We start from the raw sequence: 288358 nt of genomic DNA, 5'->3' as shown, positions 1-288358 counted from the left end.
GAATATTAGTGTAATAACCATAACGTTATTTGAATAATGCTTCTTTTTAGGCTCTAGTATATAAATAATGCTTATTAGGAGTTTAATGATATTAGAAGATTATGTGCACTATGTGTTGCCTTGTAGAGGGGTCGAGTAAGATAATTCAGGTTAATACATATTCGATGACAACGAAGACGCAGCCATGTGCCGTTGCCGTTTAGTAGTCGAGAAGTGCGCGCGGCGGGCGGCGCGGGCGCGTTCTTTTTTGTCCCCCGCGGATTCCATTGCCCCATGTTCAACCTGTAAGTCCGGCAGTTTGCCGAGCGTTGACCGCGCGCCTTGCCACAAAGCGAAAAGCCGTTGGACAAGCTGCGGTGGACGCTTTCGATAGCTCCCGTAAACCATTTACAATTGCTCTTCTCTTAATTGTTACAAACTTACGGCTCACTTTGGTCATTCTCTATCTATTGATTACGTGTTAAACTTTCAAGTTAAAGTTATATTATGAATAACATTTTACTACTAATATTACGTAGCTAAAGAGTTTGTTTGGATGAAAGCATCAATCTCAGGAACTACTGGTCCGATTTGAAAAATTCTTTCAGTGTTAGGTAGTCCATTGATCGAGAATGGGTGGATCGAAATTATAGGCTCGTAGTAAATAAATGAAATAAATATTGCGTACGAGTGCATACACAACGAACCATTATTATTTTTGATTTTGCTTTTATTATATATTAAGATTAAGTATGAATTTGAAAAGTTTTGATCTGGATCAATGGAGTTCTATGCCTGTATATTATTATTTTTTTCATTTAAAAAAACATGATTAGGTATAAATATTAAAATTCAGATAAGTCAATGCGAACCAATATTTCGATTACCTCGAAATATTTATATGATAATTAATTTAATGTTTTTTTTTTAATATGTAAATATTGTCTATAAATCTATTTTCATCGAAATTATATTACGTTATAAGTTTGAAAATTAATAAGTAAATATTTAATTATGAAATTTGCGCGAAAAATAAACTTAATCATTGCCAAAAAATATTCAACAAAGTCTGAGTAGAAAACTTTTTCTATTACAATGAACAAAAGCAACGCCTGTTAAAAGGATTAAATAAAACTTTTTGAAGACCACAAACAACATAATAAGAATGTTAATCCATTCAAAACACAATATACAGTCGGTTGAAGTGATCGCAAATCTACTATAACGTGATTAATTAAAATCATACATACTTGTATAGACATTACGTAGGTACATACGAAGATAAGAAATAATTTCAGCGAATGGGTATTGCATTGTTTTTAAACAATGAATACAATTTATTAAATTTTGCTTTTATATAGATGGTAGAAATTGAAAGTGCCTTAAGATTGCTAAACTATTAGTATTTAGAAATAACTACGCATAATAAAAAAATTAAAAAACTATCTTAAAAAGCTATGTAAACAATAACGTTGAAGATCAATGGCACAATGTGTTTAATTGTATGTTTATAAAGTATAGTTTGTTTCACTTCTTATTCCGAAAACTACCACCATAAAAAAGAAAACGTGCATTTGTTAAGGAGATGATAAAAAATGATTGAACTCTTTTGTCTTTTAACTCCTTTGTATAATAAGTAATTGTAAAGCTTATATTATTATTATAATTTGTTATTATATTATATGTTATTATTGAGTTATTGATGTTCTTTACTTGTGTATATACTTACCTACTAGACGATATATACTAGACTATATAGATTTGGTTGGTGGCAAAGGGGTGATAATTTATTAGACAACGAAAAACATAGATGTCGGGATCTTCAACTCATACCTTATTTAATTTTATATATTACTTGATTTTTGGAATGTATTAACCTTTTTGACGACCTCCATGGTCGAGTGGTATGTACACCGGTTTTCTTGGAGATCTCGGGGTCGATTCCCGGCCGAGTCGATGTAGATTACCATTAGTTTTCTATGTTGTCTTGGGTCTGGGTGTTTGTGGTACCGTCGTTACTTCTGATTTCCATAACACAAGTGCTTTAGCTACTTACATTGGGATCAGAGTAATGTATGTGATGTTGTCCAATATTTATTTAAATTTATTTATTAAACGTTCAAAGAATTATTAAAGCCGTATGAAAATAAAAAGCGAGTGTAATTAATTGGTGCTCCAAGTGCAGTGCTATGACAATGGTTCGACTAATGACGTAGATAAAAGAAGGCAAAATTGGTCATTTGACTTTTAGTTCGGTGTTGCATACACGTTGGTGATGTAGCCATACATTAAATAATCTCTTGTCACGTGTCCGCCTAGTCTGGATTAATCTCGGGTACTATTGAACTAACTTAGTTCAGGATTTGTCTATGAATAGAGTTAACGAACTAGATCAGATTGTATTCCTCACTAACGCTGTTTATTTGCATTTTTATGCGTTACTTTGGTGCTCGTTTTTTTTTTATACCGTAAAGTTAAGAACTAGCTTCAAGTATTGCGCGTAATCACGTACGCTAGCTAATTTGAACGGTTACTAGATTTAAAGAAAAGCGAAACTAATTTACAAAGATCTTATGTGTTTTGGAGCAGGCAAAAAACGGACATTGACCTTTGAGCGCAGCATTGAGGTATTTCGATAAATTCAAAAAACGAAGCTTAAGGCTATGAAAGGAAGAATAAATATAAAAAAAAAACTTTTGATCAGAAATTATAAGCCATGTTTATTTGCATGGACATTTTATTTAGAAAAAATATGACAAATTGAAATTACTAAATACCAAATTGCTAGAAATGTAATAACTAAAGATTTTTTTTGTACATTCTGCTACTTTATTATATATATTGATTTAACTTAGAATTTGTTTTATCATAGAAGTATTTATAAATTAAATTGGATTACTTTTATATTAAGTATTTGAATTAGCAAGTCCGCAATATAATAATAATTAAAAATACTTTGCTAATATTCGAAAATAAAATATGAATAAAAGTCGTACTTGATTATAGAAGGTAAGAAAATTTGTAATATTCTAGTCCAATACAAATAAAATATTTTAATAAACAGAGTAATACAACAATTTACTGAATATGTAAATAGTGATATAACAAAAATTGTGTTTGACATTTAAATCACAACTTAGATTAGTTAATTATTTAATTAACAAACGGAAAAAAATAATTAGGTATATGGTTAATAGCTAACGATTCAGTTCTCACGGTTTCATATATCAACGACTTATCAACGACATAAAAGCCTTAAAAATAACACGATGGGAAACGCTTTTATTAAATCAAAAAAAGTTAAATAAAATGTTAAAAATAAGATTGCACTTGTATACCAAATAAGACTGGTATCTACAGCATTTTTTATTACTCCTTAATAAAATATTCATGGGATAATAAATGCCTCAAATCGAAGAAAATATTGAATATTTTAAATATTATCATAGCTCATAGTAGTTACGAATCTGCATATTTTAAATTTGAAAATAATTTTGTTAAAAATTGTGTATTTAATTATTGTATACACTGTTCTTAATCTAAAATCCTCTAATATAACTAAGTAACTATTTATAGTCGAAGAGAAGCTCAAAACAGTTTGATAACAAATATTACAGAAGGGAAGGAAGGGCCAAAAGCGGATTGTTGCGAGAATGAGATAGGGCGAATCGAATATGGATGCGGCAATGCGCGCGCGCCGTTCATTGATGCGCAGGCGCCGCAGAGGGCCGGCGGGCGGGGGCGAGGAATGCGGCCGCGTCGAGCAATGACCGCGCCAGGGTCGCTTCCTTTACGAGAAATGCGGGCCGTCGTACTACAGCCGATACCTCGCGCCCGCTCCCCCGCGACCCGTACTACATGGTCCTCGCGCTTGCGACGCACGCTTTTCGACCCGAAGTCCGTTAGAAAAATTAAGTGTGCCGCATTCCGCAACCGTTGGATGGTTTCTATCCGTATAATAAATAATAAACCTATTCTCGGTTTTCATTTTATTTTTCTATTACATTTGAAAGAGAGTTTTAATTATATATATTTAACATACAAAGATATCTCATACCTTTAGCGACGGATTAATATGCACGTACATAATAAGACGTATGGATCTCACAAAGAGATACAATTTAAATTAATATTTGTTTTGTTATAAAACCAATACAAAAAATATTTTATATACTACTATGTCCCGTGTAAACACATGTGAAAGAAATGTAAATGCTTACTATAAGCTAATACTGTTATAGGTAGTTACTATTTGCATAAAACTGGTCGGACGTAGTATTTTGTAGTTTAAATTGTCTTATCTGTTTGATATGACAACGTTGGAATCAGTTTTGTTTCATTTGTTTTGATATTCAGTTGTATATTGTGTCGGTTATTGTATATTATAATCATAAGCATACATATTTTAAAATAAATTTCGTTTGCTTTAAAGATTGGTAACGATTCGAACGATACATTTTGTAATCTTTACAACGTGTAAAATCTTCTGTACAATTCTGAGCTGTAAGCCCGGACAGGACTCATACCGAGTTAGGATTTGGGTTTGGACAAAAATAAACGAGTGAAGTCGCAAACCAATCTTGTTTTGCCATTTCTGTTCCAGACCATGACAGTCTTAACAATGGAAGACCAAGCCCTCTTTGACGAAACTCGTTACTATAACGTACAAGAAGAACTGGGAAAACACAATACTGACTTCTTCCAGTTTTAAAAATTCAACTACAAACTAAAAAATATGTTAAAGATAAGTCTTCTTGTTTCGTTTTTTATATGTCTTCAAATCTAATATTCGGTACATCTAATAAAGGGGCTTTACAATAAATCAAAGATCAAAGATATAAGAGACTTACCAAAGTGTGAGAAAGACAGATTTATTTCACTATAATTGCTTTTTTTAATAATCTGTTATAATATTTTAATAAAAATCGAGGAACTATTTATTGTTTATCTTATGACAAGGATGTTTGTAAATTACAATATATGTTAAAAAAAATAAAACATCATACGTATGCATCGCCCAATAAATTCTGATTGGGCAGCTGAAATATGTAATTGAAATATTCAGTTCTATTAAACATAAAATCAGGTATCTCTCAGGGATCAGCTCTCAGTCCATTTCTGTTCCTCATTTATGTAAATGATATTTACCCAATGCTTTAGGTAACAAAGATGAGTATTGTTGACTCATGAAATATGATTGACTTTAATAATTAAAGCCAATTAAAAGTTTATAAAGTTAACAAAGTAGGTAGATTTATATTAAAAAGAGAATAGACTCCATGGAATTATGAAATATTTTCTTCGATGAACATAAAAATATTAACTATTGCTTTTAAAATATAAGTACTTAAATTCAAATCAACATAGTATAAAAAACACGATTACTTTTTACAACGGAGTAAACTGCTTTAGTAATTATTTTTGGCTACGATTGATATATGTATATACAAATATATAAAATAGGCACCCAAGGAATTAAAAAAAGCATAGCAAGAAATCTTGTATAGAGCATATTTCACTATACATATTTGATTTTTTAGATCAACTGCAATATTTCAAATTTTCAAAAGTGTAATTGTACATTCTGTTGTTGCACACAAACATACCACTATAGGCTTCAGTGCGACCAATGCAACAATGGACTCTGTGGCAAAAATATATTCGTGCATTTCACTTCATTAATTCAGTTCTGAAATTGTATATTCTAATTATATTTGTAAATGTTTCAATTATTTTAACATTTTATATTCAAATAATTCAGTCACCTTCGTTGTTCGGTTTATAATGGAATGGAGTACGTTAATTTAAAAGTTACAGGCAGTAAGCGGTCAGCGGCAAAGCCTCGGGGGTCATAATAGGCGTTAAGAGTTCACTGCCATCCTTGCGCTTGATCGGAACGCGACGCGACTAACCGGACGCAGTCGGCGGCGTCCTGCATACTCGAACCACTATGTAGATAGCCACATTAGCATCGCTGTACGTATGGGTATGTAGGTTGTTTGTGTCCCACGCGGTGCAACGAGCGGCCCTGACGCGCCCGCGACCGATGCGCGCGATGTAAACACCTAGCAAGGTCGGTCGGCTTGATCCAAGTGCCCAACGTATTCGCTAGCACTCGCTAGCTCGTCGCATTGCAAAGGATAAAATACATATAAACATTGAAAATTATCGCAAAATATTATAATACATTTTATAAGCAATAGCTTAATTATTTATTAATTCTTAAGTATTTTTTTATTCAAATTCTTATTCAGTAAATGATACAGGTACAAGTAACTCAGTATATATTTAAGAATGAAATATGAATTAAACTCACGTATAAATTATACTTACTCACGTTAAGTTAAAATAGTACAATTAATCCGCGAATAAAATTAATAATTACGGTGATAAAGTATAATTTAAACGTATTAATATAAATAGTACTTATATTATAGTATAGTATTATAGGCAATTGCCTGTCTCATTTTCATAGTCTGTTTTTATTTGTCCAAAAACACATATTCAGTAATTAGCTACTTTAATGTTTCAAAGTTAGTAGTGTTTGATTTGCTTATTTTGTGGGATAAAATTAACATAGAACTGAATATTATTATAATTTATGGTATTGTTCATATAGTTTCGGATTTCGTTGGTATGACAAAGGAGTCCGAAAAATTTGGAGCTTTTGGGCAAACGTATGCAAACACGTTATGTTTTCTAGAATATTATACATATTTTAAAAATTATCTACTGGAAAGTTTTGTAATATGTATTTCCTAGATATACTCCGGACTCTTTAGAAAAGTGACAGTAATCAGCTGGTTATTCCCTGAATGAAAAAAATACTTTGAAACTTGTCATGAATAACGTTGGGAATATTAAAAATATGTTTCAAAAACAACTCTTAAAAAACCTTTGAAACGTACTTTAAGATTTCCTTGTAGTAAGTTAAGGTTGGTCATGGAGAGGGCTGAGAAAAAGTTGAAACTGTATATAATACCGCTACTTGTGTCAAAATTAGTCTTTACTTTTTTATAACAGTAACTTTTGAATTCGTTTAAGGAAGGTTTGGTTATGATTTGTTTCCTAGTGCCCTGAGAGGGCAGCGTTAAACTGCACCTCTTTGCCTTGTACTAATGTCGCCATTAATAACAAACTGACATTACGTCTCTTTCACGCACAATATATAACACGTATAGATTCGCAATTGTTATGACACAATAAGTTTCGATCAAAGCGATGTCCACGCTCGTAAGACTCGTAATGTGCTAATAATATAGTTACATAGTTCGCACCGAGACACATCGTCTTTTTTCCTGTAGTCGAAATTTCAAAACGTTAACCGCAAGTTTAATTAAATTCAAAACAAAAATAACTTAATATATTATTTACGTTGAAAACGTTGATTATTATTTTTTTCACAACATCCAATTGAAGAAACAATTGTTGTAAATCCTTTAAACTCCTTAATCCTCTATACTTATCCTTAAATAGTATAAAACAATGTCGCTTACCGCTGTCTGTTACTATGTATGCTTAGATCTTTTAAAATGCATAATGAATTTTGTAGCGGTTATATATACCTAATACATGCACAATATAGTAGGGAAACAATGATAATAATTTCAGTTTCTAAAGTGATGTGTGATGTGATGATGTAAGACGTAGCAGTTTGTTTTGGCTAATGACTGAAAAACTGTGAGCGTTGTAATTTACATTTTTTTTGTAAACGAGCAGGAGGCTCACCTGACGGAAAGTGCCTACCACCGCCCATGGACATCTGTATCACCAGGGGGCTTGCAGCTGCGTTGCCGGCCTTTAAGAAAGGAGTAACGCTCTTTTCTTGAAGGTTCCCATGTCTTCGGTTCGGAAAAACCGCCGGCGGAAGCTGGTCCCACAGAGTGGTTGTACATTTTGTGGTATACTTATTTATCAGCATTGCACCCGTGCGAAGCCAGGGCTGTTCGCTAGTACCTAAATAATGTTAAATCGGCTTTTAATTAGAGTTTAGACAAAATCAAAACACATACTAATATTATAGTGAAATGTAATACATATGTATATACATCGATATGAAACAGATAGATGGCCGTTTATAATGGAAATTGAAGGACTTCTATATATATAATAAAATTCGAGTGACTATTTGTAATTTAAAAATAACCACTTTTTACTAAATGCATATGTATTTATACATGGTAGATATATATAGCAAATAACAGTTTTAGTGTCATTACTGTTTCGGCTAATCTTTGAAACGGCTGGAGCGATTTTGACATGAATTTTACTGGCAGATAGCTGATGTAATGAGGAGCAACTTAGGCTTCTTTTATTTTATATAAAAAAAAGTCACTCTGCAGTGTCCAAATACTGTCCAGTATCGCGGGCAGCCCTCGCTCATCACCGCCAAATCGGGTGCCTCCTTTAAACTAAAAAGTATTTTCTTCTTTATTTCAAACGTGCACAATTTCGCGGGCTAGTACATATATAAAATCATTCATATGATTGTTTAATATGACTGATTTTGCTGAACATCGTCCGTAAGTTTATGTAGGCTAATAAGCTTTTTTATTCAATTTTGCCGGCTCCCTTTCATTGCCCAGAGCAGTGGGCAGATAACAGCTAGTAGCGAACATGATCTTAAGCAAATTTATTTTGTATTTATTAAAACACACTGTGTAATCAACGTTCGATACAGAATTATGAATTAAAACTATAATAAAGGTCTTTATAAAAAGGGTTACTTGATTTAAAAAATAGATACGTATATAAATATTTACCCGTTCAGCAATTATTTTCGTACATTATTATATGTGAGAGGACACATCAGATTCGAAGTAGGTTATAAAGTGCGTTTAAAATATTTTACAAATTTTGTCAAAACTCATCAATATTTTTATGTATCATCTGATACACAAAAAATAAAAATATTGTTGAAACATCATCGATATATTCGAGTAGTATTTTTGGTATTTTCTTCCGTTGATCCCGTTTATTTGTCGGTCGGCTAGGTGAATGTGTCGGTTGCATAGATTTTTTTTGGTTATATCAGAATTGTACGGCTAGCCTAAGGCTAACAGTTGGGAATGCATTCGCCGATTGGTTGGCTCCCCGCTACGTTACGGCTGGCTGAGGCGCTTACGTGCTCGATTGATTGATCCGCTTAACGAAACAAAATTTATTTATTTTATGTACGCATACTATTTTAAAACATTCAATAAAAAAGCAGCCTACCAGGAACATAGTTGTTTAAAATCTACCTATATAAGAGTTGCAAATATTAAACTTATGACATAAGATTTTGTACTAATAAAAAACCGTTATTCAAGTAATTCGAATAAGAAATAAAGTTATATGGAAAATAAAATTGTACATTAATAATTGATGTACTTAAGTAATTATTTGAACGATGTTATGACTTCTTCTGTCCAAAGCCAGTCTAATGATGGGAGAGGAAGGTTGTTATCAAGGGTAAACTAAACACCCACTACAAAACGTTTTACATAGGTATAGGTATAGACAGGTATGCTTTTGCGTGGGTATACGTAGAGTGGGCTTATTTATGCTGCATTAAAACCTTATTTTCTCGGAAATCGTTATAAAATATAATATAACCTTTGAAAAATATTATTGATAATTTATTAATAAGATTCATAACATTATTTCTTCGACACCTTTGACTGTGTATCTTCGGAAAGACAGGATTCAGGGGACAAGGGATCTGCGTATATTTATCGGCAACGCATAATTGAGTAAGGTCAAACACTTCAGTACAATTTTTATGCTTTGTTTAAAATAAACTCTTGAAATTATTTTTAAATAAATAAAATACATTAATGAATATAATTCCAAAATAAATTCGTCAATGAATAATATGACTTTTGTCATTGTCACATTTATTGCTAAAACACATGAGCTTACATTTTGATTTAACTGGAAATTTTACATTTAACTGGAGTATAGTTCTTTAATCAAAAAAGAGACATATTTATTTTGAATAAAATACTACCTGAAGATTTTTATATGATCAACAAAAAAACAATTAGTTTTTTTTGGTATTTGAGAACTTATGATAATTTATTTATAGTTTTATCAGCAATTGATGCGTCAATTACCTCAGGCTCAGAAGCAATCATACTAAATGTGTTGCAAAATCTTCCCACGCTCGAGTTGAAGAATTGGTTGTTCCACTCACGAGCTTTAGTATCGCATGTGTCGGTGGTACCTACGTGCATCTCAGATCAGTGCAAGACGCCCATACACAGACAGTTCGTTTGGCTCGAAGTCAATCGTTAAATGATACTTCGTAATGATAGAAAAATAAAACCTTCTATTAATTTTGATATGGCACTTGCACATCATTACAGCACATATTATTGTTAGTGTTTATATGTTGTACGTATAATGAAATATTACATATAATAATGTTAATTTAGTTGGAGAGGAAATGGTTGATCCGTGCGTATTTTTGGGCCAAGGCTAGTAATGCCATAACGATTGTAGGCATATCTACACAACTTTGTATAATATACTTGTTGATCTCAGGAATGTGTTCATAGGAATTTGTTTTATACATATATATACATATAACATATTTTATAGAAAATTATAATAATACCCAAGTAAATCGTAGTAATCACTTTTAAATCGATGGAACTAAAAAGTAAACTATATTATAATATTTAAAATGCAGTTTGCCCAATCATTATTCGTTACAAATGCTACAGACTTCATTTTAATAAAGTAACGATGGGATTACCTAATCTTCGCGTTTAAGTTTTTATCTGAATCTTAATCTGGAATTGTCAAGCCCTATGTTTAGTTCCAAACTAATAATCCTAATAATTTTAATATACATAGTTAGCAGCATAAATATTTTAAAATAAGAAACCAAAATTATGCTTAATTTTTAATTGGTCTATAGTTAATGTACGTTTTTGTTGAAATTGTATCCACGTAAAATTTTGTATAAGTGAGAATCCTCGAATAAAATCTCGTTACAGATAAGTTATCCTTTATATACTTACTTTTGAGACGAAATGTAATAATAATCTAAAATAAATTACATTACTTACCTTGAAAATATGTTAATCATAGTTAGTTTAGCCATTGCCTTTCGAGTGATATACGTTTGATATATCTTTCTATTGTATTGTGTGTATGGCTGTTGGTTCAACTTAAAGCCCTTCGTTGAGTGGTTTAGTAGCAAGCGAGAATGCCGTAGGACCAGTCCGAACGATGTTCAATGTAAATGTTTATGTATAGGCGTACTTCTATAGATTATTATTAAATACAATAAGACGTAGGATCTTTACTGACAATGGACACTATGTATAAGTTGGATAACATACTGTTATGCTATTATTTCATTACGTTCCACATGTTTAAGTTTCAAATTAAAATCATTAAAATCATCAGATTATAACTATGATTATTATATATAAAAAATATAATTCTTTGGATTATAATATATATATGACATATTATGTGAGTGTGTAATTGTGTATGCACGATGTACACAGCACACATGCACGCTGGCAACAATTCATGTTAACAGCCTCACAACGCTAACTGTACTCGGTTGAATTGACTTCGTGCGGCCGAGGTACAAGTGTGTCCGCTATATTGGTTTCCTTTCTTTGAAGACCTAGACCGTTACTAATTGTAAAACTTTGTCGTCAATACCCGTACAAGTTTACTTAGGAGCATTCTCAAATCAATATGTCATTCGACGTGGGTAATAATTAGCATCTCATTATTATGAGGCTCTCGTTTTGTTTGCCAATTACGGAATTATTTAGCAGGCTTTCAATAAAATTGACCTCTTCTACAGCGGTTTGGTCGTAAACGTTATCGTGACAAAATATTTTATATAAAGCAATAAAAGATATAAATTTAAAAATGGGCATTTTTCAAAATTGTTTTGAAAAATATTTCATCAAATTCACACAATCATGTGAATTGTAGTATCGCGTGTGGTCGAAATTAGCCCATTCTTTTTTTGGCACATTTTTTTTTTTGGATGAAACTTGACCTGATGTGTTGGTTTAGTGAACATTTATAGGGTAGTATCCTTCATATGATAAATTTCGTTTCAGTATTTTCCCCTTCATTTACAATGATTACTACATAGTTGTCCGTAAAATTCTTAAGATAACTAACATACATTAATAGACTTACACTTCACTATGTCAAGCGTGACTCTTGTAGTCCTATTTTTCATCATTGTTATTATATAAAAGCGAATTTATATCGACATACATTATATTATGTTTAATGGATAGTTTCGTTTTAGAACAGACTCGAGGCAATCTTCTCAATATTTCCATATAAATGTGTCGTGTGTGGCTAGTTCGGAGTTTGATACCGGTTTTTGTTTATCAAATTCTTACATAGCTCTATACTAAAAGAATGTGGGTCCTACGGGCATGATATTGTAGTAGTAGTTATTAAAAATGGCGGATTACACGAAAATAGTGGAATTGAAATAAATATAATGAAATTCAATAAATATACATAAATTAGTTTTACTATGAGAATTACGTTTTTGTTTTTTGATAAAATGTTATTTTTATTGTTGTAATTAAAAATAATATAGTTGTTTACGTCATTGTAGATGACGTGTTGATTGTTGGCGAAAGTCGCAGGCGGAGATACCGGGCCCATTGTCTGTGCTGAGTCACTGCCGGCGCTCGCGCAGCTATTTCTGTGCGTCCTGCGTAGGCGGTTGCGGTGTACGCGGTACGTCCATATCTCTAATTTTTCAGACCGCATAGAGACACTCATTTATTTCTAACGCAATCCCAATGTGTAATAGTTATCCCTATCGATAATATCATTACAATTTTCAAAGTTCGCGTATTAAAAACATTTTAATGATAATTTTGACTAAAATTTACTGTTGTTGTTGTGTATTATGTAAATTGTGTGCCTAAAACGTACTTTGATAAAATGCATTCACAATTGTTTCACTAAAACTCCTGTATCAAAAGAATAAATAGCGAATGGAGAATTTCATTCGAATCAATCTAAAAAAGTAAATTGTAGATGACCTTTACATATATGCATTTAATTTCGTACATAACCACGAACAAACAACCGAAATCCCCAGTATTTTATGGAAAATAAAATATATGTGTTACGAGCTTAATCATGTATTGTATTATCACAGGTGTAATAAGTCTTTAATTTAATTCTAGATTCGAAAAATAATCAATTAATAAGACAATCTACGTAAAATATTTATCAAATCCAATTAAAAAAGTATAAACTGATAGATTGACTGAGTACTTCGCGTACAGGATGTAATATTTGACTAGTCCATTAATATACTACAAATATCTGTTGTAATTGGATCTCAGCCCGTGTTCAATAAAGATTCACGGTAACATCAACATATAACATGTGTTAACTTATTTTATATGTTTATTAGACCACATTGTCATTTCATGTTCAAGAAGAGTTCAGTATGAAAAATCACGGTTCTTTTGTATGAGTTTCTATCCAAATTTAAAAATACTACGAAAACTCTAGATCTGGGATCGAGAGGCTGCAGGATCGATGGATATAAGGCAACCGTGGCCCCTTTCAAAGCTCTTTTCAGGGTGCAAAGGTAATCTGGCCTCCTCGCACTCCATCAGTGCTTACGATAGCGCCAGGCCGGCTGCCGTCCTACTCAGAGGCGTTAGGTAAAGGACATGCGAAGCATCCACCTCACGCGTAGTGGCTCTACCTTTTAGGTCCCGGGTTTCGGGAAAGCTCTGTTGGAGACTACGAATGCATCGTTTCGTCGTGAGTTTAATCAGTTTCATAAAGAGCCAACGGCCATCCACGACAATCCCACCGAGATGAGTACTCGTAAGGTCAGATTTCGTCCAGTCTCGTGGATCGGGATGTGTTTCATCTGCTGCAGCTGTGCTGTGCTGTGCTGAACTCACGGTAGGTACGTGTCGCAATAGTGACAAGCTTTCGTTTTGCGCCCTAACTCACACTGGTATTCTTCAAGACAACCGTGACCGGTCGGTAGGCTGGAAGATGACTTGTTGCTTTCATTGTCGCATCTAGGTTTCGAAGGCTGGCAGGATAAGTCCGACGATGCATTTCCGTACCTACTTTTTTGTTCACCAAACGCCTCAATTGCGTTCGGAAAGACACCATTCTGACGGACGACGACTGAGGACGAGGATCTGTTTCTTTGAATATTCTAAGGCGGAAAGCCAGCTTGGAATAAATTCCTTGTGGGTGGCGATTTTCCGCTTCGAACTTAGGATCTTAGATCGGTAAAGGCGGTGCGGTGCCACTTTATGTTAATTGATCAGTTTTTAATAGAGAGGAAGATTTCTGCAACACGGAACGTATATAGTCGGAAAACTACGGTAACGCAATAGACGTAGTAGCAACTTGGTCAGCATAGTTCTGGACTTGAAGTAGAAGGCGAGCTCTTTACGTATACGTCGGAATTACAAGCTCTTGGAGTACAAGAGTATACATTACTCTCTGAAATATTACCATCACAGCGACCTCGTTATATTGTGTAGTAACTAATAGGTAGTAGTTATTTTGAATTATGATATTCTTATGGTGTATGCGGTGTATTATTTCGAAATATTATGTTTATACTGTTCTTTAGGAACGTTTGTAATGATATAACATTGAATTTTAAAATCTTTTCTAACCGCACGTTACGTTAAAGGCAATAAGAGTTCTTTTCCGTTTGTTCGTGGATACCGAGATTACTTTTCTGCTATCTCTACCGCTTAAAGCGTTGTTAATAAAGATTTTATTAAAATGCGGTTTAGGTTTCTTGCACCATTTTAAAATTCAGAAGATAAATTAGTGTTTGAAGATAGTTTGCAATTATGATTAGGAGATTTATGTAATTGTGCGTAAAAGAGATAAGAAAATGTATGTAAAATAATTGTGATTAGTATTCATTTTTTTAAACTAAGAAATATTGTGTACAAGTTAACCATAATATTGCACCACACCTATCTCAACAATATGTTTCTACTGGCTAAACAACTTTAATATGACTCATAATAATTAATTCAAATCGATTACAATACTCGTAGTACCTAATCCAATTATATTATTGATTACAAATACAAATACGCATACAATTTAAGTCGCTAATACGAATTTAATGCGAAGCTATTTTTGTGATATACAAATAAATCTATATATGTATTAATTTTTAGTTTTTTTAAGACCTCGATGTTCTTATGATGAGGACATGGACCCATTCTTAATTCCTTGCATCGCTGGACAGAGGTGTGTTATCAACTCCCTTTTGTGGTTTTCGCGTACAAATACCTTTTTCGTATTCTGTATGATTAGAATTTTAAGGTTTGATATGAAAGAAACAATTGATTAGGTTACTTGGGACTTATTATCCGACTCGCCCCTAGCAATAAAAAACATGTAGGCTTTTCCTCTTATGACTAAATAGTAAAAAGTACAAAAGGCCTAATCATAAAATAATTAAACTAACAACTATTACTTAGGTATGTAAGAATGAAATAAATAAAACGTTAGAGGTTAGTTTCTTCAAAAAAAATGGTTTAATAGGTAATTAACGTATCAAACATTTGAGATGACTAGAGAGAAATATGCGTGAGTATTGACACGTCGCGTCGTTCTTCTCATATCAACTTTCGAATAGCTTGCAGCGATGACCAACGCGGGTGTGCGGACTTCGACTTTAACGCGCGTTAACAAATCGCTCACCAATGCAGAGTGAACAAGGACAGCCACTTTATGTGACACCGTGAATCATGATGACGCGCTATCGATTTATGACAGGCGCTAAGCACCTTTGTAAAATAGAAATCACGACTTGTAATTTAGATACGTCAAATGTTACGTAAAGAATAACGAAAATTAGAATGTATATAAAAAAATATTAATCCGCAACTTGTGCCCTCATATCAACAAAAGAACAAAACTAAATTCATTTTTATCAGCATCAGCTACCATTTCAATCAAATAGTATTAAATAAAATATCATGCTGTGTAAGTGTTGAATACATAAAACGGCAATTGTATGTATCGGTGAATGCGGGGAACGGGCACTCGGGTTGAAATACTCCCAGTTGCGGTACGGTGTGAGCGCCATGCCATGGTAGGAATAAGGTGGCGCGGGCCGCGGCGAGGGCGAGCGCGGTCGATGAGCCCAACGTAGAGGGCAGCACGGAGCTGCTGCGAGGTGTGGGGAGACGCTCCCTCGACCCCGCGTCCGCTACACCGCCCCGTTTGCTTGCGCATACTGTATAGCCGCGCCGCGCGCTCACTAATGCGTCATATCGCTAAGCAAGTTGACGTGTGTTTGTACGATCCGCGAAGACAGTTCGCGCGCGCCATGTGAACTTGTGTTGACTTATGTATAATTATAAAAACGTAATTCGTGGTCTCAAAATGCTTTCCTCATTTTTGATTTTTAAAATATGGACAGTGAATTTGTTGCATATGCGCAAAGAGTGGTTCTCGAGGTTGACGCACGTGTTCAGCTTTCGCTCCTGAAATCGAGTAAGTTTCGAGATGGCTTATTTTAAAGTGTGACTCGTTACTGACGTCGGCCGATTTGCGAGATAGTTTGGGGCGCATTATTTTAGCTACGCCCGGCGGGCCCCGGCGCCGGCCGCCCGGAATGCGGCCTCCGCCCCGCCGCGCGTTGCCGGCGCCGAGAGCACCGCGCGTAGCGTAATAAATAAAGGCGGGGCACCGCTGCGTGCGCGCGCACCCTCCCGCGCCCTCCTCGCCCTCGGGTCATTGACTCGGGCTCGGCCACCGCCGCTACAACCGTAGCAGTCGACGCTGCTGAAGACAACAATTCTAAAAAGCGGTAGTACCATGCTCTTGGCCTCGGAACTCTGTAGGGCCTCAATATTTCCAATGTCAATGCCGTTAGTTACGCGTCGCCACAGCGGAAGTGCTACACCCTGCATGCGTGACTCGTGAGACGCCTCGGCGAAGACATCACTCAGTTAAGTACCTGCTATATTGCAGAAGGGATATTGACCTCAATGATCACACCTGGTGCTGTTAATACGGCTCTCTTCAATTTGGGACCACAGTAAGTACTCGAAAAACTTCATTAAGACGGGTCGTTTATTTTTTATTTTATTTTAGTTGTATACTTATCATCATTCACTTGTATTTTGATACAACATTTGGTCATTTTTTTTTTTAAATGCTGGACGTGCCAAATTTAATACTAAATGGCTAGCGTGCTTAGTTGATTATCTAAATAAGTATTTTCACATACTGACTATTACATCTATAGTTTTTGATCGACTTATATTTTGAATTGTTATCATGAAGGCCAGCAAAATCCGTTATATTTTATAACACGGCATACTCCTCTTCGTGAAACTAAAAATAAAGCGTGAACTTCCCGGTTGAATGGCGTCGTCGGCGCGACGAGCGCGGGGAGTGGCAGGCAGCCATTGCCCTCACCCGGTTTGTTTACAAGTCAGAACTCGGGAGTGGCGCGCTGCTAACTGTACCCTGAGTACCAGTGATAGGGTGTACAATTGCAACATTGGGGAGCGAGCGTGGCTTGCGCGAGCGCCATCTGCGCGCGCTTTATTAAAATAAACTGCCACCGACAGATAGAGTCCCTTTATAAAAACGAGCTACTCGATCGCCAGGTGTCATGCGACCCTCGGTTGCGATGAAGATGCGTCTAGTGTTAGGTCAGTTATTGGCAGGGAATAATAAGCTCGGAAACCCGTTTTAGTGCCAACGACACTACGATGCACCATGAGAACGTTACCTTAACTTAGCGTAGTTTCTTGCAGTTTGTCCACGTGTATCGCGTCTGCACCTGCTAGCACGCTCACCTTAAAATTCGTATTGTGTTTCATTGTGAGTTTTCATGATTTTACTTTCGATATGATTTATTCATTTGGTTGTGCAGTGTGACAATTACTTATATTAAAAAAAAAGTAAAATCGTATCAGATGACTAAAGTAAATATTAAAAATTAACAGTTTTGCTATTATGACATACGATTAACCATAATCTTAAAAAAAATAATCTGCCTGCGTCGGGGGCGTGACACATTGGTGGCGTTCTGCTTCTGCGTCGGCTTGCCGGGCGGCGAGGGCAACAAGTTGCGGCTCGGTCGGTAAAAAATTGCGCGCGCACGTCCGGGCGACGCATGTTTTGTCTTCTTCACTCTCGAGAGAAGCCAAACGCACGGAGCGATAAATTTTATATTGTGATGTACGCTTCGCCGGCTTAATGCAATTATAGCTTGCGGCCGCACTTTTCACCCATTGATGACCCTTCTACTTGCGCTTTCAATAAATAGAACAAGTTGAGCTTTCTCACTCTGATTAAATAAATAGTACCGATGTAAAGTGATTTCATACTTTAAAAGTGATGAGAATTCAGAAATGCGGATAGTAGTAAACTAAACAGTATAAACGTGTAAGTGAGGTTATTATCGAGCTACGTTAATATGCGGTTCACAATATGAGTAGATCGTGTGAAGTGGAGTGTAACTGAACCACAGCCGCGCTGACACACGCAACGTTCGGCATGCGAAGAAAGCTCATCTCGCGCGCTACTGACTCGGAATATAACTTACTAGATGGCGCGCATTTTTTGTCGATTTTAGTAGAAGGATTAAAAGGCACACCTGTTAAATACCTTGCTCATGATAAATCTGAATTTTAATACATATTCATAATGAAATTAATGTGTTTACATTTTACATATTTGTTGTAAGAAATAAGAACCATATTGAGATCTTTTATTCTTGATAATAATTGTATGTAACAGTATCGACTACTGTTGCATAAATTTGTAAAAGCAGTCTCGTCGAATTAAATTTTAAACAGTTTTTGAAAACTTCCGCAGTAATTGAGTCAAACTTCAATTAATGTTAATTGTAAGTAATAATTGTTATTATTTGACTATCAATGCCAAGCTGATAAACTCACCCCTGGTGGCGGTTGCGGACGATTACGTAAATGACTGTTACACATTTCGAACTTTTTTAAATACATTCTATTGTAAAATTTGCGTTATCACAGTATATTATATGATATAGCTCTCATGGTCAGCGCGTACTGGGAACTTGAGTTTGACGTTACGTGACATGATATCGAATGCCCGCATTTGAATACTTAAATAAGTTTTGTATGCAGATCTTCACGTGAACGTTAGGCATAGTTGCTCTTCCTTTACAACGCTGTCGAGAATAACCGAATATTAAATAATGTGAATTGACGCCGGTACAGACAGACTCATTGCTTAAAACTATTGTATTTAGAATAATTAGAAGTATATAATATGAAATAAATTAATTAAGTAAGATAATTTAGTCATTTTCATTTAAAATATTTATGATTAATGTTAATGTATGCAAAGTCTCAAAAAACCGGACGAAGAATCACGCAAGTCGTGTCGCGTGACGTTCCGTTACACCAAGTAGAGCGTCTCAGCACGCAATTAACATAGCTGACGTGACCGCGAAACCGAATGCAACGAGTCCACTGTCGTCCACTCATCCAGATAACGGTTATTTATCCTCTTGTAACCATCAAAACTACTTAACCGCCAAAATTGTAATCACATTCAATAATATCTTATGTTTTGAAATTATCTGCCACAGCTTACACATAATACTATTTTATATAAATTCTAATTATAGTTTTCAGTGGAAGTATGTATCCGTTTTTAGCTCAAAACATATCGTAATCGAATATGAATTGAAACGGAAAATACAAAAATGTTCTCGTCGCCCTGATTTGACTTTGTAAAAAGTTTTTTTCAAAAGTAAACTGTATGCCATAAGCTAGCAAGCCACTACCTGAGTTGGGATTCCTTTACAAAAGTCATCCCAAGTTATCACAAAAAGTTCGAAATTACGCAATAGGTTTTTCTTCCCTTTTTTACTTACACGTATTGCTGAATGGTAGAGTGCGATGAACAATCAATAGGCATTCTAGGGGAAAAAAAGATCCAAAAAAAATTTAGAAATCGAAACAAGGGTCGTTTTTGTTATGTGGGGTTCGATATTCGAAATTATTAATATTGTTTTCGGGTCGCCAGTTGCAACATTACATTTTCTTTTGTAGAAAAACATATTAAATGTATATAATCTTAACGTGTTTCATAAAAAAATACGTTAATTATTTTAATCCAAACAGACGATGTAGTCTTTTCGCTAGTTATTTCCCTTGACTTTTATCAGTTTTGAAAGAATGCGTGGCAAACGCAAAGCTGCGCAAGAGTGTGTTAATATTCGGGATTTTTATCAAAAATTTAAATTTTGCGCGGTGCATAAAAAATAATTAAGAAAATAAAATAACCACATATAGGGCGTTTCCTATTTGTAGGTAAAGATAGCATTGTTAAAGTGTAAACCTTGTTTGTAGATGTAGCAGCCACATGCCAGTTACCGCGAGGAACATGGTGAAAACGGAAATAGAGAAACTGTCAGATGCAACAAGCGCTGGCGAATGCACGCGTAATTTACAATGAAGGTAAGGTATTCATATACTATTTTTCTAGTAAAATCATATGGTTAGTGAAATAAAAGAAATTAAATAAATAGCAATCATCATTTGTTAAGATTTCTTTGCAATGATAATTTGAACCGTCAGTGTGTACGGTAGGTACTAATATTTTGAATCTAAATTGAATTTTATAAAACATTCAAACGATACAAAATATTTCATACAGTCAATGTAAATGTTAGAAAGATTGTGAAAATCGAATAACAACAATTGTAAAAGCCGACGGATCTGTTTATAATTTTTGGAAAGTTGCCAGAACAATTCCTTCAATAACTGCGTACAATCGACCACATGGCAACCGGATAACCTCCTTGAACCAGTTATGTTTTTTTTTTATACTTTTAAATCGTAAATCTTAGCCATACATAACAATATTTTGTCTAAACCAGAAAAAAAAACGGCTGATAATAGAACACAGCCTCGTCACTCCGCTTTCGAGATGTGCAAAAAATAGTATTATACACCTGCCTTTAGAAATCGATTGCACGTGTCCAGTTGAACGAAAATATCTAACGTCAATAATAAATGATTCTTAGCAGTTGAACGTTAAAAGTACTAAAGCCTTGGAAAATCCGGACAACCTATTAAATATTCGATATAAAATCAATAGCGGACTCGGACAATATGCGCCGTATATACCAACGTATTACCAAGTAACGGATTGAAGCTGTACGTATGGATTTGTTTGGTACAATCATTGGGAATATTCTTATGTACTACAGATAAAAGCGAGACGCAGTACGAGTGCTTTATACGATAACAACCGAATGACGTATGTGTGTTGGACATACGACGTAAAACGTTTAAGCTTTCGAAATGTAAATTTTTTGCTTACCTTATTATCGCCTTATTTATCCATTATTTACACATTGTTTATCTTTATAAACTATACAATAATCATATCATAAATAAATGCATATTTTCTGGTAAATATTCTTTAACATTTTTAAAGCGAGTTTACAGAATGTATTATGAATATTGACAATATTAAGTCGAAATTAATTTTAATGTTAATTAAAATAATTTTATGCAAATTAAAAAGATACACATGAGTTTTTATATAATATTAGTAATAATTAAGATGCATTTGCTAGATTTCCTATTCTAAATATTCATTAATGTTATACTCGTATTTAATGCAATTGGTTACTTGTATATAAATCTATAAAGGTTTATTTTTATCTGTATTTATATTACATATAAACAGTACAAGATATGATTTTTTGATAAGATTGATAAACAGCTTACTTGTATTATTATTTATCTTCATACTGTTTATAAATTTATTTATTTTTAATAAAATAAACTAAACAGAATGAAAACACAAGTCAACAACGAATTGTAAACAGTTTTAAATTAAATTTTAGGTATCACGATACAGTACGGCGGTCATACAGCTGACAACGAAGGTGAACGCGTTTGTTTTACTTATTTATAGATAAAAACACTGCAATAACAATGTCGATTGGAACAACACGCTGAATTTTATTTTTTTAATTCATTTAAATGTATCTCTTGTCATTGTTAAGTCACTCCGACTCATTAATATTCATATGCAATCTAAAATCCTGATATTGAAAAGTGTAGCGATATACACGAGTTATACACGACATTTTGCTCGTAATCGGATGTATTAAGTTTCGCAAAAGACGCACTGGGACTTGAATGGCGTCGGTTGTAAATGATGGCGAAAAAACAAGTGCCGTTGAACCCACGGCGAATGCACCGCGGCCGTTAGCTTATCCGAGGTCAGGACGGATCGCCGATGAATAAGCATGCCACTCGAAATATGCATAAAAAATCAGCTGATTGTCTGCGCTGTTAATGACGTGGTCTGTTTATCCTCTTTCTAAATTACTTTTCGTTTTATCGCTCCTCATTCACTTAATTTCATTCGTTGTGTGATTGATTATATTATCTCATAATCATATAATCAAATAATTACGGCGATAGTATTAGTAGTCATAAATGGCGCTTAAACATCGTTTAATGTTTTAAATCAATATATAAATACGTACACAAAATGATTACGTCATCGTTATTAACCTATAATCCGATTATAGGTGATCCTTAGTTGTGCATTGATGTACACGGAAATGAACAAACAAGTATTTGATATACATTCGGAAATATCATTTCCAACGTGATATTAAAAAGGTAAATTAATTAAATAGTGAAGCTCCGTTATTGGTCCGCAGCAACGAATAGCAACCGTTCTGATCGCGCATGTGCGTTTCGATCGATTTCTGAATGTGGGAAGCTTTCCTTTGTGCGCGTCAACTCCTACCATGTAGTTTCCAACAGCATGCGGGAGCGATACGACGCTTTTCAGTTCAAGCATTCCATTGACAAGTTGCTTTCAATTAATCTTGTATACTAAACTTATTAATGTTTTGAGCGCGTTGTGGAGCACGGTGTCTTGTTTTTTGTTTGAACATGATGTCTTGATTTTTTTTTAGTTATTCGACTATAAAAAAAAATGTCAAAATTTACTTCTATATTGGGATCAACAAATACGAACATGAATGAAAAGCGAAAAAAAATTAATAATTTCTAAAAATTATGAGTTAATAAATGTTACTTTATCCGATAATTACACATTGAAATATACTGAATGAAATTATAGAATATAATAGAACTAATTTTAGTGCATCACGATTCACGATAAATTTTCATTGAAATGTAGCGCTTGTGTATAGGCCGGAGGTCAAGGTTTCTGATTGATATTCGTAACAAACTTGATTCAATATTTTGATTTTATAAAGTAACATAAATGCACATAATTTACCTCGATATTAAATTTTATTTAAATTATTGAATACATAAATTGAATATAGAAAAATAGCAATATGAGAATACTTATTTACTACAAAATAAATTATGTAGACTATAAGAAAGATCGTGACAAATGTTACATCGTTTTTCATAAATTAAAAATATCATATAAATAACAATGAATAGATACACTACTTAGATTATGAAATTAAATTTTATTTAAGATATGTTAACAGAATAAATACGTAATTTTGAATATTGTGCAGTATTTATCTTCTGTCTTTAATTTGCGTTGTGTTATATAAAAGAACAATATTGATAAAACGAAGCATCTTAGATTTTATAAATAAAGCTTGTATAATATATTTTTTATATGTTATTAATAATTGATCTGCTAAAGAATTACAAAACAGATCAGTTTTTGTTTTATGAAAAATATTTTTTAAATAAAGAAAATAATTTTAATATTCATATTCATATTAACATTAAATGTAAAAAAAACAACGCGAATCCGTTTAAAGCCGGTTTCGTATTATTATTTAATGGATTGCTTTTATATATCCTTATAATCGAAACTATATAAAGGAGAATAAACTGAATCCTTCAAAATATTTCTTCTTTTATGTCTGCAGGTAAATAATAATGCGAGGAAGGACAAGTGAACTAATTAGGCGCTGTAATTAGCCTCGGACCTGATTGGTAAGTTTTATTATATTCTCTTTATCATAATTGCCTGTAGTTACACTAGTTTTTATAAGCTGCCATTGCAAAATGCGAATTGTCTTATATATTATTGTATATAAAATTTGTGCGACTGAAAATGCCCTGAACTATGCTGTGCGTCTTAGCAATTATAGTTGTATGTGTTTAAATTAGGGTATTTTTAAAATTGGAATCAAAGAATATTTTTCTATTGTTACAGATTATACAAATCAACACGTTTCATTCATCCCGCCTCGTCTGACGTAACCGTCTTGTGAAAAAGTTAGAACAATGAAAACAAACAAACATAACAGGTAAATACGGGTTTCTTTTACTACTTTGTAATTATGGTATATCGTTATTTAGACTAAATTATAATTATAAATGCGTGGTGATGTTTATTGCTAAGCGAATTATCAATATGCTCGTGCGATTTTTGAATATAACATTATTTCTTAATTCCATTGGATAAATATGAAACAAACTATTGGTAGTATTGTTTTCACTATCCAAACCTATCCAGTTGAATTATTTATTTATATACTGTTACGGTGAGCCTTGCGATCGCTACGTACTTAACTATTGTCACGGTGTGTCGGAAATAACATTAATGGGCATTACGTTAAGGGTATTCGAACGGTTTGAATGGAATTAAAACATTTTGACAGCATCCTGTACGGCGTGGCGCTGACATTTGCCATCATCGTTAAGAAGACGTCTTGATCCATCAATGCCAAGAAGATAGTTGCCAAGGTAGGTCAAATAGCTGTATATGGGAGAAATATATTCTGATTTATATAATAAATCTTGGCATATATTTCACCTCAATTTATTTTTTTTGTTACATTTATTTTCATAAACTGTTGCCAGCGAGTTGTTTCATACAAGCTTATGCGATTTTCCTTATTTAAAATCAGTCGGTTGGGGACACTGTGCCTTAACTTTAAATTATATTCAATTTATGTTTATACATTTTACATTTAAAAAATGTAATATTAAATCATACATGTATGAATATTGATGTATGATGTTAATAAAATATATGAAACGCTCTGTTTTTGTTGCTTGTGTTATGTAATATTTTAATTCAATATATGTATATAACAATATTGGATTTAATATTTATATTGTTTAAAATATATTGACAGGAGTTCTACATTTGCTAATCAGTATATTTATAAAAAAAAAACTTTTCCCATTTATTTTAAATATTTTTTGTTCAATATATACTATAATATATAAATGTGTCAAAAGGTGATAGTTTTGGTCACTTCATTTTGTATATGTTACCAAAAATATAATAAACAAATACTTTTTTATAATAGGTATGTTTAATAATTCTTAAAATGCTGATCAAGAAGAGTTTACACTCATGGTTAGTAGTTAAATTAACTAATTTGTAACATTGATTGATTCTGGTGTGTCAAAAACATGCGCAGGCGCATATGAATTGGCAAATATTCGATATTCAGATAGAAAATATATTCCCGTGTTGAATATATTATGCCAGCACAATTGAACCGATCATATATTAATTAAGATTTTGTTATGTTATATTATTGCCAGTGTTTAATATTATTTAAATACAATTGCCAAAAAAGGAAAAAGTTTAATCAATTTTGTATGTGTACTACTTTAGGTCGTGATGATCTACTAAAATATCTAAGTATTCATTGAACGGCAAATTTACACCGATGCATCATTCGATAATTGACAAAGACTGCGATAGGCTCTTTTCTACTTCTAATTAAATAAAATTTAAATTTACATTAATTTTCATATAAAAATACAATCAAAATATATATACCTGGATTTGAAAAAATATATACCTATACTTATATTTTCTTAGAATTAATTACCAAATAAAATTCGAAAAATATCAAAGAAATTATGTATATCAATAAAATATTCATATCTTAAAAAATTTGAAGTCTCACTTGTATTTAAATTATATAACAATGTTATGTGAATTAAAACCAAAATTAATCGAAAAATAATTCCGGGCTGATATTAGAGATTTTTATCATAAAAAAAAGGTTTTGGCGCTTACACACAGTACAGTGCAGTTAGTACACTAGTACTAACATATATCTGTCTCTGTCTAAAGTAATCGCTATAATTTTATACAGATAAAAGAATTGAATTGCTAGCAATAGCTTGCAGCTCGAGTTGAAGCCGCAAGGAAGAATCAAATAATAATAGCTCCAGTAAAGCTATTTAAAAATACAGTCATAATTTCTTATTATGTAAGAAATTCTAGGACGTCAATATTTTTTAAAATAATAAAAATACAATAAATAAAAACTAATAGTTCTTATTTTTTATTCAATTAATATTTTAAAGTACAGGCTTCTTATTTTAAACTTGCATTGTTAACAGCTAGTTATAACTTGCGAAGTTTCATCGTCATTCCTTTGAAGTTCTTAATTGAATTAAAGTTATAAACAAAAAGTAAATAGGTGAAATATTTAAAGAAAAACGTAGTTTTTTCTCTTAATTAAAAACGGTTTGTTTATGAATTCGTTTTTTAAATGTAGTCGATATTAGACTTTTTTTAAATTTGGAATCTGCATTCGGAGTAGATGGAAAGGCAACGGCTACATGAAATAAGGTCCAATTTATTGGAATTTTTTCATAATGGCGAAACCAGTACATTATTTTTAGTCGCATACAAAACGGAGGTTATCTCATTCGGCCTTATTTTTTGGCGTAAATGTTTCTCTGTAATTTTGTCGTTTGTTAGCGGATTTTAATAATTCTTATTTTTATTAAATAGATTTAAATATAGCTCGTTGCGAGTGATCCGAATTATCTTCTAAGAAAAACTAGATTCAATTTTTGTGTTTAATAAATATTGAATTATTTTGTTTAGAGTGGATACAATTATAGAGACTAGCTTTGTCTTTCTCTTTTTAAAATTGACTTTAAAAAAATGTACATTATAAGTTACATTCAGTAAAAAGACGATAGGGATGAAGATATATAATATATAACGCTGATTTGACGATGTGACTATGAAATAATTATTAAAATATACGAATCGAATTACTTTAATAATACAAAAGTATGTCCAACTGTCCTTTTATCGGATTTTATATAATTTTATATATTCGAAGTTTTATATAAATTAATTGATGAATTTTGCGTGAATCTAAAAGTCTGTTAAACTAACTTTTCACAATGAGATAAAGCACGGATATCAATAACGTTTCAAAGTCTTGAATATAATATACATATACATATACAAGTGCAAGCATTTATTTTTAGTTATATAATAATTAATAATTGTAATTGTATTGTATATTGTATAATAATTAATTATTGTATACCCTGGGATTGAATACAAATAGAAAAATCAATCCGGAAATATCCCATTGCTGGAAAGTCTAGGAAAATTCTGAAATGGTAGGCACACTTGAGAAATTGTCAAAGTTTATTTGACCATGCGGCCCCAATGTTGCTTGGTGGCAGTTTTCCATCCGACTAAAACAGGTTTCTTTAGAATGTACACCTTCACTGGACACGAAGTGAATTACAACGAATTTGCGTTGCTTGCCTGAATTTGAATCCGCAATCGTCAAGAGCACACCTTTATGTTCTTATAATATAATATACAGAGTAGATTAGACTTAATGTACACATACAGAATCTCGTTTAAAACTGATAGATATGTAATTCGAAGTCGATAAGTTTATCTAAATAATAACTAATTACGTAATAGCTTATCATTATTCTCTGATATTAAAGTCATTATATCAAAGAGAATTGTTTTACACTGGCTTAATAATTATAACATATAAGCAATTAAAGATTGATTATTTAATTATTTATTTAACTTAACAATGTATTTCGGACATTGCTATCAATATCAAACGTATAGATAAATAATTACAAGTACAGTTTAAATAGTTGGTATTATTGTTTATGTTAAATAGTGTCGATCGAAAGAGGTCGGATTAACGAGGTCTAGTGCAATGACGCCTGGGACTTCACAAAATATAATTCCTATATTATTATTAAAAATATATATTGTATGTGTAATATGATATGAAAAAGAATGTTCCCACTGAGTTTCTTTCGCTGGTTCTTCCCAGGTCTGATGTTAAATTTCGAATAGGTGATAGATTTTTTGACAATTAATAATAATAAGCACTCAATAATAAACACTTCCATTTTGAATAAAGATTTTTGATTTTGATATATATATATATATATATATATATATATATATATATATATATATATATGTATTCCTATTCGTATATATTGTTTGATAGTTGTAAAAAAAAGGTAATAAATTACTGAGAAAATTCGACTGACATAAATTGTTGGTTCTTTACTTTTTTTGAACAGAAAATGTAACTTAACATCGTTTAATTAACCGTTGTTATGAATCAAAGAAATTTTTAATAAAGAAATTTTCAGCATTTTTATTTATTTGGTAATAAACGTGACATTTATAATAGTCGAGTTATACATAAAAATAATAAATAAAATGCATCATGCCTCAATGAAAGCTTGAGTTCAGTGGCGTAGCTAGGTGAGGAAGGGCCCCGGTGCATAGACAAAGAATCGGGCCCTCAACCCCTCCTTTCCCATCCCTCTTTAACTAATAATTATCCTTTAAAATTATAGATACCAAATAAGAAATCTTGTGCGCAGGGTCGTGATTTTCTAGCTACAGAAGCTTAAGGTTTAGTTTAAATGGCCCCCTGAACTCTGGGGCCCTGGTGCACTGCACCTCTTGGCTCTACGATAGCTACGCCACTGCTTGAGTTAATCGGTCGTTTCAATAATAAATAAAAATAGTCTGTGAAGAATATTCGACGCTGACTATGTAATAATAATGTTGAAAATATAATAATTAATATACATATTTAAATAAAACACAACGCACCAGAAGTTTATTCTAGAAATACATAGGCGGCATAGGCCAATTCTTTTTAAATAAATTAAGTTCTTTTTGCGTATAATCCATATACAAAATAAAAAAAAGAAGTTCAAATTTTTCTTCAAACATAAAGTTGACTAATCTTCGAAACAAAAAAGTTTTTGTTAAATGGAAACGCGTTCATAAATACCTAATGAAGTTTTGGGGTGACAAAAAATATAAAAATAAGTAATTCCGAATTGAACCTTTTTGGAGTACTTAAAAAAAAACTAAATGCATTGCATGTTCCGAGTTTATATTGCTATTGTTCTAATATGTAGGTATGTGTTAGTTTTAAAAATGTGCCCGTCACGTGACGCCCGGCAGATGTGAAACATCGATTGTGTTTAAAGAAAACCTATTAATAATAATTATTATAAAGTAAAATGTATAAACAATTTAGTGTTGTTATTAACTTAAATGATTTTTTAATATATAAATGTATGTTTACCTATAGTATGAGCATCTATCGAGACATGACGGCAAAAGATAATTGTTTATGCGTTTGACGTCATTACATATAAATCGTAACCCCACAGATATTGATATAAAAAAGTGAAATTAATTTCAAGAATTGTTTTTTTTTTTAATTATGCAATATAAATCGAACTGAACTGAAGAATTATTTAAATATACTTTTTTTACACTGGTAACATCTATATATTAGGTAAGACGGCTACTTGAAATCAATAATTGTCATTATTTATTTGTCACTAAAGATACTTTAAAAAAAATATTTGTTAGTCTTATACATGCATAAATATTATAAATAGTATTATAAAAGATAACATATAAAGTAAATATATTAATAATATGAGTAGGAAACTAGTGAAAAGAATTGAAAAACCAAACACGCAATTCTCTGTTACCGTACTCACTTGTATCTTATGTATTTTTTATATAAACGTGTATGAAAGCGAAAGTTATTGACCAAATTGTAAAACATTGGTAATTGTGATCTAATAAAAACGTTTAAAATACATAAATAATAATTCTTGGAATCAAATAATTTCAACTATACTTATTGGACGGAAACAGAACCACAAAATGACCGTTATTCTAAGCTTCATAAATACGTGACTATGTAACTGTATACATAAAGTATGACCATAAATAATGTCTACAAATATAACACAAAAATATGTAACGCAGAAATTGAAAATTTCATTCTAAGTATCTGTAATACGAATTTACAAATAGATCTATCCCACTTCGCTATAATCACTACATATAAAACTAAGTCCACCAGCCAGGTCTGTCTGTCTGTATGTTGGTGATAAACTCTCAAATTACTGAACGGATTTTCATGCGGTTTTCACTAATAGGCAAAGGGAGTCATAAGGAAGGTTTAGGTATAAAATTTATATAATATAATAATATTGCTAAACATGTTTATGAAAAGGCAACAAAAAGTACAAATAAAAGGCAAAAATAAAAAAAAAAACCTATGACCACCCGTACGAAGTCCGGACGGGCTGCTAGTTATATTAAATTTATATGTTTGTCTTATTTTAAATATGTATAATGTATATGTTATGGCGGCGGAAATGTATACATGCTCAAATATATTGAGAAACGAATTTAAAAATATCATCAATGATCAAGTGCAACGAATATCGCGCTGATCTTTAACAGAGATAACGCTTATATAAGTACGATTATATAAATGACTAGCCGCCCATGCGACTTGGCACGGGTAAAATTAAGATAATAGAATTTAAATGATAAGATATAAACAAACATTCAATCTAGCGAACGCTTTTTTTCATGTTTTTTTCAATTGGCTTTTATGTCACAAGTATGGTCCGTATGACAAAAAGCCTTAAAAAAGTGATTTATTTTTTTGGAACAGTAGACACTTAATTAATTTGATAAGTATTTATACATTTTGACAAATAAATTGATCTCAACTTAATTATATTATGTCATATACATATATAGATACGTTCTTAAAATATTATTTTTTTTCTCGAATACTTACATAGCAATTTTCACTTAAAAAGAATAAACTATATCCACAAATTTACGTGCATATTCATACTATACATTATATAGATTAGTAATTCAGTAATTTACTCCTGAAACAATGAACTATCGTATTAATGAAATGTAAGTTTGATATCTATCAGTAATGATACAAACTAACAAAAGTAACCATATTTTAATATTAAGCAATTTGATTGGCTAATTGAGGAAAGAAAGTAAATAAAAAATATAACTATTAAGTTAGTTCGAGCATCCGACTCAGAGCGCAAGCTGTACAAATATTAATGAAATTCATAATAAATAAGGCTATAGAAATATAATACGATTTGTTGTTTACAAACAAAGTTGTAATGGGGTCTGTCGATATGGTTTGTGATACTGAACATGAACTAGTAACAATTAAATATCTATTATGTAGCCTATAAATGTACGTAAACATTTGATAAAATACCTACGCATCGTATAGTCATATTATCAATTAACACATATTAAATTTATCATTCACTAAAATGAGTCATTGGCATGAATGTACTATGCACTAATAGTACGAGCATTGCAGTGTACGCAAAATTGCGTTGAATGTATTTTCGTTCAATATGAGGCAAGCGATTAAAGGCGTGGCAATGCTCTCGTGCGTGGGCGGATTGATCAGAATTTAATCCGGCTTTACCAAATGTAGTCATGATATAGACCATAAATACTCGCAATGTTTAAATGTATTTGCAGTCATTATCTAATTATAATTAAGCTTTCAATTCTAATATTTCGAACTCCATCACTAATATTAGTTTATAATGATTGTTTCTCGTAGTTGTTAATACGAATTATATAAATCTAACATTGTGTTTAATGAATTAATTATTATTTACGTTGCTGTACCCCTTTGGCCCTAGGAGTGACGTATTACTTTGTTATTATTAAATAATGTAACCAATAAATATCAAAAACAAGAAATTATAAAATCATAGATTATTACTTTTATTAGTGTAGGTTAAACGTCTTGTGTTTTAGTTTTTATATGAATAAAATATAGTATCAAGGATTAATGAGTGCGAGCGGTTTCATAACGTAATGGACGATGTGACAACGCCCGAGACAACTGCTGCCGACGGTTGCTCTTTGCCTCGTGAAAGACTCGGGTAGTGAGATGTCCAAGTACATCAAAAATTCTCACTACCTTGTCTTTCATGAGGATCGAGCATATTCCTTCGTTTACAAATTATGAAGAACATGAAATTTGCCTTTATATATTTATACAATTGTTTATTTTATAACACCAAACGATCAGTCATATTATTGTATTTATAATGTTATCTTAAGAAAACAATTCAGAATACACATATATTTCATAGTTGCATTACGGTTTATGCATTTGTTCTTAAATATAGTAGAGGTATTATTATTTTAGTATTACATTAAGGCTTTGTCTAATCGATATTGATTTTTGTTAGGCCTGATGTTATTATACGTTAGTCGTAGATCGCCGAGGTGTACTAGTCTGGAATATTAAATCGTAGCACTTTATTTCTTGAAGACGCCTTGTCTTTTAATAATAGGAATACTAATAAAGCTTTATATTAGCTATCTTATAATTTAACGTATGAATATCGAAATAATAATATAACATTCTCAGCTGAAACCTCGTAACGAATATTAAGATCTGTAATGGCGTGAATGAATTTGATAAGACAGTGTTTATAATTTAATTCTAAAGGCTAATTACAAATAAGTGTAATTATTGTAATAAACGAATAAAATATAAAAATATTCGTATCGAAATACGTCAATAGCGTACGTTTACATGTTGATTTTCAACGAAATGTTTATATATTTTTATTTTATTTTATTACACAATGCTTTTTATCGCCGTAGTTGATAATTGGGGACTCTCGTTAAAGTCATGTTGTGCGTAGGCGCTCAGTACGTATAATCAGTAATTTTTATCAAATTACTCGTCTTCCTTTTAACACTGCGTGTCGGATTACCGAAATGAACTGCGTAATATGAAAGTTACTTTCTACCTGAAGGGAGATGTTTGATAATCAATAAACATAGCGAGCCTGTAACGATTAAATTACATATAAAAAATACAAGCACAAACATTATAAATGACAGGTTTTTTTAAGTATCATGTGTTACAAAATCAACAGGTAACAAGCACCATTAAAAACTAAACATAATAATTATGATTGGTTCGATCTATAAATTTGCTTTAAGGTAGTTGCTAGTAGCTTTAACCTCCTCTTATAAATGCCAAATCTATGATCGAAAGGGGTAAAGCCTTTTTTAACAAATTATCCGTCATATATCTTTTATAAGTAAGACTGTAAATGTTTCTCGAATTGGTTTTACGCAACTAATTCTACGCAACTATTCATGGCTTAAAACCCTCTAAAAAACAGTTATTTTCTTGTTAAATGAAATAATAATTAATAGAATATATTAGAACCAACAATATATTTTGATTAGAAAGTACTTTTCAAATTTATTATAATACTACCTAACGGTTGTAAAATAAAACCAAACATTACGGACTTATAAAGTTTTGATGTTTAACATTTCTTTTAAACAATCGGGCCCTCGATGCTCATAAGTTGAGTATGAATGAAAAATGAATATTCACACTCTTTGCTAGTCAGTTAGGCTATTAGTAACGAATCTGTATTTAAATATATTTGTTTTATATGATAGAGGACATTGTCATTAATTTTTAAAGATATTTTTATTGAACTATTAGTATATTCAGTATGTACATGTATTCATATTTTTGTAATAATGTATTGATTATGCTTCTGATAGTTGTGCATATCTGCGCAAAGCATATTTCGTTAAAAATTCTGTTAATGCAGCTTTACAAAACAAGACTTGGCAACTTTTGTGTTGTCAAGTAGCGTTGGTGACAATGTAATTTGTACAATTTATAAATTAAATTAAACCAATGTAGTGTAATTTTTGATGTTCTGATGAATTGCGAACACAGAATTTGCTGACTGTATGAGTGAAAACGCACAATATCAGTTACACACACATGCTTGAATTATGTGCAAACGTAGTGTATTCACTGTTTGCTTATTTTAGTGAAACATACATATTCTTCATTTTGTTTTAACATGAGAAAAATGTAGGTTCACGAATATTGCTATTTACTTAAATGATTATTTGTGTAATAAAGAACGTTTAAGAACTCAAGCTAAAATGTTATTAAATTAGTAAAGGCTATTTGTTAAACTTAGCACGCACTAGTTGTGTAAACATTGTAGGATGTACGAGTATGTATGAGTATACGCTTGTTCAACAGGGCGTTATTACATAAGCGATTTGTAAAATTGTATAGATTAAAATATTCTTTAGTAGCTTTCTAAAAACAATATCTTGCTTCTATTACTCACATTTACCATATGCATGAGGTGTGCATATGGTGCATTGAAGGGCACGTAGGGCCTGCGACTTTTATATCAGATGACTGTAAAGAATTTGAGTTTTCTATTCAAACGTGAATAGGTTCCACAGTTAAGTATATATTACGAAATAATTATATCATATTTTAAATATTATTGCTTTAATTTATAAAATACAAATGCGTAAAATGATTAAAGAAATGAAAAAATGTGTATGCTGGGTTGTTTTCTTTTAGTAATTAAGCTAAGATGCAAATATAAATGCCTTATTTAAAATCGATATTATGTTTGTATTTTTATACAAGCTTTTATTTGATATCACCACTTATCGAGTGAGGTTTGTCTTAAAATTATTATTAAATTTGATTTAATATTACGAAAATTTGCAAAAACAAACTTCGTGCTAGTTGCACTGTAATGCTATATATATATTGTAATTTGTTAAAAAATGCCTCGAAATAAAAGCTTGTTGTTTTTTATTTTGTGCATCATATTATGTACAATCATTATAAATAAAATGTTTTATTTTTTTTGTGTGTGTGTTAAATTATTGTGTGTATAATTTTAATATATGTACGTTTGTAGATATTGCTATAATTTTCTAGTGTATTAACGCTATTTAATTATTGGAAATAATAGAATATTTATTCGCATAATAAAGTATTATGGTCTGTATCAGTAATTCATAATCGTAAAATAAATGAAAAATCAAAAAGAGTGCCATGTGTTGTTAGGTGTTATTCGTTAAAAAATATAAAAACTGTCTAAGTAATGAATATGTGGGTCTTGAATCATACCGATATACGAAATGGAGGAGAAAAAAAAGGGTTAACAGTATAACAACCGATAAGAAATAGTTTATGAAAAATAAATATGTATTTTATTAATAGTTATACATATAATACATATTAATATTAATAATAGGACTACAGACAAAAAATTCAGTGTCAGTTATAAAAAGTAGGCAAATAATATTTGGGTGACTGTTAGTATTTTGAATAATTAGCATAAAAAATATATAACATTAGTGGTAAGGAAGCTTTAAGTAGAAAAATTGTACTTTTCGAAAATGCGATTCAAAGTAAATCCTTTAAATCTCATTTCCCAAAACTACAGTTTTGGCGCTTGTGCTGTTCTTCCTTTCATCTAACGTTATGTAATACTTGTTTGTTGACTTAGCCTTCCTTGAGAATATTCGCCCTGGTCGAAATTCAGAAAGGTATCAACTTAAAATCAAGATATATTTAACACCTATAATATAGTTTACAGAGCTTTATTTTCTTTATTTTCTCACATTTAAGAATTTCTCTCAACATTACGTCTTTACAAAGCTGGATTTACGTCGGTTTGGTGTTTAACTGGTTAATTGAATTCCCTTAACATGACATTAAGTTCAGTTCACTTCGAAACGGAACACTTTGAACCACAACGGTTCAACTTCAAACAATTAGTAGTTTGAAACTAGTCAACAAGTCAACTGAACCGTTTGTGCAGGAATCGGTAGGAAATGAGGTTGGAAGCTAAGTTTGCCAGTCGTAATATCTCTTGGTGTCATGGAGGGAGGTGCTTTAAGTAGGACGATGCTACCGTAAAAAGGCGTATTCGCGGAAACCACCTCGTAGTGTTCAAGTGCTCGGACCAAATTTCATCAGCGCACCTATTATTTATTAAGCTTATGCTAGCTCAAAGTGTTTAAGCATTTTGTTGAAAAGATGGACGAAGCAGTTTTTTTTTAATATAATATACTTAATTGCAAATCATTTTATTAATAAAATTCTAAACAAACGTATCGACTTGCTACGAAGATACTACCGTAAAAAGGCGTATTCGCGGAAACTACCTCGTAGTGTTCAAGTGCACAGAATTTCATCACCTATTTTCAAAATAGCTTAGCTCAAAGTGTTTAAACATTTTATTGAAAAGTCGGACGAAGCATTTTTTTTAATATAATATACTTAATTGCAAACCATTTTATTAGTTATTAAAAATTCTAAACAAACGTATCGCCTTGCCACAAAAAACTATGGAATGTGATCGTGATTTTTAGAAATTACCAATGTTAAAAGATAGTAGTCAATAATCGTCGATTTGAGCAACGCCTCTTCTGAAATAAAAAAAAATCGAATGCGCCAACAACGAGTTTTAGGTTTTTTATTAAGTAAAATAAATAATATTGTAAAACCTTACCTATATTGGCGCAGATATTTTTATTGCTGCGTTTTTAAGTGATTACCTTGATTTTTATGCAGGATATATAAATTGAATTGAAAATGATTAGTGTGTTACGTATTTCAATTAGTACAAAAATAAACTATCAGCCTCCTCGGGAGCTTGAAATTCTAATTTGATGCTAACTTAATATAATTATTTGAATTTTCGAAAATACACAAATAAAACAATTCATATATGTATATATACTATAGTATCGTATTATGGAAGGTAGTAAATTAGAAGATATGAAACTATTTAAGATATAGGTGTATTATTATGAATGCTTATATACTTTCTAGTTTGAGTAAATAGATTTTTTTAACATCTAAACAATTATATAACGATTAATTTTATCTTATACAAAACAAAATTCTTAATCAATTAAATCTGAGTTTATTGAGTTGTAATTTTAAATCCAAATAAAGAAACAAAATAAATAATAATTTCCTAATCAGTTTAAAAATCATTAATTGTTACTAAAACAAGTCTAGTTATTTTAAATTTTGTAGTTTTAAGTATTACTGATTTCGTCTAGGTATAATGGGAACTTTATTTCCCTATTGTGAAGCTAATCTAAACAATCAAACAAATAAACAAAAAAAGACAAACTATTTGTTTACATACAATGCGTACAGGAGATTTATATAAAAGTTGTACATAAACGAAGCAAACGGAGTAAATTATAGTTTTTTCTTGTGTACTTATAGGTAGAAGAAGGCGTTCATCACATGTTACATTTGACAATATATTAGATATGTGTATTTATGTAAAATAGATTTTTTTCCTCAAGAATATAAGTAATTCGTATTAAAGTGTTATTTTCCTTGTTATGTAATCGTTATGTACTGAGTTGTTTTTATATTAAACGCGTGTATAAAGAAATACATTATACTATACAATATTAAATGATTTCCAAAAAGAAATAGGTACTCATACAAAACATGTCAGTTGGAGTATATTTTCAGAAAGTAAAATTTCTCATTGAATTTCGGTCAATGTAATCTGTTAAGAAAAAAAAAAACAAATGCCTACTTACAATTGTTAATGATTTAAAAAAAGAACTTTATGTTGTACTATACGTAGGACACAATACTATGGAGAAGTATTCACTTCTTAATTAAATCGCGGCATTTGGTAGTGCGAAATATTACTATCAATAAACTTACGGTCGAAATGTTTGTACACAAACGTGTTTCTATGTATAATTTTCCCTTTGTTAAGTAGTGGTGTAGAGTTACGCTGCGTAATATCCGCAGTTACGAGTTAGTCATAAGTTTTAATTAGACGTTAAAATTAGTTAACACAGCTAATCATCTTAAATATTCAATAAAACGATAAGAATACATATTTTTTAAAACTACATAATTATAATCTATTAATAATAATTATCCCCACAAAATTGAAAGCAAGTTAATTTCAGTAAGAAATAATTATAAAATATTGTTTTATTTTAAATTTACACAATAACTAATTGTATTTTTATATTAGTAAAAAAATACTAAATCTCTGCTATGTAAGTAACTTTTGTTAGGGAAATGAATGTTATTTTAAAATAAAAAAAAAGATGCGAGCAAATGCTCTCACTCGCACAATTTTCTCGATCATATAATATCTCTCTTGCTAATCTATCTTAATAATATATGTTGTAACTGCAATTTATTATTTTTTACCACAAGTATTTTATATTGATGCTAAAAAATGAAATGAGTTTGAAACTCATTCAAAAATTTTAATTTTTAATAAAAAATCATGATAAAATAAGTCGTAAAGCAGAGACTTCACTCAAGAACAACCTAATGTAGTTAGAATGTTACCCTATGCGCGCGCATCATAAAATTTCACTCTTAAAAATGTTTGATAACGCGTCTTAAGTAATAACTTCAAATTATGGAGTGCGCGCGTGAGAAGCTCTAATTCTTTCAAAATTTGTTTTTAGTTACATGTAAATAATTTGTTATATATTATAAAATTAAGTAGATATTAAATGAGCCCTAGAAACTACAAAACACGAAGACAAAACAAGAAGTATTACCAAAAGTAATAGATATTTTAAATAAAACCTCTTTAATTAATGTGCTTCCAAAACATAATTATTGCACTTCATATATATTAGTTTATTCTATACATTCCCATTTACATTTCCGATGAATTGAAACACCAGGTCCGTTCCATCAGGAGCGTCGATCATAATCGGCTTAATATATGCAGTATATGTACGCATAGATACTAAACGCATTGTTCTAAGCTCTGGAATGGATAAAGGCTTGATTATATCAACAGTAAGCCTTGTGCACAATGTAAATAAGCTTTGCGTTTTGTGACACCCTCCATGTTCACCATTGTTTACGAGGGTTGCGTTCATTGGTGTCATGTGAATATTAAAAGTTGAGCGATCAATTTAGAACGACAAAAATAAAAACAAATTATATCTCTTAAGACAAAAATATGGTTCATTTAACTTGAATTGCTTGCTAGGTACAGAATTTTTTGTTGTTTGTTCAGCAGAAAATAAAACGTACTTACTAATATTTAGCATGTTAGATATTTTCCAATTTATTCATATTAAAATAATGATTAAATTATCATTTTTTGATGTATAATAATAAATATGCCTTTATGGGAAGAGTTTTTATTCCTTTATGTTTTTTTTATATTCGACGTATTGTCATCTATCAACTTAATAAAATGTCTGATTGACATACAACTGCCTAGATCTTTTAGATCTAGTATGAATATTGAAATTTTGCACAGACATTGTTACTGGAATGTAGGTAAGATTATATCAATATTCATCTCTGGAGAGGTCAGAGGGTAAATTGGGATGAAAAAGTAAGAAAATTCTACATTTCTGATGTTATAAATATGATAACGGTATTTAGTTAATTTATGTTAATGGTTTAAAGCGAGCTGTTGAAGCTTTTTTGAAGATTCATCACCAAGATGGATCTATTCGTAATTTTTGAATTTTTTTGTTTATCGAAATCGCTGTTTTCGCGGCGCATGCAATTATTTTACTAATGCTGAGAAATTGGGGATAGGTTACGCAGATAGTATGTCGCGGCGGTATAAAATGAAATATGGATAATTTGGAGGATTCCTAAATAATATTTCGTACGGAACATCCCGGGTACACGACGAGATTTTTGTAATAATAAAAATAAATACATACAATTATTAAACATATATTAAAAGTAAGTTTATCTTTCCTCAAACTTAAACAAAATCTCATACAAGATGGACACGTAACATTAGTCCCACCCAGCTTCTATTGAGAAGAATATTGCGATGTTTGTATTTTCATATTTTCAATATAATCAATGCACAATAGTATTAAAAATTTCAAGGCTCTTACTTGTTATATCGAATTAAAATTTAACCTTTTATAGTAACATATTTCTTAAAATAGCTGATTTTATCATAATTACGTATTTTATCGTACGCTTTTAACATTAATGTTACAGGATTTATTAATAAATTTAAAATGTGATACTTTATGTACATATGTGTAGTGTTTTCAGGCATCGGGATTGAATGTGGTCTTGTCATCAAAGTCGGTTTGTCATAGGTCATAACGTAGCTATCACAGCCAGCTTTGATGAGCAAGAACGCGTTTACAGCTCCTTTGTGCACCGAGCTCCGTGGTTTTGACTTTTTACAACGCTTCTATTATTTCCAAGCGAATAGTACTCTGGCCTAGCCTGTCAAAGCGGCAGTGAAATGTCTTACCGTCTCATATCACAGCCACTTTGATGTGGTCGGTTTATGGAGACCTTTAAACGTGACAAGAACCTAACGAGAGGAACGTTGTATGGGTCTCGTCTGTGGCCCATTCGTAAAAATGGTTGTGCAATGGTACATAATTCATATCACAGCCATTTTTGACGAGTTGGGCTGCGTGACAACTCATCTACTCACACTCTTAGCTGCGGCCGGTGACGTACGAGTGTCGCTCTCAAAGTGGTTGTGATGTGTTTCCTATTCATATCACAGCCAGCTTTGATGAGCGACAATCGGCGTATACGATCGTCCACATGGGAGGTCTTGATGATGGTATCCGAAGAGCCGAGGAGCAGCTAGGGAGCCGACAAAGTGGTTGTGGAATGTTCTGTATCCGCATATCACAGCCAGCTTTGTTGACTTCGTTGTTGCGCTTTATCGTCGTGCATTGACGTTGTATAACGTTTATTTCATTTCAAATCTTTTTCAAGCCTATGTGACGAATGGTGTGTAAAAATACCTATTTAAAATGTTTATTTTAACTAGCTTTAACATTAATTAATGTTTTCGAATTATGCAAATGCGCTTGTGTAAATATTTTTAAATTATGTTTTTTGTAGGTTATTTCTTTCATTTTAGAAAAATAAATGTCTGGCTTTTGTATTAGAAAAATTAATTAAATTTTGGTTATTTATGTGGTTTTAATATATGTTCTAATTTTTCAGATTCCGAATTAAAGTATTGAACGACGGTATCCGCCTAATTGAAAACAAGAAGAATTTAATTTTAAACAATAAATAATAAAAATAAAATGCTCTTCATTTACCCGATCCTCTTTATTAAAATGATATAGATAGGGTTCCTTAGGAATAGTTAACTAGTAGAATTTCTTGTAAAGATTTTATAAATTCGAAATTAATGTCAAAAGTATAAAGGAACTTCACCTCTCAGCATTAATAGAGTTAATTCAGTTACAAAAATAGAATATAAATTGTTAAATACATAGGTATATTGTTTTTTAATTTGCTAAAAATGCAAAAGTTGTACATGGGTGAAAAATAATTTAAAGCAGAGAAAAAAGCTGATAATTTCTGTTTTTATAAATAGAAGCTTCTTGAGGCTATTTGACTCCAGTTAAAAGTTCAATAAATGGGCTGTCTATCTCATGTTGTCTTTGTAATTATTACCTAAAGTATACCTAGTAAAAGCAATTGATAAATAAGAATATAACAATAAATAATATAATAACTATGAATTAATATAATTTTATATTCGAGAGCAATTTTAACATACGAGCTTTGGCATTAAAATTAGTAATATGGGATGTATTTTACAACATTCAAAAAATTATTGTATTTTCTGATTATCTTAGAACAAAAATGATTTCAGAGAAATTTCATTAATTTAAACTAGTGCCCACTAATCTGTAGTAATTACCAGCATGTAAATTTCTCACTGCTCGGCCTCTTTTCCCTTTAAGGAGAAGGTAAGGTAAGTACTAACTCACAACAAACAACAACAGCCTGTAAATTCCCACTGTTGGGCTAAAGGCCTCCCCTCCCTTTAAGGAGAAGGTTTGGAACATATTCCAACCCTCTGTTCCAATGCGGGTTGGTGGAATACACATGTGGCAGAATTTCTATGAAATTTGTCACATGCAGGTTTCCTCACGATGTTTTCCTTCACCGCTGAGCACGAGATGAATTATGAAGACAAATTAAGCACATGAATCAGCGGTGCTTGCCTAGGTTTGAACCCGCAATCATCGGTTAAGATGCACGCGTTCTAACCACTGGGGCCATCTCGACTCATACTAACCTATTTTAGATATAATCCGATTCGATGTCATTTTAGATGTGGCAAGTATCTGTTTCCGAATGAGAAAGCGAACACTAAGAATGCCGTTTAGACAAGGGTTTTAGAAAATGTAAGCATTGGGAACAAATTTATTAAACCGCATTTGCTTTTTAGATATTATTGTAAGACAATAATAAGTAGTAAGAATGGTATTACCAACAGACCAAGTCAATATGAACTTATACTTTTCAATTTTAATTAAGAGCAATATCTATTATTACCCCTTTTAAATACACTTGCGACAAATATATACACGGTACATGCAACTGAAGATGTCCTAATGATATAACTGATCGTATAAGAGCAGCATGATGAGACGAGCTCCAGAACTCAAAAGGAACGATCAGCCCAACTATGAGAAACATCTCAAAGGTTGTAAAGATACAACCTACACTTTTTAAAGAATTGTTTGGTATACTTAATTACACATATAATCGATTCAGGATATTTACGGTATTCTTACGTTAGTGTCGGCACTTATCATTCTCAACTAAGTTAACAGCCGTAAGATTCGACAAACTGGCGTATGTGACTGCACGTCATGTATGGCAAATAATTTAACTTTATGTTTTCCGAGTTACAAATAATACCAAAAACCTATGTTTATAAATCCAAACTCAGTTCGATTAGATATAAATACTTTTATTTTAACATTATAGGTACAGTCGGCACAATTTCAAGTTGTACAATTAATCACCCTTCGTTTTTAAGATAACCCTGAAACTATTCAAAAAATATCAAAATTATGACTTAATAGAACTAAGTGTAGAGGCTAAAGATGTGAAGAAAGGTTAGGGGATCATTAAGTGCAAACCTTTATAATGTGAGTATTGCATAACATAAAATATAATCAATCATGTGGTATTGACACATTAACTATGAAACAACCTTATATGCATCATGATTGCTAATCAATGTTTAAGGGCGAGGAACCATTTATTAAGATTACAAATACTCGCCTGCCTGCCCAAAATACATAAAAGAATACGTGGCTTATACCGAGCCAGCAAGCAGAACCTAAGGAAAACTACGAGTAACCTCTGCTGCTAGATTTTAACGAAATAGAAGCAAAGGCATCTTAGTAAATTGTCAAACGATGTGTAATTTCATAGATAGTGTAATTTGTAAGTTAAAGTATTTTAACGTCGCTATTTCTTTCTAATATTGAATAATTGGAAATGTAAAAAATCTTCGCTCAGTTTCGGTTTCCGTTTCTTCATAGATCTTGATCCTTTAGGATTCGGCGGTACTTTTTACTTTCAAAAAGTAAAAATATCATGTCTCAAACTAGGCTGTTCCTGATGATATATCTCAAGCCAAAATGTGCAATCTCTTATTAATCTTGTAGACGTAAAAAGGCAGAATTTAATTATAGTTATATAGAAAAATTGCTATTATTTAGAGCCTTGATCGGTTCTTTATACACCATGGTCACAGATAAACTGATGATTAGGCCTGGTTCTGTTGCAAAGAACCTAGGTCAAGATTAGAGATTTAGATTATGATATCATTTACAAAAAGGATAAATGAATATATATCATCCAAATAAAGTATTGAAAATCTTTTTCAGTGGTCCTTCTTACTTTCTCATAACTTTAATAATAATTATGTTTATAATAATAACTTAAACCTTTGACAATGGCGAATTTCTAAATTAGACTATTAATACTTAACAAAATACAATATATGGGAATAGCTGATTGGGAAGACTGAAACCTTTCTAAAACTTGACCAATCACCAGATCTTTTACCTGTACAGATCGGAGAGACCATAATTCCTGGACTTCGTGCACACATCAAGCTGTACTATGAAAGATATCTAGTTCACTTTCAATCTTGGTACGGGTTGAAAATAACAGTACTAAATTTATTATTACACACAATCTAATACACAATTACTATGGAGTAATTTGTTCACACTATTTCTAGTAAATCTTATTTTACTGGGAATGATTTATCCTTATTACTTTTGTACCCACCCACTAAAAGATAAATAAGCATGTATTATTAATCTGTAGACTTACAATCTAATCACAAAAAAAACGAAACTTTAACATAAATGCATATGTATTTACAATAAAGTTACTATTGACGAATTAGTCCCATTCCAATGCACTTTAAAATGGCGACTGACGCTAACGAATTAGGAAGCCATTTTGAATTCAAACATCTTCTTTAACGGCTAACGTAAATAGGTTTTTGAACGAACTCAAGGGTTTTTTTCGGATTTCATTGTAATTTAAAATAAAGTAATAAGAATTTTGTATAAAATATACCCAAGTAACGATAGGTTTACCCAAAAGTGAAGTAAAATGGTACCGAAAGGTATCTATAAAATATGGAAGATAGTAAAACACGATTCCTTTTTTAAATTCGTTTATTGTGTTTATATGTAACAATACATTCGTATGTTAGCACTCAATATTTCTAACAGTGATTTTTTTGAGCTAAATTAAATAAACGTGTAATAAAATAATGCAAGCTATGTGAGTTCCTTTATCTTAATGTCAAATAGCATGCGATAGTTACTCGTCAAAAAATACAGTTTTTAGTTACAAACGATGTAACGATTATCTTAAGTATAACTACTAATTATTACTCTTCCTTGTCTATATGTTTTATCTTAGCTTTAGGTGATAACAATTTTATTTTAAGTCGAAAATCCGGTCGAACGTTTAATTTAATTTCGTAATCATGTAGAGAAATAAGTACACTTTTTAATTTTTACGTTTATACTTCCCTTTACGTACAAAAATACAATGCAACGCGCTTTGAAAATAAGGTTGTCGGTATTCCACAAAATACATAAAATAAGTTCACCAACAAATAGTTTTTAGTTGGTCTATTTTATTTATAAATTTGTTTAAAAGTCTGTTAAACTTGATCTGTTATCAAATTGTTGAAACAAACTATTATAGGTTCCTTTGTTGATTTCTCAAACGCATGAAACATTACGTACCTAAGAAGGAAATGATATTAAAAGAGTATTATTGTTAAGCGTTTTAGCGAATTTATTAATTTATATGACGATATCTCTCATAAATTAATAACAACCAAAGTTAATATTATAATTTATTTAAGTTAAAATGCAATTGTGATAAACGTTATTGCTACATTTCACTTTTTTGTTTTATCGAACTACGTCAGTCAGCTATGACTTTTTCAATTTTAATAATTAATACGTCATACTTATTTTATAAAGTGGAAGTACGGACTTTACGATACCGATGTAGATATATTAATTACTTATCTTCGAAGACGTTGGTAATGTTTTTACCGAAAAAATGTTTTTTATTATTAACTTTATTAATAAACCTTAATAATGATCATGTTAAACACATAGGCGTCTATTTCATTACATAAATAAAGATTTCAAAAATATATAAATCGTACTTAATTCACTGTAAAGATTTTTTTAAATCCACAATATTGTAAATGACAGTAATACACCTAACTTTATACCGACAAAAATCACAGAACAGACATATACATTATAATTTTTTATATTCCTTGTTAAAAAGTAATCATACTACGTCCAACGATTTAATGCATTACCTCTAAAGCTGCCGTAGGTAAGTGACATTTCAATCAAAAAAGCGAATTAAATTCTAATACTGACCGAATAAGAAAATATAAAAAAAAATGTGAGTATAATACATGTTAACTAAAAGAATGAATTTTCGGTCTCCTTTTAATTGCAGGATTATAAATATGGCGGCTTTATTTTTTATTGATAAAGACTTTAGCTGTCGTTGCGTATATTCGTTCAGCCGTTTCAGCCTAATTTTGTTGAGTCAAACTTGTGATTTTTTTACAATACCCTAATGAATGAACTATAGTTCAGTACCTGAATACAATATTGTATAAACGATAATGAAATTGTTTGACACATGCCTTTTTGAAATCGAGGCTTCAAGTGAAAACGGACAATTAAGTTGAGTAAATATACAGATATATTATATGAGAATTGTGATCTCGCAATTATTTACTGCACAATGTGATATTATCGTTTCTGTAAAATGAAACAAATTAATTTAATAGGGCATAAAATTATTTGTGACTTCCCATTGATTTTGATATCGTAAGAATTTTCTATAAAAAAATTGTGTGATCTAATAGCTAAAGTAGTACACTTGTTTAGTTATTAATTAGCTGCATACATGTTTGATATGATAAATATATTTTAAATACTTTTTGGAGCAACTGTATTCAACATAAATAACAATTTATTTAAAGGCCTCTGGGCGTGCGTTGTCCGCCACTGATATAGCTCCCAATTTATTATGAAATTTGTTCAAAAGAAAAACCAATAGATTTATAAAAATTAAAATATAACTACGGAGTATTTTTCGAAGAGTTTTTAGTACAATAATAGCAGTAATTTGTGGAAAACATATTGCATGTTTCGAGAATGTTAAATCACGTTCTATAGCTATCATACTAACGACTAATAAACAAAGCAAAAAGATACCTAACTATCTTTGACTATTCATATATTGATATATATAAGGCAATAGCTTAGTTAAATATTAGTATCGAACGACGATCGAATGAAACGGCTTACAATTGTTCAATTTCAAGTAAAGTATTATTTTACAATATGAAAATCATTTCAAAAGATGTGTTGTTATTGATCTGTTCAATCACGAAGGCCCAGCACCCTTACAAGTTAATTAATAAACTTAAAAATATTTTTTTTTGCTGTCATTACTTTGATTCGTCTCACACACACTACGACATGTTGTACATACGAGCGTCACTCACTCATACTAATGCAAGTCGATGGCAATTTAACGAAGAGCGTCTTCGTGAATGAATACACCTCTTGAAACAAAATTCAATACTAAATACATGTAATATTTCATTAATTCTATGATTACGGTTATCACAATAACATTTTAAGAGAAGTTGAATTACAAGGAGTATTACTATTGCTTTTTGTGTATAAATATACCTATTAATTAATTAATTTTAGTCTATTATTGTATGTTTGTCTGAAAAATTGTGATAATTATATAAACATGTTCTTAATTAATGAACACTTATTGATTAAGAAAACAATCCAATCCACATTACTTTGTATTTATAACGATTTTTTCATCGGTTATATACTTTCCCAGAACTATTCTTTATTAGAGACCTAGAAAAAAATATTTTTACATAATGTCCAAACCAGCTTTATTTTACGATATTATTTAAACCAGAAACAACAGCGTTTGAATATCATTAAAATAACACTTGGCATAAAATTAGTCTGTATTTGTCGGAGTAATTTTTTTGCCGACGGTATTGGCATTTCTATACACTCGCGGCCTCGCTTATGAACCCTATTTAGCGGGTGTTTTGATAAACATTGCGGATTTCTTCCTTTAAATATCAAAACACGGATGGCAGAAAGAGATAAATATATGTTTAACTTAACCAATGTTGATAAGAAAGGCTGTTATTCTGGTGGATTGGATAGTTTTCGTTTAACAACGTCGTTTATTATAAGGCAAGTGTGATTTCACTACATCAATTATTTAATAAGCTAAATGTATAATATAACATGACACGACTTTATTTAAAAAAAAAAGTTATTTATAGCCCACTTTTCCATTCTTCTTGGAATCTTGTAGTCGTATAACTGTGTATAATGTATATTTCACGCAAAAAATATTAAGGCAAATTGTATCTTATTAATGGCGATATCACTATAACCTACATTATTTTCATATGTATAGGAGATACTATTGTATAACGGGTGTCCGAAAATATTTGGGGCAATGTATTACAATATTTAATCTATATCATCATACAGATTTAAAAAAAAATATTTTTTTGTGATGTGTAAATATATTCCGTATTTCTATACCTATAACATTGTAAATGTGTGTTCATATTTCTGTGCTCAAAAAAATTATTAAAAAAAAAAACAAATAAAAAAAGTATTAAAAACTATATTCTTATATAAATCAAAAAAATATTTTAACTCGACGTTGAAATGCGTTTTTAAAGCTGTGCTGTTTTGTGCTGAATAAAAACACACAATTTTACGTTTTGCGTGTAAACTTATGACCGGCACGTGTTAAGGTCGTCTATATCCCGACGTGTGACACAATTAAAGTAACTCGAGGCTTATCCGCCAACATTCTAACCTTACCATAAGACAATATAAGTTTTACAACAAAACTAAAATTAAAACCGTCTTAATTTAAATAAGCTACGGTTTATATACTCGCGATAATCTCAGTTAACTAAATAATTTATAAATACTGTTTCAAGTATAAAAATTTAACAAGCCCTATCGTACGTTCGTATATTTCTTAGTATTTACGTCTCTAAGATAATTTTTTTCACTAGAATCTAGCTTCTTATTTTCGTCCGCGATAAATTATACATGACTATTTTAATAGAAAAAAAACAAAATATAAAAGAAAATGTTTATTTATATTGATGTCCCTTTCTTGCTCTAAAGTTAAGGGCCATAGACTATGTAGAGCAAAGTGATTGAGAATTAAGAAAAATTCTGTCATAAATTTTATTCGAGTGTTTAAGTCTGATCGATGTCACGTCGTACTTCTCAGCGTGTCACTAACGTGTCTTGATTTAATATAGCGCTTCGTTTCTTTATGCGTTAATATTAGAATCAAAATGTGACAAGTCAAAGCTGAAATATGTGTAACTACAAATAAATGCATGTTTAATGTTTTAATTGATACACGCCGATAGATAATATTCAGTCAAATTTGCCTCTTGAATATCTGCGGGCATAGACAATATAGAATGCATAATCGACGAAACGTTTCCAAACCTTTTTAGAGTATAGACAGCACTGACAGTCAATTCAGTAGAGAGATATCGTTATCGTCAATGTTGTCTATGTCAAGCGATTTGTATGGAAAAAGTGAAGCAGTTTGATCGCTAAAAAATAAGCAATTGTCTACGGTATTTTCATCGTCAATATGAATTTAAAAATAATTTCGTCCGCTGCGTTGGGTGTCGTGAGCGATAGAATGTTACGTAAACCGGCGATAGAGGCGATTTAATAAGGGGCCGCCTTGTCATGTGATCTCGCGTTTCACGTTCAAAATATCAGCCCGACACATTGGACAATCTTTAAGCTGGGATGTGCACACGGAGCAGAAACCACTGTAATAAGAAAGAGTCACATCGTTATATTGTTATTGATATATATATAGCACGACACAACTTAGATGTGGCATCGGCAAATTCTATAAAACCGATTACTGCAAATTTATACAATCTATAGAAATAGCTCACTATCGCGCCATTCGACGGTATTCATCGCTATAGATTCGCGTCAGTTTAACTCGAGAAAGCAAATGCATGTAAATCGACGTGTCAAATTAACGAATATATTAGATCATATGATATTACGTTTGCGTTAAGATAATATTCGCATAATAGATAAATATTGATAATTTGGAATAGCGTACTTAATTCGAATGAAACGAATTTTGCCGATGCTACATCTAAGTTGTGTCGTACTATACCTTTATCGCCGTACTATGACGACAAGTCAATGTTAGCATGACAGTAATCGGAAGAGCAAGACGCACTTCGCTATTCTAGATCTTATAGCATGCCCTAGTCTCGCTACGTTCTCTTATTGATGTATAAGTTTTATAGCTTTGTGCAAGCCTGGGTTCTACTGCCATACAGGAAATTTTGGTAGTATTGTGACAACACAATAATGATTGATATTTCTTGCAGCTATTATTATTATATTACTCAAATTTGTAATCAGTTCACAATTATATTGACAGTTATAATAATAATAAACTTATTCGAAATGAAATACTAGAAAAGTTGTGACTTAGCGGCCAAACGTGTACGCAAATCTATGTTTTGTAAGCTTTGCGATAAACCTTTCTTGTATGTATCTGTGTTGCCACTCGATTAATGACCTCATCAGATTTGCTATATATTTACTATAATTTTAAGCCCTAAATAAGGTTGATATAAGGACTATAATATTTTGTGTTGTTTCAGTTTGGGAGAGCGAGAGAGCCAATACGACGTGTCTTTAATATAAGAGGAAGTATTGGTAATTTATTATCACGATCGTGACTTATGACTTTGCTTCAGCTTAAAGAAAAGTTATTTTTTTTCTTTATTTGGTTCTTTATTTCTCATAAAGAACCTAACAGTTCACTTTAAAATGAGCAAGATATATAACCTATATATAGAGTTTGTTTTAGTGGTTGAATCTGGGGCAGTACATATCCACATTGACCGAAAAAGGTAAAGATAAATTGTTCTATATTAACATTCCACAAATGTAAACTCACCGATGTCCGCAAGGCTCGAGAATGCAACACGCTGTATCGTCGAAGCAAAGCGTACACGAATCTTCCTTTACACTTGAACATCGCAATTGTTCTAGATATATTCGTCGAGGTATAACCTGAAAGAAAACAAACTGTGAATACAAAAGAAGCTAAAATCTAACAACCTCTTTAATAAATTTAAAAGTAATCATTTTTGAGCTGGTCTGATCGACTCATAACTGTTAAAACAAATTAGCTTAAAGTAAAGTTACTGCTCATAGCTGAAACTCTTCTCAATCTAAGGTATCGTACTACTATTTACTTGGTAGTAGGGCTTTGTGCAAGCCCTTGTTGTGTTCCGGTTTGAAGGGTGAGTGAGCCAGTGTAACTACAGGCACAAGGGACATAACATCTTGGTTCCCAAGGTTGGTGGCACATTGACGATGTAAGGAATAGTTAATATTTCTTACAGCTTCATTGTCTATGGGTGATGGTGACGACTTACCATCAGGTGGCCCATATGCTCGTCCGCCGACCTATACCATATAACAAAACATCACGCTGCTCTAAAGCGAGCCAAGATCGCCGCGTGGTTAGAACGCGTGCATCTTAACCGATGATTGCAGATTCAAACCCAGGCAAGCACCGCTGATTGTTCATATGCTTAAATTGTATCTATACTTCATATCGTCCTCGGCGGTGAAGGAAAACATCGCGAGGAAACCTACATGTGTCTAATTTCATAGAAATTCTACCTGCCACCAACCCGCATTGGAACAGCGTGGTGGAATATGTCCCAAAACTTTTCTATCAACGGGAGAGGAGGCCTAAGCCCAGTAGTTGAAAATTTACAGCTTGTTGTTGCTCTAAACCATTTACACACTTGCTAAAATGTTATCCGACACGCAGGTTACAACAACAGCCTGTAAATTCCCACTGCTGGGCTAAAGGCTTCCTCTCCGTTTGAGGAGATGGTTTGGAAGCAGGTTTACCTACGATATTTTCTTCACCAAATACGATATGAAATAAACACAATTTAAGTAAATGTAAAATGTAACATTCTTAAAATTGCAACACATATACATCTTTCTTTTCGGTTCTTGTTGGTGGATTAAATTACACCAATATCCACCAAGCCGAAGTGGAGCAGCGAGTTGTGTGTAACATACATAGTGACGACCTCTATCGTCGAGTGGCGTGTACACTCCGAGGTCCCGGGTTCGATTCCCGGCCGAGTCTATGTAGATTACCATTAGTTTTCTATGTTGTCTTGGGTCAGGGTGTTTGTGGTACCGTCGTTACTTCTGATTTCCATAACACAAGTGCTTCAACTTACCTTGGGATCAGAGTAATGTATGTGATGTTGTCTCATATTTATTTATTTATTATAATTATAGTATATTTAATGAATAGTTACCTTTTTCTGTTCATCTGTCAGTTCGCCGTGATCATTGAACGCGGAGAATTCTCTATCGACGGGTGGATATTTGAACGGTTCGTAGCCGAAGTTGAAGCGACACTGCTGGTACGCCATGAAACTAGCTGCCGCGAAGAAACCGTACCTTAAAAACGGAAAGACGTTTTGTAAACAACTCTCGTTACGAATGACATAGCTTCCACGTCTTTAATTGTATCAATCAATTTAATTCATACCAATTATGAGATATATTATTTTCTATTTATAAATATGTACGCATAGCATGACACAAATAAGATGTAGCATCGGTATAATTCGTAAAACCGATCACATCCGAATTAAGAAAGCCATTCCAAATTATAAATATTTATTTCTTATATAATATGATCTTTACACAAACGCAATAACTTGTAATATCATATGACCTCATATATTCGTCAGTTTGACACTTTGATTTGCTTTCTCGATTTAAACTGACGCGAGAATGAATAGCTTCGAATGGTGCGATAGGGATCTATTTCTATTGGTTGTGTAAGTAGTCAGTAATAGGTTTTACGAATTTTGTCGATGCTACATCTAAGTTGTGTCATACTATATAATAGCGCAGTTTTATCTTCGCAGATGTTCTCATGAGGTCCTATTTAGTAATATCCCTATTTAGCCGTCGATTTAAGTTACAGTGGGGATGACAACAGCAAAAGGGTAACCATGTTCGACTGTGAAATTTTTTTACGTCACTAGGTTCTTAAACCATTGGCTGTTATTGCTTGTCAAATGTTTTTTAATTGGTATTGTTGTGTTCTGGTTTGCATAGCGAGTGAGCCAGTGTAACTACAGGCACAGGGGAAATAACATTTTAGTTTCCAAAGTTTGTGGAGCATTGGCGATACTTAATGGAATACTTAATGCTTCTTACAGCGCCATTGTCTATGTGGTGGTGACCACTTACCATCAGGTGGTTTATATGGCGCATTGGCGATGACAGTAATAGTTAATGTTTTTCACAGCGCCATTGTCTATGGGCGGTGGTGACTTACCATCAGGTGGTTTATATGCTCCGACTACCATAGATAAAAAAATCGTACTTGGTCGTTTCGAAGATTTCGTTGCACGTAGAGAGTAGCTGTCCGTTGAGCGAGAATATGACTTCCTTCCTCGTTGGCGATGACAGTAATAGTTAATGTTTCATACAGCGCCATTGTCTATGGGCGGTGGTGACTTACCATCAGGTGGTTTATATGCTCCGACTACCATAGATAAAAAAATCATACTTGGTCGTTTCGAAGATTTCGTTGCACGTAGAGAGTCGCTGTCCGTTGAGCGAGAATATGACTTCCTTCCACGTTGGCGATGACAGTAATAGTTAATGTTTCATACAGCGCCATCTATGGGCGGTGTTGACCACTTACCATTAGGTGGTTTATATGCTCCGACTACCATAGATAAAAAAATACATACTTGGTCGTTTCGAAGATTTCGTTGCACGTAGAGAGTCGCTGTCCGTTGAGTGAGAATATGACTTCCTTCCACGTTGGCGATGACAGTAATAGTTAATGTTTCATACAGCGCCATCTATGGGCGGTGTTGACCACTTACCATTAGGTGGTTTATATGCTCCGACTACCATAGATAAAAAAATACATACTTGGTCGTTTCGAAGATTTCGTTGCACGTAGAGAGTCGCTGTCCGTTGAGCGAGAATATGACTTCCCTCCTCGTGAGGTCGATGAGGCAGCCGAGCACGTCGCCGGGCCGCCAGGCGGGCGCGTGCGCGACGCGGGCCGGCTTCGCGTTGTACCACACCAGCTTGCGGCAGCCGTCGTACGACAGCGAGAACATGTCGTCACCTATGCCGTAGCCCTCCTGAACGACACACGCTTCATTATTACATACCGAATATTTACCATGCTAATTTATAACCTTAAAAAGTTATACTTTAGTAACGAAACTATTTTTACATAATGATTTCGCTCTGACCGACTTCGGCTATAGCCAACTACACAGTATTTATTTCTACACTTGCCCGCTTGCTTCTGATAGATTATTGAGATAAAAAAAAATTGGTTGCCTGTAAAGTCGGTATACGGGCGAAAGTTTTACGTGACAACGACTTTGAGTGGTAAAATAATTCTAATTATCTGTCTCTCTCGCTCTTAGGCGGGCTAGCCATGCCCGAGTGGAAGGTACGCGTGCCTCTCACTCGCTCTCATTGTGAGCGCATAACGTGAGCGGAGCGTAACGCAGTTTCTTGAAGTGTCACCCGGCAAACCAATTTATAAGACGTTGTCACGTCAATAACGTTTATAGACTAATCGTTTGATTCTTCAACTCAAGCCGTTCTGCGGTCTTAAGTCAGAAGATATCAAGTTCTTTCAATAAATAATTATATACGAAATTCAAGAATTATTATTCCCATTGCAAACTTCTTCCTAAATTCGAACTTAAGAAGATCACTATCCTATTGACCGTTCTGTCCCTGTGTATGCTTAGATCTTTAAAATTACGCAACGATTACGATTTTGATACGGTGTTTTTTAATAGATAGCGTGATTCAAGGAAGATTTTTGAATACTACACATGGACAATATAGTAAAGAAACACTGATTATTCTATACGTTTCTAATTGTATATCGTAAATAAACAAATTCTGTAGTATCAGCATTACACCTGAGAAGTGACTGGAGTATAAAACAAAACGAAAAGTTGTAACGAACTATTATAGTAAACACAACTTACTTCATTTAGGAAATGGCTGTTTTTCGTTGCCCATCCGATCTGCATGACTCCCGATGTTATTATAATAGACTCGTAGTACCAACAGCCGCTGTCCACTTGGAAAGTGCAGCGGACGCTTTCGAACGAGTACGAATCGCACCTCGCCTCAAGGCCATTGCTAGATATCTGAAGGTATTCGCTGACGTCATGACAGTTCAGTAACGCGTTTATACCAGTCATGTCCACTGTCTCATAGGACAACTTCCTTCCCTCGACGATAACTGAAATACAGAGAAAACAATCAACCTGAGTACAATAAGGTATCAAAAGCCAAATCAATTTTATACAAAATATACTTTATTCAAGTAGGCTTTTATATCCACTTTTGAATCTTTATTGAATTAACTATAATAATGAATGAATTAACTGTAATGCAGATTCTACTGAGAATATCCAGAAAAAAACTCAGTAGTCACTCTTTTTCAACATTTAAAAATATTAAATTTCATTATAGAAACATATAGTTTAGCCCAGGAGTGATTTATTGACTTTAGTGTTGATTTATTCACAATATATATAAAAGCGAAATAGGTACCACTCACAAAATCAAAATATACTTTATTCAAGTGGACTTTTACAAGCACTTTTGAATCGTCATTTAACAATTAAGTGTAGCTACCACCGATTGGGAAAGTAGATTCTACCGAGAAAAACCGGCAAGAAACTCAGTAGTTTCTTTCAACATTTAAAATAACTTTTTCAACACTGAGTGTTAATCACGACATCTCAAAAATATAATATCTACAAACTTAAAATTTGGCAGGTAAGTTACTTATAGGGTGTAGACATCCGCTAAGGACGGATTTTACGAACCGCCACTCCTAAGAGGAAAAAGGGGCGTAGGAAGGAGTTTCTATATTTCGGGCAGCCAAAATCGCAGGTTCAGCTAGTAATATTACAGGCAATATTGGTTTGCGCAAAATCAAGTATAATCTCTGTCCTCTTGTCATAATCAAAGGGACATATGCAGTATCCATTTCTTCACTATCTGAAGCAAGTGAGCAAGTAACATTGCTAACTTTCTGACCTCGAAATGCTGGACTTTTTTTGATAGTCCAGTCCAGCATTTGGGATTCGATTTCAAAACTCTTTACATCTAGGTCCACTTACTTCAATGACCTATGAATCGATCTAACGATTTTGGTTTGAGTTTTGAGTTATCGTGCGGTTACTACTACCTATCTATCTATACTATCTATCACCACGACGACTACCACTTACACCGCCCTATTATTAATTATTACCAGCGACCGAATTCCCAAGAAGCCAATATTTTACTAATTCAACATTCATACAAACACTGTTTATTCAGGTACACAAAAATAAACACACATTGGAACAAATTAAAATCCTATAGGTTTAATGATGATCAAGACATTTTTGTAAAGGTGTAGCGTGACACTAATCGTACTCGATTATGAATAAATGTCAGACGATTAATCGAATCGAATCGATGACCGTAAACATAAACAAATAACTCACACAGATTGTCAAGTAGCCAGTTAGCACAGAAACCGACCTGTCGCCACAGGTAATCGTCGCTATCAGCATACTTTTCCAGTTCCAATAAGGGGTGCTCGTTTAATTGCTCGAAACGATTCTTTATTGTCAACTTATTTTCCGTCGTGTGAGCGTATTTCTCAAGCGCTATGAGCGCGAACAATACTATGTACGGAGCACTATTTGGCGTCTGAAATGTAATTATTCTGATAAAAAAAAGGTTATATAAGAAATATCCTTTTGGCTAAATTACACTGCTGCACACTATTTATTGTTTAATATTAATTTTTTTACTCTCAAAACTTGTTCTGTTGTCTGTCTGTCGTTATTTTTAGTTATTTTTTTCTTGTTTGATGTATTTTAGGATAAGTGATATTTTGTTATGTTTCGTTTTTTATGTTGTGTGAAAGTAGTGTAATTTGCTCAATAAATGTTTATTATTATTATTATTAAATAATAACCATTCTTTACATCACCATTCACACCAACACGGGGAACTAAGATGTTATGTCCCTTGTGATTATAGTTACACTGAGGAAGTTTAACCTTCAAATGGGAACACAATAATTAGCTCAGAATTGCTGACTGACGGTAGTGGAGCTAGCACAATGCTTTACTTTTACATTGTGAAATTTTCTGTCTCCCATGTGTTAAGGGTTCGTTATATTTGACACTGATAAGATACAGCACTGTTTAGCTTATCACAAGCACAGTAGGAGTTAACTTATACGTAATTTTCACATTGAATCGATGCAGTATTATTGGTCGAGATTTTGAATGATGGCTGATGGATTTTGCGAAAAGTTGCCTTTTGAATGTCAGCTAATTTTATATACGAACTTTGGAAATATTTGAAGTGGATATTGGTGTTGGATTATAATTGAACGTAAATCATTCAAGAACTGTGTAGTGCATCATATAAAAGTACTACAATTGGTACTAAATATATCCATTAATCTTGACTAGTTTATCAAAATCGATTTAAAATCGGTAATAATATAAAGTAACTGGCAAAAACGACTTAATTTATTTTATAGTCGTACAAAATGAGCATTGTTGATAGGAATGAGTTACTTACCAAGAAAGCGAGTAAGTATTCGAGTGTATCGTTTGTAAGGATAGCCATGCTGTTTGGTCCCACTAGCTTCTCAGCGATACACCCCAACACCACGCATATGTTGCGTTCAACGCGCGTGTTCACATCTCCGATGGTGGCGCGCTCCGCAGACAATGCGTACATACGTGTCACCTGAATTAATAAATCAGTGTAAATCGTGAAGACAATAATTAATTAACAATGACGATCGTCTTATGTTATTTCAAAAATGTTTTCTTTTTTTTAAAAAATACTTGAGTAATAAGCATGAATGTAAATAGATTAATAGTTATAAATTATGTCAAAAGCAACTTTAATATAATCATATTACAAATGATGCCTTCCGACTTTGAATGAGGGTTTTGTAGTGATAAACTTTTTTTATTTTTAAGTAAATAATGAACCAAAGTGTTTGTCCTATTAACACGGGTTCGTTCAAATTTTGTAGTTACTTTTTAATTTCTGGTCTATTTTGCTAAATATGGTTAAAAGTAGTAATAACTGGCAGACTCAAAAACATTTTTGAAACCAAGTGAATCAAGGGATGCTTTAGTATTTATTGTCTTAACTAAGAGCTTAGAATGAGTGCAATATGAAATGCTGGTTAGGAAATGCAATCTCTCCTTTGAACTCGAATTTAGAGTTGATGCAAACGGTTCGATGAGTTGTAAACGGAGTAATCTTTCTCAAAGTTTTTTGTTTCGGATAAATGTCATTTATATAGTTGCTTCATACTGATTTGAAGCTTACAAAAAAAAAACCGTTAGAAATATCATTTAGGTTTAGTGCTAATAACTTATCGTTAAAAACTAAAAAGATTAGAATTAAAATCACTGCGCCAAATATGAAATGTGCAAAATCAAATATAGATATTACAAAATTTCTTATTATTAATATATTATGTATATGTTAAGTTACTATGGGTGACACATATCAATGAATTGGGGACTAGAAAAAGCTCTGGGGCATTTACTCCTACAGAAAAATAGTTTCTAGATAGTTCTAGATTTGTTATGATTTTTGTTTTAATGTATGTTATTGCAACTTGTTTGCTCAAATTATACTCACTTTTATAACGGATTCTTTGGACGGCAATGGACAATCATCTAGTAATATAGAAATAGCTGTGGGCCCGAAGGGATCTTCTAAGGGTATAACATTCACCATCGATGTTACCATTTGTATCCATCCCTCTTCTTTATCAGCAATTACATGGAGCTTCACGAGAGGAACTGGCGATTCCTCGTCACTGAAATATACACAGAAACTCACAATTCAACAACTAAACCGAACATATATTAATGTATATACAGCCCTGTCTTAAGCAGAAGCAAGCAATCTTCCGGCGATACGCCCAAAGAAGACTTGGAGACATTTTCTGCCTTGCTTAAGGCACACTGTGTATGTATTTGCGTAAAATACAGTTTCGCAATTTCAACGCAAAGCTTTAGCCTTAATTATAACGTTTCATGCAGTTTCATCATAATTATTATCATTGACAAAATAAAACTCAAAAATCGCACAGCAAAAGGAGTCATACCCAAAATGTTCAAAGTTTGTTAATTTCTGACAAAAAAAAAAATCAGCAGTACGAAAATAACAAGAGATGAATCCTCAAAAAATTATATAAATTTACATTTGCTATTCGGACATAATAAAATTATTTTACTACAATCGATAAGAGAAAAATCGCTTTGCAAAACTTTCAAATAGAGAACAAGATACAATATTTATAATTATACAAACGACATAATGTACCGTAACATGACATTTTGAAGGTCATAATAATGCCTGATGGAAAGCAAAATTATAGTATAAATGTGTAAACATGATCGATTTCTTACGATTGAAATAGTTAAGGCGACATCGGTCTTCAGTATAGAATGTAATCATGTGATGCAACAGTAGTTCTTAGCTCAATATATAAAACACATGAAATGCACTTCATATTTTCCAATAGGTCTCAATTAATCTTATATCAGACATGGCGGCATGTCTACTTATTACTTTAGATAACACTGACATGCATCAGTTAAATATTCGCCATTTGTAAATATTAAAACTATTAGTAAGAAATTGTCTTTAAGTAATATCATGAAAATATATAAAATTCGCAGTTGCCGTTGCGCTCGCATATTAGCTCATAAAGTGTTAGGTATAAAAAAGTAGCCCGCGTTGTATTTGAGGAAATTTTCATTGTAGTCTAATGTGCTGCATTAAAAAATTTCATCAAATTCACTTTGATAGTTTGACCGTAGAAGAGGAGAAGACAAAAAGACAAGAGTGATTTTCGCATATACAATAAAAATAAAACATTTGGAATAAATATTACATATAATTGAAATTTAAAGCTAGCAGAGAAATAAAATTCCATCAATATCAATGAGAAAAACTTGAAATTAAAACACTTTATTTCAAAAAAAGGACTTATTTAATTAATATGGCTGTGATTAGTTAGTCAATTGGTCTTGTTTCATTTTCAAAATGAGTAAAATTATATAAATAGTATAAATTGAACACAATTAATGTAGGTCATAGGATTCTAGATATAGCAAAAATAATCATCGAGAGCTATTATATTTTCGTTTTGAAGTCTTAAACGTTTTTGATCTAATAGTTTTATAGTAAAGATATCTTTATCAGTTAGCAACTTACGTATCGACTCGGGACGCTGCCACTGTAAGCATTTCTAGCACCAATTGATCAACTATTTTGGGGTCAACAACTTTGGGTATCCGCAAACGATTGTCAATCATTGCGGATACCACCGGTGTTGTAGTGGGTGCATATATTGTCTCATCGGGCTCCTTTTCTTTGCAGCAACAATCACCCATTACCTGAGCAGATAAATAAAATTACTTGAATTTTAATTTTAAATTAGCTATATGAAACACAGGCAAGCACGACTGAATACTCATGTGCTTAATTTGAGTTTATAATTGATTTGGTGCTTGGCGTTGAAGGAAAACATTGTGAGGAAACCTATATGTGTCTAATTTCATAGAAATTTAGCCACATAGGTATTCCAAGAACCCAAATTGGAACAGCGAAATGGTGGAATATGTTCCAAACCTTCTCCTCAAAGGTAGAGGAGGCCATAGCCCAGCAGTGGAAAATGTTATTGTTGTATGTCACCGCCGATGCATATAAAAAGGGTTTACATGAGCTTTTATACGAATTGGGATAAAATAATTTAGGCTTACAAAATTTAATTTTACTTAATTTCTAAGGTGGGCTACTAAGGTTTTGGTGAAGTATGGGATGGTTAGTATTTCTTACAGCACAAGACCACTTATAACAAACAATAACAAAAGAAAGAAGTCCCAAATATGAAACCTATTTGAGAGCAGTAATTTTGCTTGTTCAAACATATATAGTGTTAAATTGCACCATATCATTGTGTACAAATGTAAATGGTGAAGTACAAATAGCTTTTGTTATAATAGTTTTACTTAAAACTTTCAATAAACCTGTGACTATTCCATTTGTAGAATGCTAAGTAGACTATTGTAATAATTCATACAAGAAAGTCTAAGAAAAGAGTAAAGTAAGATTATCTCACCCGTAGTACTAAATCCAGATTTATAAATGACAAATATTAAAACAATGGTTCATAGCATGGCCTATATATTTATTAAGCAAAAAGATATGAAGCTAATCTTGACTACTTTTTATTTATTAAAAGGCTCTTTGTGTATCAATACATTTCAAATTATTCATAAATTAAAATTCCACTATTGATACAAATAATATCAAATAATGTAGGTATACTACAAACATCTTGATATATTTTGTTTAATTTGAATTTATTAGCTTACCAACATAAACATGCTTTGTTTTGTTGATTTTATTGTCATTCCTATTTTATATTTTTAATAATTAAATATAGTTGAACTAATAAATAAATAGAATTAGTTATCGATATATGATTAATTTTAATATATGTACACATACAAGTTTATGGTAATGTTTTTATTGTTATATTCAAAAGTGATCGAAAAATATATTCTCTGTATATTACTCAACTGATCCAGATAAATCCAAGTATCACAAATGCAGTTGTTTATATGTCAATCAGCACAACTTCTTAATGGCAGAACAAACTACCAACATAGACGTTTTAATGAAGCTTAATAACATACACCGACGATATATTTCACCATATTGCAACGTATCTACTTACCGTTAGTGATTGTTCATTTTCGAATAATTAATCAATTAAAACGATATAATATAATTTGACGAATAATATTATGTACTTAACAAATTGTAAACATACTTTATTGTACACAGGTCACTCGCATGAATATAGTAAATCTTGAGCAGAGACAATCTTAATGACAACTAAAATGTCTGATACTTAAAAAGTCAAAAATGTATTTATGTTAAAAAAAGTTAATAGGTTAACACAGCGAAAAAGAATTGCCCGATTTATGTGTTACTATTTAATAGTCTGTTCATATCTTGCAACAACTCCATACTGAAAAATAATTAAATTTTCAAGAAAGGTTTGCTTAAGTGATTTACAATTCTGTTTTGTATGTAATTATTGTATAGCCTTTATGTACTTCAACATTAAGATTTAACTGTCAAACTGCAAACACGTCAAACTATACGTCAGTAACGAGCTAATGCTGTTCTAGTGATGCACACGCGAGTCGAGTTTAGTATCGATACGAAATATTTATTAATCCATATTCTTATAGATTAAATCAGTCAATTGCTTTGAGATGAACTTAATATCCCTAACATTTTTTTTCTAAAGAACAAGATAAGAAATACACAGGAAATAAATAAGCGAATTTTTCACTTTGATAAAATCAGTGATAATCATTGTATATGCAGTAAGGATAAGCTTATAACGCCAAGTTTCCGACTCCGCAAAGTCAATAAATCTTTTTTGGACCTAGGTATCCGTTTCTATAATAAAATTCCGCTGACATTAACTTTGCCTCTTCGTAGATTCAAATCGCTTATAAAAAATAAGTTGGTAAAAAAAGCGTATTACTTGATGCAAGATTTTGTAGATGATACAAAAAACTTGGAATTAATACCTGTTGACTACCACGCAGGGTATATTAATTTAAATAATGATTTGTATTTTTTAAATGTTGAAAAAGAGTAACTACCGTGTTTCTTGCCGGTTCTTCTCCGTAGAATCTACTTTCCGAACCGGTGGTAGCTTCACATAATTGTTAATTAACGATTCAAAAGTGCTTGTAAAAGCCCATTTGAATAAAGTTTATTTTGATTTTGATTTTGTTCAAGTCAGATATGAAGAAAAAATCAAAAATATCTAATTGGATCGAATTAATCGCCATCAATGATCGACAAATGTAGTGATTCGTCCCTAAAGTGATTTGCTACTTGTGAATCCTAAGCACAGGCTATTTTAATATTTCTTTATTTTTATCAGAACAACCAAAAGCGAAGGTGTCGCGTACAATATACAAATAATAGCAATTAAAGAGAGTTTCATAATGTATATATGAGAAATCTTATTATAAGATATAACTCTTTCTTTTTATTCAACTACATATATTATATAGTTCGAGATTGACGTTACGTCTTTTAGAAATGCATAGGACATTGACTGTCTGTGCTACTAATTTAATTTTCGGGTTCAACGCTTTTAATTTTTCCCCAGTCTCCTACTTAGTATATTCATTGCAATTGTATAGGAACCTCAAACATTTGTTTTTATAAAAAAAATTTAAAATTTTTTTTCGCATTAGTAAAAGTAATTATTTTGAGTTTTAGAGTAAAAAATCTTCATTAAAGTTCAATCTTAATTTCTTATTTTTATTTTGTCCCATTATTGTAATATTTTTATTTATGTGATGAAGTAACTTAACAACAAAATGAACAGATAAAAGTTGGTATGTCTGCCACTAGCAAAACATTTATCGACTACTACTTATATAATTTATGTGTTTTGTATTTGCCACCAAGGCCATAGGGATGGGAACATTATAATAATGGTGATTGATACATTACGATAAAATACGTGCTGCCATAGATGTTTTTCTTTTGTTTTTAATGGGAGGAGGGTAATTTATTAATATTCCAGACAGATTTCAGGAACAATAAAGTACGCGTAAGATGTAGGATTTCACTAAGAATTTGAAATAAAAATAATTCTTATTCTTTCTATTTAAGTCTGCATAGGAAAAAATTGGATGTAACTGAACTCTTTTCCTATGACTATGAGTTTATGGGCTGTTATAAATTTATGTAGGAAGTCTGAGCAAGATTTCGGTTGCTTGTTAATACCCATATACGCCTAATACGCCAGATATTATTTTTAATTGAGTGATATCGATCTCAAAAAATCAAACATCAGAACCGAAATAAACTCAAATCGTGACTAGCACGGGGAAAAAGAAGAGAGAGCATAAGAATTAGTAGAGCAATTGATGAAGGTTCAAAAATCTATCTGTATTACTTTACTCTTTGTTTGCGATGCGGGCCCGAGCGCACTATTATATTCATTTTGTATGCAGGTACAATTATTAAGGCACCTTGAACTGCGACTCGTCATTATTCGCGATAGTTTTATCACGGAAATTATGGTCTTTTTATAATCTGCTGCTAGATAGTAGATCATTTTATAGAGAACCATACCATACATATATAACCTGGGTGCCTTCAAAGGAGGCGTGAAGAGGGGTCGGGGAGGGGGGGGGGGGTGAATCTTGCGGGCCGGTATGGCGAGGGTGACTAGTGCAGCTCATTCTTGCTGTACGTACTAGTCTTCTTCGCGTTTGGATTCCATTTCCACTTACCATCAGGTGGAGTGGAGTCATATGCCTAACAGGGTATTATAAAAAAAATAAAAATACCATACTAACCATGGAAGAGAAGTTTTTCTTTTGTGGTGGAAAACGGCCAGATGTCAGCTCAATCCGTGAAGGTTCCCAAGTTGTATCGGTTCACATCTAGACGTTGCTGATGAAGCTTCGAGTGCTGACGCGACGCCGTAGCCGAAATCTGTGCACACTCCGGTTGAAGATGCAGAGTGATCCAAAGGATCAAGTAGTGGTTAGTTTCTTTCGTTTGAAAATCATCCTCTGATGATAAAGACGGGAAATAGATAGTGGAACAAAAGTGCGAATAGGTATTTAAAAAAATACCTATTCGAAAACCTCTCGATTTTAGGAATTGGGCTTATTGGAATTATTACATTTTGTAAAAAGTTTCGCGATGAAACTACAACGTGGATATTGGAATTTTCTCAAAGCTGGTTTGTTTTGACGCGCCTAAATTGGCGTGCATTATTATGAATGACGCTCGAACAATGATATTCTAATAAACAGATATGTTATATCCATACTAAACAACAGAAATAAGTGTGCCGCGTCGGGCACCGTTTATTTTAGTTTATTTTTACATTTCCTTAAAAGTAAAAAGAGTAGCTTGATACAAACAATAAGTAAAAGGGATAACTAGATGTTTTAATTACGCAAAACGTATTACTACGTAATTATGATGTATTATAACGTATTACTACGTAAAACGACTAAAGGCAAACGTCCCAATTAGGACGTTTTCTAGTCTTCACTTTTTGCGCGTTAATAACATATCTGTTTACTAAAACATCATTGCGCTCGAAGATATCTGGGGTGACTAATATAATAAATACGGCAATAAAGACGGGCACCTACTTGTTCGACTTGTCTCGTTTGCTGTAATTAAAATTGATCTTAAAAGTGTTTAAGATTATGAAAAGATTCACATAAAGTTTAAGTTTCGTTTCCGTTTTGTCATTAACATTAATATAAGTATTTAGAAAAATGTCCTTATTTTGAGTTTTTAGTTACCAAATGCTAAAAAATTGCAAAATAAATCTTAAATATGCATATGAATTGGACTAATTACTTATATTAAAATACACGAAGCGGTAGGGATGGCGCTGATATCTGATAATATTTTGGTCTTTAACAATATTATGAATGCTTTTCATTTATTTTGATTTAATGTACTAATAACTTAAATACTTTTATTTTATCTATAATTATAAGAGCCGCCATCTTGTAGCCGCTACGAAATTAATGTCGTAGCCGCATTTTCTTGCTGTTGTAAGTTGCCTTGAAGTCATTGTAGATGGCAGAAGCTACATCGTTGCTACATTAAATTGTTATAATCTACTAAAAAAGGTTATGTACATTTTTAGTTGTTATATGTATATATGCTGTAATATGGTATGTAGGTACCCACCGATATTTCCAACTATTAATCGTTGAACTAAATCGCTATTACTATTGAAATGAGAACAATAGACTTACGTTTTGTGCAGTGCTCAAGTGCTATAGAAAACACAAAAGTTATCGAAATAATTCCAGACATTAATGTTATTCAGATTGAAATAAAAACATTTATTGAAGAAAAAACATTGCAGTGTGCATATAGAAAAGGTGTTTTAATAATAATTTTTGGTATTGACTCTTCTTATACCTATTAAATTAATGAACTAAGATTCCAAAAGTTTTACCCTTCCTCTTATGATTCTAAATAATGATTTCGTCTATTATATTATTCGTTTTCAAAAAATGTTTTAAGCTATAAGGGAGTAATTAACCGTCAGTATTTAGTAGTGAGAGCGAAGGTACACTCGGGGGTGGGGGAATTTAAGGGAGATAAATGGAAAGACTTACCTTATATTAAAAACATTCCAATAAAATCCAATACAGAAAGTTTTGGGAAAATTATTTAAAGAAATTTCATAAACTAAATTCAAAATATGAAATAAATCAACAATTTCAAATCGCAACTGCCTCCGGCGCTGCGGAAAGTGCAGCCCCTCTGCCTTTGACAGAACAGGCGGGGGTCGCACTCCCTACGAGTTTACGCTTTCGGTTTCATAAAATACTCTCTAGGGGTAAGGCCGACTAGACCACGTATCGCCTGGGTTGACTATATCGGCTCTGTTCTCCTAACTTGCATACGTGAAGTCACATTATTCATGTGCATCCTTATCATCTGCGAGAAATTCTTCAAATATTCAAGATGTTTCACAAAAGCAACAAGTGAAATATTTCATTATTTGAATAAATTTTATAGAAAGTTAAATTTTCTCCACATAATAACCTTCTTTAAGCTCTGTTTATTTTCAGTGAAAACGTATTTTACGAGATAGCGGTTAAAGCTCTTTCGAGACGAAAACAAGGATTTAAACTTAGGGTTTTTAGCGCCTCCAAGAATTTATTTTAGCAAAAATCGATTAATCAAAATTTAAAATTTTGCAAAATTTCTGCTTATCTTCATAGTAATAGAGACAGAATTGAAATTTATATGAGAATTACATATATACAGATATAGATTAGAAAATGCATCTAACAAAGATTAACATACTCTAGGTTCAATATTTTTTATCGATGATTGCCAAAAATGTATTTATATTTTTAACACCGTTTTTAGTGATTTATGTTTGTAGCTAACCTTAAATTATTAATTCATTATTATATACATTTAAATCTATGGCTTTATTCTTACATTATTATATGTATAGATTAGATATTTGCACCGTAACTCTAACCATTTCTTATATTGCCAGCGCGCTACTAATCTTGCAAACCAATATATTATGTCCCCAGTGTCTGTAGATACACTGGCTTACCGACCCTTTCAACCGGAATAGAACAATATAAGTTATTGCTGCTTGGCGGTGGAGTGGTTCTCACACAGATGAACTTGTACAAAGCCCAAGTAAATAATTATTACTAGATTTTGTAATTTATATACATATATAAATGACTAGATTGACCTTTAATATCAACTTTGAATGGCGGACAAACAGCGAACAAATGGCGAGTGAACAAATAACTTTGAGTTTGATTTATACCGATATTTTCTAAACCTTGATAATACAGTTGGACTAAAGATTCAACTTATTATCTTTGGAAAAAGTTTTTAAGGCTTCCGTTTATAAATAAACTTCAATGCATAAGTATCAGTGGTTTGCTTTTGTATTAAGTCGGGGATTGTCAATAGGCTATTTGACTGGTTTTTAAAATCCATTTTATATTATTTAGTAGAAGTTAAGGAGCCCAGTAAAATTTTCGTTTTTTATTTCTAGTTCATATTAGCCGAAAAATATCATATTAAAAATTCCATATTTAAATAGCGCGCAAAAACGCTACTTGGACAATATGGCGCTGCAATGGGGTCGGTGACGTCACTTTCCTGTATTTCAATCTGTGGTACATATAGTAGAAAAGCAAAGTTTACACGAAAGTGACTTCATCGTAAGGTATGTAACCATTTTTAAACTTATAATATACACTGATTACAATAATTCACAATTTATTTTTCGCGTTGTCAAATAGCCTATTCATTATAAAGACCAAAGGTAAAAAAACCATAACAATCAGTGCCTAAGCAGTTACAGAAAAACTACAAACATAACATTTGAGAAATGCCGGAGGGGTTCTGTGATATTTCCGATTGGAATATCCATCGGTCTCGTAATTATGTTGATGTTGTTCTAAATAATTGAGTAACTAGTAACCAATCATATAAATATAATATTACCAACTCTTAGTAGCAAAATACCATATTTTGGCCAAGATAACCTTTTAAGGTCCCATTTAATGATATCGTCATGTATAGATGAACTTCATACAACACTGTGTGACACAAAATTTAACAAGCTAACTCTATTGATTAGATAGTTAGGTCACAGGTTGCATGCGAAACCCAAGGTAGGCTTTCATGCTACGTTTCTCTTAATGATACAATAAAAAGGGCTCTTGCCACGATTGACGTTCCTGCTCTTATCTCTGATCATGGTAAGAGAAAGAAAAATCTGAATTCACTCGCAATAAGTATTTGTGACGCTTCAGATCCACACTCGGTTCGAAAAATCGTTTTAAAAAAGTCTTGTTACCTGGAACAGATTTTTGACTTTTCTTGATATCTTAATAACGGTGAAACGATACGTGGAAAATGCAAAGGACTCGATCGCAAATATTGTAGATCGTAAAAAAAGCTAATCAAAAAAGTATTCTGCTCTTCTTAACGGAGAACCGTGTTATTTTGAAAATGGAAATTTTATCCTTTTTCAAGAGAAACGGAAATTACACAGGGCTTTTTGTTCAACATTATAAAGTTAAGCTTTTCTAGGCCCTCTATGTATTATTTGGCTTTATTGGTTAATTTGCATTTCTCACTCATTTTTCCTGATGTACCTAGTGACTAGACTAAAAGTTATTTACAAGAATATACTCACATAAACTAAACGTCAAAGTTAAAAGATTAAGGAGTCCATGGGTTGAGTCATTTAAGATATTCAATTCTTTGTTATTAGGATGTTACCTATTTTGAAGACAGACAGCTGTAAGGTGCCAAATGGTAGTAAATCAGATGATGAATAAAAAAATGTTAAGAAAATAATACGCCCATTAACATACATTAATTATTTCATATTTAGCTTTCACGTTTAATATCTGTAAAACAGAGCTTCAATAGTGTGTAAAGCACATTTTGATTATCGCCCTGGTTGAAAAATATGTGACGTGATCAAACGATAGGTAATATTTTTATAAAACAATGTTTACATTATATATATATTTCACAAACGAACAATATTTTATGAAATCATGCAAATACTACAAATTATCATTAAATCTTAAATTATGTTCTTAATTTAAACCAAATTTTGAGATTGCTTAAACACTAACGAACAAACGTTTAAATTAAATATTATTTTGCTTCCGTATTTGTGAAAAACATTTTTATGTAGGTCAAAACAACGTACGGATGCCGAAAAATTTTTCGGAATAAATTTTTACATTAGGTATGGACTCTTTGAAACATTTTTTCGACTCTTTATTTTCGAACGCGCCGACAACCAAACGAATAAAGTAGTTATCAAAACTACAGGTCTAGATATCAGCGAAAATAAAGTTTAGTCGGTAACAGTTTATTCTATTGCGGTATCAGTTTATCTATTATTATAGTCGAGGGGAACTGAATGGAATATGAATAGTTTTTGTAGAACCTTCTAATTTACCATTTGAAATATGTGGTCAAATGATTTTAAAACCTCTTATTCCATCGTTTTCTTTGTCTGAGTTGCTTCCGTTTGTTCAAGATGGTTTTCTTCGGTTATAAAGAAGGTAATATATAAGAAATTTATTGTTTGGGTAAATCGACTTTAACATGTTTCTTCATTTTAGTTTCAGGTTGGTATTATTTAATTTGTGTCAATCTTGAAACGTAGCATTAAATAAAGCCTTATATAGGCGCAAAATTATTAATTAATCCTTTTGATATTAGTATTGCCAATAAGAAAAGTTAACCAATCAAAAATTGCCTCCATCAGCAATAGGAACTATTATTCAAATTTTGTCATATTCATAATCCATTGGTTTTTCGTAGTAATGCTATCCGATTTTTATTACGGTTTACCAAGGATGATTTATACTCCAGGATAGATGAGATAAAACTGTAACGCACATAATGCATTTACATATCGTTAAGAGCGACGATGAGTAAATTATTTTATTTATATGAAAAATAAACTAACACATACAATTATATTTTTTGTTTATTATAAATTCTATTAATAGTTGATACGAGATCTATAGAAAAGTATTCTATAGAAATAGGAAGTTATGTCACATTGGTCAGCATGAATAGCAGAGACAAATGGAGGCAGTTCATTGAGTAGGTATTGTAATTGCTAAAGAAAATATTGACAGTTTAATTGAAGTCTATGAAATTAACAGACCAGACCAGACAATGTGAGATCAAATTTTGCAAACTTAATTAAAATCACCTCATCTTATTCTACGGAGGTGATACTACTTTGTGTACATATAGATGGCGCTGAACGTTAACGGTACTTACGTTTGTCATTACATAGTATAAAACAAAGTCGCTTACCGCTGTTTGTCCATCTGTCTCTATGTATGCTTAGATCTTTAAAATTATGCAACGGATTTTAATGCGGATTTTTTTAATAGATATAGTGATTCGAGAGGAAGGATAATACACGGACAATATAGTAAAGCAACATTTTTAGAACTTTAGATGTTTCTAATGTAATATAGTAAATAACAAATTCTATATAAGATTTTAAATTAACATGGTTATTTTTATTATTAAAGTTATTAATTTCGGGATATTTACCATGTTTTTTATATTTGTTCGGTGGAGCTCGATATTTCGACATTGTCTACGAATGTCTTGTTCTCGTGAACAAGACATTCGTAGACAATGTATAATAAATTCAGCGTTTGTGCATTTTCTACCCCTAAGGAGGAGAAATAAGGGTAGAAAGTTGCAATGTAAGTCTTCTTCTACTTCTTATTTCTCCCTTTAGGGATAGAATATCCAAAAACGCTGAAATAGGTATCGATAAATAGGTGCACAATAAATCAATCTTCTAAAGACCGGCGATTAAATCAAGCCATATCAATATGTTAATATGTCATATGCTTAAAATAACAATATTTTTAAAGCGAAACCAGTTACAAATTTAGATATAAATTGATAAAAGAAATGTAGATTGGTTTAATTTCCAGCTGTATTTAAAATTGCCTTGAAAATTTAGTAAGCTGGATAAGTAATTTTGATGAGAGATGTTGCAATATTTGAATGAATTTGAGACATAAAGACGTAGGGCGGTAGATTGGTGTAGCAGTGACGTGTAATACATCTTCTTTTGTACTTTATGGGCGTAAGTCATTAATACCAATATTACAAATAGTACGTGTATAATATCATTATATTTGTGTATGTATATATTCAGTGGCGGATATACAAATATGCCGCTAGTAGGCTATTCAATTTTCCCCATCCCTATTTTTTTTGCAACATTTATGATTTTTGTTCTATCGTCCTCATTACATCGGTTTTTTCCCGTTATTAGTATGATTATAAACTAGGTAATAGTTCTGTCAGTTACTAGATTATTATTCCAATCAGCTATGTAGTGACCAGTTTACGGATTACGGACGTAATGTGTATAAATATAATTAAAAGTTCTTTTTTTAATTTCTGTAAGATAATAACAAGTTTGGGCTAAATTTGCCGCCCCTATAAATCTGCCGCCCTAGGCTTCAGCCTACTTAGCCTATTGGTAAATCCGCCACTGTATATATTCCATAATTTTGTCACAAAATATAATTGTGTCATTTCTTATTATTTAATAACTTTATACTTCAATTTAATGATGTAATATTGAAGGCATCTTATGTTTATCTATTGAAATAAATACTGTAATAATTATCATTGTGTTGGTATTATGTACACATGTCATTTCTGTTTATCGTATCTATCTATACATGTAACAAAATCGAAGTGTCTGTTTGTAATATTAAAATGGCCCTTTTTTACTCAATGCATAGGTATGTATGTTTAATTGTTTACACGGTATATATTAAAATAACATTTTTTACAATTTTTTTCTGTCAGTCTGTTGTTTGCTGCGGCTAATCTCTGGAACGGCTGGACCGATTTTGACGGGACTTTCACTGGCCGATAACTGATATAATAAGGACTACAATTAGACTACAATTATATTTTATTTTTGTCAAATTCAAACGCGTACAAGGTTGCGGACACAGCTAGTAATAAATAAATTTCCGAAATGCTTAATTTCTTCCATATGCCACTGGTACTGGATAGTATTGATATATGAGTGTATGATATGATTGAGTATATGATAGTATTAGATATTTTTAATATAATAACATAATCCTAACACTGTTCCATAGATTTGTAACTGTCATATTGTTTTGAAAATAGATATTTGATTTATCGTGTATTGTTATATTGTCTCTTCTCATTTTAAATACTGTAATCAATTTAATAAACGTTATAAAATACTCCTGTGCACCTTTATTTCATCTCTACCTATTTAAGTAGTAAGCAACTAATATCCAGTAATAAACATCGTCTATTAAGGCACTACTAGACATTTGACTTCTATTCTGGTACTGCTATACAAAGAGTATGTAACAACTAAAGTATCTTAATTTACAATATTAAACTGCTAAATTATTTTCTTTGAAAGAAATATAATATATTCTTTAAATTTATCATGACTGTAAATATTTCTAATAATTACAATGTTTGAAAATATCTCTTTATGATTTTCGATTTAAACGAAAGTTTAAAATTTTTAAAAGTGTTTGCAGGAATGCCTGCCCTCAGCATGACATGACAAATATTTTTGCCGTGACCATAACAAAGCTATACTCATAATACAGTTTCATTGAAATTGCTCAAATGTTGAGGTAACTATTGATATAGCAATACGGCTCATACATTTTATGGGATAATTTATATTAAAACAATTTTGTAAAGAATTAATGCAATGGAAAAGTTTTAGAAGAAATTTCCCGCTATCAGAAGTCTGTACTGAATGTTGTCGGGAACTTTATACCTGCACTTTATGCAATTGACAACTTAAGGATATACAACAAGCGTCGAACTTGCGTTTGTTTAAGTTACTCAGATAATTAAAATTATAAGTCGATTAAAGGATTATCGGTTTGGTTCTATATGATTATTTAATCCTATGAATATAATATAATATTTAACTATTTAAGTGTAAATAATCGTTTTACGCTTATCTATTATTAGGAATCGAATTCAAATGTCTGTACAATTAACGTAATAGTTATTCGTTGAAATAGTGAGGTGGGCGAATGATCGCGATGTTGAATGGGTGTAGTACGTTCGTAGTGTTTATGCTTATGTTTAGTCATCAGGCGACGGTGACGGGACAGCCGCGGCTTGGCGGCGGTGACGATGGCGGTGGAATTGAATCCGCGATGCCGATGAGGCGGTCGCCGCGATCGATAGGCGGGCGCGGCGCTGCAGTCGCTCCTCGGTACGCCAGCCGCTAGCCCGCTACTGCTCTCCGAGACTCCGACACTTAACCACTACGGCGATCGCTCACGCCGCGTACACACGCGACGATGCGCGGCGACCGCGCCGCTCGTGACACGCGTCACAACAAGGACCATGAAAATTTGAAATCGTCACTAAAGAAAGGAGTTAAAACTAAAAAACATCGAGTGGTTTTCGACGAGAGCGCGAACGAATTTTTTGAAGCTGATTATATTATTGTTGTCCGCGATGAATGCGGATACTCTGACGAGGACGAAAACGAGGAGTGTTCGGGATGTGGAGCGTGCGAGCGGTTTCAGGACCCCGAGCCGGGCGCGCTCAGTCCGCCCGAGGGCTACAAAGATATGGGCCTCTTCAACAGGGATGGAACGTTGCGCGAGCAAGCTTGGTGGGATGCCGGTGATGTGGTGCTGGTGGGCGAACGGTCGGGGACAGTGTTCACGCCGCAGCATCTACAGCTCTTGCGGAGGCTGCAGCGGGAGCGGCTGTTGCGCTCCACCGTCTGTGCGGATTGCGACGCACACCCCACGATCCACCAGCCGCACGGTGAGTCACCTATGTCCTTGGCAAGGACGAGTGCCTTCTGGTCTCGCCTCGCCTGGCCTCGTTCCGAATAACGTCTCATGTTTCTACAGTGCGACTTTGTTTTATCTCAAATCCATTTGCTTAATTATTCACACGATTTCATGAAATGTTCATAATTACGTTCTTAATTATGCGTCACATACAACATTTTTTTACAGCTACGCTAAAAGTGTTAACTTAAGTCATGGTCATGTTATATAATAATTAAACAACCGAGTAATATTTACAATATACTAAGTTTTCTTTCTATGAATGTTAGCTCTTGCGATCGTAATATAAATGCTTGGCGAAGACTGACATTGTTATTTCAATATTATGGTATTAATCTGAACTAAAAATAGCTAAAGCGAAAACATCAGCAATGCGCTCAATTACTCATGACGGTCGTAAATATTACTATAAGGTTAAAACGTTTTATACAATTAACGTGTTAAGCGTCAAGTGATATCTACCATATTGTAATTAAACACAAAAAATTCTCACAACGGAAACATATAATTAAACTAAAAATATACAATAGACCAAAAAAATATGTATTGTTTAGCGTACAGTAGATAAATATCTTAAGAAAATACAATAGTTTTCATATCCTTAATATTAAAAACAATCTTTAATGTGAAAAATTACATAAACACAAGATATGTAAAGGAGATTAAAATATTAGTGATAAAAATAGAACATAAATTAAATCATTGTAACAAAGATACAAGAAGGCTTACTTGCAGCGGTTCGTAACTGCGTTAGTTAGTCTCATAATCGCGTCACACTCACACAAAATATTTACAGACAGATACACACACGAATATATACAGCAGTGTGTTATAATTTGAAGAGTCTTCATACGTTATAACTCGAAATCAATAGAATTTTTGTGTGAAATACGTTGTTAATGTGGCTGGCTTGTTTATATTTTGAAATAAATAGATTAGAATTAAAATATAAAATTATAAAAACTAAGTACTTTGCATGATTATTAAATTAAAAATACAAAACAGCTTTGAATTTTCATAAAACGAATATTAGATGGAGTAGCTTCATGATATTAAAAAAAACTCTAAAGTGACACGAAGAATTTTTTTTTTGAGTAATTATGATGAAGAACAAAGAAATATTTTTAACCACAAAACCTTTTTAATCATAGAACACATCCAATTTGTTTTTCGTAAACGTTCACTTTCGAAAATCCTGAAAATAATAATTTATTAAGAGCGCGTTACCCGACCCAAATTATACTTTAACTAGTTTTCGCTTATGGCTTCGCCCAGGAAGGAGGGGCGGGGAGATGCATAGCCTATAAATATTTACATTACAACTTGATAACATTTTACAGGCGAGACGCGGCAACTATGTGTAATTGCAGTTGAAACTTGCTACACGGTTAATATTCACAAACACTTATTACACTGTTTTGAGGACCACACCACGTCGTAATGTACTGAGCCAGTTTCATTTCTCGCTATGTTTACCCAGTCCACAAGCGCTACTTTGGATAAAACGAAAAATCTTAGACGTTGAAGGCAAACTGATGCTTCCATTTGTGAATAACTTGTAAATGAAACAAAGAAAATAAGTGGATTTACACAATAGTAGCAGAGATGGCCCAGAGGTTAGAGAGCGTACATCTTAACCGATGATTGTGGGTTCAAACCCAGGCAAGCAACACTGAGCCAAGCAATTTTCATGAACTTAATTTGTATTTATAATTCAACTCGAGCTTAGCGGTGAAGGAAAACATCATGGTGAAACTAGCATGTGTCTAATTTCAACGAAATTCTGCCACATTTGAATCCATCAATGCTCAATGGAAAAACGTGGTGGAATATGCTCTTAACCTTTTCCTTATAAGGAGCCTTAGCCCAGTGGGAAACTGGCTTTCACTGCTGTTATACAGAAAAATATTTTAGGTAAAATTTGCTACCTCGAATCACTGAATACAGCGAATGCTAAGTTTGTTTGGTATAAACAAAGATAAAGATAATTAGTGACACAATGTGAGGCTGACAAATCGATTTCTTATTTCAGACAGTGAAATTGAATTGATATTGAAATTTTACCGTATGCGACTGCACAGTTAATGTAGTTTATAAAACACACAGTCGCCTAAGCGAATCGCCACTTAGAGTCGTTTAATATAAATTAAACATTTAGTTAAATCATTACATAGTATAAAACAAAGTCGTTTATCGCTGTCTGCCCCTACGTATACTTAGATCTTTAAAATTACACAACGAATTTTGAGATTGATTTAAGAGAAAGGTTTTTATGTATAACACATGGAAAATGTACCAACTAAAGAAACACTGATAAGATGTTTCTAATATTATGTCGTAAATGAACAAATTCTGTAGATTATATTTACTGTCATTATAGCACCCGGGGTGCAAAGCCGGGGCGGGTCGCAAGTATTTTATAAAGTATTCTCCTATCACGATAAATTATTTCATGGATTAATAAATCCTGCAAAATTTCGCTCATTCTCATTAATATTTTGCGCGATCGCGTCAATATTGACATTTGTTATTAAAATAAAATTTGTTTACGTGTTTTAAAGGAATTTTTTACACATGAAACAATAAAACTACAAACTACTAATTTATGAAAATGATACATCGCAATAGTTATTACAAATTAATGATTAATTAATAACATATTAAAAACACCTATTGTGATGTTAAATTATATATTAATTGGTTAATGAAGTATTTATTAATAATAAATATTGTGATCTTTCATTTTGTAAAATAAATTATTACTTTTATGAGTATTATAACAAAAAGTAATGGCCGTAATTCGATTACTAAAGTAAGGTAGCATCAATAATCTCTCATTTTATGTGCGAGTCTCAATTATGAATGTCATTGTAAATTGACTTATTTGTAAAACAAAAAATAAAACGGCCATCATCAAACAGCCTAAATGCACACTCATTTATATATTAAGTGCATTTATTTTCAAGCAAGATAACGTATTACATATAGGTACATATTTGTTACTAACATTTTCCATTAACAGTTGTTTTTGGCATAGTACCATTAACAAAGACGAGTGTAATTGTTTTTAGCTAGTTCGGCTAGAAGAGCAATCCACTCAAAATTTTAAACATATCTCCAACGTATAAATGTAACAATATTAGTTCGTAACTTTATAAAGATAGTTCTCAAATAAACTGCAACAGTTTCAAACTAAATCGCGAAAACAATGCTTATGGAACACAAACGAGCTCAGAGTTTTTAATTCAATAGATTTTTTCCGTCGAAAAAGATTTTTTAACATACATATATCGTATATTACATATCAACTATCCACCATCGGACCTTTTAATCCTAGCAAACCTGTGACCTCGCCCCCAAACAGCGGATATTCTAGCAATGCTAAAGATTTGGATGAAATTAACGCGAATACTCAAACAGTCGAAACATTCACCAATTACTTTCGAAATATGGTTTATGAAACTGCATCCTAATTCCAATTACGAATTTTCACGTCAGAAAGTTAACAGCACAAATACAACGCATAGCTTTCAACTTCAACAAACCGAAACAATGTCGAATGCTTAAGACATTTATTGAACGAAACGCGCTCGATTTATTAGTTAAAAATAATTGTAATTGAAAACTGAAAATTTGAAATTGAAAAATGAGTGTTTGAAAATAGTATTAAGCGACAGACGTTAAGTTGACATATCAACCATTTCTGTTATTACATGTTATGTTACAAATCGAAGCCAGGTTGTAATTATGGGTAGCGTTAAGCGTAATTTTCCTGATATAAAGTAAAGAGCTACTCAAGGCTCCGTTGTAATAAAATGTGGCCAACAAGGGACGCTCAGCGGATGTGAAACGTTGAAATTGATGTTTGTTGAAAGAATATTTTTATACGGAAGGAAAGTTGAATGTAGTAAAAAAAAAATATATTTGTTCTTTTTATATTATATAGAAAGAAAGTATATTATTTACGAACATATCGAGGCATACACAAAGCGGCGGGCATGTCTTGTCGTTTTCCTTCACAGCCTACGAGTAATTTTATACCCAAGGCACACCAATAGATGTCTTATATCAAAATATAATCTGTCTGTACCTATGTATGCTTGGATCTTTAAAGTTACAAAACGAATTTTAATGCGGTTTTTTTAATAGATAGATAGATTCAAGAGTGAGGTTTATATGTATGTACATTGACAATTTAGTAAAGAAACACTGATAATTTTAGAAGTTTCTACAGTGATGTCATTTCATTGCAACCGTGCGAAGCCGGGTCGCTAGTATTCAATATAGTCAAAGCTCTGGAAATAAACAGAATCGCACCAGCACATTCAATTCTTCATCTATACAATGCTACGCAATCTCAAAATACAATATTTCGTTTACGCGGAAAATAAAAACGACTACTTTTACATAGAAATAATTTAATTTTAAAGAGTACATATTTTTGGTATTCAACGTCAGCTTCAACGCTTAACAGGAATCGTATAAATATTGAAATCAAAGATTTTCTTAAAATCAATCTCATAGAAGATGACAAATAATAAAAACTATATATATGCGGATTATTATTATTATTCAATATATTATTTCCAAGCTTTTAGAGCTCAACTAGTATTCTTAAATCGCACACAATATGTTTACTATAGTGCGTTGGGAAAAGATCGGCAGTGGCGGATTCAATAGTAGCGCGACCCCACTTCATTCAAAAAATTGCCGCCATACCGACTTTTTGCTAAAAAATGGACAAAGCTTCGATTTTTAAATAATTGCAATAATTCAACCATAAAAAAATAAACTTAAATTATCCTTTTATGTATTACACAAACCATAAAAACATTTTCATGTTAGATGTTACCTAGACGAGACCGTTAAATCGTACTGTTAAAAAGTTGAGCCGAGATGACTCAGTGGTTAGAACGCGTGCATCTTAACCGATGATTGCGGGTTCAAACCCAAGCAAAGACCGCTGAATAATCGTGTCCTTCTTTTGTCTTTATAAATAATCTAGAACTCGGTGGTGAAGGAAAACATCGTGAAGAAACCTGCATGTGTCTAATTTCATAGAAATTCCGCCTCATATGTATTCCACCAAACCGCATTGGAACAGCGTGGTGGGATATGTTCTAAACCTTCTCCTCAATGGGAGAGGAGGCCTTAGTCCAATAGTGGGAAATTTACTGACTGTCTTTGTTGTTAAAAATTTATCAATAATATGTACACAAAACGTTTATATTTATGTACTGAATTAATGAAAATTTTGCTAAATAAGATTTCGTCTTAAAAAGTGTAATCGGATTATTTCCGTTTTACCATTTACTTTTTTAACGATACAAGTACATACGTACGTAAATAATCACATTGACTCGGCGAAAATGTCGCGACATCGTTTTTAATCAATTAAATGTAAATTACTTTACACAGTCGATTTCGATATTTAAACACAGAGTTCTTTAACAGAAATGATTAATTTTATTAACATTCGAGTAATTACTACTAATTACAGTATAATATCGTCGACATTTTTATTTCAGGACATTATTATAAGATTAATAATAATATAAGATAATAATAATATATATGAGACAACATCACATACATTACTCTGATCCCAATGTAAGTAGCTAAAGCACTTGTGTTATGGAAAATCAGACGTAATGACGGTACCACAAACACCCAGACCCAAGACAACATAGAAAACTAATAATAATCTACATCGACTCGGCCGGGATTCGAACCCGGGACCTCAGAGTGGTGTACCCATGAAAACCGGTGTACACACCACTCGACCACGGAGGTCGTCAAACGTTAATAAAAATATCAACGACAATTTTTGTAAACAATATAACTATTATTTCAAATGTGTAAAGATATTATTAATATACATATAAATAACAAACGAAGTAACTCCTATTATATCAAGTGTGGTGCACGCATTATATTGGATCTCACACATCATGTGGAACTTAGGTCGCCTATTGGGAGTTAGTTAAATGTTAAACCATGTCTAGTTACAGACAATTTATTCGGTTATTGATCGAGTTTAACTTAGTTAAAGAAAATTATAACCATGCAGTGTTACATTTATCACACAACACTTAAATAAATTGAAAATCAATCTATTGAAGGATCGCTTTAGTAGATTTATGTTTGAATATAGATGAACTCTAACATTAATCAATCCCTCAATCACAACTCGTAAGGCAATGCAGAGAAAACGCGCCACTAACACCACGCTGTGTTAAAATAAACATGATTTAGTTTGTAAGCTATACGCGACGAAAGATAATTTTAATACTAGTTAATAATGAATGCACTGGAATTCGTAATTCATTTCAAATAAAATGACAACAATAAGATGATATAAACCGGTATTTAATTGCAATTAATAAAGCTCTATTCGTGGAAAAAGTCGCTTTTATCTCTTTTATGCAAAGTGTTTAAGCGGGAAGGTGAGAAATGTATTTAATGTTTCTTATTACTCTGAATAGAACAAGTGTTCATTGATTTAATTATAAACTAGATTAAGGCACATGAAAGGCTTACCTGGAAATTTCTCTTTCGTGGGCTAAATTATGAATGCAGTCTTTTATTATTGAAAGATCGTAAAACAGTATTATATGATACATTACATTTATAAACGAACTCCTGTTTCACGTTCATAGAGTAAATTTGATATGGAATTAGTTGAACGAAGATTGTAATTGTTTTGGATTATATTGGTGTGACTGGAATCAGTGGTAACGACTATACATAGATACGACCTCATCTTTGTTGATTCGCGACGCTCGCATGCCGAGCTGTCGAACAAATTGCCAATTTAATTCTCTGTCACTAACGTCGCGTTCACACGAGTTGATTTTAGTCGAGTCAAAAGCTAAATCAGTACCGTTTTCAACTGTATGAACTGACGTTCATTCGAATCAAAAAATATTTTAATTATTGACATCTATCAACATTCGTTGATTCAACGTTTTTTTTTTTCATTAAAATCAAACCATGTTAGAAAGTGAGTTACGTTCGTATTCATAAAAATATAACATTTTGTTTTAAATTTTCAATAAACTTAAATTACTACGAGAGCGTCGAATAATAAAAATAAGAGTATTTTATTTTTCAAAATAATGTTATGATTACTGTGGATGCGAATTTTTAATATGAAATGCACGATATTTTTTATTCTCCTCACAGAATACGGTTTGATCAGTTTAGTCTAGAAAATAAATATAAAATATTTTTCAGGTTTGATCAGTTGTTTCTTCAACTTAAAAACTGCCTTATATCGTTATATCATATACATATATGTAAATATTTAAACCTTTGAGTAATTTATGCAAACACTAGTTACACTTAAAACATACATTTTATGTTATATAAATATATAACTCAGTTATCGTATAAACATGTTTGTTTTTTGTTTCAACTTGCTTTAACGTAGAGACGAGGAAGTAAATAAGCATTTTCCTAATACATACTACAAACATTAGCAATGCAGATACCCCACGAGGAGCAAAAACGTCGACCCTCAAAAGAAAAAGTACAAATGTTATTTCCCTTTAAATAGTTCAAGAAAAATAGTAATTTACGAATTGCTGACGGTGTCGTAAGTTCAAATGAAAATATTTTCTATTGTTATATAAGCGTATTATATATAAATATGATCGTCGATATTTAAAGCATTTCTATGATTTCTTCGTTTCTTAAATTGTGATAGTTAAGTTCATGAAAGTTATTTTTAGTGCCTGAAACTTAAGTAAATATTAAGTACGCATTCTGTAATTTTGTTAAAACTGTTACTCATTCCAAGTGCTCTTGGTAGTTGCTTAATTTGCATCTATGGACGATCCTTAAACATATAGTACGTTATTAATTTGTTTCCGGAATAACTTGCCCTAAATTTAAATTTCGCTATTTTTCGAAGATATAATTTGTTGATGACATCGTAACCCTGATCGAGATACTAGAAGTATCAGACAAAATTATTATTAAAAAATATATCTGTTTTATACAATTTTACATAATATAATATATAAACAATAATAAAAAAAAAATTTGAATAATGACTGTCTGACATATAAAACAAAGTTGAACCATATTAAAAGATTACAGGATGTAAATTTGCAAATTACTTTCGCAACATAGGTAGCCAGGTACTTTAGGTATGAAAATTGATAATAGTCTTAACGTTTTGATGTATATATATGGAAATATTGGTTTAGGCTTTTAATTTTAAGTTAAAAGCAGTCGGCATAGCGTTATTGAAAATACCCCCTAAGGGAGAACATTAGGGATTGGTGCTTATATGGAATTTAGCCATTTATGTTATAAGTAATATGTAAAATTGGGAAGTCATCGGGTACACATCAGGTTTTGTAAAAGTCCTTAAAGGGGGCATTTTAGATGTTGGGTACATGGATATCGGCATTGATTGTTTGTGTTAAAAGTAAAAAATATAAAATTGTGCTTAAAAAAATCATTAACTATGATATTTAAATAAGGGCTTTTGAACTTTTATATAGACGTTCGTCATTTAAAACTTTACACAACTTATCTCATTTTTGAAATTTCAATCTTCTATACAGACTTACTAATATTCGTGCTTATGTCGTTATAACGAAAAAATATATATTAGATCAGACCTAAATGTGATTAAGGATTGTCAGTACAAGACACGTTCAGAGTTTTTGATCTTTGATTCTTTTTAAGGTGATTTTAAAAACATGAGGGTTATTTTTTTATAAACGTAATCCTTAAAGGAATCTTTGCAAATTCTCAGCAAATAAAATTTAACGAGTTTGATGCTCTGTAGCTTGCGTATTTTTTTCACGAACATCAAAACCATACATAACTTTTATTTACAGTTTTGGTTTCTCAGTATTTATCTTTTTAATACTTAGAAAAAAGAAACATTCTACACTATACATATATATATATATATACATTCTCTTTGTTATGAAAGACTAAGTGGAGACAACGACTTTAATATACGTACGAACTCAATACATATTTAGTTTTTTTTTAATTTAAATTCATAATGGTTATTAGAGATGTAAATCGATAGGTTACAAGAAGTATTTTAAACAAAATCTTAAGTCAGAAAATTATGGAATAGTTATCAGGCGTGTTGCCATATGGATCAAAATGTTGGGCCACTGAGGTGACGATGAAAGGCGAGTGCATACAGCTAAGATGATAATGTTGAGAGGGATGTTCCGGGTGACGAGAATATGAAATGAGTACGTAACAGGAAGTTTGAAAATAGCTCGGCCTAGTGACATAAACGCCGAAAGGAAACAGATTATCGTGGTATACATGTAGTAACCAGTTTACTTAGCCTTTTAATTAAGAACCACAGCTTAAACAACATAATTATTTGGTTAAAGAAAATATTTAATAATAAAATTTTCAGTACATTTTTGAATGTTTACGTCTATTTTGTAGAGACTAAAAAAATTACCACGTTTTATGAAAAAAAACAGATATTGGGTGAATGTAATTCCGACGGCAAAATTTGCACCTCAGGCTAGACTGTCGTATCCGGAACCAATCACTTTTCTATGTGATGGTCGTTTGATAAGGGGCCAAATCCTACTATTTTTTTATAAATATCATAGTATGTTATTTGAATTACAAATAAATAAATTTTGATTATCTGAAAAGGAAAAAAGTTCTGACCTGTTATAATGTATGGATTCGTTATGAATTAGATCAATTTGTCGTACTGATCTCAAAGAAAATTTTTGTTTACTTCTGACATCTATTGAATTTTGAGAATATTTTTATTTGTTTGTTTGTAAATAAAACAATTTATTATCAATAAAAATTAATTTCAAGAACCTGAAACACATACTTTTCATCAAATCATATAAAATGATATCTTAATAAATTAGGTGAAGTTTTTAACTCAAAGCACTTTTTTTTATAAATAAGTGCTAATATCAATAGCTTCTTATTTGAAAAATATAATAGAAACAAAGTATCTAAATGATTTCTTTGTTTCTTATAACATTTTTTGTGTATTTTATTCGTAAAAAATCGTTCATTAACAATGACGAGTACGATTGTCAAGTGTTTTTAGACGCAAAGGTGATAGAGAAGGTATGAGTTAGTGTCGTTAGAGAATAGACGAACAGCGTCGGCGGTTGTAAGTTGTTCCGAATAGATGACACAGCCTTTGAAAGCATTTGAACGCCGTGTATGGGAAGAGAGAATACATGTGGATTCTACGCTAACGACGACAATTATGACAATACTTTATGTCTAAGCGTTATCTGTTAAATAGTTGAATTGCTTTGTGAATTAGAATGATAAGTTTATGGTACGAATAAATGGGTAGTTCAGTACAGTTTCTAAAGGCTTACTTAATTTTAGTAAATTATTTTATAGTATACGTAGACCATTAATAAACATACCTTAATATATATATATATATATATATATATATATATATATATATATATATAAATTAAGTAGGTAAATTATTATTTAAATAACTTTCCAAAATCACGTTATAGGAATATACATAAATCAATTATTTTACGCATATCCTAAAATTTACTTCTTTATTAAGACTACTATTAGAATTATAGATATTAACGATTACTACTTTTCCGTTTTAGTGGAAATATTAATCGTGGTACTTAGTTTTATGGATTTGGTAAATATTTTGCGTAATTATTACCGCGGGTCTCAATGCGCATGCGGGCATTCGGGACATAAAGACAAGTGTTACGTGTGTGAGCGAGTTGATTTCAGACAAAGGATGCCGCTATTCGATATACATGTTATGGTGTAATACAGCATTTACGTGTTCGTGCGAGAGTGACGAAAGCAAGCGCCTACTTGCATACGGTTTTTTAATTCGAAACAAAGGCATTTTGGTGTGAGTTGAACTTAGCTTTTGTAAAACAACGAATTCGTAATCCTATATCCATTCGTTAGCAAACAAACCGACGATCTATCTTTATGTCAACTAAAAAAAGACAATGTGCCTTTTGCAACTAGGTAAAGCTTACAAATAAATAAAAAAAAAAAAAAAATTTTTTAAAAGCAGGATTTAATGTAATCCATTTCATGACATTGTGGAAAAGAAATTGCAATGATTGTCGAAATTAGAATTACAATTTGAATACTAGGTTGGGTAGCCAATTGTGAATAGGATTCGTATGTATCGTACGTATATATAGACGAGTGAACGCACTCGATCGTCCGGGTCAGCATTTGTAGACGAATGGTTCATTACCATTGTCGAGGAACAGATTCACTATTGGCGCGGGCGTGTATGCGGAATGCTTATAGAGGGAAAACGATGAAATATATTCCAATTTCGTACATTAGCCAATGTATATTCGAAATTATAAATTAAAAAAAATTACGAATTTCTATCATAAGCATAATATATACTTATATTTGGGCAGGTTTTAAATCGTTTATATGCAAAACAGCAATGATTAGCTTTTTTAAAAAATAGGTTTTATGAAAATCTTTCAATTTCAAATTATGAGAATCCAACATCGGCGCAGAAGTCACTTTTGTTGTCTAGCCTGAATTTCTGTTCAGTCGTAGCTAGAGAGTCATCGAACTTTAACGCATAAGGTGACCGAAACTGAGGTTAACGCTCTGACTGCTATCTTCTTAGTAGGTAATAAAAAAGAAATTGAAACTCTCATATTCAATTTTAAACTATCCACATTCGAAAAATTGTAATTTATTCGAGTAATAATTAAATATTACCAACATATCGTTTTAGCGAAAGATTCTTTTTTTTATTTTATTCGTAAAACGTAATTATTAACATTAAACAATTACGCGGTTGCTATTAAAAATAATATTTAGTCTTACAGTAATGTGTTTATTCTTTACTTAAAAACGGATGTTAACAGTGGATTCAATTACTTAAGCCATTGTATCTCAATAGCCATCACCAGTCTCGATAAGAGCGTCTCTCCTTCATAATTTTTGTATTTCAAAAACTGTGGACACTTCACCTGTATTATATTCGCTTCAGTAGAGAAGTTTGCGCGCATGCGTACTGCTCTCTTTATTCAGGTGTGTAACAGACTCGCTCTGAATAAACACTCCCCGTCAATGCTTCTATGCTAAATATCAATCCCTACTAAAACAAACGAATAAAAATCATTCCATATGCCTTACAGCTCTATGTACATTCATATCCACTTTGTAAAGCTCGATCGATTTTAGAAATGAAATTTTAACTTTGTATTAAAAACTAATCAATATTTACGTGATTTCGGCTTGAGATATCTTTTAACTGAAAATAGGTTTTATGAAATGGCGAAACAATTCGACACAAGGGTTAGGCTTTGGCCTAATTAATTTATCGATCTACCGTTTTACCCTTTCGTAGCTATAGTATGCGTAAATTTAATAAATTGAGTAGACAGATTTAAATAAATAGATTTGTACGTTATCTTAAGTCAAATCAAATCCAATCGAAATATACTTTATTAAAATAGGATTTTATTAGCACCTTATTTATCATGAAGTGAAGATATCATCGGTTCGGAATGTAGATTCTATCGAGAAGAACCGGCATGAAATTCAGTATTTTATCTTTTTCATCATTTAAGAATACAATTAAAAATTCCGTACATATTTCTTATAATTTTACATGTTCCTAGTATTTTTAAAACACGTTTTTTATATGAATGATGGCTAAATAGTCTTTACTCGTGAAAATTCATAATAGGTATTTAGTTATAAGATGTTTTTTTTTCACGTAATATTTTGTGTATACCTTCTACATGAAATAGCCGTTACGGAAACAATTATATAATTGTCAGTAATACAACTGAACTATAACCTAAGACTGAGAATTCAAACTCAAGAAAATTCACTGGGGTTTTCATTTCGTGCTTGGCGGTGAAAAAATAACACAGAGGAAACTATGTGCGTCAAGAAATTTTGACAAATTTGTTCTCATTGGAATAAAATCTTTCTTTTGGGTTTCTATCAGTTGTGGGACATTAAACGCAAGTCAAACGTAGTTACTTATATTTGAAAGAGTTCTTTTTCATGTGATTCAAGATCAAGGCGAGTACTCTTGAACGCGTGGTGATGTTACTGGAATACTTCACACGCTCCTGTTTTTCGCTGGTGTAATGGAAAATGTAGGTTTTGCTACTATTGCTTTGAATCGGCTTTTTACCGTTACTGTAAGCTCTAAATCCGCTCGTAATACGCTTCAAAAATGTCGGTTTGTCAGTACTATGCGCCACGCGGCACGCTCGCATTGTGTCAACAGCCATGCATTGTGCCCCTTCTGCATTTAAAAATAAATACTACAATTTCAAAGACGTCTCGAGTGTGTTTAGTACATTCGACATCTATTCATTACAAGTGGGAATAGTGACACTCAAAAGCTATGCGTATTGTTATACGCACGCTTCTTGAGATATGCCTTTGTTCAATTAACAATTATTTAATGTTATATATCGAAGCATCAAAAAGTTCAATAATGTTCTTTTTTATCGTTCATGCTGGCAAAGCCAGTATAACGTAGAACAGAGGGCAGCCGAAAATCACATTTCAGGTAAAATCGAAAAGAGTGATATTACGAACGTGAATGACTAGACTTATATTTCGAATATCATTATGTCTGATAACGAGTGTATGCCTAACTCATCGTTACATATGTATATTAACACTATCCACTCATCATTCCATGGTATGTTTCGGGTTGGTTAATATTTCGAGCAGTGATTACCACTTACTATCAGGTGAAAGTTGATAATCTGTCTCGTTAGACAGACAGGCTGTTACTATTATTAAAATGGTTATTTTAATAATAGTAACAGTGCATAAAAGTTCTACGCTATTAAACTTCGAGCAGAAGCTACCTGTTTTGAATTTTCCCGTTCACCAATCTGCAAATAGCCGGCGACCACATGTACGTCTAACTAACATAAAATACCGCAAAATTAATAATTGTTTATATATGTAACAAATATTAAGCTAATGATTAACAAACAACAATAAAATGATAGATTCAATTATATCGAGTTGAAAATTAAATAAACTGCTGTGTAAATAATAGAAACTAAAATTCAGTTAGAGTAGCGAGTGTATAAATATTAACTTAACCTCGCCTTCACGTCAGATAAATATTACGCGTTTAAATTTAGTTTTCAAACAAACTATGCATTTACTACTAAATATATACTATCTGGTGTTGGCCTTGAGACTTATATATAACACCGTGTTTCCATGTCAGGCTTTCAATTATATTAATCTAAATGTAATTAGAACGAAATATATATTTTCAAACGAATATTGTGTGTTCTAATGAAACGATTAGTACTAGTAACAGTCTACAAATGCATTGAAACAATGCTAGGCTGAAGCTTCATTTATTTTTAAAGCGAAGTTAGCCTAAGCATAGCTTCTTCCATCACGCTGCTTCAATACAGGTCGGTGAATACACATGTGATAGATTAACATCCGTAGTTTTCCTCCGGTTTCATGTTTGCCTGGGTTTGAACTAGTCCGGGAATTCCCGATAATTTCAAAGTCTCCAAACACGAAACAGCCTACAACCAAAATCCCGGGAATTCCCGAGTATTCCCATTTCAAGAAGTTTTGTCGAATAAATCTATTTAGTAGGGATGGTAGATTCTCTTATTTAATATTTAATCATTTCCATTCCTAATCAAATACACGTTACATACAAATATTGGTCGGGCAATAAAATTGAATGTCAATGAATGTGTATAAATCAAACGTTGAAATTCATTTTATTTTAACGTAGTACGTTTTCATGTAGAATTACCTTTAAGGGGTAATTGACTTTTAATTAGGGCAATATCTATATTTAAAATAGCCCAATGCACCGAATTTTTGACGTGGATGCTGAACATGTTTATGAAGTATTTTAGCACAATGCTCCGGGAATTATTTCATTTCTCGGTATACATTTTATTCCTTCGTAATATAAGTCTACAATTTACACTGGGATTACGATATCACTAGGCGAGCTTAATTAAATTCTCCAGTGATATACACAGGCGTTATGTAAAGATAATCTGATTTATTTTTATGTAAAAAAATATTTTCGTAACGTAATGATAACTGCGTAAATATAAAGACTTTTTTTTAACCAAGTGAAAGATCTTCGCCATAGTTAATAAATACATTATCAACAATATTCGGATATTCTATCATAAATATTATTTTTAAAACTATTTTAAAAGCGTGTAACATAGTATACCAGTTTCAGTTTTAAGTTTAATAAACTCAAGGGTAACATAACACAGTATAATATATATTTACAAGCAAAGGCCTCAATAGTATGAAAATAAATATTATTATTTTTTATTTTCGCTCAAAGACGTAATGATTAGGAAATCAGTCAAATGAAAATGCAATTACTCTAATTATCTATATCTGAGTTGTGCTGAGTTATATGTAATTGATGATTAATTATCCTTTAATCGTCCGCCCACTGCGCCTTTCAATTTATGCGTAATGTGTAGTTGCTTCAAGCTTCAATATAATGTTATTATAATACAATTTACATTATTTAATATAAAATAAAATGTTGCCATGAGTTTGCACGTGTACGGTTTTTTACAAGTTTATTTATTTCAGGCTTGTAATATTGCCTTCAGATGTTTATATATCACGTATGAGTAAGCTTGCAAATCTCCTTCAAGCACATTCCCGTCTGCATATGTTCGATAAAGTCAGCATTTCGTTGCTCGGTAATTATTGTTATATTTTTTAAGTAGTGTAAATGCAGGCATTGTAGATAATGTACGAGTATACATGTTGACGTTTATTTGCATGTTTCATTTTTAAATTAAATAACTCTGCATTTTATTATCGTAAATAAATGATTTAATATCAGCCTGATAGATGAAGAAGAGTTGAAATGGCCCAGTGGAGAGCTGAGATGGCCCAGTTGTTAGAACGCGAGCATCTTAACCGATGATTGCGGGTTCAAACCCAGGCAAGCACCACTATACATATATATGTGCTTAATTTGTGTTTATAATTCATCTCGTGCTCGGTGGTGAAGTAAAACATCGTGAAGAAACCTGCATGTGTCTAATTTCATCTTCAATGAAATTCTGAAATTCTGAAATTCTGTGTGTACATGCATACCAACCCGCATTGGAACAGCGTGGTGGAATATGTTCCAAACCCTCTACTTAACGGAAGAGGAGGCCTTATTTCAGCAGTGGGAAATGTACAGGCTGTTACTTTACTTACTTTTAGACGGATGCCCACGTTTAAATCAAGTCTTCACAGATTGTCATAAATATTAAAATTAAAATATTGCATAAAATACAACAAATTATATAATAGAATAGGTAGTTTTAATGATGATATCAAATGAGATTTAATATAAACATCTAAGAATATATTATAGACATTTTCATAGGTATTTTTAATAAAAGTTTACCTCCATAAATATATTTCCATTTCAAATACATATATACAAGAATATTTTTCTTGCTATGTATATATAATTTTATTAAGTTGTAAATAATAGTAATAAAATCAAGGGCTCGAAATTATCACAGGCAAAACTAAATAAATAAAGTTGTGACTTTAAAGAGGAATATGTACAGATCATAAAAATATCTTAGCATTTAAATGTCCGCTGGCATTAAGATACCGGCGCTAGTGCTTCTCTGAATAGCGAGGCTCATCTCTAACCGAGGTAAGCGCCGGCTCTTCGATTACCGGAAGCTTTATCGAGTCTCGCAAATCGCTATCAGTAATTTTTTTATACAGATCTGATTTACAGTTTCTAACAATCAGGAAATTAGTTTTATATTCGTTATTTCTCACGATATATTTAGGGCTTACGCGTTTTTTATTTATTTATTAAACAATATAAATGTTTCATACTAAATAAGATGAAACTGAATTTGCAACATTAATTGATATATCAATTAAAAATGTACAGTACATATCATATATAGTATATATCATATCATTATATAGATATGTACTACTAGTTTAAAACCAAATCTGTTTGTGTTGATTTTATTTAAAATAAAAGTGTCAGTGTTGTTTACCAGAAAGAAACAATACAAAAATACTTAAATCAAGACTTTATTAATACGGATAACTTCTTACTTTGACATGTATTATTTAATAATTATAATATATTTTAAAACATATTTTTATGTTACAATTTATGAATTTTTTGTACATTTTTAATTGATATATCATATACCATATGTATAAGTAGTCTTCTATGTAGCGTGAAACGCTTTCAGGTGAAAAGCATTCTCTACTCATATGTATTGCTATAACATTGAACCATATATCAATTAATTATATGTTTACCGCATGTTCATGACGGAATTCGCTTCAAGTGATCACCAATTAGAAGTTGTACAGTTCGCAGGTTGTGGCTACTTTGTGTATTTCAATCAGTGAGCAATCGATTGGCTCTTTGAACAGATGATTCTCTGACTATCACAGTGAAAATGACTATCAACAGAGGATAGTCTATCTCCATACAATGAACTAGATTCTGCGCTATTTGAAAAAAGAATCCGTCAATTAAGTTGGTTTCATGTGTTATTAACGGTCTAAGTTGGATTTTTTTTTCAAAATGCGTTAAAAATACCTTACGTTTCAATTAATAATTAAAGACATCAAATAAATTAAAGTTTATTTTTTTTTACAAAAAAAGGCACACTGACAAATGGCTCCCCAAATGGTAGTCACTGCCAGGTATGTGCACTATCAGAAACATTAAGCGTATCATACTTATTCAATCCATCAACCTGTTATTTTCCTTGTGCCGTTCCGTGGTAATAGTATCTTTTTCACCCTTCAATCGGTACATAAGAATAACAACAACTACAGTGATGTGTACCAAATCAAATATCTTGCAAAAAACCCTACCATTTAATAAAAAAAACGTAACTGAAATAAACCATCGTAAAATTTAAAAATTAATTAACTCTGAATACTAATCACGGTTTTGCGGGTAAAAGAAATCTCTTAATCCGACAAAAATAAACACATGGCTTTCGCGGTGTGTGTTGTTAATCAATTTTGAGTTAAGTGTTTGTCGTCCATTAACATTGTTATTAGTTCACAATCCCGTACTTCGAAAATCACGTAAATCCAGTGCAATCCAACAGTTCTGCATCTAAACTTTTTCCGGTCGTGGGGTTTGCAATCCTATCGGATTATGAGAGCGAGGGAATAGACAGGGCACTTATGTTTCAAATACAGGTGCACTGTTTGTTTACTAGTAGGTAGGGAAATATTTAGTATTCATTTGTATTGTTGTGTGCGGATTTGAAGTATGTGTGAGTTAGTGTAACTATAGGCACATTAGATATCTTAGTTCCAAAAGTTATAAGTGCATTTGTTTAAAATTTCTTATATATCTTACATATCATACAATGATTACCACTTACTATCAAATGCTAGGTTATAAAATTCGATGTAACCCGTTGTGGAAAATAATCAAGAAATATTAGAAAGTTAAATGAATTACTTACTTATTACTCACATTATAAAAAAGCGCGTTACGTAGATTTTAAACACGTCACGCGTGAAATACGAAGTGTTTAATTGAATTTCTTACCGAAAAGCATTGTTGTAATGCTGCAGTGCATTAATTTTATGTATCAGTTATTATTTTGTCAGCGTAACGCTGTGAGAGAGCACCTTTATACTGCCTTGATTACGCAACATTGACATTTAAAATGTTACTGAAACAACCCCAAAACTAATGAAATATATTGTTACGAATATATTTCATATGGGCCTTAGGCTATTTTTTCTCCAGATATATTCCAGTCTTTCTCGAATATAATATATACGAGAAAGATTGGAATTATAAATATTCCTGTTTGAGGTTTTTGAGTTCTCGTCAACAAATTACTTTATAATTGAATTGATAAAGATTTAAAATGATTTTTTAAAGTAAAATTATTTATTTATTTATTATTTATTCTACAATATATTATATACATAGTTCTTATAGGATGAGTGCCATATACAATGAAAATGCAGACGATTACTTTTAGGCATTCAATTCAATTCAATTCAATTTTTTATATTTGTGGCCTCTGTCAATAGGTTGACAATTCTGCCAGTGTCAGGGTTGAAAAATACACGTGGTTGCTTAATACAGCTCTTTCTCGTTCTGCCCAATGACCAGTAGCACGATCTAAAACAAATAGGACATCACAATATAATACACCAACACCCACTAAGATACAAAATAATAAAACTACCTACATAGATATACTTATTATATAAATAATATATACTTAAACTAACTCAGAGTTTGATATTATATCTTTCAATATACTTAAATAAAATAGTTATAATAGAAAATTCTGAAGATGACAAAATGCAGGACATGTTGAAAGGGCGAGGAAAAGTAGGAGGAAGAAGATCATACAATGAAATAGGAAATCTGGTGCAATCAAAGAAAATATGTTCAACAGTACCCTCATCAAGGCCACATTCACATAAGGAGTGGTCCCGAACCCTGATCTTTGATAAAAAATGGGGGCTGCAGTTATGACCAAGACGCAATCGAATTATTGTAGAAGTAGAAAATTTAGAGCATTGACGAAACTTAAAGAACCAGGGTTTTAATGGAATATCAGGTTGCAAACTGCCATAGAATTTACCTTTAACATGACGGGAACAGTTCCATACCTCACTCCACTGCTTATTCAAATCAATTTTAGCGAGAGAACGTAAATCTTGGGCAAAGCAATTAGCATAAGTCTCCGTACCATTACGAATAGACCACTTAGCACATATGTCAGCCTGTTCATTGCCAGAAATCCCGGAGTGGCCAGGAATCCACGCAAGGGCTACCTCAATTCCAGCAGAGTGACACTTAAAAAGAAGTTCCCGAGTTTTGAGGTTAATAGGGTGAACATTTCTAGAACGTAACGGAAATTTTAAAATATCCTCTAAACAACTGCGACTATCCGTAAAAATTATGGTTTTATTAAGGTTGTGTGATTCTATCAGGGATACAGCTTCATAAATAGCTATTGTTTCTCCAGAAAAAACAGATATCCTGGGTGAGCATTTAAAACTAAGAGTCAGCTTCATGTCAGGAACCCATACAGCTGAACCCACAGGGGCATCTGTAGATAGTTTGGAGGCGTCTGTAAACATAGTTCGCCACCCGGGAAACTGTTCGTTTAAGAGTTCTTTAAACCGAAAGTTGGCTCCAGGATCTTCTTTGTTAATACCAAAACATGTAATTACATTGGGCCTAAAAGCAAGTGCATCAAAAGGGACAGCAAACAAAGGATTACCAGGAAATTGAAAAAGAGGAGATGTTGCAATAAATTTTTCATAACTTTTAAAAAGACAAGGAACTTCTTTATGAGCCCAGTAAGAAGAAGATGAAACATAGTTTGAAAGGTGACGAAGAGAAGTAAGTAATGGGTGGCAAGAATTTTGAAAAGCTTTGTAGAGAAATCTATCACAAAGATATTGTCTACGAAGAAATAAGGGAGGATCCAGACATTCTACTTGGAGAGCTTTGGTGGGCGAAGACTTCATAGCACCACAAATGATGCGGAGACACTTAGCTTGAATTTTGTCCCAATCGGCTAAAGCAGATTTATTACACGGTTCAAGCAAAAATGAACCGTAATCAAAATGACTCCGAACAATGGCGTTATAAAGGAGTTTTTGAGTGTAGGGGTGAGCACCCCACCACACACCTGATAGAGACCTTAAAACATTTACCCCAAGCTCACATTTTTCCTTAATGTAATTAAGGTGGACCGTGCCATTCATACGGGAGTCAAAATACACACCCAAAAATTTAACTTTATTTTTTACTGGAATGGTCTCATTTTCCAGAACAATATCAATATCCGGTATCAATCTTCTTCTGGAAAACACCACTACCGAGCTTTTAGGACCAGATAGAGATAAGCCGTGATCTGCTAGCCAGATATAAAGATTTTCTATGGCAGCATTAAGGCGAACAGAGCAATCATCCATAGACTTTGAGGCATAATAAAGAGCTATATCGTCTGCGTATTGTAATATGTTACAATCAGATGAACAAGAAGAGTCGAGATCAGAGATATATAAATTATAAAGAATGGGACTTAAAACCGAGCCCTGTGGTAGCCCCTTCCATACTGTTCTTGGGGGATACATAGTACCTTGCACTCGAACAGAGATATACCGTTGCATGAAAAGGTTGCATATGATATTAATCATCCTCGCGGGAAGACTCAGCTGGAGCATTTTGTGCCTGAGTAACGGGAGGAGAACGTTATCATAAGCTGAAGTGACGTCAAGAAAGACACCAACAAGATGGTGTTCCCTTGAGAGGGCCAGGCGAATTTCTGAAGAGAATACGCTCAGGCTGTCCATCGTGCCTACACCTTTTCTTTTATTCCTACTTTCGAGAATCCATTCCAGTCTGTTTTTTATTAAATGTTCCATAATTTTGGCTAGAACTGACGATAAGGCAATAGGGCGATAGGAGGAGGGGTCTTTAGGATCTTTATGGGATTTAAGAATAGGAATGATGATTTGATGTTTCCATGATTCAAGGACCAACCCAGTTTCGTAAATTTTGTTATAAATACTGAGTAAAATTAGTCTTGAACTGTCAGAACATTTCTTTAAAAAGGAGTAAGGAATACCATCAATACCAGGGGAGGAGTCGCGAAGATTGTCTAAAACAGAGCAAAGCTCATCAAATGTAAAAGGATCATCCATTCGATCATAGGAAGGAGGAGAAGGGGAAGATTAAGGAAAGCAATTTTCAGGAGGAACAAAAGGTGGAGCCAGTTTATCCAAAAAATCATAGAGCCAGATAGAAGGATCATTAGAAACAGGATTACTATCAATGAAAGAACCTCGGAAGTTTTTTATTTTTTTCCAAACAAGTGAAAAAGAGGTTCGAGGAGAAAGACACTCACAAAAACGAAACCAGCCGTTACGTTTCTTCAGGGATAATTCTCTTTTTGATTTGGCATTTGTACTTTGAAAATTTAAGTAATTTTCTAAAGACGGAAATTCCATGAAGACCTCTTCCATCTCATCCCGTTTGCGGATGATGTCCGTGCATTCATAGTCCCACCAAGGGGGGGAAGGAATGAAATCTTTAGGAGACTTTTTAATTGGGATGAATTGATTGGCCGAAGTTAATAAAGCAGAAATAAAATCAATATAAGTTTGTAAAAAGTTCTCAGTAGTTATTACTGGAAATAGATCTGTCTGGCTTGTAACAGATTTCTGAAATTCTGCCCACTTAGCCTTCGAGATACGATATTTTAAGAGAGGAGGAAATGGCATAGGCGAGACAGGAACATTATAGGATAAGGAAATATGAATGGGGAGATGGTCACTACCATATGAGCAGGATAATACCTTCCAGTTACACTGAGAGGCCAGATTAGGGGATGTTAAGGACAAGTCAACACAACTGGGATTCTGAGATGGAGAAGTTCTTCTAGTAGGCGAGCTATCATTTAATAAACAAAGGTTATTATTATCAAACAAATCAATGAGATGAGCAGAAGGGTACTCACACTGAAGGGAACCCCACATAGTATGATGACAGTTGAAGTCACCTAAAACAACTAAAGGGGTGGGAAGAGTTAAGAGGATAGAGTTTAATTCGGAAATAATGGCAGAATTAGGATTAGGAATATAAATTGACACGACAGTTGTATTTATAGCCCTGACGGCTACAATATTAAAAGAGGGAGAGTGGTGAGGAAGAGGAATCAAGGAGTAGGTAAGGGAATGCTTAAGAAGAATGGCACTTCCATCCCATCCACTAACATGATCATCGCGGAGACATGAATATCCAGGAACCCGAAAACGCGAACCCGGCTTTAACCATGTCTCTGAGATGGCCAAAATATGAGGATGATAAGAGTTAATTAGAGAGATAATTTCATGTTTTTTATGCCTAATGCTCTTGCAATTCCATTGAAGAATTGTTTCCATTTTTATTAAAAGAACTAGGTGTGAACCGATTAAGTTTTTCAGTGACAGTGTACGGTAAACTGATATTATGCTGGGTAATAATATCAATTAAAGAAAGCAAAAGTTGGATGATGTCGGATAATTCAGGATTTTGTCTAGAATGATTATCTGAAGTTGTAAGAGCACAGCCATTAGGTTGGGAAGATTTTGGAGAAGAAACAAGGGCAAAGTGAGCGTCTTTGTCAAATCCCTTACTAAGGGGAGGACGAGGTTGTTGCTTGACAGATAAAGTTGTCCGTTTGGACGAAATAGGAGGGATTAAAGGGCTGGAGATTTCATAGATTGGAGTGAGAGGGCTCATAGTAGGGCGAGGGGGAGTGGACAAAGAGCTGGGAGGAGAGCGTGTGGAGTCAGCAAAAGAGCGGCGGGTAGGGCGAAAACGGAGAGAGGCTTCAAGGTATGGGATATTTTCCTCTGACATTACAATTTTTATTTGCTTTTGTCTCATATGTTCAGGACAATTGGGGTCAGTAGCCATATGTGAACCGGAGCAAGACAGACATGTAGCCTGACTATGGGGTATTTGACACGAACGTCCTGGATGAGCTTGAGCACAGATAAAGCACCTTGGTTTGGACCTGCATTTATCTTGGGTATGTCCAAAGCGGCAGCAATTATTGCACTGGATAGTGGGAAGGGAGTACAGGGTTACTGGAAGGGATGTGTAACAGCAATAGATTCTCTCAGGCAGAGTTTGACCTAAAAATGTAACAACAACTGTTTGAGTTGGTAGCCACTCAGCTTTACCATCAGTAATAGATTTGCGATTTAGCCTTCTAGCTTTTATAGCCCGGCAACCGGGGGTGTAGCATTCAATACAATTCAAGAACTCCTCCATAGACCAGTCGACGGGGATTTGCTTCACAATACCCATTCGGGTAATGTGGAAAGCTGGGATAATTATATTATATTTAAGCTCTTGAAACAGTGGATTCTCAATAAAATTATTGGCAGAGGAAGCATTCTGAAATTCAACAACAACACGGTTGCGTCCTGCTGATTTAATTCCTCCCTTGAGGACACCAGAGACATTGTTTTTGTAAATAGTTTGGGCAAATTTAAGCAGGTTAATGTTATAGCCAGCTGATGGCTCGGGTTCCACTCGAGAGACATGGACAATGAAAGGCCCTTGATCAGAGTCGGTATACTTGAGTTTAGTGCCACTAAACTCGGGGAGTGTAAATGTGTGCTGGATGGAAGCGCTAGGAGGACAGGAAGCAACTTTTTTGTTTATAATAATATTCACTTCCGCGGTTTGAGGGCGTTTGGTAGCCTTCAAGACTTTTTTACTGTCTTCTCTAATTATAGCCTCAGTAACCATCTCTTCATCATGACATATGGAGTCACCTCCGCCCCCATCCGGGGGCTCCTCAGATTCCATCACCAACTACTAACTAATTAAAGATAAACTTACCTCACAACAAGTAACACACACGGAACAACACAGGACAAAACAAATATTAGTGAAACTAAGCGATATTAGTAAAAAAATCTAATGAGATCGCGCACGTGTAGTAAACAATACCCAACCTCCTTCTTCAAAAAATGGCAAAAAAAAAAAGCCTTTTAGGCATTGTTGTTGAAACTAAAGACCGTTGACATTTTTGACGTAGACGACGTTTCTTTTATTCGTAATTATTTTTTACAAGTCCTTATGTGTATCAAAAAAATGAAACAATAAGACACATTTGCTCTACAAACTGCAATTGAAAAACGTTGACTATTTTAGATATTATTCTATTTCTTTCTTTAAATCAGTCTTAATAAGACAACTACAGATAAAAAAAACAATCATTGATAAGTTGACAGCGAACGTCGAAGTGACATTTATAGTTAGGCTTAGCTTACTTTTTCCAGACTCTGATAATATTATTCAATTGAGTTTTCATAATACCCAATTGATTTTGTTTTCAAACTAATACAACTAAACTTAAGGAAATATTTCATTTATTTTTGTAGCGATAAGCTTGAGAATTTAATGAAAAATTTTGCCAGTTACTATAAATCTTAGACCTATCTGAAGATATTAATTAAAAAATGGATATAAACTAATACGTAACCTTATGATTTCGAAGAATTTATTTTATACTATTTCAAACAGAACGTGTGAGTACAGTAATTATAATTTAATTTTGCATTTCATTTCTCTTTTTTGTAATCAAAAAGAATTTTAAATCGCATAAGTGTTTTTTCCATCAAAATAAAACGAAAAAAGCAAAGTTGATTAAAGCTCCGATAAAATGTCTCTCATTTTACGTAGGTCGATGTTGTTACACGTGACCGTTTCATAAATATTTGATATTTTTTTATTTTGTAAATTATTATAATTTAATTGCATAATAGGTGCACTGAGAGACAGTTTACTAACATTTATGGCTGAAAAAGTATGTATTGTTTTTAAATAAACAACAGTGTTCATTGTTACTGTAGTTATTAAATAATATTAAATTAAACAAATTTAAATTAATCAATGTGAGACAACGTCACATACATTACTCTGATCCCAATGTAAGTAGCTAAATCATTTGTGTTATGGAAAATCAGAAGTAACGACGGTACCACAAACACCCAGACCCAAGACAAACATAGAAACTAATGATAATCTATATTGACTCGGCCGGTAATCGAACCCGGGATCTCGGAGCGGCGTACCCATGAAAAGCGGTGTACACACCACTCGACCACGGAGGCCGTCATCACAAAAAGTTAAAATTGCGTTAAAAGTTTATTGATTGACTGATTTTAATAACTAGCAGTTCGCTGTGGATTCACCTCCGTTCATTTAGATTGTACACATCCGTTTCGATACTTACCTGCTATTTCAGCCACCATCATAGCCATGCTACCCTGTTGCACTCCGTATACTTGTCACTTTGCCAGATTAGTTGAGTTATGTTTACTGCTCTGCTCTCTAGGCCCAGCGAACGTTATAAAACATATAACTTTACTCAATAACCGGATTACCTAAACGTAAGAATATTTCTTCAAAGAAGATCGCAAAGAAACATAATCTCTAGTTTTAATATTACTTCGGGTAATACAAACAAATATAAAAATCGATTATGTATGTTTATGTCAATTAATTAAAATTGACATTTTAAAATACTTTCAAGTAAGATTTATTATTTAAATCAAAGTAGTAAACCGATTGTATTGATCAAATGTTTTTTTTTACTTGCATCGGTCTTTTCTATTAAGAAAATAGCTTTGAAAGATTCCTTGTATTGTCTCGGGTATAATTAATCCTAGTAATTGTGAGACGAGTACTTTCGCAACCTATTCTCGGACGACAACGTACATTTTTCTAAAGAGTATAAAAATATTTCGATACAATATACAGTGACATATTTCACTACATCTTAACTGCACACCACAGACTTAAATCCAAGCAAGCAGCTTTTCGTTTTATTATTCTTAAGGAGTAATTATTGGTAATCACTTCTAATGTTATAAATGCAAACATGATTATGAATTATTTAAATGAAATTAAGTATTAAAATAATTTGAGTCCCGGATAAGAATTAGGGCCAGTTTTTATCACGACAATTATTAATAGTGTGTTAAGGTCTTTATGTGGTTAAGGTAGTGGAAGTCTTTATGCGAAATCCATCCATATATGTGTATTTAATAATATTAATTGCTTAATATAATAAAAAAAAAATTAAAAATAGTTATTGAATAAATCTTGACCGCGTGGAATGGTGGCGAGAAGGCTAGCAGCATTTCCCCGTTGAATCGAAATTCCGATCCGCCGCTAAAACGAACCAACCCTCCTGTCACCATTCGAGGCAATAAGGCGAGGTTTTATAATTTTAATGAACATATATTTATATGTATGGGGTTGGTATAACGGCGGCGAATTCGTGTAGACAAAGCCGTGGATTGGAGCTAGTGATATATAAAGAGAAACCGATGTTTCTCTAAGGAAACTTGCATGTTTCAGAGAAAATTCCTACAGAAGCATCTTTATTGACCTTGACTAAATTTCCTATTAATCTTTTTGGAACGATAATGATTAAATGTCTGAAAATTGTAACATATTTAATTTAATTTAATTAAACAACACAAGCAATTTATATAGAGATTTATTGGAAATTGTGACATGAAAATACGTTAAAATAATAATTAAAATTTTAAACACAGATTTTTATAATAAAATATTCTTATTGGTTATGAATTTATGAATAATTTTAAATACATTTCATATTTATATCAATAAAATAGCGGGAATTTAAGACAATATTCAATGCAGTTAATATTTAAGTACGGTCATTAAATTTAATGGCTTTTCTACGATCATTGGAACTTATATTTCTGTACTTTAAGTTATGTCTTATAAAATATTATATAAAATTATTTGTGTGAAAATCTTAGAAGTAAATAATACAAGGGTTATAAATAAAGGTTATATACAGTGAAATATCATTAAAACTTCAAACCATTAAGTCCTAACAATTGTCTGAATTCATTCGTCACGGACGTAGGCTACGTATGAGTACATACGAGTAGGTTGGGGTATAAATCGATTGGAGGTCACTGAGCTAGCCAAGAGACATTTCACTGCTCTCGAAAAAAGTAACCTAATTACTATAAGCCATATATAATCCATATTAATCGTTGCTAATAGAGAATCCAACAAGAGTTTTCAACAATTATACTATTTAGAATATATATGTCGTACTTATTTTATGAAGTTTATCAATAATGAATTTGTTTAACAATTTATCTATTAAAATATCTTATTACGTAATCGAATAACTATTCATTGTAATATATGTAAATAAATTGTATGAAAATATGTGAATTGTAAACAGAATACTGAAATGCAAAATTGTATTGCACGGAAGTAGTCTGCGAGGCGGCGGAGGTTTCAACGAGTGACCTGACCGACGGCCTTTATACTGCAGTTGTCTGTTTGGTGCTACGGTACTACAATCACACTCATATACCTGTCTGAATGATTAATTAATGAAACACATACAGTAATTCGAAAATTTTGCTATAAATGTTGGTGAATAGTGAAAATCTCATAACTTTACTAGATGTTGAGCTATTTTATTTGTCATTACAGCAGGGTGAAGTTTTCTTAAGCCGCGGCTCCTTATTACGTCATTTGTGTATATTATATTTTTTTATTTTATCACCGAAACGTTATGTAAAAACATGTGTGGTATTCTTCCCTACATATTACAAAGCAAAGTTCCCCGGCCACGTCTGTCTGCATGTTTGCGATAAATTCCGAAACTAGTGAACAGATTTTCATGAAGCTTTCACTAATAGACAGAGTCATTCATAAGGAAGGTTTAGATTGATAAAATTAATTTCACATCGGGCCTGGTGTCCTTTGACGGAAGATATCTTTGATTATATATTCATATCATAAAAATTAACGTATTTGTAGGTACGTTGATTTGTTTCAAATAATATCAGACAATGAAAATATTTATGATCATAAACAATTTTGTCATATATGATTAAAATTGTATGTTGTTGTCACAAACTGCTTTAAAATACATCATTGATAAATTTATAATAGTGCGAATTTGGTTTAAAATGAATTTAAGCTTTATTTTATTAATGAGACAGTTGAAATTCGACTGGAGCTAAACGTAACGTTATTTGATATGTACGTATTGTTGTGTGTTCGCATGACTAATTTACATTAAGTTAGGCTCGTGCAGAACTGTTTGCTGTAACGCTTTGAATACGTTACTTCACTCGAACTTTCAGACTGACAACTTTATTTATTTTATACAGAACATGAAATTCTCGCTTACGTTTATAGTTTTAACTAGCTATGCCCGCGACCTTGTACAAATTTAAATTTAACAAAAAAAATATTATTGTAGCCTCAGTTACTCCTTATTATATCAGTTATCAGCCAGTGAAAATCCGTTAGCCATAGCCGTTCCAGAAATAAGCCGGAACAGACAGACATACAACAAATGTTATTTTGGTATGTACCGTGTATATATACATATGCATTGTGTAAAAAAGGGCTATTTTATTATATCTATACAGATTTAAAGTTAAAGCATAGAATACATGTCAATATTTCATCTAAAAACCTTCCCGGAAACGCACTTTATCTTCAGATATGGATCTGATATTTTATGTGTATTGGTCTTTCGAGTTAGGCATTACGTAGAAAACTTCTAGCTATCTATTTGTGTATATCGAATATATCGTATTTGCGTTATGAGTTATAATCTCATACTCTGTATCTCATATCGCAATCTGACTGTTTTATATTCAACTAGCGACCCGCCCTGGCTTGCAATGCTGATACAAAACATACTACGGAATGTCTGACTGACATTTTTGAAGACTTTATAATGTGTACAATACCGATAATCTATCTAGTTGGGTTTGCAATGCAAGCGCAAAAAATGTGTTTATTTATAATCACTTTAGAAACATCTAAAATTATCAGTGTTTCTCTACGATATTGTGCATGTATTATACATATTAACCTTCTCTTTGAATCTATTAAAAACCGCATTAAAATCCGTTGTGTAATTATAAAAATTTAAGAATACATAGGGACAGACAGCGGTAAGCCACTTTGTTTTATACTATGCAAAGTTAATGAAGTATATCATTTATTAACATAATAATTAATAACATTAAACGCTTAAATATATACAAATACGAACTTAAACTAGTTACTGTATAAATCTTGACCGCGTGGAATGGTGGTAGGAATGCTAGCATAAGTTAATGATAAAATGAATATAACATCTATTACTTGAAAGCAAGTTTTCTTTCTTTATTCTTTGGCTATTATCGAGAGTATATGTGCTCGTGAACCTCTACAAGAATATTTAGCTGAAGCTGTTTATGATACGTCACGTCAAATTGCTTTCGACAAAACGCAATATATTATTTTAATAGAGAAACGACGACTTTGATGCTGCCTCTAAATGTCTCATTAAAACTTGCCTTAAAGTTCAGAAAGAAAGCGTTGGATTGAAAACGTAGGAAAAGTTAATTATAAGTTGCATTATTTATAATCATCGCCTTTAACATAAGTATTTTAACCCAGAGTCGTGATTTAAGATAAACTAAATACGCTACTACAGAAAATATTGGTTCTTACGTACATAATATATATTAATATAACTACATAATTAGAATAACATCAATCAACGGGACATTTACCCCACGATCAATCTGAATCAACTAGTCACAAAAATAACGTTAGTCGAGCCTACTTACGTTTTTTTTTAGTATAGCATGAATATCGTTGTATATAATACATATCGTTAACTTATAAAATGTTATTTTATATATAATCTCCCATAATAATCCGTGAGATTATTAGTTACTTATGATACGTTGATCTTTAGATAGAAAAAATACATTGGATGTGTGTCAAACGAGTATGTACTCGTAGTACCCTCGTAGAGCCGTATAATACATTGAGATGGACATTACTTTTCCAATGCACATGTTTAAAGGATAAATTATATTTCGTCATTATGCACTGTGTAATTAAATTCAATAATTGAATTAATTTATTCACGGATACATTGCACTCGTATAATATATCAATTAAACAGTAATTGTATATTTTATAACTTTGAGCGTTTTTCGATATTTGTAATGTTTTCAAGAGTGCATTTGTTTGTTACAATTAGATTCGTTAGTTCATTTATTTGAAAAATCATTCAATCTACGATTAAAAAATATTAAATACATATATTTTCGTATATAACATTTTTTAATGAAAGTTTAGAAGGTTTTTTTGCTATTGGGCTCTTATTATTAAATTATATAATGATATGTTAGAAGTGTGTTGGCAGTCACTTTAAAGGATGTGCTGCTGGATTTGAGACAAAGTCTGTACATTAAGTATTACTTATAAAATTTACTGTCGGCAAAGTGACCTAGTGGTTAGAGCCCGTGCATGTTAACCGATGATTGAGGACTCAAATCTAGATAAGCCCTACAGATTTTTCATGTGTAAATGTGTTTATAATACATCTCGTGCTCGGTGGCTAAGAAAAACATAGTGAGAAAACGTGCACGTATCAAATTTTAATAAAATACAAATATTTCAATTTCGACACAATACTTTACCTAAAATTTACTCTTTACACTACCAAAATTTCAAAAGCAGCTGGAAACTTTTACGGCTTGGAGGCTGTTTATCACATAGCTTGGAAATGACTTTGCTTGTGGGTTAATTTCCTGCTATCATACTTGGGGTTAAGGCAATTACCTGATCGATAGATGGGTACTTATTCCTCTCGGTTAAATCAGATTAACCTACCTATCTTGTCAACAACGTAATCAAAACCATATTTGCTTGTGTTTATAGTTATTAGTAGCAAAATATTTGCTTATATAATAATTGTTGATGTTTAGTATATTTATTAGTGCCAAAGAGTTATATATTTATAATAATACTGCCCTACTGTTCTTAGTCGTCATACTTAAGAGTACAAAGCACTCTAAATTTTGAGTTAATTCTTTCCCCAACAGTTATTTTCAACTAACTATATATATTACATAAGTGATTACAAAGAATGTGGTTGTTTTCACTAGTTTGTGGAAGATGATATCTATTTTCAATTATATCGTGTATCTATGTTCGTTCAACGCAAAATAATCGCCCAACATCACGTATATGACAGATGACACGTATAAGATTAATCGGTGATAAGTACTAGTGTAAAATAGTAGATATTATCTAGTACAATATGATAATTGAATAAACTAATTAAAACAATCTAAGAAATATAAAACAATAACTATGACATTTAATACGGGAATCAACTAATATCAGAAAAATATTAATACAATTGATGGTTCGAATTAAGAATCGTTTAGTTTGGAACATTTCAATAATATATGATCAATTGAATATTTATCTAAAACACATTTAATGATAAAGTTATCTCAAATTAGGTACAAGAGTCAAGCGCGTATGTACGCTACATTTTACAGATGAGATTTCACGGCTAAATCATGAAATTATTGGAATATCTGATTGAATTGAACTATGACCTTTAATCGTTTTCCACAATCCACCCTTGATTCTGTTCAATGGGGAGGTTTTTTTACACAAATATCATAAATCACGTGAATAATTACGAAAATGGTGTTTGTTAACTTGATAATATGCTAATATTCAGTTCTCAATCGGCATCGACATGTTTGTTAGACGGCTTCATCGTGAATTGAATACACAGAGAGGCGACAATCGATTATCGCAACACGTGCTTAGATATAATTTATTGGTATTATCATTAGCTCCGCCCAATCAACCATCAGTTATAATCACATTAATAAATACTGCATTTTCAAACACGTAAACAATACGTAATTAATCAGTTTAGTTATCGAAATTATTGAAGTAGCGTTAGGCTTTAATATTAATGATCGCAAAATCTGAATTTAAATTTCGATATTTGATTTCATTTCTGTTACTATGTTTACTTTTACAATTAAATTATCAATGGAAAAAAATATTTACCAAACAACTTTTTTTCTAATTATTCACACAAGCTTTTTGAATCGTTATTTTTCATGTTTTTATTAAATGTAAAGCAACTACCAGTTCATAATGTTTATTTCAGCGAGAAGAACTAGAAGAAGAAAATGTTGTAGTTGCTTTAATACATTATTTAAATATATTAATACTCTGATTAAAAGCAACAATGTCTAAAATACAAGTCAAACTAATTATTTGAAAAAAAAAATCGAATTTAATCTCATTACAACATAACGACTACTTATATTTTTCTATAGCAATTTATAAACAAATTGATTGTATGAAACGATCAATGAATAAATTCATGCAGGATATTCTAAATTACAATTTACATAATAACACAACCTTATTGGTATTAGTAATTTACATACGCATACCTGAAGATGTGTAATTATGTACATTAATTTGACATTCGTAAGTAAATATTAGATTGCTTAACAATGTAAATATACATGTTTCAGACTGCTACTTTGATTGTATTCCAGCATCACGACATCGAAAATAAATACATAAATAACGGCAGGTATTTCAACATTATATATCACATAACTGCATCTGTCTCATTTAATTATTTTTAGTCAATTCAACTTTTTATAGGACTTTCATTTACCTAGTAACTATTCAATTGAATACTTATTTGAGAGAACGTTCAAAAAAGTATCGATTAAATTTTTTGATGCTGTCATTTGGAGATTCATCTATTAGTTACACACTTTGAATGATATTATAATCGAAGCATTACAATGTAAAAACAGACATTATGATACGTGAATTTTTGTTATGACCCTATTTTTAACTATGTTACATTATACGACAAACTACACCAAACATTAGGCCATTAGACTTCGTTTACATGGCGCCGTTCCCGCTGCGTCGGTCCGAAACTTTATATTATAATACAAATAAAAACCGCGTGCTGCATTACTGCAGACTATAATGACAACAATTTGTGTGCATTACACGTCCGAACAGCTGTTCACATTAGCATGATAGCTTAAATTCGATTTATATTTAAAAAAAATTACTTATACAGGGTTATTGGTAATTAGAGGTATATCCGTTAGGAGGTGATAGGGGTGACTATTTGCAATAATTTAAACCCCCATGTGCATTATCCAAAAGTGAACCATTTTTGCGTTATCACGTTTTTTAGCTTTTTTCAAAATTTGTCAAAAATGTAACTTCAAAAGTGTATTTAAAAAAAAGTATCAATAAAAATCTATTTTTTTCTTTTGTTTTATAAAAACGACTAAACACTGGATATTTAAACAATATTTTTCGGTGGAAAATTAAAAATGCGGGACAGAAAACGAAATTTTTTTAATAATTTTTTGATTTTCTCCCCAAAAATGTCTTAAAAACTAAAAAAAATATTATGTAACTTGGCCTGCAGATTATTTTTTTATTAATTTATATATTGGGTTAAAATTATTGCAAATAGCCCCCCTTATCACCTCCTAACGGATATACGTCGAATTACCAATAACCCTGAATATATCCAGTGTTAACAGCACATAAAACTTACACATCCTGTCCTGTCCTGGCATTAGTATAAATTTAAAGCAATTTTGAAGGACTTCTCCTTGTGTATTAAATTTGAAGTTAAAGTATTAAGTTAAAGATTTTAAGTGTATAATATACCCAATATTTATACACTTAAAATCTTATCCAAAATCTGCTAGAGTCAAATCAAAATATGTTATTTTACCGGCGCAATCTATTATGATTTGAGAAAAACTCTCGTCGAGAGAGCAACATTTATATCAGCTTACTGGAGCGATCTCCTAACGTGAATATGTTATCACCAGCGTACACGTGGGTACGGCGCGGATGTGGCTGCAGCGCCGTTAACACTTAGTCCTACGACTTATTTGTTTATTTTTCTGTAAATTCGTATAGAAACTTTTTAATAAATATAATATATTTACAGATCTAACTATTATTTAGATAAATTCTATCTTACCTTAATTATCAAACCTTCAGCAAGAATATTATAACTAGGTACGATCTTTTGACTGAAATTGAAAAATACAGATTAAGATATAAGTTGTATTTACATTGTTGTGTTGATAAGACAAATTGTAAGAGAACAATGGGACTGACATATTTTTTATAAATAAAAGTCCCTTACTTAAATAAAGAATAAAAAAGAAAAAAAAATATGTTTAAATATCATACTTATCTGATTATTATAATCTAATTTATATATTCTTAACTCCCAACGTGGACTTAATTCAAAGAACTTTGATATCATTATTTGTTATTTATTTTGAAATGCCTTAATATTAGTATTGCCTTTTCAATCGGGCCAAACTTTTTTTTTTTTTATTACGCTGGAAAAACGCTTTGCGCGCTTCCCCCACGTGATGGAAAGTGGAGGGGTGTGTGGGACTCCCCGGAGCCCTGAACGCCGAGTGCGCCCAAGCACACCGGGTTTACCCACTAAAAAACCAGCGGTACCCTCTCCGTCTTTCGGCGGACGCCACGGGATCGCTTACGCATGCTACCGTGACGCCCTGACGGTCGGCCCGTTTATACGGGCCTTCAACAGCTAGGGGGGATTCCCAGGGTACTGGGACCCCCCCTGGTCCCTACGGCGCCTATTGAGGCGGAGGGAGAAGATGCGCGTAGCGCCTTTTCCTTCTCCCCGGTCGTCTTCTGCGGAGCGAGTCAGCGGCGGCATTTTTTTCCCGCTCCCGCTCCGCTGCTTCCTTCTGCGACATGACACTTTCGCCGAAGGAGCGCATCTCTGACCAGCACACCTCGCTACCGAGCATGGTGATGATAATGCTCGGTAGCGAGAGGTCTCCGCCCATAGTCGCCGCAAGGATGTGCCTCTGGGGCCCCCACGCAGCACACTCGTACAGGGTGTGGTACGCCGTGTCCACTGGCACACCACACTCGTGGCAGGAGGGTGACTCCTCCCGCCGCGCTATCCCGTGCAGGTACTTACCGAAGCATCCGTGTCCGGTAAGTACCTGCGTCATTCTATACGACAGTGTGCCGTGCTTCCTCTCGACCCAGCGACTCAAGTGGGGACGGATCGCCTCCACTGTCGCTAGGCCCGCCGTGGGAGTCCCCAGATCCTCCTGCCATCGGGCGATCAGGGCTTGCTGGGCTAGAGCCCTGATCCGCCCGATCTCCGCCGACCCTGGACGGTCGCCGCGGTCCCTCGCCTCGACCCGGAACCGGTACACTTCCGCGAGCACCTCCGCCTGGAGCTCCCAGGGCGGATCGCCCGCGAGAAGTGTCGCCGCAGTCCACGACACCGTACGGTACCCTCTGATGCCTCTCACCGCTATGACCCTCTGCGGCTTTCGCAGCAGAGCCCGATTTTTAGCGGTGAGGGCGTCTATCCAGATCGGGGCACCGTACAGCGCCATCGACCTCACTACGCCGGAATAAAGACGCCGGCATAGCGACCCCGGCCCTCCCACATTCGGAAGGAAATCGGGCCAAACTACGGCAACACCGAATTTTCCAAAAAGTTGTTATTACCTTTTTAGTAGTCTTCATTCTCATTTATAACGGAACTGAAACTCGCGATCTGAATTTAAAAACTCACTTACGTTTTACCAAATTAAAATAGTTTTCGTCTAAATGACTAAAATGTCGTGTATGTTTATAATATACAGAGAGACAAGAGTTACTTTTGAATTGTTACAACGTTTGACATCGACTGAAAGTTTTAGCAAAATTAACAAATTATTTGCTCTTTTGTTAAGTAGTTTGATGTTTATCATACAGAACATATGAAATGTATTTTACATTAAGTAACAAGCGATCATCTATACATATAATAAAATTGGAGCGTCTGTCTGTAATATTAAAATAGCCATTTTTACTATTGAGTAAAAAATGGCTATTTTAATATTACAAACAGATTATACGTATATATTTACACGGTAAGTATACCAAAATAACATTTATAAACTTATGTCGGCTTGTCTGTTTGTTTGTTGCGGCTCATCTCTGGAACGGCTGGATTGATTTTGACGGAACTGTCACTGACAGATAGCTGATATAATAAAGAGTAACTTAGGCTACAATATTTTTTTTTGTTAAATTTAAACGCGTACAATTTCGCGGAGACAGCTAGTAGTGAATAAGTTGATGATGTTGAGGTTTATTTCATGCACTATATTGAATGAATAAACAAAACCCGCTTCCAAAAGGCACGATAAGGGATAAAAAACAACAAAGCTAGTAAATATTTTAACTGGAACTTCAGAATCTGTGCAAAAAGAAGCGTCAACGATATTGTTGCCCTGCGCGCGGGAATAAAAATTTAATATAGTCGAGTAAAGGGATAAATTTCAGTAAAAATCGATGAGTAAAAAAATCAGAAGCTGTCAGTTAAAAGACTACAAAAAAGGTTTCATTACATTAATTTATTAAAATAGTGTAGTAAAAAAATTGTACGATTAAAATTATCTGCGGTCTTTTAATATATTTTTATTATACGTATTGTTCACTTTTAACTGATTCTCATATGGTAAAAGCGTGTTCATTCTCCGATATATCAAATACACGAATGCAGTATATTTCGACTATTTTGTTTGACCGGCAAATATTTCCGAAGTATAACAAAGGCTCGGAATTCGACGATTTGTATTAACCTCAAAATGCTTTCGCCAGAAGAATACATATATAAACAAAAGAAAATAGTATATAGATTGCATTACCAAATCGTTATTGCAGTGTTATATATAAAAAACAACGTATGTTGTCTATAGTAAGTTTTCAATCGACTTCAAAAAGGAGGAGGTTATCAATTCGTCTGTATTTAGACAAGACACCGGCTCCAAATATAGCAATAACTATAACTACGTTATATAATCGTAAATCGACTTTTAAGTAGTCTAATATCTTTCATTTCATTTTATTAAGGAGGACTCTAAAAAATATATTTAATACGAAATTATTTTCATTACTTTTTAGTACATGTTTATTTGTTTTAAAATAGTGTTTTGCTTGAAGTTGGTTTTTATTTTTGTTAAAATTTTTATTGCATAATGAACTAATTATGGAAGCTAAATAGTTGGCATTGTTATGTTTGTTATACAAACTAAATGAAATGTTTTTTTTTTTTGTAACTGTGTAATGTGTGACAAATTTATATTCAGTACTGGTCTGAATGTAAATTTGTCACATCAATGATGAAATAGAGTATATATATGTATATCGTATCCGATATTTATATAATAAAAGTAGCATAAGTTATGAAATTAAATTATGTCGAAATAATTATTAAAATTGTAGTGAGTCGACTGCGAAACTTTGCTTTCATTCAAAAGAATTGGAGTTTGTCGAAATCAAATTTTCTTTACGTTTTTTTTTTTTTTTTTTCTCATACAGGAACTTTCTAACCAGTAACCTTATTCCTCTCTCCAATATTAAATCTTTGTTAAATCGCAACAATTTACTAAATTGCAATTAAGAATCCTCTTTATTTTTCCGAGCGTCTTCTGGAGGAAAATGAGACTAAAACCGATTTATGTGTAGTTATTGTCACGAATTCGAAGGGAACAACAATTGGCTTACGCTATTAATAAACATATTTAAGATTTTACAACAAAAGTTTAAAATAGTATATTTAATTAATACCTGTTGACTTCCAGGCAGTATATATTAATTTAAATAATTGTATTAACTAACAAAACTGTATTTTTTTTAAATGTTAAAAAAGAGTAACTACTGAGTTACTTGCCGGTTCTTCTCGGTAGAATCTACTTTCCGAACCGGTGGTAGCTTCACTTAATTGTTAAATGACGATTCAAAAGTGCTTGTAAAAGCCCACTTGAATAAAGTATATTTTGATTTTATTGTGTTTTTTATTCCCATTATTTTTATCAGGTATTCAGGAGACTCATATAAGATATTTCAATTGAAAATAGGAGAGATATATTTAAAGAAAAAAATAAATGCATTCGTTTTAGAGGTGCGTGTTTGTTTTTGAAAGTTTTTAACCCTTTCTGCTTGCAATAGCTCTATAAATACATGTGTGTAATAAATATATGTATGTATATATGAGTGTATCAGGTATCAGGCAAAGAGACAATTCAAAGGTTGTTGCGAGTTTGTCTATTTCCGGTTGTCAGCTATTGTCAACGTTCAGTGTTATCAGCATAAAATATTAAATCTGTAATTTAAATAAAAATCGAAAAATTTATCTGTATATTATTGTTGTTAGAGTTTTAGAATAAATTTTGGCTACTAAGCGATCAATTTGAAAATTTTAATAAATTTTGTTATAACGCTGTAACCACGATACTAATTAATATTTTTTGTGTATATGTTATATCATATTGAACGTCAATCTAGTTAAGGATTAATCAGCCATTCAGCTCTTAAGCCGCCGCGAACATTAATTAAATTATAATACATTATCGAGAATATCATCGACTTTTAAACTCTTTCATACGCGTTGATAGCGTATAATGAGCATTTTTCCACACTTAATTTATTTTTATAGGTGTGTAAAGTAGTTAATTTTTATTGGACAATTTATGAAAATTTGATAATAATTTTGATTTTGTTATAGTATTGGATTTGTATGACACGTCAAATTCTTAATTTAGCCAATCTATATAAGGCATTATTCTGATCAACTGAGTATAATATTTTAAACTTTTATAAAGTTTATATTCAAGATCAACCTATGAGAATACTAAACAACGGTCAATGGTATGAAGGCAATTTATGTTTTACGCATATCATATAATATGATTGCATTATTTAGTTGGTGGTAGGGCTTTGCGCAAGCCCGTCTGGCTAAGTACCACCCACTCACCAGTTATTCTACCGCCAAATAACAGTACTCAGTATTGTTGTGTTCCGGTTAGAGGGTGTGTGAACCAGTGTAACTACAGGCACAAGGGACATAACATCTTAGTTCCCAAGGTTGGTGGCACATTGACGATGTAACGAATAGTTAATATTTCTTACAGTGTCATTGGCTATGGGTGATGGTGACCACTTATTATCAGGTGGCCCATATGCTCTTCCACCAACCTATACCATAAAAAAAATATAAGTGCTCCTATGACAAAGCTTCAGCATTTTCGGTTGGTTCCTGAAGAGTGAACTGTTCAGTAGCGCAGACATGAAATTTTGTATACACGTACAGATTCAATTGTGATAATCAGTTAAAGTGCTGTAACTAAGATTGTCTACACGTTCTTAAAACGAAATCTTTAGAATTATCGCCAATGAAATCACAACATCGTTGCGTTCAGAATGTTGTATATTCTATTGTGCTGATCTTGCATAAAATACTTTATTGTTGATTTATTTACTTTCTACAATTTAGGTCCTAAACATTTTTGACCTACGATTTATGATTATTGCATATCGAGGAAGAAATTGAAAAATAAAGAGGTTTAAAATATCAAGTTTAGCTTTTTTAAATCTATCCAAAATTAGTTTTCTTAGTTCATTAGAATTTTCAAATATATACAATGACCGAATGAATGAAATAAACAGATTTAAAAACATATCCAGCCAAAATTGAAAAACTAATAAATTATTAGCAAGAAAATATTTTTGAAACAAACTTTTATTTAAAGAATATCGATTGACACGGAGTATAGAAAGGTACTGAACTGCGTTCTTTGTTTATTTATATATAGCGTGGGTGATACAAAACGTATCTTACTATAGAACAATAGCGTAGTGTAACATTGAGTAACGTAAGCAGTTCCGAGATATTTATAAACTTAGAGAGACTTATCACAGTTGAACTTGGAACGTTTCACTAACATTTCTTCACGTAACTTAGTTACTTTACTATATAAGTTTTTATAGTATCATCAATTTATGATACTATAAAAAAAACTTTAAGGAATATGGGAGTAAGCGGACTCGGTAGGAATATACGTAGGTATACTTAGAAATTTTTACTTATAGATACACGTAGTATGTTTGTATCTGAAGATCTGACATTGACTTTAGATTCAATACTTGAGTATTCTATCTATGTAAAGGCTTCACATTCATTTGTTTTTCAAACTATAGTTGATTAAATCGTACATACGAAACGTTATAAATTCCCTTACATTTTATATTCAATAATTCTGTAAACACCGAGTTTTAACTCCGGATATTCGCATGTTGTATTTGATTATCTTTTTTCCAATGGGATTTTCAAAACAAATATCAATATTTTTTATTAAAGTTTTATTAAGGTCAGTTAGTGAATTCTATTAGTAGAGCAAATATGGCTCGGGGACCAAAACACGTCAAAATGAACGGAAGATTGACGGTTCAAGCTCAGGCGGGAGCCATTTCATATGTGAGCATTTGTGTTTGTAATTCATTTGTTGCTTGGCGGGAGGGATAGATACGTCGTAAAGAAACCTGCATATGTCAGATGAAAACTAGCGCACGTATGCCGGCTATCTACCAATCTGCATTCGAGCATTCTGCATGGTGGAATAAAGACCAAACCTTAAAATACCGCCGAGCTACATACATTCTAGCTCAACACTACAAAGCGTTGCATTTTTTTAGAACAAAATGATCTCGGAATTAATTAACGATTAACTTCAGAAATTATGAATGGGAATTTAATTTTGATGTATTATATCGTAACCCCAACTCCAGTAGGAAATCCATTTTAGGCTGTGCGTTGTGTGTTAGTCAGTCATATTAAATGTTAATAATTATGATATTTTGAAACCAAAGCTGACCTACCGTTTCCAGTTTTATATTATTTATATAGAATTAAAAAAAAGGTCTGGTATTGTTGATCAATTGGTTAAGCACAAACTGCTACAACTGGCTGATAATGAAGCAAAAACACATACTAAAGGAACGAATAAAAATATTAAATGAATTTCAATACCTACTGAGTAGCGGTTAATCCTCTCCGGTTCAGGGATTTCTTTATAAGACATTTCTTTATTTTAGTTAAACTTTAAATAATTAAAACATTTGGTAATCGTCGAATACAATGAGTTACATAATTTTGTTACTCAAATAAATTACGAAAATTTCCTTCTGACTTTCGCAGTACGACTTCGAAACTGAGACCTCGAGATCTATTGTTAACTTGGCTATTACCAATTGAAATATAGGGCCTTGATTTTGAACGATGTTTAGCAAGTTAAGTAGATTTGACGCTCGAAAGTAGAAGAACTCTCTTAATGACGAATCACCTCCTAAGCAAAATTTGTCTTCTACTTCACTTTCTAGTCTCATCGCATCGATACATTAGTGAAATACAATTTAATGACGCAATCAGTGATTGTGACGTCACAACTATTCTATTCACTCATTAAATAAAACCCCAATATAAATTTGTAGTCGCTCGTGTAATTTATCTTATTATGTTTTTAATTATGACAGATTAAGCTAGTTCGATCGACTTTGTTAAAGTTTATTTAAAATAATATCTATCATGTATGGCGATTCCATTGAGAATTTAGTTTATGTTCCGAGCCCTAGTTTTTCATTTATTATAACTTATTTACAAAACGTTTGCTATGTATATTAGACTTTAACTCGGTTTGATAATACATGTTCGACTGTTCAAAAATAAATTGAACTTATGAACACGTCTTGAGACTTTTAAGTCATTAGTTTTTATTATGACGTGGCGCTCTACATGTCTGTTTTAATGATAATCAAGATTATTATAAAATTTCGTTTTTATGACATTTATATCTGCGTTAATAACAGAAAGAATTTTCTGAGCATTTAAAATGTATTTACAATAAACATTAGTCAATACTATTATTATAAATGAGATATAAGCACAGATTGAGGTCATAGCCAAAAACGAAATTGATTAAATTTGGTTTAGAGCAAGTTTAAATCCCAAAAAAGTAAACCAACCGTTCCCCAACCAAGTAACCATAAATTCACTTATTTATGATTTGAAAAAAAATATCATGTTTAAAAAATATTCAAAAAATTAATTTTTATCAATCACCTGTCAATAACGCTACACCGGACAACTTAATAATAGTTTTTGCAATTTAAAATAACCTTTATGTACGAATATAATTGAAAGAGGATCGCCATCTGGCATTCCCAGATTAAATATATCTTGTTAATCGAATAAGTACTCCGACAAAATATGAAAAAGAAAATGATTACATCATTTGTATAAAAAAATATTCGAAGTTTTATTGAACTATTTTCCACTTGCGAATATTTCCGCTGGCGAGGGGACGGATGCAGATGTGACTTCGTGGACACAAAATTGTATGTTGATTGGTTAGCTATTGGTTAATAAGGCCAAAGCGATGATTTAATTTTATATCGAATCTTAAGTATGTATGTACAGTCGTGATAGTAAAAAGTTCGTCACCTTAAGATCTATATTCGTGTGCTCAGTGTGAGCGATAATCTGCTCTACCGATCAAGAATGACATTTTGCGTCATGTACTAGAGTTTAAGACTTGATAAAGGAATTAATTTGAAAACTGACGAAGGTTTTCTTACTCTGACTGTACATTACACTATTAATAAATATTTGTCTTTAAATTTGATGTTTTACGTGAACGCGTTGATAAGGAAATGATTAAAGCAAACGAGGGTCTGAAATACTGGATCGATCCCATCCAATCTCCCTCCGACTACGAACATATATTTGTGCTAAAGCTTACTCCCGTCCAGACTGTGTAAACCTTGTATATGTATAGACTCTTTCAAATGTATTTTTAAAAAACTTCAACTAAATTTATAAAGGTATTTTATGTGAATGAAAATAAATTTCTTTAGGAATAATATTGTATTTTGTTGTCAAATGCTTCAAGTAAGAAAATAACTTATATATCAATTTGTTGCACACGTATACCACAAATAATTGCAATATGCGTGTGCAACGAAATCTAATTCTGTATTTTATTATATCATTAAACGAAAGTTAATTCTTGTATTGTCTGCATCTCGCCTGTTACATAATAAAGATGTTATAATAGAATAGTTATGTTTCTGGTTTCATTTTAATCGTCAGTCATTCATATATTGATTTTTACCACCTTTTAACCAAATGGAACCGACTAAAGCGAGATCACACATCGAAACGTGTTCTGTGGAAGTGAAAAAATGTCTGAAAAACTTCGGAGTTAGTTAAAATAGTTCTCTTCACAAACAATACCATTTTATAATCATTTTATTCTGATACATCCTATTTCGCTCACCTAGTCCGTGGCGTAATGTCAAATATAATCTACGTCAAGAATTGGGCCATAAAATATAAAATGAATTTTTAAAATCCGAATGATAGTTTCCGATATAAGCGCGTTTATATGAATAAAACAAACAAACTCGTCAGCTTTATTATATTTATGTACATTTCGTCTATCACGTCACGAGAATTGAAAAAATGTTACTCAGAATTACAGGAAAATTCAATGGTAGTAATATTTTTGAATTGATTTGTATTCATTATTTGATTTGCGGATTTTGTGATTTAAAATAATCACATTAAATTATCCTGACTAGTAATAACAGACTTTGCTTAAAGCAAAGCGATATATAAATATATTATTTTAGTAAATACTTTTAACACAAGAAAATATCTCCGACTTTATTTATTAGAATATTCCTTTTATACATTAACCTAAAGGGCCATTTACATAAATAATCCTACGAAGAATACTAAAAAAATACTTTTTAGACATGAAAAAAAATTATAGAAAATGAAGCAAAAAATTATCTGGTGCCATGAATAAACTAATTAATAAATACTAATTAGGAATAAGAAAAGGGTAGTAATAATGAATTTATTTTTAGATATAAGTAAATTTGAGCGGAAAATGGGACATTTCAATATAGATTAGATATAAATAAGATTTATAAATAAATATTACTCATTTAAGTCTCATGGAGCTTCGACCTCGTCTCTTTGATGATTTCAAAATAAAATATAATCCACAGATAAAAAAACATAAAAAAAAATGTAAATATGTTATTCTATTATATAACAACTACATAGTATAAAAACAAAAAAAAAACGAGACAGGGACGAAGCCGGTGGCTACAACTTGGTAAATGTAATTTACGTTCACATCACTTACCACCCTGTCAAACTTTAATAACATCCCTGCTTATGATGTATAAGCTAATAATGAATTTAGCCCCTCGTATTATTTACGTGCGACATTCTATTAAAATTTCTATTTATATCTACAGTATTTGCAATACTAATTGATATTGCAATATAGTCTTAATAAATTAGGATCTTTTTTATTTATTAGGTACCGATTTAACATTAACGAGAATATGAAATTCACGCATGTCACCAATCTGTACCAATACGATAAATGCAAAAGTAACTCTGTATGTCTGCCAATTCCAAAATCAATTACCTTCTTTCTTTACAGGAAGTCCACATGTATCAGTCCATTCAGGAACCACTGTTGCTTCTAGGTTAGCGTTGGTCGGCCTTTTTGATAAGGAGTTGATGTTGGTCCGTCAGGCTATCACCTGGTCGGACCTAGCCGTTATGACACTGAATCTGTCGATTTAAGTTAAATGGTTTAGATAAACCAGGATAAGGATATATAGTCAAGCAGGGAGGTAGAAAGAGAGGGGCAGCGACAGGAAGGGTGATGAATAGGGACAGTAGTTTCACGGACTTAATGGTGGCTTAAGAACCCGTGGCCACGTAACCACGAGCCCTGAAACAATTATGAGACAGATACTCGACAGGAAATCCACTAATTCAGAATTTATTATGCAAGCATTAACTATATTGGTAAAGATTGATAACAGGTAGGAAATCGAATGTCGTCATAGTAAAATATTGTAACCGCTACTAAAACTGGTTAAGCAATTTGTTTTCCTATACCTAAATCCGTCGAAACCGTTTTAGAAACGTCGAACAGATTGATCAATCGTCCCATTTAATTCCATTTGTCAGTTTTGATCACGTGGCATACCGAGCTGTCATTTTCTTACATTTCATCACAAGAGAGTTGATGTTATTTTTATACGGGTTAAATAATTTGATTTTATATTACGTAACCTTTCGTAAGCGTTCTTTTAAACATTTATTGCACACTACTATCGATTCAAATTACAAGACTATTACTGTATAAAGAATTAAGCCAATATTAAATATGCGAAGTGAGTTTGTTGATATGTTTGTTTCTGTTTAACGTCTGCTCAATATTTATGAAATATTGAATACCCATTATCAGGGATACAGAAAGGTATATATACATGAAACCTTAATTACGGACGTATATTCTCTAGCTTATGTTATGTGAGAAACATTCACGAACCACATTCAACATGACTCTATATAAATATTCTAAGCAAACAAACTATTTAACATTATAAAGAATAACATTTGTAACATAAAGTAATAAATAAAGAATGCGATCCAATAAATCATACAATGAAAAGCGCAGTATATTGTGTGCATTTTTCACTTCAACAAAATCTAAGTACACCGGCTCTAAAGCCGTTACTGAATAGTACGCATACAAATAGCGATAACTTCATTCATGTATCAAGAATACATTCAATTTCGAATGTACATTTACCTCGGGCGATTCTAGTAAAGCTGAGTATCGGGTTAAATCGAGTACCATTTTAGATCACTCGCAATGAAGGTTCTATTGAATTAATGGACTCAACCGCCGTCATATCAATTATTACCCGGTAATCTGTATAATATTTGATGTCTGTAGTATGTAATATCATATATAAATAATATGCAATAAATTTACAAAATAATTGTTTATGATACCATACACTCTGTTTCATTGCGTGCGTGCGTATTGCCAACATTCTTGAATACTGAAAAATATATTAATTTTTAAATTGTTGTTTAATATAGAGTCTTGTTATGATTATTTTTTCAACATTTTTTTAATATTTATTGTATTCATATGCAATTCATACGATATTTTAATTACTTAATACTCTTATTGTATAGACGTAATATACATAATTTATTTTCATAAATGTAAGTTGGACATAGGCTACATTTCCTATTTTCTATATTATTTACACTGATATGATTTCAGTGGAAAGAAAATTGTTTTGTAAGAGTTTAACGCCAAAAACAAAGTTTAATTATAAGTTTGTAATTGAACCAGAAATATTATAAATATTACGAGATTTTTAAATAAATGTATGAAATAACATGCAAGTCGCCTTGCACTTGGGCGAAATTACTGATTGGCAAATATTTATAATACACTGTTTAAAAAATATTTCAAAACTCTATATTAGATTTATTTTGTTCCCTTAAGAGAGGGATGGGATACCCAAATAAAAACACACACTACAAAATAATTTTAATATTTTTAATTCTAATATTTTTACATAATGTTGTTTAAAACGTTTTACAATGATAATTTTATTCAACCATTAATCAAACGAATTAAACTCGTCGAGGTAGTTAGTTTATTTCAATATTTTGTTTGACTTCACGGAAACTGTAATTAAAATAAAACACGCTCATTCATTCAATATAAACGAATTTAATGTTTATTTGTACAAATTTAACAAACAAATGCAAAACAAAAGGTCGTAACCAAAATAACATATTTTGCAATATAGGTATTGCACCATCTGTTTGTTTTTAATCTCGCTAAATGTTTTTCTTATAATGTAGCTGCGTTCTTAAAAATCGAATAGGTCGGTTTAGTTAATTTAAATGTAAAATTAGAATTAATAATATTACATTAAATTTATACAAATATGTATTAAAAATAGTTACTGTATAAAACTTTACCGCGTGGAATGATGGCAAAAATGCTTGCAGCATTTCGCCGTCGAATCGCAATTCTGATCCGCTGCAATAAACGAACTAGCCCTCCTGTCACCAGTGGAGGCAATAAGGCGAGGTGTTGTCCTTTTAATGGAACTTTCTGCACCACTACTCAATGGGCCAAGTGTTTTGACAGCAAATGTGACAAATAATATAAATAAATAATACATCAGAATAATAAATCAGAAATACATTTAAATTAAATGGTGATAGTTCTGCATGCCCATCTCCACTCAGGTACACTGACCACTCATCAGGTATTCAATATTCCTACAGTTAATGTATTCAGGTTTAAAGGGCAAGGGAGCCAATATAAGTACAAGCACAAGAGACATAATTTCTTAGATACGAAGGTTAGTGGTGCATTCTCAGTTAAGGGGGAAGGTCTTGATGGTTCCTACCAAGACAATGTCTATTAGTTGGGTGGTGGTGACCAATTACCATCAGCTGGCTTATTCACCCATCCGCTTACCTATAATGTGCTTTTGAATTATTATTACATTGTAAATAATATCTGTCGCAAAGCGTATTTATTTAAGCTGTGTATCCGTATCACGCATCACTTCTCTTCGTACCAACTCTCTGTGTTGCAGGTTTGTACTGACAGGATCTTTGAACCAGTGCTAAGTTCAAACACTAGAAATATAATATCTTAGATCCCACGCTTATTGGCACGTTGACAATGTAAAGATTAGTTTATGTTTTTGAAAATAATCATACATAGCAACGACCATTTCTCATCTCCATCCGAAAAACAAAAAAAAAAAAGCAAAAAGCTCGCTACATTTCATTTCAGTGTTATACATTAATATAAAATTTACGTTTAGTTTATTGAAACATTGAATAACAAAATATTATAGTAACAAATTCCTTAAAAAAAAGCTGAGCATTTTGACTTCGAGAGAAGTTTCAGTCGTATAGTCTGTGTTGTATGAATAAATGTTATGTTGCATTTTGCAGAAATGGATTATGGTTACGAAGAAGAAGACGGCAGTGACGTTGACAGGGAATTGCGACCTGTAGCTCGTAGGACCGGGAAGCATATTGCGGCTGGAGAAGAGCGCCCGCGCATCAATTCTAGCCAACAGACTACGCCCACTGAAGGCAAGTAAACCAAAATTCGTTACCAACTTGTTCTTTATTCTTATTATTTAAATACTATTATTGATTTTCGGTGTGAATTAGCGGAAGCTGATGCTCGTACTTAAAAGATGTGCTAGTTTACGTAAGATGACTAATGATAGACAAAAGACAGCAAAAAATATACAAGCCATACCATATCTGTTAATTCACACCGATATTTAACGTCGGAGCGCGTGTCTTCGTGAGTGAACATGTGAAAATCTTTTCATTCAGACAGACAGTCAGTGTCGCTTTCTGTGATATCATGTTCTACCACAATTTTCGAGTTTGTTGCAGGAAAGATTCTTTAGGGAATCTTAGTTTTATAATATACATTATATCATAATGGGTGGTCTAATTGACAACACAATAAGCCTTATTTATAAGACGATATCACATCAGATTTCAAAGACTGATCTATCAATGATTAAGAAGACTGCCGATGTAGATGTAATAACAATCCTTTCTTGGACATGCTCTGTAAAGATGTTTAGATACAAAGTTTGTAGATTTAATAGTAATTGTAGATATAATAGTATGGTTAACATGAAGTGTCATTTTTTTAATCTTTTTTGGATATCAATCTCGAAAAAAAATTCTTCAATAAAGGGTAAGTCTGCTTTTTTACTTTTAATCCAGCTCTAAATAAAAATTATGTTATTTTTTACTCTTATGTTTATGTTAAAAAATGTTGAACTAAAGTATAAATAATACAGGAAACATCATAATTTTTTCGTAACGGATTTTTCCTTTGTCCCAGAACACTCGACATACGTTCATGTACTTGCAGGGATATGAAAAAAGTTCTATTTTGTTAAACAACCCTTTTTCCATTTAATTAGCCGTCTATTTTCCTTTAACAGTTTACTATCAAAAATATTGCAATTTTTGATACTGATTTTATTCGAAGCTACCGAACGAGTACTTTGTCGCCTAACTTGATAGCTCTGATTGCTTCTCATAACTTTGTTATTCTAACTTCCCTGTGATCCTATGTGCCGGAGATTGTGAATGCGATTATGATTTTTTTATTCTTTGTAATTTACTTTGATTGTGATACAATTAACACATTGTACTCATGATATATAAGGCAAAGTTTGAAATAATAAATAAGGCTGGAAAATCTCGGGCCATCACGAATCGGAGGAATTGAATAAGTCATAACCAACAAAATATGATTGTGCTATAATGTAGTATCTGTAGAGCGCACTACCCTAGCAGAGGCAGCGCCACTTATTTCCCAGCTCACATATAAATATATGAACCCCTGTATTTACACTGTGCATTTTTATTTTTATACATATGAAACTCATAATGACAGGCACAAGGGGTAAAACATAGGTCATGGTTAGTACATTGACGGTCAAGAATGATCAGTATAGTTATTCAGTAAGAGACTTTAAACTCACCGCACAACTCGGGCGTGAAAAGTCAAATTTGGATTTGCAAAATTGTAATTTCACTTTCACTCTTAATAGTGAACTAAACATCGAACTAAATATCGTTACAGAAGGTTTAAAGATAACAAATCGCATGCGATTCATGTTTAATCTAACTCAATAAATACGAACTCGGATATCGAGCAACTGCGAAACGTTGAGGTCGTCAGTGAACCGTAAGTCTGTTCGTTACTTATTGACACTATCTAACGCACGTCGGAACCGTTTCAAGCGTTTAGTCTCGGTATTGATGCGGGTATATCATTTCAAATACGTGCATTAAATATATTATAGTACTGAAAAGAACACTGGGATTTAACGTTAAAAATTATAGGGGTTTTATGTGAAACAGATATTGGCGTAGTTTGGGGTATAGACGAAGACGTATGCTATGATGAGTACACGTGATGCTCATACACAATACTGCATTGGAACATATTATTGTAATATACTAGCGACACGCCCCGGTTTCGCATGAGTACTTGATATGTATCGTTATATTATGACCAAAATTATATAAAATTATGAAAAATTGCAGCCTATGTGTTATTTTGATATATAACCTATATTACTGCAAAATTTTATCAGTTTTTTTCGTGAAAGAGTAACAAACATACATATATGCACCCATATTTCTTTCAATCAATGTTTGACCTTTTATAGGTGACACGTCACGGTCACATTATTTTATATAAATATATAACGGCGCGCACTTAATTTGCTTATGTACTTCATAATAAATAAATAGAGTATTTGTCTATAATATGTGATGGCTGATTTATTTTTAAGAGCAGGACACCTCGAATGGAGTTTTAAGTGTCATAACAACACGATCTGTTATTTTTTTGCAATCGTCTCAAATGAAGAGTCGTGATGGCCCAGTGGTTAGAACGCGTGCTTCTTAACCGATGATTGCGGGTTCAAACCCAGGCAAGAACCGCTTATTCATGTGCTTAATTTGTCTTTATAATTAATCTCGTGCTCAGCGGTGAAGGAAAACATCGTGAGGAAACCTGCATGTGACAAATTTCATAGAAATTCTGCCACATGTGTATTCCACCAACCCGCATTGGAACAGCGTGGTGGAATATGTTCCAAACCTTCTCCTCAAAAAGGAGAGGAGGCCTTTAGCCCAGCAGTGGGAATTTACAGGCTGTTGTTGTTGTTGTTGCTGTCTCGAAAACGATGGTGACTTACAAACTCATTATACTCAAATCTTCTTCCAAATCAACCACCAAACCCACCTGTTCGGCTTCCTGCTCCTCCGATATACATATATATATACATATATATATATATATATATATATATATATATATATATATATATATATATATATATATATATATATATATATATATATATCATAATTAATTCACATATTTGATGGAGATTCTGGAAACTTACATGCAGCAGAGGTAATTGTATCACATGTGTATGTACTAAACCGGTCTGAAGTAGCCTGGTGGAATAAATTCCAAACCTTCTCTGTAACAGTAGACTCCATCAGAGGACGCTTTTGAATATTAATGGGAATTTACGGGCTACTACTTATATTGGATATTTATGCCAGTAGGTTGGCATGCATATATTTTGGCTCATAATGGAGTTCGCTTTTCGTATCTATTGGGCACTGTTCATCAAACTATTGTTTAAGCATTTTTTTAATTTCTGATATCTAGGGCAACCATCCAATTAAACAATTATCGATAGTAAACTCCTATCAATTGGATCATTCTCGCGTCTCTTTTTTCCTCGTATTTCTCTCTCTCTCTCTTTTATCTTTCGAAGCTTATAGACGAATGTATAATAATTAATTAACATAATTGATTCAGTATCACACTATACTGACTTGACGCTCAAGTTATAAAATTTGGGAAACTATCGAGATATTAAAAAAAAAGTTGGAGGTTGCTTTACACAAAGTTAAAAGGTCTTAAAGCTATTATGGAGTATATTAATTATTCAATGAATAAAATCTTTCGAATATTTGACAAAAACAAATTTTTTTTTTTTTAAATAACAAAAAATACAATCGGAATTTGTAATTCAACAGAATATTATTTAGCTAACATTCTTCTTAACACCATTTATAGGTTAAATCGTTTCATAAATACACGTATCAATCATTTCTATATAAGCGCCAACGCCCGAACCTCTATAGAACTTCACCTCGAAATTCAAATACAATCATGCCCCAAACAGTGTTTTATTGTAATTTTAAAAATATAATAAAAATAAATATAAATGTCCCAAAACAACAACAACAACAACCACAGCCTGTAAATTCCCACTGCTGGGCTAAACGCCTCTACTCCCTTTGAGGAGAAGGTTTGGAACATATTCCACCACGCTGTTCCAATGCGGGTTGGTGGAATAAACATGTGGCAGAATTTTTATGAAATTTGTCACATGCAGATTTCCTCACGATGTTTTCCTTCACCGCTGAGCACGAGATGAATTATAAAGACAAATTAAGCACATAAATCAGCGGTGCTTGCCTGGGTTTGAACCCGCAAGCATCGGTTAAGATGCACGTGTTCTAACCACTGGGCCATCTCGACTCTCGAATGTCTCAAAAGTTTGCAATATATTTTTATCTGTAAATTTTAAAAAACATAAATGACATTTAGGTGACCTTATATTTTGAATAGTATTGTAATGTTTCCGCTATAGAAGTGAATATATATTTTTGCTTACAACGGCTAAAAGTATGTGTGAAAAATTTAATATTTTAGATTAAAAAAAAACATGTTTTTGTTTGGGCAAGAACCAGGTCGAAGGTATTCATGAGTTTATATTTAAAATGCACTACGTTTTCAGCAGTCAGGTAAAATCATTATGTTATCAATCTGCTACATACGTAGCATCAACCAGGCTGTTAAAAGCCTTTCTTTTTACTTAATGTTATAGATAATTTATGAATTATATTAATACAATAACTTTTATAGCATATTGAGTACTTCTGTATTCGTTAAATTGCCTGAATGTGCATTTAGGAGTTCTATTCTGTAGCGTTACTCCTGTCTCCAAATATCTTGTAAAAAGTAATTTTAGCCAAGTAGGTATCAATATACCTACTTGGCTAAAATTACTATTTTTACTATTTATTACTATTACGAAATTTACATTACACCACATATAGCCAGGAATTTGAAAGCTCTTTCTGCCTATGTGGTCTGTATGAAGATTAAAACAGAACGTTGAGTCAATAATTACTCCGGCCATTATCAACTTCCTTTAGCGAGCGGTTTCTCATACTCTAAGAGTAGTTCCATTTTTTTATTACTACTGAAGCAAATATAGTGACATTTTTCAGAATTACATTGCATTATTAAGATACTATCACTAGCTAGCTAGCTACCAAAACAATGTTAATTGGTTTCGATGAAGAGATTGGAAACTGTCAATGTAAACAAATTAAATGTTGGTGAAATCATCAGCAAATAAATGTATCTATTAAATCATTATAAAAGGAGATCTGAGCACAACATAAACACTACGGTTCAGACTGAAAATATTTGACTGCTACCGTTAAGCCCTTAAGTTAAGATTCCCATCAATACTGAGAGGAATATCTTTGTCCAGAAGGTCGGCGATGCTCCCTAAGGGATCCATTTGGAGGGCCGTAATCTCTGTGAGACTGTGACAGTCCAGTTAGAGACGGCGAAACTGGGACGAGAATGGACTGGTCTCAGTCGACGAACACGCCACAGGCGTGGTATGAGAAATATAGACATTCTGACAATATTTTAAATATCGTGATATCCATATGGTGTTAAAATCATTGAGTATCAAGCTGTCATTTTTTGGATATATATAATACTAGTTGTCGTCCGTGGCTTCGCTCGCGTTTTAGGGGTTTGGTTGTCGTGTGTTAGAGAAAAAAGTAGCCGATGTCCTTGGATTAAATTTCATCAAATTCGATTAAGTGGTTTGGTAGTGAAAGACGGACAGACAGAGTTACTGTTACAATTATAATATTACTAGAGATTTGTATTCGTATTAAATTCTAGGGAAGTCAATATTAAAGCCCTTTTTTATTATGAAAGCACAGTAATTAAACCAACACTATTGCATATACTTTGTAATCAATTACACAAACGACCGTAAGTTCTTTTTAATTTTCTTTTAGTTTTAAATTAATTAGTTTGAAATGTGATACAATCCCTCGTGGCCTCAACCACAAACGATAAGCCTCTCACCCAACCGCTGTCCAATGACGATAGTGCTGCTCTCATCGATTGTTGACTAATGGCTGACTTTCCCATCCCGGATCATAAACTGTTTGAACTTGGGACTTCTGCCCACTAAGCCAACTATTTTGTAAACAACAATTCAGTCCTAAATTTTAGTGAGGAAAACGATGTATAAAAAATTAAACGGATTTCAAATTTAGAAACAGCTAATTCACTAGCTAAAAATAAAAATATATATATCTATATTTTGACCGGTTTTAATAAAACTTACGCTGTTCCCTAAGTTTAAGTGTAAGTACACTTAAATTAAAAATGATTACCTTAGTACGACTTTTAATTTTCGAAAAATGCGTTGACAAATATACAAACATATAATATATGTACTTACGAATTTCGGGACATGTCCTCGGAAGCCTACATGGATCACCATTCTCAAATATAATTCAATTCTAACAATGTCACAACTAATAATTTCCTTTTTTTGAAGTCAGTTGATGATGAAATTATAAATAAAAATACTACAGACATAATTTCGAATACTCACAAATGTGTACGTCTGAGCTCGTACTTAATACGTCCATGGTAACCTTACAAGACAGTTTGATGACCTTATAAATCGAAAATAGAAGATTTAACTACGTAGACAATAAGGTCTACCTTTTCTCGTGATATTTAGTTTTTTTTATAGATTTTTTCACGTTTCTGTTTTTGCATACATCAATAATAGGAGGCATATGTTAAATCAAATTTATTAGCAGTATGGAGCTCACGTTTTCATTATATTTCTTATTTGGCTGAGTAACTAGGAAACAGATTTCCCAGTTATGTATAATTAATCATTTTTTTAATTGTTACACGAAAAATTTTCACCGCCAATCTTAGATTTTTTTTTAAACAAGCTTTTATCCATTTCTATCAGCTAATGACCACGAGTTTCTCCCTCTCTCAACTCTCAACGAATATTGCTCGACATATGACACATATATCTATATATCTCTCTCCCTCTAAAACTAAAGAGCTTGTGGGGCAATATTCAGTGATTAAAGAATCGACAATCTTTTTAAAAATGTTTTGATTGGTAGTCAGACAACGACACCGGGAATTCGTAAACAAAATATATAGAGTTGTGCGATATATCCGATACTTTAAACGACTTCCAGCAAAATAAAATTCGTAAATGCTCGAAACGTGGTACTATAAGTATATTAACAGATCTATATATAGAAAACAGAATATAGACATTTCTTTTTTACGTCTTATAAGATTTATTCTTCATAATTATTTCGTGTTAGAGCTTTGTAATATAAATATAAAATATATGACATGAAAAATTGGTTCGCTTCATTATTTTACTAAATAAAATATACATATCGGTTATATTGAAGTAAGTCGTACTTTAATTGCTTCGTAATTAAGAGTCGAAATTGTTCCAATAAAAAATGTACATATTTACGAAACCTTGATCAAGAATCCTTAAATACTTAAAAGCTGCGAGCATAAGTCCGACTTTTAATCTAAAAATAGTCACAGTCGTGACCTCAATGTCGAGGCATTAACGTGTCGTAAAATCGTGCGTGACCCCACATTAGGGGCACGAAGACAGTTAACATGTTAAGTGAAAAATTCATTATCGATTCCATTCAAATACCTATAAGCAAAATTATAAATGTAAAAGCGAGTTTGTTCATTTGTTACCCTTTAACGCCTCAACTACTCAATCGATATTCATGAAATTTGGCACACACGTTGCCAAGGATACAGAAAAGGGCATGGAGGGCCAACCTAACCTGCCCTCTCTTACCTACTCACGCTATCCGGAAACTAGTTATTTATAAGTTTTTTAAAAGAATAGTTTAAGAACTGAATAATGTTATTGTTTTATTCGTAAATGTGAGTCCCATATAATTGTGGTAGAATAGTGGATAGATCACGTGATCCGTCTTTGTTTGCCAAGCGACAGAGATGCAGAGGAACATTTACAGGAATTTTCCTTTGTACTAATATACATTTTGATACCAAGTAACACACATAACTTTCCGTTACGTTCAACATTTACATGTTGATGTCCAATATGCCATTGCGTATCGGACATCAAGAATTATAATCGTAATATACGTTATTAAGTTTAGTTCAGTATTTATGTATCAGTTTAAATTTACCTACGGGTTGGAATGTAGATTATGTTATATAGTCAAAACAGCAATCTTAGTAGTTACTCTTATTCAACAAAAAAAAAAAATCGTACATAATAATTCTTTACTTGTAATTTTGTATCCTAGTAGATAAATGTTGTATTGTTGTGTGGCTTTTGCTTTTTTCCCACCAAGAGGAAGTACCCCGGATTACCATCGAAAAATCGTGGTCCATTACGAGCACGTATGTCATCGATCGCGCAGTTCAGCACCTGTTTAGTCACCCCTAACTCGTCCAACTAAGCCGTCAACGACAGAAGGACTGGGAGACTTGATTAGATAAGAGCACTTCATCACTCACCTCAGTGGAACTTAGATCCGGATCTTAGGTCTTATTCGATGAGGGCATCAATGACCCCAATTTGCCCTATTTCCCTACCATTATACGCTACTGACACCTGAATGGATCACTGTCGATGAGATCTTTCCATTAATGTCGGAGCAGCAACTTGGCTCCCGGGAACGCTTCGAAGATTTAGGTTTTTGGTCTCAAGTTGCTTGCTTTATTCTTTAAGAATAAATGCATTCTGAGAGCATACGTAGACGAGACTCGTATAGTTGCCGATATGTGCCGATAACACCCGGCGATCGTATCGGTCTGTTCTTCACTGAAACATCCTAATTTAACTGGATTTTAATAAATAAAATATGTAAATATTGAAAAATACTTCAGATAATTATTGCAGTTTTAATTAAAACTATGAAAGCATATCTACTATCATTGTTATTATCCCTTTCTTTGAAATGAATATGAAACAATTTCCAATACCAGAACGGGAAAATTATTAATGCAAAATATTAAATCTAGCGACGCTGTTTTTTTACATTAAAATTTCTGGAGAACGCTTCAAACGTTTTTATGAAACTAAATGTTTTTGTTGGTGACCTAGATCCGAATTGTATAGGTATTAGAGAAAGCAATAATAAACCGTGAGAAACCGTTTTGAGACAATACAAAGACGTATTACTCAAAATTACTTTATATACGAAATATAATATGCATACCCATAAAGCGATCCTACCACCCGCATTGTGAAAAACTGCAAATCTGCTCTTGCCTCGAAAATCACGTACAGCCGTCGGTGAGCCTGAAATGTTTTCGATCAGTTCGCATTTGCCGTCCTAGCGAATTTTGAGTTTTGGGGATTAGACAGTGTACTTATGTTAGCACACACACTTATGAGTCTCCCTTGAGATTTACCACGTTGGTCGAAATTGGTAAGTTCGAACTCGTCGTTGGAGAACACGGCCTTTATATTTATCTCAACTTTAGACAAACAAAAACAGCTTAGGTGCTGCTATCCTTTAAAAAATATCTATCACCTGTATATGTCCTATGGTTAGGCAAGCGTCTCCTCTCTTTTTTACTAAAAGGTTTGGTATGTTGGTGAATAACTATACCGGCATACTGTATTCTATAAGAATATTAAACTATTCATGAAATATTAAAAACAGACGATATTCGATGCGTAAAGTTCCAGTAATCCAAGTTAACCAAGTTATATGTAATTACTTAAGTCAATTTCGCATAACACTTTCAGACATTTCAAGACGATGCGTTGTGGTGTCTCGACTTTGTTAGTTCAGAATAGCTTTGCTAATGTTTAAACTAGTCCTACCCGACCGTCTGACGTTTATCAAAGACGTGTTGTTACTGGTGACAATACAATTTAGGATACTAAATTGTATCAGTTCGTATGTATAGTAGAGTCCAGCGCATATGCATAACTTATTATATAACTACCAGTAGTTTAGTATTGGACCAGTCCAATTACAAATGTTTGCAATCGTTATAGTTATAGCTTATACCCTGGCTTAACACGAATACTATCTAACACCTGTCTCTATTTCCAAGCGGGCGATGTCGTGGCTGAAAGTTTGTGATATAAATACCTACATATGTACAACTACGATTTTACCAAATTCAGTTGAAAGATTGCTAGAACATTGACATTTAGATTTTTGAACGATAAAAATAACATTTGAATTTCGAAATATTGTTTTAATGACCTTGAACGATGTGCGAACTTTGCCGCGGTGTTGGCGGTGAGCCCGCACAGCTTACTGGTACATTATTGGTTTTATGTGACGAAAATTATGTATTTTGATAGGTATTCATATAAAATTTGAGTAATAAATTAAGCTGAAGTCTCGTTTACTACCTTTATTTAAACATAAAAAGTATTTATTAAAACTAAATCTTATATGTCAATGATCAGAATCACTTCGGTAGTTATTTTATCGAGATTCGCGATGACGTAACAAAGATTGAATAGTAGTAGAGTAGTAGGTAGTCAGAATTAAATTTGCAATTAAATCACAACCATGAAATATGATGTATAAGCGTTACAGATTACTCTGTAATTCTGTTGGTCTACAAATACCTACATGGAGTTTTTATGTATGTATGTGTATAGTAACCGCAGCGTTCGCTTGGAAAGCAGACTGTTTATTTCTCGTCGAAAAATATGCAACATATTGTTACATTGTAACATCACAAAGCTACTAAAGTTAATGAAGTTTGAAAAATAATAAAATTATTTATTTGAAACTTAAAGACATTTTAACGTTAAAATAATAATAAATGTACGAAATGAAATAACATAACAGGCTGCGTGAAAAAGTATTTGATAGGGCGTGGTTCGCAAACCTCTGCTAATACTACTTTGGATGAAGTACGTGCTTAGGTCCTCCAATAACTGAATCTGGACTGCAATAGGATAGTGGGCTGGTGTGTGCTCATTTAAGATAGCAACTTAAACGTTGAAAATTGTACTTTTCCGTTTGTCCCTTCTGAAACACATACCTACATTTATAATGTTATAGTTTCTTTTCAATTCTTTACAACATTAAAATCATAATCTCCTGAAGCGGCTTGTACTTAAGTCTCTTTTATGCACGCCAAACATTTTCTATTTATTTCTTTAGTATCTTTTTTTATAATATTATTACTATCTCAAACATAAATAGAATTACTTTAAACACTCAAACTTAAGCATAAAAATGTATAATAGTTCTATCTATTAATACCGCTTGCTTGTTAGTAAATGGATTTGTGGATTTTTTACGTCGTTGTCGTTATATATATACATACTTTTTCTTTTTCAATTTACAAAGCTAATGAAATTATACCGAAAGCGCTAGCAATAATTTTGATATATTTCATATGTTATTTACAATAATTACATTAAAATATGTTTGTAAATGTATAAGATACTTCTACATCTATGACTGTGTTTACTTTGTCATGAGTTATTTTAAACTAAAAGCTTTACGGGCTTCATATAAATGTGCTATTCATTTTGCGTACCGACTGTTATAGTTGTACGTTTCCAATTAAATAAATTCATATCATTCCTCACATGGACTGTTTTGTAAATATTTTCGGTGTGTATAGAGACTATATACAAAGGTTTAATTTCTGCATATGCTTGGATACATCTCTAACTTTGTGGACATGCTTTCTGGACAAATTCGGTAGCAGTCGCTTTCTATGGTGTAGACCTAACTTTAAATCTCTTCCTACTTAATATACTTCTATACTTTACAATACTTATTCAACGACCATTAAATCCCCTTATAAAAATATTCCCGTTGTTTTCTGATAATAGCCATTCTGTTAGTCGTATTGCTTAATATATTTTGACCAACCAATATAAAAATATTGCGAAGACTCAAATCATTATCATCGCATAGTATAAAACAAAGTCGCTTACAGCTGATGTCCCTATGTATGGTTAAATCTTTAAAATTGCGCAACGGATTTAGATGTGGTTTTTTATTAAATAGAGTGATTCGAGAGGAAGTTATTTGTAAATAAAACGTGGATATTATCTTATTGTAAATTTCAAGCGCAAACAATTTACCCAAAATACTACATGTAAATATGATATAACTCAAGCTGTACCTACGACCTTTTACGCGTTAAAATTTAACAAAAATATATTATTATAGCCTAAATTACACCTTATTATATCAGTTATCTGCTAGTAAAAGTCCCGTCAAAATCGGTCCAGCCGTTCCAGTGATAAACCGGAAAAACAGACAGACAGAAATTGTAAAAAATGTTATTTTGGTATATGTACCGTGTATACATTCGTGTGCATGCATATATGTATAGATTATATTATTATATTTCGTGTTTTTGGCCTGTTAGTTTTAAGTACATATGTATGTATTATAATATGATGTCGATTCTACGACAATAGTTCGCACGATAAGCCAATAAGGTGAAATAAAAAACAAATTGTTTTCATTTCGCAACTCGGTTTGAAATTGTACTATCGAGCTAAACGAGAAAACTTGAGTGTCGAAATCTATCAATACCTTTTGGACTAAACCGCATCGTCCAATTACGACTAACAAAGTTTACCTGTAAATGCACGCTAGTTACAATAAAACGATCAAGACTATTTTTATTTATGCTGCATTCGTTTATATTTTATATAGTTGATGTTTAATATATACATATAATTAAATTGGAGTGCCTGTTTGTAACATTAAAATAGCCCTTTTTACTCAATGCATACGTATGTATACACGGTACATATACCAAAATATCATTTTTTACAATTTTTGTCTATCTGTCTGTCTGTTCCGGGTAATCTCTGGAACGGCTGGACCAATTTTGATAGGACTTTCACTGGCAGATAACTGATATAATAAGTAGTAACTTCGGCTATAATATAGGCTTTTGTTAAATTCAGACGCGGATTTACAAGGTCACGGGCACAGCTCGTTATTAATAAAGATTAAAAATATACATAAATATTTTAAATAACACAAATTATCATTAAGGAAATAGAGAATCTGTATAGTGTATAGGAATATTTCCCTTATATATTATTTCCGATACGCTAATTTTCCGTTGTTTTATCATAATATATTTAACACGATAACGAGGCAAGTCGAATGCAAAAATATATGAAATCGTTCAAACTATCCACTAAAATAAAACAATGTAGTACTTAAATATAAACAATGTATTAAACCAGCATTTCAGATACAAGTCTTATTTTAAACACAGTGGAAGTTTTATAATTGAAAACAAACTAGTAGACAAACATACATGCTGCTAATATTAAATTATATAATATATTAAATAATAATATTAAATCTTATGAAAGGGTTATTTATAAAGACACATTCGAATAACGCCTCGTCAACAATTCTAACTATTCTTCCACTTCAAATATTGTATACAAACATTGTTTTTTTAATAGTTTCTATTGATATAAACGTTATGAAATTCCTGACATGCTGAGCAACATAAAGGCAGATACATATATTCATTTATAAAATATTTTAAATATATTAATAAGGATACATTTTATTAATATTTTTTAAATGTTAGAATGAGATACTTTGTTTACAAAATAGATAAATTCAGGTAATTTCAATATGGTATTATAATTTCAAATTAATGTCCTAATCGAATAATACAGTTGAAATATTAAATCTTTGTACGCAAAGTTTGCTTTAATTGAGTTAATCGTTCTATTAAAAGTATGTTAATTGCCATAACCTATACTTTGTTGTTAAAAATATGACCGATATTCCTATGATGTTGTTATATTTGATATTTAATATGTAACAAACGTAAAAATAAACGGTTCTAACCACTGCGCCATCTCGACTCTTCTTAGGACTCGAGTCGAGATGGCCCAGTGGTTAGAACGCGTGCATCTTAACCGATGATTGCCTGGTTTTGAAACCCAGGCAAGCACCGCTGATTCGTGTGCTTAATTTGTCTTTATAATTCATCTCTTGCTCAGCGGTGAAGGAATTTCATAGAAATTCTGCCACATGTGTATTCCACCAACCCGCATTGGAACAGCGTGGTGGAATATGTTCCAAACCTTCTCCTCAAAGGGAGAGGAGGCCTTTAGCCCAGCAGTGGGAATTTACATTCTGTTGTTGTTGTTGCTGAATTACTTTACAATATAGCATCTTAGGATACATAGATAAATCGAATCTAATAGTTATTGTCAAAATCACACAAACATTAATCGTATAAGCTACCAAGATAATATAATATTCTGTATAATAAGCCTCTTAAAGTCCAATCCCACGTCCGAGCTAAACATTTAAGCCACGTGAGAGGCGGAAATATTGAATCGATATTTTAGCAAAAAAAGAAATCGCAAAACATACCAAAAATTTGATACTTAAACGATTAGTTTTATCGAGGCTCATTGGAGTACATTGGGAAGCTTAGTGCTGAGTAACTCGGTATATGGATCATCAGCTACGATGAAATGAGCACGGTCTTGTTGAATAATATATAACAGAGGACCGGACCACCTTCACCGTGAGTGAAGATTCATATATAAGAAAGAGTGGGTTTACCGATGTCAGGAATATTCTTAAATAATACCACATCCTAGAAAAAGCAAAATAAAGTTAATACTCTATAGTATGTATATTATGTCAAATATTTACGAAACTAGAGAAAGATAACGAATTCTATAATTTACAGATTAACTTATACAAGCCGAGCCTACGAATTCGTGAGCGTTTGAATTAAACAAATAAATTATTTTTGTAGCCTGATTTACCTTATTATAAAAAATATCTGCCAAAATTTAATAGAACACAAAAATTGTATTTTAGTATATGTACCGTCTATTTGTATTATAAATAGACACTCCAATTTTATTCTATGTTTATAGATTCATTGAACGTTTTCCGATATATACTTGTACAAGTAATTAATTAAATTGTAGTATTTAGTATCAATGTAGAGCTACGTATGTACAATAACAAACAAAGCTGTGAATGCATTACAACGTGAAGCTAAAACATATTTATATATCGTAATAATAAACATGTTTATATATAGGACTCGTACGCCAATAATATATTAAATCATTCAAATAACTAAAACAGAACAATGTACCTAATCATTAAGAATATAATTTTAATTGGAAACAAACTGGTACACAACAGTCATCGTATATAAATTGAATTAAATAGTCGATAGTTATCACATTTGATAATGAGAATGTGATGTAAACCATAAATGTAGAAACAGAAATTAAAAACTTAAATAAAACACAAATACAACATAGTGATGATGATATTTTAAAAAGAAGAGAATATAGCACTGAAGTTGAAATGATTACAGATTTATACTCAATTAAATTACTAACCCTACGCCCAGATAAAATAACAGCTAAATCAATTTAAATATAAATAACAACTTTAAGGTAAAAGCTTAAAGCAGAAGAGCTAAAGGAACGAAAAGCGATCCTGATGAAATAATCCGCCATACATTCAGAATCATGAAACCTGCGAAATTATTTGTACATATGACCGTGCTCCTATTATACGATCGTTATTCTTTAAAACGGATAAATCTATTGAAGCTCAGCTTGAATAGAGTTTGTTCAAAGTTTTGTACCAAACATCTGCTTAGCCTGCCTTTCATCTTGCTACAAGTCGACTTTAATATTGTGCTTGAAAAGATATGAAATTTATATTTCATATCGCATTTATAAAACAACGATATGAATAGCTGTTTAAATTGTTTTTTTCATTCGGATTCACTGGATATAATTAATCATTATAGTTATAATGCAGGAATGGGTTAGTAAGTAGACACACACGGATTAATTACATGGAATTAAATTTGTACTACTATATGCTATTATAACAAACTGACCCAACGCAACTTAACGAGAATAAAGGTTTCCTTTAATGATGTTCTTTCTTAAATAAAATTATTGTTACTAGTGTTCGCGTATGTAGTAGAAATTCTACCATAATCATTATATACATATATATATATGTATATATATATATATATATATATATATATATATATATATATATATATATATATATATATATATATTTACAATTTTCGGACGTTTAGTTTCTGAACGTTTCTGATATGCTTATTGTTTTAGTGACAATGTACAGAATACCCAGTAGTTTAAAGATGTAACTTTACTAACGATTGCAGTTATAAGCTCAAACAGTATTGAAATTTCAGTGTGCTAAATTTTTGTTTATAATTCATCGCATGCTGGGTTGTGAACGAAAACATCGTGAGACGACCTCCCCGTCCATAAAAAAAATTGACGGTAAAGTAACGAGCAATCTGGTAGACGTCGGGTGTAAGTGAAAATGATTTCTCTCACACTTAGAATCCGATAAAAAACATAGTTATGAGATAATCACTATTCAGAAGAAAACTTATTAATTCATTGTCATAGAACATACATATGTAGGTGACCGTAATATTCCTCCTTTTAGGTAAATCTATATAAGCCCAAAATAGATTTTATACGGAATCATTCAAATCGATTGTGCAGTCTCTGAGAAGTGGGATAATAAACATGAGCTTCGTGTATAGCTGTACCTTTATTGTAGTCTGTTAATCATTTTGATCTTGTTTTTATTGCAGCTTTGTTTTTTATCTCTAAATAAAAAGGGCTCGTCAATTTTTTATTCACAGAAAACGAGCACTAAATATTTAGTTTATCAAGATTTTTATTTAAGATTTACTTTTAATATATTTTCAAGAAAACATAGATGTAGTGATGTCGTGAATCGCTGTAAACACTTTAACGATCTACAACTCTTACCTACAACATAGTTTTGGCAGAGTTCGCTCGGAAGGCGTTGGTGACACATTCTCACAGACTACGTAACACACAAGGCTATGTTTAAAATAAAACCATAAATTAACATAATATAAAAATTCTACAGTAAAAATTTACTCATTTCTTATTTCTTGTGGCATAAATTGTTAAAAAAAAATCATCGCTTTAAAAAAATTGCGGACTTTATTGCAGGTATATTAATATCTTAAATGAGTCAATATAAATAAAATATTAATATAGTAGCATAGTCCTGAAATCTTGTGTTGGCTTCACTTGGCGTAGCGTTCATGTGTAGCAATCGTTTGACGAAACATTCGATACATTCTCGAAATATAACGAGCCTCACATGGACTAAACTCACAAATTACTCAAGTATGGTCGAGTAGTAATTCTAATTTGGCTTTGAAATTGAAGCCTTTAATGTTAAGTCACCCTCCTGCCCTTATCCCAATATCCTTGTGGTCGGCGCAGCATGTCTTCTACGTCCATTCATCCATATCTGACGTCATCTCACAAGTAACATTCTGTACAGTCATGTCATTTTTCACTCAATCCCCTTCCTCTATCCATCCACGATCATGGTCAAGGCCTTAAAATTAATTTTAAATAAAGATAAAATAGCCGTATGTCATATGTTTGCAAATGAAAGAAATGGAATCAAACACATTGACGTATTAGGTTAATTGTTGCAATGAGGCGAACACACTACGCCATGAAGTTCCGACATCAGCAATTAATGCAAATGTTTGATGTGTTTGTTATTCAATCAGAATTGAATATCAGGTTGTGTTAAGCTTTGACAAATTTGAAAACAATATTACTAATAATTGGCAATTGCGAAGATCTCCTTACCTTTAAATAATTGGAGCGTTCGTCCGTGCTATTCGTGTCGAGATGGCCCAGTGCGCAAGCATCTAAACCAATAATTATGGGTTTAAACTCAAGCAGGCAATAAGATGGAAAAATAACTGAATGAAATATGAAACGTCGTTGAAGAGCAAAATTAATTGAATCGCTGTATCCTTACTTGTATAATATGAACAGTTAAATTATTTTCGGTGAGCCCTAGTTCGATTTATAAAACGAAACGAACTTTCGTTATGAAATAATATATAAATATTTAAATTCGTTACGAAAAAAGAATAATTTTTATTTTATTATCTCGTTTTAGTTATAATTTTTACTTTTGTGCTCAAAATTAATGTATGACTTGATTAAAATTTTAAATATGTCTCTATTTTCGTATGCAGATACGGGCACGTTTCAAAACACCTCTAGTACCTTTTGAGGCGTGGTGAATCTTGTTCAAATGATAGCAAGCTTTAGTATGCTAAAATTGTTAACATAAAAAATAGCAAACGTTACCGTTAGAGGCAAAATAATGACTAGTGGGTAGCATGCGAAACTTCGCGTTTATTAAACAGATTTTTACATATTTCCCTACCTATGATACCTAGGTTTCGTTTGGATTATTTCATTGTAATCTGACAACGTCTGTTCGGGTGATTTACATTTTTTATATACACATAGCACCTCTCTCTACCTGGCCAGTTTTTTTTTTTAGTTCTCAAAAACTTATTATTTGTTAAATCGTATCAAATTAGTAAATTGTAATTAAAAATCCTCTCAATTTTTCTGTAGCTTTTCAAAGTAAGACCATAACCGATTCTACGTGCAGCTATCGATCCATAATTGCTGGGACAAAAATCGGCTTACGCTATTAATGTATAAGATGATGACGTTGTTTTGTCAGGTGGACCTTGACCGATTTCGGCCCCATCGGCCGTTCTCAATGGAGACTAGCCAACCACGTAATTATTTTCTGTCTCCCTCATAATTCGATAAAACGACGGTCTGATATAATCGAGAATAAATGAATCGGAGATGTATTTCTTTCGGTTTTATGTTTTTTTCTAGGATTGTAAACATTATCGATATTAAGACTGAGGCTTTTGAGAATTTTGAACCTTGGAATATACGGTCTTATAGCTAACAAACAGGCAGTCATAAATTCCATTAATCAACTTTGAATATCATACAAAAATTCATTCAGTAGAAAGCTATCATTGCAATTACGAATATTTCAATTCAAAAGCTTAAAAAAACAGATTAAAAATACACAGCACAGAGCAATGAGTTATGAAGTTACAACTTTCAAGATTAACGCAGTTTCAGCTTTAACATGAAAGCCATTTGGATGATTATATTTGGAACATAGCTGTCAAATATATAGTTTATTTAACTTTACAACACTATACTTCTTCAAAACACAAGCGCATGCATCAACATCATTTGCTTCGTAACTTATGATATTAAAAGTCCAAGTTTATTTACTTCGATTAGTTTACTTTATAGCTATTGCATATTAAAGTTTTCCTAAAATAGATTAAAAGTAGAAAGTAAACTATCAGTGTAATATCCCACTGCTGGACTGAGGCCAACTTTTGATTAGAACATTTTGGAGTCGTATAGCCACTCGGCTCCAATGCGGTTTTTTAACTTTTTTATATGATATAGCTAGGCAGATGGGATTATAGACCACCCAATGGTAATTGTTCACCTCCATCCATGACATTGCTGATGTAAGAAAGATTAACATTCCTTACATCACCAACTTTGACAACTAAGATGTTACACTCAGGAACATAGTCAGTATTGTCATTTGGCTGTAGAATATCTAATAGGTGGTACCTACCCAATGGGGATTGCACAAGGCTCCGCCACCGAGTGAATTAACTGGGTTTTGTAATAAAAGATTTTTTATACTCCCTGCAAATATGTATGTCTAAACAGGGTACCAAATCACCATTTGCATGATTTTAGTATCTACCGATGACAATGTATTTTTTATGTTAAACGTGACCTGATTCTACGCTCAGAATAGACTCCTGACAGAATTGCTGCATTTAGGGTTGGTACTGACGAGTGAACTTCTCAAAAATTAACCGCACAGATACGAAATTTCGTAACCGCGCTAAATTATGAAAGTCTGCTCTAAATTCTGGAATCACTACGATGATATTCCAAATCGCTATAAATATCAGTTAAGTCGAGTCCCGCATTGTTGACCAGGCCTTTTAAGTTATGTTTTAAGGCTAAAACCTCTTCATATCATCAGTGACTTCCATACACGAGTTTACTGTTTATGAATTACAAATATCCTTATTTTTTTTTAATTATATCTATGTTTAAATTGAGAATTGTTTGGAATAAAAAATGAAACTGTCGCTATTCACAACTTTATATGCAGACGCTGACAGAAAACTCACAATTGCTCTTTAATAGAAGCTTAATTATATTTCATGCATAGAAAAAAATGAAATGGCGTATAATTTAGTAACGCTCGAGGAAACTGATAAAAAGTTACAAAAAGCAAGCCCGAATTGGTTCAGTCGCTTTTTATGTCAATACTTTCTCGACGGTCGAAATTACGCGTTAATTAGTACCCTACCAAATAATTTCACTAAACAAGTGAAATGCTATATTTTTAAGAGTATCTCCAATAGTTTTATTTAAATAATATTCCTACAGCTAATTGTTAACTATAAGTGAAGCTTTAGTTTCGAATCAATACTGCGGCTTTCAATATCATAAGACATCCACTCTATCGCTCAACTATTCGAGGCTTTGAGCAGGATTTAGAGGAAGAGGCCATCAGGGGCTTAGGTCATGAAGCATTCGTGTTCAATGATAATATGGGAATACAGTGTAAACAATAATGTAAAGAGGGAATCCCCATAATAATAATATTGTCCTCCTAAGTGATTTCGGCCAAAGTGGTATATCTTAAGAACTAAGTAATTAAGGCTTTAGAGCGACTACGGCCCAACAATTTGACGTGCTTTCCGAGGCATGATAGTGTTGAGTACACTTTTATTTCATTCAAACTTCCTGGCTTCGACCATCTAATGACACTTTTGTCGCAAAAAACCCAATCCCTTTTTATCGACATGACCTTTTTGAACTCAGCTTGATTAATTTGGTAGTCAAACTAGCCTGTAAAATGAAGATTCACTGTTATGCAGAGAAATCACCTTCTAATTTACTACATAAAAATTACTACTTACTATATAAATTTTATTCGCATACAATTATTTGAAACACTAATATAATTATGATCCTCATGCCTGCAAAGCTTTATAGACCGAAGGGCCTTAAGACCTCTAGATCTATTTATCGTCGAATGCATTAATATATTAGAGACATTCGTACTTTAGTAAAGAGTTTTCAAAGGCCGTGGTTTAGCTACGGAAGCATTGATCTATGTCGTGTCACTGTGTCAAGAGAGTCATATTTTGTAAAGACGGCTGACGGTGTTTCAGTGTTTTCATCTTAGTCAAAGGTTATGTCCTGCAGTTTGTATACAAGCGCATTGACAATTTAAATTATATTAACAGTAGTTTAACGTGACAATATTATTTCGCTAAACAGTTATTTGTATGGTCATTCTTTATTATGCCCGTAATTCACGTTAATTCTGTTATAGATTTGTGTGTTCATTTTACATAGTTGTTGAAATGAAAAAATCCAAAAAGACAGATTGGAAACGATATTGTAATTATAAAAAAAGTTGCCATTACAATTTATTTATTTAAGAAATATTAGAAAACGAATGCTTAGCTGAGATCGACTTTTTTACGGCTTATCATCACGTACGGTTGTAGAGATCGCTTCGTTCGATATTGATTGAATTGCATAGCAAATTTTGTTGGTAAGTTTTTAAAAAAGACATAAGTATAAGTGATTATGTATTTCGAATTGGAGATGGGTTTACTGGTTATCATTTCATCGAAGCCACAGACGTCACTTGCAACCAGTCTGCGACACGAGATGCAAATCGAGGGAGTTGATGCAAGCGCAGCTGTTGCCATGCGTCATAGTTGTGTAACGCATGAATTTGACAGTGCAGCAGTTTCATACCTAAAACTTATGTAATATCAATAGTATTCTTAATCTTCATCAGAATAAATAACATTAATGTTACGTTGTTTGTAAATAAACAGAGCCGAGATGGTCCAGGGGTTAGAAGGCGAGCATCGTACTTGATGATTGTGGGTTCAAACCCAGGGAGGCACCACTGACTTTTATTCTTAATTTGTATTTATAATTCATCTCGTGCTCCGCGGCGGAGGAAAACGTCGCGAAGAAACCTGTATGTGAATTTCAACAAAATTCTGACACATGTGTATCCACAAATCCGCATGGAACAGTATGGTGCCAAATGTTACAAACCTTCGCAAAGGTAGAGGAGGCCAGTGGAAAAATTTACAGGTTGTTAAAGTGTATGTTGTAAATAAAAATAACTTCAAAACTTTGTCTCGAGATCAATATGACAAAAATTCGAACAGTCAAACATTTAAATACAGATATTTTAAGTGACACATGAAAAATGGAAGAAAGCGTGCACTATAAGATAGAATTTAAGACATATTATACAATCAGAGAAGATGTACGCATTTTGTACTAAGAATCTCGTCCCTTTTTTTGAAGCCTCTCAATAAAAATACCGCTTACCTTTTCCGAGTAAAGTTATTTTAAACTTTTCCAGTTAGAAAAAAGGTAATTAGAAGAAAGGAAAATTACAATTTTATTTTATTTTTAATTTTAATTTAATTGTATCCTTCGGAACTTAAAACTTGATACGGTTTTTTTCTCCTTAAAAGTTTAAACAAAGGAAATAAAGGTATGTTTAAGTAAATCGAAACTGAATGTTTATATAATATGATTCATAAAATAAAACAAAGGTTAAATATTCAAAAATTGAGGTTTATTTGACAATTTGAGTTCATGTACCAAAATTTCGAATAGATACTGTCATGTCAAACTGCTCCTTTGGATGACATGCATTTCACGTTTCGAAGTTATTAACAAAATCTATTGAGTATCGTGGGTACAATTTTCGGTATAAATATTGATTACTAGAGACTCTACCCGGTTTCGCACGGGGGCAATGCTGATACTTAATATGCTACAGAATTTGTTTGCATACGACATCACATTAGAAATACTCTAAAATTATCTATATTTTATATACAATAACCTTCCTCTTGGATAACTCTATCTATAATAATAAAAAGAAGCATTAATCTCCGTTGCCTAATTTTAAAGATTTAGGTCGCTTAAAGCAGTAAGACACACAGCAGTCTTTTCCTATTTGTCATAGGGACAGACAGCAGTAAGCGACTTTGTTTTATACAGTGTAATGATAATGATTTATTTACTAAAATCTTTGTTCTATTTTTCTATAATTATTTTATTAGATACTTTCTTTACGAGTTAGTTGACACAAGTAACATAAAAATTATAAAACATTTTCTATCTTCAATTATTTTTCAATATTTTATAAGACCTATCATGGTAATTTGCATTATTAAAATATAGTTAACGATCAACCATATTTATTGTTATTTTGTACTTGTAAACATTTATTTTGTATTTGTAAACAACAAATACTTCTTGAATTACAACAAGTACCAATGATTCCAATACTGTAAAGTTACAAAATGGATGCTACACTAATTAAAATAAGAGAAAAATAGACGTACCTGATTGTTTTGTCACATATTACTGTCATAGTACAAAATATTATCTTGAATATAGTTTAGTATCAGACGTTTGTACATATATACAATTATGATAATCTAATAATGTACATGATAAACGATACCAAAAACATCAAACACAGGAATCTCGCGTTACCTTAAGGCTATTATATTACAAGCAGTATTTTAGTGATACGAGTAAACACTATCACTAAGCATCTAAATGGAAATGCTCAGTGACCGCAATCAAGGTCTGTTAAATCTAGGATAAATAAAAATTCTAACAAAAAGAAAACCCGACTTCAAACAAAACACTATTTTAAAACAAATAAATATGCACTAAAAAGTAATTAAATAATTGCGTATTAAACATCAATGCAAGTGTTTCGTTTGAAGTCGGTTTTTTTGTATAATTTTTATTTATTTATTTTATTTTAATTGAAACTGATGTACACTAATTATTTTTTCTTAATATGGATAGATTAAGCGTACCGTTTATATGAGTCAGAAACTACTTAGAGGACAATTTCAAAAGAAAAACTCAGTACAAAAACTTTGCAAAAGAGCTCATATATGTCGTACATTATATCACATACACAAAATTTTATTAAATATAGTAAAAATTCTGCCCCATATCGCACCCTAATTGTGAGCCGTTTAGGAGTTCCATAACTACATAGTATACAAAAGAAATGTTTAGTGAACCTGTCCTTCTCTTCATAAAAGCTACGAAGAGGAGTATAAATCCATATATTTATGTTGAAAGAACTTTTTCCTAACTCTTAGTAATTGAGGACTTACACCTTCCATCATCAGCTCAGCAGCACAACATTATAATTACCAAAAGCAAATGCTAATATAACTTCAGAAAATATGTAAAACGCGGTACATATGCCTATAAAATTTGAGGGTTTCCCTCGATTTCTCCAGGATCCCATCATCAAACCCTGATATCCTCATCATGGTACTATTCCAGGAAAATCTTCTTTCTAACTAAAAAAAAATCATCAAATTTGGTTCATAAATGACGAAGTATACGGCGAAGAAACATAAAAAAAAATATATATACGGTCGAATTGAGAACACTCCTTTTTTGAAGTCGGTTAACAGTTGTGATCCATTATTGGCGATTTGTCGAAGATCTTTTAGGACGCAGACAATTTTCAGTCTTTTTAAAAAAATTACAAGTACTGCACTACACTTTTTAATAAGGAACTTTTAAAAAATTGCAGTGGATTTGATTATTAAAGAATTGTCTCAAACTCGTTTACACATGAACCATTAAAACATTTTTCTAAGGGAGGAAATTCGTCAGAACACTGCTTGCAACCGGCCGCCTGTGGTGCTAAAGATAAGGCTGACCCTAATATGCATATTTTAATGACAAATAATTTTATAAGTTCCTCGTTGCTAGTTACTTTGTGTCTATTGATTAACTTACAAGGTCTACTGACTCGAGGTCCTTTGTTAAACTACCGAGTCAATCCAATTAAAAGTTATTAGGTTTTACTGTATTTTCGTAATATATCGAAGACTGACTCTGCTTCGGGGAACAAAAAGTGACCTATCCCACTATTAAAACACAATAGACATCGAATCATCCACGTCATCTCTCATATCCTTATGTCCAATGTCTATTAGTATTTCCAAATCTATGAAATAAAATATTATAACAAAAAGCAAACACCACCACACCCACGATACAGGTCTCCTAGTGTGGGGTCCAAAGACAATCAAAAATTTTAAAATTGCTAAAACCATAATGCACCTAAACCAATGGAACAAACACATTGTAACCGTTTAAGCTAAGTTTAAGAAGATTAATATTGTGCCATATGTTCTAATCTATTATGTAAGTATTGTGTGTTTTCAATAAAGTTTATTATTATTATTTATTATTATAATATTTGTAGTTTCACATGTTTGTATATAATGTAATATATGTAATATTGGTACAAGAAGTCAACAACAACAACAACAACAACAGCCTGTAAATTCCCACTGCTGGGCTAAAGGCCTCCTCTCCCTTTGAGGAGAAGGTTTGGAACATATTCGAAAACATTGTTCCAATGCGGGTTGGTGGAATACACATGTGGCAGAATTTCTATGAAATTTGTCACATGCAGGTTTCCTCACGATGTTTTCCTTCAGCGCTGACCACGAGATGAATTATAAAGACAAATTAAGCACACGAATCAGCGGTGCTTGCCTGGGTTTGAACCCGCAATCATCGGTTAAGATGCACGCGTTCTAACCACTGGGCCATCTCGACTCCAAGAATCAAGAAGTCAACCTACATACAATTTAAGTTATAAACTTTAAAAGTGTTGAAGCGATGAATGATTTAAAGGAAACTCCAACATTAACTTTACCACTAGGATATGACGTGTCCTATTTGTAAAAAAATATAACTCTAGTTTTACCACAATCTAAAAAATCTATATATACATTAAATTTTCATGAATATTACACAGTTGTAGGTGACTTTCTAAATAATTACAGACATTGTCAATAATTACAGTCAATAGTGACCTCTATGCAAGCAGTGGATACGTTTATTGATAAACATGGACCTGAAGCAAAGCAGAAATATCGGGCCATCATGAATAATAATTAATACGGGAATATATAATTTATGATTTCCTAAAGGATATTAATTGCAACAGGCCCCCTTTGCATTTAGTGCATATTTTACTGGTGCAAAATGTTATGTGGCCATCCGTAGCAACAAATATTTGAGATAAAAGCTATTCCTGCTTCGAAAGTTTATAAATGGTAAGCTGTTTACCCGAAAAGTATACCTTTCATATTTTAGGATCGGATTAAAAATCGGTTGATCCCCGTTTTTTTAAAGGAATAAATAAATTTATGGATTTACTAATCGAATTGAATTATGCAGTAGATACAAACATTAAATTTATTGGGAGTATTTTAACAAAAGTCAGTAAGTTTGGTTTAGACTCGGAATATAATATATAAATGGCTAAAAAAAATTAAAATAGAAGCGTAAAACAAAGTAATTTCAGAATTTCGTTAAAAGCATATTTTTTTATTAAATAAAATATAGAGATTTTAATAGCGCTTTTCATAAAAAATTAAAAGATATCAAGACCAGAATCAAATAAAAGTCAAGAGCTGCAGGATGTAAAATTATAATTTATTTTCCTTAATAATCTTTGTAGTCATTTTTTACGTATAAAAACTTTTATATACAAAATTATTAAAAGTTGAGCAATTTGGTTTTACACTGTATTCTCTTAATCATTTCATAATATGACCATGCAGGTCATATTATGAAATGTACAAGTATGTATCCTAACTATGTCTGAAGCCTAAAAAGTATGTAATTACTTCATACTATCAAAGTTTATTTTCCTCATCATCTACGTTTAATCTTAAGTTAGACAACCTTAGAACTTCAATGGGCTTCGAGACATCGTTGCGACGGCCTTACGAGAAAATATTAAATTTCTCAATCTAGTACGTTTAGAGAAGCACTTCGCGATGTAAAATCAGAGAAAAATAAATCTTTTATGACAAAATTAATAAATTATATTACACAATCAATTCCCGGATTCAATACTTATACAACAACGATCCTTAATACATTTCGAATTTTATTAAGGTTTATTTTTTTGCCCATTACATAATTATAAGCGAAATTGAAATCGTTTTGACAGATGACTTAGATCTTTTTCTTGGGCTACTTGCCCTAAAGATATTTTAAGTCAGACCAACTGGTAGCCTAGAAACTGAGTGAACGAGACCTGCGACAAAAAATCACTAGGTTACGCCATAACTTTAGCCGACTGATATATGAATTAAAAGCATTATTTGTAGAATTTCAGGGAAATATGAAAACAAACTGGGTTGTTCCATTTGCAATAATATCGCTGATAATAATATTTGTGAACGCAAAGCTCTGAGCAGATAGCACTAGTATTTTTTAAAACAAGATGGTATTAGTTTTTTATATTCTGAAAGTAATAACGAAGAAAATATCTAATATCTCGTATATAGTTGCAAGTGTGGTAAATGCCAGGCTCACTAAATGCATTCGCATTCAGTTTAATACGTTTCAAGTGACGATACACAAATACGAATAGGGGTCGAATTCGCTTTTGACTATTGACTTGATTTATTGGTTTCAAATGTAGTTGACCTTGACCCTTTCAAGGTCAGTGATATACTGGAGTAGCCTTTTTGTAACAGACGTGTGATGAGTCTGGACCAGCTAGTTAACAAGTCAACGGATGTTAGCGAACTGTTTCACGTGATGCATATCTGATTGACAACGATGCAGCTGTTTTTTGGTGTTTCAATAGATCTTCAGTATAGTGTAGTATCTACAGTACAGGAAAAATAACTTTATTCTTCAGGCAGATAAGATATAAGCCGAGATGGCCCAGAGGTTAGAACGCGTGCATCTTAACCGATGATTTCCGGTTCAAACCTAAACAAGCACTACTATATTATATGTGCTTAATTTTTGTTTATAATTCATCTCGTGCTCGGTGGTGAAGGAAAATATCGTGAGGAAACCTGCATGTGTTTAATTTCAGCGAAATCGTGGAATATGGTCCAAATCGTCTCTTTAATGGGAGAGGAGGCCTTTGCCCAGCAGTGGGAAATTTACAGGCTGATCCTAAGATATAAGCAGAATTCTTATTGATTAATTTTGAGAGGGTGGAATAAAATATACCTTTTGCACTGTTTTACCTTGCCTTTCATTGTAACTTGTTTATCAGTCGTTGTACCAACTCAAGTTGAAAACTTAGTTCGGCGCTGAATAAAATTTAGATAATAAAATTTAAATGTCGTAATAGCTACATTGTCGTTTTCTCTACACTTTTTTTATCCATCAATTGGCATTTGAATAAGTATATACTTATGATGCTCTGTTTTTTTAAAGTAAAACCTCTTGTTTCTGTAAAAAATTCTCATTCAATTTAATAGTCATAATGGCTATTTATGTTGTGTTGAAATATGTAAAATGTTACAGTACATAACTGCGTAATTTTGGCTGCGAGCTTACAGATCGTGGTACTCAATTTTGTCCTGAACTATTGAACGTATAAACGGTTCTATTTACAAGTTCAGGTCAAAGGGTATGTAGTAATTGTACTTTTGAGTGCATCATCGATCTTGCATATTCAACCAACGTATGAAGAGCTGCGCTCACTAGTGACGGTTTCTGAATGCCGTGCTCTGTATTCAATCGAAATTCCTTTGACATGTTGCGTATTTAATTTTCCTCTATTGTTGCTCCATGACTGTTCAACGTTCGCGGTTCCCTTGAATTCATCATATTTCAGATTACAGTTTAATTTTTGTTTGTAATGTGTATGTAGGTAGTAGTAGTATTTCTTGGTGGTAGGGCTTTGTGCAAGCCCGCCTGGGTAGGTAGCACCCACTCATCAGATATTCTACCGCTAAACAACAGTACGCAGTATTGTTGTGTTCCGGTTTGAAGTTTGCTTAGTTCCCGAGGTTGGTGGCGCATTGACGATGTAAGGAATAGTTAATATTTCTTACAGCGTCATTGTCTATGGGTGATGGTGACCAGTTACCATCAGGTTGCCCATATGCATGTCCGCCAACCAATTTCATAAAAAAAATAAAAATTAGTTCAGTATTTTTGTCACTTCATAGATATCACAGTTCAACTGTTATTTGTGACCTTGATGTGTATTTTACATTGTTTCGATTTGAATTAATTTGGATGTTTTTTTTTGCCTAGGTGGCTTCACAATATATTTTAATGATTTATTCTAGTTGTACAGATTAATGAACTCTAACATATCTCTTGAAAATATTTTTATACTTATCACTTCTTTATACGGACGATTGTTTTTTGAAACTAGTTTGTTATTAAATCGAGCTTGATAAATAATTATCGTACGAACAATGATGCTTGGTACTTAATAACTATTTATCGATATTTATTGATTATCCATTGAAGTAATTAGGACGTGGAAAGTTGTTAAGCACTTTGACCGCATGAACATAGTTGAAACAATTTTAAACATCAGCACTGTTACGGTAATAACGGGTTAACGTATATATTTTGGTTATTTTCAAAACCGACATATAATGGTTGAACTTATCTTTACATCGGCATATATTACCGAATAGTTAGATCTATTAAAGCACGCAAAACAACCCGCCATATCTTTAGACGTAGTATCTTTATTTATATGTACTGCTTTTAATTTGTCTCGGTTTGTCAAGATAGTCAAGATAAATATTGGACAACATCACATATATTACTAAGATTCGGTTGTAAGTAGCTAAAGCACTTGCGTTATGGAAAATCAGAAGTAACGACGGTACCACGAATATCCAGACTCAAGACAACATAGAAAACTAATGATCTTTTTCTAGCCATGAAAATCCTTGTACACACTACTCGACAAGGAAGTCGTAAATATAAATATATAAAATGTTGATTCATGTCGGTTAATACTTTTTGGTTTTGCAAAAAACTATAACATGAAATTCACGAATGTTACGATAACACTTAATAATATAAATTCAAAGCAGGTGAAGCGAAGCCGGCTTATGATATAATAGTATTATACACTAAAACCTTCTTCGAAAAGCGCTGCATCTTCGCGCGTTATAAATTGTGTATTATATTTTCTCAGCGGTTTTTTCAGTTAAGCGTTTCAGAAATATTGTCCATTTATCATCGCTGAATGGCCACTAAATATTATATTATAAAGAAATGAGGTATTTGAATGATAAAATAACATATTTGTAGGCAGACATTTTTAACTTAGCCGTTTCATAAACACAAATCATTTATAAAAAAAATACTTTGGCAATGAAAGCATATTATTCAATACAACATTATACAGACGATAAAAAAATCGTGGATTTTGTACTTGTTGACTTCCAGGTAGAATATATTAAATACCTATGTATAATTATATTTAACTAACATGACTTTCCGAAAGGGTAGTAAAATCGATTAATATAGTTGTTAAATGACGATTTAAAAATGCTTATAAAAGCCTGCTTGAATGAAGTGTATTTTGATTTTAATTTTTTGATCGTTTGGCCGCTAGGTAAATATCTATTAGACACACTTTGTAGTTCAATCCAGTTTAGCAAAAACATTAATAAATCCTTTACCCATGTAAAGTCGGGTGGAGAAGATAGGCATAAATAGCTGCTACATGCGATTTACCGACATGAAACGATACAGCACCTCTCCGTTGAAACAACACAATGTTATAAGACACTTTATCTCAATAAATTAAGTGGAACGCCAAAAACACAAATTTTCAGACCAAACATAGCAATATACATATATATTACTAAAGAATAACTTATGAAACTTAAATATATTCTAAACGATTGTAATCTGGTTTTCGGTATGGAATAATAAACCTATCTCCACCGCATGTCGACTCAACCCATGGGTGTCGTGAGAGGCGACTGCGGGTTATTTTATATTCAACGAATTTAAGCGTCCCATCAGCACTTAGCGCCTCTATAAAAATCGGGAAACCAATCCAACAAAGGCATTCCCAGTGAGGATTGGCGACAGGCTGGCGGCCGGCGGTGAATGTCTGCCAAAAGTTTCTTCTTGCAGTGTAACAATACATACAGTACCGATCACAAGCGAATCATGATAATCACATCCAAATTTTATTATCGAATACTGAAATAATAAGTAGAAACATAGTATTCGAATGTCACTGACATTAATTTGTAAATCTGTGAGAATACCTTTGTCGAAAACCCTTATTCTGCTGCTTATAGATTGCTGACAACGCATTCTTCGAATTTCTTCCGACACATGCCAGTATTCGTTCGATATTTGCCGTGTTCGCCGAGAACGAGATGAATAGCGAAAAGCAATGATATGCTGTTAGACTTCACTTCGGATCTAACTCGTTAAATTTTGAAAACCGAACCACCTGACCCAGTGACACGCTATTTTGACAATCTTTGTACTTTAATTTATTATGTGACGTGTCAGTGTTGCATTTGTATCTAATAATTCACGATTGTATTCCACAACTAGTTTCGAGTTTGTTCTTTTAAAATACCTTTATAGAACCTGAAAAGCTACAGCGTTAATAGTGTTCATATACGAAATCAATATATACGGTAACGACGAGCTTGCTCATTACAGCTGCCACTCAAATGCTTTTAATTTATTTTTTAAGTACGTGAGTTACCGTCTCTCTAAGGAATCGTTCATAGTTTCAATAGCTAAAATCGGTAAACACATGCAAATTATAATTACAATATTCACATTGATCGTTATTTTTTTAATTAATAATATGTATAATTGAATATAGTTAGTACTGAATAAATTGTTTATTTTGAGGTGATAATCTATTTATATAGGTAGACCGGGGGTGTAACTAACGTTGGACGGGAGTAAAACCACGCGTAGGAGCTAGTATTATCTTTCATCGATGAAAAGTATCTATGTCACAACAATTACAACACACGTCATAACTTTGTTATTATTAGCTCTCTTATTGACATTGTACGAATGCCATAAACAATTCAATGAAATTCAAAAATAGTTTAATCAAACAAAATTCACACAATATTTGGTATGGATATGATCAATATCATCAAAAAAACGTAATATTAGAAAATAAATAGCAGCGATAGAGACTCTAAACTATTTTTATATTTAAATTGAAGGTCGCCCGAGCTTTCTCTTTTAGATAGGGATGCATAGTTACATAATTATGTAGATGATCCAGATATATATAGATTTTTCGTGTCAAGTACACTCGGTCGTGGAAGGTAAAGTTCTTTATGTATTAAATAATAATCGTAAGAGACATAAACTGTTTACGTCATTGTAAGTATTAGTGGGCACATAGAGTTGACTTTCGTTTGACAAGAGAGAGTTTTTACTTAGGCAATACGAACGAATGTGAACGACATCGATTGGTGGCTGAGGATTACATAACGTAACATAAACTCTAGTCGCTGCCATACGAAACAAATTGCTCCTTTATGCGCTGCGGCGTTATCTCGTTACCTGCTCCTTTTTAACTTTTTGTCAATGAATATTCGCGTCTTTGTATCCGTACATTTAAAAAGGTAACAGCATCAACAACAACCCCGATAGAATTAAAAATTGTAAACGAGCGGATGATACAGCGATTTTCATTAAAAACTTTTATATTTATAACGGATGATATTGAAATAGTTCAAGAGAAAGTAGGACATTACTAAAAGTAATTGACACAATTCTCAACTAACGTGGCTACACGGCTCACTCATACACTGACGCAGAACAATACGTCTCATTGTCGGCTGTTTCTCGTCTGATTTGCTTCCTGACAGTCCGTCAACCACTACCACTGTGGTACCCTTTGAATAAGCTAACTTCGAATTGAAATTTTTATCGCAGAACATATTTAATCTGATACATATTTTAATATTAAAATATACTCACATGCTTCTAAAAATATATCATATCTATTTTAAGATACGATACATATATATGTTAACATTTACGGGAGAATAGCATACATAGATTAAAGTGCGAACATTATATTTTCTTATACAAGGTCTAGCAGCCTTAAAAAATATTTTATCTTACAATTTTTCATGATTTCTATGTTTATGTAAAATCATATCTTTTACTGTAACATAAAATTATTAAAAAAATTAAGTGTGGAACGCTTTTCCAAATAATAAAATAACAGAAGAGTAAACAGGTTTAAACCAGTTTTTCTAGAAGACCGAATCGGTCATGTCAGTATTTTTTTCTCCTCTCATCTTCCACTAGAGTGAGTCAGTATAGTTAGTTAGTATTCCATTTCTCTGAGCCAATTATCAAAGAAAAAAAAAAAAAACAAATTTAATGCAAAATATTTTCCATTGAATTTTGTAGTGCTTTTTATTTTAAGGTTTCTATAATAAAAACAACGCTTTATAGTTTAAGCGTTTTATATTTTAAGAGGTTATAATCGCATGTAAATTTATTGACCTATAATAATTATTGAGTTTATTTGCATTGATGAAAATTTTAAATTTAGAACATGAATTTAAAAATAAATTATTATTCTTTTAAGAAAACATTTCTACGTTTGAAGAGTAAAAATACCAACAGTCTTAGGTACTATTTTCAAGTGTAAAGCATTGTCAGCGTGCACCGGTATAGACATATTATATTTCAGAGACTCGGTAAATATTCTTAAAGCTTTTTCTTTCATTTATATATTCCTACATCTGAATGCAGTCAAACTGCATAAATGTTGCCTGGTATAGTTCAATTTGCCGTAGGATTTGGAAATTTATTCACAAATATCATTTTTTATACTATTAAATATTAAGTTCCAATATAAGTTTATATGGCTTATTAATAATTTTATCTGTATTAGGTAAAATTATTTTTATTTAACGGATAATAGTCTTTATACATTTTAGCTTAACAGTAAGAAGTGTTAAGGGTGTTAAAATTCACTGTAATTTTATACGAAACAAATTATGATTTGTCTTAAAGTCTCCGAATCACTCATAAAAAAATTCGAGTCGTATTTCATACACCATTTGCGAGCGTTAGGGGGTGACCTGGCGAAATGCGTACGTCCTTGACCGACTTAGCGAAAAGTTCAGTAGGGACTGCCGATGACATGTTTCGTAAGAATAATAAGTAACTAGTAAATAATCAACGCCACATTAAAATATATGAGAGAAAACGATATCTATTTATTTATTTTTCATTATTGAAATATACACCGTAAATAATAATAATAACCAACATAAAAACATCTTTTGAAATATAATTATTTGTTATGAGTAGGAATTTTGTATTTTACTACCGAAATCCGGCTGTATCCGGCATTTTTCCTGCCTGTGCTTAACACAATCAATAGTCGTGGCTATTTGTTCAACGGTAGAGAAGTTGATGTTCTCCAGCGCCATCTAGCGGTGAGTCACAACAAACTCTCTGCTTTGTTGTAACTCACAGCTTAAATGAAATCCGTCTTCACGAAAAAAAATGCACACTTTTCTGGTATTCGGCCAAACGACGATCTCTTTTAAGATATACCTAATACATTATTTAAGAATCAAGACACTATTTAAGAGATATTTGAAATATATACAAATCAATGTTGTTACCATCGTGTTAGATTTATTAAATGAAAAAATATAAACAATGAAAATATTTAGTGATTACATTCATAGTTTCAGAAATAAATTCTAGGAGGAAAAGATGAAAGGGATCAAATTCAGAATAAAACTCATTAAATTTCTAGCAAAATCCAGCTAATAATCCGTTTCCAGCGAATTCATTTCACGATTTCGGTACAACATTAAATTACTGGAATCGAAAATGTATGTTTGTATGGAGAGTTAAATAGAGATCAGCGCAAATAAATGTCAAAATCTATCGATATATAAGGCATTTATATCGCATCGAAGGGTTTATTAATCTAAATAATGTGTTTAATTAACATGACTTTGTATTTTTTAAATGTTAAAAAAGAGTAACTACTGAGTTTCTTGCCGGTTCTTCTCGGTAGAATCTACTTTCCGAACCGGTGGTAGGTTCACTTAATTGTAAAATGACGATTCGAAAGTGCTTGCCTACTTGAATAAAGTTTATTTTGATTTATTTTATATCAATGAAAGCAACTCTATCTATCTATTCCGCATATCCGAAAATCACTAAACTGAATTTGATGAAATTGAAAGTGGTTATGTTGTTGTACCTACCACATGACGACGAACCCCTAACACGGGGGCGAAGCTGCGGACGACGTTATTATATATGTATGTCGTGTACGATGTGTTGTTATCCGTTTCGTATATCATAGTGGACTTGTAGCCGTTGTACCGGTTTTAGCTATGATTGGGATTCCTCGCCCTGTTTTCGCCTATGATCGACTGCACGAGTTTTCTGCGTCAATTCTATTACATTTTTACTATATTTATTTTTACTATGGGCTATACTATAAGCTCTTTATACACTAACATGGTCAGGCATTGTAAATAATATTAATAGTCAGGGTCTTTTTTAGTTTTAAATATTTTATGGTATGTCATAATCTACGTTGATGATAAATCAGTCAATTGTCGAAAAATAAAAAACTCACTGATTTTTGCAGTATTTACTTAGGTCCAATGTCTATATTTCTAAACTGGTGGTAGATTTTTGGCTATAAATAAGCAAGTGTTACGATTCAATATTTAATAAAGTTTTTCAATATTAATATTGCTGCTATTTCTTTGATAGATTACATACTAACTGTATGCTATGGTACGATTATAAACATACAAACAAACAAATCCACGGTAACTAAACACCCATTAAACTTGATCTTCATGACCCAAATGTTCTCTCAACGGAAATAAGTTACTATTCCTGTTTAGTACATACAACGATTTAAATCAATACAAAAAAGTTCGGATAGTGGATCTTTGTGGTGAGCCTATAACCCAGTACTTTTTATATTTTATATAATTAATGAGTCCCCAAAAATGTTTGCGCACTGTAATTATGTTTACGTAGTGCGTTTTTTGCGATTGCGCTTCAGTGGGATGACATGACGGTAGGGAACTCGTGCAGTCCTGGGTAAACCGAGCTGTAGGTTATCTCGTAACCACGACAGGTGCAATTCTGTTCAAACATCAGGAATAATTATAAAAAAGGTACAATCGTGATACAAATCCGTTGATTATGTATGTATGAAATGAATTTCGTAAAGAGCTAAAAAAAGGTAAAACAAAAATCGAATAAAACAGAGGCCAACTTCTCAGGAATTACAACGGAACTTTGATTGAAACATATTGTTTAAACAGCTGAAGCTTCTTCTGAGTAAGGGATTACTGAGAATCGCCCCCTCAACCTCTCGCAATCTGGTATTTATGAGAATTTTCTAGTTTAGATCTTATTTATTTAACTTTACATCTTTTGAACAGGTTTGGTACATGGTCCGATCCACGTGAATCTTCGGAGATATTGCGAAATTTCGAGCTCACATATGGCGAGTATGTTAGGGATGTGTCAAATGAAATAATGGAAAGAGACCTGTGGTCAGATTCACGAGCTATCTTCTGTCTTCTGTGCACTTTTTAATCTCTAGATATCGCACAATAGGTAAAACTTTTTGTTTTAATTGATTTTCAATTAAAACAAATAACTGATTATTTAATATTAGATAAAAAATATTGTTGCAGTATTTTATTGAAGATATATTTCCGTTAAAAATTCTAAGTATCCGAAGTTTATTACGTACTCTATACAAATTCAACAATTGAACCGAACGGGGTCAGCCAATACACCCTCAACTTGAACGGGGAGAAATTTCAATTTTAATACGTAGTTATTAAAATCTCAGATCCGTGTATAAAATTTAAGGCAGTGATTTAAATCTTGCATGAAACGTAAAATAATATGCATTTATAAAACAATAAAGAATTCCTAACGAACAATGAAATAGGAGATTGGATATCTATAAATGGTACAAAACGAAATCCCTTTGTGTCTCCATCCCTATCTCCCACTTTCTTTTAAGCCAATCAACCGCTTTTAATACAGTTCTCGCTAATAGAATGAGTTATTTGTTACAGTTGTGTTTTATGCAAACCCGTTTCTTTATTTTCTAGGTAATATAAATCATAATAACTCTCTTTATCTTTTACAAATTAATAAAAATTGCAATATGCAATGATATAACTACCAATACCTTGTTATTCGTTATTTACATACTAGAAAGGAGAGAAATGTTTATTTATTATGCGGCACACTTATAAAGGTATGGATAAACATACAAATTAAAAATACTAAAATTAAAAATAAATTTGAACATTACGTAATTAACTTGATCTAAAAATATACACAACAAAATAGGAATGAAGGTATAAAAAAAAAGAAATTTGGTAAGCAATATTAGTATTCGTGTCCTAAAGAGCAAGCTGGGTTCTAAAAACCCAATGCTGATTTTCAATAGTACCCTATGCATTTATAACGGACTGTGACAATATCTGCTAATAGGTATTTAACATAAATACTTAAACATATAATAACAATATAATATTTATAGGTACATGAAATAAATTTAAAATAACCATGGTCATATTTAAAACTTACCCTCACAAACATAATAACAAAGGGCAATATTTGCATTCAAATGAATACTTTAGAAAATATCACCATTTCTAAAATGTTTGCACCGAAAAGAATCACTTGGCGTGAAACGAGCGCGCATTGGCTAAAACAAAATGAAATTGACCTTGGCGGTTAAAATTATCCAATCAATTTGGATCTATAAGCCGTAGACATGTTTTGTTTATAGAAACGATGAAATTAATATTCATACTTCCTATTTATGACATACTTATTGAAACTAATATATCCATCCACTTTGTATTTTCTTGCTGAACGGACTTTTCATTTCCTCTATTATTAATTGCATTGTGTGCGAAGTCACTATGGGTATAATATAAATAATTGAAACAATTTTAAAATAAATCAATATGAAACGAAGTCAAAAATTAAAGCGTAAAACCAATCGACTGACTGAATAATAAAGATCTGTTCACTCACAAAGGCACGCCTCTCCACACTAAATTATCGCCTTGCATTAGTATGACTGACGTGCTTCAAAGCTTATGATTTAACGTTGTGACTTGTGACCTTTATTAATGAACAGATCTATATAAGGTCGAGTAAATAAAATATAATGGTCAAATCTCTACTTTCAAGATGATATACCTAGAAAATAAACATCATTATGTTGCATGAATGCAATGGATAATGAAGCAGATTCAAAGTTATCAATCAAGATCAATGGAAATAATATTGCTAATGCCTTTATTGAACATTCACGAGTTGAAAACAGTCATTATGTTATTGCTATGTAATACATATTTTAAATAATATCAGTTATTTCTAATACAAATATTCACCAATCGTTTTAATTTACAAATTAAAGAATATCGAAACTTATATACAAGTTAACCGGTTTATTAAAATACTAAAATGTGTTAAGTACGTAACACTTCCTTCACGAAGATATCAAGGAAAGGTAAGGAGGAAATTGTGCCAAATATTTTCTAATTAGAGCTTTTGTTAGGGTAGATTCTCCCTCGTACGCAAAGACAAACAGGGCAAGAAAGCTGGCGTTGCGCCAAGCCACTCCATTTCTAATTTTAAGCCACCATTTTACACGGATATGCCTCGTCCCTCACAGATTTCTCTGCGAGGCAGTACTAAGAGTAGGTTAATGTGAGCACAGAGATCTCTTTTAACTGGTTGCCCATTAGTTTCAAGCTATTGTCTCGTTCATTAGAACCGTCGCGCTGTGTCCGATGCAGCTTTTTTTACTACTTTAAATATTATTTTGATTTAATTATTTCGTATGTCATAAAGCTAACTTCGTAGGGCATAAAATATTGTTAGTCTAAAAAGTGCAATAAAGTTTGAAATAAATATACTTACTAATCTGTAAACCCATAGTAATATATAGAATAAGAGGAAAGTTTTACCAAATTTTCCCGGATTCACACAGAAGTACCCTATTGAGATGAGATTTCCACATAGCGATAGCTTACACTTTCAAGGTCAAGTCACATTATTTTTGTTTAGCATTGTGAGATATAATAATAATATGAAAATCGCCTCATCCGGTCTGCTTTGGGTTTATTCCGAAAAAATAAAGGAAAAAATATATATCGGAGAATTAAGTCTTATTTCTACATCAGTGCTTATAAAAGTATCTAATAAAGCGATGTCATTATATATGTATACTAGTTTCATATGTGTTTAAAAAAATAATTACATTTGAGAAAAAAGAGGCAAAATATATTGTGAACTAAATAAACATTTGCCTTTATAATGGATGATATAACTGTAAAGGTTCGTGATTTATAAAGCACCTCCTGGCTCGATCATGAGATCAGCTGATAATTATCATTAAGACTGTATGTACTAAATTTGAAATGTCTACCACTTATGTCCAAATAAACTTTTGTCAAAAATAAACAAGCCTTTTAAAGAAAAAAGTTCATTAATAAGAAAATTATTCAAAGTCCATTGGAATACAATACATAATGATATAATAGCGTACAATAAAAGCCGAAGTTCATTCGATAACATGTGCTGGTTGAGGGCGGAGATCTAAACAATATTTATAGAAAGTATTTCACTACATCGAAGTTGCAGTGAGTCGCTAGTATTTTATTAAAGTAAAGTAACATCTGTAAATTTCGCAATACTCGGCTTACGTCTCCGTTCGATTAGAAAGGTTTCAGAACTCCTTCAGTCTGCCAGAATGCGGTTTGGTGGACAAACATCTGCCAGTTATTAATAAGATGAAGTTTTCCTTCAGTGATTAATTATAAACAAAAATGAAGCCCATAAAAATTTACAGGTACTTAACCGGATTAAGTAATTGTAAATTCATAATACTCCATTCGGTAATAACAACATGTACAGCGTGTAAATTTCCCACTGCTGGGCTAAGATATCTTCCTGTGTCAACCGTGCGGGTTTCCGCACGATGTTTTTTCTTATGAGATGACAGAGATAACTTTTATGTACACAAATAAAAATCATAGAAATTCATTGGTGCTTGAACTCGCAATCATCAGTTAAGAAGTACGCGTCCTAACCACTGGGCCATCTTTGTGCAGTCCATTAAAACGTAATCTTTCGCCTTTTATTCAGTATTGCTTCCCATATATTATTTTTGTTAGTTTTAATAAATTGTGAAGATTATATTGTATAAATTGTCAATAGATTGTGAAGAGCAGTTGGGTCCGAGTACGAGCAGGTGACGACGTCGAGGATGCTTCAAGTCCTTTCAATATCTAGTAATACTTGAGTTCGACCCCACAAGACAGCTTTTTCAGTCCTAGAAGACCATTTTGCGGTCATTTCCCACTTAACTTCTGCAAATTTTATGCAATTTTACTATCGATCGTTCAATCAAATTTAATCTTTAGTGTTTTGACCTATATACAAAAATAATCTGTGGATAGCCTTTATTTTCATATACATAAATAACAAGGTCTATTCATATCAACTTCATTATTGTATAAATATGTAAAAATACTTCAATATATATTTGCACTTGACCGATATATAACGTTAATATACGAGTGTCAATATGTTTTAAATATCGAGTGGAATAATGCATTTCATTTTGTTGTAATTAAAATATTACCTTATATTATTATAAAGCTTAATATTGAAGCATCCTCAATTAAGCATCACTTCAGCATCGCTCTGTTGAGTCATAATTATTATAATTATTTAAAGATAGACAATATTAAGTCGACTGCAAAGCGCATTAATTTTATTCACTTATTTTAATTACTTAAATGTCTTCTTTATTTAAATCATCATTGTTTCAAGTTTATTAGGTGCAAATAAAGTATGTATCCACCTAATCAAGTTAACAAGACTCTGTATAAGATTTTTGTATAAACTGAAGTTCTATCAATCAGAGTTAAGCGATAGCAATTGATTATTGTAAGTAGTCTAGCTCTAGACAGTTCTAATCGCTTTTGATATAGAAGCAGTTGATCGACTAAAACCGACGCGCGTGAACTTCCTTTAATCAAAGCATGTAAAGGCGACATAGTTTCACTATATTAACTTGAATATCATATTAAAAAATTATAAGCAACTCAAGAGAAACGATAAATTGGCATCCTTTAAAGTATGTCCCACTGTTGGGCTAAAAACTCTTTTGAGACCAGATTGGAGGTGATTCCATCATGCTGCTTCAATGCGGTTTGTTGGATACTCGTGTATCACATGTTCTCTTTTATTTGGTGGTAGAGCCTTGAGCAAGCCCGTCTGGGTAGTTAGCACCCACTCATCAGATATTCTACCGCCAAACAACAATACTTGGTATTGATGTGTTTCGGTTTTAAGTTATGTACGCCAGTATAACTACACGAACAAGGGACATATCATCTTCGTTCCCAAGATTGGTGACATATTGACGATGTAAGGGATGGTTAAAATTTCGAACAGCGCCCATATCTATGAGCGGTGGTGGCCAGTAACCATCAGCTGGCCCATATGCTCGTCCGCAAACCTGTAGCATAAAAAATCAATCATCAAAATTCAACGGTAAACCGTAAGCATCAGTTATAACTCGTATTTTCAAATCACTGAGCCCTCTCTACCAAAATATATAATAAAACATTTCATTAGACAAGGATTTCAGTATAGATAATCTAAAGAACGACTAATGCAAGTTTAAATCTTCTTGTATTGAACAATGAGCATAATTGAATTATACGTTACACTGTTCGTGTAATCAAATTACTGCTCCGACACCCATGGTAACCAATAAAGCAGAGCTCTGTGAAATCTTTCTTAGAAATAGAATTTTCTCTTCGAGATTGCTTTTGCGATTTAAAGCTATCTTTGGTCTTTCATTAAAGAATTTTTATACCAGCTCATATGTTAGCAGAATTTGCGACGAATGTATGTTTAAACTTGAAAAGACCTAGTCATTGAACTAAAGTCTGTCTAGCGAGGACATAATACATATGTTTAGAAGTACGCAATACTACAAATTGAAATAAGCAATGTATTCGTAAAAATGTTAAAATTTAGGAACAAGGTTTTCAAACAAAACAAATGACTTTCGAAATAAAATAGAACAAACCATTCGAATTTATCTTACAAGCTATAGTTCAATCCACGATGACGCGCCACGCTCTTTTCCATAATCGCTACAGTGCATGTGTGCAACGTAATCTGCTAGTGTGAGTTCTATTGTTACGATTTATAGTCAAATGGAAATATACTACATAAAACTTACTACATTTAACCAGTTTCAAATAACGATGTTATTTATTCAACGTGTATTATATTATTTTCCGATAAAATTTATTTTTAGATAAAAGTATGTTTTTTACAATTTAACCCTCCCGAGGTAACTTAATACATTAAATTTATTACGGGAATTGCAGCACGTTTTAGTTACAAAAAATTGTTTTAAAATATTGGATTACAACATTATATACCTTCGTGAGTGAACAGATCTATCCTGAGGTACGGGTGGTTAACGTTCTACGTCTTTACCGATGTCTCTCATTAATCGGTATGACCGTGTTCACCAAATGTTGTGGAGGCTGTAATAATGCTGAAGTGATACGTTTATGCAATGTAGGCCCCGAACAATGTATTTCATACTTGGCGCTCGAATCTTTTTATACCAGAATTAGATTTTTTTACAATTAAGATTGTAGCATGTTAACTATGACAATCATTAGGTTTAGAATAGCTTACCAGGATTTTGACCAAGCGCGTATAAGTAGATACAACCCACTCATCAGGTAATCAGCCGCCAAATGGCAATATTTATTATTTTTGTGTTACGGTTTTAATTGTGAGTGAGTCAATTACGGCTACAACTTCTTATATAAGGTTTAAATATGTATGACAAATAAACAATCTTGCATGTATTCGAATAAGCTATCTACGGCTAGCCACCACGTCTTATATTTACTAGGTATCGACTCTATTTATTTATCGTAATTCATTAATTCTTCTTAAGAATCCTTCAAAACAAAAACTTAGTCTAAGAAAAATCCGTTAAGAATAATAAAAGCTGTAAGTTACAGAAAAACGCCTAGGTAGAGAAATAATATTTATATTTGACGTTAAAAGGCATCCATTGAAGTCGTTGTCGCCTTAAACATTCCCTAACAAAGTGCCAGCTGGAGAAAATATACTTAGAGTACTTACGAATAAAAAGTTTACTTTGCATAAAATCATTTTCTATTTAAAATTATCTGTGTAACAATTAACTCTCTGGTCTCTGTGCCATTTTTATAAAAGAACATTTTTAGCAAACTAACTATTATTTATAAATCCTAACAATGTATGCATGTGTTCATCACAAAATCAAAATCAAAATACACTTCATTCAAGTATGCTTTCACAAGTATTGTCATTTGACAACTATTTTTAAGAAGCTACCACTGCACCGGCTCGGAAAGTACCGGTTCTACCGAGAAGAACCGGCAAGAAACTTAAACAGTAGTTACACTTTTTCGACATTTAAAAATAGTCATGTTAATTAATTTCAATTATATATGTATGTCATTTATCCTGCCTGGAAGTCCACAAGTATTAATTCCACGCATTTTTATCGACTGCATAACATTGTACTGAATAATATACCTTCTTTACGAATGTATTTTTTACATATGATTTAAATTTATGAAACGGCAAAGTTAAAAAAACTACTACTAATAATATATGGGTGTATATTATATGAAGTAAATTACCAATTGCATTGAGAGGTGATTGGAGAATAACCTTTATGATTTTTTTTTTTATTTTATACTTGTCGTCGTAGCAGACTAAGCATTGTAACAAGATACTTATCTTGTCAAACCTTTCAATAATAGACACCCACAAGCGCCACGATAAAATAAAACAATAGCTTTGAACAGTTACGTCTGCGACAACTTTAAGATACAGTTTTAATGTGTTTCCTTGAAAAATTAAGCAATATAGAAAATATTAAAAAAGATTTTTATATTTCACATCTTCTCTGTGCATGCCATATGAAATACTCGTTTAGTGAATGCAACAAACATTTAATTTTTAAAAGTACATATATAATTAACTAGAGACTCGCCGCGGTTTGCACGGTCGCTGTTCTGATATTAAATAAACTGGACAATGTTAAATGTTTTTCGGTCATTCTTTACTATAATTTCCATGTATTATATACAAAAACCTTCCTCACGAATAATTGTATCTATTAAAAAACCGCATCAAAATCTGTTGCGTTATTTTAAAGACCGTAGCACACATAGGTACAGACAGCGGTAAAAATACTTTTTATACTACGTAACGTACGATTTTAGAAAAGGTTGGTGTTAAAATTTATAGGCCTTATATACTAATATTATAAATAAGAAAGTAACTCTATCTATTTGTCCGCCTGTAACGCTAACATAACCAAACTACTAAAACGAATTTAAAGATTTGTTACAAAGCCCAAGGAAGGGCAGAAACCTTTAGCCTTTTTTGTAATACCAAGTATCTGACGATAACTAAATGGTAAACAAAACTGCGGACGACTATTAGTATTAAATAAAATAAATTATTCATTGTTCGTTTCGTTCACACTGCGAATGTCGAAACATTTTAGTCTATTTATTTGTCAAAGTTAAAAACTAATAACGCCATATTTGAAATTTCTACAGGAATATAATTAAAATTTTATTATGAAATATATTAAATATACTTCAATACGTGTCAAGTTTCATTTTTATTAGCAATGTATTACGGATGATTATCAGCCACTGAGTAACCGTAATTTATAGATTTTAACAAAAAAAAAAAACGACTTAAATTACTTATTAGCAATAAAATAACAGCAATCGCGATAGATTTGCTGGCATGTCTTGAAGATAACGTGTCCTCGAAACTCATCAACAGATCTTTACGAAATTTAAATGGAACCATTTCGGATAAACCTCTGGCGAATAAAAAAATAATTTTGTATATCCGTCTTTACACCAGAGAGTTATTCTAATCGAGAACCTAGAGTGAAGTGTTGAAGTTCGTCAAACATTGAGGAAACTTTAAAATAAGTATTTATATGAGTTTAAAAGAAATGAAGATCTATTATCAAATGTACATGGCACTGAAAAATTGTTAACAAGAGCAATTTACAGTGCTTAAATTTTTTATTGTTTACAGTTTTTAGCATAGATTAGGTTACAGTGTATTTCTTCTTACTATGTTTTCCTTTGAAAAATCGTGTCGGCGATGTTCTTCGAATGGAAATAGACCGTAACCTCCTCTTGCGAGACCTTCATAGTTTCAAAGGAAATTGCGGAGAGGTACTGGGAAAGCCGATTCTTGGCATAGACGGTGAAAGGCGTGGTGGTAAAATTTGAGATCACTGGTAGGGTGGGTACCTACCCATTAAAAGTGGGCTTAGCTAAAGTCCTAACATCACCAAGGAATATCTATCCATATAGAATAATTATAATCTAACGGTCTTTATAATTTCAGGAAACCCACACATATATACACATATACGCATACATCTTTCATCGAATATGTTGTGTGTAACTTGGCAAACTAGTTAGTCGTAAGTACAGGGAAATATTAAGCGGTACTTATGTTACTGCTGACGAGAGATATTTCGTTGAAATCAACGGTCGCAATCATTTGATTTATCTTCTCTTAAACTGATGCATTCTGATATTCATCGTTGCACGAAATAATTCGCTCCCTATAAACCCGTCTGAAAACAGATTAATAACAGAGTACATTTTGGGAATCGCTCAAGCGTTTATTACCTATTTTAGAATACCATGAATTTCCATCGGTTTATATAACGTTTTCACTCGAAATATGGTGTGTTAATATTTTTAATCCAATTGTAATTTATTTCAATTAAATAAATGATCCCTTGGAATTTATTTGGGATGAGTTTCTTTTTTTTAAATGTTTGTATATTTGATATATCCTGTATTTACGTATTTAGATTTGAAGGCCGTTAAAATGTAATGTCGTCTAACATACAGTTACTTATAATTCAACCTTATAGCACTCAAACAAACTTCATATTTACCCTACGAGCTATATATAGCTATATATTTGCTATACAGCTAGTTATATTACTATATATTACAAAGATTACGTTTATCCATCAATGATTAAATTACATCACAATAATTTATCATATATTGTTTATTTATTCAGATGTTCACCTGATACGCTACAACGCTCGTTGCTTACACTTGACCTTTAGATGATGGATGAAAGTCGGTTGACGGTGTCTGCATTAATGACGCAACAACGCTTTATCCCTGGAAACTGTGACATGTTTGTTGCGACGTTTTAACGCAACGACTGCGAGATAACGCAAATGGTTTACACCATCGTAAGTAATGCTGTTTCATGAACAAAATAATCGAATGCAAACTTACACGTAATTACGATTCGATATTGTTATGGAATTTTAAAGAGTGCAGTTACGTTGATTTGATCAGTTGAGGTATTATCTCTTCTGTTACAACCTTACCTACCTCACAGATACTTACAACAACAACAACAACAGCCTGTAAATTCCCACTGCTGGGCTAAAGGCCTCCTCTCCCTTTGAGGAGAAGGTTTTGGAACATATTCCACCACGCTGTTCCAATGCGGGTTGGTGGAATACACATGTGGCATAATTTCTATGAAATTTGTCACATGCAGGTTTTCTCACGATGTTTTCCTTCAGCGCTGGGCACGAGATGAATTATAAAGACAAATTAAGCACATGAATCAGCGGTGCATGCCTGGGTTTGAACTCACAATCATCGGTTAAGATGCACGCCGTCTAACCACTGGACCATCTCGACTCCATATATACTTATTCCACCACAATGCGTTTCGGACTCACAAGTTAAAAACCGCAATTTTCGATCATTAATATCAATTGACCTATTCTGGTCTGATAACGTTCTCTCTATTGATATAACTAAATAGAAATTAATATTGCACTTCGATGTCTAACTATTCATCAGATAGTTAGGAACGATATGATTAGTAAGTTGTTCGGCGACTTGTTATGTTTGTCTTTCAATATAAAAGTTTTGTGTGTACCAGCCGGGATGGGGGTAGGTTGTATTTTATATATAAGTAATTGTCACTCGCGTATGTTAGTCTCGGGCTTAGTCATAAGGTATTATGCGTAAAAAATATAATGTAGTCTATGTCCTCTCTGGGAGTTTGAAAATGCTTCATACCTAATTTCATCAAATTAAATTAGATTTGACCTTGAAAGAGCAAGATGAAGATGGAAATGATTTCGCATTTGTGATACTAGTATAAATTAAATTTAAACAAAATATTCTGTATAAAATAAGTAGTTATCAAGGGAAGAGGGATCACGGAGATCTTTGGGAATCAAATCAGCTGAATTTTAAGCCTTTTAATTACGGCTCAGTCGCTTTTTCAAGGAAACTGAGTACTCATAACGCTACAAATAAATAAACTAAATATATTTTTTAAATGCTTGTTTGCAAAAAGCGTTTTTCAATTAATACATTTAATTACTCAAGCATTCATTCAAATATCTATTTACATATATATCCCTAAATTTATTTACTGAAATTGCAACGTTTAAACGACAAGTTTAATTAATTGGAAACAGCTAATATTGCTTATTATTTGCTTTCGTGAGAAATAAATAACTTTGAAGTCTTTTGAAGTACTATCTGTAATTCATGGAATACAAACACCTTGAAGATATACATACAGGTCAATTGTGCGACATTGACAATCATTATCCCACCAAAAACATTAAATGTAAAAAAGTCTCTCGATGCAGTCTTTCCATCGTAAAAAGTTTGGAGATCTCATAGAAGCCAAGTGCTATTCAAATTATTTTGTAGTTGTAAATCAACATTTAGTAATTGTATCAATAGTTTTCTTCATATTATAATTATAATGACTTGGCAATGATCACAAATTAAAGTTGATTGCTGCCTGGAATTATGTGCAAATACCGGCGAGACCTATGATGAGATTATTTGTTATGTGTGAATCATGATGGTCACTACCGACCACATGCTCCAATACCTAAACTCCTAGCTTTGTCCATGTTAAAGATATACGGGGGGGGGGGGTCGAAACGTGCCGTGCCCCCAGATACAATATGCTTATGGTTAATACGTCTCACCGTGAAGTTGATTGTCAATATTTCACGAATCACGGCAGATATGAAGGTCATTCTTACAAAATCGCACAGCTGTTCGGAATTTAAAAATAAACTGTCAATTAAAATCGATCTATACATTCTATTCATTACTCAAAGAGATGAATTCTAGATTTAAAATATATGTGATGCAGTGACACAAAACGTGCCCGTAGACAGCGTAGCTAACAGATATCAATTAAATTCTAGAGCGCTTAGTATTATTAATAAGACTTATAAGTATTCTATGTCCATGTTACAAGATTGATGTATGTATAACTGGCACTGCAGCAGCGCTGACGCAGTCTATACGCGGAACGAACGACTTTTTATTCTTATAATACTCGTATAAACTTACAGTTCGGCGAAATGGCAGTTGCGACGCCATTAACGCGAAGATTTAGACAAACTAACGAGAGTCGTTACTGAAGACCCGATCTAACCCACGCTATTGTCTAAATTTAGTGCACTGAATTGAACTATGTGTAAAGTCAGCTTCAGTCGCAGTCGACATAACTATTATCTGTGTTTCAGATCTTCCATTCCAATATAATATTCTGTGTCTAAATCATGCTCGAAAGGAAAGCGAACTGAAATAGACTGCGGTTACGTAAGCTTCCTAAGCTCATTTGTATTACAATCTTTTAATTTGTATGTTGCACCATTTCAAAGAGAATTGTATTTAATATTGTAGCTCAATAAAATATACTACATATTCATTTTTGTCGACGACATTCAAGTATTACTATTTACAATATTTTTCAACCCAAGTTTTTCTCATTAACCTAACCTAGATACGTTAAAGTATCACTTTTCACAGTACGATAGAATTATACCGCATTTACATTCCTGTAAATGGACAAGAATTTCGCTGTTTTTGTAATAATTTAACAAATTTAATTTCAACTTGAAGTATAGATAAGAAGATGGTATAACTAAGTTAGTTGACAAAACGCATTAACTCAAGCGAAGGTTTCTAGATTTTCTATACTTTATCTTTTATACCTGTAACATACATAGACGTAGTGAAATGTTGTTAGAGCTGCAAATATAGATTGGTCTCTACCTTTCTTAATCAGACACGATCGTTACTCGACAGTGAAATATATTTTATTGGCTGCGGACCAATTTATAAATTTTGAAAAAAAAATCCAATGGAATAAAATTATGTGTTACCTATTATTGTTTTTTTTATTTGTTTGTCATTGTTTTATGAAAAACTATATCATATGAAATTGATATTTTGAATATTCTCTTTGTTACAGAATGCCCTCCAGATATATGTATAGAAGAAACGCCAACAGAGTTGCCGACCATGGCACCAGCAAAGAGTTCGTATAACACATTTATTTTATATCAATCCGTCATTTTTAAACAGTTCAAACACTAAAGCGAATATTCCGCTTTTCATAATGTATTTAAATGAAAAATAATGTTTCACAGAAAATGAAATGATGATGAAATTAAGCCGATCCCTTAACTTCTGTTAGTTTATATATAAAATGTTTTTTGCTCTTCATACTATAAAATTTATAAATAACCTCAGCGGATTTTCTGAACAACTAAAGTAAAATACAAGTAGCTTGATGAAATAAGTTACTTAAAGATCTTTGATTTGATTTTGATTTGAGTAATATAGATTTTACATAAGTTTGATAGCATTACTTTTTGTTCTTTGAATAAATATAAAGGAGTAGTTGGGTTTAATTGTTTTTATCATTGAATTTATTTGTTATTACGAAAAATGAGTAGACTTACGTCTACTCATTTTTATGCGATATCATGATTTGGTGTTAAACGATGGCACGCGGATCGAAATAAAAATACGGAAAAGCTTGTTTAAAGAAATACGGAATACAATTAGTATATTTGTTATAAAGACTTTTGAAAATTGAACTGATTTCATCTGAAAAACAAAATGGGCATTAAGGTGGTTGTTTTATTGGGTCGATATATAGGTCCAATTCAATTTATTTAATGATAAAATGGCTACACATTGAACCCAAGAGCGAACAAAAGAATGTTACTAAAACACTGTTGACAGTTTTATAGATTTTACTGTGTTGCAGTCGCTTTTGAAATGCCTCGTAGCTCGTACGTATGCATTAATGTAAGATACGTATCCTTGTGTAGACCTGCGAACTCAACGCCTAAAGGCCTTCTAGCACAAAATAAAATTGGATTTCTAGCGAAAATGACACTTCAGTAAAAAATAAATTTGAGAGCCGTTTCGATTCGATTCTTTTCCAAATATTAAAGGAGAATCAATTTTTAGCCGAGTCGTGATGGTTTAGTGGTTAGAACACGTCCATCTCAATCGATGATTGCTGGTTCAAACCCAGGCAAGCATCACTGAAATGTGACAAAAGAAGTGCTTGATTTGTTTATATGTATTTCCTCATGATGTAAACCTAACCTAGCCTGCTTCTCAAAGGGAGAGGAGGTTGAGTATCATTGGAAAATTTACAGACTTTTAGTATTACAAAATCTAAAGATAACCTTTTATTATTATTTTTTCCTAAACCATCTTTAAGAAAAAATAATAATAAAGGATAGCAAAAATGCTAAATCTTATATTCGGTTAATTCTTGTTTTGATAATAAAACATCTTGTTTGTTATTCACCAAATTTCAAATAAGCAATATAATATAAACCTAATCTTTACTTTTCTATCAAATATTTTCTGAAGGTGAGGAAAGTGAAGTTATTGAAAATGAAGGGCAAATGTCGTCAGAAAATTCACCGCTACGACAACGTCGAGCGGGCATATTGAAGGGAGGGCGACTGTGGAAATCATTAGATACCGACAAAGACACCTGCGAACAAGTAAGCATATATGAATCAAATTTTGAGCACGAAATCGATCTATTTCAAAAGAATACGTTTTATTTTCAAATTATTTCATACATATACAAAAAGAGCTTTTACATGAGCATGCTGTACATGAGATAAAAGCAACGCTGTTAATTCTTTAATCACTACAATACAATGCGTAAATAAAATTAAAACTGCTTGATATTTAAGGATATCGTGTTTCGTTTTTATTATCCAAACGTTGTTAATTATTTCCAGTAAAATTACAATAAAATATCATATCCATAAATAAAATTACCAGTACATACACAGTACACACATTTGTAATATTAATGGCATAATCTTAAAATCACGGTATTAATATAACGAGTAGGACTCATATGAACAGATGCGATTATTGTCTAAACAGAACGACGATCAACGTTCAACAACGGCAAGTGACGAAGACGGTTCAATCACACCAAGATTTGTTCGTTTTGTTGAGAAATCAAAGGAATGTGAAGATGAAGTTATCGAAAAAAATGAGGCGGAACCCATTCATTCATCTGACTCTGAACAAAGTTCTCATAAAGAATTAAGTTCCAGCGTTGGACACAGGTATGATTTAGTGATATTAGTAATGATCAATAATAATGTATGTACTATTAATAATCCTCAAATATATGACTTTTTATTTATTTATTTTTATTTTTTTTATGTTATATATTGGCGGACGAGCATATGGGCCACCTGATGGTAAGTGGTCACCATCACCCATAGACAATGACGCTGTAAGAAATATTAACTATTCCTTACATCGTCAATGCGCCACCAACCTTGGGAACTAAGATGTTATGTCCCTTGTGCCTATAGTTACACTGGCTCACTCACCCTTCAAACCGGACCACAACAATACTGCGTACTGTTGCTTGGCGGTAGAATAACTGATGAGTGGGTGGTACCTACCCAGACGGACTTGCACAAAGCCCTACCACCAAGTAAAATAAATAGTTTTCATATTCAATGATGATGTCCGAAAATCGTGCAATCACTTGTCAAATTAGTGTTACACAAATGCATATTAACGTAGGCATTTTGGTCGAACAGATTAGAGACGCCACTGATCCTGACAATAAGCGCGCCTAAAGCAAATTCAGCGGTGCAGCAACTGTTCAACAGCAGCCGACCGCCGCCGCCGGCGATTGAACCACAATTGGTGACTTCTGAAACGCTCAGGTCAATGCATATTTTTGTACTAATATTATATTTCACGTTTACCGTTTAAGATATATTCTTTTCAAGCTTTAATTATTATTTTACAGCAGCTTAGCAGTTGTCTATTACAGTTTAATTATTTTTTTTTATCCACTACTCAAGTCTAACGTAAACGTACACCTTTTCATATTTTTATTATTTACACGTTTTTTTAACACATTGGTTTATAGATTTTCACACGACTTGCATTGCAAAAAAACTATGAAATAAATCCAAACATGACGCCTATGACAGTTTATTGGCCTTCATACGTTTTTACGCTTTTAAAAATATATCGTGTTTTGTTGTGCCAAAATATCATTTTTGTTGATCTATACATTTATTATATATATTGCTTACTTGGTGGTAAGCTACACTTTGATATACTATTAGATTTTTTGGTACACAGATATCAATCATAAATCAAATTTTAAATTGTAATTCATATATATACTAATTTATAACTATAATAAAATATAATAAGACTAATTAGAATTAAAATTTTAAATTCGTTTTAGATCTTCTAAAAATAATTTAAAATTTTAATAATTATCCTCTTGGGTAAGAGCGAAATAACATTTAGATAAGTTTCTTGGGAGAGATGCACTACTGTGTACAACTAAGTATTTTTCGTTGGTCCTTATGGTACGTAGGGTGGACGCTCAGCATTTAAGATATATAAACCGATTCCATACAACTATATAGTTACAGTACATAGAAAATGTCTACATGTTACTGTAAATATAAAATGTTTACATACATAGCTATATATCGATAGGTGGATTGGTACATAGATCGATGTATGCTTTGGTAAACGAGTCAAAATATAGACAAGCGGGATAAGGATCCTGGTACAGGGAATAGAGTAAATCATAATTTCTACTGTATCGGAAATGGTATTAGTAGGTCAACTAGAAATTCGGAAAGCACCACAGAACACGACCGTGAAATGTAAATGTCGTTCGCAACAGTAATTTGAATAATGATGACATGTATAAGATACGTTTACATAATGGTATATGATTCTAATTCTACTTACCGATATTTCAGGATTGGTATGCGAAGTGATTTTTTACAGAATCTGTAAGAATTTACTAAGTGACGTGTAGTGATGGTCCTACTCAATATTTAAAAAAAATGTTAGTTACAGTGTCTTGTATAAATAAATTGCAAACCTCTTCCAATGCTTGTTTTTAAAATTACGCTGTATCGTCTTGTTTGTAATGGATATATAAATAATAGTGGACATAACATTGTATCAATGTTTGGATCTCCCGACGATGTCATTGTTCGAGTCTACGTGTTTTCACGCCGATATATCTTTGAAGCCCACTGAAGTGGGCTGAGGCGGAGTGACGTACGCGAGGGTACAAAATAGCGTTTATATTTTTATTCGCAGAGAAACTCGAAACGTACCCACTGCATTTTCACTTTCCTTGTAACTCGATCGCAAAGATACAGTGTGATAATTATCCTAAGTGAAGTGGCGAGAGTAGATTCTGGCGACGTAACGTACAAACTCCGAAAGGAATGGACAGTCAGTTGGCGACTGTGTAAGATAGCATGAGATGCGACAGTTAAGTGTCACTATGGTAAACACTAAGCCTTGCTACGCAAATTCTAGAGCATAGGTCGCAAATCCGGAACCAGCCTCTCAGAAAATTAGCGCAAGAAGCAGTCGTTTTTTTTTGGTAACTGTTACGATGCAAAATAAAATCATAAAACGCAAGTGACAGAGCGTTCAGCGTCGATTCCCGCTTCCCGCTTTCGCATACGTCTCAGCTCTCTAAATGCCTCAATGCCTGGAGCTTAAAAGATTTGGCGTGTACCCGTGAGTTGGGATCGTCGGTCGTACAGAAGAGCCAAAATAGCCTCTTACTTGTATTTGTCCTAGCGCGAATATGTTGACCACACACTTTTATAACTTTTTATTTTTCTATTCATGCATTCAAATACTTACCTTCTTAACTTGGAAGATATCTTAGGGATCCCTGTTTTGATTTGATCTGATAGTGATTGATCGTATAGTATTATACTACAGCAAACAAGATAACATGTTTTAAATTGTTCCGATTGGATTCGAATTTTAAATTCGGCTCTCGGATAAACTGTGCGTCAATCTTCATTCCATCAGAAACAAATACGAGAACTTTCTATGTTTTTCAACGGCCCGATACAGACGAATCGGTATTGATCCCATTGCTGGAACTTGTTCCATTTAATTTATTGTCGCAAAGAAGAATTATGCTCCTTTTTTTTCACGACCATAAATAAAATTTTAAAGTCTTTTATAGTAAAAAAGTTATCCACAGATTACAAAAAATCATTGGTATACTCGTAATATATTGCAAGAAATAACAATTCTAAGCAAAATATAATGCTATTTTTTTGGATTTTTAATCTTAATTTGTGGTTAATATTTTATTTTATTAATTTTATTTGGTTCTTCAAGAACTTGTTCGCTGATTAAAATAACACAAAACAAAAGTAAAGTTATATTATAAGTGTCACAATTACTTAAATAAGAACACAGCTTGCACAAAAGGAAAACAAATCGACTTATTAACTAAATGTATCTTCTTTATTATAAAAGTACTAAAGTAAAGTATGAAATGTTTATAAAAAATAACTTACAATAAAATATTTAAATATGAGAGAGGATAAATCAACTTAAACATATTTTTTAACTTTTATTCGAGCCACACATCACGTATCATTTATTATTACACTAGTAGTCCCCCGCAGCTTCGTTCGCAGTTTAGTGTATTGGTTGTCATGTGTTACTCAAACTCAACTCAAACTCAAATAACTTTATTCAATTGGAACACTACCACCGGTTCGGAAAAGAAAATACCCTGACCTGAGAAGAACCGGCAAAAGAAACTCAGCGGGTTTTCTTTTTTTTTTTGTTTGTCTCATATGTTACATTAATAAACAATTTAATAAGAGATGAAATAGCCAGGAGGCGATCGTTACATTCCATTCATTCTTGTACTTGTACTTGTTATGCAATGATGTCCTTTCTTGGAGTTTAAGTTTGCTTCATACCAAATTACATTAAATTCGGTTCAGCGGTTTGGTTGTGAAATACCGACAGACCGACAGAGTTACTTTCGCATTTATAATATTAATATCCATAGATATATATTTGTATGACGTATACTAGATACATATTATTAAGTTTGTTTCTCCAAATAAACCTAGTTTGTAAATCATACGTTAACACAGAAGACTCTTATTTAATGATAAATGCATGCAATTATTTCAATACATTAAACTCGTATGTGATTGGAGCATTTGTTCTCAGTAATATTAGCGTGAATGAGTATTTAGGTATATATAGTACATACGTAGCGATACACTCATGGGTATTCAGAATACACAATTCGTTCCAATTATCATACTAAATTTATTTCCTAAACATTAATTTAAAATGTCATTTACAATATAGTACATTATTTATCAATATAACTATTCTTATTTTAATATTTCTTTCAAAGTAATGAAAGGCCGTCGATATTTCCTTCTTGTCATCATAATAATGGTACAGCGTCGTAGATAAAGAAGCGGTTCCACTCTTTGTTGTAAAACGTTAATAAAACAATAGAAAAATTTCTTTTTCAATACGGCGTCTATATCTATCCGTTGTAATTATTTATTGTAATTCAAACGCCTTAACGTTCAAAAGGAATGTACACATTCATGAATTTGATTTGAGAATAACAACATCCTACATTATCAACTTACGCATGTGATTTAAAATGGTTATATTTTTTTAAATGAGTTGAGTCGAGATGGCCCAGTGGTTAGAACGCGTGCATCTTAACCGATGATTGCGGGTTCAAATCCAGGCAATCACCGCTGATTCATGTGCTTAATTTGTCTTTATAATTCATCTCGTGGTCAGCGGTGAAGGAAAACATCGTGAGGAAACCTGCATCTGACAAATTTCATAGAAATTCTGCCACATGTGTATTCCACCAACCCGCATTGGAACAGCGTGGTGGAATATGTTCCAAACCTTCTCCTCAAAGGGAGAGGAGGCCTTTAGCCCAGCTGTGGGAATTTACAGGCTGTAATTGTTGTTGTTGTTTTAAATGATATATTTTATATACAGAGCATGGGACGCGGGAGGGAGACCGAAAACCGAAGAGGCTGCTGTAAGACGCGTCGCTGAGAGAAACGCTTTAAGATGTTCACTTCTACGAAGCGAAGCCAGAAAAAAGCAACAACCAAAGGTTAGTATTATTAAATTTACCTTTACTATAAAGCAAACATCCTGCACAGCATTTCATAATATGTATATTCACAATATCACACTTGTATTGTAAGAGGTAAGTTTTTATGTCAATATGGTATAAGTATTTTATGTATCACACATAAAATACCGATAAAATAAACAGATAAATGTAATCTGTTATATGTATGTATCTGTAATATGTTTATATGCTGCCTTTGTTTATTATAGAGTTTTTATTAGGACAACTTTGTATCAAATCGATTTATTTAGACTTGTCTCCAAATGTGCAAAGAAAATTTGAGACATCTTAATTATATCTATCTTTAATAGATACACAAAGGAATATAAATATACCAAATGTATATATTTATGTTAACTTAGCCTCTGATCCTCTTCGATTTTTCACATCTCCATATGTACAGTTCGTATACATTAATAGGCCTTAACTATACACAAATAAGAATTAACAATAGTTAATACATAAATCATTACCGTATGGAATGGTGGCAAGATTTCTAGCAGCATTTCTCTTCGAACCGTAAAATAATATTGTTAAAGTTTTTCATTATTTTTTAATTTGTTCGTACCTGGCGTATAGAGCTTTGTCGGACGCTTTGACAGTAATTTCATTTTATTCCTTAAATTCTGTATATAAGTATAGTCAGAGTAAGAAAACCTTAGTCAGTTTTCAAATTCATTCCTTTATCAAGTCTTAAGCTCTTTGTACCTTTTGAATCTAAACATCAAATCATTGCGACGCAATACGTCATTCTGGGTCGGAAATGCAGATTATCGCTCATATTGAGCACACGAAAATAGATCTTAAGGTGACGAACCCTTTCTTACCCCGACTGTACATTCGTTTTCAAAGTCGATAAACAAATAATACATAAGTATAATGATATGTTCGCTGTTAATATTAACCGCCTGCTTTTCTCACTTTTATTTTCCACGAAAATGATAACACAAAATAAATCGACAACTGACTCATTTAATTAGATTATAAAGAGTTTTTTTTCAAATTATAGCTGTATCTATTATTTTATAAGTAATATTTTTGAATACATTTCTGTTATAAAAAATCTTTTGACAGTTATTTTTTATTTTATGTAGGTAGACACTGATGTTTGATTATTCATTAGAAATGCCTATAAATAAATCTATTAATGTATTCTAATATATAATATTAAAATTAAAAAGGGCTTAAACAAATGAAAACTCGAATATAGACGTAGTTATTTGTCAATCGCCGCTATTGTATATATTTCGTGCCATTTGAAAGTGGAGCGACTATATTTATCTTTGATTCATATCTAATTATCTTGTTAATTAACATACTAGTATAGTCGAGAAAATAAATTATCTTTCTTTAACTTTACTTACAAATGAAATCCTTAAAAAAATTCTATAATGTTGATGATTGTGTGGAAGAAAGAAACCTGGGCGGTTTATTTTTGTTTTGCTTACAAGATAAACTTCCTGCTGATATAAATATTATAAACGTACGTTTATAACGTATACTTATACACGTTTTATAATTAAAAAAAAAATTGAACATTGCAGAGGCATCAAAGATCAAATTTTACTTACTCTCGTTATTTTATAATTTATATGTACAATCTAAAAAAAACGCTATATTAATATATGTATAATAAAATATGTTCAATGGTAGCATATCAATACTTGTTGTATTGATATTATACCAATAACACCGTATGTGATGTCTACGGGGGAAACGGATTAGTTAAAACATATATTTATTTATAATAAAACGTTTAAAAGGAAGTGACACAATTTAACTTGTTAATTACTCTTGATAATTATGAACAAGTTTAATGGGAATGCAAATTTAAATGAATCGCTACAGTTACTGCTTTACCTTGCTCCGAATTAAACTTAATAAAACTATGACAAGACTATGTTTGTATAGCATTCAATTACCTTAAAGCTGGCTAAGCTCACAACAACCTGATTCATAATATCATAGAAAGACGGAGAAGCGAGATCCGATTGTACTTATGAGCCGTAAATTTTAAACGTAATAATATTATGGTGAGACGTATTTTAATAGAGACTAAAAATCTCAAATATTATATTATTTTACATGACATATATTTAGATAATTTTATTAAAAGGATCATTTCATACAAGTAATTTATTACATAAAATGATTATAATTAGAAATTACAATAAGAATAGTTTGACTTTGTTCAATTTGCTAATTTTATTTAATTAACAACCAAAAGTAAATTTCATATAATCTTAAGCCGTATTATTAATGTACTTCTTAAATTATATAATTAAATAAATATTAAATTAAATTATATAATCATTATTATTTAATGACACATTTTTAAACGTCGTAATCTTTAAATTAACATGCAATTTCATAAGTCTAAATATTAGGCATTAATTCATATATTATAATTTGAGTAAGTACAATGTTAAATTAGGGAAAAATCATATTGATCTAAAATATTAATAGTTTTTGTGCTACCCGGTTTAAACGAGATTAAATTACGCTTTCATAATTATAAATTATCTAGTTTTATATTGTTTTTACTTGCTTTATTTCATTTTAAATCTGATTTTGTTGAAGCTACCAGTTTTTGACAGTACGTCGAACGTAAATTTGATGGAATAAAATCAAAAAGCTTTAGATTCAAACAAGCTGATTGAATTAGAAATTGTATATCAAGTTTCGAAGTACTGATGGATTTAGTTATAAACGCTGAGTTAACATATTAGTATCTACCTATATTGCCTCTAGCCTGATTGCTATTTCAGAATAATTAAATTTACAACAAAACTAAAATGTTGTCTTTACAACTTCGTAATACTTGTACACGGCATCACTTTCGTAGCCTTTTTATAATTTTTGATAACATAAGTTATCGAAACCTGTTGATTTTATTATATTTTTAACAACCAATTTGTATGAAAAATATTTGTGTATAGTTTTTCTCGTTAATAATCTCTCGATACACAGAATCAATTTTCTCTTAAAACTTTTGTTCTCTGTTTGTTCTCAAAAATGTTTCGATTTAAGTTCCAAGAAACCAGTATATCGTTAGAAATCTTATTTTGAGAGCTGTAATCATAGATGAGCAGAAAAATAGGGAGGATTCTTGATTGCAATTTACTCAATTGTTGCGATTTTACAAAGATTTAATGTTAGCGAACGGAAAAAGTTACTTGCCGGTTAGAGTACGGTATTACGGTTGCATACGAAGAAAACGTAAACGTTAAAGAAAATTGCTATGGCCAAACTCAAATTCCTCTGAATAAACACGAAGTTTCACGGGAGACCCACAAGTGTAGATGAAGGACTTCTTGTCCCTTGTGATTGACTGCGCTGGCTAAATACTGATTGGTCATTGCGTCGTTTCGCTTTCGACCAATAATCATTCAAATTCAATTAGAACTATTTAAACTGACTTTGATCAGCGTTTTAGAAACTGATAGAGGATTGAAATCAATTCGAAGACTGAGATTTTGCTTCAAAACACGATCAAAGGTGCTCGACAAACGAGACGTCAACCATAATATCTCTCTAATATGTCAAAAACGTAGTTTGTTTGACAAACAAATGTGCAGACTAACAAATAATTTAACAGACATTGAGTTTGTTAAAAACCGTTTAAAACAAGCTATTTGCTTAATTAGGGCTTCATAAGCTGTCGTAAAACTATTAACTTTAATTGGATGTTTTCATTGAAATTTATAACATAAGTTAAGATATTATTTTAGTAACCATACGCGTACTAGTCGAAGCAACTAGTGCTTTTATTTTAATTTTTAGTCGAAATTGGGTTTTGTCAGGCGCATACGTGTATAGTTTTATTTGATACACAAATTCAGTTTGCTAATCGTAAAATCTATTTATAGTAAGCTTTAGTAATTATAATGAAAGCGTATTTGCCATTTAACATGCTTTTATTTATAGTACATCAAACCTAAAATCGATCATTAACCGAGGTATTTGCGACAAGCTCATACTGCAATTATCGTGAATGGACAGAATATTGGGGAACGGAATATTAGAAGAATGTTATAGCTGATGAGACTGGATAGGATGGTATGAAATTAGTGTATAAGTCTAAAAATAACTCTTGCAGTTGAAAAGTTAAGACACATACAAATATCATCGTATAGACATCTAATAGGTTCAGGTCATATTACAAGTGTGTGTGTGTGTGTGTGTGTGTGTGTGTGTGTGTATAAATCTGAAAAACTGCATTTGTAAACTTCATAAGGGATATATGATATATAGGGATATATGTGCAAAATGTGAATATCTGATATACAAAAAAAACATCATTACATAGTACAGAACAAAGTCGCATACTGCTGTCTGTCCCAAGATGCTTAAATCTTTGAAATTACACAACACATTTTGATACGAGTTTATTTAATAGATAGAGAGATTCGACACCCATGCGAAGCCGGGTCGTTAGTTTTGTATAAATCTCAACTGAGTAAGGACAAACGAATGATGATATTTCTAATACGTTGGTAAGACAGGGAAAACCAAATCCAATCGTATGAAATCCTAAATACACTTTAACAATAAACGGATGAAATAAAAGGTTTCTCAATATTTTTTTTATAATATTAACAATTCCTGGAATGTTGAATGAATAAATCCTTATATGTTATACTTATCATTACACATAATTTTTTTTTTTATATAGAGAGCCTTAAGTATAATATAAGTATTTATAAGAGTCATTTCAAATACATAGCTAAAAATGTTATTAATGTCAATTGTTTTAATTTTTTATGTGACTTAATATTTGAAATGCGTTGTACGTAAGACTTATACATCCCCCGTCTGAGGTCACTCTCTACTACCTTATGTGGTCCGTTTAATAGTATACAGATTACGCACGCAGAAAGAAATTGGTATACACCAATGCCTTAGTAGATACATCTATACTTATATAATAAATGCGAAAGTAACTCTATCTGTTACCTTATTTTACTTAAGAAATTGGCCAGTTTAGATAATATTAGGGGTTGGAGATATTTTGAGTCCCGTGAAGAGACATAGGCTGATTTTTAATTCACCACTCTGAGTGATTAATTTGAGTGCATTTGTTAGTTGTTGGAAGTATCATAAGTTTCGCGCGGCTATAGCAGTAGGTTCAGCAAGTATTTTTATTCTTTTTAGAAAATTATTTGTCAACAAAACTTTATGTTGTCATTTTAATCCAAATTGATTAGAAATGATTTCAATAAAAGTAATACTTTACTACATCCAGTACTTAGCGCAAGGCACAAATTATTGTCTGTTAGTATTTTTATTCGCCAGGCATAGCTCTTGCAAAGATATGATGATAGGCTGCGATAGGACGTATGTAATTCATGATGTAGTGGACTTAACGATTTTTAACTCAGTTATATGAGGAATGATGAAGTTTTTCCTACAATGTCTATAGGAAATGGAGACTACTAACCTCTAGGTTGCCAAAGTGCCCGTCTTCGAAACGTTTATTAAAAAAAAAACGTCATATGCAACGATAATTTCTGATCGCAGCTTTGCCCGCGTTTAAGGTGTTGTGCAGGCTAGGTAACAAATCCATTGAAAAGGTAAACTAGACTAAAGTTTATTTTTGTGAATAATATAATTTAGATCACCGCAAACTGTTACTAAATCCGTCCGTAAATCGTATAAATTCAAACTTTGCATTTATAAAATTAGTAAGTGTAATACATAAGTAATGTGTATTACGTTTACGTATACGAATAATTGTCTTATATACAAAGTATAAAACAAAGTCGCTTACCGATGTCAGTCCCTACGTGTGCTTAGATCTTTAAAATTACGCAACGGATTGTGATGCGGTTTTTTATAATAGGTAGATTGAAGATTAGAAGGATTCTGCATATAATACATGGACAATATAGTACAGAAACGCTGATAATTTTAGACGTTTCCAATGTGATGTCGTGAATAATCACAATATATTCATACTAAGCTGGTTGCTAGTATATAGTATAGAACTTTCTCACAATATATAATATTTTTATTCTTATTTATAAAACTCAAACATTCCCGACAAAGGCTATCTAGCTTGACTTGCATAGTGTAAAATTATGTAAAGCTTAATTCCACTTCTGAATACATCTCATATTGACATTCAACTCAACAGTTTTCACATGTATGAACTAAAATATAAAAATATTCCTCACAAACTAAGTCTTTACTACAAAGCGTTTCTACAAAGTCAAAAGACCTATTTAACGACGAGCTACGTGAAGCGTTATTACAATGACTTGCAAGGGAACACATACTTTTGCAATTTTTCGCTCAAAACGTATCGATATTATTTATATTGAAATGAAATATCTGAGATATAGATTTCTGAACCGAAAACGTAAGGCACAATCGGTGCTCTGATTTCAAAGAATAAAATAAAGATGGTGTGTTCTAATCTGAGCACTATGTGCTTCAACATTATCAACATCAACAGCCTGTCAAATTCCCACTGCTGGGATAAGGCATCCTTTTTGAGGAGAAGGTTTGGAACATATTCCAGAACGTCTTTCCAATGCGGGTTGGTTTTATACACATGTGGCAAAATTTCTATGAAAATGCAACCTGCATTTGACCAATTTCCCTACTACTAATTCCTACGACGTTTTCCTTCACCGTCGAGCACGAGATGAAGTATAAACACATATAAAGCACATGGGTATTCAGTAACGCTTGCCTGGGTTTTAACCCGGTTAAAATGTTATGTAACGTGTTATCACGTATAATCACGTGGTCAGTGGAGAAGACAAACAGTGTAATGGAACCTGAATCTGTCATCTGTCAAACGATCCACCAACTACAGTTTAGCAGTGTGTTTTAATAAGCTCCATGCTTTATGAATATTTCGTCGTTTCTCTAGATTTACTGCAGAGATTGCGGATGAACTATTTCATTACATTGCAAAAGTAAGGCCAGTAACGGCAAATGGTGTTGTTACGTTAATTATTTTGTGAAAAGGCAAATATTTTGGCATATGTGTGTATGAGTTCAGTCCAAGTCACGCTTCACTGAGATAAGTTCCGCAATTACCGTTAGGTTTAACGAAGTTGTACAAAGATAATTTAATATGAGCTTTATGTTTAATATTTATACATCTTATCCTGTACGAAAAAAAAAGCAGAAATATGTTTATTTTTTAGTACTAGTTATTTTTGCACATTGAACTACCTCAATTTCTCAATCGACTTGTTTTTTTGAGATTAATAAAATAACATAAATAAATTAAATATACTATAGTTAAATACTTAACTCTTGGAATATTAAAACTCATTCAATTAAACGGCTACCTATAAAGGATGTTATATTTTCATTGTCCAGAAGAAGGTCGATCACAGGGAGAGGCCGGAGCCGATTAATCGGCTACAACCTTCGGCTGAAGCCGAATGTTTAATAGCCGTAATAAATTCCGTTTAAATATAATTAAAAAATATTTTTTTTTTAACAAAATTATAAGAAATGAAGTTTATATAAACACCGAAATGGCCGAAACATCATGATTGACATTTATATTATATATTATTATTAATATATTTTGGTTCATTTCATAGCATCTTAGGGCAAATTAGCTTAGGTTAAAACTGCAGATGGTGGATTTATTTCCAATTAACGAAAGAAATTAATATGTTTTTAATACAATTGTGTCACAATATGTTTATATAAATATGAAGTACATATAGTCGCAATAATATGATTTATTTTAATATAATCAATAATAATCATATAACGTAAAAGAAGAGAGAGAGTATTAAGGATAAGCCCATAAGCCTTATGGAGTAAAAGCTTTTAAAATTTTCGGCTCGGCAAATTCGAAAGATTCATGTGGCAAGATTTTCAATATCAATATTTTTAATATCCGCATAAGCCCAAATAGTTTGCTTTAAAATTGTAATAAATAACGAATCATACTTAAAAAAAGATTATTCATGTAGATATTATGTATACGGATATTACAAATATAAAAAAAATCTGTCTGTTACGCTTTCACGACTAAGCCACGGAACCAATTTTTAACATACATTGGTACGAAGCAAGCTCGAACCCTAATAACAGACATACGCTTCTTTTTTTACCATTTCAGGGGGTATAGGTGATAATATAGATTAGGAGATGTATGCAAGCTTTTTACGGAATTGGATCACAAACCGAGTTCAATGCGGGTCATGTAGCGGATTCACATTCTATAAATGACTACTGAGTTTATTTCCGGTTTTTCTCGATATCATCAACATTGCAAACTTACATGGTGTGTTCGAACTATATCTATACATAAAATAAAAATAAAATAAAATGGAGTGTCTGTTTGTAATATTAAAATAGCCCTATTTTACTCAATGCATATACCAAACTGTACGCATACCAAAATAACATTTTTTGTTTGTTGCGGCTAATCTCTGGAATGGCTGAACCGATTTTCACTGGACCGATTTTCACGGGACTTTCACTGGCAGATAAATGATATAATAATGAGGCTATAATAATATTTTTTATTGTTAAATTATAACGCGTACCAGGTCGGCACAGCTAGTATGTTATTAAATTCAGTTAACTTACGATTTAAAAGTGTTCGTACAACGTACAGAGAATTTTTTATTGATTGATTAATAAATACGCGCATCGCCCCTTACATTGCCCTCTCGTGAATTCATTCCAGTTATTTCAATTTGGGCGCTTATTAAAATCGGAACCGAAGATTTGATTGATAGCTTATTTATTTATTCTAACACAATTTAAATACCCAAATAGATTTGACTGTATGATATCGTTACAATCTTTACATCATCCAAGCAAAATAATACTGTCTTTAGGTTAATTCATATTATTCAATTATATATGATTTTCATATTTAGTGATCCTTATTTTCTATTTAAAACCGATTTTTATAACACTAAATATCAAACATCATCCAAAATAATAAGTTAATTCATAAATGTATTCAGATGTATATGATTTTCGTATTTTAAGATCCTTACGTTCCACTTAACAGATTTCCATAAAAATATAAAAGGTCAGTGAAAATTTTCTTTAACTGTATTGTCACGTTCGTTTAGAGGTAAAAATAAAACAATAAAAATGAATACGCAACTGATAAACCTGCCACAAACGAGAGTGATCAATTAACGTGTTTAAGCTCGTTGTAGACTCTAGCCGCCTCGGTTAATCCGATAAAATAAAATGAACACCAGCACTTTACTATGCCCCGTTGTTACGCTTACGTCCTGCAGTAGCTTTATAAACGTTTATACTGTTTGTATTTTTTTTTAATCTTGTAAGACGATATATTTTTTTATGGTATATGTTGGCGCACGAGCATATGGGCCACCTGATGGTAAGTGGTCACCATCACCCATAGACAATGACGCTGTAAGAAATATTAACTATTCCTTACATCGTCAATGTGCCACCTACCTTGGGAACCAAGATGTTATGTCCCTTGTGCCTGTAGTTACACTGGCTCAATCACCCTTCAAACCGGAACACAACATTACTGGGTACTTGGCGGTAGAATAACTGATGATTGGGTAGTACCTAACCAGGCGGGCTTGCACAAAGCCCTACCACCAAGTAACGGTAATGCAGAATTTAATATTTACTTATTAATTATTCAGATACAAGAATGTGTTATACTTCAAATTAAAACTGTTTAAACGTCCATTGAGTTGTAATATTTATTAAATATTATATGTTACATGTCGATTCGGAAAGTAATATCTTAGGCCAGAGAACTTAGAAAAGCCGGCGATTGAAACTCGGAGGGATTATTCTTTCTCTTTTCAACAATTGTTCTTTATAATATAGATTTATACTTGTATTCGAAACGGCCTGAAGGCGATCAAACCTTTGTTCCTTTAAAAAAATATTACTTACCCAATGTATTCGAGTAACGAACAAAACTAAGTTATGCCTGTTTCTGGTATTATTTATATTATTAGAACGACCATTAAGAGAAAAGTTTTTATGTTTTCATTTAACATAGACAAACATCTATGTTTTTTTTTTTCAAAAAAATATTTAGAAACAACAGTGAGCATTTTAATTTTGTGAATTTATTTTTAAATGATTTCTTTTTGTATTACAAACATTGATATTGGTTGCATTAGTCCAAAGCAGAATGCCTCAGTACTTTATTCATGGGACCAGCTTCCACACCAATAATCAATTGAATTTTCTAAGCCACCAATCCTACAGGTCTTAGCATGCTCGCCATCACAGTATGAGGGCCATTTCATTAGCATATATATATTATAGCTAGTTATACAAAATTTAATGGCGTTACTATAGTAATACTAATAAATTTTGGTAGGGTCAATAAAGTCCACTTAACTTAGAAGTTCATCAGTTTTAACGAATTTATTATTTAGAAAAACAAACGTGTTAAAATTCCAACAAAATTTCATAATAAAATTAAGTGTAGGACTTTGACTTTAAAAATTCCTTGGAGTATTTTTTAATTTATCTATTTATTATATTTACTAGTTTAATTAATAACTTATATAGATACCACATGTCAATGTTTGGAAGTTGTGAATTACTAATTGATCATATGTTTGTAGCAAGAAACTACGTCACTGTCAGAAAGGATTCGTCTATTAACATGCGACGTAGAAGACGATGAACAACACGAGGACCAGAGGTCGTCGCCAGCAGGCACAAGTATCGACAAATTCTCAAACAGTAGCGACAAATCCAGCGAGAAATCTTACAACAGCATCGACAAAAATAATGAGAAGGCTTTCGGAAGTGCCTCGTCGAGTTCGTCCTCATCTACCTTGTCTGCGCCGGTGCCGACTCGTCAACAGCCACCGGACTTAGGGGATGTACATCAAGAGCCACAAAAGGTAGACAATCCTTATATATTTAAATTAATTTCATTTTTTATTTTGAGATATGACCTATTTCTTCTGAGTAAGCTTTTTTAACGAATGCATGGCATAGTGTATACTGTATTGACGCTTCAAAGTTTCAATAATTTAAACATTAATGTAAGTCTGTCTGCCTTGTTATGGAGTCATCCGTAGAAGCTACATAACCAGGTTATAATGAAATTTGATATAGGGGTAAATAGGACCTTTTAGAAGTTTTTAAACGCAAAATTATTTGATAACTAGTATTTAGTCAAAATTAATTTGACACAGTTGGATTCGGCGCGAACAGCTATTATACCGTAGAATTACATTGACATTCAAACTAACTTAAATTGAATCAATCAGAGTATTACTTGAATGCACAAATTATTTACATGCGACAATAATGTTGTGTTATTAAACTTAGACAATAGTTATTACCGTACGAATGATTCAACATAATCCTTTTCTCGCGAGCGTTTAGTCAAAAAGATTACAATTACTAATGTAGGATTATACAATTTAACGTTTGTTGCTTGGTGTAAAAGACGAGGCTAGACGGCTATTATAATGACCGGTCAATACTACATCTAAGTTGTGTCGTACTATACATTACAAGAATATTATAATACATTGAGAAAATTTATCCTTAATCAACTCTATCCAAGAATTCAAAACAAATGAATAAATCAGAGGGTGCCTTTTAAATCATATTTGTTCTAAATATCATATCAATACTTTAAGACAAATTAATATTTTATTTACACTTGGTAGTAACGCTTTGTGCAACCCACTTGGTACTTACTACTAATCTATTATAACAAAACGTAACACGTACTGTAACTATAATTAATTTAAAGTAATACATTTTTATTATGATATAGTTTTGTATAATATTTTTGCTCACAGCTTATAATAATATAAGATAATAATCAAATACGACAATAATTAATCAACAAAGGTATAATATATCAATAACTACATAAATTAATGTATTTATCTGTGTAATTTTCAGCACGCTTACCAATTATCAGTACCAAAATTAAAGGTATCAAATTATTATTTATTTAGTGTAAAAACAACTGGCATAATTATATTGAATTAATAAACATGACCAGTTATAACATTACTAAAAATATTTAAAAAATAAACAATAAATATAATTCTTTTTTTGAATTATATGTAAAAGACTAGAATATTGTAATAAATCGATTAAAACATTAATAACATAAATAATACATGAAACTAAATAAATAATTAAATATTAAAATCTATATCCAAACTTTAAAAGAATACCTTAAATTTTAGTTTCGTATAGTACTATATATATTCCATATATCTTTAAAAAAATATATCAGCATTTATTAATAAATTGGCACGCCGTATAGGCAAACGTGCTCGTTATACATTTTTTTCTAACAAGTATTGTTAACATGTTTAATGGAAATGAATGAATTATTAAATTATTTTGATGTATAATTACTTTAATCCTGTATAATAAAACTTATTATGAATTACTCGGAATATTCCATAAAACTTTTACGTAACAGTCGTAAAATATTAAAGTTGAAACAAAGGTAAAACTTTAAAAAACTACGATTTCATTCCTCGTATAAAATACAAGTCGAATAACAGACAAACAGAAAGTACGGACTCACTTCGGCGAATCAAAATGACTAACAAACACCAATAACTGCAGAAAGACTGTTTCGAAACTCGGCACTGGGCATTTTTAAACAAATTTGGCATTTTGGTATTTGAGCAATTTTGAGCATTCATGTCTAGTCTAGTTTAGTATAGTCTTTTAGGCATTGTGTTGATAATGGTCACCAATTGAGGGTGATAACAAATACTATTTATTTGAAAAAGAATATAAAATTGTAGCAAGCGAATCGCATACATATGTATTTATTTCTGAGAGTATAATTATGTCCGATTGCTTTGAAATTTAGCTTACTAGGATGTTCGGAAATTTCTACTTGAATGGGGAAAAATGGAAGGAAGCTGTATTGCTAATAAATAGGTGTGCCTCGTTTTTTGTAACCCCATATTTTATAATTATCACCTTTAATTTACTAAACTTATAAATACAATGTCTATGCTTTTGTCAACCGCCTTATCATTTTAGATAATATATAAATTTCAGTATAATTAATAAATTGTTCACTTCACTATAAATTAATACTTAGAGTTTAATCGAAATTATGAAACGATAACTTGCAACACAATTTCATTTAAAATCTGTTATCATTTCCAGCTTTATAATGGCTACAAAATAGAAAGTGTGGAATCTGTAGCTTTAAAGATTAATATTGTAGCTCACTCATTTTTGAATGTTTTAGCCAAGATCGGAGCCACGACGACAATTTTTATCAACCCTCGCACCACTCACGGCGTGTGTCGGAAGCACGGCACATCACGAAGGATTTTATTACGTGCCTCCCGGAGATCGAACCTCAGCATCTTCAACTACAAACCTCGATTTCCAAGAGCACAATGACGCACCAGCTCCTGACGTCGTAGCGGGAACACCAGGTATGTATATTTTTTTTGTTTTATAAATTGTTTTAATCCCTTAAAGAGAGAGGTCCATTTATTTAGGACGCAATTCCAACCAATTTAATGAACACATATCAACCGGATATGAGACAATATGTATTTTTTTTAGCGATTTATTTGTAGAAATCTATTTTTATACTTGTAAGACTAGTTGTAAAAACATCGTTCGTGTGAACTTCCGACATAGATATACGGTTTGACTCGTTGTTATTTCTGTAAATAAATTGTGTTTCTAGTACTAAAGTTTATTGACCTGGTATAAAATATGTTGAAGAAAAGTAAATTACTTTTATAGCAGTTGCTTTAATCTGTCCAGAAGCCTGAATTAATATATATAAGTTAAGGAATGTTAGTTAGACTTACGCTTTGACTTAGAGTTATCCGCACTGCGAAATCACCGGATGTCCTTTATTTTAACGATTGAAATCTGTATCGCGTTTTGTAATTTTAAATCTCAAGTGCGTGTGCACAAATGCACACACAAGTGTTACAGAAATGCGAGAATAAAGGCACGCGGTTGCTTTTCGCATTGCGGACTAGCTCATATTTTTTAAAGTATTTTGGTTATATGATTAAAAAGGCATTTGAATTTTTTGATCAGCTTAAATATATATATATCGTGATAAAAAATACGTCGAACTTGCGAACGTTGTATACAAAAATATAAGTGTTTTTGTATTATTTTATCAGCTTCACACAGATTTTAAGCTGTCACTTTCACACCAATATTGTTTTGAGTATGTAATTAATTGACGTCAATCTATCGGTATTTAAAATTGAACTTTATTAGCTTTTCCGTTTTTGTTGATTTATATTTACATTAATATTTTTTTTTTTTAATATTTCCAACATCACATACATTACTCTGATCCCAAAGTAAGTAATTAAAGCACTTGTGTTGGAAAATCAGAAGTAACGACGGTTCCACAAACACCCAGACCCAAGACATCATAGAAAAGTATTGAACTTTTTCTACATCGAATCAGCCGGGCATGGAACCTGGGACCTCGGAGTGGTGTACCCATGAAAACCGGTGTAAACTCTACTCTACTATAAATTTATATATGAATTAATCAACAAAAGCATATAAATAATTAACATTAATATATATGCAATTGTTGATTGGTTAAGTAATTAAAGATTATAAATTGTTGTCTTAGGTGCCGGCGAAAGCGATGACAGTTTAGCTGCCTTTGCGCGTGCGTCCGCGTCACGAACTGAAAGACTTCGTCAGCGATATGGTCAAGAGTCGCAACCGGTTAGCAGTGATGACGAACATGATGATTACGGTAAGGAAATGTTCATTATTTTATCACGAAGTAAGATGACGACAAATTGTACGTCTACGTCGTAAATGGTTCACTCAAATTATGGTCTAACTTTTAAGTCATGTATACATTACTAGTTGTCGCCCGCTGCCTCGCTCGTGTGTTTGGTTGTCGTGGTAGGCAAAAAAGTAGCCTTTGTCCTTCCACAGAGTTCAGTTTACTTCATAGCAAATTTGTTCAATTTCGGTCCGTTGATTAGGCAGTTAAAGAGCGACAGACAGGCAGACAGACAGAGTTGCTTTCACATCTATAATATTAGTATAATTGACAAACATATAAAGAATATAGGAGTCGAGATGGCCCAGTGGTTAGAACGCGTGCATCTTAACCGATGATTGCGGGTTCAAACCCAGGCAAGCACCGCTGTTTCATGTGCTTAATTTGTCTTTATAATTCATCTCGTGCTCAGCGGTGAAGGAAAACATCGTGAGGAAACCTGCTTGTGATAAATTTCATAGAAATTCTGCCACATGTGCATTCCACCAACCCGCATTGGAACAGCGTGGTTGAATATGTTCCAAACCTTATCCTCAAAGGGAGAGGAGGCCTTTAGCACAGCAGTGAGAATTTACAGGCTGTTGTTGTTGTTGTATATAAAGAATTTATTAATCCTCAATCGTCTCGTATTATATTTGCCTTCGTATATATGTTTATTTCTTATGAAAAATTGCGATGCGTTCGGACTAAAATTGATAATTCTTAGAAAAAAATAGTGACAGAAAAAAATAGTATTACTGTGCGTAATTATATAATATACATTATTGCAGATATTTAATAGATATTACCGAAATTGCGTACAAGTAGTTCTCGCTGTTTAACTTAGGACTAAGCGCGCTTGTAACTATTAAAGTAGGTAGGAAGTTCACATACACAATCATGTAGATACAAATAGTAGTTAATAGATATTTAATTATAGCTCGTGTTAAGCTAATAAAACAGGTATTTATCTATAATGTTCGAATATTTATACCATATTATACAAAGGTAAATGAGTCAATCCTAACTAAATATATCAGGTTCAAATCCAGATAAGCATGAGTATAATCATGTGCCTAATTTAATTTTATAAACCATCTTGTGTTGAGCGTTGAAGGAAAACACCGTGAAGAGATTGGGGTGCCGGTTCCACTAACAAATTGTCACTTTATCGCAATCGAATCGAAACGTCATATGTACCACTCAGCTGTTTGCTGTTACCGTTCCTATTCCACTAACAGTACGATCCAATTGCGGTTCTATCGAACTTGGATCTGGGACGTATCATAATTGCGTATATGTAGAATTGGCCCCATGTAATCCAACAAGGTTAAGTGACAAATTCTCCTCCGAAGACGCCCTTACATAACATAGTGTGCTTGCAAAGCGTTGACATAAATATTATTAGAAAACAACAAGCATACGTGTTTTCACATTGGAGTCGAATATAGCGATAATTTTAATAATATTTCAAATATAGAATTATAAAGCCAGCTCGTGACGCAGCGGAAGCAACTGTGGAAGCATCAGGCGTGATAAAAAATATACATATGATTACGTTTAAATCCCGAATAAATTATACGAAATTAATTTATCATATTCGAAAGTTTAAAACAATTTTCAGTATAGATCGTTAGTGATCGGTCAAGGCCTTATTTAAATTAAAACCAAAACTCTTTCTTAAAATTTGGTGATTCGTTTAACAAACAAAAATATTGTTATTCAAATACTCCATACTAAAGCACATGAAAAAATACGATAATTCGAATCTATATATATAATATAGTACAAGAGATACTTATAATAAGCATTCTTAAAAATATTAACGACCTTTAATTAATTATTCAAATAACATATTTCGAGGAATATTTATATTTAAATTTATCGTGTAAATGTTTTTATTCAGTTAAATTTTCGTTGTGATGAAAATCAACCATCTGCGTGTCTTGGCATGAATTGACTCGATATTTATTTTAAATATATAAAATCCTAAGGACGCGTCGAGCTTCGCATCGAGTTAAATTTGACGTTCAAGCGGATAAATCACGCTGGATTATTTAAATACAGATGAATATTACTGCAAAACAGATTTAAAATACTCACATATAGATACTGAAACTATCTTCATAAATAATTATCATCACTTATTTAAGCGCTACACAGCACCATGCAATACTGGTCTGATCCGGTTTGGAGGGTGAGTGAACCAGGGTAATTACAGGTACAGGGGACTAAGAATTTCTTAGTTCCTAAGTTTAGTGGCGCATTGACGATGTTAGGAATGGGTAATATTACTACACAACAAAGACAAACTTCGAGTTAATGGAGATGTCTTCGTAGCAAAGTTCAATGCAAACTTTTTGTCATCAATTTGCAAAACTAAAAATTTGCTGTGCTGCGCTGTATAAATTTGATACAACAGCGCGTCAGTGGAGACTGAAAAAAAGGATAACATTTTTGATTTCACCAAGCCTAGATGGTGACCATTTATCGTCAGGCCATTTGCCAGTTCATAATTCATAACAAATAAAAAAAGAAATATAACACAAGTCTGAAAGTAAAGTTTTCAAGTAGAGTTAAAATAAAAATATGTAATACATTTTTCAATTGCATTTTCGCTGTAGTATTTCGTATTCTGCTGTCGTTTTATGCTTTATTTCCTACAAATGTTGCAATATTTATAAATCGAGGCATCCGTGTTTGAACAGGAAATTATTTAATCTGTTAGATATTTTAGTCTACACTTTTCTCAGAATTTTAATAATAGTTTCATATATTGTATGAAATGAATGGACCGTGTTTATAATGATTTGGTGTTTGTTTTATCCTTTGCGTGATATATGACGGTGCGGTATATTCGGTTATTGAAATTTTATAACAAACTATATTTAAAAACAATTGTTTGTTTATTTTTTTGTTAGTCCAGTATGACTTGATTTGGTATTCGATACAAAAATTTGAGCTCGATTTTTATTTGATTTTTTTGTGTATTATATATATAATGAACATTTCGTTATTAATTTCATTGCGTTTATAATATTTGTTACAGTCCCGTTTAATCCCTTAAACTATATATGAAGCTAGTAACGTTTATCGTCGAGACAGTTTTATTATTACATCATAGGAGGTCATAACCCTAACGCTATGCTCTTGCAGTTGTTTAATGATAGAGCAAAGAGACAAACCACCAATTTGATCTGCACAAACTACACACACTATAAATACAGTAACAGTCTCTTAACATACGCTTTTAGAATATATTCTAGTTATAAATGAATTGTATGATAGAATCGAATAACAGATGGCTAAGGCAATTATAGCACTAGCTTAATTGCATCACAACATCAAGTTTATGCCCAACGGATGAAACAAGAGGCTTAGGTCAACGAATGACAAGACCGAATTACGTAGTTTTGATATCGAATCAAACCGACTGAGAAACTCTTATGTATTGCAGTATATTAATAAAGACATTCATTAATTGCAATCGCGACTATACAATGGTAAAATAAATAAATGATTAATTTAAAGCTTTCACAATTATTTCTCATATATTATACGATACGAGGAAAAATTGGAATTGATTTAATATGTGTTACCTGAGATTATTTTTAATAATAATTACTTCTTTTATTATGTTAATTTAATTATATTACGAAATTGTTTGTTATTTTATCGATATATTTTATCGACTTTAATTAAATTAAATAATCTTTATTTCTTTAAAATGTATATAGATAGATGATGATTTTTATTACAAGTTGTCATGCTTTGGAAACTGTCTACTGGAAAATCGTCTTTTTATCGCAATCGAATTGAAACATAATCGTTGCCATTCAGTTGTTTAATTATACGAACATATAATACACGACACACATACACGACATTAAAGTTGTGGAATTTGGGTATGCTATATATATATCTTTAACGCAGGACTTTGCAATATTTTATTGACAGATAAAGTGTGTTACCGTGTAAATTTCCTTACATAAAACCGACTTATTTGAATAATAATAATATATTAATGAATAATCCTAATTTACTTAATTATCTATTTGGTCACCGTCGATTATAATAGTTATATTAAACTTAGTTTCCGAAATATATAAATAAAACTTATTTTCTTATCATTTTAATATTTTCCGATCTATTGCTACTCCAGCGGTGGATCAATCCACGAATACGCTAACAAATTCAATGACTGAAATGAGCCGTTTTATTTTGATAATATATAAAAAATAATTTAAAAATATTAATAATTATCTATTGAAGGTATAAACTGTAGTACCTACAATGAAGCGTGTTTACAAATACATATATTAAATGATTTTATATAGTTGGTTTTGTTTTTTTTTTTATATTTATCAAGCCCTGACATAAATATTTGTACAATAAGTAATCACTTCTCACACCCTCAATACGCCCTTACCCGACGATCAACGATAATATTTCTTGGGCCTGTAATTACCCTGACTCACTCATCCCTTCATCCATTCCCTAACTGATCAGTGGTTGGTACCTAATCAGTCTGGCAAGAACAAGCCCCCAATAAAAATTTAATAAATAAGGATTGCTTCATTTTCACCTTCATTAAGGCATCGGTGAATGTTACTTTAGAATATTGAAAAAATAGTTCATTGATTTTATGCTCATTAAATGTACAGTGACGCGTCAGTCTTGATACCACGAAACACACGATTTTGCCAAAAAAAAAAACATTTTTTTTATGTTAATACAATGATAATACAAAATATGTACTCTTATTTTACCTTTTTTAATATTAATCATAATATTCAATTTACAAATTACAGCGTAATGGCGTTTAAAATAGTTTAACTAAAATTAATCTGGGAGTTCGCGTGTTCAACATACTCATCAAATTATTATGATCAAGCATTTAACTAATATGTTGTTTAAACGTAACCATTTACGATATTGCAAGAAACGTTTATATCCGATTAAATTTCTAACAAGTGAAACGATTAAACAATTTAATAAATTATATAATATGTATTTAGTAAATTAATTTATTATAAATAATATTTAGGTTTCCATCGTCGGCCAGCGGTAAGAGGTATCGCTGTGAAGCAGCAGCTCGGAGCGTCAGATGAAATTCTACAGCAGATGCAGAACGAACTACAACCAACTCCGACGCCAAGTACAACGACGCCAGTTCCGAGTCACGCTTGTCAGCGCACCAATTCAAACTACTCCTGGCCGTACTATTCAGAGGCGAATCTTAACTCTAGGCCCCAGAGCAGAACAAGTGTCAACAGTAACTGGTAAGTAACAATAAATTGGAAACCATTGAAAAGTATTAGTTAATTTTATGTTTATATATCTCATTATTTAAAAAAATCATGGACTGGTAATAAATTATGTCGGAGACTTTCATTATTTATTTTAAACTAGCTGTACCCGCGGCCTTGTACGAGTTTGAATTTAACAAAAAAAACTCTTATTTAAGTTAGCTAAGTTACTCCTTATTATATGAGTTATCTGTCAGTGAAAGTCCCGTCAAAATCAGTCCAGCCGTTCCAGAGATTAACCGTAAAAAACAGACAGACAGACGGACGGACAAAAATTGTAAAAAAAATTATTTTGGTATATGTACCGCATATGTATTGAGTAAAAAAGGCCTATTTTAATATAACGGACACTCCAATTTTATTATATGTATAGATATCGACTGTACCGCAGGATTTGGCTACATCAAAAACCATAATTAATATTTTAAATAAGCAGTCAATCAGTAAATAACCAAAGAGATTTTTAATCGACAGCAGCTTGTTCATAATAGTTTAAATAATATAAAACTAATTTAAATCTATCAAATGAAAAAGACACTCAAAAGAATTATTAATAATCTATTTTAGTGAAAGAGTTTTGCATAATTTTTAGCTAAAATTATAGTAGACGACCTCCGTGGTCAAGTAGTGTGTACACCGGTTTTCATGGGGATGCCACTCCGAGGTCCTGATTTCGATTCCCGGCCGAGTCGATGTAGAAAAAGTTCATTGTTTTCTATATTGTTATGGGTCTGGGTGTTCGAGGTACAGTCGTTACTTTTGATTTTCCATAAAGCAAGTGTTTTAGCTTACATTTGGATCAGAGTAATGTATGTGATGTTGTCCAATATTTGCTTATACTTATAATATTAAAATAATTAAATCATGTTTGTCAGGTCTAAATCGGAGTACGTATCGCGCCAATGCAGCAGCACACCGGTCTCCCAGCATACTGATTCTTGCTACGCGCATGCTCAGAATGTGGCATCTTATCACTACCAGCGACAGCACGAGAATGTGTATAGAAACTGCTCACTCTATGCTAACATTGGGTAAGCTACTTACATCAAATTTAATTTACCTTTAAAGTATTCCGCTATAATATATTTATGTATAATTACGTAGGTATATATCATACAAATTTATATAAAGTCTAATTCAATTAATTAACAAAAATATCGTATACATAGGATTAATAACATTTGCAGAATGCTGCATTAAAATTGACTATCAACTCGTTTAACAAAATGTTCCTGGATAAAATAGTGTATTAAGCTTGTTGACAAAACTGCCAACGAAAAATATTTCGTAATAACGCTCTTACTGAAAATATTATAAAATATAGTTTGTAATGCATTAAAAATAACTTATGTTGATTTAATTTCAGGGTTGTCATTATGAATATATTAAATTCTTTTAAGAATATTAAATATTTTCAGACATTCCACTGTTCTCGTAGTTTTGGTTTTTACTTTAATACAAATTGAAAAATATTTGTGTACTGCGAAAAAACTGATGTCAAACCATATTTGTGTCATTAGAAACTTACATACTTTTCTTAAAAAACCATCTTTGTATTCCTAGTCTACAATAACAATGACGAAGTTTCGAGAAAATATGAAAAGATTGCAAATAAAAAAAACAATTGCAAAGAGTATTTTGTTCTTATATCTTTGTACCAAATCTGTATAAAGTTGATGGTAAGAAAACGTCACAGTGGCGCAGCAATAATGTTCCTTTTAAAGTATTCAAAAATAATGCTCGTTTCTACGTTTATATTATACAGGCATGCTTGAAATGATTACCCTCCTTTATTTAACATTTCTTGAAATATTTTGCGGTCCATATAGTATTCGCAAAAAAACAATTACAAAGTTGAAACAAAGGCGGACTGCTGAAGGCAGTATCTATAAATTAAACTTTAGGCTAAACAGAAATTAATACAGGCGGTAAATATAAAATAAAACGTACCTACATTTGATGTTTTTCTTTTTCTTAAACAAAAAATTAGGTTAATCTTATAAGAAAATACAAGTAGGTTTTGTGAAAGCACTGTGGTCGTATTATTTTACAACACCAAATAAAATGTAAGGCTTTGGAAGTAAATTCTATGGAGAAGAACAATGTGACGAATACCACAACGAAGTAGCCTTCTGTATGAAAGGTGGCCTCATAAAAAGGGGACATAAGACAAAGCGGACCGGCTCCTTGCCATACGTCGACCGCAACAACTTGTTATACTTGAAATACAATCATTCAAATCCCATCACATACATTTAATCACATGAAAGCAATAGGCAAATAATACGTCCCGTGTATACTGGACTTTATAATTATCTCACTGTCTCACTTTGTGTTGAGCGCTGTAAAGATAAAAAAAAAACTTTACTCAAAATAGGTAGGAACGAAGAGCAATCGAAACTGAAGTCTATAAATTTCTATGTGAGATTTTTTTCTGGTATCGATTTTACGAAACCTTACGAAGTATAAAGCACAAATGACACACTACTTTTATGCTAGTATAATTAAAGTATATATATGTATAATAAGTCTAAAAAATATAATACAAGTCAAAGAATAAGAAAACCATTGCAATTATGTTCTATAAAACATATTTTTGTTTTGATATTTTAGATGTTCAGACAGCAGTCAAGAGTTATACAGCTCGCAAACGAGTTCAGAACAGACATCACCGGTACGCTCTGGTCGATGTAGGAGACCGGAGTCTCCTCCTCCAATACGTAGCCATCACCAGCTGCTCTATGTGCCGTATAGCAATCACTACCACTATCAACAGGAATACGCGCAAACTTGGAATGCCAATGATTGTAAGTTATATTCACATATTTAATGCAAGACTTTCTACATATCTTATGGGTAATAACATCGACTAGTATTGGGCTTCTCCTAGGTGCACCTGTTTCGAGATTGTGCTAATAATGTTTATTTTGACATCTAAATATTAAATCAATTCTAAGTACTAATATAGAGGTCGAGTTAAGTAGGAATTGGATATGTTTTACAGATAACCGCGTGCACTCGTACTACCAGCCGCAAGCAATGAGCGGCGCTAGCACGCCTCAACCCGCCGCCGCTGCTGTACCACAGCGAGCCCACTATACGCATGCCCTACAACTACAGGTAATATCGTCTTATTTAATCATACTACAGAATTCGCTATGTACGACGTGACATTAAACTTCAAAAATTAACAGTGTTTCTTTACCATATGATCTATGTATTATATACAAAAACGTCCTTTCAAATCACCCTGTCTATTAAGAAACACCGCATCAAAATCCGTTGCGTCATTTTAAAGATCTAAGCATACATAGGGACAGACAGAGGTAAGCGACTTTGTTTTATACTAAGTAATAAATAATGATATTCCATTCTATTTGACGAAACAAATTAGCAATGAAGATTTCTTACTGAAAACTGATCAAAAGTATATAGAATACAGATTTGAGATCGTTGTGCAGCTTCGCACTTACCTATATAACAGTTGTATATACTACAACCTTTTCTGAAACTGGCCGCACCATCTGGTATACAATTTTGTATATTGGCTTAGTTCTCTTTTTCCAGTGAGACATAAAAAAAAGAAACTTCAATTAATCGTACAGATAAATTACGCTGTTCAAGTTCTCAACTATTTCATATGAAGTATTTTTTAAAGCTATAAGGTTTTAGAATTTATTTTAAATATATTCTTATCATTACAAATAAAATACGAGTATTAAAATTTAACAACAAACAATTGATTTTACTAACAAATGTACGTAAAAAACTGGGTATCTCTCTCTCTCTCTGTCTCTGTAGGGTGGGTTCACGTCGTCATCATCACATACAAAAAATAAAAAGTTATGATTAAGTAATTAATTGTGCTAAATAATTTGGTAAGCAATTTATTACTTGTATGAAGCTTATTACATTTTATAGAGACAAGAAGATTAAACTGAGCCCTACAGGGTAAATCTCAGGAATAAGATTATGGAATATTAGTCGCTCAGACGGAGATCGATATCCTAGTAAAATTCGCGAACCTGACGGAGATAAACTGAAATAATCAAAGAGCGTTGTCAGAGTTCAGAGAAACTTGTCAGAACTTTTCCGGGCCAACGACGGTCTTAGACGATTCTCGAACGAAGGCGACGCTCCACCTGTTTACTTTTTAGGTTGTTCGCAATAAACGTTTTCACTATTCAAAGACGAATTTATTTTTACGAATATTCAGCAGGTCTGGATCTACGTAAAATATCTCCAATAAAAACGTATGGCAATAACTATAATTTAATAACCTCTCGAGTCGATAAAACTAAGGACCTACAAGGTGAAACGGATACACTTGGTACGCGTAACTAGTTCACGTGTCCCAAAAAAGAGACAACAAAGTTATTTTTATAAAATTTGAGTTGTGTCTCTTCCGTTTCGATATTTAAATGAACATAAGCTCATATTATAGTATCGTTTATTCGATCAAAATAAAACTACATGGATAAATTTAATTTTAGTACATTAGAAAAACCTTCGTGTGTTATAAATTAAAACATAATTATAATTAAATTTCAGACTTTGTGCCCAGCTCCGGCAAGGTACAGGCCAGTGCCCGCGCCTCAACCCGGTGGAGGAAAACAAATGATTTGCTACTCTGAAAAGGTAACATTTAACGAGGCAAATTTAATTAGTAGAGATACTCATCATCTTCAAACACGAAATTCTGTAATTTGTTTGATGTAAACATGTACATTGTACATATTATAACTATCGCTATTGAGTTATTGAATCTTGTTTTGTTGTATACATATCATTGTAATATCATTGATAGTATACTGATCATTACTGCTCTAAATAGCCTCCTGTAATATCAAGTGTTATATTATCTATTAATCAAAGGCAATGAGATTAAGACATAGACAATTTAACTACTTCTTACGAACTATATTATGAATTATATTATTTCTAACATGTAAGAGCTGAAATGGCAGAAAACATGTTTTATTTATTGTTCTTCGGTAGAGAAAAATATCATACAAATAAAGCTACATGTGCATGTTTCATCCACGTAACTACATCATAGTTAACATAATTCATTATAAACTTTTTTCTGTATAGCCTTAAGTAGTAGTGGTACAACATTAATATTAACGAAATATTACAAAAATACATAAAAATATAAAATTTTACGTAAAATACAACAAATAATACTTTAAAAACTTGATTTTACGCGCCATTAAAACATAAAATGCATCGCCAATGCACCTCAACTCCATCTATGTCACGAGAGTTGAAACTTATCAAAGTTAGAACTTTCATCTTATATCGTAGCAACCGTAATAAAAATCATCAGTTACATTAATGATGCTCATGAATGCTTGGGTTGTAGAGGGAACAACTGAACAACTTAATTTTTTCCTCTATTTTAAGAAGTATAAAATTACGAATAAGTATTTATGAGAGTTACATTGCACTAAAGCAAGCGCAATCTACGTTTTTTTTAATTACTTTATATTATTCTTACACCGGTAACTGTTTAAAAGAATTATTCACGCCAAATAAATAGTTGAAACAAGTATAGAAAAGTCAAAGCGATATCGTATAAATAGAGTGACTTTTCTCAATTGACAATTCAGGTAGCAGCGCCATTATACCAGCCAGCTCCAGGATCACCTTCACGCACTTCAAGAGGAGCACCTGAAGGTACTGCCACCGCTACTTCACCCATGACTTCTTCGCAGAACCCCGTGTACTACGCAATGAACGTCTGACAAGGCGACTAGGTGAGGTCTTCTCTTTGTTTCATTACTTACGACGTTTTCACATTTCAACTTGGCGAATAAATTTATACGTTCCTTTTTTGAAAATATTCTAGAAGCGGAATTTCGAGCAACTGTAACATGTTGAAATAAAACTAGTTATAACGGATTTGAATCGCGCATATTAATTATTTTTAACATCCCGACGTTTCGAGCACTTTACAGCGTTCATGGTCACGACAACATTAACTGTAACATGGATAATTTCGAAGAAGCTTATATTGAACTTAATTTCAAAATTGAAAAGTTATAAGTACAACTAAGAATCATTCATGTTCATCAATTTATAACAGATATGAGTTTTTCCAAACAGATGTTGCCTTTTATAAATTGACATTGAAAAAATTCATATACCAAAAAAAATTGTGGAAATTCGGGATATGATTTTAACTTACATTGCAACTTTTTAGAGAAGTTAGAATGACGCACTATTGCTAAAAAGAATATTGTCACCTTTTTTAGCGTTAATCAATGATATTCTAATAAACAGATATGTTATACAAATACTAAACAACAGAAAAAAGTGTGCCGCGCCGGGGACCGTTTATTTTACATTTGGCTACAAGTAAAAATGATAGCTTACTACATAGGTAATTATGATGTATTATAACGTATTACTGGCATAATATGATGAAAACGACTGAAGGCAAACGTCCCAATTAGGACGTTTTCAAGTCTTCACTTTTTGCGCGATTATTACATATCTGTTTACTAGAACATCATTTATTTGAAATTATTGGTATTCTGGATTATTTCCCCTGTGATAATAATATAATATCATAAGCTGTTCATAAATGATCCCAAAAAACAACTTAAAATATAAGTTTAAAATTGCCATCTGTTTGTTGAAGTATTATTATAATTCTATCTATAAGTGCATAACGCTGAATTAATTAGATTTAGTCGCTGATAATTTAAAAAATTGGATATTGTGATAAAAACCCCTTTGTTATTCCTTTCAGGTAAAAATTGTCGTGGGTCGTGATGCTGTTCGTATCAGCATTCAGCCACCTGGACATTCAACGGACATCACTAAATAATTCAATGTCGCTATTTTGCTGGCGCTGTGTATTTCATAGCTTCTGCGAATTAAGACGTCGGGTTTGACAACGATTACACTTCACAGCTGTTAGAACGACAAATAGATACAGCATGTAATTACTTGGCGATTGTATTGCTATTGTTTTATGTTATCATAAGCCGAGCCATGCGTAGTTATATTTAAACTCGTTAGTAGATATTATAAAATTTAAGTTATGTCGTTAAGAAACGCAAGTTTAAAAAATATATCATACGTGATAGATGTTTGACGCTTAAATTGTAAAGTATTATTGACTTTAGTTACCAGTCAACCAATGACGTTTAAAATACCATATAGATTTAGTTGTTTAAACCATCCTAAGTTACTTACTTTAATATAACAAAATCCTGTGGAATGTCAAATCCGACATCTTAGCTTACGCGAAGACAAAAGCAAATTATGAAATATGTTGTTAATATGAATACTAGCATAATAAATGTAATTGGATTAAGGGTCAATGATCTTTCTTCTTGAAGAAAGCTGTTGAACAAATCTACACTAAGAGTATTACATACAGTATTTATTTATTAGATTCAGTGTACTTTAATAATAATATGATTAAGATACGGCTTCGATAAATGTTATAGGCTAAAGAAGTATAAAACCACAATATTGTAACGGAAATAAAGAATGAGTTTCCAATGCAAAATATCACCGGGAATTGTATTATGCCATTCTAAGCTAATCTCTATGCAAATGGAAGGATACAATTTGAATTTAAATTTCGAGCGCAGTAGTGTTAGAATAGATTGAAAATAACCAGCTCTTAGCTTCCAAACACTTTACAAAATCATGAAATTTTACAAACATTTACGGACGAGAATATTAAAGTACATGATGCGTGTCGTGATTTCTACTTAAGATATTTAATAAAAAGCGAAGTAGGATAGATAAAAATTAATTGGTTTTGTAAACTGGCCAAATCATCACGATAATAACGTTTGTTGTTCGAATTAACAGATAATGTGTATTATAGTTTAATGAAACGAGAATGTATGATAACTCGATGTGGAAAAATCGATTTTATAAGTCGATACTGAAATTATTGCTATGTCTTTTATAATCCATTAGACACTGTTCTCTTGCTAAGTTTTATGTGTATATCCATCTAATTTGGATATACAAGGATAGACACATCTGATTTGGGATAGAATATTCGAAAATTTCAGGGGGTATTTTGTTTTACAATGTCATGGACCATATTAGGTAGAAATTTGTGCATGCATCTGCATATTCGCCTACATTGTTATGATTAATTTTATTAATGGGATATTATAGATTAAAAGTTTATTTAGTTTAAATCTCGCATATTATGCTTGTCTAGTAATGTAGTAGTAAGTCTTAGAATAGTTTTCTTGAAAATTCACGCGTCAAACTAGAGGTAAAATGCGAGGATATTATAATAAATTATATGCGTGCCAAAAATGAACAAGTCTTAAATATAAATTATTTGTGAGTAAGTAAATATATTGCCATTGTTTTAACATTCTACGTAGGTACAACATTTTTCCGCGCCCGGCCTAGCCATTTTCGTTCGTATTATTTGTAAGAATTCTTTTTGGAATTATTATTGAAGTATTCAAGCAAAAAGCAAAGTTTTTAAATTTACCGAAGCGATATGTAAATATTTTTGCTCTTGGGTGATATTAACAAATAACTAAAATATTATTTATACTGATAATTTCGTTTCACCCATATTTTTTGATATAATAAAAATAAAACGATTTAAAAATAAGCGGAACGAGTAATCCGATGACGTTATTATACCGCAACCGACATAACGACATTATGTTCAACGAGTTTATGATGCTTTATGATCTTTTCAGGAGTCCAAAGTCACGTAGAACCTTTGATGTGACTTCGTACTCGTAAAGGGTCTAATAATTAGCCGCTTTAGTAAATTCGTTACATTATAATAATTAAAAGTGCTTGTAAGCTCACAATAAGTTTCGAAGACAATAACAAATGTTGTACACGTATTTGTATGGTGTGAAAGTAGAATTTGTGTTCGAAGATCGTTTCTCCATCGCTAACATACCTCATAAGTATAATTTCGAATAATTAATATAAGTGCCTAAGTATAGCACTGTCATAATGAAAAGGACGATTCAATATCGCACAAATTGATACTTAAGGAGACCAAAATGTAACCTCATTCCAATGTAAAAAAATGAAGTATTTTTGAGAAACGTCAAGTGAACTGATACCAAAACGTGAAATGACTTACTCGCGCTGATGGAGGCCGTCTCTTGACGTGCTATTCGGTTAAAATACATCTACGTTTTATATTACAAATAAATTAATAGATGGTTTAATGTCCGTGTAACAGTATAAACAGCTACTAAACGGCAATACGAGTAGTATTATTTGTCATGACAAGGGCTTATAATTTAAGAGGTGTGATAATCTTAGTGAAACAGTAGCTTACACCGCCTGACCACGAATACAGTAACAATTTGAAGGATAATAATAAATGTCATGCGTAATTTAGTAGGTTAAGCCAGTTGAATATAAATACAATAGGTTTTATAATAGTTTAGCATACGTATGCTTGTCAAATATTCGACATCGATGTTAGTCACCGTTGATATTAATAAACTTATGTCATTAAAACTCAAGACAATGAAATTTATTTATTATTATTATAAGTATTTCGAAAAAATCGTAATAAATTGATTAGACAATATGTATTCCATGAAGCAGCTGAGTTTAACAAACAGTGTCTGTATCGCAATTTTTTGCCAGTTATTAAGTAGGTATTCGTCAAACCTACATTATAACAATTTGTTTATATTTTTCACTTAAACTTCCAATATTAAGAGTTGATCTAATGGGTGTGTATTGGACGGGTATAAACTTGATAACTACCTAATTTTTTGCTAACAACATGGCGAACCTACAATTTATTCCTTCTTTGAAGTCCTTTGGCCTCACTCAGCCTAGAGGTCGTCCAACTCCGCAAAGTTAGAAAAACAGTTAATTTATGACGCACGATAATAGGCACTATTGGTAATAGATGATAATTTAGGTGTCTCTATTTTTAAGCATTTCCTGGATTTAACTTTGTGTTCTTTGCATTTCGTTATTTTAACAAGTTATTAAATTATTTTACGTAGCTCTTCAAAAAATAATAAGTAAATACTTACAGTGAATTTCAGAGTAAAATCTAATCCGTGAATGATCTCAATAATAAATTTAATTTTAGTTATATATAAAATATCTTTTAAGAATAATTTCAACTATATAAATTATATGCAAATGTTAGGTACATTTGCAGTTACGTTTGCTAGAAAATAATAATATATCAATCCAAAGAAGTAATCCAAATATACAGACATATATAATTTATGTTTTGTATGTATATTCTAGGTATGCTAAAATAATTTGTTACTAATTTTATATTTTAGACGAGCGGATATTGTAGACGAATAAAAATATGTGTTTTAACGAAATTATTATCATAAAATGTGATTTTATATAAAATTTTGTTGCATAATATGAAACTTATTTTAATATTTAAAGATAAAATTGTAAACTTGTATGCATTATGAATTATTTTCTCTTGTTTTCGCTACGACGGATGATGGTAGAGTACGATAGGTAAATCAAATTTCAAATCTAAATGGCTGATTTAAGAAGACTTTTTATTTGAAAGTAAATATAGCCATTTACTTTATATTATAAAAAATTTAAATGTCATGTCAGTGATATTTACCGTCTATAACATAGTGAATATGGAAAACATCGGAATAGTCCAAAAGCTCTTAATTCCCCACAGAATACGAAACGCACTGAATCCTGTCATTCGTAAAAAAATAATCTCTAAATGTAGTATATTTTATTAAAGAAATGTTTTACAAATGTAATGAAAACAAATTGGTATTGTCGGAAATGTAATATAGCTGTTAATTAGCCTTAAAATCTTCGTCGCTAAATTTAAGATTTCTAATATAAGTAGGTAGGTGTATTTGGTGACATACTTGCCTATCTAATTTATGTTCATCGTTGTGATATGTTTCGCTGCAAAGCAGTTTTTTATGAATAGGTATCACGACATATGTTTCTTTCATGTTCTTACACAAGTATTTATTTGATTTTGCTAGTCATTATTTATTTACAAAACATACATTGATTGATTTTTCCTTTTTCAAATACATATTAAACTTTGTATCATTTTAAACCAGGGCTTGAATTAAGTCATTTTGAATCAACAAAATCTGTCTTATTTGATAACAATTTGAATATCAAAAAACTGTATGAAGTTTGTTAACACTGCAAAGATCAAATTTCATGAAAAAATTGTATGCTTCCATAGTTTGGACATTCAAATATAACACTTTGTGAAGATGAATCCATTTACTTCTAGAAAATAGACATAAACTACATCGCTGTTTGCAATATCACACCTAAATAAAAGGGAGAATAAGTACAGCTCGTTTGAAATAAAATATATAAACACAGAAAAGTAATATCGACATTATAACAATATCACTGGATAACATGGCGAACAAAACACACGATATCTTACATTTAAAATAGATCTAACGCAACAAAATAACCAAATATAGTTATCTATATACTTAAAGTAATTATTGTTAAGATAGTCACTATCACGACGGTCGGTTATTTAGCGGAATGCTTAAGTGATGTTAAACGTTACTGCGGCTACAAGATATAGTAGTAAATGGGCATTATCCATTAAAATGGTAACTTTCAAAAAGTTTAGGCTGTTTTTCGATGTATTTAAATTGTTTGTCTTCGATAGAAAGTTAAAAAAAAAATCTTAATGTTAATATTATAAATGTTGCTTAGCACTTTTCAATGGCTATTATACGATTCAGTATTAGGTAAACGATATAATAACTTACCGTGTAATATTACTACTCAATTTGTTGTCCTTATTTACAATACTGTTACCCATAACATGTTATATACCTATCAAGGCGTAAATAGGCCTATAAATAGGTAATTCAAATATATTCTAATTTATTTTGTTACATTAATTTACAATTATTTAGTTTTACTACTACTTAGTACTTACGTGATACGTCATATTAATAGCGTTATATACTGTTATATTAATTAATAAATATTTTTTGGAGACTTGTTACTAGCAAGTAACTCCTGTAAAATAGTATTTACATTGTAATTTTATAAGACATACATATGTCTCTGGTAGAAAATAGTGTTTTTCAATAGTAATTACATTTTACTTAATTAATTATCGTTTTAACGTTACCGGTCTAAGTACCAACCTGTTTTAGAGTTAGTCTTGTTTGACCAAAGATGATCGGTTGATCTTAAAATAGGCAATTTATATGAAAAAAGGGAAAAAAAAAATATTTACAGACATTATTTTTGCTTATTTTTATTTCTTTGTTTTGGAAATTGAGAATGAAATCTCGTTAGTTATGAGAAGTATTTGAATTTATTTTAATTTATTTAAGATAGTATATTTATTGTTAATTTGTTATTTCTCTTAATTTCGTAATGTAAATTATTGAATATTTATAATAGTAATGCATATTACGTAGAAGCATAACTGCGAAGATGATTTTTTGAACTGTAGAAACTAAGTCAAATTTATTAATTCAGATACTATATTATGTGTGTTAGGGCATCAATGCCACAAGATGTTTCAAATTACTTATGTACAAAAATGTATTTGTAGAATGGTAAACTAATAAAGTAACATACCAACTCATCGGCTGTTTATGTTTTTAGTTCACCTATGAACCTCTATTAGAACATGTGATAGTATGAAATACCTCATATATATTTTAAGTTCAATAATAAATAACCCCTTTAAATTGTTCCTTGTATTTTACAGATAAAATGGCCTTTTACTTTTTTCGGTGTGTTACGTATACAACAAAACAAAATACTGTTTTTTTTTTGTTTAATTTTCTATATACCCACGCAATTCTCAGTACCAAAACGTAGAAAATTAACTCTTGATACTTCCATCGAATAAAACAGAAAAAACGCGGGTGTAGGCCAAAATTTGGAACAAAATATTATTATAACCATTTCACAGAAATCAATTATTGTTAATTTTGTACTTTATGTAAATTGTCGTAATTTATAGTTAATTTTGAGTCTTATTTTTCGTTGTGCGAGAAAGAAGAAATGCACTTGTTTTATTAATTAATTTTACTTTCTTTCGGTTTTAAATATAAATAAAGAAGATGATCTTACTTAAAATTAGCAAAATTTTCTGTAAAACCATTGGATGACGGTTATTTCTCTGGATCAGATTACAGTGTGTTCCCATGCCAGACCCATGGGAAAAATTTTAAAACGCGGAAAGTCCCAAGCTTTAAGAGACCCAAGCTTAAAGGACCAAACTTTAAGAGGTAAGGTTGAAGACCAGGTTACAGGCTCACTGAACAGGGGCAGAAGAATCTAACAGATTCACGGATTAATTTATAGTGAGATTTATGAACCCATCCAATTGATCTCATTAAAGTCTGGATCATTAGTGTTTCATTTTTCTAGGTAGTCTCTTTTATATTTGGGTTTTATTTTAAAGGTAGGTGATTTGTCTTACCTACTTTAGTAGGTATATATAATTGACTTTGAAATATGTACTATCTGATAAAACTACTTTTCCAAGTCAAATATTTTTTTCCTTCATTTTAATATATATTTTAGGTAACATACCAAGTTTTGTCGATTTTAAGATGCATTAAATACCTGCAGTAATAAAGAGGCTAAGCTTATTCCTTAATACAAAAAATATATTTACAATTATATCTATAATATGTTTATTACTTACGTTACCTGATGGTTCAAATGTAGTTGATAATTTAAAAGCTAGATCCCTTCCGCTTAACTTGAGTTTATTTTCGTGTCTACATTACGTAGAAAATTTGTGTATGAATCTATTCAGTTCTCTTCTACTTAATTATAAGCCGAAAAAGAAAAAGTCCAGGTACACTAATATAAAGTTCTTTTTTTAGAGAATTCTATTCATATATTTTTAATAAATACCTAACTATATCGTTTTATATGCACTGTATACTAACACGCACAATATCACAAATTATGTTATGAAAATATTGAAAATAGCCATAGATAAATGGTATATTTTTTTCAGAGTTTTGCACCGATGACTTAGTTTTAACGAATGAAATAACTTAATAAATTGTTTACATTTTTGACCAAAATAAGATTAATCTTTTATTTGTGTTATTTGTACCTATAAGTATAACAGGGGCGTGTGTGTAGCATTTATTTATATCATTTTCTCTCGATTTATTACATAGCTATTTATACGTCATAATAATCATGAACATTATTTATCCTATTCTTAATTATTTGCTTTGTTATAAATGCATTATTAAAAAAAATGTAGAACTAACCCCAAAATGTTCATACTAAGTATCTTAAAATATAATTTAAACGGCAATTTTTGTATTAGGAATGCGTCTTAAATAAGCAAACAGCAATAACTTGATTGATTTGATTGACTTGACAAAAATTTTATGTTTTATTGAAACATTATAATCATAATATTTTCTTCTGAACAAGTAACACTACATTAGAAGTTCAATAGCCAAATATGCCCATAAGTGTAAGTGTACTCTTATGTACTGCATACTTAAATTAACACCAAAAACATCTTTATGCGCGTGTGTAAACGCACGAGATTAAAAATTTATGCGTTAAATTTATTTTACTAATATTTTATGACAATAATAAACCAAAATGAGTTGAAGTAATTAGCATAGGCTTTAAATGTTTTAGTGACATAATTTAATTAACTCTTTAACTTCTCGTCGTGTTACTTTCAAACTTCAATATTTTGTAGCTACTTTGTGATTAATCTAATAAATAATATATTTTTTTTCACTCTCAAAAAATTTTAATATTTTATTTAGTTATTTAGTTATTGTCATACAGATTTCAAATTTGAATTTATTAACTTTACTTTCAAACCTAACAAATAAATGTCAGATGAGGCTGTATAAGTGGTGACATTTGTGTGACAGTTTATTAACTAAAAAAAAAAATGTATTGCATTAATGACAAAATGTATTACCTGCATATTTGACATTACACCAAAGATTATAAAATCGCCAATCGCTAATTACACGTCGTATTACAATAGTATTGATTTTTCATCAGCCAGCTAGCTATAAGAATTTAATTCAAACATCTATTAGTTTTGTAATAAAATCTTATAATGAGTTCGTTTCGACGTGATAAAAAGGAGGAAGAAGATGGTGGGGCTAGTGTTTTTCAGAATCTAGATAAAACTACGTTGTTACAAGAATGTCGCTACTTCAACTCTACCCCGGTGAATCCAAGGAAATGCATTCATATTTTAACAAAAATAATTTTCTTACTAAATCAAGGAGAAAAACTTACTACTCAAGAAGCTACTGACATGTTTTTCGCTACAACTAAATTGTTTCAATCCAAGGATGTAGTGCTACGACGCTTAGTTTACTTGTGCATTAAAGAATTAAGTTCTATGGCACAAGATGTGATAATTGTAACATCCTCTCTAACGAAAGACATGACAGGGAAGGAGGATTTGTATAGAGCTGCAGCTATCCGAGCACTTTGTAGCATTACAGATAGCACAATGTTACAAGCTATAGAACGTTATATGAAACAGGCTATAGTTGATAAAAATCCTGCAGTGAGTTCAGCTGCACTTGTTTCTGCTTTACATTTATCTGCAACAGTTCCTGACTTAGTTCGCCGTTGGGTCAATGATGCACAGGTGATTATTATTTATAATCTGTACTGACATCATACATATTAGAAAATCAAATTTAGTGTTTCAATTATGTATAGATTTGCGTGCAGTTGTCAATTTAAATCTATGATGTCAAGATGCATTATTAAACTTATATATATATAGATATACAGTAGTATATCTGTATATCTGTCCTGTATATAAAGTATACTTAATATTAGAGTTATTTAAAATAGTATAAATACTATGATTTTTATTTTTATTTAGTAGAGCTTGATATTTTCAACATTATCTATGAATGTCTTGTTCTTTTTTTTGTGAACAAAACAATAAAAATAAAAGTATGCTAAATATTGAGTTTTAAATAATTGTAATAATAAAAATAACCATATTAATTAAAAAATCTTATAAAATATATATTATATATATATTGTACATCCAATAGATGTAAGAAAGATTTTTAATGAGAAATACAAAAAATAAATTCACACAATAATTGATATACTGATAGGTAGAGATGTAAAATAAAATTACATACAAATAGGGTATTTCTATCTGAAGATTTGTCATATCATTAATTTCTTTTATAAAAATTAAAATGAATTGGTCATTCAATAATCAGCTCTAAATAAGATATGCTATCTTTATTACACAATTTATTATCGTACCTAGAACCTTGTTAATGTTTGAACTAGATTGAAGTCTACTTAATAGTTAATTTTTTTTTCTTACACATTGTCCAATACATTAACTTATGTAAGTTTTACTTATTGTTTCAGGAGGCTATTATGTCCGACAACATAATGGTTTCATACCATGCCCTGGGAGTAGTAGCAGGAGCAAGACGCAATGACCGTTTATCAACAGTGAAACTTGTTACAAAACTTGCCCGTTCTCCTTTGCGTTCACCATATGCAATGTGTCTGTTAGTACGACATGCTGCCAAACTGGCTGAAGAAGACCAAACTGATTCATCGGAGACCTATTTAGAATTCATAGAGTCATGTTTACGTCACAAGTCTGAAATTGTGGTGTATGAAGCAGCTCATGCCATAGTCAATTTGAGAAAATCTGCTAGAGATCTAGCACAGGCTGTGAGTGTTTTACAGATATTTTGTGGATCATCAAAAGCTACTTTACGGCTTGCTGGTGCTCGTACTTTAGCACAATTAACAGCAAAACATCCAAACGCAGTTGCTGCTTGTGCAGTTGACTTGGAAAACTTGATATCGGACCCTAATCGTTCCGTCGCTACACTTGCTGTTACAACTCTTCTTGCAACTGGAGCCGAAAGTTCAATTGATCGCTTAATGAAGCAAATTTCTACCTTTATGTCTGAAATATCTGATGAATTCAAAATAGTAGTTGTTCGTGCAATTAGACGTCTTTGTTCTAAATATCCAAGGAAACATCAATCTCTTGCATCATTTTTGGCTGGCATGCTACGTGAGGAGGGTGGTGTTGAATACAAGACAGCTATTGCAGATACTATAATTGCTTTAGTGGAGGAAAATCCTGATGCCAAAGAAACAGGCTTAGCACATCTTTGTGAATTTATCGAAGATTGTGAGCATACATCCTTGGCAGTTAGAATATTACATGTCTTAGGGCGTGAAGGTCCTAAAGCTCGCCAACCTTCAAGATACATCAGGTATATTTACAATAGAGTTATATTAGAATCTGGACCTGTTCGTGCCGCTGCTGTGTCTGCTGTTGCTCGGTTTGGAGCTACTCGTGAAGAGTTACTACCGAATATAAGGGTTCTTTTATCTCGATGTCAATTAGATGATGATGACGAAGTTCGTGATCGAGCAATATTTTACAGTGCCATTTTGGATTCTAATGACAAACAACTGATTGATGAGTATATTATAAATGTGCCAATACATAATCCTGTTCTTTTAGAGAAAGCTCTCAGTGATCACATTTTGATACAACCTGATGAGCCTTTTGATATTTCAACTGTGCCAGCTACAGAGGAACAAAATGAAAATGAAGATACACCCTTACAAGTCGAAGTTTCGAATCAGCCAATTGCTTCGCGTGAAGAAATTTATTCAGAACAATTGAAAATTGTGCCCGGTATTGAAAATCTTGGACCTATTTTCAAAACATGTGAGGCAATTGACCTGACGGAACCTGAAACTGAATATCGTGTACGCTGTGTGAAACATATATTTACCCGTCATTTGATATTGCAGTTTGAATGCTTGAATACACTCAATGATCAACTACTGGAAAAGGTACATATTCGTCTTGATGTTGCTCCTGGCTATACAATCCTCACTGAAGTTGCATGTGAAAAATTGCCGTATGATGTGCAAGGCAGCGTATTTTGCGTTTTACAATTTCCAGCAAACCCTATAGAAACTTTAGGAACTATTGGAGCTACTTTGGAGTTTGTAGTACGAGACTGTGATTCAACAACAGGATTGCCAGATTCTGGAGAAGGCTATGCTGATACATATCCTTTAGAAGAGGTTGAAATTGGATGTGCTGATCAATTTCGCACACGTGCTGCAACTGATGAATGGGAAGCTTCCTGGGAAAGAGCGTCGACGGCACCAGAGGCTTGTGACACTTTTGGTTTGTCCAAAACCGATGTCAATGAAGCTGCAATTGCTGTTTGCGAACATTTGGGTCTACCAAAATCAGCTATTGCAACTAGTGGAGGCGATGCCGTAAAAGAAATTCGAGGTGGTGGTTTATGGAGAGAAGGTACTCCAATGCTCGTTAGAGCTCGTCTAGTAGCTGCCCAAGGAGCTGTTACAATGCAATTGACGGTTCGTTCTCCTCGAGAAGATATTGCCACATTAATACTGGCCGCAGTTAGTTAAATGTATTAATTTTAAAGTTTTTAGTAAAAGCCTTTTTAACAATATATAAAATCGATGTTATACTATAATATGTTACTAAATGTTATTTGTAAACTTGATGTCTAAGAAAATATCAATGTTTTAAAATAAACATTAAATGTCAATGACTTTGTTCTTTAAAAACAATCAATTCCAGAAAATAAATTGAGATTTTGGTTAGGTGAGTTCTATATAGTTTAGTTTAGGATACAACAGAAACCAAATATTAAATAATATAACTAGCATGAGCATAAACTTTAATGGAATCTTTAATTAAAATAACTTTTATTTTCATTTCAGTAAGAACAAGTATATTTATTAATAAGTAGTGAACTGTGTAGTCACATATTTACATGCTTTATTATGGGACTCTTTATAACCATGAAGCACATTTTCTCAGTCTAAGCTAATAATGAAAAAAAGACTAATAAAACTATATCAAAGACCAAAAAAAACCTATATTCGTTTATAATTAGGTACCTATATTTAATGTACACCACAAAACTATAATGTTTATTTAAAATATATAAAAGTTCATGACAATGCATCTAATTATAGCACATTTTCTATATTATAATCTAAGAACTGAGATGTCTACTAAAAAAAACTTCATACTCATTCGTTTGTTTGTCTTTATTGCCCAAATCACAGACTAAACAAGCGTATAAAATATATCTTTTTTCAATTTTTTTATTTAGGCATACAAACAATTTAGTTTTCATACTACCTAGTTTTTATTTTTATTGACAGAGCATATTAAAATACCTTACTACGTTTTGCGTGAGGTCATGACTATAGCTTACAGAGATAATTGCCTACTTTTTGGCTACCTACCTAGTACCTATTATTTAAGAAAGTAGAAAAAATACAGTTGCATCACAATATATGTATAATACATACAATAATGTTGCGTTTATTAAAAATAAAATAGATCATTTTAATAAAATCCGTAATAAACATTGTATAAACATAGGAAGAAAGGTTTAGATTTAAATCTTACCTGAAGCAAAAGCCAATTCAATCCATTTTTATAAAATAATTTATAAGATTAAAATTACTCAAATTTTTAAATGACATAACTATAGTAACCGATTTCACGTTGCTAATATTGTATGAGTAGAAGTATTTTAGGATTACTTATAAGTATAAGTAATCCTAAAAACATCTAAGTAGTTAATCGTCTGTCGAGGACCATTTTCTCAGGAACGTGAAAGGTATGAAGCGGAAATTAAATACTCAAGTCACCAAGGTCTAGGAGCAAAATCACTATGTCAATTTGAAAGATATGGTAATTTATATTTTAATACTCACATCGAATCGATCATGATATTGGGTAACATGCAATGTCATGTTAATCATAGGGATAAATAGGAAAACCGCAAGCTGTACTTATGAAGTTTGGTACGTAACTACATTGCACAATGACATTGTTTCAGATTAGAATCAAAAACAAAGGAAGAAGAAAAAGCTCCCGAGATGGTAAAAATAATAACAGATAATTTTTTACAGGAGAGCTGAGATGGTCCAATGATCCAAACGCGTACATTTTATATTTAATTTGTGTTCTAAATTTTTTCATGCTCTGTGATTACATAAAACATTGTAATAAAACCTACTATAAGCTACAGTTATTTTATTTATAAATTGTTGAAAGATAACTCTTGATATTAATTAATAAGGTTCTTCTTTATTCAATTTAAGCAAAGAATATATAAGAGATACAGTAATGAAAATTAAAGTTATCACAATGTTCCCGGTTCCAGCATATTCTGCCGAGCGCCAGTTTTAAATTCCCGCCAATGTTTTCTTTTTTTTATAATGTTGCCCACTTCAAAATCTGTAGCGACAACATCCGGCCCTCCTGCAGACGCATTCGCCCTCGAATGACGTTTTAGTCTGGTGTATATAGCTGTAAACAGAGGTTAAATATTATTTCAAATTAAAATTATATAGATAAATAGTATTCATATAAGGATGTACACGTGATATCCCATAATGAATACTGCCGAACCAAGGTTCTACCAGATATCTCGTATATCATCGTGGTAATCGTGACTGTAGTAGCATAGGTATTCTTATGGTTTAACCAACAGCACCTTAGGTCACTGTGGTTGCATATCACCATGTTATCATTCGCAGCCTCATGGCTTAACCAACAGCACCTTGGGTCACTGCGGTTGCATATCACCATGTTATCATTCGCAGCCTCATGGCTTAACCAATAGCACCTTAGGTCACTGCGGTTGCATATCACCATGTTATCATTCGCAGCCTCATGTCTTAACCAACAGCACCTTGGGTCACTGCGGTTGCATATCACCATGTTATCATTCGCAGCCTCATGGCTTAACCAATAGCACCTTAGGTCACTGTGGTTCCATATCACCATGTTATCATTCGCAGCCTCATGGCTTAACCAACAGCACCTTAGGTCACTGCGGTTGCATATCACCATGTTATCATTCGCAGCCTCATGGCTTAACCAACAGCACCTTAGGTCACTGCGGTTGCATATCACCATGTTATCATTCGCAGCCTCATGGCTTAACCAACAGCACCTTAGGTCACTGCGGTTGCATATCACCATGTTATCATTCGCAAGAGACAGCGTTCACATAGATGCCTGTCACGTGCTTTAACGATCACAGTGATTCACTCTGTTGAAAGCTTTGTACACCAGACATTAGACAATTTCTATATTTTTAAACATTGATATTCGTCGAAGGTACTAAATTTAAGTAACTTACAGTCATTTGCTTTCCTTATATATATTTGACAACATCCGCTTTTACTCATCATTGGATATGTTTATCCAAGCTTTCATGTTCTCGACACAAGCGACGCCGTTGTATCGCTTCGAAGACCTTTCAGCTCCTCTCATATCTTCCACGCGATATCTATCTTTCCCTAGACATTGCTTTACTTGAAAAGGCCCTTTGAACTGAGGCATTAACTTTTTACTCTGCCCCTCATTATTATAACTAGGAATCTTGATCACCACCAAATCACCTACTTTATAAACAGGAGCTTCTTTCCTCTTTGCATCAAAAGCTTGTTTTTGTTTATAAGCATTTTCTTTAATTTTAGCATCGACTTTTTCTCTTAATTTAGTCACATCCACAATAGGTTCTTCTTCGTCCATCATGTTTTCGTGGCTCATCTTTAAACGATAGCCAAAGAATACTTCACTGGGAATCGCCGATGTGGTTTTGTTAATAGTGCTATTTATGCCTTGTTGAATTGTAGGTATATGTTGGTCCCACTTATTATTTTCGCTATTGGCCCCCATTGTGCGTAACGATTCTAATATGGTTTGGTTGTATCGTTCAACTTGCCCGTTGGAACGAGGAACGGCTGTGGCTATAATGTGATGTCGTATCCCTCTATCTTTACAGAATGAACTAAATAAATTAGATGTGAATGCAGTACCTGCATCACATATGAGTCTCTTTGGATTTCCAAATACTTTAAATATTTTGTTAAGCTCATTGATGACACATTTACTTTTAGTACTCTTTACAGGTGAAATAAAAACGAATTTAGTAAAAGAATCTACTATTACCAATAAGTAAGAATTTAGTTGAGTGGTTTTTACAAATGGTCCTATATGATCTAAGTGAAGTGTATGAAACGGTCTCGCATATTTAGGAATGGGAAATAGCTTGCCAGGCTTTTTTCCGTGCAAGTTTTTAAAGTAAATACACTGAAGACAATTTTTGATATATTTAGCAACAGTTTTCTTTAAGCGAGGAAACCAATACATTGAACTGATTCTTCCTACCGTTTTATCAACCGCGAAATGACCAACTTCATCATGGTTTGCTCTGATTACTTGCCAGATACATTGTTTTGGAACTAGCCAGCGTCTACCAAATTCCGTGCGCCTATACACTTTATTGCCCAGTAATTCGTAATTATTAAATATTTGCCTATTAGACTCGGCCTGTCCTGATTGTAAAATATCTCTAATGCTACAAATTTTTGGGTTTTGTAACTGCACCGATAGCAACCAGTCGCCCTCTGATATGTACAAAACACTACTCTCTACACATGTATTGTGGTCAGCAATGGTGGCAGGGTTCCTGCTTAAGGCATCCACGTGTTGCATTTGAATTCCTGGTCGATGGACTGTCTCAAACGTAAATTCTTGGGTTTGCAATACCCACCTGCTAATACGTGGAACAATATCCTGTTTATTTAAAGCATGACGAACCGCGTTACAGTCTGTTATGATTTTAAAGTTTGATCCTAATAAATAGTGTCTAAATTTATTTAACCCTACCACTATCGCTAACAACTCGAGCTCAAACGAGTGGTATTTTTTTTCTTCATTACTTGTTTGTCGGCTATAAAAGTAAACTGGCCTCTCCCCTGATTCGGTCATTTGCATTAGAATACACCCTAAGCCCTCACGACTAGCATCAGTATAAAGAAGAATAGGTAATTTAGGATCAAATATTAACAGTATAGTATCACTTGTTAAGATGGATTTTAATTTAACAAAGGCAATTTCTTGTTCTTTTTCCCATTTCCATGTTACATCTTTCTTTAAAAGGTTACTAAGTGGACGGCATGTCAAGGCACAATCTTTAATGAACTTTCTAAAATAATTTATTAACCCAAGGAATTGCCTTACTTCATGAACTGACGTAGGTTTAGGATAGTTATTAATAGCTTTAATTTTTTTTTGACACGGACTTATTCCATTTTTCGAAATATCATAACCTAAAAATGTAATAACATCTTTAAAAAAATTACATTTATCGTAATTAACGGTTAAGCCGTTTGCAAGCAAAAGTTCTAAAATACTTCTTAAGCAGGTGACATTTTCCTCTAATGTCTTTGTTGCTATTAAAATATCGTCCATATAATTGATGACCCTATTAAATCTTAAGTTACCTAATACAGTATTCATCAATCTCTGAAAAACGGCAGGAGCATTGCACAAGCCAAAAGGCATTCTCAAAAATTCATAGTGCCCGTCCAGAGTGATAAATGCTGTCTTATACACGTCACTTTCTTTAACCATAAGATGATGATAGCCGCATTTTAAATCAAGTACCGTAAAATACTCGCATCCGCGTAACCTATCAATTAAATCTTCAATCAGTGGCATTGGATACTTGTCTTTTATTGTAATTTTATTTAATTTTCGGTAATCTATACAAAGTCTTTTCTCTCCGGAAGCTTTATCAACCAATAATGCCGGACTAGCATATGGCGAGTTACTGCAACGAATGATTCGGTTTTTCAGCAAATCTTCGATAATTTCCCGTGTAATTATACGCTCGCGATCTGACATACGATAAGGGCGCTGTACGACCGGTTTATTTGTCGTTAGTTCAATTTCCAGTTCAATACCAGGTACTTTGCCCAGATTACTCAAATCGTTTGTAAAACAATTAGGATAGTCTGACAAAATATCTTTAATAAGACAATCTTTAGATGTTTCGTTATCTATGGTATATATTTTTAATTCACTTTCATTATTAAGGTCGTGAATGTTTCTAAATTTCAATGAATCACCGATACGGCAATACATTATACTTTTATTTTCAGTAAAGTTTCTACCTATGAGTACCCCGCAACCAGACAACATTTTAACAATATACATTGTAACGTAAAGTTCGACATCGTCTATTCGTACTGTACAAGATACCCCATAATCAACAACCATCTTATGATCATTTGTAAACCCGAACAACGAAACTGGAGATTGTAATTTATATGGTTGTAATGAATATTTTTCAACAAAGTCAGAAACAATTAAGGAACAATCACTACCCATATCAATAAACGCACGACATTCAAAAGTATTATTAATCAAAATGTATTTAAAAAAATTTTGTTTCGACTCAGACGCGCTAATTAACTTAACTTCAACATCTTTTTCCGGTTTCGTTTTTAACCTACTCATGCAAGCCAATTCTAAATGACCTGATTTTTTACAAAATGTACAATGTATATTACCCTTTACATCACAGTCACTTCTTTTATGTCCGGCTTCGCCACAACGAAAACAACGGAAATTGTTATTTTTAGTCCCTGAATCAGCATAACTCATACTTAAACTATTACTTGTATTATTATTATGCACAGATACATTTCGTGATGAACCTTGTTTTGATATATAATTGTTTTTCAAATGGTCGTCTTTCTTTTCTTTTCCGCACTCATAAATTTTAGAATGTAAAAACGACGATAATTCGTCGCAATATCTAAAGCTACCCGATTCCGATGCAATTGAAATACTTTTGTCACCTATTGTTCCTACAATAATCGAAATGATATCTTGTTCCGAAAAAGATAGTGATAAATTATCGATTCGAGATTTTTGTTGAAAAAAAAATTCATATAGAGATTGCCCTTTGAAAGGCCTAGTGTCAATTAATTCTTTTAACAAAATATAGGTATTTCTTTTTACCTGAAAAGTGTCGGATAGTCTATCACGCCACTGCCGCCATTTCCACGTAGTCCAACGCGTTTCAGTCTTTTGTAATGAATCGTACCAAACCTGGGCAGTTTTTCTTAATTTTTGTAATGCTTGGAATTTAGTCATGGCATCTGACCAACCGAACGCACGGGCATTAGCTTCGACCACATTAATCCACATATCTATATTATCATTCAAAGGATCAAACTCTGGTACCACAGTCGACAAGATGGTATTTTGACTCAAGGTTGATGATTTCTTTACATGGCGGCGACGCCGCCGGCGATCCCTCTCACTAGACGATGATGATGAACTTGATGAGGTGGAACTTGACGATGATGTTTTCCTCCTAACTGTGCTACGAGTTCGCTTTCTGTTTCGCGGCATCCTGTGGGTCAGGTTATTCGTTTCCACTTCTGATATAAGCTACAGTTATTTTATTTATAAATTGTTGAAAGATAACTCTTGATATTAATTAATAAGGTTCTTCTTTATTCAATTTAAGCAAAGAATATATAAGAGATACAGTAATGAAAATTAAAGTTATCACAATGTTCCCGGTTCCAGCATATTCTGCCGAGCGCCAGTTTTAAATTCCTGCCAATGTTTTCTTTTTTTTATAATGTTGCCCACTTCAAAATCTGTAGCGACAACACTACATTTATCTAATTTTAACGAAACACGTGTATTCTTACCCCGAATCGTACAATCATGGTGATTTTGGCTTAAAGCCTTCTGAAAAAGATGATTCTTAAGCTCAGCAGTCGGACGTTTGCCGGCTATTAGCTTACTTTTTACTTTTAATTTGTACGGACTCCTTGGTGCGTCAATCTGATTTGCGCACTTTTCGGGTTTTTATTTTTTTTTACTTTATTTGTCATATTTGCCACTAACTCAAAATAGTTTCTTTAAGCAAAAAAACTGAGGATGAACTACTGTGTTCAATTAAGTAGGCATATTTGATTCGTTATGATTTATCATCAAATTAGATGTAGGTAAACCTCGGTTCAGAAAATAGATTATCTAGAAGAGCCGGCATGAAACTACGAAGTTTATACTAAGTAGGCACTAACCTACTTATAGTGAAGTACTCGATTTTCATCTTCTTTTTTGTTTTCAAACGAGTTAAATAGGTTGGTACTTAAACAATAAAAATAATAAACTTTACAGATACGATTCAATTTATATCCCTGTATGGTAATTAAATATATATGATACACTACTTAATACTTTTTTAATATACAAACACACCTATAAATCAACTATAAAAATGTATTATAATACATTTTTATTTCAATACATGATTTTCTTTTTAAGAGGGAAATTTTAAAATATCACGCTTATTGCATTGTTATAAATTTATATTTTATCTTCATGATAAAATTTCTTTATAAGAGATTGTATAAAGCAATACGGCCACATTTTTCAATCTAATTTGTTTTATTTTTGGGCTATAACTTTTTTTATAAACAATATAGGATACGACATATTTAAAGCCGGAACATAATCTAATGAAATTATTTTATGTGATTTTTAATTTTTATCACACATCTAGTGTTGTTATTTCTGTTTTGATGACTGAATATTAGTAGGTAAGTAAAATAAGAAGGAACCTGCAAAGACCAAAACATGTGCAAGAAAATATTATTTCTATAACCACGTTCTCGGACACACGGCCTGCGATGGATATATATATTCGTTTCATATTCGTTCTGCGCTCACGTGTTTCTGAGCGTGAACCGTAGTGATGTATTCGAAGATGTTTATCGATGAAGAAATATAAATAATGATTCTCAATCATAGTTTTTAAAATTAGAAAAATATGTTTCGTAAATGTTATATCACAAAATGTGTAAAAAAACGCAAGTTTAGTCTATTTTTTTAATGTCCGACTAAAAAAAAATATTGTATGCCTACCGATTTACCAAAAATCTAGGTACTACAAAGTTACGTTGTATGCTTAAGATCAATTTTCTTAGATCATAATATGTATTAAGATGATGGCAAAGAAAATAGTATACAATATAGTCGAGTATTAAGTGCAAATTTATCGACAATCGATACAATTTAATGACTGCCTCCTCAAATACCATTCAAGCAACGCGACGTTTACGGTCTAGCTAAATTACTTAACCAAATTGACTATGAGACTCACTCAGTCTCTTTCAAGTTTCAGTGTTAAATAGCGTTCTGTGTCGGCAGGTACAGCTTTTTAAGGCAGTAAATTATTTTATTATAAAATAAATTTAATGAAAACAGACTGTTTAATCGGTACAGCATCTAAAACAGAAATATACAATATGTTTGCGGTGTTAAAAGTGTATTTCAAGGACTTTTAACTATATTTGAGGTAAAAAAAGTTTTTATATATTTTTGTCGAATATAATTAATTAGATAAATATTATTTTCGATGCACAAAGTTTTAATTTACTAATAAAACTGTATGACTACTTGAATTTTAAGAAGATTGTTTATATAATTTTATATAAACAATCTTATTGGATTACAATTATAACAGCTAATACTATTTAAATTATAATAAATATTTTATTTGGTGAGAAAGGTAATATGTATAACATATTATGATATTTTTCATGTTGGCCTAACTTAATAATATTAATGACAATAATAAGTTTAATCTTATCACAACATGGAAAAGTCAATACCTAACTTTTTTATGTTTACATGAAATATGTAATTGACAAGGACTTATTTATTTTTAATTATTTATCAATTTTAAATACCAACAAACATAAATAGGCAGTCTCCATAATTTAATTTTTATAGTTTTCTTTTTTTAAATAAAAATGTAATGATGTTTTTCTGCTCAGCTGTATAATGACCGCTCAAAGCTAATATTCAGTTTATTCAGTGTGCAGAAAATGTTTACATATAATAAATGTTTTATTTAGAATATTAATTTATTAATTGATTCTTTGAGGTTTTTGAATACTTTAGTATAAACTATTTGTGTGACACTCATTGGTTGTTAATAATAGTCAAATTAAATTACGTACACATATTTGGTATTTTACTCAATAGACTGAAGTAATAAAACCTGTGTTCATTTTAATGTAATTTGTAATACATAGACATTATTTAAATATAGAATACATTTTAAATTTGAATTTTTCTCCATCAGCTTTTGCTAAAGCTAATAAAATAAAAATATTAAATTTGAATAAAATAAACACCGATTCTTAGACAAAATTTACAAATAAATTCTTATATAAAAATAAATAGCTAGCGAACCATCAGCTAAAGCCTGCTTGTTGTCTACTGAAATGCTATAATGTAATTGATTGCACATTTAATGTTTATGCTTATGTGTTGACTTTTGATTATAGTGTTTTAAATAACAATTATTGTACGCATTGAAATGCTAGTCATTATCATCTTATGCTTGCCTCTATACTATCCAATTGAGGTAAGGTCGGATTGATATGCCCTGCCAACTTTAGTCATCCTGGAGTATTTCCTTCCAGCATCATTCTATTTTTTTTCTATTTTTCTCCATCCTTTCAGAGACCCACATCCACCCACATACCAGTATACTGGTTTGATTGTGTATCTTGAACATTTAATTTTTTTTTAATTTCGTCTAGTTTCCATATCCTACTAATTCTCATTTTAACTTAATGCATTACTCCTCAATATGGTACATTGAGGCAAACTTTTCCCAAGATGATGGTATGATACATTTTACCAGTATTAGTTAAATACATATATCTCACCTTTGTCCCCTTTTCATCAGTTCCAGTATATATCATATATAATATTATAAATGTGAAAGTAACTCTTTCTGTCTGTCTGTCGCTCTTTCACGACCAAACCGCTGAACCGAATTTGATGAAATTTGGTATAAAGGAAACTTGAACTCCAAGAAAGGATGTGAGCTACTTTTTCCTGTAATATATTATATAACACCCTAAAACGCTAGCGAAGCCGCGGGCGGCTACTTGTATGATATATGTTACACCTCTCCTTCAGATCGATATAACGATATTCAGGACCTAAAAACCAAACAAACAACTTCATTCATTTAAAACCCCTGTAATTTTTCGTCATTTTATACCCGAGTTAATATTTATCACGTCTTGGTCAGTCAATGCTATGGTGAGATGTTTTAACTTATCAGTCATATGAATCTAAGATTTTTCTATATTCATTAAATTTTATGTGTCACGTGTACAAATGAATTGATATTTTTAGGCTTTGATGCGAAAGCAATCCAATTAAAAAATAAAACAATTCTTGGCTTATATTAATTCATAATTTTTAAATACTGCCTACTAATACAAACAAAAAAGAGATTTACAATACTGAAGTATATTTTTTCATTTCTATTGGACGAAGAAATTTTTTGCTTTTGCATCAACTAAATATCTACCTTGATTTAAAATTTAAATATGAGGTGTGTTTTTTTAGATAATTTCAAACCATATCTATTATAAATATTTATTGCAATTGCGAATGTAGTGTGCATGGTTTTTTATAATGTTAAAAATGATATTATTTTATTTTTATACGCGAATGGCGAAAAATCTATTGTTAACGATTCATTATAAATATTAGCATATTTTGCAATGTCCAACGTGGATTTTCTTTATTAAGACACAATGATTTATAAGGTACCTTTCATTAAAGAAACCTATTTTTCATGATAAAGTATATATCATGTCTTTTAATTAAAGGTAAAAGGCATATATAATTTATACTAATACAGACAAAGAATATTTAAAAGGATATGCCTTTACGTACAATTATTCTTCTATTAAAATAATTGCCTCAGTAAATAAATTAGTATTTTATTATTCCATTAAATTTATATCCGATGGCTGTCCCGTTTCTGGTAGAGTGTATTCAAATTGATCATGAAATAAGAGATCAATATTACCTATGTCCTATTATTTTATATTTGTTGTGGAATCCTAAAGATTATATGGGTATATCAAATTAGTAATCGAGGGGTTCTTTTACCGCTATAATTAAATCGATCAAGACACGCTTCTTGTAAAAATATATTCTATCTTAACGTAGCTTAGTAGCTTCTGTAAAAAGAGAGGCAGGACATTCACCACAGCTAACAGGAATCTATCTATCTAAGCTAATAGGATTTGATCGTCGGACTATTTCATCTCCAGTTACAGACAGAGTAAAGAGTTCAATATCTTTGAAATATCACACAAGGATAACGATCATGATTAATATATTTAAAATTATAAAATGAAACCCACTTTAGCTGCACATTATAAATAAGCGACATTAAATTTTTCTCTGCTGGCGACTGGCGTCGATCTTTTGTTTGGAATTTGTTTGTATAAAATATGTATGTATGAATTTGTTTGCATAAAATATTTATAAAAGAAAAGTTTACCGGATAGGCTAGCCACCACCAGTGGACTTTCAACCTTGATAACTAAAACGGTCTCGTGGTTGTAGTTACACTGGCTCACTGACCCTTTAAATCGGAACACAACAATATTAAATAGTCCTCCTTTGCGGGAGAATATTTGGGAGAAAGAAAAGTGAGTCGAAACTACCCAGACGAGCTTGCACAAAGCCCTGCCATTAAGAAAATATTTAATTCTAAACTATTTTATGCAAGGCGATAATACTAAATGAACTTTTTAATATTTAATAACGAGCATTGCGACGGCTTTTGATAACTATGAAAACATAATATCGAATTTATTAAAAAACTTGCTAAGGCGAAGGCGAATTCTAGTGACCTATATTATTAAATATACTTAGATATTTGTGCTTGCATTTCAATCGTATATTTTGTCTAAGCTTTAAATGGACGTTATTTATATCGCGTGAGAACTAATCACGTTAATCATATACTTATGCTTATGAGGCTGCCTATTCAGAGGTCTTATTCTAATCTGCGGTCGGGTTGATTAAAAAGATTTTTTTTTGTTAATAAATTTTCGGTAACAATGGAAATCTGTTGTTACTGCATCTGAATTCTGCACAATCGAATCAAAAATTTCACCTCTCGGATTGTGACGGATAATGAATAGGGAACTGTATATACATTATTATATTTTATGAAATATGACGAATAATTATTATTTTCAGGAAGAAAATATAATTATGGAGAATGTTCAAGATTCAGAAAACAATGCAGCGATATCCAAATCAACATTTTCAAACAACAACTGCAACAACAATCAAGCAATTAGAAGGTAAGATTTAATTCATTTTTCGATTACGAATCCCAGGTTCAAACCTTGGTTCCGGGCGGTAAAAACTTCTTGGTTTTTCTATCGAAACATACTTATTACCCACTTCCAATATGAAAGTTGAAGTGTGAACATCCCATGTCATAGAAGGCACGTGAGAGTTAGGGAATATGGCAAGCACTTGTGTTTGCGAACATGTTTGTGTACTGTTGGTCAGCCTTTAGATTGGATGCTGTGGCCGCAATCATTCAGGACGATATCTCGACCAACGTATTTTATAAATGCAATATTAATAAAATAACATAGTTCCCACGATTGGTGGTACATTGGTCCTTTGATGACTGATTAATTTTTATAACTACCAGTGTCCATGGGCCGCAATTACGACTTACACCCTAGGGGCACATTCGACGGACCGCCTACAAACAAAAAAATAAATCCATTATAAATAGCTTGTTCACTGGCTTACTTCAAACCTAAACACAACAAAGCTGAGAATTATTATAATGCCGTTGAATATCTATCTATCTGGGTGATACCTACTCAGTAAGGCAAAGCCCTATTACCATGTAAAAAAAACCTGTATTTTTTTTGTGAATTACCAGACCCAAAGTTTTAACAAGACAAGTTATGTAAAGTAGTTTAAAAACATCACTTCACTATATTAAACTATCGATAGTAGATAATGATGTCAACATGTATTTAGTTTGCATTGTCCATGTAAGGCGGACATATTCGCACGTTGTTATTAGCCCGTAGTCATGCTAAGTCACGATGCAAAAGAGCACTATGAATAGAAAACGTGGATTCAAACCCTTTTTTTTTTTTTTTTTTATATGGTATATACCTTTTAGGTAACATGTACTTATGTCTTGTACTCGACCTCAAAGGGAAAATTCGTAAATAAACCTCTCTGTATAGGGCAAATTCTGCTAAATGTAATGCCTTAATTATTGTGTCGGTCGACTTGTATTGGTGAAGAGTAGTTTAATTAATTGCACTTATTCTATAAATTTTGTCATTTTCATGCTCGTGTATTGCGGCGATTTTTGAGTTATTGTAAAGGTTGTTACTTTATACCATATAATGTCATATGGAACTGGGATGAAAATAATTTTATTTATTATATTTGACGTGTGTTTAATTAGGTGAAATAATAAAATAATATATTTCCAACAGTTATAGCTCAAAGTCCATGCATTCCGGTAGCAACTCAAGTGGTAGCAGCGGATATGGCGGCAAGCAGTTTACTTCTGGCTACGGGTATGATGAAGTTTTTTTTAATAAATATTGTATTGTACGTGTTTGAGTTGTTGTCATACACTTCTTAGCAAACTACTGATGACTTCACTCTTTCTCTTTCTGTTACATTTATATATGATTTTATTTAAACATGTTGTTTGTAATTATGTATTTCAATTCTCACGGAATTTTAAATAACAAAATTATTCGATTGGAACTACTATTCTAGAGGTATATTGCGAAAGCAACTACGTTCCAATCATCGATAATTAGTTAGAATGGTAGATTTTTTAATATTCGTAATATAATATAGCATAACATACTTTAGTTAAAATCATTAGGTACATGCTGCAGTGAAATTTAAGTATAAGATAAATAAATACACTCAGTTACAGTTAGAGAGTATTTTTTGTTAGTCCATACAAAAAACGATTTAACGATGGTGTAGGTGTTATCGTTTGCTTGAATATATTTTTAACTCAGAGTGTGCTGCAAACAATAGGGGATTTACGTAAATGTGAAATGACTACCACAAAAACGTGCCGAGCAGCCTACGTATCATAAACGTGACATTTGTATAATTCGTGACGTAGTAAAAGCTAATAAAATAGCGTTGTGTGGTATTGAAGCGTGGGCTTAACATTTATATCAACTAGGGCTGTTAATTAACGATTTCCTGAGGTTGTCAAATCATTAATTATGAGTTATGTATACAATCGTATAAATCGTTTATATTTTAATATTTTAAAAACCTTAAACTTTAATTGATTATATACCCAAAATGAACTGGTATCATGGTTATTTACAACAAAATATGTATATATGTTATTAATTTTTACTTAACAATAACAATGCTTTGGATATTTAGGTAATCCAATTTAAAAATAAAAAAATAAAAGTCACAATGTCTAGACAAGTTTTGTTGCGATTGCAGCTCGCTACAAATTTAAAAGCGATGGTCAACTAATTAGTGGAAAAATCGTAATTTATTGAGTGTAACTTATATTATAAAATTAAATATGTTTTCTAAGGAGCTTTAGTTTATATTTTTTGCTCGATTTGGCTGTCATTTTGTGTACAGCCAGCCGTGATAGATCGGGTTCAATACCAGGCAAGCATCATAATTCATTTCGGGCTCGTCTGTGAAGGAAAACATTGTGAGGAAACACACATGTGTATAATTTCATTGAAATTCTGCAACATGTGTATTCCACCACCCGGTAATGAAACAGATTGGGGGAATATGTTCCAAACCTTCTCCTCAAAGGGAGATAAGACCTTAGCCCAGCAGTGGGAAATTTATCGGTTGTTTTTATTGTATAATGTTTCCATCAATCCGCATTCTTATTCGAATAGTTTCTCTTAAACTTCTCCTCAAAGGACGAGGAGACCTTAGTTCAGCAATTGGAAGTCATCAGTCCGTTTCTATATTTATTCTGTGCACAGTATTGGTTTAGTATTTAAAAAAGAAACTTTCTTGGATAACTATGCCTTGTGTAATGTGTCTCTGTGTAACTGAGCAAAGTTCTGTAATTTTATCATTCTTTTATAAACATACAAAGATTTCTTTAGTTATTTGTCATAACGTTTATTTTACATCAAGATTAGTTGATATGAAATTAGCGTTATATTTCTTATCAGTTTGGATGTCCATATCAGAATAAATCAATTATTAAATTTATCCAAAAGCGAGATATTTTTTTTTACCTAAAATATATTTCGAAACAAAGTCTTAAAATTAAAACAAAAAGGCATGAACAACAGACATTGAAAGTTAGCACAATGATGGCGAATCGAAAAGTTTTTCTAAGGAGATTTTATGTCTTGATTGAAAATGATGTTATTGCTTTTAATTTAAAAGAACTGAAAGAAGTCTGTTCGTAATTAGCAAGAGAGCTAGTACGGTCTCGTTAGAACACAATGAGTCACCAAAACTTTTGAAGTACAGACAAGTAAAAGTAGCAGTATGAGAGTAAGAAAGTCCCAGATGTGATACAATACACTCAGTAGAAATAAATACTTTGTTATTTGGATTCTATTCCAAAAATATATTAAGATATATGATGTTTTGGTCATAATATGTATTATACTTTTGTAAATTCCAATATTCTCCTAAATTCTTCCCATTAAAAGTTAATTAATAAGTAATTTTAATTTCAGCTACAAACCCGGTATATTAAATAAGAAGCAAGATACGGAAAATAATGCCAAAGTATCGGATTCAGCTTATTCTAACAGCTGTAGCAACAGCCAGTCTAGAAGAAGGTAATGTTGACTAATAAATACTTAAGTTTGTTTTAGATAAATTAATTTACGGTGCCCCTCCACTTGACATTATTATTGGCGTGCATGAGTGAGTGACTCTCGTGATTACACGATATCTTAGTGTGCGTGAGACGATAAGTAAAGACAGTATAAAAATGCATAATTATATTTGTCAAGGTTTATTTAAAATTAATTATTTCAACGTGGACTGGCGCACTTTTATTGTGGTTAGGTTTATGGCTATATAACTGTTGATCCATAAATATAAAAATTGTTTTAAATTTTTAATCTGTTCTAATTTTTTTTAGTTACAGCTCGAAATCTATGCATTCTGGGAGCAATTCGAGCGCGAGTAGCGGATATGGGGGCAAGCCGTCCACTTCTGGTTACAGGTTAGTTGTATTAAACTCATTTAACACTTTGAACTACTACTTACTTAACAGAAGCTTACTTTAGGCAAGTTATCTATTAACATGGACAAATTTATTCTAGTTTGTTCAACTAGCAAAGTCGGGCCAATTTCATTCAATACTTGATATCTGTCTATCACTCAAACTGTGTTCCATTTCAACAGCCATTCTATTCAACTGCCAGAAAAGAGAATCAAAGATAAAGAAGCGAAGAAAAAAAAGAAAATTCAAATCGTATCAAAAGTAAAAAAAGACAAATATGTTATCATTCAAAGTCTACCCGAACTGGAGCCCGTCTTCGAGACTCCGAAAGAAAATACCAATAATGGTGAGTGATATGTTCCTTTTTTAAAATAATTCTAAGACTTATATTAATTAAGGGTTACCTAGTAACCGCAAGCCAAGGTTTGAAGTGTTTGAAATACTATTATTAATTTATGGGCACCTGTATACGAGTTCTGTCTATACATTTAAAAATGCTTTATTCAATATTCACAAGTTGAAGATTTTTACAGGAGGATGGGAAACAATTCTGAAGATTATTAGGTTTCCGTAGACAAAAACTTTACGTCGTGTTATTCTGTCTGTACGATTTGACCTTGGGAAGTGTTATATGATGCTACCTATGGACATGTCCATAATTACAATTTTGATAAAATCGACTTTATAACGCATAATGTTTAAATTCATAATCGATTATCATGGTTGTAAAGTAATACTAGCATTATATCCTGTGAGGTTTATAAAGGGATCGTAGAAGAACGATAAGGCTGCAACGTGCTTGTATGTTATACTTCGTAAAGTTATATTTGTCTCCTATTATAGTAAAACCGAAATTGAATATGATTATGCAAAATATCTACGAGATTAACAGGTAAAAAAAAATATTAGATAATTTCCTGAATGGTTAAACGTTTCTGTAATTCGATTTATTATTTTTGGCCTTTTCTCAGTCGATATGTCGGCTATTTGACTAACTTTAACTTTCAGTAACAATAAACTTTTAATGCAATGACATAGTCAGTGTACATCCTGAAGAGAATTTACCCGAGTTGTTTTTAAAATGTTTGGCAAAGAAGAAATACTGCCAAATAATTTATATAAAAAAAAAAACGTAAAAAAAGAGAAATTAAATTATTAATTATTATTACAGAGCACCAGGGATCTTCTAGAAATTGTATACTTATCATATTCTCGGGTTTATTACAGAAGTAAACAAAATTATTTTATTAAGGTAATGTACATAATTTTTTTTTCTTAATCGTTCGATTTTGGGGAAAATATGGTACGGAAAGTCATGCTTGTTTATGATATCTATGGTACGAAATTGTCTCACATGTGGTTTGCCGACGTTTTAGGTTCGTGTCTATCTTCCGTCTATAATATGTTGTTATGCAGTTGTCCTGACGCCGCCGCCCGTTCTTGAGCTAGAAAAGAAATCGCCCGAGATTATAATGGACATTTCAACTTCGCTCAAATGCAGCATCAAGAAAGAGGTACGACATAAATTTATCACATAAAACCTCTTTTAAAATAGATAAAGATTAATATTGCGACTATATGAACTTTTAGATTATTCTATTTGAAATGAGCTTTGGAAATAGACAAAGTATCGGGGAATAATTTCGGCAATGCTAACTTACGCATTCAATCAAATTATTTATTAAAATTTAAATTATCATTTAGTACTGGCCGCAAAACAAGTTCACATTTTTTTTAAATTTCATATAAGACAAGATTATAATCATTTTTCTTTTGTCACAGTGTGGTCCATCTAACTCACCGATTGTCACAACATTGAACTGCGTCACTCGTACGAGTCGTACAGAACATTGCGTGGTGAGTACATATTATATTATTACATATTATTACATATACATTAATTTAAAGACTATTAAGATTCAATATCTAAGAAATATAGTACCGAATTATATTTTTAAACAATCATATGCACATTGCACATCACTATTTCTACATATAATGAAAATCAAAGTCTTCCGGCCGTATCTGTCTGTCTGTATGTTACCGATAAACCCCAAACCTACTGAACGGATTTTTAATGCCCTTTTTGACTAATAGGCAGAAGGATTCATAAACCTTTTAAAATATTATTTTTTTAATTATTTTGTGCAAATAAGTTGAAATATGTAGTGTACACAGATCTGTAATAATATAATAAATATTGTTGGACTTATATTGTATATGGATATATATATATTATCTGTGTATTTATGTATCTGTCCCCTCGAGTGACACACATCGCGGAAAGCGCGGGAATATAAAATATATGATTTGGGCGCGGGTGAAGACGGTGTGTGTGCACGGCGAGTGGATATTTAAATATAATATATATTTATATGTAACTTGTAAAACGATCTTACAAGTATATATGTGAACATTACAAAATATATCGACAGTTTTTAAGCATGTTGAATATAAGCAACAAAAAAAAAAACTTTGACCATCCGTGCGAAGCTGGGACAGACCGCTAGTTGTATTATAAAAGAAGACAAATTAATGACTAATAATAAATTAATAATTAGTGTATAAGCTGTTTACATTGAAAATATTATTTTACTAGGATGGATTTTCGTGTGTGATATCGATGCAAGACGGTATCGTGATGTACACGACTACTTCGATAACGACAGCTCTTGGATTTCCCAAAGACATGTGGCTCGGCAGATCGTTCATAGACTTTGTGCACCCACGAGTGAGTAATTCTTTTTTAATTATATTTTATAATAAAACTAGTTATACCGGATTTGAATCGCGTATATTAAATATTTTTGGCATCCCGACGTTTCGAGCACTACAGCGTTCGTGGTCACGGGTACCCGTTCAAAACCGTTATAACTAGTTTTATTTCAATGTGTAATCGCGAAAATTTAAGATAGCATTATATTTTATAATTTGTTTGTTGTTTATATTTGTTTTCCAAAACAAAAAATTCTAGAACATACATTTTTAAAGTAAATTAACAGCACATAAGTTTCTCACTGGTACGCAAGATCTCCTCTCCAAATTGAGGAGGAGGCTTGGATCAAATATCTGACAGACATATATAGTTTTCCTTACGGTGTTTCGTTTGTCGAGCACCAAATGAATTATAACACAAAAAACATCCTTTAAATTCAGCTGTGCTTGTCACATGGTTTACCAGTTTGGGTAGTCATTGGGGTCATTAAATCTTAATACAAATCGGAAACCTATAAAGAAAATATCGAATTAAAATGAACAATAATGTCATACAGTTTAAGTCCTTTTAAATTGTTTTTTCAAACTGTATTATTAATATCTCTTAAGAATATATTTTTTATTAAATGAATCTTTGATTACTAATGTGTCAAATAGATATACAGTCAAAGTTGAGAATGTCAAAGTTAACAATGGTTAGGAAGTAAGTACACGCACACTAGTAAAGTAGTGTCACGCACACTAAAATAAGTTGCTTAGTAGTGCAACACTGTTTATAATCTAAGAAATGAATTTAATAGATTTTAGACCAAATAATCTCAAACACCAGAAGTGTTTAGCAGTAGCAGATTATTATAATAATGTATTTCTTTCGTAGGATCGCAATACATTCGCATCACAGATAACAAGCGGCTTGACAATCCCAAAAAATGCTAACGGTACGCAAATAAAAGGTAATTTTATAATAACAATCCGTCGTGCCAATTTTTACATGTTGCGTGATTTGTCGTTGATCGGTGTTGTATGTTATTTTTTATATATATAATATATCTCAAGCGAAAATTATCTTTCACATATAAATGCAAAAATCGTTATAATTATTTCAGGAAATTCATGAATAAAAATATATAAAGTAAAGTAAAAAAAATTAAAGTAACAGCCTATAAATTACCCATTGCTGGGCTAAGGCATCCTCTCCCATTAAGAAGAGGGTTTGGAACATATTCCACCACGCTTTTCCAATGCACCCGCTTTGCACCAAAAAAATATATAAATAAATATCATTATCCTCCAACTTTCTCTTTTTGTCTTTAACACAATTTTATATGGGGTCGCAGCATTTCTTCTTCCATACTTCTCTGTATGACGTCATCTCACAAGTAACATTGTTTTTAACCATATCGTCTTTCACACAATCCATCCATCGTTTATTTGGTCATCCCCATCCATTATCCATCCTTACAACATGGTCCTCATTCCTCCGCATAAATTGCCCATACCATGACAGCCATTTTTCATTAATCTTCTCGGTTATCGATACCACTTTTAGTTATATAAAAGCTAAAAACATATGTACAATAAATTTGTAAACATCTATGTACACTTAGAAGCATTTTATTATTATTATCAATGAAAATCGAACATACAGTTGAGTCGTACTAAATCATATTGAATTACGATTTTTGTAACAGCATTGCTCAAATCTGAATAAACTCGTAAGGTTTCTTTTTAATATAAGGCTTCAGTCGATAGAGCTGTCAATCATGATTTTCCTAATGTATCGTTGTTACATATTCTCTCCAAATGTACGAGTATAATGATATATAATATCTAAAATTGTATATGCAAGTCTTTTGTAGAAAAGAGAAAGGTTTCTCAGTCTGTTTGTCGAATTTGATGAAATTCCTTATAAATCAAGCTTTAACTCCAAGAAAGGATTTAAGCTACTTTTTTATTGTTGACCTTTCCTTTTGAACGACCATATAATTACTTATTTGTTTCTATCAAACAACAACAATTTCCTTAAAAAAATAAAGTCGCTGCCAATTAGATAACTGAATACCTATTCATAATTTTTTAGATATTTGTGTTCGTATGTGAAGATACTTACTACTTTATAATTTACTTTTTCTCTAGTAACTTTTACCTTTTGTAATTAAACTATTAATAATTATTGAAATTAATTAATACTTTTTGGTAATAATTGGCACATGGATCAAGTGATCGCTAGTTACAACGAACGTTAAAAATTCGTTTTTATTTGAAAATTTTATAGTTACAATTTTTTTTTAATTTTCGTCTTAGTTGTAACCAGCATTCACTTTTATGTTTTTTTATATGAATTTTTATGTGTGGTTCTTTTAGAATTGTAATACAGATCAATAAGAAACAAGCTTATCGAAAATCGGTAGCTTGTCTTATTAAAAATACATTTATTTACCTGAAAGGATAGCTACCTGAGTAGTAAACCTTATCTACCTATGAGAGGTATACATACAACAGACCGGTGGCGAAAAGTGATCTCAAAAAGGAATAAATTAATTTTTATTGGAACTTTTTTTCGATAAAAGTTATGTCCTAATAAATGACGTTCGATTTCACGTTATTTAATTAATTATGGCGACACTGTTCGGGTTAAAACAACACATGTATGTATGTGTAATACATACATTATATTTTAACAGTGATGGTGCTAGGATTGCACCTATTCGTTAGCTATTAGTTACGTGCTCTGGTTTGAAAGTCGACTTTACTACAACGTATTAAAGTTCAAAATAGAGGTATATTTAGTTTGTAATACGTCGTATCGTTCGTTCGTATGTCGTCGATTGGCTCGTCAGCTCGTCTTAATTCTCACAGAATTATGTAAAAGCTATTGAATCATGAGTAAGTTTTTAATGTTTTCAATTTTCTTTAATTGTTACATAATAAAAGAATATATATGAATCAATTATAATTATAAAAATGTAAGCTCTATTTTCAACAGTTCCAGCTCAAGGTAATCAAACGTCGACAATGGTTTGTCGCATAAGGAAGTATAGAGGGCTCACGTCAGGGTTTAGAATCAAAGAAAAAATCGTGTCATACATGCCCTTTCTACTAAAGTTTTTCTTCAAAAATATAAGAGATGAAGAAGGTCACGTTATCTACCTAGTCATACAGGCTACTCCCTTCTTTTCGGCGTTTAAAAGTAAGTACTAATAACCTATATTATGTTGTTAACTATACGTTTACAGACAGACAAAGTCGCGTTCCATCGTATGTACGCTTAGATCGTTTTAACTACGCAACGAATTGTAATGCGGCTTTCATAAATAAACAAAGAAACTCCAAAGGATAGATAAATGGTTATTGTAATGGAGAAAAGCCCTGAATTCCAATTTTCCTTGTAGGAAAACATTAATTACATATTGTTCTTTTTACGTTTTTTTTTTAAATCTAAAAGTTGTAATACGAGACCTACGCGTTTCGTATAAACTTATTTTTTTCTATTCATATCAGGCGTATGGATTAGTTATTTTGTTATAAACGATTAATTCTTAATTGTTTTGCGAATTACTTAAAGGTATAGATTTACGTATAAAAGTTCTAAAGGTTTTGTGTAGGCAAAGTGAGGACAATAAAAAGTAGGAAGATAAATATATAACAGAAAACAATGTTGTAATGAAAACGGAGACGCACGTGTTCCGTCCGTGTGCTGGGTTATAGCGATCAATTGTGCCTTCCACTGAACTTAAGCAACTTTGTACGTAGTGTGTCACGTGGCCGGCGGTCACGTTCACGGCTTGTATGACTTATTTATACCGCTGTACGTAACATCTTAACAATAAGACAGTTCGATTGAAAGTTTTTTAAGTTATATATTTTTTTATTTTTTAGCGGCGAATGAAATAATTGTTAATGCAAAACCATTCGTAATAAGACATTCGGCGACTGGTAGTCTGGAATATATTGATACCGAATCGGTACCTTATCTGGGCTACTTGCCACAGGATATTGTCCAGAAGGATGCTTTGCAGCTATATCATCCTTCAGATCTTGGATATTTACGTCAAGTTTACGAGGCCATCGTAAAGGAAGGCGTAGTGGAGCGGTCAAAGCCCTATAGGTAGGTTTTAGGCTAATATATCATCATCAATCGTTTTACCTTCTTGAATATATTCAGCGTCAAGGGCAATTTTGCCTGCATGTTTATGCTATGCGGTGATTGGACGAGACTCGGCAATTGAGCTGCACAAAAAGTACGCTGTCTTTTATATAAAACCTTACTTTAGATCCTTACTTATATAAGGTAAATGTTATTCATGGGCGAAATGAATCACTAGACCAACGATTATTCAAGTTTATGTCGATCGAAAAAAAAAAACGATGTGTAGAATACAAATGCATTCAACTGAAAAAAACTTGTATGCTGTTGTATGTTGTATGGCAACTAAAAGATCAATTACAAAAAACTGGTTTAAAATTACACTATCCCTGAAGAGATTTCTTGATATATAAATAAAGAATACATAATTATGTTGTCAAATAATTTTCTTTATTAAAAAAAATCACCAAAACGAGGTCGGCGCGGTCGCTTTTTTATAATAAAATATTAAAAATATTTTAACAATTTCATTTCTTATTACAGGATGTTGACTCAAAATGGCGATTATTTAAAATTGGAAACGGAATGGTCCTCATTTATTAACCCGTGGTCTAGAAAACTTGAATTCGTTACGGGCAAACATTTTATAATAGAGGTAAACAATGGTTTTTTATATTTAAATATTTAATTCAGAAGAATATATTTTTCTTTGTATTGATATTTTAAGTGGTAAATGTTTGTTATAAATTCTTAATTGTCTAATACTTTTTAATTTTGTCTCCCAGGGTCCGAGGAATCCGGACGTCTTCCAGACACTGGATACTGAAAGAATTGAAAAAATACCGGACGAAGAGCAAAAGAAAGCTCAACTCTTGAGGCAAAATATAACTCGAGTGATGAATGAGGTCAGTCATAAATGGCCATACTTAAATTATTTTAGGTTTAATTATACTAATTTAATATTTAAAAGAAAATGTGCTCATAACTACTGTACTTGGTGGTAGGGCTCTGTACAAGATCTATCACCAAAGCTTCTCAGTAGGCAGTCCCCATTCTTGTATTCTACTCCGACCACAATACTTGTTTTAAAATGACAAGTGAACCAGTGTACAGGCACAAGGGACCTAACATATTAGCTTAGCTGTAAGACTATGACTAACGGTATCAATTTACGCCCCAGGTGTACCCACCTGGTGGTAAATAGCTTCGTCCGCCTACTTATATTAATTTAATTCGAAATTTAAAATGAGAGGACAAGTATGTCAATAGACAATAGTACTACTCTAGAAGTGGTAATAACAAAAGTTCAATTAAATATTTGACTCCTATATTTTATAATCTATATAAAAAAAAAACAGTAATAATAACCTGTTATGTTACAATATAAAATTAATTTTTATTCTTTTTTTTTTATAAAAAAGGTTCTAACTAAGCCAGCGGAAGCTGCTAAGCAGCAAATGGGAAAGAGGTGTCAGGATTTAGCATCGTTTATGGAGAGTCTGTTGGAGGACACTCCTAACAACAACAATGACACGGAATTGAAGCTAGAAATACAAGATCCGGACAATAGTTTCTATGTAAGTATTTTTATTTAACATACCTATGAATGAAATTATTTAAATTTATGTACAATCCATATCAACCACATCTATTTTCCATTAAAACTTTTTTTTTAATAATACTTGAATTGATATAAGAAATCTTTAAGCCAAATTTTAGTTAAGCATTTATAAAATCAGATATTCTACCGCTAAACAATAGTACGCAGTATTGTTGTGTTCCGGTTTGAAGGGTGAGTGAGTGAGTGAATGAGCCAGTGTAACTACAGGCACAAAGGACATAACATCTTAGTTCCCAAGGTTGGTGGTGCATTGACGATGTAAGGGGTAGTTAATATTTCTTACAGCGTCATTGTCTATGGGTGATGGTGACCACTTACCATCAGTTGGCACATATGCTCGTCCGCCACCATACCATAAAAAAAATCGAAATCTAAAATATGTCTCTGGAACTGCTGAATAATAATAAAACGAAATGTTTAATAGTTAATTTTATTGATTGTTGTTATATATGTTATGCATAGGAGCGAGATTCGGTGATGCTTGGTGGTATGTCGCCCCATCACGACTACAATGACAGCAAGTCTAGTACGGAGACCCCCATCAGTTACAACCAGCTCAATTACAACGAAACTCTTCAAAGGTAAGCGTTCACAATACAAATAGTTTACTAATTTAAGGGTAGTAAGGGTAGTAGAAACAGCAATACTTAGTTGCAAATAGTTTACTAATTTAAGGGTAGTAACCAGCCATCATATAATGAACCACGAAACAGCAATACTTAGTATTGTTATGTTCCAGTTTGACGGGTGAGTGAGCCAGTAACTTCAGGCACAAGGGACATAACCTCTTATATCCCAAGGTCAGTGGCGCATTGTCGGTGTATGGTGTCAGTTTTTAAAAAAGTCTGAGTGGTAGTGATCCAGAGTGTGGTATTTGCTAGTCGCTTACCAATTTCTATGTATATAAATATATCTACATCTGAACTATGGTCGTCTCCATCAATTTTTTTTCTGACCCTACCTTAACGTGTATATTTGTTAAATATTAATTTGTTATATTTTTATAAATGTTTCTCTTTAGTCTAAGGAACTCATAGTTAACTATAAAAAACACTAAATTATTTTTGTCCATTTAAAATTAAAAACATTACTTTTAAAAAATTGAATTACCATCTGGTGCCAACATAAAACGTTGCTTAATATATTGCGTAACTACTTTGCTTTATTTCCACTAATGTCTACGTCCCAATTTCGCTAATAAAATAAAAATAATCTAATATTTATGACATACATTTTTTCTGAATGTCCCCATACAGACATTATTATTTGTTAACATGCTTTTAATAGGTTCATATCTTTGTCTGCAGGTATTTCGATAGTCACCAACCTTATGAAGAGTATCCTCTGGATGATAACAAACTAGAATTAAGGGAAGCTGCTGAAAATAGAAGGTTTGTAATTTGTTTTTCATCACATCTATTAATAATTATATCGTCGAAAAACGCATATATGCATGCTTACCATATGTGGCACAGTTTTAAAAAGGAGGGGGGGGAGGTAATATATCTCTTGAAATTAACAGTTTAATCAACGGGAATATGCCATTTATAATATTTCTTAATATATTTAAAGTAAGTAGTCATAATTATTTCGAATATTTGTATTGAAAAGTAATATTGTTTATTTATTTCAGTAAATGCGTGTCGCCAATAGAACAAGAAATCGATGAATTTGGCGAGAAAGGAAACTTGTTTGGGGCGAATTCGCTCCTTATGACGCAATACAGTCATCCCTTGGGCGACTACCAAGCGGTCCGGTTAACTGAGTCCCTGCTTAGCAAGTTCGTTTATTTACCTTCATTCACTAAACATAACATAACAACAACAACAGCCTGTAAATTCCCATCCCAAACATAACATAACAATTGTGGAAAAAATGATTTCAACTTTCACGTGTTGATTGATGAAAATCCCTTGATTAAAATATAATAAGTCTAAAATTAATTTATTGTAATGGAATTTTATTGAGATCTCTTTGAAGAATTCCTGCAAGAAGAAAAAATGAATTTGCTATATATCTTTGCTAATGCTAGAAAGCAATAGTGATACGGGTGGGAAATATTAGGGTGATTGATTTCCTAACTGTTGTACTAACTATATCGTTATGGTGAATTTTTGGAAAAGATAAATAGAAAAGATGTCGTTTCTTTTTTCCACTTTGTGATACTAAAAACATAGCAAACATTGCCCTCTAATATTATTAATTGTGTCTCTATAAAATTATTTTATTAATTCAGTGTTGCCAATATGATTTGCTGAGATAATTTATTAAGTTAAGGACTGTTATAACTACAAATACACAATATTTTTCTATTTGGCTTTTAGCATTTTTTTATTACTGTGGGTTATATTGCAGGCATAACTCAGAAATGGAAAAAGAGTTGGTCAAGATGCACCGTGAAAACCGGACGTATAGCAAAATCGAGAAGGAGAAAATATCGAATGAAATGAAACAGAAAAAAAAGGAACATCTAGCAAGATGTAACGCCTACATACAACAATCGATCCTCGAAAATTCAGAACAAAAGGTAATATGGTTTTACTATTTGAGTTTAAATTAAGACCTTATGGACTTAACCTTCATAGTCATATTAGAAGTTGATACAACTTTGTCAAAGTAAGGGATGTTGTCTTGTCTCTTTTCCACTTCGTTAAAACTTTACGATTGACACTAAGAAAATATAAATAATATGATTGTACTCTTATTAAAAAAAGGGGTATTATTCGATATACAAGATTTTGTAGATGATAGAAAGGCGTGGAATTAATACCTGTTGACTTCCAGGCAGCATATATTAATTTAAATAATTATATTAACTAACATGACGGTATTTTTTTAAATGTTGAAAAAGAGTAACTACTGAGTTTCTTGCCGGTTCTTCTCGGTAGAATCTACTTTCCGAAACGGTGGTAGCTTTACTTAATTGTTAAATTACGATTCAAAAGTGCTTGTAAATGCCCACTTGAATAAAGTTTATTTTGATTTTCAGGCACAAGGTGTAAAGCGTTCGTCTAAGCAGTTAGAAGAAGGGACTGCGCACAAACACAGATGTTCGTCTGCGAGGTTAATGAGACAGAAGCAGATAGCGAGGGCCGCAAATACCCAGACCACGCCGACAATGGGTGAGTAGAGAAATAGCTGTAGCTCAGTTCTTAGGATCATTAAAATACACAATTTAATAATTAACAAAATAACACAGATGTTGTATTTTATCAGTAAACAAAACCATGTCATAGGATTAGATATGCCTAAAAAATATTTAAAATGAACGCGACGATTCGCTGGCGAGTGTTACTGTTTATTCAAATATAAATATTTATAGTACGACACAACTTAGATGCAGCATCAATCAATTACAACAACAACAGCCTGTAAATTCCCACTGCTGAGATAAGGCCTCCTCTCCCTTTGAGGAGAAGGTTTGGAACATATTCCACCACGCTGTTCCAATGCGGGTTGGTGGAATGCACATGTAGCAGAATTTCTATGAAATTGGACACATGCAGGTTTCCTCACGATTTTTTCCTTCACCGCTGAGCACGAGATGAATTATAATGATAAATTAAGCACATGAATCAGCGGTGCTTGCCTGGGTTTGAACCCGCAATCATCGGTTAAAACGCACGCTTTCTAACCACTGGGCCATCTCGACTCATCAATCGAATCAATATTTATTTCTTATGTGGATATGATCTTTACACAAACGTAATAACGTGTAATATCATATAACCTTATATATTTGTCAATTTGACATGTCACTGACGCGTGAATCTATAGCGACGAATAGCGTCGAATAGCGTCGAATGGCGCGATAGGCAACTATTTCTATTGGTATAATAAATCCAAAATAAAGTTAAAGATTCCAAACACTTGCTTGCTTGCATATCATATAATTTGATAATATTATTTCAGGAGTCATTCCGATGTTTTATACTCCAGCGCCGATTCACCACGCTACTATGACTTCACAGGAATATCACTTAAGCCGAACGTCATCTCATATGCAGGGACATCCAAGTTAGTTTTGTTTTTAATTAATACATATATATAAGTTAAATTCTGCGGTTCTATTCTATACTTCGTAAACTCGTGAAATGTTTAGAAGGCTTCCTCACTTTTTGAAGAAGTTTTGGAGATTATTATACTTCGTAGCTACAAAACGAATCGGTAGATACATAGGTTGCATTATTGTTGATACACATGCAGATTTCCTAACGATACTTTTCTTCAATAAAACACAAATTAATCACATGAAAATGCCATATTGGTCCTGTTACCATAATTTAAAGTTTTTGCTCTTTTATGTGTGACCAATCCGTGAAATCTTTTTACGTTATGACTATAATTTTTAATGTTGCATATTTATTTTATATTTCACAGTCGTTTTCATATATATTAACTTTAATATGAATCTTAGCTAAAGTACCATAGAGACCACGTTTTTTTAAAAATAATAAATACTTTCTTAAAATTGTTATCTTTGTCGCCATTACAAACAGTATATGGATTTATTTAATGTTTTTTTTACGGTTTCAGATCGTATGACACCACATACAAGTATGGGTGGTACTCATTACCAAGGACACAGAAATGAGCCTGAAGTACTGTTTAAAATGAACGCTAAATGTACTTCGACTTCTCCTTCACCAAGACCAAGCCCTCACGTTACAGCTCCGTACCAACCGCACCAAAGTAAGTAAATAATATTTATACGTTACACGTGTAAGACTATCAATAATATTATGTTTTACGTCACACGTGTTTGACAGTAGCTTGCTCGTAGGTATCGCATATTTTAATGTCGTATAGAAATTAAAAGTAAAACTGATATCGAGAAAATGTTTTGTTGTGTGGTGTTAAAGGAACCTATATCAATAGCTCTTAATACATAGTTTTGGTTATCAGTTTTAGGTTTTTGGGCACACAAGTCTTTATGTGTAGTATTGCTGTTAAAAGTAATGTTTTTAAATTATGTATAAGTGGCATAATATGGCATATATTTTTTTTAAAGATGTACCTATTTTACGTTTTTGCATTTGATGGCTCAATGTTAAGTTATGTTATAAATTATTTCGCTCAACGTAACGTCGCTCACGTTAAAAACCGATGAGCAGGCGCCTAATAACTAGTACTTACTTAGTGGGAGATCTTCTTGTAGGCTCCAGTGGTTAGGTTAGGTTAGGTTGGTGGTAACCACTTAAGGCAACATCAAGCAGGTTCTTGAACCAAGCCAATCAAACAAAAGCCTTTTTCGCATAATACTCTAGGCTATATATTACTAATGTACAAAATTGGGTATGTAAGCGGCTTCCTAACGTTCTGGGCCATATATCCAAAACGTCGCGTTGATGGTTAAATTTGGGGTTACTTCCTACCCACACTATACGATTCTATGTGTGAGTGAGTCAGTATAACTACAGGTACAAGGCCCGTATCATCTTAGTTCTAAAGATTAATGGCGCATTGGTGATAGACATTACCATTCGTTGACCTAAATTATATAAACTGACAGTTACATAAATGATTAATATTAAGAAGTTGATATGATAGTTGTCCTTGTTTGTTGCAGTGCCTTATTTGATGTTCGGACAGGCCGTCTACGCACCTCCTTTCATGTATTCGTCTATCGACCCACAGATTTCATATACCCTGCAACAAAGTTTTGTTCCACAAATACCGAACATGCATTCTTTAGGAATTTCAACACAAAACTATGAAGAGGTAAGGACTTTTATAATTACTAATATGATTAGGGTTTATCAAGAATTCATCATCATTATTATGATTATAGTTTAAATGAAAAAGGTTTTTAAGAAGGGACAAAAAGCTTTCTATACAGTTTTTACTTTATGACACATATATTGTTTATATTTATGACGTTTCTTCTACCATACACATAATAAATATATCATACTTCCTATGGATATGTATGATAGAGGAATTAATAAAAGTATATCAAATAAAATACATAAAGACCAAACTAAAATAATATTCCCAGCCAATAAAAGCACACTTCCCAGACAATATACACTTGCTATATTTGTAGATATATTATTATATATACACCGTACATATGCCTGTATCTTAAGCATATCTAATTATTATGCTTTTACTGCTCCGTATTAAATTTCTATCTTGTACCCTGACATTTCTTATTTGGGATATATTATATATTTATAGCTGTCTATATAAATATTATGGGTGTGTTATCAATAGTATATAAAACATAAATCTCGGAAAGGACAAACATTGCTTTAAGGCTAAAACACAAATTCTGATATTAGACAAAGTTACTCCTCTGATCTTTTTATTTCATCGTTTAAATTTTTTATATCGAACAATTTACAGATTTAAATTAAAAGTAAAATAAATAATCTCAATAGAGTTTATCGAGGTCTTATTCTGGTAATCGATTACATTAGAAATTAACAATAAGATAGTTAAATTAAATAAACATATATCGGTTTGGTGTATGTATTAACGGCGCATGCGCATAACGTAAAGTCTCTGCTACTAGGTTTACTAGATGTTTATTGAACTTCATGATAATATTTACTTAAATTAATTTGAATTCGTCGATTGTATGATTATCACAATGCTATATACAGCTGAGAATATACAGAGAAAAATATACAGATAAATCTTTTGATTAAAGAGTTTGACTCAAACGAGGTTGTTTAATTAGTTGCCATCCAAGCCTCTTTGTCTAGTGCGTTTATTTATGTGAATATATTGAATTAAAGTGAAAACGAATATTGTATTTGCTTGTTTGTATCAGCAGACAGGTCTATACAAAAAGCTTACAAAAGCTGGCCTTAAAACAAAAGCTGGTTCCAAGATGGGCGATGCTTCACTATGGAACTTACATCAACATCATAGATCAAAAAAAGAAAGAACTACGAAACACACTAACATGTGAATCTGGATAGATTTTGTATAGTGTTTAAAATAAAATAAATTAACTATTGAGTATTAAATGTTAAACAAATACTCGTCGAATTACAATCATTCACAATATAATAATATATAATTTGTCGCACAGTGCTTTGTCGTATATCCTGTGACGCAAAAAAAAATTAAAACTATGTTAATTAAAATATATCATATTCACATTATATCTTTGATTCGGATACATAGTTTTATTACATTTCATTTGAGTTTTAGTATATTTATACGTACTTAAGTATTTAGACTTTATTAGTATCAGGTAGCTGTTTTTTAAAACAATATTACGTATTTAAAATTTCTAATTTTACATGGAACTTAGTGTCAATAATAGAAATCATGGCTAGGATCAGAATAGAAGATGCATTATTATATTCGAGGCAATATATTATTATTCATTCGACAGTTTTATTAAGGACCATTTCAAAAAGGTAACTAAAGGTAACATATGGCAACATTAAAAAAAAAGTTAAATTTTAATATAATGTCATTGAATCGTACATTAATTAATCTTTTATTGATCGAATTGATGCTCAATTTTTTTCAGCACTTTCTCGTCGTGCAATGGTGTTGAATTTTTATTTCAACATCCTAAAAATAATAAAGCATTCGGTTATATTTCGTTTTTCTAGTGCTGGTTATTTCGATGATTAATTTAAATTATAGCAATTTCAAGAGATAAGTTCAAAGACATTTTTGCTTAGCTTTATCGGTGACTGATCTTCGTCAGCTTATTTTGCTAAAACTTTTTACAAAATTGGGTCTTGGGTTATATGTTATTTGTAAATAATTAACCATGTAACTCTTATCTTACCTAAACTTAGTTTTACATAAATTCGTTAGTCGTCCATAAAGATAGTATGGAAATGGAAAAATAATATTAACAATATGATTAAAACGTAATAACGTAATAAAACTTATATACTTCTATATACATAACTAAGGTACAAAAGTCCTAAATTCGAGGTAAACAAATTTCGAATGCAATGTAAATGCATTTAATTAAATAATTACGAACCATTTATTTTATTATGCTTATGTATATTTTTATGTTATAAAAAATATTTATTTATTAATATATCAAATTATCAAATCTACATATCTGTCAATCATCACATTAGCTGCTTACAACTGTGTTATTCATTAATCAGTTTAATTTCTTTGTCTAACTTCATATGTCCTAAGCCTAAGTATGTTAGCTACTACAACTATCACAACCATACTCACAATGAAACATCGCAGGCGTGTAGATTGACTTTACTACCGAAGACTGGCAAATCATTCAATTACCTTACAAGGAAGAGGGAGAAGATAATCGAAAAAAAAATATTTCAAGCATGTGATGTCAGTATCTCTTCCGCCGAGGCCTCGATTCGGGTACGAATGTCTTATTTACCATTCATCAAATTTGTTCTGCATTTGCAATATTTTATGTAATTTCTTAACAGAGAAACGAGTCTTTCGAGAAAATTATATTTAGTAAAAAATATTCGCGTAGCATAACAAAACGATTTATCTTTTTTGTGGTCATTGGTTATTAATGATTGCGTGATGTATACGTAGATATCATAAGGTAGTAAGAATTGTGCGGGGAAACTAGTGACTGAAAACCCATTGTTTTATGATGTAAAAACGATAGATAATATTGCGTGGAAATCTTTTAATTTCTTTAAACCTCCAAAGGAATAATAAGTATTTACGTGAATAGTGTTTAATGCAACTATATGTTAAATGATATGTGTTTTCTCATAAATTGAGTTGGATGACAGAAAACTACGTTTCGATGAAAAATTATATGCATTTAGACATGGAATGGGTTTCTTGTTTTTGCTTATAACAATTAACGTAAATTTAAGTGATAATAGACATTCATAAGTGGTAATTAGTCATCTATTGGAATAACAAAAGAATGAAAATCTCGGGATTAATCATCTTGCTTAATAATATAATAAATCTGTACCAAAAATACGAATAGTTATATTTTTGTAGTAACAATAAGTAACGGTATAGTACATATATAGATAGATATAGTAGATTACAGTAGTTTTGGATAAACATAACAGTTTAGTCATGCGAACATTCTAGCTTGGTCTGCATACTATTTTATATGCATCACTTCGCTTGTTTTCTTCAATCCTGAAGTGCGAGCCACGCTTGTAAGTAGTGCTTGAAGCAAGATACATATTTTCATTTTGTAGAGCATTGCAATTTTAGTTTATTATCACGTTAAAACAACAGCAGACGAATTTTGTCGGCGTGTTAAGTCTGAGTCAATTTAAGAAGGTCAAGAATATAATTTGCAAAATATGTATTGGCTTAAGCTTCCTCTATTCGAAATGAGTGTGTTTCAATACTAATAAAAACTGATAAAATGTTTTAGAGGATACATCGAGCAATCAATCACACGTGGATTTCGTCACGATACTTTCACTCATCGTTAAAATGAGTATAAACGCAAAATTGGCACAAACGGTGTTTGAAATCACAATCTTCGGTCAATGTTCACGTATTTTGACACTAGTCAACTAGCCATTTTTTTTCTCTCGTTTACCATTTTCAGCAAATACGTCGTTTTTTCCTTTGGCAGTTATCATACGTCAACATCCATGGCATAATGTGACATGCTTACTAAATAACTTTAATCCTTGGAAATATCAGTCAAAGTTTCCTTTCATATTTTTTACTACTTATGATATACAATAAACCAAAATTTAAATAATTTAATTAAGAATATATAACATGAATACCCCGTAATAATCAAAGTATGTAAATTAACTTATAGAGCACGGAAGCTATCATTGAGAACCGTAATAAGAGGAAGCTGCGACTGGGCAACAGTGACGGTACGAACGACAAAACAGACGAAGAGTCCAGTTACTCGTCGTTTTATTCATCATTCTTCAAGACTGATTCTGGTAGTAACGAGGAAAGCGATGGAAAAAATACCAATAATGGAGATGGAAAAGTGAGAATTATTTATAATCTGTGTAAAGATTTTACAATATTATTTATTTTTAATTTTATTTCGTATAAAGTATCCGAATACGTTACTTTGGTGGTACTATGCTGGAATATAGGTCTATCGCAAGTGCCAATAACAATCTCTTACGATTTAATGATTTCATTCAACCCACTTCAACGTCGCAAAGGTGTGCAAATTTCATAAGTATCGGGCGGGTAAAGCCACGCGTGTAGCTAGCTATTTAATACGAAAAAAATGTTGCAGTACTGGCGAAAACCAAATCAAAGTGGGGATGCAATGTCATTTCAGAGTTATGAAATGTTAAATAATGAGACAAAGGAAAAGATCTCGCATAGAAGGAATATTGAACCACCATGGATGAAACAAGTGAGTCACACTATGGTATAATTATTAGGATCATTAAATACATTCAATTCCAGTGACAGACTTGTAACATTAGGTATATATACATATTACAATGAAACATTTATCATCTACTACTGGAACTGATAATTCTAATAATCTAATTATATTTACGTTTGACATACGTATGTATTTTTGAGGGTTTTATATAGTTGTCACATTGTTATAACTTAGAGCTAGATGGCGCTGCATCTCAATGCGTGGCTTTGCGTAAAAATATGTTATTATTACTTAGATCATGATAATAGACAGATGTAGTGCCACGCACAATCGTTGCTTTATTAGACATTTACCATAAGTGCGTGACAGCTGTAGAAATACGTGTTTCATTGTACGTCTAAGGAGGCTACCGGGGCACCGAAAAAAACCACATGGTTTTACTAGTACGAAAAATATTTCAGTGTAATCTGGCAACACCTGAATATACATTGAGGTTTTGTGCTCCAAGCCATCAGTAACAAATCAAAATAAAATTAATTAGTTTCAATTAACACTCAAATATGAAATGACATTCCATCATCGTTTTCTAATGCCTGCGAACAGTTTTTACAAATACACAAGACGGCTTAATTAATTAATAAAGTGATAGAAATTTTGACGTTTTAATAATAATATTTATTCTTATATTCTATGTCTTCACTCACTAAGATGCGCCTCTGTACATTTATCGGCGTGCAACGACTATAATCTATTTGGATCTTCTTTTTCTTTTTTTTTGATGTCCTATACTTTAGTCACCTCACGCACACTAAGACATCTTGTAAGCACGAGCGTAACCCTTGCACCCCAAAGATTGTATTCGCTTTTGATTTTGTTTTCGCTTTTTTTGCTTCACTGTAATGTTCCGTGAGCTTCTTCTGCCTTTTGTTTTATAATCTGAGGTATTTATAGCTACATAATTAATTTGTTGTCAAGTACAGTGGCAGACTTAAATTTTTCAAGTATAAACTGTTTATGCCACGCTAACTCCCAAAATAATACTTTCTGACAAACACAAGAAATCTAGTATTTTTTCCTGTTTATACTTTCCCCTCTATTACAAAGGAAATAATCTAAATGGTCCCTATAACATAACGACGGCAAATCTGCCGCCTTATTTACAAACCTTCTGATTTTACAAGTAAATTCACCATTATTAAGTTACTTATATAGTATATAAAATTAATTAAGTTGAAACTTGAATGATTCTTGAACTTTGTTTTTTAATGTTATGAAATTGTTTGTATTGTAAGTATAGATATTTATGAAGTCAATTTTTTTATTTAGAACCCAAATCCAGTCGGGAATACGGACCATTTGATGGTAAGTGGTCACCTCGGACCACAGACATTGGCTTAGTAAGAAATATATATAAAATTTCTTACAATGTCAATGCGCTGTCAACGCCGAGACATGAGATGTGTGTTATAACTCTCGCAATTTTCGATCACAGAATTACAAAGTATGGATGTTTGGCGGTAGACTTTGGGCTCGTGGTACCTTAACTGTGGGCTACGATAATTCACCATTACGAGTACTACCATTTACATAAATAGCGTTTTAAAATTTAAAAAAAAAACAGTGTTACTTTAATGAAGGTTAATAAATTAACTACCTTAAGAAACCAGTCTAAATTTGGTCAATAAAATTGAACGCATACTATGAATTGTATTAAATAATATAACTCCATATTCTCCATATTCTGAGGTCTTGCTTTATGTTCCGTCCTTGTCACTCATCAATGATCAGTGATCAAAGCTTGCTTATCAATACGAAGACATATATCGTAGCGTATTATTTATTATAATTTAATTTTTTTCTAGGTACGTGTCACTTCGGAACTTATTTACAAATATCAAATACTCACCAAAGACATGGATGAAGTCCTGAGTTGTGATAAGAAAAAGTTAGAAAAGTTAGAACAAGTAAGTACCTGCGAGGGCACCGTTTATGTGATTTTACTGCTTTATGAAACAATTAAAATTTCCCATACAAGATACGACGAGATCAATCAGTTCGTAGTCTAAGATTGCAGGGTAAAATTTGGATATGTACTACTGAATTTTCACTAGGTTAATTTGTACTTATGCTTGGATTTTTGATCGGAATTTTCTTGCACATGACGGAAAACATCATGTAGAAGCCTGTGTGTGTCACAGCCTATCCACCAAACTTGTTGAAATCACCTTGATACCTAAAAATTTGGACATGTACAGGCCATTACTTTACTTTTACCTATATGGAAACAGATTAGAAAGTAGACCTGTAAATCTAGTCGATGTTAAAGCTACCTCCTCCCATAGACACTAAAATTATGAGACATTTTTTTATTTCTTGTTAGAAAAGACCTTAAACTATCTCTTCTTAGTTCACTTATTAACTTAACTTCAGCTTTGTTATAATTTTACTTATTTATGTATTTTCAAATCTTTCAGCCTTCATTAGTAAACGAACAACTTGGTCAGTTGTACTTGGATCTTCAGCTACAAGGAGTTGCTGCTAAACTAACTCTTGAAGAGGGCATCACCAGTTCCAGCAGTTCTGGTGAAGAATCATATGTCACCACAAAAACAAAGGTAAACACTCACATCTAGTATTGCAAGTTGAAAATAAAATTCAATAACTTAATTGAGGCTTTTTAATTTTGATGTGAAAAATATTTGCACTGAATTGTTACAATTCTGACATCAATTAATAATAATTACTTCTATACTAAAGATAAAAATATATAAAGATTTAAAATTTGATTTGATTTTTAGATTCGCCGGCGAAAGCGAGAGTACAGCAAATTAGTAATGATTTATGAAGAGGACGCACCCCTCCCCCCTCCGGACGAGGAAGACAGACCTTTTAATGCGTAGTGTTACAAAAGAAATTTAGTTATTAGAAGATACTTATTATAGTTATTTAATATATAAAGTATTTGTAAATATAAATGTCTTTGTTAAATGTCCTTCAGAGGCATTGACAGCACAATTATCATGCCAAAGTTGCATTGCACGATCGTGTTTATAGTTAATGTAAGTAATTAATTTGATATAGATGTACAAAATAGTCGTGTGCATTTCATCATTTAATATAAATGTAACGCATTAAGCGTAGCATTAGGAGCTAATTTATTAATAATATGCATGCTGTTAGCGTGTTTGCTCATGTGGGATATGAAGGATTTTTCCCATCATCGACATATATTAATATTCTATATTTGTTACAATCATTTTAAATTACCTAACTAATCTCTAATTATTTCCCGGTGAAGTACAATTATAAGTTTCATCATAAAGTGTTGTATACGCTTAATTGTTTTTTATTTCTAAGCGATCTTACTCACTTGAATGTTTTAAAAAATATTTTTTTTTTACTATTGTATAGTATAAATTTTTTTTAATTTTAATCTATAAAATATGATGTATACAAATTATTTTATATCGTTTTTTTTAAGTACGTTACGTACGAGGTAATTGATGATTTATCTATATCTAATAGAGCTATTGACTTCTGATACATAGGTGTATGTTGTCCAAAAATCATCAAGAGAGTGATATACTAGTGTCGTTATTGAATCGTTTATAGATTGGTGATTTTATATTATAAGTTAATATAATAAATAACTCGCTTCAAGTAAAATCTCGTTCAAGTTAACATACAGTCTAAAATATATTCTCTCTTGCCGTCTCATGCCAAAATATTTCTTGATTAAGCATTCCAATATATATACAAAAATATATTTTCATAGAATATGTAAATAATTCAATATTATATACATTTTGATTATAATAATGAATGTTTATAAATTATATATTTTTATTGTATCTATATTTCTATTATAAAGCAAAGAGCTTGGGTTTGGTAAGCCAATTTTGCAAGTAAAATGTGTGTTGAATGATCGCGGATGAAACCGCGAAGCACAGCTAGTTTTAATAAATACAAATAAGAATTTATGATAAGGAGTAGTTATGTTAGAGTTCTGTGATATAAAATTTTCATTATTATTGAACAAGGTTTATTGATTACTTAGGTATTATCTAAGGAAGAAACCCTTTTCTATAATATATTAAAAAATGTTTTAAATATATAGCTTCAAACTTAACACCAAAGCCAAATCTAGCGATAAACTAGTGGCTTTAAATAAAAATGTTATTTACTGAAAGCGTATATTTTTATAGAAAATATTTGCACATGAACATTAAAGATATATTTATATATGCATAAAAAACTTATTTCAAAGTGAAGTACAACTGTAATTTAGAATAAGTCTTTAAACGTATAAACGAGCATTTTACTTTGCAGTAAAACGCAATCGATAGATATATTAATTATAAATTATTATTAAATAAAAGTCAATATATTAGTTATATTTAAAGAAAATAGAAGCATTGTGTATATTTTGATCACAATGCTTATCTTATTTACATTATTTGTGTAATACAATTGTAAAGAACATAATATCATTATATGACTGTTATGTGTATGCTAAAAGTATATTTGTAAAGGAAAATATTAAGTATAAAAAGTAACGAGTCATGACCGTTGAACAAATATTTTCTGCTGCCAAATGAAGGCTCAGAATTTTATAGATAAATAGATTCATTCGATAGTTTATGTACTTGTAAGTTTATAATTGTTTTCAATTTAAAAATTATTAGCATAATAAATATTATACTTGAATCTTATCTGCTTTTTGCTTTCCTCTCAATTACACCACCCTTTCGAAAAATATATTAACCAATATAAAATATTCTATATTAAATATATCTCGTTAAAGTAATATAATATTATTATATATATAAAAGAATATCATAATAGAGAAAAATATTACCTGCCAGTTCCAGAAATTAAAAAATATTGGGTTTTTAAATGAACGAAACCCAAAATATTGTTTCGCATGATGTCATATTGACAATTGTTATTCTCATTAATTATGAGAAAACTTAAAAGATTAAAGAACTGTAAGATTTCTTTTTCAAATTAAATATAAAAAACACAAGTCAGAAGAATACTGTATCATTAATGGAAAATAAATACATTATAATAAATTAATGAAAAAAAAAAGAAAAAACATTAATCCATACATTTAGGTGACATGGTAAGTAGTTTACAAAATGCCCTAGTTGATGAGTGTGTGTTTATAAATAATAAATTGTCCGCTAATCAGCTGATGATGAAAAAGATGATAACATCAAAGTAAAACTTGAACCAGTCGATAGTTAGGGATGGTGAATATGTACAGCAATGGAGAGCTGGGACTGTTAGATGTTATAATGTATGATAGGTAGAGAGTATTACTTCTAATCTGACAGCAGATGCAGATAGATGAGACAATAAAATTGTACATCAATCATTTATAGAGGCAGTCAGACTCAATTATATTGGTTATGCAAAGTAATAATATAGATTTGAGTTAATTAACAATATGTACATAGATGTACATACATAGTTAAAGACTAATTTACAATTATTAGCAATGTAAAATATTTTATCTTAACCTCTATTGCATATATGTAAATGATTCGCTATTGAATTGTATATTATATTTGTGTATAATAATATTATTATTGTGTCAATAGATGTCGCTGTAATTAAAATACCGTCACTAGATGGCGCTATTTCAGTAGTGAGTAGTTCAGTAGTAGTTAATATTGCCATCTATTGTCGTGAATGTTATATATAATTCTGATAACAGATGGAAGTGCTTATGTTATTAGTACCTCTTTCAGTCAATAGATAGCAGCAGTTTGATAATTTCGACAACACTGAAGCAAAAGGCGGTAATCGTCAAATTCAAATTCTGTGCTGTACATTTTTATATAAGCTACTTATGTAATTTTGATGTCATAACTTACCAAAATTTACATACGCTCGCAAAGTATTGAAATAAACATTTCTTAAGACATTATAATAAATGGATTCAAATATTCTTATAATGTCGGTAGTGGAGCTTTGTGCAAGTCATTCTGGGTAGGTATCACGCACTCAGCAGATATTCTACAGATAAACAGTAATACTTAGTATTGTTGTTCTCTTGTTTGAAAGTTGAGTAAGCCAGTAGAACTATAGTCACATAACATCATAGCTCTTAAGGCTCTATAAAATTAATTACATCACCAATACACTACCAATAGTGTATTGGTGATGTAATTAATTTTATATTTATATGTATGTCTTTAGGCAGTGGGGTACCACTTACCATTAGCGATGCAAGAAACTTGCCTTGGGAACTAATGGCTCTAAGTCTACATACCCATATTAAGGAGATTTTTTTTTAAATACATTTTTTGATTACGATCTATTTTTTAGGTATTACACGAAAAAGATTACATTCGATATTAAGATGTAAATTAAAAATCACATCTTTGAAAAAACTAATTCTATTGCCATATCTGTCAATATTTTAAATTACTTTAGTTCCGACTACCGCCTAATGCACCAATATCTAATGGCGTAATGCATTAAAAAAAGGACGTGGTTTCTTCACAGACTCGATTTATATTTTCTCATAAAAGTATTTGTCGTTTTAGTAAGTTTTTTTTTCGTCTGATGGGCCAAATCTTCTAATTTTGCAAGCTATTTGGGTAGCTCTAGTTCTTTCGATAGTATAATTCCTTAGCTTATTTCATTTAATGATAGTCTGTGCATAGCTCGCTCTTTAGGACACTCCCGAATTATTAATGGACTATAGTATTGATTCGGTATCGGTACTTAAAAGGTACATTAAGGGTTGCGGTTACATTTGGCGAAGAGTGCCAGAGTTCCCATCATAAATGCATTCTTCTACCGTCATCCCTGTTGGCCCTATTATTTCATGTATTCAGGTAGGCATATTCACCAGAAACTTCGAGAAAATTCCTCCCGACGTATTTCGGTCTTGGCAAGATGTACCTGTTGAACATGACCTTTATACCGTGACTGATTTATCGACACATGAAAGCACAATAATGAGATTTTTTTTCTTCTTTCAATGAAGCTAGTGACATATACGATCATTTTATTCAGATATGAAATGAATCTGCTTGAAGGAATAAGCATTAAGACTTTCGTCACCATTTCATTTAAGATGATAGACTTTTTTTGGTTTTTTTTTATGGAATAGGTTGGTGGACGAGCATATGGGCCGCCTGATGGTAAGTGGTTACCATCACCTTATTCCTTACATCGTCAATGCACCACCAACTTTGTGAACTAAGATGCTATGTTCCTTGTGCCTTTAGTTACACTGGCTCACTCACCCTTCAAACCGGAACACAATAATACTGCGTACTGTTGTTTAGCGGTAGAATATCTAAACTTAAATATTTGTAGACTTAAATATTTTTGATACCGCTTTGATAACTAAACACTATTTTTTTTTTCAAACAAATTGCTTGCCCTTGTAAATTTAATATTAAATATTCAAGTATCGTACTGCGTAGTTAGCCTAATATATAAAATAAAATAATTTTACATCATTTGTTGAACCATTTGAAGTAAATTTAAAAATATTTTAAGTATGTTTCAACGGAATTTCTGTTGTGGACCCCAAGTCGTAATTCGCAACACGTGGGCGTCCGACAGGACTCGTAGTCCTGAGAACTCGTTTGCTCTTTCACGATTTTTACCATAGAACCATAAAAAAGCCATAAGCTTGACATTTATATATATATATATATATATATATATATATATATATATATATATATATATATATATATATATATATATATATATATATATATATATATATATATATATATATTTATTTAACGTAATCCTAAATGTAAATAAAACGTTTATATTTGTGACTGTGGTTGAGAATACTGAAATAATATTTTTTGTTGGTAAAATATATACTGTTTTGCGCATCGCACTGACTTTAGATTTATCTTTTCAAAAATATATATACCCAATTTAGAAATACTTATTACTCTATCTTTGTAATATAGTGACAATAATCCTTATAGATATATACTTTAATTTTTTCAAATTTTATATAAATTCAGATATCAGTCACTGTTTAAATATTTCAACAAATGTAATAAGTAGAAGTTTTAACGAATAGAATACAACGACGTTGTACTCTATAAAACCGTATAAAACTCTATTGTACATCGCCGAGCGCACACTTGTTGGATGCACTGTGGATACTAAGTAAATAATTACATTTACGCACACAAAGAAATTTTTCCACCAACACCGAAGTCGCTTTACCTGCGCAAGAGTCACATTCCGTCACCCACCTTCACGATTGGCCGCCGAGGCTGTGAAGGCTTCGAAACAGTTTTAAATTAATTTTAGAAAGTTGGCAGTGTTAATAAGTGTATACGTAGTTTAGTGACAAAATGATAACGGCCTAAGGTGAGTTGTGGTTCTATTTTTATTTATAGAATAAGTCTAGTGTTGTATTTTAGTTTTAAATGATGCCTTTTCTTATCGTATTTAGCGTATCCGTTTACAATCGTGTCATTAGAGATTGAGAACGTATTGTTTTAAATTACTTCTAAAAATTGATGGTAATAACTTTCGAAATATACAAAATTGCGCCATTTATTGAATCATTTTATTTTCATTAGTGATCCTTAATAGGCTGCTCTATCTTAATAATTGATTTGCTCATGTGACCATACCAAAGCTACATTTATTGCGTCAGTAGGTTCAAAATTTAATGTATATATTTATTTTTCGGATGTGATTGGAAGAATTAAAATGAAAAACTCTGTTACTTGTTTTTTTTATACAAATTGATCTTGTTCAAAATAATGAATCATTATGAGTGCATATTAGGTATATCTTTAGGCTATACTTTTCTTTACTGGTGCTTTAAGTCTTAAGTGAGAGAGCCCAATAGTTTATGAAAATTTAGTTCATAATGTTCCCGTCTCAGATCAATTCTCAATCATCTAAGGTTTAATACAATTTACATATGAGTACTACAATATTTAGTCATCAAGATATTTTTTTAATAAAATCAATCTAATATTAACAATGATCTAAGACGTTTTTTCTCAACATTTTATCTAGATGAGTCATCTCATACTTTGTAAGATAGGCTAAGAGGTGTTTTGTAGAGGTTGTCTTTTGGAATTATGTCAGGTGTCTTTGGTTATTAAATTCGATATATAATACATTTTATCTCGGATAATATTTAATTAATTTTTATTAAAGTGAGAATTTGTAAATAATGAATATTTGAAGGGCTTTTTTCATAAACAAAAATTATTATTTGATAAGTAATATTAAACAAAAATTCGAGCTAATTTAATAAAATTCTGTATATTCCTTTATAATTCCATTGAGTACGTATTTATTATCGCCAAACAAAAGGGTTTCTCACTGTTCGTCCAAATATTGTAAATCCATATCTGAAGCCCACGCAAATGGATGCCGCTGGCAAAAATGTTGGTATTATTATTTTATTATAAAATTAAATGAAAATATCATGCTTACATACGTACATACTTAACAGGACTCATTCTGGATCAGTAGGTAGGTAGAACATAATGATGGGTGATCAACGTAGATCAGGGTGTCTCGTGAATGAACCCGAAATCCGGACGAGCAATGAGTTTCATAATCATAATTTGTAATAATACATCTCGTACTCAGCGGGGCAGCAAAACATTATAAGGAAAATTACACGTGTCTTGTGAAACTCGGACACAAGTGTATTTGAAGAGGGACAACATATTAGCATTTTGGTTTAAGCTGCAAACCTATAAGTTAGATGCCTTACTGATGGTCAAAGACCTGGTCTTTGTCAACAGTAGGACATCAACGGTACTTTGTCATTTTCCGGTACGCTTTTGCAAGGACCTTTGAATATTAATTAAATGTAAGGCCTTTACTGGTATGTGCCTATACCTTATATTAAACATATAAACGTTAATATAAGGTAAAATAAATACTATAATATAAACTAAAATAAATTACAATTCTATAGACAGCCCACCATTGGACAGAAAAATCCCATCAGTTTATTTGTGGGACGATATGACTTAAGATAATGCAAATAATAGATAATACGAAAATCGACCGTTTATTAATACATTTTATTATGTTATTTTTTTACTCAGGTTACAAGCCAAGCCATTAGATTCGTAGGACATTTTTTCTAGTTTTCCGTCAAATTATCTTTAGAATGAATTGAAAAACAAAAAATTAATGATAAGACTAAACAATCGCCATATCTTTCGTTCTTTATCAAACCACTATTTTTTTTTACCAGTATCGACAATTTGTAGAAAGAAAAGTCGTTGAAGAAGCTTGATATTAATCATTAAAAAAATGTGTGGGTACTTGTCACTATAATTATTTACAGTTTATTTTCGTGCATACTGTATGAAAATGACGAAACAGATTATATTAATTCCAGGCTATTTATCATCGTCATGTTGTTTGAAATTTCGTATCTAAATATATATTAAAACAAGCTTAAAATGTTAAATATTAACAGTTAATGTATTGTTATTTTTGCTAGTATAAAATAACATTCGCGATAGCCAAAAATTAAATATTGCTATTACGCTGGTATAATACTTATAATTAATTAAATTATAACAAGATACAAAGTTTCGTGATTAAGAATAAATCATCGTAAAATAAATGAATGTTTTCCATTTTAGAACAATGGCAAATTTAAATCATAAATGATGTTCAATGAAGCTTCTATTATGTTTTCTCTTTATTACGTGAATAGTAATGCAACACTAAAACTGAATAATATTTAATTAATGAGGCCTTTACATAACGTACCTAGTACAACAATCGGAGGATTCGTTAATGAGATATAAAATAAAATACACGAAATATACTAATTTATTATGAATAATTAAACAAATCCAGTAATACTTGATTGGTCAGACGACTACTTATTCTGTTTATGTAACTACGGAAAAAACTATTTAATTGTGTACATCAGTCCGTTCGTCATCCTCCTGCCCTCATCCCAATCTTTTTGGGATGGTCTTTTCTTTCCATACTTCTCTGTCGGACGTCATCTCGCAAGTAACATTCTCTCTAAACATATCTTCTTTCACACAATCCATCCATCGTTTCTTTGGTCGTCCTCTACTTCTATATCGATCCATATCCATGCTCTAGACCTTCCTTACAACATTCCTCCTCATACTATGCCCATACAGTGATAGGCGTCTATGGTGTACATCAGTCAGTTATTTGCTAAATTTGCACTTATATAAAACTTCAAAAGGTGCCACTGCACTGAGGGTAATTCTACTAACAAAATGTCACTTTATCGCAATCGAATTAATACGTTAACGTACCATCAAAAATACAAATAAATTTTATGTTTTTAAACTTATAATAGGAATACAGACTATGGAAATCGTAGGTCTGTACATAATATTAATTGCCTTCCATTCAATCCACCGATAATTAATCATCACATCTTAAACGTTATTCGTGTCTATAATTACACTGGCTCACTCAGATACACGATAGTAAAAACTGCTAAAGCCCTTAACAACATTAGCAAATAATTTTTTTTCATTTTCTTTCATTATATGTACAACATATATATTTTCCATAAAAATAAAATTATAATTAGACAATTGTTTGAAATTTACAAATGTTGTATTTAGCTGTTCATGTCTTTATGTAGGACTGATCCAAAAAAATAATTACTTAAATTTCGTAAATACCAAGACGATCGCAAAATCTTCTTTTGTCCTAAAAGCAAGTAATTATTTTTTTATTTGAAATTACAAACCAAGTAAATTGTTTTTTATAAATATAAATAGGTAAATTAATGTTCAAGGACATGGTAGGCGACATTCGGGATTGTTTAAGGAAAGTCCTTTCTTGTCTCAATCTTATGACAAATCGTTTTTAATGAACGGAAGGAAGATAAGAGGCGTTTCTTACATCATGATAAAAGATAAATCATTTTGAACATGTATAAGAAGTAAAGTAAATATATTTCAAAGAGCTACAATTTTAAATATCTTAGTAAGATATTTCGAGACAATTTATTTGATATTTGTGGTTTCATCGGAATAGAATAGGTGCACCTTTCTTTTACTAGCCAGGGTACATTTTCGAAAGACTCTATAGAAATATCAATAGAAACTTTTTGGTTTCAAACACGTGTGGAATACGACGGTGATTTTGTGTAGCGGTAAACGAATTGGTGAATAGGACCGCACGAAGCCCTACCATAGATACTGAAGTATATTATACGTGTAATGTACTAGTGTTCCTTATTATCGATCAGTAATGAATATCTATTGGGTGATGCGGTTTTTTATTGTGACCACATCCTATTATATCTCATTTTAAAGCATCCGATCCCAAAATTTACATTAAATACTCCGGTTATAAGCAGTATTTTAATATTAAATTCTACGAAGGTCAGTTAATTACTTGTTGGTCATTTAAAGTGAAAAATAAAACAAAAGGTATTGTAAGAATTAAACGCGTTGTATTTCAGAAAAATGACAATTGTAATGACGACTGTTTTGTAATGTCTATGTTATGAAAATGGCGTCCGGTCAGTACGTATTGTCTTATGGGAGGAAAACAATCGTAAGACAATATCTGAAAATATCAGCATCGGACGTGTCATATCTTATATAGTACCTAGCTCAAAATATTTACGTGACGTTGGGAGGAGTGTGACTGATGTTTTCCGTTACAGAATATCTTAATCATAACCATTAGAAAACTGAATTAACGTTGTTTTTTTTGAAAAATCGCAATGGCCACTTTACATAAAGAACATAATGATTAGTTATAGCTTCCTTGGTTACTTGGGTTTGTCACAGGTTACAGGGGACGTCTTTCGAGTTTTTATTATTCTTTTGATTTTTATTTGGAATGTGTTTGATTAGATACAGGGCAATACCTCGATAAAAATTTGAATATAATACAAAACCTTTAAGAATGGTTTTCTCGATAACATCAATACTGATTCTAATTGATTCTTACGATCTTGAACTGTACTAGCGTCTACAAGAGCACTCTACTTTCCTGACAATATCAGGCTTAAAGGTAAAGGCACTTTCCTATTTTCAGTGTTAAGTTTCGTCAGACGATGCCTCCTTAACTTGCGAGAGAACACTTTCGTGTCGCGTCAGCTTTTTAATAGTTCGGTAATTATCTAACAAAAACGATAGTACTTAGTTCTTGTCATTTCCTCATGAGCTCAAGTGTTCCACCGAGAGTTTTGGTGCTTGCTCTGTGCCAAGAAATACTAACGAAGTATGCAATATGTTGACCAGCTTGGTCGTTTTACGTCAATATTAACGATGTTTTACATCATAACCTGACATCAGATATCATCAGAGTTTAGTGAAATCTTTCTCAGGATTTTTGGGTGTCGGAAAGGACCGTCATATGGTAAACCGGGCGATGCAGTCGATCTTTATAACTATTCAATACCTGGATGATACTCGACTAACTGCTGTATGTGTATAAAAATCGTTGATATATCACTTCTATAGTTATAGATATGTCATTACATTTTATAAGGAAACACATACATTGTTAAACTATCAATTGAAGCCATATCTAATGGTACAGGTGCAGTAAATATTAGGAAAGTCGTTAGCAAAATGATTGATTGTGTATATTTCTGGTTGGCTTATGTGGATATGACAAACACTCAAGTGAGCCCAAGTGTAGACAGCAGTCAGTTTTATGTCATAGCCACAGAATGTTAAGGAAAGCGGCAGCGATACAAAGGCGTGGGGAATGCCAATGCTGTATTTATTGTTTTTATCTCATTTGTATGCAAGAGAGCCTTCGTCGCTCGAGCTCCTAAAGGCTCTCGGTGAATCTGTGCTTGAACAAACACATACAAAACTGTATTTCAATAACAATTAACTTTGTGTGGGTATGCATTTGTATATCATATTTAAACAATCAATGTCGTAGTGACTTGTGTCTTCACTAATATTTGGGTATACATTTACCTATTATTAATCGGGTACACCTTTATTAAGTACTTTTTGTTCCATATAAATTTCGAATTCAATATAAACCCAAGTGTAAATGTCTAAAATAAAATAAAATAATATATTAATTTTGATTATATACGTATCGTTAATATCGTTTATCAAAAAATATTCATTATTTCGTTATATATGTATTCGTTTATCAGAATTGATTTCAAAGTATATGCAACTGGGTAATATATGACGTGTCAAAGCTACCGGATATGATTGGCGAACACTGTTCTGGTCCGGATATTACACCGAGCTGTCTCAAATGCTGTTTGCTCACCTGGCCAGATAACGGGCGTTTAGACAAAGTGCTGACTGAACAACACCCAATGGTAGAAATACACTTAAACTATGGCGCTGACTAAAACATTAATTGTCTCTAATGAAGCAACCTAATTATTATTTAATTAAGTGAAAATGAGTTTTAAATTGTTATAAAATTGTCTGTTACTTATTAAATTGTAATTATGAATATTATTCTTGTCTAGCTTCATGAAATGCGAATGTAAATACTACTGGCTGTCTTGGCGTCAATTTTAAATAAAAGGAATTCTGTTATAATACCGAAAACTATTTTAAAATTTACTATCTGATAATATCAGAAACCTTAGTTGGTTGATTAGTTCATGACATAATTACTGCATTTAATAAGCACGCGTTAGTCAAACGATTTCTGAGAATCAGATTGAGTCCGCTACATAGAATAATATTTTTTAAGCTGTTATTGCTTTTAGGACTGGGATTATATTGATAGGCAGAAAGTCTTACAAAGCTTTGGTTTTCATACCGATTTCAATTTCAATTTAAATTCCGACGAATATTCATATTGCAGTTATATTAGAGAGTGTAGTACAGGATTAATATTTGTGTAAAAAATCTTAGATTTCAGCCATTTCACCAGTTCCATGTGAATTCCGACTATTCATAAACCCTTTCAAGATATGCTTTCTTTGATCATTTATTTCAATTAAAAAATAATTTTCTCACATCACAAGCATTTCTATCTGAGTCCAAAATTCCAATTGATTATTGGTTATCACGATACGTGCTTTTATGTTATAACTACATCGAGTATCAGCTGGGCCTCAAGGTGATCTGGCGTTTAGATCACTGCTTGTCTCGCTCATGTCACGTATAGCTTTAGTTTATTAGCATGTAAATTTAAAATATTAACGAAATTTAGAAACATATATAAAAATATTTCAAGTTATTCCTTAAGAATGCTTTTCAATTGTTTTTCATTGATTAAATAATCCCACAATTCCCATATTTAAGGGAAAAAATAAATATATAAAGATAATCATAATTAGCATTTACATCGTTTGTTCATGTATTCATTTGACTCTATTGAAACACAAATTTTGCTTATGTTATCTGTCTTTGGGTGTAATTAATTTAGTAATCCGATGAAATGATAAAAGTTAAATTACATTACGATTATTATTTAAGACGTAATCGATGGCGTTGTCCATATTTTTCCCTTGCGGTAGTGAATGCTATGAATTATGTTATGAGGTTGTTAGCTTGGTTACCTAGCAACCATAATAAAAACTGTGCGATCGTCTCCGTCTCAGTGTTGTGCCCTTGCTGGTATTTATTTGTTATCATGTTCAAAGGAAATATAATACTTAAACCAATGTTTCCACCTTGATAAAACGTTTATTGTTTTTATTAAAATTAAATTATCGTGTAAATATGTTTTTTTGTGACTTGGGTACGTATTTTTAAAAAAAAACTATTTTTTTTTCCTTGACACAAATTTAAGTCGCTCACAATTTCACATTTAAGAATTATAAATTAAATTATATATTTTTTCAAAACTACAAGGCTCTCCTGTTAAACACGCATCGTTTTATGTTAAATTTAATAGAGTAACCTAAAATAATTATACGAATATTTTTAAGCTGATGATTTTCCATTTTCACATTACTATTTAAAATCTTCAAAATCATATTCTATTTAGGTATAACCATTCGTTCTGACTCATTGTGCTATTAGATATCCACCCAGTAAAGATCTTTAAAATTACACAATCTCTTATTTTAATAAACTATGAAATACCTCAATAAAAGTAACAACTAAAATTATCAACCTCATATTTATAACCTCAGTCGCTTACGATTAGCTAATTTTTTAAAAATGGAACAAAAGGTACCTGTTTCATATTTAGCTTCCCTTCATATTTGTACAGTTAATATTATGAAAGGATATCCAAAGTTTTTTTTCTATAGTACACCTGTTCTGTAGGTTTATATGGGGACCGTTTATATGTATCCAATACCTGCTCGCGCGCTACCTGCTCGATGACTCATAGCCTCTATAACGCTTGGATTTTCAACAGTATTTTGAACATTAAAGGCTATGACGTGCTGTGCATTAAATTCTTTATAGACTATAGTTTTAGCGATAACGCGCCTTAATTACACGTTGTTTAAGATCTAATTCTATTTGAATACTTGTTTATTGAATTGCTGGTAATAAAAATGCTTAAGAAATAATCAATATTATTAACGTAAGATATTAAGGATTTATGATGAATTAAAATCCATTATTCGACGAAAAATAAGTGTGTGAGATGAAAGTAACCTATTTAGGTTAAAAGGAAAATGCTTTTGAAATTTTTGACAAAATAATTTCTCCAACTTAGGTAACAACGTCGATTACGTTTCACCTAGGTTGGTGAATTTATTTTGCAAATTTTAGAACAGACCTATCCAGATACTAATTCTTATTCTAATGTACATAATATTTATATTAAGGCATACTTCCTCAACAGTAATTGTTTACGCCTAAACGAGCCTCTTGTTAATATGAAATTAGACGTGTTTTATTTATGAACGTTAATTTGTTTCAGGCAATATAATGTCTCGAATACTTTGTCTCTCGGCAATTCTTGGCATAGCATCAGCCCAACTCACATTGGACGGCATCAGATGCGGTCAGCTGACTTGTCAACTTGACGAGTACTGCTCGCCCGAGACCAACCGATGCGCGCCGTGCAGCGTCGCTTGCAACAAATCCGATCACAACTACGACGCTGGCCTCTGCATCAAGGAGTGTCAAGGTTTGTTAGTTCGAAGGCTACAAAAAAACGTACTGATCGATATATTATAAGGGAAATACTATTTATAGGATCATTCGATTGCATATTCGTTATTGGCAGATTTTAACTAAATGACATAATGCAGTACATAACCCTAGTGGTTGTGACGGTGACATAAATTTAATTTAGAGCTCAGATATTGATGAAATAGATAATATTCTGTGAACATTTCGTGCTGTGAAACTAAGATGAGTATGTAAAGTTATGACGATGACTAATATTCATGTACATAAAATAATAATGGGGGCCGTTTAAGGAAACAAAAGCGAATATGAACTTCAACGTTAAAGACATAGAGTTAATTATCGTTCGACCTCGGAGCCAACAACCAGTTTCGTGACCGCAACGCGCCACCTTCAACACGTCTCTCTTACTCTAACTAATTGTGTTTCACTCACACACCGGTTAAAGAATGTAAGTTTCTGGTCAAACATCTTTGTTGAGACCATTTGCAAATCATATTGTTACGTTATCTCGGTAAATAATTTAGATAAAGCCTAGCTAATTATCGTAAATGTAAGTTAATAATAGTCTTGAATCAAATCTCAACTTATGATTTATTCAAAGAAAGCGTGAGTTGCAAGTAATGACTTATATAATAGTGACCTGTCATTGTATAATGGAGCGATATAATTAAAAGGAAAACAATTCTCTTAAGATAAGATTAATCATTAAATCTTATTTTTCACTAAAATAAGATTTTTTGTGTGTTTTAAGCTTGATTTCCAACGCAGGACTGATCAAGAACAATAATTGTGAATACTAACAGCTATGTAAATTTGGTTATCTGAAAAGAGTAACAGTACAAGTTTCTTAGCCTCTTCTTGTTGCTAGATTCTGTTTTCCAAAACAGTGGTAGAGTTGAAATATGGATGATTCAAAACGATTAAATATTACAAAAATAAAATATAAGCTACCTTCTTTATTAATACATTTCATTAAAAAAAGTAATGCAAGTCGCTTATAGATATATTTGCGTAATTAGTATCTACAATATGCGTGATTATGCCAATGGGACAATTGCAAGCCAGATTGTCAGTAAACGAGCTCGGATGCAAACAAATAAACTGGACTGGAACGTAAATCTTTTAACGACGAATATAGCCATTTGCCTTTAGTTTGTTCAACAAGAGTAATGTTTCACACAGTTTCTCTTACGATATATGTTTTTGTTATTATTATTTAGTTTTGATTTGAATATTCAATAAGAAAAAAAATAGTTGTAGTTTCGTTGTTAAGTGACAAGGCAAATTGATATAACCCGAGCTCAGTCAACAGGTCATTGGCGAGGGTAGCAACAATGCTATAAAGTTACGGTCGGCTGACTTTGACAGTACTGCGCAACATGCATGAATGCGTTCGAGTGTAAAACATGTACAAGTGTGAGCCGAGTAACAGACCGTACAGGGCAGAACAGGTACCCAACCTACTTCTGTAACACACTAAAAAAGTATTACAATGCAGATTCTCGGAAATTCCACCTTTGACAAATAGTAACGGATGAAAGTTCGTTGAAAATATTCTCTCAGGAACAGTCAGTTTTTAAAATTAAAATGCCTTTGTGCTAAATCCTTTTTAAATGTCGTACCTTTTAAATCCTGTCAAGCAATATATGAGAATTTTGTTCGAAGCAAATATCATAAATTTTATATTTACAACATTTTTTCCAGAAGCGTGGACGGTATTGTCTATAATTTTAAAGCTGCCTTTGACTAGTTAGGTATTTACTCTGCTGAGATACATTATGAATGTTGAAGTAGACAAAGTCGATACTACAACTACAACTCTCTTTAGAAGTGTTTTTATTTATTCGTATGGAGCTTAGAAGATACAATATAGATAATATATATTCTTTGTACGTTTTAACATGTTTATTTATAATAAACGTAAAAATAACAAACGATAATTTAATATACATACGTTCAGTATATTAACGTAGTATAATTCGCAAAGTCGCTTTCCACCGTCTGTAAGCTTAGACCTTTTAAACTATGCAACGGATTTTAATGCGGTTTTCTCAATAAACACAGAGAATGAAGGAAGGTAGGTTTCTATGTATAATACGTGCATATTGTATGAGAGAAAAGTTGTGAATTTTAACTTATAAAAATAATATTTTTTCTTCATGTTTATTCTCCAATTCATAAATTGTTAAAATCCTTATTGTACTTACCAGTTTGAAGCCAGGAAAAGTAGCTAGTTAATAAAAAATGAAAATATTGTCTATTGGTTGTTTGAACTTAAAAGAAAATGTGTTTGCGTAAAAAATGTAATTAGTTTTTCTTTAATTTAAAAAGTACTGTCCGCATATAAACAGAGCAAATGCTACTCCGACTTAATTAGTTGCTTCTGTGTGCTTGCAGATCGTGCTTTTGTATAATGAGCTATTGACACAGAGACGTTTACTATTATCATACATCTCTATCGCAGTTTTAAATATTGTTCCAAGTGCCCCTTAATGTCCCACGTCTAGGTATATTTTCTCTTAAGAAAAAATACACTCACTAACGAAATGTATCAATCACCAACCAGTACGCGATGTAAACAATAATTAAGCACAACAACAACCAGTAAATTTCACACTGAATACGGTCTCCTCTCACTTTAAGGATAGGTTTGGAACATATTCCAACTCGCTGTTCTAATGCGGGTTGGTGGAATACACATGTGGCAAAATTTTTATGAATTTGGACACATGCAGGTTTTCTCACGATGTTTTCCTTTACCACCTAGCACGAAATGAATTATACACATAAGTTAAGCATATGAATATTCAGTGAAGCTTGCCTGGATTTGAATCCGCAATCATCGGTTAAGATATTCTTTTTAACCACTGGACCATTTCAGCTCAGTTAAGTAGAAAGAACAGTTACATAAAGTTTATTGGTAGTAGGGCTTTGTGCATGCACGCCTGGGTAGGTACTACCCACTCATCAGATATCCTACCGCCAAACAGCAGTACTCAGTATTTTTGTGTTTCGGTATGATGTGAGAGTGAGCCAGTGTAGCAAGGGACATGACATCTTAGTTCCCAAGGCAATGTAAGAAATGAATATCTCTTACAGCGCCATGACCTGTGGTGGCCATTTAACCTTAGGTGACCCATTTGCTGGAGGAGCATAATAAGTTGATTTACCTGCCTTCGTTTGAATTTAAAATGTTTGAACTTCAATAAAATATGCTAATGATATTAATTTATACTTTTCAGGATATTTGCTGGACTTGAGATACATGCGCAAGTCGGAAAGCATCGCTCCACCATCGGATATTAACAGTGAGGATACTTTTTAATTGTGTTACTTTTATGAGGCTTACAAGCCGTTCCAACATCAAACAATATTTACGGAGCTAACCTATTCCACTTTTTATTGTAATATCTCAATAGATACCAATTATTGTGCATTGCTTGCTCTTTGATTAAATGTTTATTCAATAACCTTCCTTGATTCCTACTAATATTTGAATTTTTAATATGATATATGCAGTTATTTCACTAGTATTTGCTGTGAAATAAATTTCTATTTATATTACCAATTATTAATAAAAGTAACAATATGAAATGTTGACGCGAATTCAATGTTTTTTGAAAAATATATAATTGCTCGGCGAATATTTTTCTTTTTGAATGTGCTAAATTGATCACAATTTTACATTTCTTTGTATTGCGAATTTTTGGCAAACACAAATATAAAATTGCTATTGATATATTTCCAATGTTATTTAAATATTGCAAATAGGTATGCTTTATTGATATTAAATCCATTTGGTTTTAAGTAAATAAAACAAAAACTCCTATAGAGAGATTTTTAAATTGATTGAGTAAAAATTATATTTTTATTTTATGGTGTATTAATATACATTTCATCGGGGAGATGTATTTCATGCAAAATTATTAGCTATTAAGTTCTAGTTTATAAAAATGTGTTTGCATTGCGAATATTGAATAATATGCGATAAAACAATACTTATTGTATATATTTTACATAACATACACATATCTCTGTGAATGTGTCGTTCTTGATTCATATTGACGACATCCGTTGTCGAGTAGTGTGTACATCAGTTTTCATGGGTACGCCTCTCCGAGGTCCCGGGTTCGATTCCCGGCCGAGTCGATGAAGAAAAAGTTCATTAGTTTTCTTTGTTACTTGCAAATTTAATATTAAATGATATATGTATTTTTTATTTATTATGTACTCAAGGATTTATCATAAAATATATGGAAGCAAATAAAACGGTCAAAAATATGATCCATATGACAATACAACTTATAAATAAATTTGTAGCACTTTAATCACCAGACCAAAAGGATTCTTTATTGGTCTGAAATTTGTTATAGTTATAAAAATTTAAGCAAATCATGTTCGGACATGTTCTCTTAAGAACGATCTATAGTAAAGTTAGTTCTGTAATATGTTTAAGAGCATAAAGGACTTAAGTTGTTGGTGCTAAGATTCTTATGATATTCTTTCTCCTTCCATTTCAATTGTTACAAAAGCTTTGCGATCTTGTTGCGACTTTTATCTTGTTTACGCATTGTAAAAATGATTTTTATTCTGAGATTAAAGTGCAAAAGCCTTACGTACACAATTTATTATTATATAAGAAAAATCGGAATCAACACATACATGGAAATCGTGCATAATTTTTAAAAAGTCTGCTGCGACTGCTTGCATTTATATGCGATTTTATGTAAAGGAACCTAATTAATAAATAAAAATAGCGAACCTGTTTAGTCGAGCTAATGGCCATTTATACTTCTTGCATTCATGTCGCATATTTGAAATTGAAATCAACAGGCATGTGTTTCTTGAAATGAGCATGCTTATTATTAGCAATGATCACTATGCAAGCCACTAAGTTGTAATTGTTATTAAGTTCGATAATATAAACCTATCATGCCAGTAATTTTGTATAGAATGAATATATTAGTAATTTTTTTTTTTATTTAATTATAAATTTCTTTGTAAAGGTGTCCAGCGACAAGCGCAGACAGCGTTGATTGTGAGCAGCGTGGCTCTGGCTGTACTTCTTTTAGTTCTAATAATACTCTGTAGAGGAAGACTGTCATGGAGATATATCAAGCAAAAGTTACAACCGAGTAAGGTTAGAATTATATTGAAATTTTCCAATTGGTAGAGTAGAACCAATCTTGACATATTTATAAAACTATTTACATCTTTATATTATCATCTTTTTATTTTGTTGTGCTCGTTATTATGACTAAAAATTTGTTTTAAACGTCACTCTTTGATGAAATACTACGTGAAAGTTTGTAGTTTTTAAATTCAACCACCAAATACATTTTGCCGCTGTTATTTGTTTATTTATAATAAAAAAAACATTTGATTAAAAGTGCCTGTATGTTTGGTTTTGTTTTGCTCTAAAATATTTATCAAAATCCAGTACGAAAAAAATTTAGCTTTGGCGATGGCTTGCAAGCCCTTCAGTTATTCTATTTTCAAGTAATACTACCCAACAATACTTTATTTTACTGTGTTCCGGTTCAAACAGGAGTGAATCAGAGTAATTACGTGCACGAGGGACATAACATTGTAGCATTCGCGGTCAGTGGCGCATTTAAGGTGTAAGAAGTTATTAATTCTTACAAGCGTATAAACGTGACCATTCCTTCAATAATATACATTTAGTTTGCAAATATAAGAATATCCGTTTATTATATCAATAGAGGTTTTTCAGATGAATGTTTGGATCGATTTAAATGTTCATATAATGTATAATATTTCAGAATCGCGTTAAACAATACCCGACGGACTTAACGCATCACAATCCACACGCTGAGCTCCCGAAACCTAAGCCCGAATTGAAATTGGAAATACGAAATACCGAACCACCGAAGCGACAAAACCAACAGCCACTCAACGCCAGGGATTTAGATACTAGAACACAAACCGAAGGTAGTCAGGGAGCTACAACACCGAAGACCATAAGCACTGCTCTCAGTAATAGACATCCGGCTGAAGATACGACCTTAGATTTTTCATACGACAATATGGGCATGAATGTCACTCCACCCGAACAACCGGCAGCTAGTCATAAATTCTGAGAATCGGTTATGACACTCGGCAGTAAATCCGTGACGTTTACGAACGTTTCCTAGAACAATCAATAGATCGTCATCAAATAGTTCATCGAGAATTTGTGGCCAATCCATATTCAATATGATGTTTCAACTATGTAATATTGTCATTAAAACGATGATTTTTTGCAATAAGCGGATGAATGCTTTACATATTTCACAATAGTTATAATTTAAAACAATTTTATGTATTCCATTCGTCGCTAATCACTAAAGCCGAATGTCCGTCCGCAAAATCGAGCAATTTAGTCGACTCATTAGCGGAATTACGAAACATCACACAGTTCACAGACATCACAAACGACATCAGGTATTATACGTAATATTAGCTCAACAGGAAGGAGTAACGTCGGATATCACTAATTGATAATGTTAAAACATGATACGGCATTGTGATGCATACTTTATTACTTAATATTGGATCTTTTGTATAACCTCTATGTAAAAAATGTTTGTTAATCATAAATTTGGAAATAATATTGATAGATTATATGAATTTTAAACTACACAGAATACTTTATATGTCGATTTAGGTATTCAAACGAATAAAAATGTAATCTTTAATGGATATTGGATGTATATACGTCATCATTTTAAATACATTTAGTATTAGTGATAATAATTTTTTTCGTAGACGAAAACGAAATGGTATTATAATGTGTGTATTCATTAAGCAATACTTGTAGGTAATCGTTATGAGAACACATTTATATTATTAATAATTTAACCGTTTGTTGCCAGAAATATTTATGTGGTAATATTATTTCTGGTAAATAAATAATCAAGTTTTGAATTACAAGCATTTACATTATACATGTGTATGAGTGTATGTAGTGTGATTTTGATTTTTTGTGTGTAATTGAGTGGGTGGATGAATTTGATTTGAAAAGGTGCCACTACATACGGGAAGTAAATAAATTTTGATGTTGACCATGATATAATAATAAATTTACAAAGACATGTATTCAATAACGCAACTATAATAATGAATGAAATTTTTAAATATTAAAAGGTTTTTATCAGCTTTTCAGACACTACTTTTAAATAAATAATTAAAAACTTTTAATATATTGATTTATCTATCAATAAAACGTAAATTGAATATATATTTCTCCGAACTGCTTCTGAAACTGTAAAAAATGAACTTTTTAATTACTTACTTTTATTAAAGAGTTGAACTCTTGGTAAAATAAATATTTCAGCATGGCTGATGTAGTTTTTTTATTTAAATGTTTTAATGTGTAGTTTGTATGTATTTCTGTATTCGTTTTCATTAATCTAGATGTAAGTATTTCATAGAATTGTATGTGATTGCGCGAATGGATCGGGCAGCTTCGGTTTTGTTACGATTTGTGTTCATTTGTCCGTAAATGTCCGTTGGAATACTTATAGTACGACACAACTTAGAGGTCACATCGGCAAAACCGATCACATCCGAATTAAGTACGGTATCCCAAATTACCAATATTTATTTCTTATGCGAATATGATCTTCACGCAAACGTAATAACTTGTAATATCATATGACGTCATATATTCGTCAATCTGCCACGTCGATTTACATGCACTTGCTTTCTCGGGTTGAACTGACGCGAGAATCTATAGCGATGATTAGCGTCGAATGGCGCGATAGGGAGCTATTTCTATTGGTTGTTTAAATCGACAGTTATCGGTTTTATTGAATTTGCCGATGCTACATCTAAGTTGCGTCGCACTACACGTTTTTGTTAAGATTTGTCGTTTAAGTCGATGTCATCTAATCATTATGTTATTTTCGTCATGTAATTGTGCATTATCCCGCTTATTTTTATGTTCATGTAATACGAAGTCTTAATAATATACAGAAAGGTACGTCAGTTTGAAACAATATTGAACGCATTTTAAAATTGAAATTAAGAGATATGGATATTGTTTTTTCTTTATAAAGAGAAGTATTTGAATCAAAGATTTTATATATATCTACACTGATATTATAGAAACGTAGGCTTTGTTTGTTTGTATGTATAGATAATATCCTGTACTAATTATCCAATAGAAGAAGAAATTTACATAATTCAGTCGTATTATATAAATTGGACCCGATAGTAGCCGGGGCGGGTCGCATTGTATTAATAATCGGAGCAAAACCGCGGTCTTTTAAGCATTTTTCGTTTAAATTCCAGACTCAATTCCGTCTAACCCTATGTTATACCGCGGAATATCTTTGCAATTTGATATCAACATTTTAGTTATTTCGTGGAATAGGAATGCTCCATGTGACTTGATTACTTGAAGTACTACGCGAGGTATATTAGTGCGTAATGAGATTTAAGAGTACATCGATCTTATTACAACTATATACAATATATATTTGAAAAACATATTTTATATTTGTATTGTATTTACTTTTCAAATAAGCTGACTAATCCTCGTGTGTCTTTAAATTAATTAATTCGGTGTCTGTTTATAATGAATTACTCGACGTTATCGCTCGACAAAATGCAATTTCAGTTTTTTTTGTTCTTTTTTTATTTTTATTAAAAAGTTTTTAGTAATTTCACTATTCCACGATGTAATCTACTTCCGTGTCACATTTCATTACAAAGCGTTCAGTTTAAGTGTTTGTGTAACGTATATCCAAGCACACGCCTTTGCATTTATAATGTTAGTAACATAGACTAAACCTTATAACAAAACACGGATTATAAAATAACTAGAAGGTATTTTATTTTCGATTATAATTTTCATAAAGTACTTAAATTAAATTTATAAACGAAAAATCACAAACAAAAACATTTTTTAGTGTATTGAATTTATATATAATACGGAAATTTTGTTTTTGAATCAAAATTGAATGTCAGTATTGTCATTCTGCAAGAACTCACTTCGTATTTCACTTGTAAAATTTCGACAACATACGATATGCTATTGATACGTGTATCATATAAATTTTATAATTATTATAGTCAATGTCGCATATCAAATTCCGACATTTCTCGCTCATGTTCTTGAGTGAGTTCGAGTTTCCTCTTACAGAATACCTCCATAGTTTACGAACTATAAACTGCGTATCTATAAAATAACTTCGAGCTCTAACAGCGTTGCTGCGTGAAACATACAAACATACTTTCATTGTTTTTATATTAGTAAGGATTTTTCTGAAACAATATATAATAGGGTATAATGTACGCGCGTATATTCATACTATTCGTTTATATTCAGTGTACTAAAGATTTTGTCAAAAACAATTTAGAAGTTGATTTTTTTCCTAAAATTTTTATACATTAATTTTTCAGGACAATTGCTTTAATTTTTAAAGACTTTTTTAATAATGTTTTTATTATATTATAATTAGTTTAGGTGATGTAAGATTTAATTATTATAGAGTGTAATTTTAACCGTCCATACGATACATTCCAGTATTTAAGAATGAAGGGGGAATATTAAATTCGAATAGGATTAAGTATTGAGTTAGATAGAAATAAGAAGTATTCATTACAATTTGTAAAACAAATTAACTTTTCGAATTAATGATTTAGTTACAATTGAATTTAATAGTAGATATAACAAACGATGCTAATGTTTAACACTTAATAATCATGTCCAATTTGTTATAACGCATTGGACATAATTGTAGTTTAAATATTTATAGCGACATTTTTGATACACGAGATTCATGCTTGTCACGTTAATAGTTTGAAGTGGATGAAACGAACGTGGTTGCTTATATAATAATTTTATATCGTAAAGCTTCCGAAACCATCTACATCTTCTGATATCTTTAATATATATTGGTTTTTTGGATGTGAATCAGTTAATTACAAAAAAAGTCTTGTTAAATAAAAAGGCTTTTATTCCTCTAGATCACAGCGTTCAAAAAAATTTATACTATCTAACAAATATTTAAATTATTGGCTTGATAAGTGATAACGTTTTCATACTATCACGTATGGCATTTAATTATGTAAATGCCGATTAAAAATCCGTAATTACTATTTGTGTCAATCAAGTAACAGCCTGTAATGTTCTATGGCTAAGCAAAGAACGTCTCCTCTTAAGGAGGAGGTTTGAAGTTTATTCCTCTAACGCGGGCTGGTGGCTGTTGAAATGTCAGCGTTGAAATGGGCTTATGCAGTTCAGAAATGTAGCCCGCTGATCTGACTCTGACATACGTAGCTTCTATAGTATTTAAAAATTTACGTCGATATTTAAAATGAAAGCGACATGTGTTTTAACAAAAAGACGCGTCGTTTTTCCGTACTGGGAATTTACATTCACTATTGATTTTTGATTCGTTATGTTATAATACTCAGCACGCTCCATCAGCCCTTTGAGATAATCTGACACAAGCAGCTTACTTTCATCGATATTATGCAGCACAAGATTAATTATAAACAAATTAAGCACGTGAAAACTGTGTAATGTTTCTGTTAAGTATTACGTGTGTTAGATAATATATTTCTGGAATCAAATATGATTTTAATATAGAAAAATATGAAACATTAATGACATTTATATAAATATTGTTGTATTATGACTCGGTATTCTGACTTTATTTATTTAAACGTCTTAGGTAAATGTTTGACTCCAAATAGTCACTTTGTATTAATAGTTCTGATATGATATACAGTTGGTATATACATTTGTTATCCGAAATGAATATCATCATTTTTTATATAATAACTTTGCACACGCAAACAATATGACATAAATAATCTCATGAAATAAACCGTACTGAGTAATTAAAACATTTTACACTCGATCGTAAAAGTTGTAAAGTAACTTAGCGTGATAGGCAATTTTGATACGTGTTTTCCTTTTAATAGGTATTATAATTCTTGTAATCAAAGTCGCTTATAAGTAATATCACTTTAACTAACATTTTGCGATCGCGTTCTTAATCGAGTTTTGAGATTTTTCTTACATAGTAATTTAAATTTACTGTCGAGTTACGTAGAAGTAATATCAAGGTTTTAATATTCTGCGGCAATATCATACTTAAATAGGGTTAAGGATGTATTTAAGCCCTATTCATATTTATATTGTAATTTTTTCATAGCTGTAGTGCAATTTTATAAAATAATGTGATTTAGAAGTATTTTAAAATTTTTAAAGTAAAATTTTGGACAAAAAGTCGTAAAAAAATTAGTGTTTACATTATTAATATTAATTATCACAAGTAACTTTAGTATTTGTAGTAATTTTAAGATTGTATGTATATATATGAAGCCCTTGGGAAGTCCGTCCAATTGATAGATTATTAATTATTTTGTTATAAGTGTTGATATTATTATTATTACATTTTTATACGTAAGTGTGTCATAGAATAAAATCAACTACTTACATTATTGATAGTGGTAGATAAACATTCGCTAATGACGATTTTATTAATAACTTAATATGTAATTTAAGTGCTTATTGTTATTCTCGATTAAATTTGAAATAAAATTCTAGTAATAAAACAAGAAAAGTCTTAATTCTATTTATTCACCGCCGTGACACAATTGTATCGTTTTCATTATATATATATATATATATAATATACCTACCTGTTCATTCGAGTCACACTCCTTAACGTTAAATATAATCTATTTGTTTTCTTTTTTTTATTTTCTTACATTAGTCATTTTATGCACACTAAGACATGTTGTTACGTAGCGTTACTCACACCAATGCAAACCTATAACTTAGCGTAGAGGGGAGGTCTTTCAGGAGTGGTACCATATTTTAAAGTTATTTTAGAATAGTCTTGATCATTAAGTTATTTGTTTATTCATATATATAATAAATTAATTACATTGGATTTTATTACTTTATGAGGTTCTTTTTTATTTAATAGTATGTATCTATGATGTATCTATATATGTATGATATCTACTTATTAAGCCGATCATCATTTATCAACTTTGATAAACTATACAAGTTTGCAAGTGGTATTCTATGAATATATCTAGCTAACAAGAAATACCTTATAAATAAAATGATTTTAGGTATTTCATTATATAAATTAATTAATATTTCTTTTTTATATTTTGTATTTATTTGTAAATTCTCTAAATTTAAATATAAACGTTTACAAGTTTTATTATGTAAGTAGTTAAGCATACAGATAAAATAAAAAACAACAATTTTAGGGACATCAAGTAAATATTTTTTTTATTAAAAGAACGAAGGCTCATTTTTTTATTTACTTTATTGTACCCATCTCTCTATATTTTCAAAGAACTTTTCATTTCCAACGTCGACGATGACGATATTCTTGACTATCTAAAAATTTATTTAGTCTTCTTCTAACCATTCTATTTTTATGTTTCTCGAGAACATCAGCATATACGTCTGAGAAAGGCAGTATATTTATGCCACCATCATCACTAACTATTCCAGGTAAGCCTGGTACCATGCCTATCTGAGCGGGAAAAGCAGGAGAATAATTAGGAAACATAGGATTTGAATAAGGTAGCCCAAAAGGCATAAATGGTGAAGGAGGCATTCCTGATATTAGCGGTGGATATTGTGGTGGTAAAGGGGGTGGAAAAGGTACTGGTAGGGGTGGCGGGATAGGTGCTGGCATAGGAAGTGGAATAGGCTGTAGGGGAGGAGGATCTAGTAACGGGATCATAGCTGGATCTGGTTTCTCTGTAGTTCTAAAATTGCAATATTCTGGAATATGTCTAGGATACCAGTATAACGGGTTGCACGGATCGAAGCTTGAAGAAATTTTGATACGTCTTAACCGAACGCATTGCGTCAGAGTCGTGCAAGAAAATAATATTAAAACCTGTAACAAGTAAAATATTAATTCGCCGTAAAGTATATAATAATATATTTGATGACACTGATATAGTTCTTGTGCATTATTTGTATACCTTTCGAATGAAGTTCATGCTCCGCGAATTTTCATCAGCATAGCGGTTGATTGCAGTGATTGGAGTTGTGATTTTAAAGTGGAACTTCTTACTGTGTACGTTCTTTTCAATGGAAGGACTTTTTTGAGAAGACAATAGGGTTTTTTATTGTTTTCATAGAACAATGAACATAAAAATGGGCAAATTTTCACTTTATTAAAACAAGACGGAATTCAATAGAACTGATTTTGTGAAGACATCTTTTATTTTTCATTGTTTAAAGAAAAATAATGAAATAAATCAATGAAGTAAGTTATATTTATTTTAAGAAATTCGACGGGTGATGAAATTTGTTTTCCAGTATAAGTTGAGAAACTTAATTAAAAATGTAGAAATCTGTAAAATAATACTAGACATTTATGTTATTTTATATAATACATTTGTTAAATTTACTCAAAATGCCGTGGACGAGTCAGATTTCTTTTCATGTAATATAAATAGGACTATCGAAGTGATGTTATTGAGATAGCACTTGTGCAATCGCACAAACTTGTGCACTATAATGCTTGATGAGTTGTCTTTGATGGCATTGTCGATATCGGCTTGGGGAAGAGTAATTATATATTTTGATGGACTAGATTATTTGTAGTTCATATAGTAACCCAACTTCAATAGTAATATGATAAAGTGTCAAAAGCGCAATCAATCCGCACCCCTTGGCTATCTTCCCCACTTATTATTATTGGCTTATTTCGAAGAGTAAATAGTAATTCTTATTTTAAAGAAAATTATATTGAGCCTTACTTACCTAATCTGTATATGGTATGGGTACTGGTGCTAATACTCTGTATCTGGTGTTGTGTATCTTTGGGACTGTAGTGAGTGACGCATGGGTTATCCCTACGAATTAATGGTCACATGCCACATCTTTCGCGAGAGCATGAGGGAGGGAAATATACAGGATGATTCAGTTTCTTTCAGCTTCCTGTTGGTACTCGACACACTGCCTTGTATTATTTGCACAACTATTAAAGGTAGAGTTTGTGATACGAAGTTGAATGAGACTCCTTAGAGTAACACCATTCAGGGCCTAAGACTTTTCCTGTAAGATTATTAAATTGAAGATGCCAATGTCTTCAAGATAATAATCTAAAACCAATGAGGAGGGACAGGCTTTCAGCTTTATAGCTAGGATGGTAAAGACTGTCCCTAGCATATCAGTCTTCCTACAGCCATTGAGGCCATCAGTGAGGCTCCAGATAAGCTCTACGTTTTCTTTGTATTTCAAGCTCTTGATAAGAACTCGACCAGCAGAGTACGGCAAAGTATGGGCGATGGATAAGTATCTAAAAACAATTCCGCCGTCACTCCGATTAACGTCGAAGCTCTTAGGGGTAAGAGTACCAGGAGCAGGTACGCTCACTCACAATAGGAGGATGCATAGACATATTTTCCATCTAAAAATAAGATGAATTACAATTTTGTTTTTTTTTTTTAAATATTTTTTACGTGTGCATTGATTCTTTGAACACACTTAGATACGTTTGTATTAAGCATAAATGATAGTATCGAATCTAAGCTAATATCACTGCAGACTATAACCAATATATACAAAACAATAAAAACAAATTAATATAAAAGTCCAATAAATATTGATGATATACTGACAGGAAATTGAAAGGTGATAAGGTGGGCAGATCATATCGCATCGAGCATTTTTTTATTTTTTGCTATCACTCATTTCCCACAAACGAATTCGGTTCAATGCAACCACTATTAACTTATTTTCATTTGAAATATATGGACGCATCATATAAAGAATAATTCTCGGAACAGCTTTACCAATTTAATTTGATCTTTGTAGTTCAATATTAATATATCAAAAAGCAGATTTACAGTAATCCTTTCAATAATAAAACCTTGATACAAAGTGTTTCTGAGAAAGCTTTGTAGTAATAAAATTGCTGACAGATTTAAGCTTTCAATCGCCTAATTAGTATGTAAATGTTAAATCATTAACAGAAGTTAATTAGCAAACGACTAATTGGTATCTTAATGTTTATTGTCAATTGTACAGATTTGTTTTTTTAACCTTTATTTCCAGATTATTCACATATTTGAAATCGTATTAAATCATAAATGCGAAATGGAACTGTGATGCGATTAGATCATCAGTATAGTTCTATTTACTCATGGAGGTGCGAAAATACGGATAGGATTGGAGTTGACTCCACTTTCCCATTTCAATAAGTCACGCTTGCGATTGAAAACTAGATTTATAGTATTTCATCGTCATATCTTTAAATAATTTATTTGCTATATATTAAATCACGTTGTTTAGAATAAAAGCGGGCAATTTTTTTTATCATTGCAACACTTTTATACGAAACGGGCTGTTTATATAAGGCCATCACGCCTAGATTTGGCGAAAACGCCAAATCTGGAGAACTCGGATTATCTTTGACATCTTTTTCTAAATATTCGAACAATATTTCAAACAGGGACATTGTTACTACTTCATAAACTGGTTCCGGGTACTTCGAGTATTCTTTGAGATCGTCTAGATAAAATTCATACTCAGGAACATTCGCTCTTTCTTCAGCAACACGATACGGTGAGAATGGGGCCAGTCTGGAGCGAATCAAGTTATCAAACATTTTCATGCATTTATCCGGTAAATGAAGTGGATGCCAATAAAGAGGATTGCATTCATTAACATCTCTGTACCGTTGCTCAAAATCAAAGTTATCCATATATGTGACGCCGGCTATGGAGCCGTCTATAAAATCCAACGTAGTCCAATGAAATATTAGAATACAAGTCCATGTCAATACTCTGTAACGAAATGGTAATTATTAATGAATAAATTGAGCTTTTGTACGGTTATTATTAGGTTTATAGTGCATTTGAATAAAGCACTTGGGAGTTACAGTGCCGGGTGAGCACTGGGAGAAACATTTAATCGGCTTAAGCTCTTAACAGTTAATCTTGCAAAGATCAAAGATATACCTTAATCATACATGTTGTAGTATTATAATTGAATAAAACAATAAGAGAAGACGTCGATGTTTTTTAAATTGTCGTATGTGAAAAAAGGAAATTGATATTAAAATTGAAAAATTAAAAGAAAAAATTCCTCATTTTATAACATGAGTTGGTTCTTTCTAAAGTTTTATAGTATTGTCGTAAGTTTAATCTTACCTATATATTTACATTGTTGGTTTCGCTTTTTTTCATAAATGTTTATTATATGCCTAAGTACAGTTGTTTACCACTTTAAATCTATGAAATAACGCTTATTTTCTTTGTGTATGCGATCGAGATGAGACTGGATATTTGTTGTTGGGTGTTGGTTAACTTCTCGCAGATTACCATTAATGTACAACAGGTGGCGTCTTAGTTCCATCGAATGCTTCTTACACATACATATACAGTATATATATATATAATCGTACATACTACTTTCACAATTACAAACATCCCGTGCGATAAAAGTAAAAAGCAACGTTACTACTTGAAATTGTTGATATCAGTTTATACGTGCGACATTTCTAGTATGATATAAATAAATAAATGTTTCTTTTCGTAGTTTCAAAATTAAAGCAAATATTTATGGTGGGTTTCCTATATAAAAACATTCGTTTATTTCTTTATTAATTTTAGTTCATATTTTGATAACTATTTCATGTATTGTTTAGTATTATGTATTTACTTGGTGGTAGGGCTTTGTGCAAGCCCGTCTGGGTAGGTACCACCCACTCATCAGTTATTCTACCGCCAAATAACAGTACTCAGTATTGTTGTGTTCAGGTTTGAAGAGTGAGTTAGCCAGTGTAACTACAGGCACCAGGGACATAACATCTTAGTTCCCAAGGTTGGCGGCGCATTGACAATGTAAGGAATAGTTAATATTTCTTACAGCTTCATTGTCTATGGGTGATGGTATATATACCACTTACCATCAGGTGGCCCATATGCTCGTCCGCCAACCTATATCATAAAAATAAAAGAAAAGTATTTCTATGCTCTCTAAAACGACTGTATAGTCGTATAGGTCAATAATTAGCCTCGTATTGGGTAATTATAAAAATTGCCAGATAAACCCTCACAAATTTGTTAGTGGACATGTGTGGGGAGTTTACCGCACTCCGCCTCCGTCATACCTCCCTTCGCTATCACTAAGCGTTGTACCGGTTGCTGTTTCCTGCGCTCAATTAGTAGGCTATTAAGCTTACCTTAAGCCTTTAAACTTTTCTGTTATTATTTTCTTCCCAATTTACTACATTTTTATTAATATACGATATTTGTAAGAAGTAAAGTACAAAAGTAAAGTAGTAGGCCGTAAATTTCCCACTGTTGGGTCTTCTCTCCTATTAAGGAGAGAGTTTTGAACATATTCTACCACGCTGTTCCAATTCGGGTAGGTAGAAAGCACATGTGGCAGAATTTCGATGGAATTAGACATGTGCAGGTTTCCTCACAATGTTTTCCTTCACCGCCGAAACCGAGATGAATTATAAACACAAATTAAGCACATATAAATAGTGGTGCTTGCCTGGGTTTGAACCCGAAATCATCGGTTAAGATGCAGGCGTCCTAACCACTGGGTCACTCGTAATTATCTTACACAGTGCATAATATATTACCACGTAAGACTGAGATTATACACTCGTTCAAAAGTACACTGGTTCAAGATGGTAAATAATTTAGTTGATGTTCTATATTTAAAAAAAGATATCACATTATATGTATACAGATATGAAACATTACGGGCATATTTGTTGTTATTTTAAAGATAAATTGTATATCAAAACTCACTGACGGAAACTGAAACTGCGGACGTTACGGAATCTACCTTACTGCTGTAGTATCTCTGTAATCTAGTTTGAAGGGCGAGTGAGCCAGTGTAATCACAGACACACGGTACATAACATCATAGTTCCCAAGGTTGGCGACGCATTGATAATGTAAGATATGTTTAATATCACCTACCACCCGCCTACATCTATTATCACAGTATAAAACATAGTGTAGATAGAGTGATTCGAGAGAAAGGTTTTTTTTATATAATACATAGACAATATAGTTAGAAATACTGTTATAAGTTTCTAATGTTATGTCGTAAATTAAAAAAAAATTAGTATATTTAGTACCAGTATTGCACCTATGCGGAGTCGGGTCGTGGCGCTAGTTACAAATAAAAAACGTTTTAATGATTTTGTTTTGTTTTTTGTTTTATTATTATTTTATTAACTAATGTACACTTCGCAACTTATACTAACTTGTGTAGTAAATTATGACTGATTACAATTATAGCTTTAATTTATCTACCAACCCATTGCATTGGAGCACAGTGGTGGAATATGCAAACCTACTCCTCAAAAAGGAGAAGAGACATTCATTCGACAAATTTACCGGCAGATGATGATTATAATTTAGAATAAATAAAAAGATGTAGTGAAACATGTTATGAGGAGCTATAGACAAACATATGTGGAATAAAGATAATGTCGACGCTCTTAAAATAGACGCGAGAAATATAAAATGTATCACATATGATATTACATACCGTTTCATTTTTCAATAACGTTCTGAGTGAAACGTCAACTTGTTTCAGCGACGTATTGTTAACATCTGTTTATAGTTTCTTTCTCTTGGCCCGCTGAAAAATGTCAACGAACAAATTTCACAGACCACCTGCGCTGTGATGTAATTGACTTAATGCATAAGTGAAACACAATGTCGCTCGTTGTAAAACGGCGCGAAGCAGAAATAGTGAAATTACGTTCTTTTGTTTTTTTTTTTTCGTTTAATTTACAAGTACTGTAAATGTATTGTTCGATTGTTTTTATTTATTCCGACTCTTGAAACGAATAAAAATGTGAAATAATTTTTAAATGTCATTAGCATTCGAATGCGGTTTTTCTCGAGTGGATTTACGCGTTATAAAGTAACCTACATCACTCTCCGGCTCCTTAACTATGTATATGAAAAAGTCACTTGAATGTGATCCATTAGCCTTTTGTATTTAAAAATATTCGTCGAGGCAAAAAAATAAACAACAAAGAAATGTTTAACTTTATTGACAAATCGAAAAATGATAATAACTTCAAATAACTAAATCTGCATAAATTTCATAAACGCCATTCGTGGTTGTAGTTTCAATACTCGAAGAATCTTTATAAAATCCTTAGAGTGCAGTAATACATATAAACCGCTATATTTTATCTGAAATTATCGTAGTCGTAGTCGACAATATTTATATTTCTAAGTCTATTCGTTTCTATTTCCTATATAATCTCTATTATGTGTTATATGTCTTGATGGAATGTAGCTTATTCACTCTCTTCTCGGTTTGGTTCTGTTGTTGCGTTTTGAGGGTATCTATAGATTTTTATAAAAACTGGTAATAGAATTATCGGCGGCCGGTCACAGTTTGATGTGCACTCTGTAATTTTATTACAAAAACACGACGTATATTTTTATATAAAAATGAATATTAAATCATTAATTTATGGTTGTTATATTAAGTTTGATAAATAATTACCCACTTGATTTTAGGGCGTTGTGCAAGTAGGTACCACCCACCCATCAATCAAATATTTTAGCGACAATAGAAATATAGCATTTTGCTATTCCAGTTTGAAGGGTGTTTGAGCTAGTGTAACTACAGGCACAACTAATGAAGGCTGGTGATGCCTAGGTGATGTAAGGGATGATTACCTACCCTAACAACGTCTTTAGGCCCGTGGTGACCACTTTCCGCCTAATAATGACACAAAAGAAAGTTTGAATGAC

At 31.9% G+C, this 288358-nt stretch overlaps 7 protein-coding genes and 1 long non-coding RNA gene across 17 annotated transcripts; 5 read left to right on the top strand and 3 right to left on the bottom strand.

The window, feature by feature from the left end:
* Window positions 1-16223: 16223 nt before the first annotated feature.
* LOC124543054 lies at window positions 16224-24718 on the top strand. The gene is made up of 5 exons (XR_006967426.1): window positions 16224-16485; window positions 20349-20456; window positions 23897-23963; window positions 24187-24280; window positions 24635-24718. It is a non-coding gene; the product is annotated as an uncharacterized LOC124543054 (long non-coding RNA).
* Window positions 24719-45648: 20930 nt separating this feature from the next.
* LOC124542977 (RING finger and SPRY domain-containing protein 1-like) lies at window positions 45649-61715 on the bottom strand. Of its 3 annotated transcripts, none has more exons than XM_047120942.1 (10): window positions 61310-61715; window positions 59782-59963; window positions 58195-58375; window positions 57109-57279; window positions 56013-56220; window positions 54492-54751; window positions 53401-53618; window positions 51756-51900; window positions 50360-50475; window positions 45649-49196 (listed from the first exon to the last, which is right to left on the bottom strand). In XM_047120942.1, the coding sequence occupies exons 2-10, from the start codon at window positions 59958-59960 to the stop codon at window positions 49109-49111; spliced, it is 1566 nt and encodes a 521-aa protein (XP_046976898.1). In that variant the 5' UTR covers window positions 59961-59963; window positions 61310-61715; the 3' UTR covers window positions 45649-49108. The 3 variants fall into 3 exon arrangements, with proteins under 3 accessions (XP_046976898.1, XP_046976899.1, XP_046976900.1); XM_047120943.1 differs by having other exon boundaries at window positions 61406-61715; XM_047120944.1 differs by lacking the exon at window positions 61310-61715 and adding an exon at window positions 60689-60848.
* Window positions 61716-72978: 11263 nt separating this feature from the next.
* LOC124543146 lies at window positions 72979-210476 on the top strand. Of its 2 annotated transcripts, XM_047121216.1 has the most exons (17): window positions 72979-73533; window positions 121748-121891; window positions 170833-170898; window positions 172257-172393; window positions 172791-172978; window positions 173468-173596; window positions 177732-177852; window positions 188445-188729; window positions 191078-191270; window positions 192455-192583; window positions 197646-197880; window positions 198783-198938; window positions 200521-200714; window positions 200912-201027; window positions 202459-202545; window positions 203520-203666; window positions 204665-210476. In XM_047121216.1, the coding sequence occupies exons 1-16, from the start codon at window positions 73056-73058 to the stop codon at window positions 203652-203654; spliced, it is 2793 nt and encodes a 930-aa protein (XP_046977172.1). In that variant the 5' UTR covers window positions 72979-73055; the 3' UTR covers window positions 203655-203666; window positions 204665-210476. The 2 variants fall into 2 exon arrangements, with proteins under 2 accessions (XP_046977172.1, XP_046977173.1); XM_047121217.1 differs by lacking the exon at window positions 204665-210476 and having other exon boundaries at window positions 203520-203668.
* Window positions 210477-212796: 2320 nt separating this feature from the next.
* On the top strand, window positions 212797-216476 carry LOC124543000 (coatomer subunit gamma-like). Its single transcript, XM_047120978.1, has 2 exons — window positions 212797-213517; window positions 214273-216476. Exons 1-2 carry the CDS (start codon window positions 212972-212974, stop codon window positions 216328-216330), a joined length of 2604 nt encoding a protein of 867 aa, XP_046976934.1. The 5' UTR covers window positions 212797-212971; the 3' UTR covers window positions 216331-216476.
* Window positions 216477-224903: 8427 nt separating this feature from the next.
* On the top strand, window positions 224904-256273 carry LOC124543195 (period circadian protein). 7 transcript variants are annotated; one of them, XM_047121299.1, is made up of 30 exons: window positions 224904-225131; window positions 228866-228972; window positions 230149-230232; window positions 232372-232476; window positions 232791-232868; window positions 233051-233214; window positions 234285-234382; window positions 234651-234725; window positions 235468-235599; window positions 236461-236521; window positions 238570-238773; window positions 239463-239691; window positions 240214-240325; window positions 240456-240575; window positions 241092-241247; window positions 241754-241872; window positions 242599-242682; window positions 242925-243071; window positions 243647-243818; window positions 244281-244413; window positions 245204-245308; window positions 245828-245983; window positions 246861-247012; window positions 249479-249613; window positions 251019-251201; window positions 251463-251585; window positions 252888-252923; window positions 253424-253525; window positions 254036-254176; window positions 254360-256273. In XM_047121299.1, exons 2-30 carry the CDS (start codon window positions 228881-228883, stop codon window positions 254459-254461), a joined length of 3600 nt encoding a protein of 1199 aa, XP_046977255.1. In that variant the 5' UTR covers window positions 224904-225131; window positions 228866-228880; the 3' UTR covers window positions 254462-256273. The 7 variants fall into 7 exon arrangements, with proteins under 7 accessions (XP_046977255.1, XP_046977253.1, XP_046977252.1 ...); XM_047121297.1 differs by having other exon boundaries at window positions 232785-232868; window positions 238576-238773; XM_047121296.1 differs by having other exon boundaries at window positions 232785-232868.
* Window positions 256274-259775: 3502 nt separating this feature from the next.
* On the top strand, window positions 259776-275945 carry LOC124543196 (protein grindelwald). Its single transcript, XM_047121304.1, has 5 exons — window positions 259776-259931; window positions 268389-268598; window positions 271846-271911; window positions 273610-273743; window positions 274387-275945. The coding sequence occupies exons 2-5, from the start codon at window positions 268397-268399 to the stop codon at window positions 274702-274704; spliced, it is 720 nt and encodes a 239-aa protein (XP_046977260.1). The 5' UTR covers window positions 259776-259931; window positions 268389-268396; the 3' UTR covers window positions 274705-275945.
* A 4999-nt stretch (window positions 275946-280944) lies between these two features.
* LOC124543444 (leucine-rich repeat extensin-like protein 6) lies at window positions 280945-283008 on the bottom strand. The gene is made up of 2 exons (XM_047121675.1): window positions 282988-283008; window positions 280945-281493 (listed from the first exon to the last, which is right to left on the bottom strand). Exons 1-2 carry the CDS (start codon window positions 283006-283008, stop codon window positions 280945-280947), a joined length of 570 nt encoding a protein of 189 aa, XP_046977631.1.
* An 834-nt stretch (window positions 283009-283842) lies between these two features.
* LOC124543253 lies at window positions 283843-287268 on the bottom strand. Its single transcript, XM_047121406.1, has 2 exons — window positions 287130-287268; window positions 283843-284395 (listed from the first exon to the last, which is right to left on the bottom strand). The coding sequence occupies exons 1-2, from the start codon at window positions 287135-287137 to the stop codon at window positions 283870-283872; spliced, it is 534 nt and encodes a 177-aa protein (XP_046977362.1). The 5' UTR covers window positions 287138-287268; the 3' UTR covers window positions 283843-283869.
* Window positions 287269-288358: the final 1090 nt, after the last annotated feature.

The sequence above is a fragment of the Vanessa cardui genome, chromosome Z (genome assembly GCF_905220365.1).
Source record: "Vanessa cardui chromosome Z, ilVanCard2.1, whole genome shotgun sequence".
NCBI lineage: Eukaryota > Metazoa > Arthropoda > Insecta > Lepidoptera > Nymphalidae > Vanessa > Vanessa cardui.
Note: the sequence above shows the minus strand (reverse complement) of the source record. Positions and strands in the feature narration are given on the sequence as shown.

Coding starts and splice junctions, on each gene's coding strand:
- LOC124543196 (XM_047121304.1), top strand. CDS start 268,397: ATGTCTCGAATACTTTGTCTCTCGGCAATTCTTGGCATAGCATCAGCC. Junction 268,599..271,845: donor CTGCATCAAGGAGTGTCAAG/GTTTGTTAGTTC, acceptor TATACTTTTCAG/GATATTTGCTGGACTTGAGA. Junction 273,744..274,386: donor AAAAGTTACAACCGAGTAAG/GTTAGAATTATA, acceptor ATAATATTTCAG/AATCGCGTTAAACAATACCC.
- LOC124542977 (XM_047120942.1), bottom strand. CDS start 59,960: ATGGGTGATTGTTGCTGCAAAGAAAAGGAGCCCGATGAGACAATATAT. Junction 54,752..56,012: donor CTGGCTACTTGACAATCTGT/GTGAGTTATTTG, acceptor TCTGTATTTCAG/TTATCGTCGAGGGAAGGAAG. Junction 49,197..50,359: donor CTCGAGCCTTGCGGACATCG/GTGAGTTTACAT, acceptor TTCTTATTACAG/TGGTTTCTGCTCCGTGTGCA.
- LOC124543195 (XM_047121296.1), top strand. CDS start 228,881: ATGGAGAATGTTCAAGATTCAGAAAACAATGCAGCGATATCCAAATCA. Junction 239,692..240,213: donor GAGCGGTCAAAGCCCTATAG/GTAGGTTTTAGG, acceptor TTCTTATTACAG/GATGTTGACTCAAAATGGCG. Junction 252,924..253,423: donor GGAATACGGACCATTTGATG/GTAAGTGGTCAC, acceptor ATTTTTTTCTAG/GTACGTGTCACTTCGGAACT.
- LOC124543444 (XM_047121675.1), bottom strand. CDS start 283,008: ATGTCTATGCATCCTCCTATT. Junction 281,494..282,987: donor TGTCTATGCATCCTCCTATT/GTGAGTGAGCGT, acceptor TACTTGTTACAG/GTTTTAATATTATTTTCTTG.
- LOC124543000 (XM_047120978.1), top strand. CDS start 212,972: ATGAGTTCGTTTCGACGTGATAAAAAGGAGGAAGAAGATGGTGGGGCT. Junction 213,518..214,272: donor GTTGGGTCAATGATGCACAG/GTGATTATTATT, acceptor TTATTGTTTCAG/GAGGCTATTATGTCCGACAA.
- LOC124543146 (XM_047121216.1), top strand. CDS start 73,056: ATGCGCGGCGACCGCGCCGCTCGTGACACGCGTCACAACAAGGACCAT. Junction 121,892..170,832: donor ACAGACTACGCCCACTGAAG/GCAAGTAAACCA, acceptor TCTTTGTTACAG/AATGCCCTCCAGATATATGT. Junction 170,899..172,256: donor GACCATGGCACCAGCAAAGA/GTTCGTATAACA, acceptor TATTTTCTGAAG/GTGAGGAAAGTGAAGTTATT.